The 288,358-nt window shown below is 41.6% G+C and overlaps 2 protein-coding genes across 4 annotated transcripts in view; both read right to left on the bottom strand.

The window, feature by feature from the left end:
• LOC126260818 (H(+)/Cl(-) exchange transporter 4) overlaps positions 1–38,849 on the bottom strand; it is a 485,631-nt gene extending 446,782 nt beyond the window's left edge. The window contains exon 1 of one of the 2 annotated variants that reach the window (XM_049958193.1): positions 38,779–38,849. The gene's annotated coding sequence lies outside the window, so the exon portion shown is untranslated. The remainder of the gene's footprint in view (positions 1–38,778) is intronic. The other variant, XM_049958194.1, reaches the window with a different exon arrangement.
• A 107,175-nt stretch (positions 38,850–146,024) lies between these two features.
• LOC126259638 (proton-coupled amino acid transporter-like protein CG1139) lies at positions 146,025–286,284 on the bottom strand. 2 transcript variants are annotated; one of them, XM_049956564.1, is made up of 10 exons: positions 286,170–286,284; positions 200,145–200,263; positions 199,942–200,058; positions 185,374–185,524; positions 180,384–180,508; positions 166,819–166,903; positions 165,002–165,277; positions 162,890–163,068; positions 155,730–155,902; positions 146,025–147,513 (listed from the first exon to the last, which is right to left on the bottom strand). In XM_049956564.1, exons 1-10 carry the CDS (start codon positions 286,254–286,256, stop codon positions 147,251–147,253), a joined length of 1,575 nt encoding a protein of 524 aa, XP_049812521.1. In that variant the 5' UTR covers positions 286,257–286,284; the 3' UTR covers positions 146,025–147,250. The 2 variants fall into 2 exon arrangements, with proteins under 2 accessions (XP_049812521.1, XP_049812522.1); XM_049956565.1 differs by lacking the exon at positions 286,170–286,284 and adding an exon at positions 217,813–217,884.
• Between the last annotated feature and the right edge of the window lie 2,074 nt (positions 286,285–288,358).

Here is a 288,358-nt window from a genome sequence, read left to right as displayed (position 1 = left end):
CTAAATTTAGAAAAAAAACACACCACATCCAGTTCTGTACACCAAATTCCTCTGAGACTTGTAATCTTGAGAACAACTTCCTAAGAAGAATCGCATTGACTCCTTACTTATCTCATGGTGACCATCCTTACCTATACTTCACTATGTGTGATGTATTCCTGCTGAGAGTAATAACCTTCGGGAATTTTTAAAACTTTGTTTATTTCACCGACCAAAAAACCTCCTGCGTATGCGCAGTCGCTAACGCACGACTGCACAGTGGTACTCGAACTGGAGGTAGTTAATTCAGATCCTGGTGGAAGAAATTTTCGCGATTATTAAGAAAGGTTATCATAAAGGTTTAATTGTCACCAGGAAAATACATAGTTATGTAATTTATTTTTTATTTGTTTATATATGGGCCCACAGTCTCCAAGAATTTTGTGAAAGAAAACATTACCCATAGTAGACTGTATAGTCATCCTTTATTCGTTGTGCGACTGACCAATTTCGACTATAAGTCATTTTCCAACGCCTACAGAAATATATGAGCAATGACGTGTATTTCATTAAAATATATAAGCAGTGGAATATCATTAACCATAAACGTAGTTGTGTTTACATTCTATAGAGGCGGTCTTTCTTATTTATGAAAAAAGCATTCCATATGTTCATCTATATGTGAAATAATACACTGACTCCCCAAAGAAACTGGTACAGGCATAGGTACTCAAATACCGACATATGTAAACAGGTAGAATACGACGCTGCGATCGGCAACGCCTATACAAGACAACAAGTGCCTGGCACAGTCGTTGGATCGGTTAATGCTGCTACAATGGCAGGTTATCAAGATTTAAGTGAGTTTGGACGTGGTGCTGTAGTCGGAGCACGAGCGATGGGACACAGCATCTCCGAGGTAGAGGATTATCCTGTACGACCACTTCACGAGTGTGCCGTGAATATCAGGAACCCGATAAAACATCAGATCTCAAACATCGCTGCAGCCGGAAAAACATCCTGCAACAACGCGACAGACGACGAAGAACAGAATCGTTCAACGTGACGGAAGTGCAACCCTTCCCCAAATTAATGCAGATTTCAACGCTGGGCCATCAACAAATGTCAGCGTGCGAACCATTCAACGAAACATCATCCATATGGGCTGTCGGAGCCGAAGTCCCTTGTGTACTCTTCATGACTGCACGACACAAAGCTTTATGCCTCGCCTGGACCATTCAGCACCGACTTTGGACTGTTGATGACAGGAAACATGTTGCCTGGTCTGACGAATCTCGTTTCAAATTGTATCGCGCGGATGGATGTTTACGGGCCTAGAGACAACCTCGTGAATCCATGGAACCTGCATGTAGCAGGGGTCTGTTCAAGCTGGTGGAGGCTCTATAATGGTGAGGGCCGTGTACAGTTGGAGTGATATGGAACTCCTGATACATCTAGATACGACTCTGACGGGTGATAAGTACATAAGCATCCTGTCTTACCACCTGCATCAATCCATCTCCATTGTGCATCCCAACAGACGTGGACAATTCCAGCAGGACAATGCGATACCCCACACGTCCATAATTGCTACTGAGTGGTTCCAGAAACGCTCTTCTGAGTATGAACATATCCGCTGGCCACCAAACACCCCAGACATGAACATTATTGAGCATATCTAGGATGCCTTGCAACGTGCTGTTCAGAAGAGATCTCCACCCCTTCGTATTCTTACGAATTTGTGGACGTTCCTGCTCTTCGGACATTAATCGAGTCAATGCTACGTCTCGCTGCGGCACTTGTACGAGCTAGCGGGGGCCCTACACGGTATTAGGCAGGTGTACCAGTTTCTTTGGCTCTTCAGTGTACATCTGCATTGTAGTCTGAGATCGAAAATATCGTAATAGAAGCAAATAAACACTTCATCTCATTTGCAAACCACAAGACTTCCAGATTCAAAATGTGGCAGAAATCAGCTTTTCTAATTTCTAGCAAAAAATACACTCAAAGATAAGATAAATGACTGTACCTCTGCGTACATTACATGCTTTGCTGGCGTACCAGTAAGTGCAATTAAATCTTATGTCAAAAAGTGATTTTGTGAAACATATATTACAACGTCAAATACATTGATGAACTGTGTGTTACAGTGTCAAGGTAGTATGCATAAAATACACATGTTTAAATACACTGAAGGTAAAAATCCAAGTATGCATTTCAAGTGATAAACATTACGAACAGTTGTAAAAATGACACGGCATGGCGATAAAGTAATGTACATAATATTAGCTTTGTTAAGGATCATACGGATCAGAGAGGGGTGGACAGTCTAATACTCTTTATCAACAATGCAATACATATAACTGTAAGTAGGCTGTTTAGGTTTTTTTATTGGTAACGCCACCTCTGTATGAAAATCACTGGCTGTGCTGTGTGCAGTCTGTGGCTGCTTTGCATTGTTGTAATACTCGCCATTGTAGTGTTAGGCAGCTGGCTGTGAACAGCGCGTAGTGTTGCACACTTGGAGGTGAGCCGCCAGCAGTGGTGGATGTGGGGAGAGAGATGGCGGAGTTTTGAAATTTGTCATGAACTGCTATATATATTATGACTATTGAGGTAAATACATTGGTTGTTCTCTATTAATATCTTTCATTTGCTAACTATCCCTATCAGTAGTTAGTGCCTTCCATAGTTTGAATCTTTTATTTAGCTGGCAGTAGTGGCGCTTGTTTTATTGCAGTAGTGGGAGTAACCAAGATTTTTGTGAGGTAAGTGATTTGTGAAAAGTACAGGTTAATGTTAGTCAGGGCCATTCTCTTGTAGAGATTATTTAAAGTCAGATTGTGTTGCGCTAAAAATATTGTGCGTCAGTTTAAGCACAGTAGTGTACTATTATTGAAAGGGGACGTTTCATATGGCGACCCTGCCAGGATACCTCACTGGAATCTTCTGATTTTTTCTTGTAGTTTGTGTAATTAGTGTAGATTTTGTTTATTGCTAGCGCGTAATTGTAGAGAGAATCTCCTTTGTAGTTGCAGTCTTTCATTGTTGTACAGTAAAACAGGTGTGGCACGCATGTATATTTGCACCAAGTATTTCGCAGCTGCAATTAACTAGATATTATTTTCAGTGCTATGTTAATGTGTTCCCCTATTTTTGCTCTTCAAATTGTGTTTTTCTGTGTTGTCGTGTGAAATATTGTGACAATAATGGCCTGTGAAAAACGTAACACTAGGCTCCAAAGTAAATTGAGAAATGACAGCGAAGACGAAAGCAGTGTGTTAGCGCCACCATGTAATGAATTAACTAATATTCAAAGTAGTAATTTGATAACTGTGCATAGGGAAATGGAGCGGGTGGCAAACAATGGTGTGGACAGTGAAACAATTAGTGAAGAGGGAAGCATTATCGATCGATCGGTCGGCAACAGCTCGCCTCAGGAATCGGGAATGACAGGACACAATTTTGCAAATACTGTAAATTCAGGTTTTGGGTCCCCACCGTTTTCTCAAATAAGTCAAGACACAATTTCTGCTTGTCAAAATGTGAATGTTGCCGGTGCAAATGCACTGCCGAAAAGCATAGAGGAACAGATTCCAGACACTAATACATTATTATTGCAATTAATGCAACAAATAAAACAAAATCAGAGACAAACACAGCAAAAGTTAGACACAATGGAACAAAATCAGAGACAAACACAGCAAAAGCTTCAAAAGTTAGACACAGTGGAACAAAACCAGAGACAAACACAGCAACAGTTAGACGCAATGGAACAAAATCTTCAAAAGTTAGACTTATTGGAGCAAACTCTTGAACAAACACGTGAGGATTTAACTACTGAGTTACATCACATTGAATCGAAATGTCAAAAAGTCTGTAATGACGTAAAAACACAAATTTGTGAGCATTTCCAACCTATTTTTTCGCGTCATGAAAATGCACTACAGAATCACGAAGCAGCCATAAAAGAACTGCAAACTACTGTTCATGAAAATCATGAGACCTTGCAAGCTAAATTTGACTCAGTTGCATCTACCGATTCGGTTACGCAACTTGCAAAAACTCAGGAAAACTTAAAGGACACAGTAGATACTCTGAAACTTGGTTCAGAAAAACACACTGAGGAAATAAGTACACTATCGGATAAAGTAGCCGAACTTTCAGATCAGTTCACTAACTTATCTACAAAGGTAGATGATAATCTGAATGACACAAAACCGGTAGTCTTTAATGACACAGAAGAGTGCGAACAAATTAGGAAATTCAAACAAAATCAGAATCAAATTAATACGCAACACCAAAGAGAAATCCGGGATGTACAAGATCAGCTGACTCAGGTAATACAACAATTACGTATTTCAGAGGCCACTCGCGCTCCAATACGGGAAGAGGGACATAGAAATACGGAACAGACACAAAATAACAACACAGGGCACTTCGGAAATTATGAAAGAAATTGGCAAGGTACACCGAATTTTGAGATGGAACCGCCGAAACGACGTAACAATGACCGACATGCGACTTGCCGACATGATGATTTTGACTATAAGCTGTTCATTACTACACGTAAATTCAAAACATTTAAGAATTCTGGCAACGACATTCATCCACATGCATGGCTCCATCAATTCTCTCATTGTTTTCCTCCCAACTGGTCGTTAGAACACAGATTAGAATTTATGTGTGGCTACTTAGAGAATGAACCAGCTGTAAGAATGCGATCGGTCATTCACGATTGCCACAGTGAAGGAGAATTTTACCATGCCTTCCTCTCAGCATATTGGTCTCAAGCCACACAAGACCGAGTAAAACATGGCATCATAATGATGAAACATTTCGAACAATCTGAATTCTCCAGTCTTGTGAAATATTTTGAAGACATGTTGCACAAGAATCAGTACCTGTCAAACCCATACAGTCCCTCAGAACTCATCCGCATTTGCTTAATCAAATTACCTGAACATTTACGACATATTATTTTAGCAGGACGTTGCAAAGAAGACATTGAGGCTTTTCAGGGACTGTTACAAGAACTGGAAATTGACACTGACAATCGGGGAACGCGGGAACAGGAGCACAACAATTACAGGTCACATCTGTCACAATTCCGCGATGACAGAAATAATACACGACAAGGCTATTCTTATAACGTAAATCGTGACCAAAACAGACACCACCCGTATGACAACCATTGGCAGAGTAGTAATAATTACAGGGAAAGATCACCTCTCTGCGGTAATGACCATTACAGAGACAATCAGAGAAACAGACAATATGGGAACCAAAATAATTATTATTACGGGAGACAGAATAACTTTAGACGCAACGGTCCAGCGCGCAGTTACGATTCAGGGAGAAATTCTCCACCACTTAACCGACAAGAAAGAAACTACAGGAACTACCAACATGACGACAGACGATGTGATCGTAACGACAGACCTGAATTGCATCAGAACTGGCGGGATTTAAACAGGGCAGGGCCCTCTCGTCACGGTGAATTTGTAGAAGTTAGGTCTCCAAATCCCAATAACAACGCGCGCCAACAAAGAGACAATAGGCAATGACTCATACCGCAGGCAGCCACAAAACGTTCGTATGACACTAAGGACGCAGCTGCCGTAGCTAGTAATTACGTAAAAATGGAAGACATTAGGGACATCTTACTCCAAGAACACGACGTAAAACATAACAACATTGCATATCCTGTGATTCACATCCAGTAAATGACGTAAAATTTACGGCAGTACTTGACTCTGGCAGTCCCATTTCAGTAATTAGTGAAACAGCCTTTAGCAAATGCAACAAATCGAACGATTGCCCCACACTTCCGTTACGTAAGATTAAATTACAAGGTGCAATCTTTGGAAAAAGTGTAGATGTACGCCAACAAACCAACTTAGAATTCTTTTGTCAAAGCCACAGCTTCTCTATGAACTTTCTTATTGTTCCATTATTGTCGACGGAAATTATACTGGGAGTAGACTTTTTGAATGAATACAAAGCAATCTTAAGCTTTCACGATGCTGAAATAAGTTTAGAAAAAGAAGGTAAGTCAGTAGCTTTGAAATTTGAAGATTGGCTCTCAAACCACGACGAAGAAATTAATCGGCTTTACCTCCTGTTAGACAACAGTTCGGAATTTTCGACGGAACTTGACACTAACAATCACTCTGCAAGTACTGACAGGGGTGATATCGACGGCGCACTTGATACTAATGAGTTAATTCAGAATAAAGTTCAAACAATTGAGAATTGTAATGACACTGATAAGCAGGACCTTTTTGAGATTTTAATGCAACATTTTGGTTTACTTGAAAATACATTCTGGTTTTAAAGTACTTTCTGTCAGATACCAGATGATACAGTGGTTAGTTTATGTGACAGCTACACGATTTTATCACGACGCTACTAATGAGTGACAGTTTACAATGTTGCTTTTGCGGTGTTTCTGTTTTATATCTGCACAGTATTCTGTTTTATTCGGGAAAGTAAAACAAGTTTTAGCAGTAACTTTTGTGGTATAGCGACAATGAGACAGCCTTTTTCGTGGCACAACAATACGTTACAGTACAGTACTTTCTTCATCACAACAATAAGCGTAATAACTAAGATATCTATACACAAAGCATTTCACTTTTGTTTATCATGAGGTAAGTACATTGACTTCTGCAGAACTTAGCTTTCGGAGGACGATAACTACGAGACTTTCACAGAGGTTATCTTACAACATGACGCACAGTTTAGCGCTACAGTACACGTATTTGAGTGATTAATTTCGCACTTAAAACATTTATTTTTTTAAGATATTTGAAGTACAATGATACAAGGGTTTTCCGTGATATATTTCATTCCATTGCTGTAATCTGTAACACCTGAGGGTATAATTACATTTATCCTCAGGGGGGTACACGCCTACTTTGTGTACCATGTGTTTGGCATGCACAAGGAGCCCTAGCTAATATGGTATTTGCTTATACAACTTTACAATTCGGTACCATATTTCTCTAACACACAAATTACACAGCTATCTGATCATTTAACTGAGAGATAAACATTTTTTTTACTGCATTAGTGACAGATGTTTACGTAATTACACAGTTGAATAACTTCACACTTATGAAATTGCATTTTGTCTGTACTTTGTGAACTGTTCATATTTTTTCGGAACCATTGTGATACTATGAGAGCTTTGAATGATGTATTTGGTAAGGGAGCGTGATTTTAAAGTACATTTGAGGTAGATGACACTTTTGACATGAGCAGAGAATTTTTTTTAGGTTTTGAAATTATTGGAGGAAGCTACGACGATTTTGAGAGTTGACTGAGGTGTTATGATGTTATTTTTACGACGACGATGTGTATTATGCTGCTGAGGTATGTTTATGGTCAAGAAGCTGATGCTATATGAGGAATTTGATTATGCTACATGTCTGTTATGAGGAAATATTGAAGAAGTGTCGACGAATATGTATATGTGTAATAAGGTAAGGAGTAATGAATTAGGGACTCTGCTTTGGGGAAAAGGATGTTGGAAACCAAGAATCGTATTTTAGAATTATGAAGTGTGTGTAAATGCGTGAATGTATCACAATGCCGGCAAAAATTTTTTGGACACTGTTATATTCATAAGATTTTGTTTCTACACATTTGTAACCAAATTCTCAACCTGTGAATTTTTTTTATATGAGACTGTCACTGTAGCGAAAACTGCTGTCGTAAATATTTCGGTATGAAAGGTAAGTGACCGTGACGTAATTCGTTGTGAGCGGCCAGGTGTGCCAGCCGCCTTGAGAAAAAGCCATTAGGTGGTAGAAAAAAAAAAGGGAGACCATTATCCTCGATATTGACGTTCCTTTGTAGAAAGCATTGTAAATACGACACGCTAATAATAACTTGGAAACATTCTTACATCTGCACTCCTGATTAGGACAAGTGTATATCTACGAGAGTTGAGAGAATGTCTACTAACTTATGAAATGTCACATGACTATTGAATGATATTTTTATGCTTTGGTTTGCGTAATTGCTTATTTCATTTGATATCTAGTTTCCAGCTGTGTTGCAGCATTGCTTTTATAAAACAAAATGCATTTGCTAATGTGAACACTTTCTGTCAACAGATCTATTAAATAATAATTTTGTAATCCACATTCTTAAAAAAAAAGGAGCACTTGGAAAGGAAAGAACAATAAGAAGGGACTAGTAACAGTAACTGCACACATAATTTTCTTTTCAAGTACATGGTAATATTTTTTTTACAATAAGTTTTTGTGGTGCACCACTTTAATTACTTAGACATTAAGATGTGATTATACATTTCCCTTATCTGCATTGTTATCTTTAGTGTACTATTTTTTTTTGCTTGAACTTTGTCATGTTTAGGTATAAGTTATGCTGTTTGCCAGGCATAGTGCTACTGAATTTTAATTTGTGTTACTCTGCTAAGCCAGATTTATTTTTCTTGTTTGCTGCACATTGCCTTATATTAGTCGTAATATTGCAATTGCTTCGCTAATTTCTAAAATGCTGCTTCCTTTGCAAATCTGCACTTTTTTTTCATTGCTGTTTGCGTTGCCTCGTCCCTTAGTTTAGCATCTGAGCTCAGTAGATTTAAGTTAGCTTAAGAGGGGGTAGACTATATAAGAAACTAGTTGTGATGAATGGAAAGAAATGCATTGAAGGTATATGAAAACGTTTTGGGCCAAAATGAGTATTGCACAATGATCCGTAATTATTTTGAAAGAAATATGGTTAGAATACAGAAAAGAGGTACAGATAGGACTTTTTGGGAATAATGATGAATGAAGGGAGATCTCCAAGAACAAAAAAGGTTTTGTTCGCAAAATACTGCAGTACCAAAAGTTACACTGAAAACGAACCCTGTCCTTTCCATTGTGTTATCCCCCTATGTGTTTGTGTACCCTTGTGTATTTGTTTTCTTCCTGTCTCTGTGTAGTTTCATAGAATTTTTTTTTCTAATACTATTCACTATGATGAGGAATACTGTTATCCTCAAATATAATTGGTTTTAATAATATGTTATTTAACTTGTAAATATGCTTAGATATTATTTATTCTGTTTTGTTTTAATGCTCATGTGTGAAGTTGATGTTTCGAAAGTTATTCTGAACTTTTATGTATCTACTTATCTCATCATTCCTGTAACATTGATGTATATGTTTATTTCTATTCTGTTGTAAAGCCTGTACTACAAATGTTATCTGTATTGTTATGTTCTTGAATGATGTATTTTGTACCTTGTTATTGTATTCTTATGTTATAAAATTGTAATTGACAGCAGTTCATCAAATTAAGTAACTTGTAAGTTACATTTCACTGCACACGTTTCTATTGGTCATAGTATATGGACAATATGTGAGAAGTAGGGACTGTTAGTGTTTGCACGTGTGTTAACAATTCAGCAAGGGACTGGATAACAGCATTGCTGGTTCTAAGGACAATTCCAAAAACTTTGTGAGTGCACAAGTGGTGGTTATGGACTTGCTATATTATCCGCAAGACTCTTCAATGGTGATTGTGCACCTGCACAGTCACAACAGATGGCTGCTGGGCATCTCTACGAGGACTACAGTGGGTCTGCATCTTTGATGACCCACCAATACCACAATCTCTACCAGGACTACAGTGGGTCTGCGCCTCTGGTGGCCCACCAATACCACAATCTCTACCAGGACTACAGTGGATCTGCGCCTCTGGTGGCCCACCAATACCGTAATCTCTACCAGGACTGCAGTGGGTCTACTCTCTGATGACCTACGTACCAATATTCTTCAAAACTTCGACTGACTCTGCTGTGGGTTTGCTCTGTTGTGGCCCATTACCTGTCTGCATGTCAAGAGTCAGCACTCTCTTTCCGTTAGAAGGACAACACTACTTCTTCAAGACTACATGGAAATCCACTACTTCCGTGTGCATTTTGTTTTACTGCTCAGACTTTGAGAAAAACACTGCTATTTTACTGTGATGAACGATCAGGACTGTCTTTATGGACTGTGAGAAAATTTTAGCTTTTGACCAACATTGTATCAATAAGTGTGTGCATTTGATTTCTTTGTTATTGTAATTGTGAAAAAAATTTTAACAAATATGTATTGGCCAGTGCCCAAAAAAATTTGTAAAATTTTTTGTGGGTAGCATGGGGGCTATGTAAGTAGGCTGTTTAGGTTTTTTTATTGGTAACGCCACCTCTGTATGAAAATCACTGGCTGTGCTGTGTGCAGTCTGTGGCTGCTTTGCATTGTTGTAATACTCGCCATTGTAGTGTTAGGCAGCTGGCTGTGAACAGCGCGTAGCGTTGCGCAGTTGGAGGTGAGCCGCCAGCAGTGGTGGATGTGGGGAGAGAGATGGCGGAGTTTTGAAATTTGTCATGAACTGCTATATATATTATGACTATTGAGGTAAATACATTGGTTGTTCTCTATTAATATCTTTCATTTGCTAACTATCCCTATCAGTAGTTAGTGCCTTCCATAGTTTGAATCTTTTATTTAGCTGGCAGTAGTGGCGCTTGTTTTATTGCAGTAATGGGAGTAACCAAGATTTTTGTGAGGTAAGTGATTTGTGAAAAGTACAGGTTAATGTTAGTCAGGGCCGTTCTCTTGTAGAGATTATTTAAAGTCAGATTGCGTTGCGCTAAAAATATTGTGCGTCAGTTTAAGCACAGTAGTGTACTATTATTGAAAGGGGACGTTTCATAACTATGATATACAATTACATCAATTCGATAAAACAGTAAACGCATACGATATCTGCTTTACTCTTACACATATTCCTTTTATTCCTCGGTGTAGTGTAGTTGTAGGAAGAACCTACAGTTGAAATAGGGCAATGTACATTTCTTTATTTACGAAGAAAGTGAGAGACGTAACTGGGGAAGAAAATTTAGACACGAATGACATGTGACCATATCGTAAATACATTCATAAGATATGGGAATGTAAAGCAGTATACATTACATAATATTTACAAAGCACTTTTTTTTCTAGTCACCAGTATACAATTCTCAGTGGGCTATATGCTTCTAAATATTATTGTTCCACATCAGTGCATGAAACATAAGCAGTGCATCAAGTAACTAAGACGTGCATGTTAGAAACTGAGTAGTCTGTCATAAAGGATTAATGAAATCATAGATAAATGTATGAAACAAATTCTGTGGCCAGTTTAGTATACCATGGTGTTTGACATGTACCGTAGCAAAATTATAACTGATGGCAACCTGTATAAAACGTAACCATGATGAAGCCATCAATAAAACAGAAATCACATAAGTGCAGCGTTACTGATAATCAAACTGAAATAAGCAGCGGACGTAACATGGAGATGCTACCTTTATGGACATAAAATAAATCTATCCTTTCCAGATGGGTCGTGAGTCGTACTTGGGTAGCTCAGTTGGTATAGCATTTGCCTGCGAAAGGCTGAAAGGTCTCTGTTGGATTCCTTTCATGTAATTTCTTAAATCTGTTGTCATTTACGGCATACATTCCACTTCTAAATTTACTGTGGTGTTTCTGACTCTATCTGGGAGGAGACTGAGCAGTGGAACGTGTTACTTTTATACATAAACAAGAACGATCTGTCACACTACTACACTTTAAAACACAGTTTATATGTAATTCATGTCACACAGTATCATATGGAACCTACATCCGCTTTCTTTTATATAGTGTATATGATACGATACCGTCATCACCCTTCCCTTCTGTGTGAAAGGATGACTGAGCAAATGTATTTCTAGTTGCATGCTTGATGGTAGCAGACAAGCCTGTCTGCTAGAGAACAGTAGGACCAACGTCGGAACAGGTAGCTACGCTTTATAAAAGCAAAGATGTTTCTATTCTTGGTATGGTCCTGTCCGTCCCTTGTCATGTTGGTATAGGAAGCTGCCTCTCTGGTCACTTCCGATTGTATCTGTGAGGCACCCTCGGTAGGGGCCCACGACAGTCTGCGGCGAGCGTCTGAAGTGGTAAGATCTCCAGCTAAGGGCGTCTCTGCTAAGTCCGTAGGACAATGGATTTCTTAAGTTCAGCCTAACTGAAAATTTAATCACCTTTGTTTCAAGTTTAGATCTAAAATATCTTATGTTATCTTAAATTGCAATGCAGTGTAATTCGAGTGGGAAGTCCCGAGCTCGAGTCTCGGTCGCGCACACAGTTTTAATCTGCCAGGAAGTTTCATATCTTCCAGTAGTTTGCTTTGTCACTACTTTGTGAGCAAAGTGGAACCACGTGTTGATGATCCGTAACTCTAAGATCATCAATCTTAAATGCGAATGTGCGCGAGATTATAACATCTCGTCTTGACAATATTTTTCAATATAGCAACTTTTCTTTATCTTCAACCCATGTGGGGTGTACTTTGTGAGACCAGTACCACGTGCTTATGTAATTGTTTGACCCATCAGGTTAATAGTATGACGATAGTAACCAATACGAGGTTTTTCTTTTGTAAATTGCGTTGCAATGTAATTTATTTTAACTATCAAAATTATTGTGGAGTTACAGTCTTTGTGTAAACCAAGATGACCACGTGAAGCATGTGGTGTAATCAGCAAAGTGTTGTTGTTGTTGTGGTTTTCAGTCCTGAGACTGGTTTGATGCAGCTCCCCATTCTACTCTATCCTGTGCGAGCTTCTTCATCTCCCAGTACATATTGCAAACTACATCCTTCTGAATCTGCTTAGTGTATCCATCTCTTGGTCTCCCTCTACGATTTTTACCCTCCACGCTACCCTCCAATGCTAAATTTGTTATCCCTTGATGCCTCAGAACATGTCCTACCAACCGGTCCCTTCTTCTTGTCAAGTTGTGCCACAAACTCCTCTTCTCCGCAATTCTATTCAATACCTCCTCATTATTTATGTGATCTACCCATCTAATCTTCAGCATTCTTCTGTAGCACCACATTTCGAAAGCTTCTATTCTCTTCTTGTCCAAACTATTTATCGTCCATGTTTCACTTCCATACAAGGCTACACTCCACACAAATACTTTCAGAAACGACTTCCTGACACTCAAATCTATACTCGATGTTAACAAATTTCTCTTCTTCAGAAACGCTTTGCTTGCCATTGCCAGTCTACATTTTATATCCTCTCTACTTCGACCATTATCAGTTATTTTGCTCCCCAAATATCAAAACTCCTTTACTACTTTAAGTGTCTCATTTCCTAATCTAATTCCCTCAGTATCACCCGACTTAATTCGACTACATTCCATTATCCTCGTTTTGCTTTTGTTGATGTTCATCTTATGTCCTCCTTTCAAGACACTGTCCATTCCGTTCAACTGCTCTTCCAAGTCCTTTGCTGTCCCTGACAGAATTATAATGTCATCGCCGAACCTCAATGTTTTTATTTCTTCTCCATGGATTTTAATTCCTACTCCGAATGTTTCTTTTGTTTCCTTTACTGCTTGCTCAATATACAGATTGAATAACATCGGGGAGAGGCTACAACACTGTCTCACTCCCTTCCCAACCGCTGCTTCCATTTCATGCCCCTCAACTCTTATAACTGCCATCTGGTTTCTGTACAAATTGTAAATAGCCTTTCGCTCCCTGTATTTTACCCCTGCCACCTTCAGAATTTGAAAGAGAGTATCCCAGACAACATTGTCAAAAGCTTTCTCTAAGTCTACAAATTCTAGAAACGTAGGTTTGCCTTTCCTTAATCTTTCGTCTAAGATAAGTCGTAAGGTCAGTATTGCCTCACGTGTTCCAATATTTCAACGAAATCCAAAACTGATCTTCCCCGAGGTCAGCTTCTACCAGTTTTTCCATTCGTCTGTAAAGAATTCGCGTTAGTATTTTACAGCTGTGACTTATTAAACTAATGTGACCTATTAAACTAATTTTCACATCTGTCAACACCTGCTTTCTTTGGGATTGGAATTATTATATTCTTCTTCAAGTCTGAGGGTATTTCGCCTGTCTCATACATCTTGCTCAACAGGTGGTAGAGTTTTAACATGACTGGCTTTCCCAAGGCCGTCAGTAGTTCTAATGGAATGTTGTCTACACCCAGGGCCTTATTTTGACTCAGGTCCTTCGGTGCTCTGTCAAACTCTTCACACAGTATCATATCTCCCATTTCATCTTCATCTACATCCTCTTCCATTTCCATAACATTGTCGTCAAGTACAGCGCCCCTCTATATACTCCTTCCACCTTTCTGCTTTCCCTTCTTTGCTTAGAACTGGGTTTCCATCTGAGCTCCTGATATTCATGCAAGTGGTTCTCTTTTCTCCAAAGGTCTCTTTAATTTTCCTGTAGGCATTATCTATCTTACCCCTAGTGAGATAAGCCTCTACATCCTTACATTTGTCCTCTAGCCATCCCTGCTTAGCCATTTTGCACTTTCTGTCGATCTCATTTTTTAGATGACTGTATTCCTTTTTGACTGCTTCATTTACTGCATTTTTATATTTTCTCCTTTCATCAATTAAATTCAATATTTCTTCTGTTACCCAACGATTTCTACTAGCCCTCGTCTTTTTACCTACTTGATACTCTGCTGCCTTCACTACTTCATCCCTCAGAGCTACCCATTCTTCTTCTACTGTATTTCTCTCTCCCATTCCTGTGAATTCTTCCCTTATGCTCTCCCTGAAACTCTGTACAACCTCTGGTTCTTTCAGTTTATCCAGGTCCCATCTCCTTAAATTCCCACCTTTTTGCAGTTTCTTCAGTTTTAATCTACAGTTCATAACCAATAGATTGTGGTCAGAGTCCACATCTGCCCTTGGAAATGTCTTACAATTTAATACCTGGTTCCTAAATCTCTGTCTTGCCGTTATATAATCTATCTGATGCGTTCTAGTATCTCCAGGATTCTTCCATGTATACAACCTTCTTTTATGATTCTTGAACCAAGTGTTAACTATGATTATGTTATGCTCTGTGCAAAATTCTACCAGACGGCTTCCTCTTTCATTTCTTACCCCCAATCCATATTCACCCACTATGTTTCCTTCTCTCCCTTTTCCTACTCTCGAATTCCAGTGACCCATGACTATTAAATTTTCGTCTCCCTTCACTACCTCAATAATTTCTTTTATCTCATCATACATTTCATCAATTTCTCCATCATCTGCAGAGCTAGTTGGCATATAAGCTTGTACTACTGTAGTAGGTATGGGCTTCGTGTCTATTTTGGCCACAATAATACGTTTACTATGCTGTTGGTAGTAGCTTACCCGCACTCCTATTTTTTTATTCATTATTAAACCTACTCCTGTATTACCCCTATTTGATTTTGTATTTATAACCCTGTATTCACCTGGCCAGAAGTCTTGTTCCTCGTGCCACCGAACTTCACCAATTCTCACTATATCTATCTTCAACCAATCCATTTCCCTTTTTAAATTTTCTAATCTACCTGCCCGATCTACCTGACATTCCACGCTCCGATCCATAGAACGCCAGTTTTCTTTCTCCTGATAAACAACATCCTCTTGAGTAGTCCCCGCCCGGAGATGCGAATGGGGGACTATTTTACCTCCGGAATATTTTACCCTAGGAGACGCCATCATCATTTAACCATACAGTAAGGCTGCATGCCCTCGGGAAAAATTATGGCTGTAATTTCCCCTTGCTTTCAGCCGTTCACAGTACCAGCACAGCAAGGCCATTTTGTTTAGTGCTACCATGCCAGATCAGTCAATCATCCAGACTGTTGCCCTGCAACTACTGAAAGGCTGCTGCCCCTCTTCAAGAACCACACATTTGTCTGGCCTCTCAACAGATACCCCTCCGTTGTGGTTGCACCTACGGTACGGCCATCTGTATCGCTGAGGCACGTAAGGTCCATGGTTCATGGGGGGGGGGGGGGGGGGGAAATCGTCAAAGTAGCCCTCAGCTATTCTTTTCGAGAAGATTTCACAGACAATTAGTATGAATTTAGTATACCTGTATACCAGTGTGTGGTAATTTCATGACAGACAGGACTGCACTACAACCGTAACTTCTTTGGGTGAAAATTGAATCGGATGGTTGTGGTTAATTTTCTCTTGCATATGTTTCAACGTTCTTCGTGTGTTATTTTATGAATGCAGTGTTGTATGCAGTCTCCCAATCTTGGCTCCATATTTGATGTGTTCCGTAAGATTACAAACTCACATTTTCACAGTCCTAAATAAGGCACCAGTTTAGTTATGAATCAAGTTGAATATGCTGAAATTTTAACATAACAATGATCAATGTTAAAATAAATGTCCAAATATAAACTGATTTATTTCTTTTTATTTAAATTCTCTTTATAATGACTATTAAAAGATTATAATTAATGTTAGCCTGGTTGGCAATTTGGTAAACTAGACTGGATACCTGGTGAAACAGTTGCTCAGTAATGAAAGGATAACTTCCCCAGATAGCTCACAGCTTTTAACCCGCTTTTATTATCTTGAATATCAGCACCGCTTTCAGAACAACTTAATGCATCAAAGATCTCGTGTTCGAGTGTCGGTGCGGCACAATGTTTTAATCTGCCAGGAAGTTTCAAGTTTCGAATCTATCGTTATTTGTAAAACAAAGTTATGGTCCAATACATTATACACAAGCTGAAAACCCCCGTCTGCGTTTAATCCTACAACAGCCTATTACGGAAAATGCTTCCTTTCACAAAATTTATTTTTTGTTGGTCTCAAGATACATAATTATCTACTGTCCGAGTACGCGCTATATGAGCCAAAACAAAATGACGCAACCCATTAAAACAGTGGAATATCGAACAGCAGTTCGTTTTCTGCCCTTGAAGGAGAACAACGGCGCATCGACATGCGCTGAATTGGTGGAACTGTACGGGAACAATGCATCACCATATGACATACTGGTTAGGTGGCGCATATTCTCCTAGTATAGTCAAACAAGTCTAAATGACGTAGACCAAAGTGACAGATCAGACTATCTCTCTATGAAGAACCGGAAATCATAGGAGAAAAAGAGGCTCACAGACGAGGCGATAGTGAGAAAATTATTTTAAATTGCGGACAGCTGCAGCTAAATTCCTATTTTTTGAACAAAATCGGTGATTTTGTTAGTAAAATTAATAAAAATGTATTACAGAAGTTCAATGCGAAGCGTAATACTGCTCATGCCCCACTGACTTCCGGAGCTTTGAGCCTCCTTGCCCCTGCAATTAGAAGATCATCTGCTGATAATAAATTCCATAGAATACCATTCTACGGTAATATTTCCAGCAGAATCGGCAAATGTTTGACTGCGAAGGGTACAGCTCTGGCTTTTACATCCCAAAGAATAATGACCAAAAATTCAAGCACAGGCAGACCGCAACACGAGCTAAATTTAAGGTGTAATGGATATACAGTATCACTTGCGATGACTGTAATGCTAAACATATTAGTCAGATTGGAAGACACTTCGGAGCCCGCCTTTGAGAACACGTCGACGATTCCAGCTCTACGTCAGCTCTAAACGCATATTTGCGCGAAACTGTTTACCTCAGCACCCACATCCGAAAGAATATGCAGGTACTACGTTTCGAAAGCAAATTTTAGAAGAAGTCGAGATTTACCGTGCTCTAAAAAAGAATCCTTGATTCTACACTGAATGTGCGGACAGACCTGCGACGCTAGGTTCTTTTGGCAACTTTTGACTGTCTAAACAGATAGGCATTATTCCCATAGCCCACCAATATGGTTGTAGTTCCGAAAGAGGGAATTTGTACTGCCACTCGGGCTTTATTAATAGTTTACTTTTTAACTATCTACTTTCGGTATTTTTGTATATTGTATTTGTGAAGGAGGAACTTTATAATATCGCTCATGTTTCATTAATATGACGCATTTTAACTGTCCACTTTCATTATTTTTATAAATGGGATCCAATTTATTTTCAAATTAGTTTAAAACATGTACAGCCGCCCCCCATCCTTCAAGCGCTTCACGGAGACGATTTTGTTCCCATTGCCTCTGACGCCCCATTTCAGAGCGGTCAGTACTGTGTCGCCTGTCACCACTCAACCGCCTTCCTGTTGCGGCCCGGTAAGGCTCTTCTCTTTTACTGCTTTCATACTTTGAAACTGTCTCGGTCCATTACTAATTTACAGCTTGGTTTGGCTCGTTCAGTTTTTATCCACGTTTTATTTTCATAGGTTCTGCTGTCCCCTTCATTTTAAACATGGACCACCGCTTTTGGTGCACTATTGGTTTACCACTTGATGTGAATAATGGGGAGTGGCCCTAAGACAGTTACCTTTCGCCAATGCCTTGTTAAAAAGAATCTTTGTAACTACAATGGGTTTGTATATAAATAACTTCTCTGCTACCATTCACGATTTCGTTTCATTTATATTTTCAACGAGACGTTCCGGGAAATGATTCCAAATTTTCAAATGTGTTTTCTCTTTGTACTAAGCCATTTTTACGTAATGTTTTCATTGTATGAGTTTCTGCTTTCTCTCGTTGACTTTACTGCAATATACTAAAAATGCGCAATTTTCATTTAGTTGCCGATTTTTATATGTAGTTAGTGTCGAAATTTGGAAGAACTTGTACTTACAGTTTTCTTATGGTCCATTTGTGCAGAGTCAAGAAAACTGTAGGTACAACTTCTTCCAAATTTCGCCACAAACTACGTATAAAAATCGATAACTAACTAAAAATTGCTCGTTTCAACAAGTCAACAAAACAAAGCAGAATCTCTCACATGGAAAACATTTCGTAAAAATGGCATAGTACAAAGATAAATCACACTTGCATACGGGACTAATTTTCCGAAACGCGTCGTGTAAAATATGAATAAAACAAAATAGTGACTAACAGCAGAAAAGTTATTTATAAACAAACCTATTATTTTCAAAATGGCTCTGATCACTATGGGACTTAACATCTGAGGTCATCAGTCCCGTAGAACTTAGAACTACTTAAACCTAACTAACCTAAGGACATCACACAAATCCATGCCCGAGGCAGGATTCGAACCTGCGACCGTAGCAGTCGCGCGGTTCCGGACTGAAGAGCCTAGAACCGCTCGGCCACCACGGCCGGCTATTATTTTCACAGTCGCAGGCTTTGACAGCGCCATTTATAATGGACGAAATCAAACTTTGAGAGTAATCATCAAGCTTCAACGATACTACTTTTCAGTATCCTTTATTCTTTACACAAATGTTCTGGACTCCTTGTAAAAGAGTTTTTTTATCATTTGTGCAGGTCACCTGACACTGCGTCGTCTAGTGACGCGAAACCGGTCGTGACTTAATAAGAAGTACTCTACAGGCAATGTGGGTTATTTCTTTCAATAGAGTGAGAAAAGTGAAAATAAGTCATGCATAATTTTTCAACAACTTGCACAATATTTTGCAGATGATTTTGCCTGCCTTACACGACTGTTCACACTCATTCAGAAAATTTCTCCGAACCCAGGTAGGGGCGAGAGTGTCCCAGCTGTCAGGCGAATCCAAATGACTCCTTTGACCGCCTGATAACCATGGATGAGTGCTCAAACAGTGCAAACTTGTAAATCCCGCACCATCGGAAAAAGGCGACTACACAACCATCATCGGACATCGTGATGCCGAGTGTTTTTTGCCGTATCGTGGTGTGATGCTAACACGTAACGGGCAGTCCATCAAAGGAGCATACTACTATATCTCCTGATGTTGTTAGAGGAGGCTACCAAGACAAAGCGTAGCGGTAAGTTGTGCAGTGGGGTGTTCTTGCTGCAGGACAACTCCCCAGCGCATTTTGCCCATGACACGGCCATACTTGCTGCTTCTCTGGACTATCAAATTTTGTCAGTTCCGTATCTCAAAGTACCTATTTTAGTACCCTATTACAAGGGTATAATTTGCATCCTTAAGGACTGTGTGAAGTATTTTTTCCGGCCGACCTGTTGCAGTGAAAGTAACCAGTATATATATGCAGACTGAAGTGACAAATGAAAACTTGTACCAAGGCCGGGATTCGAATTCCGACTTTGGTAAAATTTTGATTCATCGCTTCGATCTGCATCACAAATGTTTGAGACTTGAAAAGGTCTCTAGAACTGTATAGCTTCATTTGAAAAGTAGGAGAGGTTATTAACACTGATTGCTGAATGAGCCATAATCCTACAGTAAACAGTTAGCCCTTCGCTTGTGTTGTTCTGTGCGAAGACAAGACACAAGTTATATGGGTTTCCGCAATTTAAGATACAATTTGAACGATGGAGTACCTGCTTTTTTCACATACGCAGTGGAGTTTGGTTGGTGAAAATGAATAAAACCAATAATCGACGGGTAAGAAGGAATAAGTCACGTTAGAGCTTTAAGTCCCGTCTTTAACTTACCTGTTCACCAGCCACACGGAGCGGAAACCTCAGAGACTTGCAGTTTCAGACTCTATCAGTGACTCATTTCAGTAAGTAATCCGTTGCGATTACGGAATTTTCACTAGGCACTAAGTACAACTGTGGCAAGGTAGTTCAAACGAAGCTGAGGTTATCGTTCAGTAAAAAGGTCGAAGAAAAGTATTTCACGCAGCCTTAGATCAAGTCAAGTAAACGACAGCACCTCGGGCAATGGAAGGGATGATATGAAACCAAAGTGTTTTCCGCAGGCAACATATACAGATGGCGGAATTAATCTTGCGCTGCATATGGCAGAAAGTGTTATGAACAAATTTGGGAATATTTTGTGCAGGTGGTGCTCCATAGATTCGAAATACTGGGACAAAAAGGACATGATCGCCAAGAAGCTGCACTCTGACTTCATTTATGTACACCTAGTTTCGATAATACTATCATCGTTTGCTGGTACGATATAGAAAACAATCATGAATAAGCAAAAATCATAATGTAAATTCTTGGCGCTCGTGGTTTCTTTTGTCAGCGATCATGGAATGGTAAAGCAGGTTTATACAGTGATCAGAAATTCAGTGCTCAAACTAACAGGGATGACAGAGGAGACAAAAACAAATATATTTCGTAAGGCAACCATGTGTCGGAAACTTATATTGTGTGAGCATTGAGCATGCGTAGATTATATACGAGTGGAGCAGATACAAGTCATTGTGCCTAACGTTGTTACACCAAATGATCGTTTGAGATAGGTATCACATTTTACGGACTATAAGACGTTACGGACCATTAGACGCATCTTAATTTTTAAGCAATTTTTTTTAAATAATCTTTTCGCTATTTTTGTTATTAGACTACTAAGCCAGACTAGAAAAATAGTTTATAAAACCAAACTGACCTTTAAAACCCCTGAAAATTGTCATTTGAACTTTCTTCTTCTTTTTCTTCTTCTTCTCCTTCCTCTTCGTTGTCATTGTTGTCCTCTTCAAATATAAGATGGTCTTCACTGCCATCTGAAAGCGTTACTTATGCCGCACTTCTTCAAATATTTAACAATAATGTCTTCTCTCATTCTAGACCATGGCTGTTTTAACCAGTGACACACTTTTTTGATTGTAGATCGTTTTAAAGGTCCCTTTCGCGTGAATTCATGTTGGGTTTCATCCATTACCATTTGTTCCATTCCCCTCTCATATACACTTGAAATGGTTTATTTATCGAGACATCAAGAGGTTCCAATTGTGAAGTAAGTCCTCCCGGAATAACAGCAAGCTCTATATTTCCCTGTCTCAGTTTCTCTTTCACAGAATTTTTCAAGTCACCATGAAGCTGATCTAGCATAAGAAGAGAACTCTTCTTCAATAATGCACCTTTCCGTCTCTCCCACACTTTGTTAACCCATAATTTCATACCAGCCTTTTCCATCCAACCCGTTTCATGTAAGTGAACAACACTTGGCGGTATTTCAGAAGGTTTCGGCATTGTTTTGCGCTTGAAAGTGATCACTGGATTAAGTTTAGTACCGTCATCTCAACATGAAAGAACAACAGTGCAGTGCATTTTTTCAGGTCCACTTGTTTTTATAGTTACAATTTTAGCACCTTTCATGACAACAGTTCTGTTACTGAGCACATCAAATTTCAGGAGAATGTTGTCCATATTCGCAGTTTGGCTCAATTACACACTGGTTTTCTTTCGATGTTGAATAATAAAGCGATGGAAAGATAACATTTTCTCTTCATACTCTTGTGGCATTTCTGTAATATTTTGGTTTTGGTCCGCATGTTAAGTACATGAAGCTTCATAAACCTGTAGCACCAACCAAATTTAGATCCAGCCAACTCCACCCTGGAAGTCTGTTAAGTTCCACTGTAGCGCTAGCTTACGAGCGTGTATTCGAATCATTTTTGGGTTAATTCCAATGCCAGTTTGACTGTGGGACTGAATCCAATTCAATATGTCATCTTCTAATTTTGGCCATTTTGCATTCAGTCTTCTATCTGCACAATTAGTCTTCCTCATTTTTTTCAGTTCTTCTTTACTAGTCCACCAATCCGAATTGTTTTTTCTGTTGGTGGAGGGCAAAAATGCCGCTCAAATGCTCTGTTCCCATGTTCTTCTGCATATGCTATTACTTTCGATTTATAGTCCGCATCATATGAAGACCTTTTATTTTTTCCACTACGAAACTAGCTACTAACGAAGGTACTGTTACCGCTAACACACATCATTTTCAGTTTAAGATCACTAGCACTGTAGACTGAAATGACGCATCATAGGCTAGAGGGTGTTCCTAGTTTGTGACGGCGGGGCGGGAGTGAGACAGCGTTACCAAGCTTGTGAATCCCCGCAACTCCTGTTCGTCGCGTCGGTGCACTGCTGCAGCCCCTTGAATTTAGTGTTGCCAGATAGAGACAGGTTTCCCGAAGACTCGAATATACAGAGTGGCCCATTGATCGTAACCGGGCCAAATATCTCACGAAATAAGCGTCAAACGAAAAAAACTACGAAGAATGAAACTTGTCTAGCTTGAAGGGGGAAACCAGATGGCGCTGTGTATGGCTTGCTAGATGGCGCTGACATAGGTCAAACGGATACCAACTGCATTTTTAAAAATAGGAACCCCCATTTTTTATTACATATTCGTGTAGTACGAAAGAAATATGAATGTTTTAGTTGGACCACTGTTTTCGCTTTGTGATAGATGGCGCTGTAATAGTCACAAACATATGGCTCACCATTTTAGACGAACAGTTGGTAACAGGTAGGTGTTTTAAGTTAAAATACAGAACGTAGGTACGTTTGAACATTTTATTTCGGTTGTTCCAATGTGATACATGTACCTTTGTGAACTTATCCTTTCTTAGAACGCATGCTGTTACAGCGTGGTTACCTGTAAATACCACATTAATGCAATAAATGCTCAAAATTATGTCCGTCAACCTCAATACATTTGGCAATACGTGTAACGACATTTCTCTCAACAGCGATTAGTTCGCCTTCCGTAATGTTCGCACATGCTTTGACAATGTGCTGTCGCCTGTTGTCAGGCGTTGTCAGTGGATCACGATGGCAAATATCCTTCAACTTTCCCCACAGAAAGAAATCCGGGGACGTCAGATCCGGTGAACGTGCGGGCAATGGTATGGTGCTTCGACGAACAGTCCACCTGTCATGAAATTTGCTATTCAGTACCGCTTCAACCGCACGCGATCTCTGTGCCGGACATCCTCCATGTTAGAAGTACATCGCCATTCTGTCATGCAGTGAAACATCTTGTAATAACATCGGTAGAACATTACGTAGGAAATCAGCATACATTGCTCCATTTAAATTGCCATCGAAAAAATGGGGGCCAGTTATCCTTCCTCCCATAATACCGCATCATACAATAACCCGCCAAGGTCGCTGATGTTCCACTTTTCGCAGCCATCGTGGATTTTCCGTTGCCCAATAGTGCATATTATGCTGGTTTACGTTACCGCTGTTGGTGAATGACGCTTCGTCGCTAAATAGAACGCGTGCAAAAAATCTGTCATCGTCCCGTAATTTCTCTTGTGCCCAGTGGCAGAACTGTACACGACGTTCAAAGTCGTCGCCATGCAATTCCTGGTGCATAGAAATGTGGTACGGGTGCAATCGATGTTGATGTAGCATTCTCAACACCGACATTTTTGAAATTCCCGATTCTTGCGCAATTTGTTTGCTACTGATGTGAGGATTAGCCACGACAGAAGCTAAAATACCTACTTGGGCATCATCATTTGTTGCAGGTCGTGGTTGACGTTTCACATGTGGCTGAACACTTCCTGTTTCCTTAAATAACGTAACTATCCGGCGAACGGTCCGGACACTTGGATGATGTCGTCCGGGATACCGAGCAGCATACGTAGCACACGCCCGTTGGGCATTTTGATCACAATAGCCATACATCAACACGATATCGACCTTTTCCGCAATTGGTAAACGGTCCATTTTAACACGGGTAATGTATCACGAAGCAAATACCGTCCGCACTGGCGGAATGTTACGTGATACCACGTACTTCTACGTTTGTGACTTACAGTGCCATCTATCACAAAGCGAAAAAAGTGGTCCATCTAAAACATTCATATTTCATTACGTACTACACGAATGTGTAATAAAAAATGGGGGTTCCTATTTAAAAAAACGCAGTTGATATCCGTTTGACCTATGGCAGCGCCATCTAGCGGGCCAACCATAGCGCCATCTGGTTTCCCCCTTCAAGCTACACGAGATTCGTTCTTTGTAGTTTTTTTCGTTTGATGCTTATTTCGTGAGATGTTTGGCCTGGTCACTATCAATGGACCACCCATTATAGCCACTTTTGAGACTGGCGGAAATTTTAACTCGAACACTGGACATTTTTAAATTAATTTCGAGAGTAAGACGCACCTGAATTTTGGAAGCAATTCTTCGAAGAAAAAAGTGTGTCTTATAGCCCGTAAAATATGGTAGTATGTTGTTATGTCATGCTCTTCGACAGTGAGTCAGTAAACAGCCTTTAGCACTGGCGTCAACATTGGAACCTGTAAATTTGCCTGCACGATACCTGGACCTCACCCCCTTAGATTTATTTCCCTGGGGCTACATGAAAGCCGAGGTGTATTCTACCCCTATTGACTCGGATGCGGTAATTAGTTGCCAGACACCACGCATTTTCCAGCTAACCTGGGACTCCCCCTGCGTCGATACCAGCTCTGCGCTGAGGTTAATGACGCTCATTCTGAACATCTGTAGTAATGTAATGGTGATCAGAACAATAAAGCGATAGGAAACATGTAACAAAGGTTTATTTTCAATCACACACAGTAACCTCCAGTATAGTCAATACTGATCATACAATAATGGCTTTCACGACCGGATATCATGGTTGCTGATGAATCTTACGGGCTCTAAGGACGTGATGGAAGTAATTTCTCTGTTCGTGACGTTTCGTCCAGAGCTGGGCTGGACATCTTCAGACTTGCTAAGTCTCGGAGAGGACTCAGTGTCGCCAGGAGCGCCTCCGAAGACGTCCAGCCCAGCTCTGGACGAAACGTCACGAATCGAAAACTTTCTTCCACCAGTGCCACACAGCATGGTCGACTCATCAGCAACTATACTCAGTACTCCAACAACATGGGTTTCCGACACATGGTTGCTTTACGAAATATTTATGTATATTTGGCTCCTGTAACATTCCTATTAGTTTGGGCACTGTGTATAACCGGAGATTTCGACAATATGTGGTATCTCTCTCATTTCTCAGATCTGTGACTGCTGATTTAAAAACATGAGAGATTTACTCGAAATACTGAATATATTTCATACCTCTGTCTCTTTTGGTGACCGGTCTTTGTAGGTGCACGCAACAAATACAGAAGGCTGTGATTTTCAGTAAAATCACAACCGATTTTCTTTTCTTCGTTGCTGTTGTTAAATTAGTATTAAGATTTACTCATTTGTATTACTTTACAGCTTATTGTTGTTGTTGTTGTGATCTTCAGTCCTGAGACTGGTTTGATGCAGCTCTCCATGCTATTCTATCCTGTGAAAGATTCTTCATTTCCCAGTACGCACTGCAGCCTACATCTTTCTGAATATGCATAGTGTATTCATCTCTTGGTCTCCCTCTACTATTTTTACTCTCCATGCTGCCCTCCAATACTAAATTGATGGTCCCTTGATGCCTCAGAACATGTCCTAACAACCGATCCCTTCTTCTAGTCAAGTTGTGCCACAAACTCCTCTTCTCCCCAATTCTATTCAATACCTCCTCATTAGTTATGTGATCTACCCATCTAATCTTCAGCATTCTTCTGTAGCACCACATTTCAAAAGCTTCTATTCTATTCTTGTCCAAACTATTTATCGTCCATGTTTCACTTCCATACATGGCTACACTCCATACAAATACTTTCAGAAACGACTTCCTGACACTTAAATCTATACTCGAAGTTAACAAATTTCTCTTCTTCAGAAACGCTTTCCTTGCCATTGCCAGTCTACATTTTATATCCTCTCTACTTCGACCATCATCATGACTAATATTAAAATTATTTTTATTATCAGAACTAATGCTAAAGTGAACCTCACATTTAGATTAAAACTAAATGCGTTACCTGACCAGAGAAGCACCCAGAAGGGGAAGAGGAAAGGAAATGAAACTTCACGGATTAAGAGGGTATGTGACGTTATTTCAGAAATCATAAAATCGTGTCAAATATGCAAAGACCTTGGCAGTATCAGCTTACTTATCACCTCCTCTGGACTGGACGTATTAACTAATTCGGTTGGGAAGGGTTTCATGAAATTCTTGTATCGTCTCCTGTGGCAATCTGCTCCACAATTGTAGTAAATGCTGGTTGGTATTATATATACTGGCACTGGAAAGTAGTTGACGTCCGAGAGAATCACACATGTGCCATACGTGTCGACGATGCGACACCATTCATCAGCAGTCCATAGTTCTCGGTCACAGCGCCACTCCGAACGCGGCCGTTAGTGTTGTGGCGTTAACGGCAGCATAGACGTGGGAAGCTGCTACTCTCCGACCAATGATGCCGGATGACACAGAATGTTGCACGGAGTCCATTACTTGTTCCCGGACGACAGGCACAAATCTCCATGGGGGTTACGACGCGCTTGGTGCACAATACGGCGACCTTCCGTTATGATGGTCAGACGTGGTCGACTGGGACCTGCGAACGGGTGTGCCTTCCCTGGCGTGCTCATGCAATCGAATATCAGCAAACTTGTCACATCCGAATCTGGGTATAGCACGATATGACCATGTCTTCCGGGTGCTTTTTTTCCCCCTTGTAGTGTACGTCTCAATTCATTTGTTCCTTGGGAAAATACGCCACATGCTTAACATTCCTGGTAATTACAATTATATTCTTAACTGAGACTCGAACCTGGGAACTTTGCCTAGGCCAAGGCTAGGAGCTCTAGTCCCACAAAGTACGTTGGAGAATCTTTATATTTTGGAAGGTGGAAGAAGGAGTACCAACTGACGTAGAGCTTCAAGGGTGGGTCGTGAGTCGTGCTTGGGTGATTCAGTACGTAAAGCAGTTGCCTGCGAAAGCCAAAGGTCCCAAGGTCGAGTCCCGGACCGTCACACAGTTTTAATCTGCCAGGAAGTTTCAGATCAGCGCACATTCCATTGTAGAGTGAAAATATATTCTTGATGCTACATACGTATTATCTTCCAGTGGAACTGACCATTCATTAATTTCCACCTTACACTAACAAAGAACTTAATATTCCACGTAGATTGAAAATATACAGTCAATGAAAACAACTATGCCAGTTATTGTCCTCCGACAGTTATGACGCGCCGGCCGGAGTAGCCGTGTGGTTCTAGGCGCTATAGTCTGGAGCCGAGCGACCGCTACGGTCGCAGGTTCGAATCCTGCCTCGGTCATGGATGTGTGTGATGTCCTTAGGTTAGTTAGTTTTAATTAGTTCTAAGTTCTAGGCGACTGATGACCTCAGAAGTTAAGACGCATAGTGCTCAGAGCCATTTTTGAAGTTATGACGCGTCAGTCTGTGTCAGTGTCTGATGTTGCATTCTGGTCACAACTGTCGGTTCTGGATGGAAGATCTATCTACGCTCCTGCAGCATTTAATTCTTACTTTCCGAAGATGGATGAGAACGCAAATGTTTTTTTGAGCTCTCGGTTCGAATGTTCATTTGTTAGGTCGCCTAGCAAGTCACTTCACCTTAGAGAAGAAAGGCAGGGGTTTGCCTCTAGAGAGGCGGATCTGAAGAGGATGAGAGAAGAGAAGAGAGCATGCAAGAACACCGTGTGAAAACCAGCCTTTGGGCAGAACACCGATTGTGGTGATGAGGACGATGATGATATCTATCTTTGTTTCAGCACTTATGCCATGATAGCTGCACTGAAACATCATATGCTCTAATGTTTCAGCATCATCTTATTAGTACCTGCCGTGAGAAACCTTGTTAAATTTATGGAACTACACTGGACTACGGGAATGTATCACACAGCAGGATTGTTGCAGCGTTTTTTTTCTGCCGCTGTCCACAACGTTCGGTAGGAGTTGATGCGCACCACTTTCGGTTTCTGTTTTGCATCCCATACGTCCCGCACCTCCTTGTCAGCAATTCTTGCTTATTGTTGAGCTCTTGAGCGATGATTATTTCCAGTTTGCTGCTTATTTCCTAATTTGTACTAGGTCTAAAACTTTTCTTCCGCCGTATTTTCTCAAAGTTCTGGGCTTTATTGTGAAAAACTAACAAAAAAATTATGATTCATAGTATTGCCCATCGCTGGCCACTACATTCTCCCATCTTTCGGATAGCATACGAATCCCGTGGCGGAAGAACTGGGCGTCTTTTCTCGGGATCCATGAATCGATTCAATTTTTGCACTTGTTCATATGGTCGGAAGTGCTGGTCAGTCAGACTGTACGCCACTGATCGAAAAAGGTTGTAGTCAGAGAGAGCAACGTGTGGAGAATACGGCGAGAGGCTTAGGACTTCTCATTTCAACGTTTCCATGTATATTTTGACGGGTTTTGCAACATGGGGTCGAGCACTGACCTGCTGCAAAATTACCTTTCGTGTCTATCGCTGTATTGTGGCCGTTTGTGTTTCAGTGCTGAGTTCGAACGCATCAATTACTTTCGAATGATGTCCTGTGACTGTCTTCGTCTGTTTCAGTAGCTACGAAAACGTTCTGTCTTCCCCTGCCATGCCGGTCTTCGACGCCAAAATCAACGTTCTTAAGGCGTTGAAAACATTCTCTGCACGTTTTTCCACTAACAGTTCCCTCACCACTGGTCTTACCCAGTATTTTAAGAGCCACAACCGCAGATTTCTTCATGTTGAACCAGAAAATTAAAACTTCCCGCAAATGGTTAGAAATGGGTACGTAAGTTGACGTACTCAATCGAGAATAACCTTATGATGCAGTCACAAATCTACGGATATCTTTATGGCATTATGTTTACAGATGCCTAAGCTTAATGTATTACACCTATGATGAGCAACTACCCGAACCCCACTTGCCGCTACTGGCGTCTATTGCGAAACGGCGGAAGCATAGTTGTAGACCTAACAGAACGGGATATAACCCAATAATCAGGAGTAAGGCTTTACGAAAGGCTGTGAGCAGTTCCCAATTATGACTAGATTTTCTGGAACACGATCGCTGAACTAGTCCGTCTGAATTCGTCATAATATCCATGCGGTTACCGGAGGGGTTGTGAACACTCAAAAATGGCTCTGAGCACTATGGGACTCAACATCTTAGGTCATAAGTCCCCTAGAACTTAGAACTACTTAATCCTAACTAACCTAAGGACATCACACACACCCATGCCCGAGGCAGGATTCGAACCTGCGACCGTAGCAGTCCCGCGGTTCCGGACTGCAGCGCCAGAACCGCTAGACCACCGCGGCCGGCGGTTGTGAACACTGATTAAAGTAAAAACTTCTATGGAGACAAAAACTCAACTAGAGCAGAAGGAAACAAGAGTAAACTTTTAAGGTCCAATATATGATCTTGTCATTACAAATGGAGTAAAAACTAAGTTTCAACAAGAATTTGGTAGGAGATATACTGCGGTGTTTCTTTTTTTCTTTTTTCAATAGAACCATCCCGACGTTCCCTTAACTAATTGTCCACCACATTCCTGATTCATCATCTCGCAGCGGCTTCTGATGTATCAGATGAACATTTTCAGAACTCCAAAGTCGATAGATCTGTAAGTTCACATACCCCAAGAAATGCAGCCAAGCTTTATCACAAAAAGGAGCATCTCTCGATTATGCACATAAGAGGGATCGACAAAAATTACGGAAACACTAAAAACACATTACCATGCATAACAAGGCGTTGGAAAACCGTTGGCATTCAAAATAGCTTCCACACGTCTCGGAATGGATAATACAGGTACTGTATGGGTTTGAAGAGAGTCTTATATCATTCTTCATGCAAAATAGTAGCAAGTTCAGTTAAAGATGCCGAAAGTGATTAGCGATCAGACAGTATTCTTCCAAATCAGACCGTAAAAGCTCAGTAATATTGAAATCTGGCGACTGTGGTGGCCAGGTAATACGAGGTGCATTCAAGTTCTAAGGCCTCCGATTTTTTTCTCCGGACTGGAAAGAGATAGAAACATGCGCATTGTTTTAAAATGAGGCCGCGTTCATTGTCAATACGTCCCAGAGATGGCAGCACCGTACGGCAGATGGAATTTTACCGCCAGCGGCGAGAATGAGAACTGTTTTAAATACTTAAAATGGCGACGTTTTCCTTGCTTGAACAGCGTGCAATCATTCGTTTTCTGAATTTGCGTGGTGTGAAATCAATTGAAATTCATCGACAGTTGAAGGAGACATGTGGTGATGGAGTTATGGATGTGTCGAAAGTGCGTTCGTGGGTGCGACAGTTTAATGAAGGCAGAACATCATGTGACAACAAACCGAAACAACCTCGGGCTCGCACAAGCCGGTCTGACGACATGATCGAGAAAGTGGAGAGAATTGTTTTGGGGGATCGCCGAATGACTGTTGAACAGATCGCCTCCAGAGTTGGTATTTCTGTGGGTTCTGTGCACACAATCCTGCATGACGACCTGGAAATGCGAAAAGTGTCATCCAGGTGGGTGCCACGAATGCTGACGGACGACCACATGGCTGCCCGTGTGGCATGTTGCCAAGCAATGTTGACGCGCAACGACAGCATGAATGGGACTTTCTTTTCGTCGGTTGTGACAATGGATGAGACGTGGATGCCATTTTTCAATCCAGAAACAAAGCACCAGTCAGATCAATGGAAGCACACAGATTCACCGCCAACAAAAAAATTTCGGGTAACTGCCAGTGCTGAGAAAATGATGGTGTCCATGTTCTGGGACAGCGAGGGCGTAATCCTTACCCACTGCGTTCCAAAGGGCGCTACGGTAACAGGTGCATCCTACGAAAATGTTTTGAAGAACAAATTCCTTCCTGCACTGCAACAAAAACGTCCGGGAAGGGCTGCGCGTGTGCTGTTTCACCAAGACAACGCACCCGCACATCGAGCTAACGTTACGCAACAGTTTCTTCGTGATAACAACTTTGAAGTGATTCCTCATGCTCCCTACTCACCTGACCTGGCTCCTAGTGACTTTTTGCTTTTTCCAACAATGAAAGACACTCTCCGTGGCCACACATTCAGCAGCCGTGCTGCTATTGCCTCAGCGATTTTTCAGTGATCAAAACAGACTCCTAAAGAAGCCTTCGCCGCTGCCATGGAATCATGGCGTCAGCGTTGTGAAAAATGTGTACGTCTGCAGGGCGGTTACGTCGAGAAGTAACGCCAGTTTCATCGATTTCGGGTTAGTAGTTAATTAGAAAAAAAATCGGAGGCCTTAGAACTTGAATACACCTTGTACACGACAGCTCATCCTCGTGGTCACAAAACCAGGCCTGAACGATGCGAGATGTGTGAACAAGGGACCTGTCGTCGTGAAACACACCAATGGGGAAAAAAAACATTATACCACGGTGTCGACTTGATCAGCCACAATGGTCACATAATCCTTGTCAGTAATGGGAGCTTGCAGAGTAACCATAGGGCCACTGAATACAACGATATGGCTGCCAAAGTCATCACCTCACATTTGCCATTTTCACTTTTTGGATGTACAGTCGGCCTTAAGTTGGAAACAATTTTAAACATGATTGATGCCTCGAAATGACAGTCTTCCATTGCTCCATAGTCCATATTTTATGGCTCCGTTATCAGTTTTCATATTACGGGCATTTGCGTCACTGACGAGTGATTTCAGAATTCCAGTTCTTGCTGCAGCTCCCTGATTATGGAACTGCCTTCGTGTTGATTGATTTTTCTCATGTTGAGAAATGACAAAGAGCGATCTGTTTTACTTGGCAAAAGCTTTCCAAAGCCAAGACCGCATAAATATTTCTTTAATTACAATAATTGGTTTCGACGGACTTTGCTGCCATCTTCAGGTCTTTGGCAGCAAAGTCGAAAGCGGTCACTGTAAAAAAAAAAGAAATATTTATGCGATCTTGGCTTTAGAAAGTTTTTCTCTTCGAGTTGTTTCGGCGCTGACAGGGTTCGCAAGTTCGACCTTCAGTTCTGCAGTGACTTCCGCAGCTGTCGTCCTCTTATTTTTCGTCACAATCTCTTTCACGATCGTCGGTCACGATCACTCAGCACACACTTTCGTCCGCGTTACGACTCAGCGCATGATGTTTTTCCACTCTCCTTGTATGGCTACTTTGGTTACCGAAGCACCCACCATACGAGCGACAACAATTTGCCCACGTTTCAAATCACTTAGCTCCGACATAATGCACTTACTACACAGAACACTGTTGTGAGCACACTGACACTTGCAATGTGTTGAGGACATTTCACAGGTGCCATTCGTGGTCAAATAAAACAGCACATCCTGTAGGCTTGGCTATCATCTGTATTCATGTTCAAGCATATATTTCTCGCGGTGTTTCCACGTTTTTGTCCAACGCCTGTACTTCAGTTGCCAGTTGCAGAACTTACTGGCGTCGAGTAACAGTAGCTGGTTAGTCGACGCACTACTGTTGGTAAGAAACAGCCCTGCGGACACATGCTTCTAGCATACCAGTCTCAAGCGCTACATGAAGCAATGACTTTCCCAGATTTGTTTCCATAGCTCGTCCAGTTAAAACCGGAACGCCACACACCGAAGTCCGAGATACAGGCAGAAGTTCCCACGATATACACTGGAATAGTGATATGCACATACAAAGATGGCGGTAGCATCGCGTACACAAGGTGTAAAAGGGCAGTGCATTGGCGGAACTGTCATTTGCACTGAGGTGATTCATGTGAAAAGATTTCTGATGTTATTATGGCCGCACGATGGAAATTAACAATCGTTAGGGAATGAGATATTACGAGGTCCACAGTGTGAAGAGTGTGCCTAGAACACCAACCGTGAATCCCAAATTTTAGGCATTTCCTCTCACCACGGATAATGCAGTGGCCAATGGCCTTCACTTAACGACCGAAGGCAGAGGCGTTGGCGTAGATGTGTCAGTGCTAACAGATAAGCAACACTGAGTGAAATAAGCGCAGAAATTAATGTGGGACGTACGATGAACCTATCCGATAGGACAGTGCGGCGAAATTTGGCGTTAACAGGCTATGGCAGCAGACGACCGACGTGAGTTCCCTTGTAAACAGTACGACATCGCCTGCAGCGCCTGTCTTGGGCTCGAAACCATATTGGTTGGACCCTAGACGACTAGTAAATAGTGGCCTGTTCAGATGAGTCCCGTTATCAGTTGGTAGAGCTGATGGTAAAGTTCTAGTATGACGCAGACCGCCGGCCGTGGTGGCCGAGCGGTTCTAGGCGCTTCAGGTTGGAACCGTGCGACCGCTACGGTTGCAGGTTCGAATCCTGCCTCGGGCATGGATGTGTGTGATGTCCTTAGGTTACTTAGGTTTAAGTAGTACTAAGTTCTAGGGGACTGATGACCTCAGATGTTAAGTCCCTTAGTGCTCGGAGCCATTTGAACCATTTGAAGCAGACCACACGACGACATGGACCCAAGTTGTCAACAAGGTGCGGACTGTGTTTACATGGAACGAACTGGGTTGGTAAACACGTAGATACCCGTTAGCACAACTGGGAGGAGGGGCAGCAGCTTTCTTTCATAATAGCGGCCACTACAATAATTGCATTAAGTGCATTTATTCCCAAAAGAAGTTACACCAACATTTGACGCAACATGTAAACCGAGAATACTGAATGTTGTCAAGAGAAAATTCGATTTCGTATCTAAAACTGGATTCCCACTTGTGGATTTCAACACCGCTCCTCCCCAAATTTGTTGCAAATTTTGTTTCAACAGATTGGAGCAAGTGGAGGATACTCTATAAATTCGAAATTTGTTTACTTGTGTGCGTCCTTAGCGAGTCTACTTCGTCATGGGTGCTCCAGAGCACCGTCACTAATTTAGTGTAGCTGTACCAACAGGAGAAACTTGTATTATTCGTGAATTGTGTTAATAACAGCCGAACTGTGACGTTTTACATTTTAGAGGGTAGTTGTTGTTGTTGTGGTCTTCAGTCCCGAGACTGGTTTGATGCAGCTCTCCATGCTACTCTATCCTGTGCAAGCTTCTTCATCCCCCAGTACCTACTGCAACCTACTTCCTTCTGAATCTGCTTAGTGTATTCATCTCTTGGTCTCCCTCTATGATTTTTACCCTACACGCTGCCCTCCAATTATGAATTTGTGATCGGTTGATGCCTCAGAACATGTCCTACCAACCGATCCCTGCTTCTAGTCAAGTTGTGCCACTAATTCCTCTTCTGCCCAATTCTGTTCAGTACCTCCTCATTAGTTATGTGATCTACCCATTTAATCTTCAGCATTCTTCTGTAGCACCACATTTCGAAAGCTTCTATTCTCTTTTTGTCTAAACTTTTTATCATCCACGTTTCACTTCCGTACATGGCTACACTCCATACAAATACTTTCAGAAACGACTTCCTGTCACTTAAACCTATACTCGATGTTAACAAATTTCTCTTCTTCAGAAACGCTTTCCTTGCCCTAGCCAGTCTACATTTTATATCCTCTCTACTTCGACCATCATCAGTTATTTTGCTCCCCAAATAGGAAAACTCCTTTACTACTTTAAGTGTCTCATTTCCTAATCTAATTCCCTCAGCATCACCCGAGTTAACTCGACTACATTGCATTATCCTCGTTTTGCTTTTGTTGATGTTCATCTTATATCCTCCTTACAAGACACTGTCCATTCCGTTCAACTGCTCTTCCAGGTCCTTTGCTGTCTCTGACAGAATTACAATGTTATCGGCGAACCTCAAAGTTTTTATTTCTTCTCCATGGATTTTAATAACTATTTTCTTTGGTTACAAATGTGTAAACCTATGGGGGAAGAGGGCGGGAGGGAGGGACACGGGGTGGAGAGAGAGAGACAGAGAGAGAGAGAGAAAGAAAGAGAGAGAGAGAACTCAGGAGAGTACGTCAGTTATGGATGGGTTTCAGTGTCTTGTTTTACTGGTTAGAATACTTTCTGAGATAAGTGTGTACACCACTGCGAAAATCAAGGTAGTTTCTGGTGGTGGAAATGAGATAACGACGGACAAGAGATCCGATGCCGCGACATGATTTCTCTAAAAACACCGCAGAGATATCGTGATGTGTACCGGCAAAGTGGAATATAAAGAGTGACTGGAAATGTATACTGACACACTTACCTTTTCTGTCTATCATCTTTCGGAAACGGAAAAAGAAGGATGGAAAATCAGCATTTAGCTTTCCGTTGACTCGTTGGAGACCGCAGCACCCGCTCGGACAGGACGATGCGGAAGGAAATCAGCTGTGTCCTTTCCATAAGAACAACCCAACATTCAACTCGATCGAGTTACTGGATGCAAGTTGTGATGCGAAGGTTCATGTCGAAACTTCTACGTACTAAAAAAACTCAATTAATTGATAAACGCAGCCAATCTAATTAATTCCCAGCGACAAACGAGAGTACGGGTATGGTTAAAGTTAACATCAGTGATTGCCGTATGTAGCAACTAAATTTCCCTACCAATTTCTCATTCTGTAGGCTTCTTCAGTTGTGTAGTTGGGAATCATGCTGACTACATGTTGAGTGGAGGCCGGCAGAACATGGGAAAGCGAGCTAGAATAAGGAGGAATTTGGTAAATTGCGTGCGGGTTTAGCTGCGCTGGAAAGGTGCCGTCCGTGTTTGCCTTCTAAATGGCGGGAAGCTATTGTGTACTGTTTTTAACGTGGTGCGTCCACTGGCTCCAGGAGACACGTCGCGAGGTAACGACGACGGTGCGTGCAGTATCGTGATGTCCTGCGCCCTGCAGGAAGCCCACACTCTGGTAACGCTAGGCCCAGGACGGCGCAAAGATAAGATCTCTGAAGTGGAGTGAGAGGAGAGACCATGCGTTTCCTTTGTGCTTAAAACCATGGCACTCACAGCCGTCAGGCTGTCGCCATGCTAATTGAATTGCTGTTTACTCTGCTAAGAAACAGTATGAGCAGGTACCATACGATAATATTAATAAATTCTGGAGTGGGAAAATAGAAATCCTTTGTGTGTATGTGGAAAAGGCCTGATTGGCTTAAACTCGAAGTAGGACAGAGTGGGGATTCGAAAGTCGGCTGTTTCTGACCTCCAGCATTAAAGCTGCCACGATTGGTTAATTATATTGAAATTGAGTATGAAGGGGAGATTGTTGCGTTGTTAGAATGGATCTGCTTGGTCGGCACTCAAAATAAATCACTGTCACCAATGACCAAACTCATGCACAAGGCTCACGCACAAAAAAGAATGAAAATTCGGCTTCTTGTTGGGAGCACTCTGAAGAACTCACTTCCATTCGCAACTCACCAGTAGGGATGGGAAAAACCGACCGGTTAAAACCGATTGGTATATTAGTTCTGAATAACTGATATATTTCGGTGTTTGTTTGGTCTCGGTTATAACAGGTGTTTTTCTTATTTGTTATTAATAACCGAGTAAAAAAACGAAATATCAATTAGGCATAACAGCAGTGCTATTTTTTGTTTTCTAAACAACCTTCTTAAAAAGGAGTAATTTTGTCAAGTTGCTACTTGTGTTTAAATATGTTGATTGATTTGGACGAAGTGGCTTTATGTGGAGTCAAGGAAACGAAATAGTACTGAGCACGAAGCTATTCATTTTCTTTATTTAAAAGAAAAGAAGAAAGAGACTATCAATGTTTATATGTCCGCTTAATTACAAAAATTGATCTGTTTGGCAACAAACGTACTTTCTGCATAACTGACTAACGTGTATACTGATAAACCCACTCCCTCTTTTAATGCCAAAGGCACTCATACACAGTCAATGGCTGGAGGAAAAACATTCGCTAATTCTCTATTCACAAATATGAACGTGTCTTTACTCGTTCAAAAGTTTTCTAAACATTCCAAGTCTCTGAAATTTTGGAGTACTATGGGAATTACCCTCAGGCGTGCACTTCAGAGTGGTTTGCCGGGTATCGGTATAGTTGTAATCAAATGATTTTCTACACCTGATCGCTTCGGATTTTTCAAACTCTTGTAATTTAGACAGTGTAACAAAAAAGTTTCGAAAACATTAATTGGCGTGGATGAGAGTTTTAAATGTTTCTTCTCATACAACCTCGTCCTCTTCCTCTACCTCTTGACACCCTTTTCCATAAACAAATCGCTTCCATTAAAAATATCACGAAAGTTCTGATTATTTCCCTTCATCATGCAGACGAAATTGGGCAGTTGATTCACAGACAACATCCGAGAAAAAAACTGACGTTCGCTATTATTTAAGCTATGGCACATGATGTAAAGCTCCATCTATTCAACGTAGCGTAATATCAAAGGCTTAATATCTGTATAAGGTCATAGATAATTCCGAAAAATCAATGTTTTCCAATTCGGGAAATAGCAACTTTTTGATTAACAACACAAAATTCGTTAAGCTACCAATCACCAGTTATTTACTTAATCAGTTAACAAAATACCATCCTAGTCCTTTAATTACGTAAACTATTACATAAACGACAAAGTCACAGGATCCACAGCTGCACCCGACACAAACAAGAGGAGCAGAATGAAAGAGACGTTTAAATACATTCTTACAAGATGCAGCATGCAAGTATGTATACTGAATAAGGCTGTATAAAGTATTTTTGTCTGAAACAGTTCAAACTAACTGGTATTTTTCTTCACGTCGCAAAGATTACTGTAACGTTATCATACCGCACATCTAGTTTCAGAGTTCTGGTTGTCGCGAACTGAAATCATCTTTCCCCACTGACAATAGGCATTATTTGTAAACAGTCCACAGATTTCTACACTAGCACAATCACTTCGACTAACGGTACCGGTACTGTCATAGTTTCGAAGATCGGAACCAAATACATTTCATTCAGCTAACTGACATGACAGTTTTTATACTTACTGCTTAAGAGAACGCGAATGCGCATGTGTTCACAGATGCTGAATGCGCCCTATCTCTGTTTCCTGCACCGCATGCGCTACATAAACATGTCGAATGTACAAGTAATTTGTATTCGACAATTGCGGCGCTTAGACAGCTGTGTGGACAAGAACACGTGACTGCAGCGGCGCCCGTGGCGTTTTGTGAAAACAGATGGAGGCGCCTAGTGTACGCGTTTAACAGCAGATGGCGGTTAATGCCAGCGTAGGTTCAGGCGGCTTTATTAGACACGTGAGTAGCATGTCGTTATCCGAATACAATATAAATACATAGATCTCGAATTTGTAACACACACTGATACCTCCGTGTGTTGAAGTGGACCGGTAAGTTGTCTTCTTCGTGAATCTGTTAGTTTACATCACAAACTGACGTCAACAAAAGCTCATTCAAGGGGCATTTATTTACTAGTAGTACCCAATGCTACTCGTAGTACTAGCACTTTACTCACGTGACGTGCAGCCCAGGAAGCGTCTTCCGGTGACGGAAGTACTGGAAGCCGCCCGCCGCGCCACTGACAGTTGGCAAGGATCGGGCGGGTCTCGGCGTCCCTCTCACTCCCTCCCACTCGAGTTACGTAACAAGAAGCGGCCGCGACTTGCCAGTCCGGACACCAGTTCCTTAACTAAAGCAGCAGCACCTGATCTTACGTAACGTCGCAGCGGTAAGGAAATTAATTTCACTGGATGTCTGTGATTCTCCACTGAAATTAGAGCCTTTGTATCCGTGGCTGGACCCAAATGCTAACAGATTTCCCACCACAAAGAGACACAACTTTAATCACTCCACTGACTGAAATACAGTACGTGAAAAGGTCTTGTTGGATAATTTCCGAGTGCTATAGCAAAGTGGCAACACATGGAAATAGACAGAAGATTGAAAGTAACAATTTAAAAAAGTACCTGAAACTTATCACAGCAAAACACGGAAAGGATGAAGATTGTTGATGCACGTCATATGCTCTACCATAAGATTTTAAAGAAAATTTCAGGAATAATACAGTAGCAGAAAAAAAGAAGAATGAAGGTGCAGTCTGTTGTTCTCTTTTAAAGTTCGAGAAGAATATAGAAAATGTGTTAATTCCTCTCTGCCCAGGAAAACACTTAAAAACAATTCCTCTCTACATACTTTATGAATGCTTCAACAGGAATGATTCTCACCTATATGAAAAAAAATAGAATCAAAGAATGACTGCTGGCAAATCCGTAGTCGACGGGAAAATTAAGGGAACTAAGAAAGGGAAATAAGGACAGGTTGAAACATTTATAAAAACGAGTTAATAAATTTCTCAGAGTGTATATGTGTAACATAGCAGAAGGATCTAGGAATGATCATTAATAAAGGCGTGAGGGTTTGGACCAGCAAACCTTAGGGTCGTCATAGCTGTGAAATGAATTTTTCCTCCTTTATGTACTTGGAACAGTCATAAAGTCAAGTTACTATTTCAAACCATTTCTCAACTGCCGATATGAAATTTCTACGGAAGTCCCATTTTGTTCTATAAGGTAACTGAAATTAAATGAGAACATGATGTATTGTTTTTATATCAAGCTATAATGGACTTATCATCCACTATTTCCTATTCTTCATTTAGTTAATTAAAAAGTTTTGGCCGTTTTGTAAATACAAGACATAAGATGTACCTCTTACAAGTCGTTCTGTCAATGACGGCTCAAGATGATTTTCGGATAAGGCGTCACACGAATCCCTGTCCGTACCAGCCATCCTAACCACTTGCATATCCCATTTGGTAACCGGTGATTTGAAATCTCCCCTTTACAACTATAAAACGATCGGAAATTTACAGGTGACCCTCTCTACGTTTTCCTTGAAATGTCCCGCCACGGCTTGTCGTAAGGTTAAGGAGTCCATAAAAGTACTCTGCTACTATTTTTGGTCCAAGTTTAACACTTGGTATCATCCAAATTATTTCGCTTTCTAAACCGGTACTAACCGCACCAGATACTATCGAATTACTTAAGCAGTACACGCTGTTTCATATAAGGTCTTTTCCTCTGTAACTTACGCGAAATAATATGTGAAAGAAAGATGTATTTCGGTAGCAAAACATAAGAAAGGTTACTGTTCTACAGTGTTATGAACATTGTTTAATATTATAGGAGAGGAACGAGTTACAATTTTATAAAAAAGAACTGTAGTTTTCTACCATGTGCCTGATGTATTTGAACCAACGTTTACAAATCAAATTAAATCAAATAGCTATTAATTTTAGATAGGGAGCTTGAAACATTCAACGTTTTAGGGGTGGATGTAACATGTTTGTATAACTTGTTGTATCAGATGGGTATTCTGGTGGCGGAATTTTCATTTAAGTAAGGTGTTCAAACGAGTGTCCACCTTCCTGAAAGCACAACTCAGTGTGTCTTCTAAACGACGTGCGGACGAGATGTAAAACTGCTGGTGCCACAGAGTGACGAACTTCCTTGGTGCACTGTTTGGAGTCCTTTTCGATTAGCCTGAATAGTGTACCTTTGCGCTCCAGAATGGAATGCACAACAAACGAGTTTAAGTTTGCCATGGACATTGACGTGGGATAAATACGGTTGCCAGACGTCCGCATTTATGTTGACATGAAATTTTTCTTTCGACGGTTAATGCAGCGTCCGCATACATTTCTGCTAATGTCCGCATCTTTGAGTAGCATTGGGAATGAAGCTCTTTTGATTTTTGTATTCATCTCGTATCGTCAACAATTTATGGTACTTTTTACTTCAGTCATTGAATTACATCATTTGTTATCAGCTTAAAATCGGTCTGTTACGCTCAGAAAACCAAAAACATCGATTTATATTGCGTACAAATTATGTTTCCACCGTTTTAGCTTCGAGATAGCTGTTTCGACCATAGGTAGTGTCTATCTTCAAAGGATATCTGTGACGTATACGTGCTCTTTGTTTTTGTGTGATACACATGTTTTTAGCGAACTTGTTGATCATCCAGCTGCATCTTTATTTTCCGTATTCCGTATTCAGCTCATTGGGTAAGTTTCGTGAGTTTCAAAATTTTGCTGACGACACAGAAATATAGTTCAGTTTTGTAAGTGAAGACTTTTTCATGCGATAGTTGAACAACGCGTTTTGGTCATTCTTTGTTTCACTTTTGTGTAAGATAATTTCCCATCATGCCAGGGAAGGACTTGTGCATTTACGGATAAACTCCGAGAAAAATATCCGATATTTCGTTCTGGAAGAGTTCAACGGGAAGCAGAATCTACGGTTTCTTGCCCAGGGATCTATGTATCTGTAGGAAATCATGGCGCCAGCGACTTGGAAGTGCACAGGAAAACAGAAAAACATATGAAGTGTGTTAGAGTTGCAAGTACGTCAGGTAAAGTGAGTAATTTTTTTTTATAAAACCCTATCTGATCTGGACACAAAAATAAGTACTGCTGAAGGAACTCTTGCTTACCGTACTGTTTTTCACAAAAGCAGTTTTAAATCTATAGACTCTACCAGTGGACTGTCGAGAGAAATTTTGCATGTCTCCTCCATGTCATCAAAATTCTCGTGTGGACGTACCAAAACTGAAGCAATAGTGAATTTAGATCTAGTACCTCATTTACTAGAATGTATCATGAAAGATCTGAGGTGCATTCCTTTTATTGATGATTCGACAGATGCCAGCAACCAACGGAATATTAAAATGATACCGAGTATAGTTCATTACTTTGATCACAGGAATGGAGGACTGCAAGCTAAACTTCTTAGTATAGAAAGCAGACCAAATGAAACTGCAGAAACTTTTCAACACATATCATTGATATGCTTAACAAATTTAAAATTAAGGACAAATGTGTGGCGTTTGGTGCTGATAATTGCAATGCAATGTTCGGTGGTATTAAAAGAGGTGATGGAAATAACGTATTTGTTAACCTAAACTTAACAAGGTAATGGTTGGAGTGGATGCCCTGCTCATGTCCTTAATAACTGCATTAAGCACGAAACTGACCTCCATGAAATTGACTTACGAGGATTAATAATGAAAATATACAACCATTTTTCAATATATACTGTCCGCGTTGAGTCTCTGACGAAATTTTGTGATTTTTGTCGAAATAGAGTACCAACAACTTCTCATCCATAGCAAGACTCGATGGTTGTCACTATTTCCAGCTATTCAGAGACCTACAGCGATGTTTCCCGCTCTGAAATCCTTCTTTCTGTCAGAAAACAAACGTCCAACAGTCCTTAAGTACTTTTTATGGACCCTATGAATGAGATATATCTATGGCATATCCAATCTTTAGTTGGCATTTTAATAATTATATTGGTAACTTTGAAAAGGAAGAAAACTTCCTTATAGATATGAATGTACTGGATTCCGTTCGTGATGTTGTATGCTTCGAAGGTGAAGAGTTTTAAGTGCTATGTTGGTGTCCACTATGAAGGATGTTTGGAGGACCTGAATATATGGATGGAACCATTTTGGGAATTTCCTTGTTTTAAGTGGCTTGATTTTTCAGATATATCGTGAACTTACGTGGAAGAATCAATCAAAGGGTTGTTGAATAAAAATATTAAAATTGACGATGAAAAATGCTTTGATCAGATACCAAGTTTAAAAAAATTCACAGCCACATATGATGGAAAATCAGAACCGCCCCAAAGGTGCAAGTATGCTGAGTCATGTAGTTGCGAGGAACAGTTCAGATAGATAGTAAGCTGTTGTGGAATGCCCACGCTCATCATTGGCCCATTCTTTTTTGAACAGGTTGGCGCTCAAGGGACAAAGATCCTGCGGAAGGATCAAAAAGAGATGTTGTAACAATGAAAAATTGTACTGAAATGCAGGAGGATCTGCAACGAATTGACGCACGCTGCAGGGAATGGCAATTGAATCTCAATGTAGACAAGTGTAATGTGCTGCGAATACATAGAAAGAAAGATCCTTTATCATTTAGCTACAATATAGCAGGTCAGCAACTGGAAGCAGTTAATTCCATAAATTATCTGGGAGTAGGCATTAGGAGTGATTTAAAATGGAACGATGATATACAGTTGATCGTTGGTAACGCAGATGCCAGACTGAGATTCATTGGAAGAATCCTAAGGAAATGCAATCCGAAAATAAAGGAAGTAGGTTACAGTACACTTGTTAGCCCACTGCTTGAATATTGCTTACCAGTGTGGGATCCGTACCAGATAGGGTTGATAGAAGAAATAGAGAAGATCCAACAGAGAGCAGCGCGCTTCGTTACAGGATCATTTAGTAATCGCGAAAGCGTTACGGAGATGATAGGTAAACACCAGTGGAAGAATCTGCAAGAAAGACGCTCAGTAGCTCGGTACGGGCTTTTGTTGAAGTTTCGAGAACATACCTTCACCGAGGAGTCAAGCAGTCTACGTACATCTCGCGAAGAGACCATGAGGATAAAATCAGAGAGCCCACACAGAGGCATACCGACAATCTTTCTTTCCACGAACAATACGAGACAGGAATAGAAGGGAGAACCGATAGAGGTACTCAAAGTACCCTCCGCCACACACCGTCAGGTGGCTTGCGGAGTATGGATGTAGATGCAGATGTAGACTTGCATTGTGACTGGCCAGTGATACTGCGATATGCTTCGCCAGCATGTCATAACGTCCTAAAGGAGAGAGACGCATTGAACTCAACAATTTTCGTGCAAGGTGGGGCCCACTGCACATTGCTCGTGAAGTTCGCCCTGCTTCTCCGAAACACATTTGGAAACGGTCGAATTATCAGTCGATCATTTCCAAATGCTTGGCCAGGACGATCACCTGATCTCACTCCCTGTGATTTCTGTTGGTGGAGCTACCTGAAGGACAGGGTTTACCAGGCGAACATTCACACATGTGCTGATCTGGAGCACAACTTATCAAGAGAGGTAGCCAACATACACAGGACATGCTTCGTTTTGCTGTGCAGAATGCAATCCTGCGCTTTCTAATTCTTCTGGGCATTGATGGGTCCCATATTGAGCTCCTTTTGTAGCAGTAACGGAACCGGTGTGTAATGGCATGATGTACCTAACGTGGCAGCACATTAAAAGTGTTTCAGTAGATATGGTTCTGCAGCTTTTCTCTTCCCCATTTCCTTGACATTAATGCTACCAAGTTTGGTACTCGTACGGTAGTTGGTTTCCGTATTATAACGTGTTAAATGGGGAAAATTTAATTATGACCACCCGGTACATTAGGAGCGAACGAGGACGCAGAACGATGATCACCCAGCCCCCTCTGCGCGTGGTGTCATGTAAGAACTGAACAACAGATATCCTGGAAGATGGTTAGGATGCCGTGACCCTCAAGAATGCCCCGCACGATTGCCCAATTTAACACCAGTAGATTTATTTTTGTGAGGATACCTAAAGAATCGCATTAATGTCACCATACCCACAACCGCAGATGACTTCAAACCCGCTCATACGTACCCTCTAACTTTTGTCTGCTCAGTAGACGTACCGCACCAACTGCGAAAACGATCCTGACTGCCAATACATGAACTCTGCAACTAACCTGCAGACTCGTAATTTTCTCTCGGCCACCAGTCAGCCGCATACAAGGGTAGCAGTTTTATTACATTTTACTAAAAAACGTACAAAACGGTTAAACATTCTCTTAAATTTCGAAACTGGTAGATACAGATTAAACTATATAATAACAAGTTTCAGATACAAATAGTTTTATTCAGAGGAAACACGCATCAAAAAGTGCATACTTCCTGTTTCACCATTTTGCTACACCACAATTTTTCCTGAGTGAATATTTGTCTCTCTTTGATATTTTTTTGTCCCTTTTCAGAAGGAACTATGCGCGACACTATTCAGTCGAATGTGACAGTCTGTTTGTATTCTTCTCAAGGTACTCTCAAAAATGTAAATGTTAGGTTGAGTGTATTCAGAGAAAGAGTTAAAACAAGAGTGAAAGCTCTCGCGTGCGTCAGTCGTTCTCCAAAGCGCACAGGGCTCGTCTCTCCAAACAGAAGGTGAGAAAGATTGTTTTTATGTTCTTCATTAGATCAAAATATGCATTTCCTACTTATTCATGTTTCAAGTCAGTTAAAGAGAAGCTGGAATGAAGCCATTCCCCGTCTGTTCACCCAGTATTCCTGTAAATTGGTCCAAAGCACAATGTCTGAATTTTCCACCAACTATTAAAACAAAAACCGATTTCAATACAAATTCAAGGTTTGTGTATTAGGATAAACATTGTCGTCCGCATATCTCTAATTCAGGGAGCACAAAACACTAAAGCTGATTAACGAGACAATTATTTAGATTCCTTTTTTTCATTTTCCTTTTTTCTATAAGAAACGTGAATATTGTTTGGGCACCCGCATCTGAGTTCTAACATAAATAGAATAAAAATCCGTTTCGAATGTATTGATGATTTACTGGCTGGCGGTCGTGCCAGCCAATAAATCATCAACCCGTCTGAAACGGATTTTAAATCTATCTTCTTTAACAGTTTTGTATAGAGATTTTGTCGAGGAGAAGCACGTTTGTAACTTGTATCTGCTGTTGTTATGTGCCTGAAATTGATGTTTGTTTTAATGAGAAGGAAGGACTAAGCATTCAAGAATCTTATAATACAATACAATCATCTAATGAAATAATCAATAATACAATACAATCATCTAATAATACAATTTTATCTTTAAGAATCACCTCCAATCTTGTATGCAATTTTTGATATTTGTCTGATGAAAATCATTGTTTCCAGCGTGTGCGTTGCTAAAGATTTCATTCCGAAGTGATCAACGTCCATCACCAAATTCAAAGTGCAATGTCTCTCGTAAAAAATGAACTTACTTACGCATTATAAAAGCCAACGTCTCTCGGTCTCTCTACCGAGCGAGGTAGCGCAGTGGTTAGCACACTGGATTCGCATTCGAGAGGGCGACCGTTCAAACCCATGTGCAGCCATCCAAAGTTAGGTTTTCATGATTTCACCTAATCGCTTAAGGCAAATATCCGGATGGTTCCTTCGAAAGGGCACGGCCAATTTCGTTCTCTGTCCTTCCCCATTCCGAGCTTATGCTTCGTCTTTAATGACCTCGCTGTCAACGGCACGTTAAACACTAAACTCCTCCTTAGTCGGTCTCTGTCTTCTATGGTCATGTTTTAGTATGCATTTTGCTTCTTTAGGTAAAGTAAACAATAAGCAAGGGTGATAATAGTAAATAAATACGGACAATGTGCTCTTTTACAATACGCTACGCAAGATCCGAAAGTATAATGCGAGAGCATATTATCTTTCAACCAGCGACCACATGACACGTACCATGCCGCGCAGCTCCGAAACTGAGCACAGACGCGTAGCGCAAAGCAGCGCAGAACGGCGCAGAATGGAGCAGCTATTCGTAGCTGCGCAGTAATGTCCCAATGTGCGCTTGCGCGCTAACAATGGAAAACCAGGAACGCCGCTCAAACAGACCCGCGCACAAACAGAACGTTTCCTTTGTGTAGGGACACTGCACAGAACGTGTTGCGCAGAACGGCACGGTTTGTCGTCCACAATGGAGGCGCAGGGCTGCGCCGAACCTCTTTCGTTGGTTTTGGTTATGGTTCGTCCTCAATAATTTTTTCTTTTGGATACGATGCGCTTGGCAATGTCAAAAGACGGGATGGTTTATTGATGATGAAACTTAAGAGATTAGCATATGTCCTGAGGTCTTTTTGTTGACTTTTTTTTGTAAGTCTACAATTAGCACCATACCAATTTGACGTAACTGTTAACGGTACGGGCAGCACATTTCAAAACAGCGCATTGCCAGTAAACTTTTCCCGCCTTGATTCGCTAATATCACATCTTCTTATTTCTGCGCTACCTAAAACAGTAACCTATATACGAAAACGTAGCCACATAATGAATTTATCGACAAAAAAAGAAGAGAAATTGACTGACAGGTTAGCGAAAAGGAAGGCCCATGTGTGCCCATCCCGTCATGCGGCTTTCACTATCATATGATTTCGTGACGACAGAAGTTTTATCCCGAATATAGAATGTTACGAATTGTCACTGAACGATATTCACACGAAACCTGTTGAAGGTAAAGAACTTAATTTCATCCATAAACAACAACGATGGAAAAACATGTTTGCTCGATGCTCCAGGAGGCAAAAGCAAAATATATTTAATCAGTTTATTCTTGTCGAAAGTAAGATCTATGCTGAAAATTTTGTAACTTTCGCATTGTCCTATAGGCCCCTACTGCACCTACTGCTATGGAATCATTCTGAATCACTCATTTGGTTTTCAAACTTTTTGTAAGATTTTCCTTATCAGTCTACAATCACTGCATTATAGCATTTACAGACATACCAGTATCGCAAAACTGATGTAGAATTGCTCGTTAACAATTTTTTATTGGCCGTATGTGACTATATTGGAAATTAAAACCAACATTATATTTTTGAATCTGTTGAATATACACGTTTTTCAAATTTGTTGCTAAAATTCGGTGATGGACAAGTAACAAAAAATAATTAAACTCGATAATCCAGATCTTTGTGTTTTGGCAAACAGCCTTGATGAATCGTCGATAACATACTGTATCAGTACACACTTCAAATGAGAGGGCTATTGTATCACCTATCCAGGAGGTAGCAGAGAAAGTCAATTAACACCCGCACAGAAAAAAATCCCAGCAGCAAGAAGAAGTTGTGCGACATAAATGAAAGTTGGTAGGAGTTTTTCTGTATCTGAAAGATGACGTTTATTTCAAATTTCGCACCAGTTGCATGAGAGTGGCGCTAGTAGTGCCACTATTAGGATGCAAATCAGGTTTGCTTTAAATATGCGTTATGGTTCAAATGGCTCTGAGCACTATGGGACTTAACATCTATGGTCATCAGTCCCCTAGAACTTAGAACTACTTAAACCTAACTAACCTAAGGACATCACACAACACCCAGCCATCACGAGGCAGAGAAAATCCCTGACCCCGCCGGGAATCGAACCCGGGAACCCGGGCGTGGGAAGCGAGAACGCTACCGCACGACCACGAGATGCGGGCTAAATATGCGTTATGAAAGTTACCTTTAAGACTGGACGTACTGATTTGATGTTAGTCAAGAAAATCTTCAGAACGATGAAGACGCCATTAGCTACAGCTCAACGAGTTTGAACGAGGTCGTGCAATACGGCTACGAGAAGCTAGATGTTCCTTCTGCGATACTGCAGAAAGACTTGGCAGGAAGGTTGCCACTATACATCATAGTTGGCAGCAGTGGTCACGGGAAGGTACGGTCGCAAGAAGACGGGGCTCTGGGTGCCCACGTGGCAGTACCGAGAGGGAAGACTGTCGTGTTTGGAAAGCAGCAGTTGGCACCAGAGCGACACAACCAACTGTTAAAAAATTTGTACATCAAGGACAGGTCCGAGCCACACGCCCTGTAGCTTGTATTCCACTGACCCCCAACCACTGCTGTATACGACTTCAGTGATTCAAGCGAGAGCTCAGTGGAGAATGGAGTAGAGATCTGTTGTGTTTTCTGATGAAAGCTAGATCTGCCTCAGTGCTATTGATGGCCGTGCATTGGTTAGAAGGAAGCCAGGTGAGCGCCTGCAACCAAGCTGTCTGCGCCCTAGACACACTAGACCTACAGCTACAGTTACGGCCTGGGGTGCGATTTTGTATTACAGCAGGTGCACTCTCGTGATCATCTCACTCTCTCTGACTGCAAATTTGTATGTCAGTCTGGTGATTCGACCTGCTGTGCTGCCATTCATGAAGAGCATAAGCTGTTTACCAACAGGATAACACTCGCACACATACCGCTGTTTAACCCAACATGCTCTGTGGGACGTCGACAGTAGTAGAACAAGGGCAGCGTCAGCGTAGTTTCTTAGTGCAGGTTCGCTGCATCAGGGACAGGTATGCACTTAGGGGCAAACCTATTGTCCTCCTTTCATTGACAGGTACTTAACCTATTGTTCTGCTAAAAAATACTTACTTTTGATTGACAGGCACTTAACCTATTGTCCCCCCACCCCCTCCCACCACCCTCCTCCTCAGGAAACCTCCCCCCTAGCTGCTACAGGTACACTTTCAGGACTGAGTTATTGGAGTAGCCCACCTCACTCTTAGCAGTTTGATTGATTACTTAATTAAATTGGTCAATTAATTAACCTCCCCCCTCTGGTAAACACACCTTCCCTCCCACCCTCCCTCCTGGAAATTGGCGGGAAAAAAGGCTCAGTTGATCGGTCATTTGGAAGGAAATCGATTGCTGTGTGTGGAATATTGTTTAAGCAATTTAGACAATGTGTGGAATATTATTTGTTTCAGCAATTTAGGGGATTCAAGGCAGTGTATAGAGTATATGGAAATTGGTGGCTTTTTGGTAGAGAGGAAGGAAATTCAAGGGTATATTGTTTATTTATAAAAAATTCACTTTGTGGGAGTTGGATTTCTCTTGCTCATCATTCTCTGCTGTTTGGAAACATGTAGGTCTTGTAAGAAGTAATTACATGGGGTAAACTTGTTGCATAACCTAATGCTCGGCACTGTACTCTGGGTGTCCTAACCTAACATTCAGCCCTTTGTTGGCAGTTTACCTATTATACTGTTAGTGGTCTTCCATGTCACCCCCATTTCCTTAAACTATTGTACTGCCTTTGATACTGTTATAACCACAACAGGAATGGTCACGAGGTTGCCACTAACGCAAACATGGCAGGACCGAATGGGAGCAGGCTGCGTACAAGCAAGATGGACGAATGGGAATGGAAGGACAAGCACAATGACGGACAACCAAGAGAGACACCAAGATCAACAAGAAAGTATTAAGCAATGGGGTCACAAGAGGGAACCTCATGAAATCAAAACAATGTCCACTCATAAAGAGGAAGTAAGCACACGCAACATAAACACTATGTGCGAGATGTCAACCAACTCAATGCGAATACCAGACTGCCCCGCTGAGTGAGAGGCAGCCGCCTAAATACACAACATGGTATGTCGTTATTAGCTGCTGGGACCACGTGCTCCACAGTGGCGCCCTCACGTTAGACTCGGTGCCAGGAGTGCCTGCAGCCATGGGGTATGGTGCAACTGCTGCAGAGTCCTCTAGAGGTCATAGAGTTCCATGCCATCTGGCGTGGATTCGAAACCCAAGGCGCTCGGTACCAGAGATACCAAATTAAGTAATTAGTTATATCGTCTCACCATTTTCTGGTGCACTTTTCGAATTTTACATGCTTTTGAACGCCATTTCTGCAGCATTCTTCTTCGTCACCCACCCCTTTAAACTATTTTACTGCGTTTTCCATAAAAATTATGCAAATTAACCTATTGTTCTGCACTTAACCTGATGTTCTTCTCCATGTCACCGACTCACGCACACCCTCACCTTAACTGTTGTACCGCTAACACCACATTGATATAAAAAATTATGCAAATTAATTAAATCGATAATCTTCACATGTATGAGGTAGGTTTCTTTAGTTTGCAGCATTGTATTGGTCAGTGAAATCGATGGAATATAGTTTAAACAAAAGATCATTTATAAAAAACACGTCCCGCCACTTCACGCCCGACGCCAATGCTACCAACTCCACATACGTCCCCAAGAGTCGGGGTACACTTCCGGTCACCGCGAAGTGGCAACACGGTCATCAGCTGCCAAGGTGTTAGTTTGGGTCCTGCAAGGATGAGGTGGTGGTATCTCTTTCATACTTGACACCTGAGAAATTCCTGTCGAAATACGTTTTCACCTAGGCACCATTGCTGGCATGATGACACACATCTGCGGTGTGGGTCCAGCGCTGAAGGACATGTTCCAATGCTTCCCAAAATAGCACAGGGTGCATTGTTCCTAGCGATCCTAACGGGACAGCCCATTCATCACTGAATTTACCTGTCAAACTGCTGCTGCTGCCACTGTGGGAGCAACGTCCGCCATTGCTTTCTGCAGACGAAACATTCAGCGGCAAAATTATTTTGTATAGATCGCTACATTGCACTGACAGTTAAACCCTGCAAAAGCAGTCTACAGATTATCAAATACATACAAGACTCACAAGAATATTGGGAGCCAGGAATATATTTACCAGTGTAACTACAATTAATACATTATGTATTTGTCGATGAATGAAGGATATATTTACAATTTAAAAAAGCCCTATAGTCTTTTCGGTTTATCGATTTCACCACTTCCACGAAACCTTTTGGTATTTTGTTCTTGTAAATCCAGCCAACACACATTGGCGTCTTTTATATATTCAGACCACCAAGTCGAGGTTTGTGTCAGTGCGTTCCATGCATAGCTTCCACCAACCAGATTACACAATTTTCTCCTGACTAAGAAATCGTTCTGAGTGAAAAATAATGTAGAGTACGTTCATTCGGAGTTAATTTTCATGAGCCGAGCAGGTGGGTGGAGGAACGGCAATACTGCTGTAGTCTAAGCGCAATTTTAAGTTGATGTTGCTAAGCGATGTACCTGTTTAACACTTTGGAGCAGGAGGAGGATCACCACGAGACGGATCTGTTGTTTCAAATGGCGAAATTAAGTTTGTTACGAAAAACAAAAGAGCCTGTTAGATCGTCATACAAAGATTTTGTTTGTTACATGTGCGAACAACAGTGACTTAGTGACACAGCCCTGTTCAGATCCTATAACGTGTGTGTGGGAGCTGAATTTTCAAAAAGGAATATAATGTTATGTAGAAGCATCTTATAGGTCTGAATGCAAAGAATGCTTTCTTACAAGCATGCAATAGTCTTTTGTTTATCTCTTTCAGTGCACCTGCTTTATGTAACTGAATAATCACTATGAATCCATCGTCATTCAGTTATTCAACTTCAAGCATGTCCTGGATGTCTGTGAATAAGGTAATGCCGTAGTTCTGAGGAGAGATAGTGAGTGTAGTGTGCAAAGTATGCTCATGCTTCAGTTATCGCTAATAAAGGGGGATAGTGACTGTGCAACACTGCTTGTTCACCAACATAGCTGTAGCCACACATTAGAAAAAATACTCCATAGCTCTTACTTCCTTAATATGTTACGACAGTTAACCTTGAGAACTACGGATTCAAGGGAAAAGAGAATGTTACTGCTTACAGAGTGTTTGAGCTGGTGAAATCAAGACATACGTGTAATGTGCTCTTGGATATTTATATGAAACTGATAAAGAGTCGTCCCCACATGAACGCTTTTGATTATTACATGTTCCCTACACAACTTACACCATTACTACGTGATATACATTTTATTTGCCACCTAACTTATTTCCAAAGTACGAGCCACACTTTAAGCACTATGACTCGATACCGCGATACCACACTGATGAGTCACCATGAATTAAAATTTATTGTACTGGGTGTACAGCTGACAAATCAATAATAATAATGTATGTTCTGTAGCCAAGTAAGATACTATTACTTTTTTAATGGTTTCTGTGATGATGAGCATAGACAGATAATATTTAAAGATATGGCTTACACAGAAGATGCAGGAATGGAGACATTCAAAGCAAACATTGCATCACTGAGGTCTTTCAAGTATGTGAGTGTGCTAAGACACGGAAGAGAGCAAAGTGGTTAACACATTTCTGCCATGGAATTCACTGGGATTATCCTGGCATACCCTATAGAGATATGGTGACTGCACTTAAATTATTCGATCACACAGATACCAACATCTACATGATGGGGAAGGAGAAGATCTCATGGACGCGTCGAATCTTTATGTTTGCTGCTATTCAAGACCTGGAATTCTACAGGTGTCCTCCTCTCCATCGACACATGAAGAAGAAGATGTGTGAAAATAGTGTTACTGTGTCTGCTTATGAAAATGTAAAATTACTTTGAGAAATAAATGAATTTTTACCTCACAACCTCTGTGTTCTTTTCTTCAACCCTCGTCCCGCTTTGACAGTGTACAGTTTTAACCACAAGCTACGTCTGTGGTTTTCTTTAAGCACAGGAGATATAATTTTAGACATGTTTGCTACATATATTTTGAAGCAGACACAGTCATGTGCCTCCTGCTCCCGTAACCCAATTCATGCTGCACGAAAGGCTTAATTCTGTGCAACAATTCTATATATTTTGTTATCTTCCATCTTAAACTTCACCTCCTTAATAGCACTCATCTTCAGCAAAACTAATGTCATTTGAAAGCTGCACAGCTTTTATATGCTATATATACTAAATGCAATAGGCGATAAGCTTTTTTTGTAAATAACAACAACAAAGACGTATGGTGACTAATTTTTTTCTTGGTTTATTCAGTTCACACAAATACAATATAGCAATATAATACTTGAGGTAAACCGTAGTTTTTGAGGTACAATATAGTATTCTTGAGGTATAAATCGACTCTGCTATTCCAATGCAGAAATACTTTTAACTTACACGCTACAACAGTAACACTAGCAGGAATATATATATATATATATATATATATATATATATATATATATATATATATATATATACTAAAAACTAATATGGAGATAATTTGTTTTACTATGACTAAATTCCACAGCCCCAGTAGCATAGCTTTTACAATAATTCGTATGGACTGTGCTAGCGTAGAATCTGATTTCAACTGTCCCCAATAGCAAAGGTTTTTACATATACAGGCTACACATACGTTGCGTATGAACATATCAATCAATGTACAAATATTTTTTCTGTTTATACTTTTTAATATTTTTTTTTGTTTATGCTTTTTCTTTCTTTTACACACATGATATGCATAAATATTTATAAATTTTGTTCTTTTTCTTTTTTTATCCTTTCTTTTCCACACATTCTCTCTCTATGTATGTATACACAAATGTACATAGTACACAAAAATATTTGCACAACACACACACACACACAAAATTAGTTACAGTATGATAAAAGGGTCATACTACTAATCCGCAGACTCTCTCTCTCTCTCTCTCTCTCTCTCTCTCATTCACTCAATCAGAGTCCTCTACCCATTCTCTCGCTACAAGTGACTAGTGTGAGTACGAGAGAGTTTCAATCCCATCATCACAAATTACTCTTTTATCCGCATGAGGCGACAGGCCGATTTTAGACTGCACCACAGTGTACATCACATGTCCTCTCTATTGAATACTGGTCTGCCATACCATATGCGGCGGCTGCGGCGCAGCACCGCAAACACCACTGCACAGGCACAGCAAATAGTCTTCAATAGAGAGGGCTCTCAATGCCATACGACGCACACCCTTAGCCCGCCTCTGGGTTGCACCTTCCAGTGTCCGATATGTATACATTTTTGAGCGTAGACCTACAAACTCCACAATCGACAATCCATCCATCTCATCCTTCATAAGACCAATAACCTTCTCGTTCTGTGGGATAATACCATAAGGATTATCGGCCGTGTATGAGGACGTTTCGAATTCATTACCGTGGAACATCGTTACTTCATATGATCGCAGTTCTTCAGCTAATAGCTGAAACTATCTGTATCCCTATAAAGTAATTTAGGATCTGCGGTATGAGTTTTCGCAAACTCATAATGAAAGTGGTACATTTGAAGTTTGAACAGGTCTAGTATGCACATTTTCACATAAATAGGTTTCATAAACTCTACTGCGGTCTTCGCCAGCTCCACAGCAACAAAGATCTTATTAAATATGGTGACCCACTTAAAATTTGGTCTGGCATTGCATTTTATTACGCCACAACGCCCATCCCATTTGGTTTTAACAAAAATTTCACGTCGTTCCCTGAAATTCTCCATTGTTTTTACCCAAAATTGAATTATTCATTATTTATAAAAATCTTCCTCAAAGTCACACTTTGGGGAGCCTCTCTGTCTCGTATTCAAATCAATATACTCCTTCAAGCAGGGGGACTGCTTGAAGGAGATAGCCTGGGTGATTCTAACTAGCTTCATACGCAAGCTGAGACACTGCTGTGGGTTACAGTAATGGATAACGTATCTCCACTTATCCCCCAGTGTTGTCATCAGTTTAGGCATGGAGCCTCCTCGCGGAACTAGTTGCTCTGGGCACAGTGATAAATTGGCGTGTGCATCATGCAAACTAATAGGGTATATGAGTTCAGCCTCCACCACATACCCTACATCAGAATCAGCTGCCATAACCCCCTCCCCCCCCCCCTCATGTTACTCTAACAGGCTCTTTTGTTTTTCGTAACAAACTCAATTTCGCCAGTTGAAACAACAGATCCGCCTCGCGGTGATCCTCCTCCTTCTCCAAAGTGTTAAACAGGTATGGTGCATAGCAACATGAACTTATAAGTGTGCTTAGACTGCGGGCACTCCTGGCCCTGAGTCTAACGTGAGGGTGCCACTGCGGAGCACGTGGTCCCAGCGGCCAATATCGTCATACCCTGTCGTGTATTTAGGCGGCTGCCTCTCACTCAGCAGAGTAGTCTGGAATTCGCGTTGAGTTGGTTGACGTTTCGCTTACAGACATCGTGTTTACGTTGCGTGTGCTTACTTCCTGTTTATGAGTGGACATTGTTTTGATTTCATGAGGTTCTCTCTTGTGACCCCATTTGCTTAATACTTTGTTGTTGGTCTTGGCGTCTTGCTTGGTTGTCCATCGTCGTGCTTGTCCTTCCATTCCCATTCGTCCATCTTGTTTGTTCGCAGGCCGCTCCCATTCAGTCCTATCGCAGTTACAACAGTATCAAAGGCGGTAAAATAGTTTACAGAAATGGGGGTGACATGGAAGACCACTTAACAGTACAACAGGTTAAGTGCCAACAAAGGGCCGAACGTTAGGGTAAGACACCCAGAGTACAGTGTCGAACATTAGATTATGCAACATGTTTGCCCCATGTAATTACTTCTTACAAGACTTACTTGTTTCCAAACAGCAGAGAATGATGATCAAGAGTAATCCAACCCCTACCAACTGATTTTTTTGTAAATAAACAATATACCCTTGAATTTCCTTCCTCTCTACCAAAGAGCCACCAATTTCCATATATTCTATACACTGCCTTGAATCCCCTAAATTGCTGAAATAAATAATATTCCACACATTGTCTAAATTGTTTAAACAATATTCCATACACAGCAATCGATTTCCTTTTGAATTCCCGATCAACTGATTCTTTTTCCCGCCAATTGAGGTGAGTTTACCAGAGGGGAGAGGTTGATTAACTGATCAATTTGATTAAGTAGTCAATCAAATTGCTAAGAGTGAGAGGGGCTATTCCAATAACTCGGACATGAAAGTGTACCTTAGCAGTGAGGGGGGAGGTTTCCTGAGGGGGAGGGTGGTGAGAGGGGGTGGGGGGACAATAAGTTAAGTGCCTGTCAATCAAAAGGAAGGATCCTTTTAGTAGAACAATAAATTAAGTACCTGTCAATCAAAGGAGAACAATAGGTTTGCCCCTGAGTGCATACCTGCACCTGACGCAGGCAACCCGCACTAAGAAAATGTTCTGATGCCACCCTTGTTCCACTACTTTCGACATGTTGCCTTGGCTTACTTGATCACATCACTGGACAACTCCAAAATCGGTCCATAAAATTTCGAGCGTGCAACCACATAAATTTATGCAAATCCGAAATTTTATGAACAATCATTGCCCCACGAAAATATGAAGATGCACAACTCCAGTGTCGTCCACAAGCAGCATTAACAGTTCCTGCATTGACCGATCATGGGCAACAGGCACAGAACTCCAACCCACAAACTGACATCCTGCACCTGTGCGACACAATGTATGCATGTCTGCATGATTACATTCAACATTCCGGCGGTTACACAGGTTATTAGTGTACCAGCATTTCACATTTGGAAAGGCTTTTCTCGCGCTTCCTTTAAACTATGAAACATGTTACCTAAAGAAATGTATTACGGAAATTTCATTACTCTATATTAAGTGTTTCTTGCTGTTTGGATTGGGATCAGTGTACATTCTTTATAAAATCCTTGAACTAACGGAAGCATACTGTCTGGGGAACTCCATGAAAATGTGCACTATCTGACACATTTTTAATGTTCTACAGTCTCCTGGTGTTATGAGGAATGTCACCTATTATATTGCCAAGAAGTTCTAATTCACTGAAGTTTTTTAATGGAATGTGAGGGTCATTTTGGTTGAGTGCACGATTTTCACGGTCTGTAGAAAATTGTCGTTTGATATGACTATAACAAAATACAAGGTTAAATAATATATGCGACAGAAGTAGATTTAAGCATTGAGTAAACCTTGAGTGTCTGACTTCAGAAAATAATATGTGTTTTTTTCAGGAAGAGAACAGTCAACATTGCACACAGAATATTCTCTAGATACCGAGCGATGCTAAGGCATGTTGCTAGTATAAGATAAAAAGAAGAAAAAAGAAAGAAAACTTAGCAAGCTTGGGATAGACGAAACCTGCAGCCAATTATTTCTCTCTGAGGAGAGATTGAATGAGCAGCTTTGCGGATTGCCACCTCAAAATCAATAACGAAAGTTTCGGTTCGAATCACAGTTCTCTGTTTGAACTATCTTTTTCAACACAGTCCAGAGCACCAACGTCAGTTGCCATCTTGTTATTCTTCAAAAGACAGAAATCAGTGGGATATACATTCTCACGAACTATAAACAACCACACGAAAAATTTTGGAGCATAATGAAAGTGCAATCAATCGAAACTATTCCTTTTCACACAAGCAACGAAGATTTGATTCCGTTGGAAAATTATCACACCTCTGTCAAGATCATTTTTTTTTTTTCGTGTTCTCAGAACTGACAGCCAAGTGTACCTCATAAGCTAAACTGGGCATTTTCGGGTGGTATCTAAGTCTTGTACTGTGGATACGGTTTCTTATGTATGTTGTACTTCGATGAGCCAACATGCTGTGCAAATCGCTTCTCCAGCTCCTTATTAATGATTTTTGCCAGGCGCTCATCGATACCATCGCTAGCTTTCTGTTTTATTGAACTCTTCATTAATTTTCTCCCTAACTCATGTACTGAATATGGATCATGAGTATGATTTCTGTCCCACCTGCACAAAACATGATCATTCCATATTGCAAAAATTTTAGTCTTACTATTCTTGTTACAGCATCTCCAGCCATGTTCAGCGGTAGATTTCACCTCCCTGCAATGTCTGAATATAAAATTTTCACCCTGCATCCTACTGTAAATAAACAGTTAGCGCCATGACTAAGTGGTTGAAACAAGCTCTACACAAGAGTCTTGCCGTAAGCAACTGATCCTGCAATGATGATCTTTGAAACTGGAAGAAGAAGACCAAAGTCCCAGTACTTCCCAATAATATACATGCTTTACGCATCGGGTTTCCAGGTTGTGGGAAGGCTATCTTGTTCTAACACTGTTAACGCATGCTGAGGGGTGCTTTGAGCATGTATGTACTTTTTCAAAAACTCTCTTTCAGCCAAAATTACGGCTATTGCAAAAGATTTGTAGTGCATTGAGGGAGTAATGTCCCAGACATTCAGCGATATTTCATCAACTGAAAAAGTAAAGTCAATCATTGTATTCATATCTGACAATGTCTCGGAGGCAAATCAAGTAAAAATCCGGAGATATTTCTGCTTTGGCCGCTGTATGCAAGTCAATATATATTATCTGAACCAGACATACTTAAGGATCCTGAAACAGTTAGTCTGGAGTGATGCAAACATTATCATAACTTTCAAACAGGACCGTCTGAATATAAAGCATATTTACCAAGCACATATAGGAACCGACATGTCATTCAGTGAATTCGTTGCCATATGTGGAGACTGCCGGGATAACTCGCAGTGATTATAGATAAAACTAGGAAATTTAATGAGAACCAGTACAGACAAAAAACTTCGATGAGCCCTACATAAAAGGCAGAGCACCATAACGTAACTGTATCAGTATATTGTAGGCTGCTGAGAGGGTATTTTTCAGATGAGTAATCTATGGAACAGTGACAAAACACAATTTTTTGTAGAAACTACGAAAGCAGTGTTAATGACTAGAGCGAATTATGGTGAAAATTGAGTTGAATGTTTTAAAATGCTGTTAAGGAATACAGACATGCTGAAGAAAATTTACGGCACGGATAAATACTGATGTCTGCTGGCACTCTTTCTTCTTAGAAGTTACTAATAAAGTATAAATTAAAGTACACTTCGTAGAAAATTAAATTGCATTTATGACATTTAATTAACACTTTTTTTTTGCAATACCATAATTTTTAATGTGTCGCGAATTTAGATCTAGGACGTATGCTCACCTTTGAACTCTGTTAAGCGGCTACTAGAACCTTAGGTGTGTAAGAACATTATGCCGTTTCTGTCCCTCCCCGTTTTTGAAATTCGTGTGATAAAAGTTCTACAGGTCATTTTGAAATACCCTGTATTTTCCATATTTCTTTGTTGAGGCAACGAGAAGCCGCCGACAATCGGCGATCGCATGCACTGCGACTGCACACCGCCCGCCAGACAACTGAATTGACTTAATTTACATTCATATTCCTTACTGCAAATGAATACTACATTTGAACAAGAAAGTCTCTATAAAAACCTTTCGTGTATAATTTGTATCTGCTTACAGGAGGCGCGTCCGCTGGCGTTGTCAGCACTGAAACGCAAGCGTGGAAACATTTCCCCTTTCATGTCCTCACTCCTCGTGATACATCGTCTACAACTTATCGTCTACAGCCTGTGTGTGACCGGCAAAATAATCCGATTTGACCTAGATGTCCGGGGATTTCGAAGCTTTTGTCTCGAGTCGGTAATTTAATGGGTGGCAGGTCTACCCCAGCGATACCCCAGCTTAATTAGCTATGCGTTAACGGCACCTGGAACAACTTAATGCACAACTGAATTTCCTCAGACACGAAAAAAGATCGGGTTTATGCCGAACAGTTGTATAAAAATCACGCCAGTGCGCCTCTGGATGCTCTCAAAACCAGGACCAATCCGAGGAAAACTGGTTGTATTGCAGCCTTAATTAGGGGTGCAAAAGAGAGCGTAATGGTTCCCATATATATGAAGAAGAAAGGAACTGTGCCTCGTTTTAGTTACAAAAAAATGGTTCAAATGGCTCTGAGCACTATGGGACTTAACATCTCAGGTCATCAGTCCCCTAGAACTCAGAACTACTTAAACCTAACTAACCTAAGGACATCACACACATCCATGCGAGAGGCAGGATTCGAACCTGCGACCGTAGTAATCGCGCAGTTGCGGACTGAAGCGCCTAGAACCGCTCGGCTTTTAGTTACAGTTTGCATCCGTATTACAGAAAATGTATGATGTCCACAAATTAAAACTCATTTTAATCTAGCCCTTAAACACTTATTCAGCTATTTATTTGTGTGGAAGGTAAATATTTTATACAGAAAATTACGTCAACAGCTACATACGTACAAATTACACCCTTGCACACAACGCTGTTTCCATTTTACAATCTGTGAAGTATTTCGCGGCTATGAAGAAGTACTGCTCAGATCCACACATTGGTACTTCAGTTTCACAGTTAGGCCTATCTGAAGGTAGTACTGCAAACAGTCTGTAACAGTGTAGCCACATTCGTACCCTTCTAACACCCTGGGAGCGACTCGCCTGGCTACCGGTGCATTCAGTTCTTAAAGCAAAAAATAGATCGCTTTGGTGCTGTTAAATCATTTTTGTTGACCGGACCCTGTTATCGCCTGTCGTCGGTAATACGTCGTTCCGATTTTTGCACTAGCTTTTAGTTCAGTTTTTCGTCCGTGTTTGTTAATGACGTGTCCGCGTTATAGTGACCTTCTGGATCAAAATGCCGAAACGCTCATTGCGTGGAAATTTTACACAAAAACTGAATAAGACGTTGCAGTCTGTACGATCTGGAAAAAAGGAAATACGTTTTCACGGTTCATCCAGTAACCAAATGGACTACTTGAAAAGAAAGTACCATCAGTTCTTAAACATTGCGTCTCATGATAACACGTCAAAGGATGTGACAGGCAGTCAACTCGTCCCATGTGCTGCTGGCACCATGCCTACCTCTTCCGTCTCTGGCTGCCTTATGTGCGCCGCCCTGTCCTCTGCCGGCCGCGGTGGCCGTGCGGTTCTGGCGCTGCAGTGCGGAACCGCGGGACTGCTACGGTCGCAGGTTCGAATCCTGCCTCGGGCATGGGTGTGTGTGATGTCCTTAGGTTAGTTAGGTTTAAGTAGTTCTAAGTTCTAGGGGACTTATGACCTAAGATGTTGAGTCCCATAGTGCTCAGAGCCATTTGAACCATTTGAACCTGTCCTCTGTTGGCACTGCTACGTTCACGGATGTAGCGCAGGTATGTCAAGTGTACAACCCGATACCAAAAAGTATTATGACTGAAACAACAGCAGCAAACCAACTCTCTAATCGTCCAGTACTGTAGTCCGACAAATGTCTAGAGAAAAACCAAAGCAGGCGACAATTTTTGGTACCATTAAGCTAAAAGAACTACGTAGTAGTAAAATTAAAGAGATTGACAACCTGCTCGTTGATACTGTGGCTGAGTGTCACCTTCTGTTCTCTTTGCTTGATGATATCGAATTTATGAACCGAGTTAAGACACTAGAACGGCGGTATTCTTTGGCACCCAGTAAGACCCTGACTAACAAACCGTTGAGTAATAGTTGTCTCGAAATTAGGTAGGTTTTTGGCAATATACTGGCTGAAACCAAAGATGTCGCACTGACTGAGGGCATGTGGACCAACATAATTACACGAGGGCTTTCAACAGTGACAGCACACTTTATTGACCAGTACAAGCTGCAGTTTGCTGTTTTGGCCACTGTGCGCACCATCGATCGGCACATTTCCGAAAACATTACCAAGAGCGTTAAAACAATTGTCTTTGAATGGATATTAGGTGATAAAGTGTTTTCTCTTGTCGCTGACAACGGAAGTGTTACGGTGGTTGTAACGAGGAAAATGAATGAGCGAGCACCAGTGACGTCACTGAGGACAGCGCGGCTTTATAAAGACGGAAGCAGCGATCGTTCGACAGTCACCACTTGACAATGGCCGAGGAGAGCTCGGCTGAAAGCTCGTGGATTTTAAACCACTGGACGCGGCTGGAAGCCCGAGAAAGTTTTAGCAAAATGAATGTTGCTCATTTGGGATGTGCTACTCACACATAAAATTTTGCAGTGTTAGATGTGTCCAACCACTTTGAATCAGCAGCACTAAGCTCCATGACACAGAAACATCGCAGGACCACCGGGTTTTTCAAAAGCAGTACGGTAGCCAAAGTAAAACTGGTAGACTACCAAGTTCAGCTGAACAACAAACAGTTAAAGCCGAAACTGGAGATGATTAGCAGGTGTAAATCTACGTTTCTTATGATGCAGCGCCTAATGTTGGTCAAAGACACACTAATAATGACATTTTCATGTGTTAACTGCGAAGTTTTGACTGCCGATATGTGTGGCGTTTTAGAAGGTTGCCCTCTACTGGAACCTCTCTTCGAGATAACAGAAGAACTTTCTGGCGAGCAGTCCACAATCAGCCACCATTGTAGTTCCAATAGTTAAAAGGTGCCAAAGAGTAGTGACAGCGACAGCCCCAACGACTAAGGTAGGCACTGCGTTGAGAGAACATCTACTGGAGGCCGTTTCAAAAAGGATGATCCCTTATGAAGAAGACAGGACCGACATCTGTGCCAAAGCGATTAATGCTGACCTTTCGTTCAGAAGCGTGGTTTTTGAGTAGCTGAAAGTTCTCAAAACGTCGTGAGTAAGCTAACAGCGGAGATTAGCCAAACTCCAAGCAATGGCAAAGTTGGGTTGACAGTTTGGTGACTCCAGTAGAAGATAGTAAAACACAAGTTATGAAGAAGAACATATCGATCTTTTTCATGGCGCAGAAAAACAAAAATGAGTCAATGTCAGCAAACTTACAAACTTTCTAGAGGACATGCGGCTCTACTTCTCCAAAAAGCACCTAGGCGTAGAGAATAAACCTGATCCACTGATTTTTTGGAAGAAGTACCACGAGTCCATGCCACATTTGTGTGGCGCTGTCTTAAAGTATTTGTGTTCCGTCCATTTCGGCCCCTCGGAGCGAATTTTCTCGAAGGCCACACACGTTTGTACTGAGAGGAGGAACCGGCTGAAATCGAAGAATATGGAGAAGATAGTGTTTTTAAACTTGAATCAAAAGTACACTGTTAAATAAACAATCTGCAGTGTCACCATCTCTGCCGTTTAGTTAAATTGTTAAGATTTCTCTTGTAACTGAAATATGTTTAAATAATATCTTTCGCTTTCATTAAAAATCAATGCACTTCTATGCATTTTGTGTTTTATGAAATCAACCAAAAGTATCTAAAGATTCAATGTTGGAAAATTATAACGTTCCCCTAAGGTAATTAGATGAAGTATATTTGTGCTCGTAGTAACATCGAGCAAGTATGCTCACAGCTTATTAGAATATGGGCACAAGATGTTGTAACCTAATTCAACTGACTAATTTTAAGGCATTATTTTAAAAGTGTGTCTGATTGCTGTGTGCTAAGACTTGGGAAGGCGGGAGCTGTCTTGATTTGATTCTCTGTCGCTTCGAATCGCTTTTGCCAGCCAGCCTGAGTGTAATTTTTTACACGGTTTCTCCCCACACGTCTTGGCGAGTGCTGGGATGGTTAACCATTCCAGCCTCATTTACATGATACACAAACGCTTACAACATGAAAAACATATTTACATGTTAATGCTATTATGCACACACATTTCAACACACATAAGACTACCTTTAGAGTTGACCTTGGGTTGCATCGTCAAAGTTATTATGTTTCGATTGTTGTAACAGGCTGAAAAGTTTGCAATTTATAAATGTATTTTGTTCGTTTGCACCACTTAAATGGAAACAAATAATACTGCACGTGATTCTGATGAAAACAAAGAAGCCTTAACTATTACAAAAATATACACTGAAGCGCCAAAGAAACTGGTATAGTCATGCGTATTCAAGTACAGAGATATGTAAACAGGCAGAGTACGGCGCTGCGGTCGGCAACGCCTATATAAGACATGTGTCTAGAGCTGCCTATATAAGACATGTGTCTAGAGCTGGGCAGCTCACCCCCAGCCTGAGTACCTTGGCCTCGCCCTCGACTGTGACCTCACCTGGACCCCTCATCTCCTGATCATCCAGCAGAAAGCCCATTCCCGCCTCTGCCTCCTGAAACTCCTGTCTGGCTGGTCATGGGGATTGCATCCTTCCACCATTCTCCACACCTACAAATCCCTCATCCATCCGATCGTTATTCCAGCATTACCTGGATCTCCCCCCACTTTTATAAGGCCCTCCAAATCCTTGAACGCCATCCGCTCCACTTTGCCTTCCGTATCTGCCTTCCTTCCCCATACGACTCCTGTATAACCTCATCCCCTTCCCCCACCTCCTCCTTTTCCTCCAACGTATCTGCATCCTTTGAACTGTCTGCAGGCTTGATTCCCCCACCCCCTGGTTTCCTCTTTCCTCTCCACTCCTCCCCCCCCCCACCAACCTATTGCTGCATCTTTATCGCTGTCTCCCTCCCTCTCTCCACGTCCACACCCTACATCTCCTTCATCAGGGCAATTTCCAGCACCTCCCCCTCACGGATTTTGAACTTCGCTGTGACATCTACCCTTCCTACCAACTGTAGCCTGGCCTTGCCTCCCCCCCCTCCCCATGGCACCCCATTTTCCTCTCCCCTCCTCCCAGAGCAGATTTTCCCCCTTCTCCCCCTGAGTCTCTGTACCCCCTCCTCGACTGTTCCCCTCCCACGTCCTTCCCTCCCCAGCCCCCTTCGGAGCGCTCCTCGCCTTCTCCCCCTTTCTAGCATCACTCCTCCCCCCTTTCTTCCCTTCTCCCTCGTCTCCATCCCCCTGGCAGATCCTCTTAGTTTGTTCATCGTCACCGGTGTGCTATGCATGCTGTTCTCCCATGACGTCAATATCTGTGATTTTAATTGTGTGGTGGACTTGTACATAGTGTTGCTGTCAGTGACTTATGTGCTACGCCACCCGTCGCTAATTTTATGCTCTGGCCATACCTCGCCTTGCGTTTCTTTTAATCATCACAGTGTGCGGTTTTTTATGTACAGTTTTTAGCTTTTTATCGCCATTTTTCCAGTCACCCCCGTTTTTACGCTATCTTCTATTATGTTTCCCCTTTCATATGTCTGTTTCGCCGTATTTCCTCCTTTCTGTTGTTTTTACACGTCTCCGTGTTCTATACTTACTGTCTGCCTCTCGGCTGAAGAACGGCGCCTATGCTGCTGCCAGCCCGCTCCATATGGGGCATTGAAATACAATAAAGAAAAAAAAAATAGCGCTGGGGTCGGCAACGCCTACATAAGACAACATGTGTCGGGCGCTGCGGATCACTGTGTCGCTCGATCGCCTACGTCAACCACACTTCGCCAGCCGGATGTGGAGAGGGAGGCAAGCTTGCTGCCGCGTTTGAATTTCGTATGAAAATCGTCGGGAACGATCGCGGCCGCAAACGGAAGGCGAAGAACACTTTGCGGGAAAGCTTTAAGTGCCAACGCATGGGGCACGTCGCAAGGGCACGGTTGCGAGTTTGAAGTGCGCGCAGGCGCGTGTACAGGCGCCTGTCCCAAGACGCGTGGTCTGGCTGCCAAGAGCTTGAATTGCGGCGGTGTCCACACCGCCAACTCAGGCAGCTGCAGCTACATCAAAGCCTTCAGACGTCAGCATGCCGCCCTACGCCATGCACCGATCTATGGCGACGAGACGCCCCCCCCCCCCGCCCGCCACCCTACCCCTCCCCCCACCTCTCTTGTGATGGAAGCGGGCCTCGCCATCGTGAAGTTGACATCGATGATGCTCTGGCTGACTTCCAAGCGGCTTCTGAGGCCGAGGGGCCGCCATGCAGAAAGAGCTCACAGCCGCAACAGCTGAGTGACGACCTGCGAACTCTCAAGAAGACGTCTGTCCCTGCCACAGTCTCCCCTGGAAGGCGCCCAGTAGGGGTGGACGCCACCATCCAGACGCCCACAGCCCCGCCCCCTGCAGAAATGCGGGAGGCCGAGACGACGCTGATGGTCGTGGAGACGCCCGCTCTTCCTCCCGTTGCGGAGGCTGCCCAGCGGACAGAAGAAGAAGAGGCGCTAACCGAGACTTCCTCACACGACGAGGCAGAGACGGAAGAAGAAGAACTGCGCGAGTGTCTGCCGCTCCCTGACGAGCGCAAAGTGCAGCCTGTTCTTACAGGGTGTTTAAAAAATGACCGGTATATTTGAAACGGCAATAAAAACTAAACGAGCAGCGATAGAAATACACCGTTTGTTGCAATATGCTTGGGACAACAGTACATTTTCAGGCGGACAAACTTTCGAAATTACTGTAGTTACAATTTTCAACAACAGATGGCGCTGCAAGTGATGTGAAAGATATAGACGACAACGCAGTCTGTGGGTGCGCCATTCTGTACGTCGTCTTTCTGCTGTAAGCGTGTGCTGTTCACAACGTGCAAGTGTGCTGTGGACAACATGGTTTATTCCTTAGAACAGAGGATTTTTCTGGTGTTGGAATTCCACCACCTAGAACACACTGTTGTTGCAACAAGACGAAGTTTTCAACGGAGGTTTAATGTAACCAAAGGACCGAAAAGCGATACAATAAAGGATCTGTTTGAAAAATTTCAACAGACTGGGAACGTGACAAATGAACGTGCTGGAAAGGTAGGGCGACCGCGTACGGCAACCACAGAGGGCAACGCGCAGCTAGTGCAGCAGGTGATCCAACAGCGGCCTCGGGTTTCCGTTCGCCGTGTTGCAGCTGCGGTCCAAATGACGCCAACGTCCACGTATCGTCTCATGCGCCAGAGTTTACACCTCTATCCATACAAAATTCAAACGCGGCAACCCCTCAGCACCGCTACCATTGCTGCACGAGAGACATTCGCTAACGATATAGTGCACAGGATTGATGACGGCGATATGCATGTGGGCAGCATTTGGTTTACTGACGAAGCTTATTTTTACCTGGATGGCTTCGTCAATAAACAGAACTGGCGCATATGGGGAACCGAAAAGCCCCATGTTGCAGTCCCATCGTCCCTGCATCCTCAAAGAGTACTGGTCTGGGCCGCCATTTCTTCCAAAGGAATCATTGGCCCAATTTTCAGATCCGAAACGATTACTGCATCACGCTATCTGGACATTCTTCGTGAATTTGTGGCGGTACAAACTGCCTTAGACGACACTGCGAACACCTCGTGGTTTATGCAAGATGGTGCCCGGCCACATCGCACGGCCGATGTCTTTAATTTCCTGAATGAATATTTCGATGATCGTGTGATTGCTTTGGGCTATCCGAAACATACAGGAGGCGGCGTGGATTGGCCTCCCTATTCGCCAGACATGAACCCCTGTGACTTCTTTCTGTGGGGACACTTGAAAGACCAGGTGTACCGCCAGAATCCAGAAACAATTGAACAGCTGAAGCAGTACATCTCATCTGCATGTGAAGCCATTCCGCCAGACATGTTGTCAAAGGTTTCGGGTAATTTCATTCAGAGACTACGCCATATTATTGCTACGCATGGTGGATATGTGGAAAATATCGTACTATAGAGTTTCCCAGACCGCAGCGCCATCTGTTGTTGACAATTGTAACTACTGTAATTTCGAAAGTTTGTCTGCCTGAAAATGTACTGTTGTCCCAAGCATATTGCAACAAACGGTGTATTTCTATCGCTGCTCGTTTAGATTGTATTGCCGTTTCAAATATACCGGTCATTTTTGAAACACCCTGTAAGAAGAGAGCAGCGTCACTTCGGGATGGTATGTACCCTCATGGGGACAACCCGTATCCTTTCATCCTAGCGGACATCCCTTCCGCACAAACCATACGACCTTGTGGCATCTTGTATGAAGTAGAGTCCATGAAGGAGCTCCGGATTAGCAATGCCAATCCGCTATGCACCCCTGACGACTGGAAACACATCTGTTGGGTCTCAGAAAATTGGATAAAGGAGAAATGGCGGTCAGGCAGGAAGATACCTGCCCATGTGGACATGGAAGCCGTCAACTATCTCAAAAATCTGAAGAAGTAGCTTTAGGACAATCCACCAGAGATGCCACACCAGCAACCAGAAAAGATCGAGAAAGGAACAGCAGTCGCCTAATTCGGACCATAGGAAGCGACTAGATACCAGCGGCGCAGTTGTTAGATGCGTTACTGCTACTACAATGGCACATTATAAAGATTTAAGTGAGTTTGAAGGTGGTGTTATAGAAGTGCACGAGCGATGGGACACAACATCTCTGAGATTGCGATGAAGTGGTGATTTTCCCATACGACCATTTCACAAGTGTACTGTGAATATCAGGAATCCGGTAAAACAACAAATCTCTGACATCGCTGTGGCCGGAAAAAGATCCTGCAAGAACGGGACCAACAACGACTGGAGAGAATTGTTCAACGTGACAGGAGTGCAACCCTCCCCCAAATTGCTGCAGATTTCAATGCTGGGCCATCAACAAGTGTCAGCATGCGAAATATTCAACGAAACATCATCGATATGGGCTTTCGGAGCCGAAGGCCCATTCATGTACCCTTGATGACTGCACGACACAAAGCTTTACGCCTCGCCTGCTCCCGCCAACAACGACATTGGACTGTTGATGATTGGAAACATGTTGCCTGGTCAGACGAGTCTCCTTTAAACTTGTGTTGAGCAGATGGACTTATACGGGTATGGCGACAACTTCATGAATCCATGGATTCTGCATGTCAGCAGAGGACTGTTCAAGCTGGTGGAGGCTCTGTAATGGTGTGGGGCGTGTGCAGTTGCAGTGATATGGGACCCCTGATACCTCTAGATACGACTCTGACAGGTGACACGTACATAAGCATCCTGTCTCATCACCTGCATCTATTCATGTCCATTGTGCATTCCTATGGACTTGGGCAATTACAGCAGAACTATGTGACACCCCACACGTCCAGAACTGCTACAGTGTGGCTCCAGGAACACTCTTCTGAGTTTAAACATTATTGGGCATATCTGAAATGCCTTGCAACGTGCTGTTCAGAAGTGATCTCCACGTCCTCGTACTCTTTCGGATTTATGGACAGCCCTACAGGATTGATGGTGTCAGTTCCCTCCAACACTACTTCAGGCGTTACACATTAGGCGTGTACCAGTTTCTTCGGCTCTTCAGTGTATATATATATGAGTCACAGTAATATATATGAATGGAAAAATCATGTGAGTGAGTAAGAAGCAATTCTGAAGATAAATTCAATGCGATATACAATATCTAGAGGGATGATTAATAGTGTGAAACTATATTACTTCAAGAAATGCAAAGGAAATGAACGAGTGATGACAAGTATTTTTCGCGAAAGATACTTCCCACAAGTGTCAGAATACGCTTAAGGGGAGCCGGAGGTGGTCAAATCCAAATAATTTCGATTTTTTTTTTTTTTTTGCTACCGAATATTAATTGGAACATTCCTCTTTAATGTAAACTTTGAATTATTGTTCTACTCGCCCTAGAAGTGGAGTTATTACCATTTTCCCCCATGCCTGCAGAGGAAATGGGCGGCCGCTGAATGCATCTAACACCCTCTCGTGACTTCCTGGCGAACTGCTTGGGATTTTGTCGGCCTGTTGCACACAGCGCCTTATTTTACGCATAAAGCGAGTGTGCAAGGGTTGGCTACATTGTTTTCTGTGACAAATGAAGCGCTACGAGTGCAGAACATCGTCTCTTTGCTGTTTACCGTTTCGAATTAGTTCAGTGTTGCGCCTGTTGTTGGTAGTATTATACTTCTTGTGTAAAGCGTTGTTCTGGTTACGATGCCACGTTTTAGTAACTGTGTATATAAGAAGAGGGGATAAATTCTAGTGTCCGATACCACCCGTCGGCTCTGACCAATGACGTCATACGAAGGAAAAGATGCTGCAATGTACAATCTATGAATGGAACGGATCATACTCTTAAACAAACGAATGTAGCATGCCGTGAAATAATACATTTAACGCGACTATTATTTACGCGCGATTTTCATTTAAACGAGTTGAAGATGACTGGAATAAAAAAGAACACGAGAGCAATTACGAGTGCATGTATCATATTTTGCACACGTACTGCAAAAAATATCTAAATAATGAACCGTCGAATAGCTGGAAGCGGTAGCTAGAAGCAACCTATGTAGGAGGTCATTTCTAGTTACCGATTCCAATATTACTGTTTGTTGCGCAAAAATCTCATAACATATCAGAAACGTGCTTAAAAAATGATCTTGTTAATGAACTACAGAATACGACTAGACTTTCAAAAAATTAAAATCTTTATACACATTACTGCACACGCAAAGAAATAAAAAATGACCAAACATTGCAACCGATAACTATACTACACGAAAGTCACACCAGCTACAGTAGCTCCAAATAACACTCAGTAAAGTCGGTACACCAGAAGTGGCAGTAAAAATAAGAGAAGTGTAGCAGAAACATCGAAAAGGAAAACATAAAAGTGGCTACATAAAAAGAATCTTACCGCATGTGAACTTCCAAACGAGTCAAAGATCCAGGCTGACAAGAACGAAATAAGGACATAATAAGAAATAATAATGTTAGAAGGTCAAACTGTAACGAAAGAAGCAAAATCCAGAATAACTAATGAAAAAAATAATAAGAAACACAAACTGCCAGGCACGAATGAGGTACCACCCAAATCAGTTCTTCCCTAGCACCGGCCCTCAATCAGACGCAAAATTGTAAAATAGTAAAAAAAAATGAAACCACGAGTCAATAACATAAACCCTCCGGCAAAGACACAGCAATACCCCTTGGCCCACCATTGTAACTAGAAAATATTAAAACGACAGAAAAACCTCCCTCCAGAGAAACCAAAAAAGTAGCACTTGCACAATACAGTAACATAAAAAAAAGCAACGTAAAATAAGAAAAAAGTATCAGACCCACCAACACCTAACTAACAAAACTAGGCTTGTACATTTTGCTGACTACTTTCATAAAAGCAAGAAATAAACAATAACCCTTAGGAATACTCTTCCTCCAACAGTATTCATTCAAATGGCCTTGCAACACAAATCTTTCTCTTTCCCCGCCGGATTAACAGATTTTGCAGCCCCCAAATACACCTTGATAGTATTGGTACATGCCCCCGTCTTATAATCTTTAAACTGAATATTGTGATCCACGACCAAATGATAACCCCTTTCACCCAACCCTTTGTAAGAAGCAAACCCATCCAACATGACTACAGAACCTTCTTCCACATATTCCTCTATTAAAGATGTCAACACTTCCTTTGTCCGATTTGGTACGACCCTAAATACAACATTAGCACAATCTGACCAGACACTACTATTCCAAAGCCCAACAACCTCGTGCCCCCTTTCGTATTTTCTCTTTCCAAAATATAATCATCTACTTCAACTATAACCCTTGACCCCCCACTGACCCCCTATACTTCATAAATTCCCCGCAGACTCTTCTACAAAACGAAAACCAGTCGACTACAGTGCCACACGAAACCCCTGCTTCGTGCATGACAGATTTACAAGAATATTCTTAGCAAAATTAGTAGGTTAGCATGACAATTACTTCTAAATTCAGCCTCGATCTTTCGAACCACGTCCCCCTGCGTATGGATCTGCACCTCCACATGAATTCGTCGGAAGTTCGTGATGACGCAACCTTCGTCAAAACCATATAATTTCCACAGACACTGCACTTGCAAAATTCAGCAATGATGCCCAATGATTGCAAAAATTTTATAGTTGATTTACGATTACTCATTTTCTGCAGCAGAATTTTCGCAGTAAAAACAGCTGACTCACCCATAACGAACAGCGTCAGAAATCAAGACCTTATAAATCACGAGTACTTATAAATCACTACTTTCATTAACAGAAGATGCCGAAAACAAATTACGAGATGAAAACAAAACAATCTACATCGAATTTTTAATATACGTGCGTAACGTGGAAATCCAGAGAAATCATTTAACGTTCATCGACAGCAATCTGCGGCACAAACAAAATAACATCACGTATTACGTCATTGGCCAAAGCCGACGGGTGGTATCGGACACTAGAATTGACCCAGAAGAGGAAGAACGTAGGGAAGAGAAAATTAACACTAATACCAAGTTGCGATACTACAATTACTGAAACAGTGCGTTCTTCTGCTAAGCAACACATGGCCGGCCATAGCCCTGTGACATCTTCTAGCAAGAAGCTGACTGGTGGAAGTGACAGATTTCGTGAATATGTTAGTGACAGTGATGATATTAACGAAGTACTGAATATTGGATTATTATCTTCTGCGCTGAAAGAAAGTGTTCTGTGCAAAATGTGTTCAAGTGTAGGAGTGGGACTAGAGATAACAAAGCACTTTGGTTTAGCTTGTGAGATGAAGATAATCTGTGCATGTTGCAAGTATCAAATGACTTTCTACAATTCACATGCCAGTCTCTTTGGTGAAAATGGACGATCTAGAGTGTTTGATGTGAATGTTCGACTTGCGTATGGTCTTCGATCCATTGGAAAAGGGTCTGCTGCTGGTAAACTGTTTTGTGGTATTATGAACTTGCCATCGCCTCCAAGCAAATTTGGGTACTACTGTGAACTGGTAGGATCCTCTGTTGAAGATGTGGCTTTGAAAACCATGAAGGAAGCAGTGGAGGAATCTGTAGAAATGAACGGTGGTTCTAGGAATTTGGTAGTGGCATTAGATGGTTCCTGGCAAAAGAGGGGTCATAAATCCCTGAATGGGGTTGTAACTGCTACTTGTGGTGATAGTGCAAAAGTGATAGATGTTGCAATATTATCAAAACATTGTAGGTGCAAAAATAAAATCAAAGGAGAGCACAGTGGAACCTGTGAGGCAAATTTTAGTGGATCAAGTAGAGCAATGGAAGTGGATGGAGTGAAACAAATTTTTGAACGTTCAGTTCCCAGATACAACGTTAGGTACAAATACTACCTTGGGGATGGTGACTCCAAAGGTTTCAAGACTATAGAGGAACTGAAACCATATGGAAATGAATTTGTAGTTGAAAAGTTGGAATGCATTGGGCATGTGCAAAAGTGTATGGGTGCATGGCTTCGAAGGCTCAAACAAACTTTGGGTTCAAGTAAGCTCAGTGATGGAAAGACAATAGGAGGGAGAGGCAGACTTACTGATGAGGTGATTGAACGTCTACAGAGATACTATGGGTATGCTATAAGGCAAAATACTAGTAATGTTAGTGACATGCGAAAAGCAGTGTGGGCATTGTTCCTTCATACTGCCTCTTCCAATGAATACCCTCAACACAGCCTGTGCCCAAAAGATTCCTGGTGCAAATATAATGCAAAAAAGGACTATGATCGCAAACATGGTTTGCCAGCAGCTGTGATAAATGCAATAAAACCAATTTTTCATGACTTAGCACTGCCAGAATTTTTACACAAATGTCTACACGGAAAGACGCAGAATCCTAATGAGAGCGTAAAAAATTTGATTAGGAAAGTGATTCCTAAAAGGGTGTTTGTAAGCATAAAAACACTGCACTTTGGCATTTATGATGCAATAGCAACCTACAACCAAGGGAACAGTGTGAAGTGTGAAGTTCTGAAGGCATTAGGATTTAAAGCTGGGGTGAACACTGTACGAGCACTAAGAAATATTGACAGAGAAAGGATAAGAGGAGCAGAAAGAAGAGAAAGGCATATGAAGTATGATGGAACAACAGGCCAGGAAAGAAGACAGAAGAGGAAGCTTTTGGAGGATGAAGAACAAGATCCTGATAATCCATCCTATAGTGCAGGAATGTATTGAGAAACTTTGATAGCCATTTCCCGTAAATTAGAATTTTTTGAATATAAGGAACATTTTCTCAAAATCCACTCAAGCTAGAGAGATGAAATTTTTATACAGCACTCCTAGTGGTCAAACTTACATTGCAAAACAGCCATTTGGCAATATGTTCAGTAGTTTCATTTCAGTTTAATTATAAAGCAATTATTTGTAAAAAAAATTGGGTCATTAATAAAAAAAATAATTGGAAGGAAACTAGAAAAGATACTCCAAAATCCCTCTGTCATAACTGCAATACTAAACCACTCTATATGTAAAAAAAATTCAAATTTTTCTATTTGGTAGTTTATTCATAAATGTTCCTCAAACTTAGTGATTTTAACATGGTCAGCATAGGCACCTCCGGCTCTCCTGAAAATGCAACTGATCAAGTCACCAATAAAAATAATTGTATCGCACTGGTATGTGGTTTATTACGTTCACGTCACCTCAGCATTTACCGAAACAGAATTATTGATGATGGGTGCTAATTGAGGGGAGATGAGGGAGAGTTTCAATAAATTTAAATCTGTATGGCGTTTTCTACTGGGGTAGGAGAGATTATTTAATACCTTTCAGTCCGTTTTTTAAGGTTTTTTATTCAAATAGTTATTTCTACTTCTTAGTCTTGTGTGCGCAAAATTTTTGAATTGATTTCAAACAATTTGGTGAGTTTATAACAGAGACATGTGATAAATTTCAGATTTATTTCAACTACTCTTCAGGCGATCCACCAATATACACTCCTGGAAATTGAAATAAGAACACCGTGAATTCATTGTCCCAGGAAGGGGAAACTTTATTGACACATTCCTGGGGTCAGATACATCACATGATCACACCGACAGAACCACAGGCACATAGACACAGGCAACAGAGCATGCACAATGTCGGCACTAGTACAGTGTATATCCACCTTTCGCAGCAATGCAGGCTGCTATTCTCCCATGGAGACGATCGTAGAGATGCTGGATGTAGTCCTGTGGAATGGCTTGCCATGCCATTTCCACCTGGCGCCTCAGTTGGACCAGCGTTCGTGCTGGACGTGCAGACCGCGTGAGACGACGCTTCATCCAGTCCCAAACATGCTCAATGGGGGACAGATCCGGAGATCTTGCTGGCCAGGGTAGTTGACTTACACCTTCTAGAGCACGTTGGGTGGCACGGGATACATGCGGACGTGCATTGTCCTGTTGGAACAGCAAGTTCCCTTGCCGGACTAGGAATGGTAGAACGATGGGTTCGATGACGGTTTGGATGTACCGTGCACTATTCAGTGTCCCCTCGACGATCACCAGTGGTGTACGGCCAGTGTGGGAGATCGCTCCCCACACCATGATGCCGGGTGTTGGCCCTGTGTGCCTCGGTCTTATGCAGTCCTGATTGTGGCGCTCACCTGCACGGCGCCAAACACGCATACGACCATCATTGGCACCAAGGCAGAAGCGACTCTCATCGCTGAAGACGACACGTCTCCATTCGTCCCTCCATTCACGCCTGTCGCGACACCACTGGAGGCTGGCTGCACGATGTTGGGGCGTGAGCGGAAGACGGCCTAACGGTGTGCGGGACCGTAGCCCAGCTTCATGGAGACGGTTGCGAATGGTCCTCGCCGATACCCCAGGAGCAACAGTGTCCCTAATTTGCTGGGAAGTGGCGGTGCGGTCCCCTACGGCACTGCGTAGGATCCTACGGTCTTGGCGTGCATCCGTGCGTCGCTGCGGTCCGGTCCCAGGTCGACGGGCACGTGCACCTTCCGCCGACCACTGGCGACAACATCGATGTACTGTGGAGACCTCACGCTCCACGTGTTGAGCAATTCGGCGGTACGTCCACCCGGCCTCCCGCATGCCCACTATACGCCCTCGCTCAAAGTCCGTCAACTGCACATACGGTTCACGTCCACGCTGTCGCGGCATGCTACCAGTGTTAAAGACTGCGATGGAGCTCCGTATGCCACGGCAAACTGGCTGACACTGACGGCGGCGGTGCACAAATGCTGCGCAGCTAGCGCCATTCGACGGCCAACACCGCGGTTCCTGGTGTGTCCGCTGTGCCGTGCGTGTGATCATTGCTTGTACAGCCCTCTCGCAGTGTCCGGAGCAAGTGTGGTGGGTCTGACACACCGGTGTCAATGTGTTCTTTTTTCCATTTCCAGGAGTGTATATTCCTTCTTTGTATGCATATAACGCGGAAAGACCGCGAGTGTAAAAACTGGTAAGAATCGAGTTCACATGGAAGCTTAGCAGCAACCGTTCTTAACTGCGAAACATTCTCGACTGGAACACGAAAACAGGAAAATACCAGTAGTCCACCAAGCGCTCTTCGCTACACATCAGAAAAGAAAGCGCAAAACCTGACAGTAAACAGAACGTCTCCTGCAAATGATCTAGGAATTATTTTGCAAGCTATTTTAGTGCGCCACGAGCAGCCCCGCCCTGGCAATGGAAATACGCCCTTGAATTTTAGCTATATTCAAATGAAAGATTTCAGAACTGGCATATTAAAATTTTTGGTAGTTTCACTTCACGCCTTTTCAGTCTCGTCCTTTCCTCGAGTACCGGTATCCCAGAAGCTGATAAAACATGCTGTGTTATAACACAGCATGTTTTTCAACTTCCTCCTCTAACTTCATGTTCGCCGCCTGATCGTTTATTTTCGTTAACGAACGGAGCACTATCGCCATGGGTCAGACGCAGAAACTGAGCGATTTCAGTCATTTCCAAGTCGACACGTCGAGTAGTTTCTGATTACCATGTGGTTACTGAGTGGTTTGTAATCAGTAGCACTGTGTGCGGCACCCCATTCCGTTACGTGGACTGTGACTCGTCACTGACTCGTTAGTGAGTTTCGTCAACAACCAGTTTGTTTTGAGTAGCTCCGCGTGCGGAGTCTCTAGAAGATACTACGATTCTTTCTTTCTTTCTTTAATTTTTTTTTGTTTTTGTAACTGAAGTTGTCATGGAACTTATAGCATAATTATCTTTGTTGTTTGTAATGGTAATCAAATGTCGATGTAAAAGTTAAATAACTCTGTACAATCTTTTACACAGAATATTTTGTCTTTGGGCATCTTCTCGATTGAAACTTTGCAGATGTTTTAAGACTGCTAAGTGCCATTTTGAAACATATTTGTGGACTCAAACGAGAAGGACTTAACTGCAATATGAAATTCAATGCTGTAAGTAGAATATGATCTGCTATAGCATCATTATGACGGGTAGATCTGCTGCACATACTGTTAACTTTACATGATGTCTGTAAACATTTTTTTTAAAATTCGTGGTAATAATATAGTTCGACTCAGGAATTGCAAGCTGAATTAATGAAGACACTCATACTTGGGGACAGTTCAAGCATTTAAATAGAATAACACCATTTTCAATGTTCGTAATTATCGCACAATATTAAAGCGCCATGTTGGAGGAGGATATCAGTCAAATAACTTTTTATAACATTATGTCGGCTTCGTTTTCGTGTGGATTCATGTTAGTCTCCTTTTGCGATTTTCTCATAGTCATTGACTAAAACTGAAGTTATTGGCAATTATTATTCTGTAGCAAGACTGGAATGCGTATCCGAATAAATTTATTACAGTGCAGTATTTGACTCAAGTCTATTACAAGACACAAATGTGCGATGGGTAACTTTGTACTTTTGGCAACTATTTCAAAAAGTGCTTGGGAATTATTCTTTTTCCTTAAGTTATTTCAAAGTTGAGGATGCAAGTTTTCAACGAGCCTTCTGCAGGAAGTGTTGACAATTACTCTGACAGAATGAACTCACAATAATTCTGGTATAACAGATCTTTGTGCAACATCAATGACGTGATAAAAAGTGGGTTGAAAGCTACAAAGGAAACCTTTATGAAGCATTGTTAGTCAAGTAGGCTACCTAAAGGAACAAGCTGTGTGTACCTGATAAACAGCAATCTAGTACAGACACGCCGCTACATCTGGTAGAATGATAATGTCCCATGAAATACGGGCGTATCTGCACTCAGCGAGCGGCAGGGGAAGCAGCTGCCACCCCAACCTATGTAGGGAAAAAAAAGACAAAAATTTCTCATAAAAAGTTGTCAACCTGCCTCACCATACAGATTACAGACAAAGATTCCAATTCAGTCAAATAAACCCTGTACAATCTTTTACATAGCATATTTTGTATTTGGGTGTCTTCTCGATCGAAACTGTGCAGATGGTTTACGATTACTAAGTACCATTTTGAAACATATTTGTTGGTCGAACGACGAGGACTTACTTGCAAGACGAGAACATGTAATGGATATTGAGTTCTAAGAGCTTCTAGTGTCATTGTAACTAAAATTAAGGACGTTTTTTCTCGTGTAACCAACCAATGGCAAAACCACTAATTCTATGTAAACAAATGGTTCAAATGGCTCTGAGCACTATGGGACTTAACATCTATGGTCATCAGTCCCCTAGAACTTAGAACTACTTAAACCTAACTAACCTAAGGACAGCACACAACACCCAGCCATCACGAATGTAAACATAAAAACGTATGTTGGTCACTTGTATCTCAATGCTACTGGTACATACCTGACAGGAAAATAATGTGTGCAAACATCATACAAATAATACCCACTCAGTTAAGTACATTACAGGCAAATTTAGTAAGTATTTTTTATGAAATGATAACGTTAATAAGTTCAGTACTTAATAAACACAGCTTTTTCAGCAGATTTGAACCTTACGTTGTAATAAATTGCTCTTGTTACCTCCAACCAACCTCCTTCCATGAAACTAATTACCTGAAACATTGCCACAGATCACAATTACCTGAAACCCCCATACAAGGACAAATCCTAGATACTTATTTGCGCCTGTATCTGACTTTTAGCATAGCCAGACACTGTATTAGCTAACTTTTCTTGATAAAAACTGAAACTCAGAGATGAGTTCAGAAAACCTACATTATGTAGTAGATGTTTTGGTGCATATTATGTATGTAGCCTAGGTAGTACATCAACTGTGAAGAATGTTCATCTTGAAGAACTACCAAAAAAAATTAGAGAAGTTACAATCTGGCCAGATGGTCCTGCTCCCCAGTTTGAAAACAGATATATTGCAGAGGCTATAAGAGTTCTAAGTAATAGTCATGCCAAAAGAATTACGTGGAAGTACTTTCCAACTTCTCATGGGAAGTTGCTAGTGGATGGAATTGGTGGGGCTGTCAAATGCCAAGTTTGGTCTGGTGTGAAAAGCAGCAAATGTGTTGTAAACAGTGCAACAGATTTTGTGAAAGCATTGTTGAGTTCTTCTCCTAATGTGACAGCAGTTCTTATGGGTGAAGAAGACTTTAGCCAAAGAAGCAAAAAACTACATCTCTCGGCCTTTCTTGAACATTTCTAAAATTCATCACTTGGAACTATATCATAATGAAGTTGTAGGACACACCACTTCATCAGCTGCAGAGGGAAACAGTAACAGAACAGAAAAATCACTAGATATACATGTAGATGACAATTCATATTTTCCTGGTAATGTTACTAAAATTGAAAATGGTGAGTTTAAAGTTGATGTTATGATGAAAGATGGGAAGTTTTGAAAGTGGCCTGAAATTAAAGATGAGATATACTACACTAAAGAAAAGCGAACCCTCCAAGTGTTGTAAATTCCTGTGGTTATTTCAAGTTTGATTGTGATCTGTGGCAATGTAACGTGAGTTACCGTATGTTGTAACGTGAGTTACCTGTTCATTATGTTTTAGTATTTATTTTATTGGAGGTTAAATGTTTGCAACTTTGTTAAAATCTTCTGGTATTGTGTGTAAAACTTACAAGAAATGTTCACATAAAACAGAGCAGACTTTTGTATTTTCCTTATCATTTGCAAAAGCCATTTCTTGGAAATTTAACGTGAGTTACCAAGAATAATTATAAGATTTGGTTTTATAAATATAGTAATGTAACAATTATTGTGATATAGGTTTATAGAGCATTCTGTATAAAGTATGTTTTGAGGCATAAAAAATATTTAATAGACACATTTCTTTCTGGTAACTGTCCAAAACTTAGAATATAAACATCACTTTGTAATGTGAGTTACCATGGAATGACAGAGCTAATAGCAGCCTGTTTGTTTCAACCTGCTTGTCCTGTCACTTAAAATGCATTCCAAATGCATTTACTGTAACAGTTTAGTAGTTTCATGACTTGTAGGTTTTTGTTATATGAATCAGTCCTGGAGAAATTTTTAAATTCCCTAAAAATTCCACTGCAATTCCCAACAATCCAATGTGTATTGCCTTGCTGGCAATAAAGTGTAAATACAAACTTAGTCATCACAATATTAGTGAGATATCAATTGAAACTAACTTCTGGGTGGCCACCAAAGCCTTGATAAATTTAAACTATAATATTGTTTTCAATCTGCTGTTATTTTAAAATACTTGATCAAGCACTACTAGCTAGTTTTGAGCATTGTCCATTTTTAAGTGTGTAATAGATGTGGATACATCATCCTCATAAGTAGTTAAAACAGGTATCACATTCCATGCATTATTACACATAGAATGGTTGTCAGAGTACATGACCTCAGAATTGGTATTCTCACTGTAAGTGGGACTTGTGGATAACTGTTCCAAGATTGAGTTCATTGACTACCCCAGTATGCATATCTGTACATGGCATGTGATTCCTTTTTTGCAAAGGTAGTCTGAAAAGTTCTCAGAGTGGAATAGAAAGATACAACTTACCTCAGCGAAGCTTTTTAGTTTTGAGTGTAGTCTTCCTGTACACAAGTGCACTTGGTCCAGCAATGTTCCAGTGTCTTGATCCCGTCTCCTAAATTAGATTGCTCCAAATGAGCAAAATACCCATCAATTTAAGCTGTCAGTTCTTTGTTTGAAGAAAATCTCCATCCACCGAAGCAAATTTTGAGTTTGGAGGAGAGATGAGATTCTGATGGGGTTCAATCAGGTGAAAAAGAAGAGTGTTGCACCAATTTGCATGTATATACTGTGTTTATTTTTGCCTTGGTAACAACTCTTGTGTGTGTGTGTGTATGTGCATTGTCCCAATGAAAGATGACTTTCTTCCTTTCCAAGCCTAGTGTTTTGTGCCTATCTTTTGCTGTAGTTGGTCCAGGAGGTTAGGATTGTAAGTCCTGTAATTTTTTGACCAATAGGAAGATAATCTGTCAACAGAATCTCTTTCGCATCCCAGATAACTGATGCCATGACATCTTGAGCTGATCATATTGCCTTTGCTTTCTTACGTGTTTTCCCTGCTTCTGCTGTTATCTTGGTATAGTGATATAGCCAGGTTTCATCTGTGGTCACAAACCTGTGAAAAAATCTTGTTTGTTGCTTTGAGAACAGGTTAAACATTATTCAGGCATTCATTCTGATATGTTTCTGATCCTGCATTAAGAGTCCCAGCACCCATCTAGCAGATAATTTTCTCATATACAATTTCACTGTTAAAATATGATATGCATATTCTACATCTTCAGCAATTTCTTGTGCTGTCTATCCGTGAAAATCCACTATCATTTTATGCACTTTTGCAATAATTTCTGGGATTGTGATGCGTCTTGATTGACCACTAAGTGGATTATCATCTAAGCTGTCCTGACCAAATTTGAACTCAATTACCCTCTTGGCAAAAATTGAATATGAAAGAGAAAATCAGTGTGAATTTGTTTTGCTTTCATACCTTTATTTACAAAGTACTTAAATGCTGCTTGTATCTCATTTTTTTCCATTTTCAAAATTTACTACTTGGGAAAAACAAAAGAGAGATGTCTGCACCACTCACATTTACCCAGAGCACTGATGCATCACATGTTTATTCATAAAGGATGACCTGTTATTACACAAGAACCTCGTTGCACTAGCACTGACATCTGCTGGTGATTCCACAAACTTTGCAAACTACCCTTTATACTGCTTTTGAGGTTGATGTACCCAGAGTATTAAGCACTTAAGAATGAACAGTTCTCATAGTAGTGCTTAATAAAATATTATTTTGAAATAACACTAGGCAGAACAGAGTTGTCTAAATTTATCAAGGCTGTGGTGCCCATGCAGAAGAAGTCACTTTCAACTGTTACCTCACAATACTGTAATGGCTAAGCTTGTGTGTACACTTCTTTCCCAGCAAGGCAAAAAACATTGGACAGTGAGGATCAGTGACACTTTTTGGCAGTATAAAACTTTCTCCAAGACATATTTACACATAACAAAGACCTACAGAGTTCTGAATCTAATGAAGAACTGTTTTAAAACAACAGCCTGGTGCAAACAATGTCATTTGTTAAAAACAACAAAAAGTCATTAAATATGCATTGGTAGTAATACAGTTAATGGCTTGCAAGTGAAACTGAGATTGTTTTTATTTAATGTCATATCATTCTGTGCTGTCACTGCTTCACCACGAAAAAGCCTTTGCACTAAAATTAAGCTTTGAGTCACATATGTATGTTCAGATGGTTTTGTTGGTAGACCACTCACCACATGAGGAGTAGATGAAAATTTCTATCTCGAACATGTAGTTAAGATCTGTCAGAAAGGTCCAGCTGAATGACAAATAATGTCCTCAAGTGCCAGCCTTACTTTTACAAGATTTCAGTGAGTTCCCACAGTTTATATTCAGGTGGTGGACTGACTGTCGCAGAATAGGTAGTAGCTCACTTCCTTACTAAAGAGGGCTACCTGTATTCCAGAACTGCTATTTACAGTCAAGTTGGTAAGTGACATAGCTTTCTTTATATGCTTATATTTAATGGAACAGCTCCCCATCCATTTATGCTGGCAAGAACATAATTCTTGGCGATTCATGTAACCTATTAACAGGATGTAGATGCAATATTGCTGCAATTTGCTAAGGAGTATCGTTCCCATGTGCCAGCTGTGATTACTATGTGTCTAAAAACTACCTGTCAGAATTTTTGTATGAAACCATTTACATTTTTTTGATACCATTCAATATAGAATAGTACAAATGATATAATTCAGTATAGAATAGAATACTTGTCAGAAATACCCAATTTCATAAATTTTGATTTCACATTTTATCCCCAATTAATTTTTTATATTTTTAGTGCAGCACAAACAATAGGCAAATAGCTTACTTTTGTTGTTATATGTCTATTCAGTAGAAAAACGCACCTGAATACCATTTTAAATTTCTTTCATTATTTCCAAAGGTCCACATTTTATACTTCTTACCTTGTTCAACCAAATCTTAGTTAAATAAATACTAGGAATAGTGAAGGCACAAAGTGCATTTCTTAATACATTATAGAGCAGTTCAGTTGGTCAGGCTGTGCAAAATTGGAGGTTTTAAAAAAATGTACCCAGCATCTGGGCTAGGGGGAACAGGAGGCAACTCATATTAGTTTTATGGAAGGAGGAGGGGTGCAGGAAATGAGGCATAAGTTCTTATGGAATAAAACTCAAAACTATTGGAAAACTGTGTTTATCAATATTTATGTGTATTAATGCCACCACTTTATAATAGATACCTCTTACTTGCCGTTTAGTTAAATGAGAGACCATCATTTGTATGAGATTTGTACACATTATTTTGCTGTTTGGCAGGTAAGCTTCAGATACATTTGAATACTTTCTATATTCACATTTTACTACTTTTTGACATTTGCTGGTAACATAAGAAAAAGCTTCATGATTGAAAGTAGAGTGTTACTCAAAGATTAATCTGCTGCAAGGAGGAAGGCACTTAAGTAGTTCAGAAGTTTCATGACTAATAGTTGTGGGTATTGTTATGATGATAATGAACGAGTCATGGCCAATGTTGACTGTGGCCAATGCTAAATAGAAACATATAAATCACAACAAGTTTGTCAGTAACGTCGATAAGGTGCTGGCTGAATGGTCTGGATCTGCAACGACTAAAATAATTAGAAGTTGTTGTTAAAAAATAATATATATTGTACTTACCTGGTTGTACAGGATTCTTCTTGGCTGCATACATATAATTATAAACAGATAGCTATTGAGGACTCACTTAGGCCATTCTTTACTTAGCACCTTGTTAGAGGTTGCTTCCTATCAGCTGAAGGATAGGCTACTTTACCACTTGATGTCCCGAGCAGGAGTGGACAAGAGCTCACTAGAAACTTGATACAAGCCGCGGAGCGGCGCTAGCGCCACTGATCGCTACTCACGGGTCCAAAAATGCTAATACGGACATTGGTTGATAACTGCAACCAAGTGTGGTATCGAACGTTGATACCTCAGGTATACTTACTGCTATTCAAAATCACTTAAATGTTCTAGTCTCTTCAAACTGATACCTGACTGATGTCTGCTTGAGTGGCAGGGCAAGATGTGAGTTCAGTTTGCAAATATCATAATTGATTTGTATGGGTGTGGGGGAGGTTGGTTGGTTGGTTTGGGGAAGGAGACCAGACTGCGTGGTCATCGGTCTCATCGGATTAGGGAAGGATGGGGAAGGAAGTCGGCCGTGCCCTTTCAGAGGAACCATCCCGGCATTTGCCTGGACTGATTTAGGGAAATCACGGAAAACCTAAATCAGGATGGCCGGACGCGGGATTGAACCGTCGTCCTCCCGAATGCGAGTCCAGTGTCTAACCACTGCGCCACCTCGCTCGGTGTGGGGGAGGCAGGTGCCTTTCCATACCCCTCACTGTCTATGCCAGTGTTTGTAAAGTGAAAACTCCAGATACAGAGACTTTTTTAATAATTTTACTGAGGCACCTCACACATTTCTAGGGGTATTTTTGATTTTCTAATCAAGTCATAATGTTAAGCTTTCTCTTGCTTCACAAGAAAGTGACACCTTACATAGAAATTACTACACACTATATGTCAATTAAAATAAATTTGGGTTGTCCAATGTCAATACAAATAAAAAAGGCATTTGATGCCCATGATCTCAGATTCTGATGAAACGTGGTATACATAATTCCTTTATCAAACAATGGAAATTCTAGGTAGGATATCAACAATGTAGGAAGAGACAGATTGCTACTTACCATAAAGAAGACACGTTAAATTACAGACAGGCACAATTAAGGCACTTCCATAAAGCTTTTGGCCACAGCCTTGGGCACAAGGTGTTCTTGCTTGTGTATGTGAATGGTGTGTGTTTCTCTTCTGCTGATGAAGGCTGTGGCGGAAAGCTGTACATAAGTGTCTTTTAATTGTGCCTGTCTGCAACTTCAGGAGTCTTCTTTATGGTAAGTAACAATCTATCTTTTCCTACATTGTTAATTCCTTTATCATTTTTTGTTAATTTTGTAGCCATTCCAAACTTCCTCGAATTTGCTTTTCTGCTGCACCTTGGTCCTTAGTTCACTACGCTCTTTTGCTTACAAAATTATGCTTTATTCAAAAACTGTGCAATAATTATGAATTGTTGCACACTAGCAAATACATGAAGATTTTATTAAAAATGCCATTGAATTCATTATATCTATTTTAATCCAGAAGAAGATTTTCAACTTTTTTTTTTTTTTTGAGCAAAATTGACATGTCAGAAAAATGTGAATTACAACAAGAAAAATGTGCTACAGTGACAAATATTTTTTTCAAACCAAACCTTAGCATGAGGTCTGTCAAGGAAAACAGTGAAATTTTGAGAGCCTATTTATTCCTTGTGGGGAAAATCAAACTTTATTTTATAGGCCTATGTGTTAAAAATTAGATGCAGATATGAATTTTACATATCAATTTAAAATTTATTAAATCAGTAAATAAAATGTTCTGATATTAATTCATGTGTGAAAGCATATTACCATATTTTGTGTTGTTTGAAATCTTTTGAATGGAAAAATAATCTTACTTTAATTTTTATTTTTCTAAAACCCTAAAATGCACTAAATAGTTTTCCTATCATTGGTACTGAGTGCATTTGTTGAATATTTAAATATATATAATTAACATAGTGTAACAAGTTTGGAAACTTAAATGAAATTTAATTCTATTACCTTGACAGAAGTCAGTAATCCATTTATTTAAAAATCTTGTTTGCAGTTCTGCCATTGTCCTCTTCATTGAGTTTTTTCAACCCTTTGAAAACTGACACATTGTTGCTGATGTTGTGCATGGGGAATCAACCATTGGAAGTATATGGGGAGTAGGTTAATTAATTAACTTGGCCACGAAAATGATGTTTAGGATGAAGGAACCATACACCAACCTTTTCCTCATCTTCATGCATTGTAGACACCATTCCAAAGTACCACAAGTAATACATGAAAGCAATATGACAATTAGGGCACAGATTTTCAAATGTATTAATACAATGGTAATCACTGTTCATATTGAATGTCAGACATGGTTTTTTCATCAGACCAGATTCTCTTTGCTTCAGTGCTGCCATTAGAAACAAGTAGTTTGAAGTTATAGAAACATCTGGGTAGCAGGGAGTGTCTGTACACCCATGAATCACTTTTGAGGAATGGAATGAATTACATCTACTTTCCTTTTACTGATGAGGTGGAAACTGACTTTGTTTCACAGAAATCAAAAAAATTCTGTGGTTGTTATCTGTTGTCTAATGGTCTAGGGAGGCTCTCTGTCTTGCATCTAGGTCTATTACAGGAGTAAGAACGATTAGGTAAGGGATTCCCCTGTAATAGATTTAGATGCAAGACCTGTCCCATACATCCTCCCACTACCACCTACTCTAGTCTGGTCATTAACATCATCTATCCCATAAAAGGCAGGCTACCTGTGAAACCAGTCATGTGGTCTACAAGCTAAGCTGCAACCACTGTGCTGCATTCTATGTAGGTTGTTGGTTAACAATCTCTCTGTCCTCGTGAATGGCCACCAACAAACTGGCCAACCCCCCTGCGGGTCCGGGGATTAGAATAGGCCCGAGGTATTCCTGCCTGTCGTAGGAGGCGACTAAAAGGAGTCCCTCCCCCTCAAGGGGGTAGTTAGCGCCTGCGTCCGGAGACGGACGGTTCCACGACCTCTATTTGCGGTCATTTTGCTTTTTCACTTCTCGTTTCTTCCTTCCTTTGGTTGGTTCCTTTCTTTGCTCTTCTCCACCTCACTGCCTTCCTTACACTTTCCCCTGCAAAATCTCCTTGCCCTCTCATTGCCTTCTTCTCCTTGCCTTCTCATTGCCTTCTTCTCCTTGCCTTCTCATTGCCTTCTTCTCCTTGCCTTCTCTGGTCTCCGCCTCGGCGTTTGAGACAGTCTGTCCTCTCTCTCTCTCTCTCTCCCTCTCTCTCTCCTTTTTCCTCTTCTTCCTTCCTCCCTGTGCGCGCCTGAAGGCCGACCCACGTGTTCGCACGCGTAGCCGTGACGGGGTAACACGTAATTCCCCGCCCTGGGTAGACATGTAAGGCACGCGCGTACCCCCTGGTAAAGGCCAGGCCCGGGGAGGGGTGATTGCCTGAGCTGATACCTTCTGACCATGCCGATTGGTCCCTCCGTCTGTTTCTCGGGAGGTGTGACCGGAGGTGTAAACATTCACCTAAGGCGGGAGTGCCCTCTGAGAGGGTCCCCACAAGGAAGGAGCGCGCCATCGGAGACGCTGGCAATCATGGGGGATTCCTCCGCAATGGATTCCACTCCATCTCTCTCGACTTCTGCCCAAAAACGGAAACGTGACCAGCTACCAGTGACAAAAGTACTACCGCCTGCCCCACAGTTCCTCGTCGTTTCTCGATCTGAGGACGGAAAGGATTTTTCCTCTGTCAACCCTTTCGTTATCCAGAAGGACGTAGATGCCATAGCTGGATCTGTTAAATCTTGTACCAGGTTGCGTAACGGTACCTTATTACTCGAAACTGAGAGCACCTTTCAGGCACAAAAACTGCTTCGAGCCACACTCCTGTACACGTTCCCTGTCCGGGTGGAGGCTCACCGAACTTTGAATTCGTCTCGTGGTGTGGTCTATACTAGATCCCTCGACGGCTTGACTGACGAGGAGATTCAATCTTTCCTCGCTGAGCAGGGCGTGACGGCTGTCCATAGGGTCATGAAAAAGGTCAACAATGACCTTGTACCGACCCGGACACTTTTCTTGACCTTTGATAGTGTTAAGCTGCCATCGCGCATCAAGGCGGGCTACGAGGTTATTTCTGTTCGCCCCTATGTCCCGACACCTACACGTTGCTACCAGTGTCAGCGTTTCAATCACACTCGACAGTCTTGTTCCAATGCGGCTAAATGTGTCACTTGTGGCAGGGATGCCCATGAGGGTGACTGTCCACCTCCGTCTCCTCGTTGTGTGAACTGTCAGGGTGACCATGCCGCATCCTCCCGCGACTGTCCTGTCTATAAGGAAGAATGCTGTATCCAAGAAATTCGGGTCAAAGAGAAAGTGTCTACCTCGGCTGCTCGCAAGCTATTGGCTAGTAGGAAGCCCACGCTGCTCCCAGTGGGGAAATACAGTACTGTCCTCGCCTCTCCTCGGACTACCAGGGAGGTGGCAACCCAGACATGCGATCTGACTTTCAGCACCACGGTCGTCCGTTCGGCCAGTGCTAAGATCGCGCGGTCGACGTCTCCTCTTCCTCCCATCACCCCACAGGCACCAGCCCCTTCATCAGCTTCTGCTAAGACGAAGACCCAGAAGTCAGATGCACGGGCCTTCAAGAAGGAACCGTCCCGTGCAGACTCCCTACGTACCTCGACCTCCCAGCCTTCGACCGGTACTTCCACCAAACGACCTTCCAAGAAGGCAAATAGGAAGCACAGTTCTCCTTCTCCGCCACGGCGCATTTCTTCTCCTGCGCCACCCAGCGGTTGCCGCCCCAGGCCGTCATCTGTTTCGCCTGGCCGCACCGCTGGTAGCCGAACATCTGGCCGTTCACCGGCGGAGGAAGCTCCCCCTCCCGGCCATCTTTCCAAGATGGCCGATGAACCTATAGACCCAATGGACGATGACTGTCCGCCTACTGATAGCGGCGGCAGTGCTCGCTCGAAGCCAGGCCCTCAGCGGCCTTCGAGGTGACCCCTTCTTTCATCTTCCTTTTTCTTTTCTTACGATGGCACTTATTCACTGGAATATTCGCAGCATTCGCTCCAACCGAGAGGACTTGAAGTTGCTGCTCCGCTTGCACCGTCCGCTCGTCGTCGCCCTCCAGGAAACGAAGCTACGCCCTTGCGATCAAATTGCCTTGGCACACTACACCTCTGTGCGTTTTGACCTACCCCCTGTGGTAGGTATCCCAGCTCATGGAGGGGTTATGTTGCTGGTCCGGGATGATATTTACTACGATCCCATCACGTTGCACACCGGCCTGCAGGCAGTTGCCATCCGCATTACTCTCCCCACTTTTACATTTTCCATTTGTACCGTTTACACTCCATCATCGTCTGCCGTTACCAGGGCAGACATGATGCAACTTATTGCTCAGCTACCTGCACCATTTTTGTTAACTGGAGACTTCAATGCCCACCATCCCCTTTGGGGCTCTCCAGCATCCTGCCCGAGGGGCTCCCTGTTAGCAGACCTTTTCAACCAGCTCAATCTTGTCTGCCTCAATACTGGCGCCCCTACTTTTCTTTCGGACACATCTCACACCTATTCCCATTTAGACCTCTCTATATGTACTCCCCAACTTGCACGTCGGTTCGAGTGGTATGCACTTTCTGATACATATTCGAGCGACCACTTCCCGTGTGTTATCCATCTCCTGCAGCATACCCCCTCTCCGTGCTCATCTAGTTGGAACATCTCCAAAGCAGACTGGGGGCTCTTCTCTTCCAGGGCGACCTTTCAGGATCAAACATTCACAAGCTGCGATAGTCAGGTCGCACACCTCACGGACGTCATTCTCACTGCTGCTGAATATTCCATCCCTCACCCTACTTCTTCTCCACATCGCGTACCGGTCCCCTGGTGGACCGCGGCATGTAGAGACGCTTTACGTGCTCGTCGATGTGCTTTACACACCTTTAAACGCCAGCCTGCAGTGGCGAATTGTATCAATTAAAAGCGATTACATGCACAGTGTCGTTGTATTATTAAAGAAAGCAAGAAAGCCAGCTGGGCTGCTTTCACAAGCACCTTCAACAGTTTTACTCCTCCTTCTGTTGTCTGGGGTAGCCTGCGCCGGCTATCTGGCACTAAGGTCCACTCACCAGTTTCTGGCTTGACGGTCGTGAATGACGTCCTTGTGGCCCCTGAGGCTGTCTCCAATGCCTTCGGCCGCTTTTTCGCAGAGGTTTCGAGCTCAGCTCATTACCACCCTGCCTTCCTCCCCCGCAAACAGGCAGAGGAGGCTAGGCCAGCTAACTTCCGCTCCTCGAATCGTGAAAGTTATAATGCCCCATTCACCATGCGGGAACTCAAAAACGCACTTGGCCGATCACGGTCCTCCGCTTCAGGGCCTGATTCTATTCATATTCAGATGCTGAAGAACCTTTCTCCTGCGGGTAAAGATTTTCTTCTTCGTACTTACAATCGCATCTGGATTGAGGGACATGTTCCCGCATGCTGGCGCGAGTCTATTGTTGTCCCGATTCCTAAGCCGCGGAAGGACAAGCACTTGCCTTCCAGTTATCGACCCATCTCGCTTACCAGCTGTGTCTGTAAAGTGATGGAGCGAATGGTTAACTCTCGATTGGTTTGGCTGCTCGAGTCTCGACGCCTACTTACCAATGTACAATGTGGATTTCGTAGGCGCCGCTCTGCTGTTGACCATCTGGTTACCTTGTCGACCTTCGTTATGAATAACTTCTTGCGGAAGCGCCCGACCGCGGCTGTGTTCTTTGATTTGGAGAAGGCTTACGACACCTGTTGGAGGGCGGGCATTCTCCGCACCATGCATACATGGGGCCTTCGCGGTCGCCTCCCTCTTTTTATTCGTTCCTTTTTAATGGATCGACAGTTCAGGGTACGTGTGGGTTCTGTCCTGTCAGACACCTTTCGCCAGGAGAATGGGGTGCCACAGGGCTCAGTTTTGAGCGTCGCTCTCTTCGCCATAGCGATCAATCCAATAATGGATTACCTCCCAGCTGATGTATCAGGCTCCCTTTTCGTGGACGATTTTACCATCTATTGCAGCGCGCAGCGTACGTGTCTCCTGGAGCGCTGTCTTCAGCGTTCTCTTGACCGTCTTTACTCCTGGAGTGTCGCCAATGGCTTCCGTTTTTCTGCCGAGGAGACGGTCTGTATTAACTTCTGGTGCTACAAAGAGTTTCTCCCACGTCCTTAAGACTCGGTCCCGTTGCTCTCCCATTCGTGGAGACAACAAAATTTTTAGGTCTTACATTTGACAGGAAACTTAGTTGGTCTCCACATGTGTCATATTTGGCTGCCCGTTGTACCCGTTCTCTAAATGTCCTCCGTGTTCTCAGTGGTATGTCGTGGGGAGCGGATCGAACCATCCTACTTCGCCTATATCGGTCGATCGTCCGCTCCGAGCTGGATTATGGGAGCTTTGTATACTCCTCTGCATGGCCATCCATCTTACGCCGCCTCAACTCCATACAACATCGGGGTTTACGACTTGCGATCGGAGCGTTTTATACTAGTCCCGTCGAGAGTCTTCATGCTGACGCTGGTGAGTTGCCACTCACCTACCGGCGCGATATACTGCTTTGTCGGTATGCCTGTCGGCTACTGGCAATGCCCGACCACCCGTCTTATCGTTCCTTTTTTGATGACTCTCTCGACAGCCAATACGGGTTGTATGTCTCTGCCCTGCTACCCCCTGGAGTTCGCTTTCGTCGCCTCCTTCAACACCTTAATTTTTCACTCCCTGCAACCTTTCGAGTGGGCGAGAGCCACACGCCACCTTGGCTCCAGGCTCAGGTTTGCGTCCACCTTGACCTCTACTCGCTCCCGAAGGAGGTTACCCCCGGTTCGGTCTACCACTCCCGTTTTGTCGAACTTCGTTAGAAGTTCATTAATATGACCTTCATTTATACAGATGGCTCTAAGACCAATGACGGGGTCGGGTGTTCTTTTATTGTCGGGGCACAAAGTTTCAAATACCGGCTCCATGGCCATTGTTCGGTCTTCACAGCTGAGCTCTTTGCCCTCTATCAGGCTGTTCTTTACATCTGCCGCCACCGACATTCTGGATATATCATCTGCTCCGATTCCCTTAGCGCTATCCAGAGCCTCAGTGATCCGTACCCGGTTCACCCTTTTGTGCACCGGATCCAATGCTCTCTTCAGCAGCTGGTGGACATCGGTTCTCCGGTTAGCTTTATGTGGGTTCCTGGCCATGTCGGTATCCCCGGGAACGAAGCTGCAGATGCCGCGGCCAAGGCTGCGGTCCTCCAGCCTCGGACAGCTTCTTGTTGTGTCCCTTCGTCAGATTGTAGCAGGGTAATTTGTCGGCGCATTTTATCGTTGTGGCATGCCGATTGGGCTGCACTTACAGACAACAAGCTTCGGGCCTTAAAACCTCTTCCCGTGGCTTGGACGTCCTCCTCACGCCCTTCTCGGCGGGAGGAGGTAGTTTTGGCCCGGTTACGAATTGGACACTGCCGGTTCAGCCATCGCCATCTGCTGACGGCTGCGCCGGCGCCATTCTGCCCATGTGGGCAATTGCTGACGGTCCACCACATTTTAACGTCCTGTCTGGATTTTAACACCCTGCGTCTTGATCTTGGCCTGCCCTGTACTGTAGAAGCCATTTTAGCGGATGACCCACGAGCAGCTGCTCGCGTTCTTCATTTTATCAATTTGACAACCCTCTTAAAGGACATTTGATTATGCTGTTTCCTTTTTTAATCCTATGCCTGTCAGTCTGTCTTTTATCGTGTTTTCCGTTTCGTTGCTGTTTTAAACTTGTGACTCGAGGTGCATTCCTAACGTAGTCTGGGCGCTAATGACCGTTGAAGTTGTGCGCCCTAAAAAAAAAAAAAAAAAAAAAAAAAAAAAAAAAAAAAAACTGGCCAAGAAACAAGTGGACTACCCTGTTGCTGAACACACTGCCAAACATGATAGCCTTTTAGAATGAAATTTTCACTCTACAGCAGAGTGTGCGCTGATATGAAACTTCCTGGCAGATTAAAACTGTGTGCCGGACCGAGACTCGAACTCGGGACCTTTGCCTTTTGCGGGCAGGTGCTCTACCAACTGAGCTACCCAAGCATGACTCATGCCCCGTCCTCACAGCTTTAATTCTGCCAGTACCTCGTCTCCTACCTTCCAAACTTCACAGAAGTTGTTTCTAGAGGTCCCGAGTTCAAGTCTCGGTCCGGCACACAGTTTTAATCTGCCAGGAAGTTTCATATCAGCACACACTCCGCTGTAGAGTGAAAATTTCATTCTAGAAACAACCCCCAGGCTGTGGATAAGCCATGTCTCCGCAATATCCTTTCTTCCAGGAGTGCTAGTTCCGCAAGATTCGCAGGAGAGCTTCTGTGAAGTTTGGAAGGTAGGAGATGAGGTACTGGTGGATTTAAAGCTGTGAGGACGGGGCATGAGTCGTGCTTGGGTAGCTCAGATGGTAGAGCACTTGCCCGCGAAAGGCAAAAGTCCCGGGTTCGAGTCTCGGTCCGGCACGCAGTTTTAATCTGCCAGGAAGTTTCATGATAGCCTTCATTTCAATGACTGATTCACAGCCTGTGCCATATGGATCCTTCCCACCAACACCAGCTTTTCTGAATTGCACAGGTGGGAACTTTCCCTGTAATACGTCCTATGTTCCTGTAACCCATCTGGCCTCAACCTTAGTTAGTCACTGTTCTCACCCATCCAGCCCTTTGCCTGTTCCCATTCCAACACTACACAGCCATCATTCCACCACCATACCCCGTCTTTTTATTTCTGTCTAACCTGCAGCACTTCACTGTCTGCCACCCTCACCATACTATCCCTTCACCTCCCCACCCCAGCCTCCTTACCCTCACCCAGTCGCCACTCCGATCATGCACTGGTGCTGCTGCTCACAGTGTGGTTTCAGTTGCCTGAGACTGCAGTCGTGTATGTGAATTGCGTTTGTGTGTGTGTGTGTGTGTGTGTGTGTGTGTGTGTGTATTGTTGACGAAGACCTTAATGGCTGAAAGCTTTAATTGTGAGAGTCTTTTTGTTGTGCCTGTCTTCGACTCAGCATCTCCGCTATATGGTGAGTATCAACTTTCCTTCTCACGGTATTGTTACATGCCATTACTCACTTATTCACTGATTCCTTACGCCAGCCGATGTAGAAACATAAGAATGGTATTCATACTGATCAGAAAAAAATTGAGAAAATATTAATATCAATGAAATCAATTTTTTGTTATAAATAAAGCCATGAGATTTTGTTTTGGAGGGTATTTACTGCAATGCTTTCACTACTTGGTTGTTAATATATTCATGTTCTTAACATGCTTCATGATGTAATTATGACTGCATGTAACGTGCACCCTGAAGTAATAACATAGCATTTTGGTGGGTTAGGCAGACACACCTAAGTGTGTATCATCAGCTAAAACACATCACTTTGTATGTAGTTCACAAAATTTAGAAAAACCCATCTTACCATCATTATATTCCTGTTTGAAATTCGAGCTACCTTCATGAAAATTAGACAAAATAAATCTTATTTTGTACTGTTTTCTTTGTATGATTAGTGCCTCTTTCATACCTGGCATAACTCAAGACTGTTCATCACTTTAATAAAAAATTTCACAAGATTTATTATTTATGTTGTCAGCCTTTTCCCGTATGAATGATTAGGTTCTTCAAGGAATCCCTTTTCTTTACCCACTGTACTTGCTTGATGTGCTGTGTAATCACTGATATTGAAAGTTCCCTTTATTTTACTGTGTTTCCATCCTATCAAGGCAGGAATGGTCAAGAGCTGAAGCAGCGGATTCCACTTACAGACCCTATTTTATCTCCTATGAGGTTAACGAGCTCGTCCATATCCTTGGCTCATTAAGGTACTTGATCTTCCGTAGACAGAAGCATGAAATTAAGAATAACTTCAGTTTTGCTCCTCACATTTTCCTCCAAGTTTTCCAATTTTCTCTTTCCTTATGATGTTACGATGACTTACAGAATGTAGTTTTGATGGAGGACAGCCTGTGTCTGTAAAATATGAATTAAATTTCTCTAATACTTCTCAGTACACTATTAATTTCTTCCTGTGGTAAGTCAGCACCTGCAGTCTCAGAAACATTGTCACTCCTATCAACACACTCACCTTCACAGAACTTAAATACCTTACATCTACATTGCAAACATTGTTTGTAACCAAATTTCACTTTCATTCTCTTTTAAGTATTTTTAACACTACCCTACAGTTACAGTTCCTAGTGATATATTTCACAAAAGACGTGTTTCCTTATTGGAGCACAGCATACTCTCTGAAACAATTTTAACTTTTCTCCTCTAGGGATTTTTATTTTCAGTAAGATCAGTTACATTTTCAGTTCCTTTTTTTTTAACACATATGTAAATTTGTGCAACTCTATTAAAGTGAATTGTCCAACACAACACCTTATTTCTTCCATCTGTGATCCTCCAAAAGTAAACAACTGAACTACACTGTCCAGTCACATTAATGTGACCACCTGTCAAAAGCATAAATAACCACCTTTTTCCAGTGTGGACTGCTGCAAGACATGCAGGAAAGAGTCTGTGAGGTTGTAGAAAGTTCTGACAGGAATGTGGAGTCATGCTGACTCCATTGCCGTGTCCAGCTGTGCTATGTTTCTCAGTTGAAGATGCATGTCACAAACAGCCCAATATAAGTGGTCCCACAGATTCTTGACTGGGTTTAAATCTGGGGAGTTTGGTGATCAGGGGAGTACAGTAAACTCATCCTGATACTCTTCAAACTGTGCACTTACGCAGCAAGCTGTGTCACGTTGCATTGTCCTGCTGGTAAATGCCATCATGCCAAGGAAAACCAAACTGCATGTGGGGTTGGACATGTTCCTCAAGAATAGAAGCATACATACGTTGATCCATTGTACCCTCCAGAATGATGAGATCACCCAGGGAATGCCCTCTGGCCTGGACCCTTCCGATGATTGTTTGCAGGCTATTAGCCCTCAGACATTTCGTGCCATACACACCAACAGCCATTTGTCCTTGGAGCATAAAATGTGATTCATCTGAATGGCCATCTGTCAGTATTCAATGGATGTCCAGTTGCAGCAGTGGTGTGCAAATTTCAGTCTTCAGCATTGATGAACGGCAGTCAGTATGGGTGCATGAACCAGGCAGCTGCTACTGTGGCCCATACACAGCAACATTTGCTAAAAGGACATTGAGCAGACACTGTTGGAAGACCCTTGCATCATCTGGTCAGTCAGTTGCTCAACATTTGCATGTCTGTTGGCCCATACACATCACTGCAGCCATTGTTCACCCCTGTTCACCGCAGTTGCCCCAGCGCCAGTTTTGGATAGCGCCGTTGGAAAAAGTATTTCATCATCCTCGAAGAAATGTACAGTAATTGGTACTTGTTTCAAAGTATAAATTCAATTATATTTTCATTTAACTTTTAACACATACAAAATTTAAAAAAATTATGTTTCCCACAAGGAATGGATAAGCCATCAATTTTATTATTTTTCTTGACAGCTTGTCCTAGCTTTGTTTTAAAAATATTTTGTCATTGTAGTACATTTTCATTATGCTGATAATCCATGTTTTTTGAGGTATTATTTTAATTAAAAAAGGCAAAAATATATTGCTAAAATTTTTACTCACTTAAAATGCATATTCTGAAATTTGTAGTATTTTTTATAAAACCATCACATAGAATTCAAAAGTATGATTTCATTCAGAATGATTATGTGATTTTTGATTGTAGTAGGGTTATTTAAGAAACAACAGCTCAGTGAACAAGGATGGCCTGGGTGTAGCAAAAAATGCAAGTTTGCTGAAAATTGCCATAGCTGTAAAACTAAAATGAAATGTGCTGGAGCAAAATTATTTCATATGATTACTCAGTACCAGTGCTTAATTTGTGATTGTACCCACTGGTACTCTGAACCAGTACCTCTGACAAAAAAAAATCAGAACTGCAGATTTTGAGCAGTGGTACAGTAGAACTTGATTTTATACCATTACAAATGCTATATTCACACTTTTAAAGTGTGCAGAAAAGCACTAAAATAACATCTTAAGATGTCTAAATTTCAATCCTCCCCTTCCTGCAAGGTTACAGTTTTGGCACTCTTTCTGTTGTGTACTTGAACTGACATTGAATGACCCATTTGTGATTGATATTGCTGTTTTATAAGTACATGCAGAGCTTGTGGAATATGGCTGGCTGCATTCTGGCAACACTGACCCTTATCACTGCAATCTGTTAGTCACAAACTCATGGTATTTGAGCTACAGTTAAATGAGGTTCCACATTGGAGACATCCTTTATCTGCTACAAGTCAGTCTACTGTTGATAGTTCCAAATAACTGTTGGCTGTAGTGTTATGCCTTGAGAAGCCATTGTCCTTATTACTTTTTCCTTTGTTTGACTGCCTGGCCGACCAGCATGAAGTATGGTATTTACATCCACTTTTTCTTGGATCATGATGAACAGAGAAGAAATGCTGAATGATGAAGCTATAGTCGTCCTTTCTGCACAAAGAGTTGTCTTTGAATATGTCTGCTTGTGTATGTATATGTGTGGATGTATATGTGTGTGTGTGCGAGTGTATACCCATCCTTTTTTCCCCCTAAGGTAAGTCTTTCCGCTCCCGGGATTGGAATGACTCCTTACCCTCTCCCTTAAAACCCACATCCTTTCGTCTTTCCCTCTCCTTCCCTCTTTCCTGACGAGGCAACCGTTGGTTGCAAAAGCTAGAATGTTGTGTGTATGTTTGTGTTTGTTTGTGTGTCTATCGACCTGCCAACGCTTTCGTTTGGTAAGTCACATCATCTTTGTTTATATATATATATATAAAAACAAAGATGATGTGACTTACCATACGAAAGCGATGGAATTCAAGCTTTCGCAACCAACGGTTGCTTCATCAGGAAAGAGGGAAGGAGAGGGAAAGACGAAAGGATATATATATATATATATATATATATATATATATATATATATATATATATATATATATATATATATATATATATATATATATATATATATAGGATTATTACAAATGATTGAAGCGATTTCACAGCTCTACAATAACTTTATTATTTGAGATATTTTCACAATGCCTTGCACACACATACAAAAACTCAAAGTTTTTTTAGGCATTCACAAATGTTCGATATGTGCCCCTTTAGTGATTCGGCAGACATCAAGCCGATAATCAAGTTCCTCTCACACTCGGCGCAGCATGTCCCCATCAATGAGTTCGAAAGCATCGTTGATGTGAGCTCGCAGTTCTGACACGTTTCTTGGTAGAGGAGGTTTAAACACTGAATCTTTCACATAACCCCACAGAAAGAAATCACATGGGGTTAAGTCGGGAGAGCGTGGAAGCCATGACATGAATTGCTGATTATGATCTCCACCACGACCGATCCATCGGTTTTCCAATCTCCTGTTTAAGAAATGCCGAACATCATGATGGAAGTTCGGTGGAGCACCATCCTGTTGAAAGATGAAGTCGGCGCTTTCGGTCTACAGTTGTGGCATAAGCCAATTTTCCAGCATGTCCAGATACACATGTCCTGTAACGTTTTTTTCGCAGAAGAAAAAGGGGCCGTAAACTTTAAACCGTGAGATTGCAAAAACCACATTAACTTTTGGCGAATTGCGAATTTGCTGCACGAATGTGTGAGGATTCTCTACCACCCAGATTCGCACATTGTGTCCGTTCACTTCACCATTAAGAAAAAATGTTACTTCATCACTGAAAACAAATTTTGCACTGAACGCATCCTCTTCCATGAGCTGTTGCAACCGCGCCGAAAATTCAAAGTGTTTGACTTTGTCATCGGGTGTCAGGGCTTGTAGCAATTGTAAACGGTAAGGCTTCTGCTTTAGCCTTTTCCGTAAGATTTTCCAAACCGTCGGCTGTGGTACGTTTAGCTCCCTGCTTGCTTTATTCGTCGACTTCCGCGGGCTACGCGTGAAACTTGCCCGCACGCGTTCAACCGTTTCTTCGCTCACTGCAGGCCGACCCGTTGATTTCCCCTTACAGAGGCATCCAGAAGCTTTAAACTGGGCATACCATTCCGAATGGAGTTAGCAGTTGGTGGATCTTTGTTGAACTTCATCCTGAAGTGTCGTTGCACTGTTATGACTGACTGATGGGAGTGCATTTCAAGCACGACATACGCTTTCTCGGCTCCTGTCGCCATTTTGTCTCACTGCGCTCTCGAGTGCTCTGACGGCAGAAACCTGAAGTGCGGCTTCAGTCGAACAAAACTTTATGAGTTTTTCTATGTATCTGTAGTGTGTCGTGACCATATGTCAATGAATGGAGCTACAGTGAATTTATGAAATCGCTTCAATCATTTGTAATAGCCTTATATATATATATATATATATATATATATATACACACACAAAAAATTCAAGCTTTCGCAACAAACTGTTGCCTCATCAGGAAAGAGGGAAGGAGAGGGAAAGACGAAAGGATGTGGGTTTTAAGGGAGAGGGTAAGGAGTCATTCCAATCCCGGGAGCGGAAAGACTTACCTTAGGGGGAAAAAAGGACGGGTATACAATCGCGCGCACACACACACACACATATCCATCCACCCATATACAGACACAAGCAGACATCTCACAAGCAGACATATTTAAAGACAAAGAGTTTGGGCAGAGATGTCAGTCGAGGCAGAAGTGAAGAGGCAAAGATGATGTTGAATGACAGGTGAGGTATGAGTGGCGGCAACTTGAAATTAGCGGAGATTGAGGCCTGGTGGGTAATGGGAAGAGAGGATATATTGAAGAGCAAGTTCCCATCTCTGGAGTTCGGATAGGTTGGTGTTGGTGGGAAGTATCCAGATAACCCGGACGGTGTAACACTGTGCCAAGATGTGCTGGCCATGCACCAAGGCATGTTTAGCCACAGGGTGATCCTCATTACCAACAAACACTGTCTGCCTGTGTCCATTCATGCGAATGGACAGTTTGTTGCTGGTCATTCCCACATAGAATGCATCACAGTGTAGGCAGGTCAGTTGGTAAATCACGTGGGTGCTTTCACATGTGGCTCTGCCTTTGATTGTGTTACAGGACTGGAGTAGGTGGTGGTGGGAGGGTGCATGGAACAGGTTTTACACCAGGGGCGGTTACAAGGATAGGAGCCAGAGGGTAGGGAAGGTGGTTTGGGGATTTCATAGGGATGAACTAACAGGTTACGAAGGTTAGGTGGATGGCGGAAAGACACTCTTGGTGGAGTGGGGAGGATTTCATGAAGGATGGATCTCATTTCAGGGCAGGATTTGAGGAAGTCGTATCCCTGCTGGAGAGCCACATTCAGAGTCTGGTCCAGTCCCTGAAAGTATCCTGTCACAAGTGGGGCACTTTTGTGGTTCTTCTGTGGAGGATTCTGGGTTCGAGGGGATGAGGAGGTGGCTCTGGTTATTTGCTTCTGTACCAGGTCGGGAGGGTAGTTGCGAGATGCGAAAGCTGTTGTCAGGTTGTGGGTGTAATGGTTCAGGGATTCCGGACTGGAGCAGATTCATTTTACAGCCTAGGTCTTCGTTTGGTAAGTCACATCATCACCCAGTTGTTTCACTGCTCGTAGCTGGAACAAGCTGCACTGGTCTGGTGCATTTACTGTGTAGAATGTATTAGTATGATTAAATGTAGGGCTGTCAGTATATTAGTGGCATTATTCTGTATTTGATGACTTCTTTGTTAACCAACCTGGCAGAACATGATCATACCCTAAATTAAAATTTCTGTGCTCAATCCTCATACAGCCCACACTTTCAGAGGAGAATCAGAATTTTATCCAGCAAGAAGATAAGAGGGGGGAGCTTACAGCTGGGAGGTTTTAGATAGATTATATAATGGTAAGATAGAGACTCTGGAATCATATTTTAAATTAAAAAACATTTCCGTGTTTATATGTGAAGTTTTACTGCATTTTATTTTTTTTATGAAGATGAAAAAACTAAAGAAGTTGCCGAAAGTTAATAAATTAAATTAGATAAATTGAAAGAACCAGAGGTTGCTGAAAATTTCAAATAAAAAATTAGACAAAAATTGGCTCAGACAGGCAGATGAAATACAACAGGATATTAATGGGTGGGTTTCAGAGATTAAATAGTGAAAGCAGCAGAGTAACAAATAGGCAAAATGACAATACCTTGTAAAAATCCTTGTCTAACACACGAGATATTGAATTTAGCAAAGAAAATAATCAATTATTGTTAATGTAATGTAATCTACTCAGCAAGCGGGGGCAAGGGAACACCCACACAAAAGGATTTAACTTTTACAAGCTTTCAGAGACGTAGTGGACCTTCTCATCCTGCCCTGTAAGTCTCCCCTGACCCAGAGTTCTGGATGACTTTCTAAATTGTTCCCCTTTCCCTAAACCTCTAGAGTCCTTTTCCTTCACCCCTCTTCCTTCCCCTTGAACTTTTCTGCCAGAAAAGGAGCCACTGGCTCCAAAAGCTTGTAAAAGCTAAATCTTTATGTGTGTGTGTGTGTGTGTGTGTGTGTGTGTGTGTGTGTGTGTGTGTGTTTCCCTGCTTCTGCTTGGCGAGTAGATTTTTAATCTGTCCATTTAGGAGATATTGAATTTGGTAGCCAAAGGAGAAAATCAAAAAATGCAGTAGATGAAGCACCAAAAAGGAAATAAATACATTTAAAAATGAGATTAACAAAAAGCACAAAATGTCTAAACTGGGAGAGCCAGAGGACAAATGTGCAGCTGCAGAAGTCTACATGACTGGGGGAAAGACAAATGCTGCCTACAGGAAAACTAAAATGATCTTTGGAGGAAGGAAAAGTTCTGCATGAATGTCATGAGCTCAGCCAGTACTAAGCAAAGAAGGGAAACCTGAAATGTGGAAGGTATATACAGGGGAAATGAAACTGAAGGGAACAGGAAGTAGATAAGATTAGATGGGAGATACGATGCTGTGACAATTTGAGAGCGGGCTGTAAGACCCAAGTTAAAATGAGGCCACTGGGCTAGACAATATTCCCTAAGAATTATTGAAATCCTTGGGAGAGCCAGGCATAAAAAATTATTCCATGATGTGCAAGATTTATGAAACAGGCGAAATCCCCCAGTCTTGAAGAAGAATGTAATAATTCAAATGCCAAAGAAGGCAGTGAATATTACCAAACTTATTTAAGTCATGGTGGCAAGGGAATTAATGTTCAGGGAGATGAAGTAAAAACTTTGAGGTTTGCCGACGACATTGACAACGACTTGGCAGTTGATTGTTGGTGTGCTGACATCATGGTTACAGATAGTCTGCATAAACCAGTTATGTTGGCCACTGATGGTTTGTGATAATCCCTTCAACATCAAATAATGCCTGGAGATGGTGCATTGAAGCACCAAAACTGGTAGTTACACAATAAATAAGATAATAAGGATGGCTGTAGGCATTTCATTTTCTTACAATAGTGAATGGCCATGGTCCCCATGGCTTCCAGCCAAAAGGATGGACATGCAAAAACATTGTAATTCTGTCAGAGTGTGGGGCGGCGGGTGGAATAATTTGTATAAATGTGGAATGTAATGTAGAAAAGATGCATTTCCCGGCCGATGCACCTTATGTGGGGCGGCGGGTGGAATATTTTTGTTATTAAATGTGCCTATTATTTATTTATTTATTGCTATTGTTCACCGTTCTCAACACTGGCTCTCTAACTACGATATTGGCAACCAGAAAGTGATTAGCAAAACGTGAAGCCTGTAATTAGAATTTCTAGTGCCCACTTCATCTGAGAAATACATTTATAGCTACAGCTTATAGCTCTGAGGAATTAGGAGATTGTCTGGGATTCATAATCAAAAACCATTTTCTCTAAAATGCTCACTATATTCTGAAAGTCACAGACCAAAAAGAATCCACACAATCCAACTACCAGAGCAGTTCAGAGTATAATGCGCTGATGCAACTATAACTGTTCAAATTAAATGTTTAAGTGAATGCTCGCCATAATTTGATGATAATGTTCATCAAACGCCACACTAAATAATGGTAGAATGTCTGTCCCGCGTCGGCACGTAAAAATACGACATACGCTAACTGAAGATAGATCATTAAAGTCATCCCAGAATTAACACTTCACTCGAAAACGATTTCATGGTTACGCGTTTCCTGAGTAACTTATTACGGCATCCGAGGCTGTTTATAGCAATGATACCGACGTGACGCGACTCCCGGCTCAGGTGGTGCGCTAATCAGCATCTGGAGAGAACTGGGGCCTTTTTCTCTCGCACAGCGTTCTTATATATAAAGCCGTGGTGCGGACGGCTAAGGGAACGCCTGATCAAATCGGCTCTCCCGACTAGCTGCTGGGCTAGTAATGCACCACTTAAAGTTACCGAATAAATCATTGCTTCCTTTGCTGATGGCCGATGAAGCTCTCAATTTAAATGTGCAATCAGCACACAGGTAAGTAATCATAATAAAAGTCTGACATGGCTAAGTCAAATATTTTGGGCGAGAGAATTAGTTTAATTACACTACACGCAGTAGACGAGCTCTGAACTTGCCCTTTGGAGATACGCTATCGCTATAGTTTTATAGTTATTCAGTTGAAACTTCTCACATCTTTATGATTATAGCGGATCTCCCTTCTACTTAAATTTAAACATCCTAGCCTTATTTATTCGCCTACTTAATCTATCTTGCTTCCTTAATTTTTAAGACAAAAATTAGAAAATCATGAATTTCAACTAAAATTTTAATTTGTGAGATCCAGAATACTGTTTCTACTAAATTATTATGAAAAAGGAATCTAAATATAAATTTTTAAGTGTCTAGCTCTTTTCTGGTGCGCCAATGGTTTTTACAGAAAAACGTCCAAATTTCGAAAATGGTTAAAGTTATTGAACTGATATTCAACACACATTGATTTAGTATCACTCCTGACATGCTAGAAATGTTTCAGGTTATTTACTTGATTTTTAAAGTATTGCGCAACATTTATGACGTAAGAGCTAGTTACAGCGGACTAGGCTGGCGCACAATGGAAAGACTGATGTGAATTTTATAAGGCGTGAGTGTGCTGCTTCCCTACATCACCCTCTACTTAGCTTTTTTTTATGTAAATGGAGGAAAAAAAATTAATTACAAAAAGGGAAGCAAGCTTAACTCCCTATGAAAATTAAAATTGAAATTTAAACATATAGAAATATTACAATAAAACTGATTACCTACTTCAATTATTTAAATAGCTGGCATGTTCACTGCCTCTTAAGCAACATTATCACTCAAAATTTAAGCAAAATCAATGAAACACTTTTGCATACATGTTGCCTTAGACAAACAAACACATAAAATATGTAAAATTATGAAAATCTTAAATCCATTAAATACATTTTTACATACACAAATTCAAAGAAAATAACACAGTTATTCATGATACATAAACATATAATTATATCTTAGCAGTCTTTTTCTAAACCTGAAAGAAAATTTCACAAATCATGACAATTTCATTTTTACACACATGGTTGTAGCCGCTTTGGCTGGCGTTCTACACTTCCATTCACAAGGGTAGAGGAGGGGAAGTTGCTATGGTGTGCGTCCTTCACGTTCACTCTAAATTACATGGGGAAAGGGGAGGGGTCACTGTGCGTTGTGTCCAAGTCACTCCACGCTTTCACGCAGCTACCAGGCTGCCATTATCTGGTTTGTCCTGTAGAACAAACAAAAGAGTGCCTCAGACTCTGATCACTTAATATCTAAGGGTAGGTCACAATGAAATGAGGATATATACATTTTATCTTTCAATATGTTAGTGGAACAAAGTTAACAGAACGTTTTCAATTTTACTCTTGCAGTTACTTAACTGTCATAAAATCTATAAACAAATGGCTCAAAACACCGTTAGTCACGTACTAGAGAAAATTTATGCTCAAGGCATACAATCATGAAACCTATTTAATTTCAATTTATTATTTCTGGGTCGGAACACTGAACCAATGCTCGGTATTTCTTGATACATTTGTATTTTATTTACTTAGCTGACTCATCTTCGATTACCTTATTCTTAGAGATAGTATGAGTATATCTGATTAGCAGTTGTCTTCTCAGCCTCTTTGTACATGTGAGTAACTTGTGGTAACAGTACAGTTCTGAGTGTTCAAAACACACTACATTTAGTTGACTACTAAATCCACTTATTGGTCCTCTGCTGCTGTGTCAGTTCCACATCTGCAATATGTACTTACTTCATCAAAGTGTATTTAAGCTGATATCAATATAATAGAGGGAAACATTCCATGTGGGAAAAATACATCTAACAACAGCGCTGGCAGGTCGATAGACACACAAACAAACACAAACACACACAAAATTCGAGCTTTCGCAACAAACTGTTGCCTCATCAGGAAAGAGGGAAGGAGAGGGAAAGACGAAAGGATGTGGGTTTTAAGGGAGAGGGTAAGGAGTCATTCCAATCCCGGGAGCGGAAAGACTTACCTTAGGGGGAAGGTATACACTCGCGCGCGCGCACACACACACATATCCATCCACACATATAGCTATAAATAATGTTTCATGTCTGCCATTATGTTACTCAATTATGTTGCTAGTGTATGTACTTATTTAACACTCACTCTATTAACATTTATCACATAGGATAGCACATTTATTTCATATCTATAGTGTATTGCAGCTGATCTGTTTGTTCACATGGCAATCCATTTCCACTCGATCGGACGCTGAAACCCCAGGTAGTCTCTCTCGACCTACCACTAAAGTGCATTAAGTAATTGTGGACAAGCGTAATGCTAAATTCCTTAAACCTATAGGACACCATGAGCTGCTCTGTCTCATCTAACATAAGGGTACCTATGGTCGCATTCACGCCTCCAACTCATAACCTCAATACGTGTAGGTGTGTACTGTCACACACTACACCAAACAACAGCCAGCTCCAACCTTATAAATATTTCAAGGACGTATCCTTCACGTCTCAACCACAAACACTGTTCAATTCTATTATACTGCCATTCCTTGCTACACAAGGTGAGTTCATTCTTACAACTTATCTACATATTTTTCATAACACTAAGCAATCTCTTTTACTATTAATTAGTTAGCTCTACAGCATACAATAGGTTTCACTGCCACTTCAGATCCTGCTTGTACACGAATTTCTATATCTTTTTAAATTACTGTTGGTGGACCATTTCCAATAAAACAACAACTTTGTACTTATAATATTACCAGGGTTCTATACATACTTGTTACTCAAATACCTTTGTATCTTAATTACACCATACTTCTCTGTTGTTTATGTCACTGTTACGTTTGTCACATTAGGTATTTTCTTCACTAATCGGTGGATAGAATGGTTACAAAACTCCTGGCTTGATAGCCATGACGGAAAATTTTTGTATTGCAAAGGAGGAGTCGAAACTTTGGTGGATAGGAAAGATGCAGAGTGAGTGAGATCTGAAATGGGAAAGATGAACTCACACAACTGGGACTGCACAGCTGCCACATTGTGTAGAGGTTACAGAAAACCTCCTCCCTACAGAATTCATTAGTTTATTATTGGTTTGATAACCGTAATGGAAAATTTAATGTGTTGGAAAGAAGAGTTCGAAATTTTAGGTGGATAGAAAAGGTGAAGAGTGAGTGAGACCTGGAAAGGAAAGAAGATCTCACACAGCTGGGAGTGCACAGCTGCCACACTGTGTAGAGGTTACAGAACTACCTCCTCCCTACAGAATTCATTCACTACCTATGAACGTCTTTAGGTCGATCACGTTCCTGAGACCTAATATCTTTTTACTCTTAGGGTACTCTAGCCTATATGCATTGGCATGTGGTTTTCCTATGATCCTGAAAGGTCCTTGATATACGAACATGAATTTCTTTGTTTCTGCATTTATTTTCTTTGATTTTTCCTTGGTTCTGACAAGGACTAACTGACCTATTTCAAAACTGGTGGGTACAGCGTTTGCATCATGACGCTTCTTTCTTTCTAATGTGTTTAGCTTACTTTTACTAAGATTGACACCTTCGTCCCAATATCTCCTATTTTTCAGAACTCGTATAGGCAGCTCCCAAGTTTCATCATTAGTTACTACATGTTTATCAATAAAAGGTACCGTAATTACTCCGGTTATCGGCAAGACCAATTTTAACTGGCTTCTTTCAAAGAACAACACTCTGATATTTCGACAAGAAATCTATGCCAATTAAAACCTCAATACTGAGATGGTTTACAATTAAGCATGGATGATCAATTAAATTACCATTAATGTTAAAGGGCAGTAAAGCTTCTTGCTTTACCGTTTTTGACACCTTGCCAGTAGCACCAATTATTCTTAGTCCTGATACCCTCATTACTGTAAACTTGTCTTTACCAGGTAATGCATCAAAGAAGGACTGAGATATCGCACTCACCTCACTTCCACTGTCTAAAGAGACAACATACATTGATACCCAACATATTCACTATTTTTATAGGGTGGCTTATTCTAGGTTGTACAGGTGGTTCCTCAAACTCATCCAATAGTTCCTTTTGGATTTGTCTCCAACTAAAGTGATAGACATCTGTCTTCATTACATTTAGGTCAAAGTGTGTAGGGGTTTCCTGAATTACATTTTCAGCTGCCTTTTCCAGTCGGTCTATTAATTTCAAATCGAAACACCGCATGACTTCATTACATTTAGTTTGCTGAACATGACCCAAATTACTGTAGTCTGAGCGATTCTGCGCCTCCAGACCAGGCATAACACTAGTTACAGCTAAACCTCTTTCACTATTATCGTCGGGTTCCTTCTCAAGTGACAACTGGTCACAGCTACTGGGATCATCGGCCCCCAACAGGCTATCCTCTACATTCTCACTTACCTCCTGTCCTAAATCTATTAGTACAGTATCAACATCCTGCACAGGCTCTTTAGATAAGAGCACATCATCCTCATCGTAAATATAAACATGAATTTCTTCTGCTTCTTCACCTGACAATTCAGTATTTTGTAGCTCTTCTCTACCGTTACACTGCTGCGCCTTCTCTTTCTCTTCCCACTTAGAAAGAGTCTCTAACATGGTATCTATTAAATACTGTGAGTGATCTAATATTTCTGCTGTATCCTTAGATGCTACCAACCCCTCATCCACATGTTCAGTCCGAGTATTCTGATCTGTCTTACCAATTACTGTAACTACTGGCTTAGGAAAAATAACCGCCTGGTGAGCGGCAGTGTCCTCATAGACGGGAACTAGTTTTCCTTCCTCGGCCTACTACTGTTTCCTTTATTTCCATTATAGTTAACTGGCACAGCATTGCTTTCCGCACTGTTGTTTACCTGCATAATTTTGTTCGGAACAAAATTATTATCATTTGGATGCCATTGTTGGTTCTGATAATTATTTCTCCATTTCCTACCTCTCTTAGGCGAACACCAACTGTTCTGATGTTTACATTGCCATTCTGCTCGTTCTTAAAATTACTACTAGTGTTATTAGCATTTCTGTTATTACGTGCTTACTCCTCATTAGCAGCCACACGCTCTACACGTTCCAAATATTCAATGAAACGATCAAGATTGTCTCTAGGGGCAGATATAATTCTAGTTTGCCAATACCATGGCAGTTTGGCTTCAAGACCTAGTATTATCATTTCAGGTTTTAGCTTTTCGGCCAAATGTGACAAACGCGAGATCCATGACCTGGCAAACTCTTTAATAGATTCCTTGCCTACATTGAAGTGTTTTCAACTCCAAAATTCTCTCAACACTTCATTTTGCTTATTGCTAGACCAATATTCATTAATTAAAGCTGTTTGAAATTCCGCTAATGTTTTACACTTCAACATAACATCAGCTGACCAACGCATGGCGTCACCTGCTAAATAGCTTTTAATAAATGAGATTTTCTCTCGTTCAGACCAAGTTGGTGGAATCACATTTTCAAAATCGTTCCATAAATCTAGCGGGTGGATATTTTTATCTGGATCGAACCGCAAGAACTGCCGACACCCGATAAAAGCGGCGTTTGCAGCTACAATTTGTTGCATACTACCATTACCAGAAGTTACTGAAGCTACTTTACTCTCAATGTTAGCAATGTTAGTACTAATATTTTCTACTCTCATTTCAACATTATCTACTCTTTGGACAATATGAGTAGTATCAGTTTTGATTGCGTCTACTTCTGCTTGACATATGTTTACTTTTATATTAACATCTTTAAACCTATCTGAGCACAGTTCAGATTCTGCCTCGATCTTTTCTGTTAACTTGTGCTCCAGCTTCGCATCTTCTATTTGGAAGTCTTTGCGAACCTCAGCAACTTCGGATTTTACTGTTTTATACATTTCAGAAAATTGTTGAGCAACCTTTTTCTTAATATCCTCATGATTGTAATCAATTTTATAATTCAAACTGTCCAGATCCTCTTTCAACTTATTGCAACCCGCCTTGCAGATATTGTCCATTACCTCCAATCATTTATTAAAATTAGTTTGGCTGGACACAATCTCATACTTCAATTCAGCATTACTGCTTTTGACCTGTTCACTTATTTCAGACTTTAATTCAGCTGTCATTGTAGCATTACTGGCAGCTGTTGCTTGTAATATTACATTTAAATCCATAGCCCCAGTATCTTTGGGTTGCTCACTAGCTGGCTTTTTATCACACTCAGGTGACGAAAAACTAGCTCCAACAATCATCAAAACTAAATGAAACTTCTGATTGATCAGTCATATCTAACTTCTCCTTCTTAAACTCTACCATCTCTGATGACTGTTTCATTTTTAATTCATCAGAGAAACTACCATCCAATAAATTAACAATTTCTGATTTCTGCTTTACTACAGGGGTCGCTATTATTGAATCATTGCACCTTTTCACACTACTGTCAGGAGACAATACTTCATATTTCACTTTAACATTACTATTTTCATGCATATTTACACTTGAACCATTGTCTGGATTTACAGTTCCCTCAACAGACATAGGTTATGATCTAAGTTTAACCTCAGTTTCTTCTGGCGGTTCCATCACCGACAGTCTTTTAGTGCAGGTTAGTACAATTTTTAACAGCTTTTCACTTAACTTAGTTCTTTCTGCACGAGGTATGGCGTTGCCGGCGCGGCGTACCAGGATTACTGATGCGACGTGGCGCGTTGAACTGCAGACGGCACTTCGATGGCTGCTGTGTGTTTGCGTGGCCCGCAACTGCAGGTGCGGCTCCGGTTGCTCCGGTGGACGACTGCGGTGAGGCGAAACTGGCTTTTCGCAATGCCGGCAGCGCCGCTAGACTCAGTGCCAGCTCCGTCAATCCACCTGCGTTGTTAATCCAATTGCATCGTCCACACACACACACACACGTAACTCTTTCACTGTTCTATTACTCAGTTGCGTGTCGCATTTCACTCCCGAATCCGAATATTAAAATAATCACTTTCACTTTTACTCAGTTTTTTTTGTTTCCCGGCCGATGCACCATATGTGGGGTGGCGGGTGGAATAATTTGTATAAATGTGGAATGCAATGTAGAAAAGATGCATTTCCCAGCCGATGCACCATATGTGGGGCGGCGGGTGGAATATTTTTGTTATTAAATGTGCCTATAATTCATTTATTGCTGTTGTTCGCCGTTCTCAACACTGGCTCTCTAACTACGATATTGGCAACCAGAAAGTGATTAGCAAAACGTGAAGCCTGTAATTAGAATTTCTAGTGCCCACTTCATCTGAGAAATACATTTATAGCTACAGCTTATAGCTCTGAAGAATTAGGAGATTGTCTGGGATTCATAATCAAAAACCATTTTCTCTAAAATGTTCACTATATTCTGAAAGTCACAGACTAAAAAGAATCCACACAATCCAACTACCAGAGCAGTTCAGAGTCTAATGCACTGATGCAACTATAACTGTTCAAATTAAATGTTTAAGTGAATGCTCGCCATAATTTGATGATAATGTTCATCAAACGCCACGCTAAATAATGGTAGAATGTCTGTCCTGCGTCGGCACGTGAAAATACGACATACGATAACTGAAGATAGATCATTAAAGTTATCCCAGAATTAACACTTCACTCGAAAACGATTTCATGGTTACGCGTTTCCTGAGTAACTTATTACGGCATCCGAGGCTGTTTATAGCAATGATACCGACGTGACGCGACTCCCGGCACAGGTGGTGCGCTAATCAGCATCTGGAGAGAACTGGGGCCTTTTTCTCTCGCACAGCGTTCTTATATATAAAGCCGCGGTGCGGACGGCTAAGGGAACGCCTGATCAAATCCGCACTCCCGACTAGCTGCTGGGCTAGTAATGCACCACTTTAAGTTATCGAATAAATCATTGCTTCCTTTGCTGATGGCCGATGAAGCTCTCAATTTAAATGTGCAATCAGCACATAGGTAAGTAATCATAATAAAAGTCTGACATGGCTAAGTCAAATATTTTGGGCGAGAGAATTAGTTTAATTACACTACACGCAGTAGATGAGCTCTGAACTTGCCCTTTGGAGATACGCTATCGCTATAGTTTTATAGTTATTCAGTTGAAACTTCTGACATCTTTATGATTATAGCGGATCTCCCTTCTACTTAAATTTAAACATCCTAGCCTTATTTATTCGCCTACTTAATCTATCTTGCTTCCTTAATTTTTAAGACAAAAATTAGAAAATCATGAATTTCAACTAAAATTTTAATTTGTGAGATCCAGAATACTGTTTCTACTAAATTATTATGAAAAAGGAATCTAAATATAAATTTTTAAGTGTCTAGCTCTTTTCTGGTGTGCCAATGGTTTTTACAGAAAAACGTCCAAATTTCGAAAATGGTTAAAGTTATTGAACTGATATTCAACACACATTGATTTAGTATCACTCCTGACATGCTAGAAATGTTTCAGGTTATTTACTTGATTTTTAAAGTATTGCGCAACATTTATGACGTAAGAGCTAGTTACAGCGGACTAGGCTGGCGCACAATGGAAAGACTGATGTGAATTTTATAAGGCGTGAGTGTGCTGCTTCCCTACAAGAGGGGGGAAGAATAACAGCTGAATAGAAAGGATAGTGTTTCAAAAAGTGGTTATAAGCTGAACATCAACAAAGGTAAAACAGGATAATAGAATTTAATTGTGTTAAATCAGGCAATGCCCAAACATTTAAATTTAGATACTGAGAGACTCAAAGTATTAGCCGAGTTTTGATATCTGGATAGCAAAAACCATATGATAGCTGAAATGGAGAGGATATTAATTGCAGACTGGCAATAGCGGAAAAACCATTTATGATAAACAGGAATTTGTTAACATTTATATCTATACAACCACATAAAGCTGAGTCATTGTTTAGTGCCATATTTAAAAATCTCAAAAAGTTCTCAACCAATTTACTTCTAACTTTTACATGGTGTTCTCATACACATTCAGACAGACATAAGCTGTATATTTATTAAACATGTGTAACAGTGGAAAATCCAGGATGGAATGTAACAATATTGTGAAAAGGAAAGTCGCTACTCACCATATAGTGCAGATGCTGAGTTGCAGATAGGCACAGCAAAAAGACTGTCACAAATATAGCTTTCAGCAAGTAAGGCCTTCATCAAAATTAGATGACAAACACCCCGTGCAAACGCAACTCACATGGCAGTTGTGTTTGTGAGTTGCGTTTGCATGAGTGTGTATGTGTGTGTTTGTTGTCTAATTCTGACAAAGGCCTTACTGGCCAAAAGCTATATTTGTGACAGTCTTTTTTGTTGTGCCTGTCTGCAACTCAGCATCTCCACTGTATGCTAAGTAACAACTTTCCTTTCCACAATATTGTTCAACGTATGTAATACATATATAGAGGAAACATTACTCCCAAAAATCTCAAATTTCATGAGTGTGTTGCTTCAGATTTTTATGCGTTACTCTAATAAATATTCAGACAAATGTGAGCTATATATAATATACAGGGTAATTGTAGTTAAACTTCCACTACATGGGCCAGGGTAAATGAAAAACTATTCACCGTATGGGTATCCAACTTTATAGGAATGATATTTAGACTGTGTGCTGTGCTGCAGGATTTGTGTCATTGATAATGTTAGTGTCATGACTTGCTGTTAGGTACCGGAACTGGTATGATGACATAGGGCCAAAACACAAACATCTGTGTGCACAACAGCTCCAGATATTCAACAAGGGTCTGGACAAGGTGAGCAGGGCTTTACTCATAAAGCTGTTTTATCAAAACAACAGCAATAATGCTGCCCCTCTTCACAAGTATCGATGCATCAAAGGAATACGGAGAGATTGTCTGCTTGTGTCTGTATATGTGTGGATGGATATGTGTGTGTGTGCGAGTGTATACCCGTCCTTTTTTCCCCCTAAGGTAAGTCTTTCCGCTCCCGGGATTGGAATGACTCCTTACCCTCTCCCTTAAAACCCACATCCTTTCGTCTTTCCCTCTCCTTCCCTCTTTCCTGATGAGGAAACAGTTTGTTGCGAAAGCTTGAATTTTGTGTGTATGTTTGTGTTTGTGTGTCTATCGACGTGCCGGCGCTTTCTTTTGGTAAGTCACATCATCTTTGTTTTTAGATATATTTTTCCCACGTGGAATGTTTCCCTATATATATATATATATATATATATATATATATATATATATATATATATATATATATATATATCAAACAAGTTTGTGAGTGAAGCTGTGGGGAAGAGGGTAGTATAATGTAATAATGTATAAAGGGGAAACTTGTTAGCAAAAATCTCAAAATGTTCTTGACCAATATATTTAAAACTTTTACATCATAATCTAATAAACATTCTGACAGACACTGGCTATGTATTTTTTAAACAACAATGCATAGGTTTTTTATTACTGTCTGCTGAGAAAGAAAATGCTGTTCTGTGAAAATTCATGGGTTTGATTTCTTCCTCAGAGTCAGTTTTAACTGTGATTGTGGGACATTTAAACCATTAGACAAATTGTTTCTCTCTCTCTCTCCCACTCACTCACTCACTCACACACACACACACACACACACACACACACACACACACACACACACACACACACACACACACACACAAAATCTGCTGTTTTGTTTTATTCCTTGGTTTTAACATAAAACAGGAAAGCTATATTTGTTCTTACCACCTCTGACTACAATACTACTACAGAACCTAAATCATCTGAAACTTTGTATCCTATTCACTCACAGATGAAAACTATGTGAAATACTGTTGTAGAAGCTACTCTCCTCACAGATCCAGCACCTGCAGAAGTCTCTCTCATACCTTGTATACCAGTGATCCCAACTGATTTACGCACTCACTTTAAGTGACTTCAACTCCCAATCTAGGTTTTGTTTGCGATAACAGTAAAGAAGTCAAAAGGGGGGCTGGGCAGGAGGTGGACAGAGATGGGAGGGGGAGGGGGGAGGAAATGGAAATTGAGAGGGGTAAAGAGGAGACAGACAGCAAGAGAGAGGGGTTGATGGACAGAGAAAAGGGGATGAGGGGATGGACAGAGAGGGGACAAGGAGATTAGGATACATATCAAATGCTCATGCATTTTAACATTTGTAAAGCATTGCCAGGTTCACAAGTCAAATATAAATTTAAGTGTTAGGAAGCCTATCCAGAACATGTCTGCCTGGAGTGCAGCATCGTACAGAAGTGAAATGTGGATAAGCAGTCCAGATAAGAATGTAATAGCAGCTTTTGAGATGTAGTTCAACAGCAGAATGCTGAAGATTAGCTGGATAGATAAAAAACTGTTGTGGAGGTACTGAATTGAATTGGGGAGAAAAGAAATTTATGGTATGACCTGATGAAATGAAGTGATCAGTTGATAGGACACAATCTGAAGCATCAAAGAATCTTCATTTTGGTAATGGGTGGAAATTTGTGCATTAGGGGGAGGTAGATTTTAGAGGAAGACCAAGGCTTGAGTGCTGTAAGCAGGTTCAAATGGATGGAAGTTGCAGTAGCTACACAGAGATGAAGCAGCCTGCACAGTATAGACTAGTGTAGAGAACAGCATCAAACCAGTCTTTGAACTGAAGACAACAGCAACAAGTGAATCATCCTCCAACTGTGGCAGTAAAGATTAACGTTTTTGGGTGATGTTACTTAAGCCATGGAACACAGGTTTCTGCAGAAAAGTTCCATGTATAAAGCCACCATTATTGTTGAGCTAGTGTTAGTAATCAGCTGTAAAGATGAATTATTAGTACTGCATATTACATGTAAATCACATTTTTGCAGTCAGAGGAAAATTGTAACAGTAGCACTAGTATAAAACAGAAAAAAAGCAGTTCAACATATCTTCCTGCAATGTCAATGTCTAGGGGAAGCTAAATTCCATTCAGATACTTCAAAGTTGTTCCAGGTTTTGTACAAAATTACTGAAATACTTTTCTTGAAATTCCACACTTTTTACTATGAACTTCATTGTCATGGTCATAAAGACCATAAATCTTTGCATATATCTTGCCAAAATCTTGAAAAAGTTACATTAATAACATAAAATGTTTGTTATTAGTCCATTACAATACCAGCACATAACACAGACTCCCTATGACTCAGAGAGAAAAAACAGACTGTCGCAGAAAGAATCCACCAAAGGTTCACCTATGTCAGATGTGATTTTTCCAAGGAAGTCCCATTGATAATGAAAATATAACCTGTACTGATATTAACAGTTATTTTTATGATTTTTTAAAGTTGATTTACATGGATGACTGGTTTCTCATAGTGCACATATTTTTACATAAAATGCATACTGAATACTTTCATAATTATCCAAGAGGATAAAGAAATAGAAAGAAAGAGTAAATACAATAAAAAGCAGAACTCTAGCAAAAACTGAGAATTACGTAAATATTGACAGAAAGTGGTATTGAGCTATTCATGAACAGTGAGTCCTGCATTGATAGAGTCTATTTGGAAGAGAGAAAATTATCACACATTTGTTACAGCCATAATGTAATGTGTGACTTGTCTTTTCTACATTTACATCAACTTCTACATCAACATGCATTCTCATTCTCTGCAAATAACTGGAAAGTGCATTGAAGACGGTACTTCCGTTGCACCAGTTATTATGTCTTCCTGTTCAATTCACATAGGGAGCACATGATGGATGATTGCTTAAAAGCAACTCTGAGCACACTGTTATATCACAGTTTGGTTTGATGTAGCAAATGACTCTTACAAACAAATCAGCAAAAGACGTTATAAGGAGGGCATAACAAGGTGTGTCAGTAACTAGGCACCGTGGTATGAATCAATGTCAGTGCCAGTGTGCTGATAGCAGCACCTTGCTGGCTGCCACCATCTTCTGAATGGACACGCAGTGCACGGGCCTTCTGGTGAGCTACCGCTAACACCAGCACGCTTCAGTAACCGTGGCTGCCTGCGTTGCAGTGGCCATTGACCACATTTCCATCTCTGTCTCCATTCCTTAACTATTATGGAATAAAAGGACTAAGCTTCACTTGCCACTGTAGAGCTTGTACTTTGGGACCTCGATGAGTGGTGTCAGAAGTTTGCAGCTGCTACAAACAGCTGGGTCATGGATGTCTTCGTCAACTCTAACAACAGGGTTTGGTGAGTGGATTTATTATTTTTTCCCCTCTCCTGTTTTTGTTCAAGAGTCCATTCGAGAAAACTGACTGTCACAGGAACTTTTTGAAGATGCAGTTTGTAAGGATTGAGCCACCTGCCTGTCTTTCTCAATTCCAAGAAAATAGTAGGGAAGACTAGAAAGACTGTGCTGGAATGTGGCCAGTAAGATGCTCGAAGTGCAGTCTGTTGGGCCACAGCATGCTATGTTGCGTGTAAAGGTGGATGTTGATTAGACAGAAAGACTAAAAGTGGCATGTTGCTACTGCTAGTGGCTATATTATTATCATCTTTGTTCTCTGTTACTGTGTGTGTTTTTTAATTTTGGTGAGTATAGGTTTCACAGTGTCAGAGTCAGACACAAATGGTGTTTCATTGTGAATGACATTTCAAATTTAGGTAGATAAAGTAGAGGCTCGAAAAGCAAGCAACATGCAGATACACAAGGAATTAGCAGGAGTAAGCTAAAGTAAAGCTTCGCACAGTATGAACATGCCTTTATTAGATTCATCTGCCGCCAGTCTGAAAATCCTTTTTTTGGGGAAAGATAGCAGGGAACAGGAATGGAAGACAAAAGGGGTGTATTCTCTTCAGAAATATGATGTTACAGATATGGGTGTGTGAGCCACATTCAGAAGCAGCTTTGCCAACCACAGTGTTATAAGTATGGAGTCATTGTGAACCACAAAGAGGATTGTAAAAATAAAAAGCAGAATGGGAAGTGGCAAAATGATCAGCGGTTAAACACCAACAGGGACTGCAAATTAGCTGTACTGTATTCTCAACAAGTTTCAATGCTATAAAATGTATGCAAAGGTAGAATGTTTCTTAGTTGCTGTAATAAGTGGTGAAAATCTTAAGTTATTGTTAGAAACATGGGCTCACATGTCTGCGGTGAATCTGGACCTTTTCAGTAAGAGGAGATTGGACCCTCCACATTGTAGATTATGTGGGGTAGGAAATAATGATGTGCCATTCCTAGGTTAGGCGATACTAGGTTTTTGTACAGGAGCAAAACAGTTCTGAGAGAGTATGCAAGTATTGTCCTATGTAGGTGTTCAAGCTGGGAGATACTGTTACCCGTGACGCACTGTCGCAAGACTCTCCTGTCATGAAGACAGAACAAACTAAACTGCATGCAAAATCATTAAAACTTAATATAAGGTGCTGCAGGGCACAGGGCAGTAGCTTTGGGTGGGAGTAGATACAAACCTACTGACTAATTCCTGTTTGCGGTAGAGCCATTGGTAGATTGTGGCGAATTAGATACAGTATATCTCAATGTGTTGTATGGAGGAGCATTGTGCACCCACAGGAAGTAGATGGGGAACATGAGGTTCCTAGCATTGTGGACAATGTCAGTGCTTATGAAGTGACTTTAGCAAAAGGATTGTTAGTTGCCAGCTTGAATGTTCCATATGAGGACAGAGAAGTCCGTTCAAGTGGGGAGCTCAGCCATAACTAAGCAAACAATCAGTACAGCTGCATTACACACAAAAATTGAGCATTTGAAAGGAGATGACAGGCTAGCCATCAGTAGACTTTATGGATTTGTTCAATCCTCTTGGACAATTGCTAGTATCACCCATAACATAGCATAGGATTTTCTGACTGGGGTTTAATCTTCTGTGTATTGGAAACCATGTAGAGTGCTCTATAGTTTGCAACTAGTTATGGAGGATTTTTTAACCGGCAATTGAATGATGGCATAATAGAAGAAAGTAATAGTCTCTGGGGAGGATCAGTTGTTATTGTACTCAAAAAGCTCGTACAGTACAGGCAAGTGTAGTTTTTGTTGTGATTACCACCATTTAAATCTTAAAATGCTTGTGGCTGCATATATGATAGCAAATATTACAGAGACCCTGGAAAACTCAAGTCAGTGCAAATACTTTTTCACAATAAACCTGACGAATGGTTACCATCAATTAATAGTGCCAGAGGATCGGCCAAAGACTGTATTTAAGTCCCTTGGGTACATCATCGCTATCAGCGAATGATGTTTGGTTTCAAAAGCTGGTAGATGTGTGTAAAGAGGTTTAAAGCCACATCAGCACATCATGTATGTGAATGACATTACCATGTTTTCAAAGGATATGAAGGAAATTATATGAAAACTGGAAGAAATTTTGAAGAGGTGCACTCTGCACACCTGATGTTGAAAAATCAAGAAGTTCCACTTTCCATTAACAGAAGATAGCTGCCATGATGTGTGTTTTGCCAGGCTGGTGTAAAAACCAATGCAAGGTTGATACCGTACAGTGTGCAATTCCCCAGCACCACAGATGACTGGAGCACTACAGTCATTTTTAGGATTAGCTAATTATTATAGAAAATTTGTTATGGGATTTGTTGATACTGAAAGACCAGTGACAATAGATGTTGAAGAAAGATGAAAAGTTCCAGTGGACAGCTGAATATCGAGTTGTGTTTGAGAAGTTGAAGGGGGCACTAACAATTAGCCCAGTATTGGTATCCCGAGATCATGAAAAGTAATTTATTTTTTCATGTGATGCTTTTCAACCAGGCAGTAGGGTGTGATCTAAGCCAAGAAGTGGAGGGTAAAGAAGACCCAGTGACTAACACATCACAGCAATTAAATAAGGCTGAGAAGAATTACTTGACCATGGAAAATGAAATACTAAGTTTGATATTTGATATTATCCACTAATGGTGTTATCTGTATGGCAAGAGATTCAAAGTAGTCATGGACAACACAGTGTTAAAATGATTATTAGGTTTAAGAGACCCTTCGAGCAGGCTGATTCGATGAGCTTTGAAATTAAACTAATTCAACTTTGCAGTGATTCACAGGTAACACAGATGAACTGAACAGGAAGGTTGGTGTCATGATATTACTTTCCAGAATGAGAATTATTACTTGCTTGTAACCTTGCTGAATGGCAGAAGGCACAGTCTACTGACACAGACTATGAGCTACTCAAAACACGGCTGCAGTTTGCCATTCATGATAGGTTTTGTGTAGCACAGTGAGGCTTGGGATGTGAATTGTAGTGCCTGCTGCACTGTGGGACGAAATGTCGAATGAAACACATGACCACGCGTTATCTAGACATGGAGGGCATATGATGATGGATCGTAGAAAAGGCAAATGTTATTGATGGAGGATACAGAAACAGGATATGGACTGGAATTTGAGAAATTGCAGATGTGAGTCATCAGCAGTTCAATATGATTGGGACAGATATCTTAGTTCCATTTACACAGACGCCAGTGGGTAACCACTATGTTATGACTATTATAGACAATTTTTCATGCGATGTCCCAATGATTGCCATTCTGAATCAGCAAGGAGTACAGTAATGCAATTAAGCAATGCAATGTAAACAATTGGTTGCTGAAGTTTGGTGTCCCTGAAATGATAATCATGGATGAGGGCACCAGCCTCATGTCAGAGTTAATTAAACAACTGTGCCCTTATTCAAAAACTAAGAGTTAGTCCATTGTGAGAGTGGGATGTTTACAGAATCAAAATCAGAATTTTATTATCTCATTACGTACATACGTAAGTCATTGATTTAATGCACAGGAGACTTCTCAGTATAAATAATATACATGAGATTCATACAATGTGTGAAAACAAACTGAAATTAATATAAATTTACAAACATCTGTACCAGTTTATAACATTGCTCTACAGAGAAATCTGTATCATCATTTAAAAATTCTATGACTGAAGGAAACCTTGTTGCACTAGAATGACATGTAATTTTCTTTTTAGAAAACATAGTTCCATAGTGTGAAAGTTTTTCACCTGTAATTATAAATTTTCGTAGCCATGTACTGAGGAGTCTGGGAGTAGAGTTTTAATCTATGAGATAGTAGCATGAAAACATCTTTGTTTCTTGTACCATACATGTATTGAAAATGCTTTTATAAGTAATTCTGCATTATTATGCGTAAAGATAAACAATTAACAAATACAAATACATGGAATAGTTAAAATACATAGCTCCCTGAATAAAGAGAGATATAAATCCCTAGGCTAAATATCACACATATTTCTAATAATAGTGTCTTAAAATAATAATATCCTATTTACACTACTTGCATTCCCCCCCAAAAATTGTTCTGTTATCTGACAGTTGAGTCAAAGCAGCTGTGGTAAGCAATTTTTCTAGTGTGCATGTCACTTCTGTAGGACAAGATTGTCAAACTTTGCTAACCTTACATCTGCAGAAAGAACTGCAATCCACCACCTAAAAACTCATCCCAACCTTCTAATCTCACCTGCTGACAGGGGCTCCTCCACTGTTGCTTTGTATCATAAGGATTACCTGGCAGAAGGAATCCACCAGCTGTCAGATGCATCCACCTACAAACCCTGCCACAGTGACCCCATTCCAGAAATCCAGCAGGATCTCCAGTCTCTCCTCAAATCCTTAGGCCCATCCCCGAACCTCACCTGAAGTCTAACTCATCCTATGACAGCCTATTCAGGAGCCATCTAAAGGAATCCTTTCTAACCACCTAGAATCCCAAATGCCTCACCTGGTTCAGATTCATTGATGACATCTTCGTGATCTGGATCGCAGTTGAAGACATGCTACCCACATTCCTTCAGAACCTCAACACCTTCTCCTCAACCAAACAATCCACCTTCCTCTTTGTTGACCTCCACCTCAAAGGTGGCTACATCAGTACCTCCATCCATATCAAACCTACCAACCACCAGCAAAACCTCCATTTCGACAGCTGCCACCCATTCCATACCAAGAAGTCCCTTCCAGACAGCCTAGTCACCCATGGTCATTGCATCTATAGTGACAAGCAGTCCTTCTCAAAATATACCATGGGTCTCACTGAGGCCTCTACAGACTGTAATTATCCTCCCAACCTTGTACATAAACAGAACTCCTGTACCTTATCTCTCGAGTCACCCACCACCTCCCTCCGCAAGTCCCATTGTCTGGCCACAGAGGGGAACTCCATTCATCAATCAGTACCAGTCATGACTGGAGCAACTGAATCACCTTCTATGCCAGAGTTTCGACTACCACTCGTGCTACCCCCTATCCTTCCCACACCTCCCAAAGTGGTATTCTGCCACCCACTGAACATTCACAATATCCTAGTCCATCCCTATACAACACCTACTCATAATCCCTTGCCTCATGCTCATATTCCTGTAATACATGTAGATGCAAGACCTGCCCTGTACGTTCCCCCACCACCACCTACTCCTTTCCAGTCACAAGCATCAGCTATCCCATCAGAGGCAGGGCTACCCATGAAACCAATAATGTGAATTACAAAGTAAGCTACTACCGGTGTGCTGCATTTTAAATGGGCATGACAACCAACAGGCTATCTGTCTGCATGTAGGGCCATCGACAAACTATAACCGAGAAACAATTGGACCAACCAGTTGCTGAGCGCACTGCCCAATACAATGTCATTCATTTTAATGACTGCTTCATGGCCTGTGCCATCTGGATCCTTCCTACGAAAACCAGCTTTTCTGAACAGAAAATGTGGAAACTCTCCCTATAGTATGTCCTACATTCCTATAATCCTCCTGGCCTAAACCTTCATTATTATCCTATAACCACCTATCCCCTTCCCTGTTCCTACTCCAGCAGTACACAGACCTCTACTCCACCAACGCATCCACAGTCATTTTACTTCTGTCCTTGTCTGATGCCCCCTCCTCCTGACCTTTTGACTGCACCTAGCTGCCCTACCCTTGCTACAGCTCATCCCTGTAGGCTCTCACAAGCAGTGCTTTACTGCCCCCCACCCCTCTCTGCTATCCCTCCCCCTCTCCACCCCAGCCTCCTCCTTACCCTCACCACCCAGATCGCTTCTCCCATCATGCACTGCTGCTTGCAGTCTGGCCTCTGCAGCCGAAGACTGTGGTCATGTGTGTGAGTTGCATTTGTGTGAGTGTGTGGATATATGTTGTCTAATTTGGATCAAGACATTTTTATCTGAACGCTTACTTGTTGTTCAAATGTGTGTGAAATCTTATGGGACTTAACTGCTAAGGTCAGCAGTCCCTAAGCTTACACACTACTTAGCCTAAATTATCCTAAGGACAAACACACACACCCATGCCCAAGGGAGGACTCGAACCTCCACCAGGACCAGCCTCACAGTCCATGACTGCAGTGCCTTAGACCGTTCGGCTAATCCCACACGGCATGAAAGCTTACTTGTTTGACGGTCTTTTTGTTGAGCCTGTCTGTGTGAATACAGGGTTATAAATACAAAATGAAATAGGGGTAATGCAGGAGTAGGTTTAATAATGAATAAAAACAATAGGAATGTGGATAAACTACTATGAACAGCATAGGGAATGCATTATTGTAGCAAAGATATACACAAAGCCCACACCCACTGGCATAATACAAGTGTATATGCCAAATAGCTCCACACATGAAGAGATTTTGAAGAAATGTATGATGAGGTAGAAGAAATTATTCAGATAGTTAAGGGAGATGAAAATTTAATAGTCATGGGAGGCTGGAATTTGATAGTAGGAAAAAGAAGATAAGGAAAAATAGTAGGTGAATATGGACTGGGGGAAAGGAATGAAAGAGAAAACCATCTAGTAGATATTGCACAGAGCATGAGTTAATAATAGCTAACACTCGGTTTAAGAATTGTGAAAGAAGATTGTATATGTGGAAGAGATCTGGAGGCACTGGAAGGTTTCAGATTTATTATATAATGGAAAGACAGAGATTTCAGAACCAGATTTTAAATTGTAAGACACTTCCAGGGGCAGATGTGGACAATTTATTGGTTATGAATTGTAGATTAAAACTAAAGAAACTGTAAAAAGGAGCAAATTTAAGGAGATGGGATCTGGATAAACTGAAAGAACCAGAGGTTACAGAGAATTTCAGAGGGAGCATAGGGGAAGGATCAACAAGAACAGGGGAAAGGAATACAGTAGAAAACGAATGGGTAGCTTTGAGAAATGAAATAGTGAAGGAAGCAGAGGATCAAGTAGGTAAAAACACAAAGGCTAGTTGAAATGCTTGGGTAACACAAGAGGTAATGCATTTCACTGATGAAAGGAGAAAACATAAAAAAGCAGTAAATGAAGCAGGTGAAAAGGGATACAAATTTCTAAAAAATGAGATTGACAGGAAGTGCAAAATAGCTAAACAGGAATGGCTGGAGAAAAGTGTAAGCATATAGAAGCATTTTTCACCAGGGGAAAGGAAAATTAAAGAGACCTTTGGAGAAAAGAGAACCACCTATATCAGTATCAAGAGCTCAAATGGAAAATCAGTCATAAGCAAAAAAAGGAAAACAAAAAGGTGTTAGGTGTGTCTGGAGGTTCTATACCAGGGAGATATACTTGAGGGCAATATTAACGGAAATGGAAGCGAATGTAGATGAAGATGAAATGGGATATATGAAACTGTGTGAAGAATTTGGCAGAGCACTGAAAGACTTAAATCGAAACAGGGCTCCAGGAGTAGGCAACATTCAGTTAGGACTATTGATGGCCTTAGGAGAGCCAGCCATGATAAAACTCTTCCATGTGGTGAGCAAGATGAGACAGGTAAAATACCATCAGAGTTCAAGAAGAATATAACAATTCCAATTCCAAAGAAAGCAGGTGCTGACAGGTGTGAATATTACTGAGGTATCAGTACTATCACGGTTGTAAAATACTAACATGAATTCTTTACAGAAGAATGGAAAAACAGGTATAAGTTGACCTGGGGGAAGATCAGTTTGGATTCCGGAGAAATGTAGGAACACATGAGGCAATACTGACCTTATAACTTCTTACAAAAGATAGGTTAAGGAAAGGCAAATCTGCGATTATAGCATTTGTAGATTTAAAGAAAGCTTTTGACAATACTGACTGGAATACTCTCTTTCAAATTCCAAAGGTGGTGGAGGTAAAATGCAGGGAGCAAAAGGCTATTTACAATTTATACGGAAACCAGATGGCAGTTATATGAGTCAACAGGGCATGAATGGGGAGCAGCGGTGGAGAAGTAAGTGAGATAGGGCCATAGCCTATCCCTGATGTCCTTCAGTTTGTATTTTGAGCAAGCAATAAAGGAAACAACAGAAAAATTCGGAGTACGATTTAAAAGTCCAGGGAGAAGAAATAAAAACTTTGAGGTTTGCCAGTGAGATTGTAATTCTGTCAGAGACAGTAAAGGACTTGAATGAGCAATTGAACAGAATTACTTCTGAAATTCAGTTTATATTTTGTGAGGGTATAAATTGCACAATGGACTAATGCTGAATTATGCGCAAAACATAAACAGATAACAAAAAGGGTTCATCTGCACCTGCCCCCAGGGGGCTTTCAGTTTCTTCATGAATTTGTGCATGGTGCACATGGGCCCCCAAGCTACTGCAGCCCATTCTTCCTTACTGGGCCACATTTTCTTCCTGTGCCCCTCCCTCCTCATCCTCACTCCTTCACCTCTCTTGGTGTTCATATTTATGTTGACCTGGCTATCCACCTGGTTCCCTGCTTTCCTTGTGGTTTTGCTCCTCTTGCCTGTTCTCTTTCATCGCTTTTGGCATTGTGGATCCCCTTTTGTGTTTGGTCTTCACTTCTAAATTTTCTATCTCTAATGTGAGCCATTTGAGAAGGAGCTCCCTCCTTAGTGTCTCCACCATGGATTCCTCTACCGCCTTCCTTCCCCTCTTCCATCTCTGCTGTAGCCCCCATCCACCCCACTAGGTCACAAACACATGTAGCCAGTCTATGGGGCTGTTATGTACTGCCGGCCGGAGTGGCCTAGCAGTTCTAGGCGTGACTGCTACGTTCGCAGTTTCGAATCCTGCCTTGGGCATGGATGTGTGTGATGTCCGTAGGTTAGTTAGGTTTAAGTAGTTCTAAGTTCTAGGGGACTGATGACCTCAGAAGTTAAGTCCCATAGTGCTCAGAGCCATTTGAACCATTTTGTTATGTACCCATCTGGCTGAGTCTCCTAACAACTCAGGGATCATACTACTGACACCTGAGCTGTTGCCTCCCCATGTGTGCCAAAGAGTGGTTGCTTGTCATCCTGGAGCATTGGAACTCCCAGCAATGGGTGCTGTGCCAGACGGCCCCAGCTGTGGCTGGGTGTCACCCATCGGGAGAGCCCCTGATTGGGGTGGATGCTTGGTGCATGAAGCGTATCAAGATGCATAAATCTGGCCATTCTCCAACAGCTGTCTCTTCAAGTGGCAATGGATCATTGAAAGCTGCTTCATATGACCCTGCAGCAATCCTTTTCCTGGCTAGACCCTGGGAGGAGGGCTAGGCTTGCTGTCTTGGCATGAAACACTTTTCCTGCTACTTTGTCTGTACTAGGATTATGGGGACACATTTACAGCCACAAAGCCATGTTTTTTGTGGAGGATATTAAGGACAACTTTGGCAACGTGGAGTCTGTCAGTAAGATGCAGTCTGGCTTCCTATTGATAAAAGCTTCTGCCACCCAGTCTGCAGCTCTTTGTGCTTATGGTCATATTGGCGATGTGCTGGTGTCTGTTACCCCTCACCAATTTCTGAGTATTGTCCAGGGAGTGGTTTTGCATAGTGACCTCATCCTTCGAACTGATCAACTCCGGACTAATTTGTGGTTATGTGGCGTTCATTTTGTTCAATGTTTGCAGGGAGGTCGTAAGGACAACAGCTTAAATACCAGTGCCTTTATTCTAATTCTTCCAGAGAAAGTTTTGTGTTACAGGTGTGACATGAAGCCGCTATGTCCCTCCACCTGTGAGCTGCATTTGGTGCTTGCAGTTTGGGCATGTGTCTCCCTGCTGTAGTGTGACTGTGGACACCCATTCCAAGAAGGAAGCCCTTGTGTTCTACCACCTGTGTGTGTAAATTGTCATGACCGCTACTTTCCCACTCGCCAGGTTGCCCAGCTTACAAGAAAGAAACGAAGATATAAGAGCATAAGCCCCTGGATCATATATCTTATACTGAGGCTCATCGAAAATATGACCAACCTGGAAGTGGGAACGACCCCAGTAATCACCATTTGCAAAGTTTCCTCCCTCCAGATAGGGCACTTCCTTATGTTGAACTGTCTACCTAAATATGGCAACTCCAGACCCTGTAGCTCCTCCTCGGGGATTTCAGTGCACACCACCCCCTGTGGGGGAGTGCCACTTCAACCGTTAGGGGTCTTCTAATTGACCAACTTACTATGGACTTTGATTCGTGTCTCCTCAGTGACAGTTCTCCTACACACTTCAGTGCCACTCATGGCACCTTTTCTGCCATCGATCTCATGATTTCCTCCCCTGCTCTCGTGACTTCACTACACTGATCACCCTATGATGATCTTTGTGACAGTGACCACTTTCCAGTGATTCTATGATTCACCTGCTGCCACCAAACAGACAGGCCCCCACACTGGACATTTTGCAGATCCAGTTGGCCTTTATATGTATCTGCTGTGCACTTTGACACCTCTCTCTTGGATTGCATTGATGCGGTCACACAAGACATCTCTGACAACATTCTCCATGCTGGTGGCACTGCTATCCCCCTATCCACAGATCCCCAACATCATCAACTGGCACCGTGGTGGACCAAGGTGTGTCTCCCTCCTGATACCCATCCTTGGGTAGGATTGCTGGCTGGAATGCATCTCACATCCCTCTGTTGGGATCTCCATCTCAACTCACAGGAATGTGTCCCAAGTATTTCCTCCCCCACCCCTTGGATGGTGCCTAGACCACAAATTAGGACTGACCTATTCCAGGGCCCTAAGGTCTCTGCTGCCCCTATGATATTTGGCATCTTGTATTTCCATCTCTGAAGAGTTGCAGGGTGCTACCATCTTCTACACATACGGTTCTTAAATGATAGATAAGGCAGGATAAGCTTTTACATCTCCTACTGGTGTGGAGCACCATTTACTGCTGGGATCATGTATTGTGTTCACAACAGAGCTGCTAGCCATTCACAGGGTGCTCCAGTTTGTTACCCAGGCCTTCCTCTCTACTACATTTTAATGTGTACTGACTCAATGAGCAGCCAATGCTACTCTTTTTGCCCTTTAGTCTCTGCTATCCATGGCCTTCTCTCTGCCCTTGGCCATGCCTCATGTTCAGTTGTCGTTCTTGGGGTCCCAAGTCGTGTTGGCAGCACAGGAAATGAACTGGCTGACCATTTGACTAGAGAAGCAGATACTTAACCCCCATTTCCTTTCATTATTCCAGATGCAGATATATGGATACACATCAAATCTCTCTTTGCCTGAAAGTAGAATGACATCTGGTGCACTGCTGATCTCAGTCATAACCTCCACACAATCAAGGACACTACTGCAGTTGGCTCATCCATTGTTTTCCCTTGCACAGCGGGTCACCACAACAATGTGGCTGTGGAGTCCGACTGACGGTATCCCATATATTGGTTGACTGTCCCTTTCTTTTGGCCCTTCGTACTAAGAATAGCTTTCCAGATTCATTGTTAGTTGAACTGGTCCTCAGTTTCCTGTGTGAATGTGGTTTTTATTTTCAATTGCAAGGTTTTGCTTTACTGCTGGAGCACAGGCAGCGTGGTTATGGTTGGGGCTTCTCTTTATGTTGTCTGGATCTGGGATCGATGAGCAACCCTCTTGCAAGGACTGCCCTTTTGTTCCTCTGTTTTTCGAGTTTTTAGATTTGGCCTACCCTTTTATACTTTTACTGTGCATGTTTTTAGCTTCTTCAGTTTGATCCTCTATCTGAATCAGTCCACTTTTAGCAGACTCCTCTATGTTACACAAGTAATTTCTGAATTGTGGGACTGATAACCTTGCCATTTAGTTCCATAATCTCTCCCAATCAATCAATCAATCAATCAATCAATTCTTGATACCCATTTTCTCTGTGACACATAAATTTATGTTTCTTTTCATACCAGTGCTACCAATCTTGTGATTTACTACGTCCTTTATATTCAGTACCAAAACTACCAAACAGTAGTTTTGATAGAGTGCAATTCTGTTAGTGACACAACTGCTATTCAGTAATTTACTGAAACCTACAAATAGTTTGTGGCACTATTGCTGTAAAGTTCCTCCCATTTTGTACTGACTTTCTCCTATGCACCTCTGCTCATAAAGGTCCTTCACTGAGTGTTGCAGTCTTTTGCGAGTCCTGTTGTCACACTTGTTGACTGTTCTTTGGGTAGCACCAGCATTGTTGGTCTTGACCACAACCCTCCACTACTATGCCTAGGCACTGCCGTGCACCAGGCAACTGCTGCCCAGCTAACACCCTTCGCCTGCCACCACGCTGCCGCCTCAGCTCCGTCTTTCATTGCCACCCTGGTGCTGCCTTTGCTCTGACAGCAACACATTAACAAAGCAAACCAAAACTAAGAGCCCCTTTCGGTCTATTTTTGTCTTATTTACATGGGTAAACTACTCTTGTATGAAATTTACTTAATAATGTTACATGAAAATTAAAACTGAAAACTGCTGTAACCCTTGTCCCTTTTGTCAGTTCTTTAAAAGATTTCTTCACATTCATTATTCCCTCCTCTAGATCAAGTACCTATACTAAATATCGGACAACTGTCCCAGGGAGCTTTTAACTTTTACTGTCTATAGTACTTGGTAAATTAAAATTAACACCCATAACCGATTTCATACAGATGGGGCATGGAATGCGCATGGTGACCAGTCAGACGAAGGGATTAATGGAAATACTGAAGGTAAATTTTCCAATATTTTATTTTGTTGTATTTTATTGTCTAGAGCTTCATCTTATGATGAAACATTGGTTAGGGTGGGATGTTGCAGTACCAGATGTAACTCAGTGCCCACCTATCCACACTCAGTTCACATGGATAACATTCACTAGGTGGGTACTGCTGACAGGGGGTGCTATTCCAAAGACATTGCTGACTTAGGGACGTGTGAAGTGCCCCTCGACCAGCCAGTGGAAGGGCTGGAAATGGTCACATGGGAACATGTATGTAGTGGACTGGCAGAACCACTGAAACGGCCTCTTGCCTGACTGGGCATTATTCCCAGATCCTCCTCATTTTGGGCAATATGCCCCTCAGTCCAACTGCAGCAGCCCTCTGTCACTGCTGAGTGCAAAACATCTGATCCCCATATTTGGAACCAATAAAACTTCCCTTTTGAATGTGCAAAACCATCTGGTTCTGAATTTCTGCCAAAATTATCCTGACAACTAGGATGGCTATGTCTCACTATCATCCACCCACGTCCATGTGACATACATGTAAGAGACTCCTTTGTTTAAACAGATATCCTTTTATAACTTCTTAACATGGAATTCTATGTATCAGAATTATTAAAATATTTTGTCTCCCTAATTCTATACAGCAAATTTCAAATATTTCCTCATCATCTAGAAAATTAAAGTCATCTGTTACTTTATGTCTTAAAGAATTTTTAATAAGTATGGAGGAGCACCCATGAATTTTTCTACTACTACAAAAACTACTGACTACAATGTAGTTATCTAATTAAGGATTTTTATGTCATCTTTTGCTAGCCAATATTCATTTGGGCAAAGGACTGATATATCGCTGCCTCTTGCTATAAAAAATTGTAGATAATCAGTTTTTGCTTTTCTGCCATTTATGTGTTTTGTATGTATGCCATTTATATTTACATATATCGAAAATGTGCTTTTACTGTTGCTTATTGTTTTAAGAGTAGCTTTTCTTACTGGATTTTTACCTTTTATTCCTTTAGGCAGCATGTCACTCACATTACTCACATTTAGTTTCCCTTACTGTTTATTATTCTGCACCTGTCAGTAAACTTCTTGCAGAATTTTGTAGATCCTAACCTGTTCAAATGCAGGCCATCCTGTGCCAAGCAATATGTGGTTATAAACTTATTTAGATCTACAAATATTGTTCCTGACTCTTACACAGTTCTCTGTCACTGCAATTCATGACGTCTCCATATTTATCAGTGTCGATCTTCTATGGATGATGCTGTTTGCTATTGTACTTGATATCAAAAATACATTTTTCGCTGTTTTGATCACCTTTCTTGTTTCATTGATGACTTCTTATTGGCTGTAGCTTCGAAGGGAATTTGTCCCCACATGAATAAAAACTGCTTTATAGTTTCCATTATAATTAACACTTTTCTTCCATAACATTCTGCAAATGCTCATTTAGTTGATAAGTTCTTATCCCTGGGTGAATTTCAATTGTAAAACTTGGAGCCACTATGCCTGTCATATGTCATGGCAGCATGCAGTTCAAAGGTGCACGATAGTGTTTCCGTGTGAGGCAGTATATGGAAGGAACATGCCATCACTATTTGAGGGTATTAAGCCAAAAGTAGGAAGAAACAAGGAACCCCTACAGAAATTTTCTAGAACATTAAAGGATGTGTGGAAGTAAGTGTAGAAGATGAACACTAAGGCACTCGAGCATCAGGAGAAAATGAGATGGCATAGTGGTAAATAGCCAGAGTATAGAGTCAGCTGGGTGATGTTAAGTAGACATTTTATACTGAAGGGTAAGATGTGATCTCAGGGGCTGCACGAAGTTGTGGATATGATGTCACTGGACATATATGTCACCCATGAAATGTGTTGTGAGATTTCTCCAGAAATGTAAATGCATGCCAATCTGGTGGACTGCATTTCCCAAAGGGGAGAGAGGTTTTACACCGTGGTTCGGCCTGCTGTATCAAATGGCTCTTGTGACCAAATCAGCAAAATGACGTCATAAGGAGAGTATTGCAATATGCCTCAGTAATGAGGTATCCTGATGCAAGAATTAGTATTCAGTGATCTGAGAATGCAGAGAATGTCAGTCAGCTCTTCTGAAAGGAGGCATTGATTTACAGCACTAACAGGGCTTGTGGAGGTGCTGACATGATGGTAAAGGTATGGCAAATGTTGTCATAATTGCCCAGTGATTGTATGTGGCACCTCAGACCTATTTAGACCTACCACCAGGACTGCTGCCATTTCAGAAACACTAGCCAACAAAGTGTGTGTATTTAATAAAGAAATCTGCCAAACAGCCATGCAAATTGAGAAGTTGTTTTATTTTATTTTCACTACCAGTTTTGGCAATTAACACAAACTCCTCTCAAAAATTACTGATATTGGTGTACTGTGGCTATCTGTTTCTAGATGTTGTGAATTTTCAAGTGCTCGAGAATTCAGGACATCCAGAAACAGATGGCTCCAGTATGCCAATACCAGTAATTTTTTAGAGGTGCAGATGGGGCCTAAAGATGGCATATTGAATTGCTGAAGCTGTTAGCAAAAATAAAATAACTTTGCAATTTGCATGGCTGTTTGGCAAATTCCTTTGTTAATTTTTGGCCAGTCGCTGTCCTGCATCCACAATGGGTCAACAGAGACAGCTTGCATATGTACTGCCAAATTGACACAGATATTTTCAGTTATGCACTTATCACCAGCTGCTAGTCAAAAGGTGACACCTACACCCCTGTGCTCTCTAAGTTGTACCAGCAAGCTGTCACTGACAGACAATAGCTGCAGGGTGCAGCCTGTCCTTAGTCTGAATGCTGCTGACTTGATACCTTTCCATCTTCGGATCATCCACTGTTCAACTATCATCTGCTGCTGGTCCCCTTCCTGGCAGACTATGTGTTTGATTCTGGATGACCTAGCTGCCCAGCCATCACCACTTGAGCAGCAAACACTATCTTTGTACATCAGCCAGTGCATGCCACCATCATCATCCATGCTGGATGTCACGGTTTGATCCCACCTGGCTTGGCACATACCATACTGAGCAATGGGGCCAGACCAGCTCTTTCAGGTCACACATTTTGTCTCTGCCATGCACCACATGGTGCCACTTCTGAACTGTCATTAGCTCCATTGTGCTGATAGCAGCATCTTGCCATCTGCCGCCATCACCTGCGGGGATGTGCAGGCACCGTCCTTCTGGTGGTTACAGATGACACTGGTCCACTTGACTATGTAAAAAACTTTCTCAGAATAGTTTGCATCTACTGTATGTGCCAGTTCAGTTCATTCAGCATCTTTGTGACACTCTCTCACATTAGAATGCCTCAGATAATGAATATGTAGACCTCGTCAGAATAATATGGTGTGGAGTCAGATCTTAAGCTTGTCTGCCATAGATGAGATTTTGCCCAGATCATAAACTCACAATAATTTCCTGCTCTGAGCTTGTTTTGGATTCTCACTTAAAAAAGAAAATGCTTAAGAGACTCTTGAGTTGCTTGAATTAATGCATTATAATACGCTGACTGAATTCAATTTAAAATAACATGTTTTTTATTTGTTATCATGTGTCTTCTGTGTAAATCCACATGGTGAATGGAACTATTGATGATTGGCTGCCATTCTGTGATACATCTTTACTGAGAGATACAAGTTGAGATTTTCAGTTTGAAGAATGGTTTGGTGCAGTTCTCCATGCTACTCTATCCTGTGCAAGCCTCTTCATCTCCGAGTAACTGCCGTTACTTACATACTTAGGCATCTGCTTCCTATATTCACCTCTTAGTCTCCCTCTACAATTTTTGCAGCCCGTAGTGCCTCCAATACTAAATTGATGATCCGTTGATGTCTCGGAGTGTATCCTATTAACTGATACTTTCTTCTTGTCAGGTCGTGCTAAAAATTTGTTTTTCTCCTCAATTCTGTTTCCATTCTGTCCTTGTGGAAATTGTTTATCACCCATGTTTCACTTCCATACATCACTACACTCCATACAAATACTTTCTGAGAAGACTTCCCAGAACTTAAATCTATATTTGATGTTAACACATTTCTCTTTTTCAGGAATTCTTTTTCTTTCCATTGTCAGTCTACATTTTATAGCCTCTATTTTGGCCCAAATAACATAAATCATCTACAACCTTAAGTGTGTCATTTCCTATCTAATTCTCTTGACATCACCTGCTTTAATTTGATTACATTCAGTTAGCCTTGTTTTGGTTTTGTTGGTATTCATCTAAAATCCTCCTTTCAAGTATTGTCCATTCTGGTCAATTGCTCTTCCAAGTCCTTTGCTGGTCTGACAGAATCACAACGTCATTGGCAAACCTCAAAGTTTTTATTTCTTCTCCCTGCACTCTAATTCCTACTCTGAATTTTTCTTTTGTTCCCTTTATTGCTTGTTCATTGTACAGATTGAACAGTATCAGCAATAGACTGAAACCATGCCTCACTCCCTTCTCAACCACTGCTTCCATTTCTTAACCCTCAACTCTTCAGCTATCTGGTTTCCATACAAGTTGTAAATAGCCTTTTGGTTCCTGTATTGTACCCTTGCTACCTTCAGAGTTTCAAAGAGAATCTTCCGGTCAACATTGTCAAAAGCTTTCTGTATATGTTTCTCTAGAATGTGAACTGATCTTCCCTGAGGTCAGCTTCTACCAGTTTTTCCACCCTTTTGTTAAGAATTCGTGTTAGTATTTTGCACCCATAACCTATTAAACTGGTAGATCACACCTGGCAGCACCTGTTTTCTTTGGAAATGGGATTATTGCATTCTTTTTTAAGTATGAGGGTATTCCGCCTGTCTCATATGTCTTGCACACCAGATGGAAGAGTTTTGACATGATTAACTGTCTCAGGGCTGTCAGTAATTCTGATGAAATGTTGTCTTTTCCTGGGGCCTTGTTTCTGCTTAAATCTTTCAGTGCTCTGTTGAATTCTTCTCACAGTATCATACCTCGCATCTCACCTTCATCTACCTCATCTTCCATTTCTATAACATTGCCTTCAAGTTCATCTCCCTTGTATAGACCCTCTACAACTTGTCAGCTTTCCCTTCTTTGCTTAGGACTGTTTTTCCATCTGAGCTCTTGATACTCACACAGCTGCTGCTCTTTTCTCCAAAGGCCTTTTTAATTTTCCTGTAGGTGGTATCTATCTTTCCCCTAGTGAAATGCTTCTAAATCCTTACATTTGTCCTCTAGCCATTCCTGCTTAGCCATTTCGTACTTCCTGTTAATTTCACTTTTCAGATGCTTGTATTTGCCAACGGCCTTGCCGCAGGGGTAACACCAGTTTTTGTCAGATCACCAAAGTTAAGCGCTGTCAGGTAGGGCTAGCACTTGGATGGGTGACCATCCAGTCTGCCGAGCGCTATTGGCAAGTGGTGTGCACTCAGCCCTTGTGAGGCAAACTGAGGAGCTACTTGATTGAGAAGTAGCGGCTCCAGTCTTGGAAACTGACCTACAGCCGGGAGAGCGGTGTGCTGACCACATGTCCCTCCATATCCGCATCCAGTGATGCCTGTGGGCTGAGGATGACACGGTGGCCAGTTGGTATCTTTGAGCCTTCGTGGCCTGTGTGGGAGGAGATGCTTGTATTTCCTTTCACCTACTTCATTTGATGCATTTTTATATTTTCTTCTTTCATCAATGAAATTCAATGTCCTCTCTGATATCCATCCTTTTCTACTAGACCTTGTCTTTTTACCTATTTAACCTCTGCTACATTCACTATTTCATTCATCTTCTACCCTATTCCTTTCTCCTGTCCTCATCAGTCGTTACTTATAGCTCCCTCTGAAACTCTCAGCAACCTCTGGTTCTTTCAGCCTATCCAGGGTTTAATTTTCTACCTTTTTATAATGTCTTTAGTTTTAACCTACAGTTCTTTACCAATAAATTATGGTCAGAGTCCACATCTTCCCCTAGAAATATATTACAGTTTAAAATGTAGCTGGGAAATCTCTGTCTTACCATTACATAACCAATCTGAAAACTACTGATGTCTTCAGGTCTCTTCCACATATACAACCTTCTTTCATGATTCTTAAACAGTGTTATTGATGGTTAAGTTATGCTCTGTGCAAAAATGTACTGGGTAGCTTCCTCTTTCATTCCTTTCCCCCAATCCATACTCATCTACAGCTTTTTCTTTTGTTTCTTTTCCTACTATCAAATTCCAGTCCCCAATGACAATTGAATTTTCATCTCCCTTAACTATCTTCTGAATAATTTCTTTTATCTCAGCCTATATTTTTCTAATCTCTTCATCGTCTGTAGAGCTAGTTGCCATACACTACAACACAGCCACCATTTTATTTTATATTACTCATTTGAACACTTGATTTACAGGAAAATACCATTCTACTTTTGGTTGTGGGTTGTATGAGATTTATTAAGTTGTATCTATGGTGTAATGTGCTCCACGGCCCAATGGAATTCCTGTCAGATTCTATACTGGGTTTATGGCTGCTTTAGTGCGTCTTCTGACTAGAATCTCTCACGGATCTCTTGAACAGAAAATATGCCCAGTTCTTGGGAGAAAGAATAGGTCACACTCGTCTAGAAGAAGGGTGGTAGAAGTGATCCACGAAACTACCATCCAATACCCCTGACATCGATTTGTTGAAGAATCTTAGAACATATTCTGAGCAGCTCAAACATCACGGGGTATTTTTAAAAGAATGACCTCCTCAGTGCCACCCAGCATAGATTTTAAAAACATCAATCATGTGAAACCCAATTCACAGTTTTCTCAAATGACATGCTGAAAGCTTTGGATGAAGGGAATCAGGTAGATGCTGTACTTCTTGATTTCCAGAAAGCATTTGATTCAGTACAACACCTATGCTTATTCTCAAAAGTTTGATCATATGAGGTATCAACTGAAATTTGTGACTGAATTGAGGACTTTTTGGTAGGGAGGACACAACATTTTATTTTGAACAGAAAGCCATTGTCAGATGTAGAAGTAACTTCAGTTGTGCTCCGGGGAAGTGTGTTGGGGCCTTTGCTGTTCATGTTGTATATTAATGACTTTGCAGATATTATGAACAGTAAAATCAGAATTTTTGCAGATGATGCAGTTACCTTTAATGAACTACTATATGAAAGAAGCTGCATAAATATTCAGCCAGATCTTGATAAGATTCCAACATGGTGCAAAGACTGGCTGCTTTCTTTAAATGTTCAGAAATGTAAAATTTTGCTCTTCACAAAATGAAAAAAATGTACTGTCCTATGACTATAATATCAGTGAGTCACACTTGTGATCGGCAACTCATACAAATATCTGGGTCTAACACTTTGTAGGGATATGAAATGGAATGATAACATAGGTTCAGTCGTGGGAAAAGCAGGTGATAGACTTCAGTTTATTGGTAGAATATTGGGAAAATGCAATCAATCTACAAAGGAGATTGCTTAAAAATCACTTGTGCGACCAGTTCTAGAATAATCATCAAGTGTGTGAGACCTAAACCAGATGAGACTAACTGGATATACTGAACGTACACAGAGAAGGGCAGCATGAATGGTCACAGGTTTGTTTAATATGTGGGAGAGTGTCACAGAGATACTGAAGGAATTGAGTTGGAAGACTTGAAGGCAGATGTAAACTATCCTGAGAAAGTCTATCAACAAAGTTTCAGGACCCGGCTTTAAATGATGACTCTAGGAATGAACTACAACCCCTTACATATCCCTCACATAGGGATCATGAAGATAAGATGAGAATAATTTCTGCACGCAAAGAGGCATTCATTCAATCATTCTTCGTGTACTCCATACATGAACGGAACAGGAAGAAACCATAATAACTGATAGAATCTGACGTAGCCTCTACATGCATCTCATGGTGGTTTTCAGAGAATAAAATTAGATGTGGAGGTAATGACTGCTGAGCTGTGTACAGTTTCTGTCACTTGTGTGTTTTATCCTCTTTAGGTGATATGTTGCAAAATTATATAAATGAGGCATTTATGGTTTCTTCATGTTGGTTCACCTGAGGAGGAAGCAAATCTGATGTTTTCATCATCCTCAAGTATTTCATGAATTTTTCAGGGTTAGCAGAAGAGCACCAAGTAGCATATGTTCTTCCTCAGGGTTCAAGATACTTCCATACCAGATTTCATCCAAACCAGTTCAGCAGTTGAGTTGTGAAAATGAAACAGGCAGAGCTACTTTTGCATTTAACAGCATTAGTATGGGTTAAAAACATTGAGGATTTATAAGCATTGTGTTCATTACATTGAATCATATTACATAGAATATATAAATCAATAAAAGCAGTTTTGCAAATATGGTACAATTTGAATGTCAAAGAGCAAACAGCTTTTTCTGAGAGTAAAAAGTTTCCCTGTTTTGCACTGACAAAACTTTAAATTATGTTAGTGTTCCTTACATCAATCAGCAGACCTCTTATAGGATCACTTCATTATCCACCTATCTTTCAATCTGTCTGTCTGTCTGTCTGTCTGTTTGAAAGACTGTTCAAAACCCCCTTTTCTCAGGAATAGGTAGACATATAAAGTTGAAATTTATGTCAAATATGGTCTATGGTCTCTTGGGGATGTAAAGAAAGTGAAGCTTCTAAGTCACTGCAGTTTAAAGATACGGCCATTTGTGTCCCATATTTTGATATTTGCAAACTCAAGTCATCAAAATCAACAGGGGCACTTCCCATTAACCTAGAATCATTAAATTTGTCAAGAAGCAAGGTTTCACAGTGTAACCAAAAGAAAAAAATTGAAAATTTGTAATTTGGAATTGTGCTGTAAAAAAAGAATTTTTTGTTGTTTGTTATCCAACTTCAAACTTGAAATTAAAACAGTCATGAAAGTCTTGGAATCCCCGGGATCGATATCTTGCCTGTATCAATGCCTGTAACAGGTGAAAATCATCAAGACCCTCAATTCCCAGAATAGAACAGCACTTGCAACCTAAGTCCTCAGTAATTTGCTGAATATATTCCAGTCTCTGTCTTCCTCTACAGTTTTTACCCTCCACAGCTCCTTCTAGTACCATGGAAGTTATTCTGTGAAGCCTTAACATATGTCATGCCATCCTGTTCCTTCTTTTTATTAGTGTTTTCCGTACATTCCTTTCCTTGCTGATTATCTGGAGAACATCTTCATTTCTTACCTTATCAGTCCACCTAATTTTCAACAATCTTCTGTAGCACCACATGCTTCAGTTTTCTTCCATTCTCATTTTCCCACAGTCTGTGTTTGCCTGCCATTCGGTGCTGTGCTCCAAACATATTCCTAGATCCATCATTTAATATTGATTGGCATCTGTCTCCAAACATTTGCTGATTCACATTTCTTGGTACTTCCATGACACTCTCCCAGAGTCAAACAACCATATGTTACCATTCCTGCTGGCCTTCTTTGTTTATGTTGAATATTTCCTGTTAGTTCTATTTGGCAAAGGTTCCACACACCTGAGCAATAGTGTAGAATAGGTCACATGAATAATTTGTAAGTTATTTCCTTTGTAGATAGACTGCATTTTCCCAGTATCCTGTCAGTGCCCATAGTCTGCTTTACCTGCACATAGGGCACAAGTGCATTGAAAACAACATACTACATCCTGCCTACCAAGAAATCCCCAATCCAGTCACAGACTTCATTTGCTCATAGTTTTGTTACTAAGTATTGGCATGACACTGAATCAAATGCTTTTTGGAAGTCAAGAAATACTGCATCAGTCTGTCTACTTTGATCCACAACTTTCAGGATGTCATGTCAAAAGCATGAATTGGGTCTCATATGGTCAATCTTTTTGGCATGAGGAGGTCATTCTGTTATGTTTGAGCTGCACACTCTAGATGTTTATTGATTGGGAAGAAATCTTAATATGTGATGTAGTAGGAAGTACTGTTTGCCTCGCTTTTCATAGTGAACTGCTGAGTATAGATGCATATGTAAATACAGGCATGTAGTATCAATTTATTTTACACTTTATCTATCCACTTGCCTTTGCACACATTGCTGACTGTGTGGCATGTTGCTGACACCAATAATTAATTACTTATAAGTCTCATAGATAATTTGCATTAAATCTTCACAAACTTATCAAAATAATGTGGAAAGCGTCAGTTTACAAGCTTTATATGTTTGATTTGTTTGTGTTGGCCACTTACAAAACTCCAAAGAGGGTTACTTTAAGAAAAATGAAAATAGTAGCCTTTGTTGGCACTCATGAATGAATGCAAATTTAACTACATGACAATCTGCTATATTAGAAATGCTTTTATTGTTAGATAAATATTTATCTTTGTAAAATAAGAAGCTGTCCAGAAGAAATGTTTTCTGATTTGATTTTAACTGACTTTGCTATCTGTCAGACATTTTATGCCCTTGGTGAAAAATTTTTGTGATTGCACATTGAATACCTTTTAGAGCCATTGACAGATTAAGTAACAAATAACAATGGTAATTTCTTCTTATAGATTGTAGCCATGGACACCACTGTCTCCTCATTGTGATAGATTATTTATGACTAATGTCAGTAGTGAAACAGAGCGAAGGTGCAGGTAGAATGCTTTATTTCTTGAAAAGACACACAGGATGAGTATGGGTGAACACTACATATTATTCTAACTGATCACGTTTATAGAATCTGTTCTTTCTAACTGATGAGTTATTCCAGAAAATAATCCATAAGACATCAGTGAGTTGAATTATAGAAAATATATCAATATGCCAATTTTTCATTACAGAACCGAGTAGTCTTATGAAGAAATCATATTGCTGAACTTAGCTGTTTTAGAAGCACAACAACATGTTTCTTCAAGTTCAGATTTTCAACATGGTGTACACACAATATGCAATATGTTCTGCCCTATTCACTGACTCTTATTAATGTGTTTACTGAATTGTTGAGTTGTTTTTTTTCATTGGACGGAACTGAAATTATGAGAAAGTTTATGTGCAGAGAACTGTTTGTTAATTATTTGAAGAACATTACTAAAATTTTATTCAGTTGCTGTATCTTTAACCTTATGAAAACAATTGCACGATTTATCTTAACTAGCAGCTCATCCAGATATGTATGAAATAGGATTGGTCACAAAACTGAACATTATGTTACTCAATCTGTGACATCTCTCTGGTTGTAACACTTATATCAATTAGAAGTAGGTTTATATTATGTAACTGTCTATCTGCAATTATGAAGTGTGTATTTTTTGTTACTTGAACTCCTTGATCTGTGGCAAGAAAATTAGTTTTGTAATGTATGTATGAAAAAAGCAATAGGATATGTTAAAATGATAAATTATTTTAATATGTGTATGTTCGAAAAAAGAAAATGTTTATTGAAAGCTGGTTCATACTTAGGGAACTTGTATTTGTAACATGTAAAAGCTGTAGGGAAGTTCCCCCCACAATGGAGGTGGCATTGCGCGATGTAAAAGGTGGTTTTGGTGGTCGAACTGAGAGGCCCCTTTGTGTGAATGGCATGCAGTATGTGGCTAGCCGTAACATGGTATATTTTGACGGTACTAAGAGAGGCAATAGGAAGCTGCTTTATAAAGGGTCTGTTTCGGATGTGGATCTGGCTATTATTTGGTATTCTCAGCATAAAGGAATGGCTCTAATATGTTGAAAATCTGACGCCAAAAAGAGATTATATAGAGCATTCGAACATCAAGAGCTGTGACTACAGTTAGCCGCCATGTCACTTGCCACCAATCTTTGCCACTGCTTCACTAACTTCATACATTCAGTAATGTATATGGGCATGGACCAGTTAATTTGTGTGGTGTTTTAATAATAATCACTAAAACATAAATTCATGTCGAGAACCATATTTTCTACCCTGATCATGAACCTATGCAGGGTCCTCACTTAAGTGCTACAAACACCGAGTATCCTGATTGAAATGAACAATTCTTGCATTCAAGAGTTTAAAAGTAATTTTTTGCCTAATGTAAAATGAGTAGTAAAAGTTGAAGCTGAAACCACAAAAGTGAAGTTGGATAGGTTTTTGCTGAAGTATCCTTAGTTTATTACAAAATATAGTTTTGTAGGATTACAGTGCAAGATTGCGTAAATATTGTTGTCTAGAATACCTGCTTCACAGGTGATAAAAAGGCAAATAAATCATGCTCATTTTCAAAAATAGTGTGGTTTTGATTTCTATCATGAATGGTTCCTTTTTTTTAAGTTAATTAAGCCCAGTGTTGTATTTTACTGTCTGCAAAGTAAACTATGAACTACTTCAAGTGAAGTGAATGATTATCTTTTTGAATTAGTTTTTTCTAATGTAATAATCAAAGAGTGTTGACTAGTAAACCTATACTAGTTATTATGTGTACCCCCCATATTCTGCACCTATTAAGAAAAAATGAACAATTACTGTTACTAAGGAAAACTGATATATGTAAGAGAAGTTTAAACAGTGTATTTATGATATTATTCATCTTATTTTTTTTTTTTCATGCCAGTCAAAATAAAAGCCCCTCGTGTCCAAATTTAGTTCTGCACTACATGCAGTAACATTTCAGTATTTGATTAAGTAATGCTCTTGAGTGTAACTGTCATTAGTATGAACTTGGTGTAAAATTACTTCCTATAATTTACTGGTGTGTGCATTATTCATAACTGCTGCTACACCCAATTCAGAATGCACTGTGTCAGTTTGTATCCTGTTTCTATTCAAAAGGAAATCTCAACAAAAGTAACTTCAGTAATCAATATTCAGTTTTCTTAAACATATATTTCCAAATTAATGTGCCTAATTAGGCTGGTGAGCATTTTTTTTTCACTCATTTATGATTTTACCACTTTTATTAACTCCCAAGGTTAAAATCCTTTTGGTTTTTCTGTTAATTTCACCAAATTCAAAATTACAGTCTGGTACCTTTGTCCATTAGACACATGTGTGGTCAATCTTCGAAATCCTCTCGGAGGGTAACATTAGCGTGTTTTATGGCAAGTTAGTGTTATACGGTCACTGAAATAGTTTGAAGTATTCAGTATGACTACTTTCAAGTCTTCTTGTTTTCATATGTTTCAAATTCCTTGCTACAAATACTGTTGAATTTGTAAAACAGGGTTTTTCATGCACGAGACAAGCACTATCCTGGCATTGCTAAGGTTCCAGTACCCTCTTGCTGGGCTCGCAGCCTGCCTAAAGTGTTATCATTTCCCACACAAAGCCAAACACAATACTTGCATTGCACGTGAAACACACAAAGTACGTACAAATGAAAAATTGTGAAATCAGAAGAAGTAAGAAAGTTTTGAAATTTTAACAGCATTATTGCTTACACATCAACAGCCAGGGACAAGCTGTTACAGAAAGTAACACATAGGTACTGATGAGCCAAATCATTATGACCACTGCACACTATGTGACACAGTGCCAGCTGTTGGCATTATGGGCATGTGGTGCAGTCAAGAGGGTATGAAAGCAAAGCAGGTGTGGATCACAGATCATGAAATCTACTGACAAAAGTGATTTTGACAAAGAGCAGATTGTTATGCCTTGTCACCTGGGAAATAGCACCTCGAAATTAGCAAATCTGTTTAGCTGCTCGCAACCTACTGCCTTGAGAATCTATGGAAAGTGGTTGAAGGACGGTGAAACCACAAGTAAGTGGTTAAGGTGCTGGACATCCACATTTCATCACATAACTGATAGTGAACTCATGTTGACATCTTGGCTACTAAATTTGCCTGAACTGAACTCAATGGAACACATGTGGGTCACTATTTTGCACCAGCTCTACACCTGCAAACCACCCCAGCCCGAACTCTACAGTAACAGTGTGATCTGTGCATGGACATCTGGTTTCCCATTCCTCCGGAAACCTACTGAGGGTCTGTTGAATCCATGCCACACAGAGTCATTGATGTATTGCATTTCAAAGTCGGACAAACACACTACTATGCAAGTGATCATAAAGTTTTGGCTCATCCTTGTCAGTGCAGGATAAAAACTATAAATGTACTACAAAATAAATTTGCTTCTAGTTCCCCAGTCATGGGCAATTAATGAATGAAAAATTAAAACTTACTTGAAAGAAGCAGAAAATTTTTCATTGGTTCCTAGAGGTTGTTAGGTAGCAGCTTCATATTGTGATACTCATAGGACATACTGGTACACACTATTTTTCATTCCCTGAAATAGGTGTTACAAGGTTCCTCCCTTTTCTGTCTTTTTGGGTGTAGCAGGAATATTTTTCAGAGAGAGTAACTTTTCCATCCACGTTATCTGCTTTGGAAATGTCTGTCCTCTGTTCTTCTAGTAACTTCTTTTTGAAAGTTGTGACTAATTCATTAGGCATAATTCTGTTACACAGAAGCATTCTTTTATTATCTGTATCTTACTGAAAATCACATTTTATTGTTGTCAGATTCAGTAATGATGAACACTTTACATCCACACCACTGTAGATAATTACATCTGTTTGGTGGTTTTTCAATGGCAAACATTAAACACGAATGTGCTAACATCAGTGACATACCTTGACTTTCAGGTTGGATGAGAACATTGAAAAAAATCCATGACATGGTCATATTCAGTTGTCAAACAACAATGAGTGAATTGGTGGAAATGACTGGAATATCCTGAAGTTTATGCCAACAAGTTTCGACTGGAGATCTGAAGATGAAATATGTTGCAGCAAAATTCATTCCTCGTGTGCTTTCTAATTGGCACGAGAGCCAGTCCTTAGTGGCTGTGCCAGGAATTGAAAGGACTGTCAGAAACTGATCCTAATTTTCATTCAATTTTCATCATGGGGGGCAATGAATTGTGGTGTTATGGATATGACCCAGAAGCCAAACAATAATCCACTGAGTGGAAGATTCCTTCACCAACGAGACCAAAGAAATCAAGACAGGTGCGAATCTTTGTGAAAACAATGTCGGTTTGTTTTTTTGACATCAAGGGGATAATTCATCATGAATTTATGCAGCAGGGTACCATAGTTAAGCAGCCTTGCTAGCTTCAGCTATTGAAACAATTACAAGAAGCAATAATAACAAAAACCTACATTATGGCGATCAGGAGATTGCTTTTTCTCCTTGTTAATGCTCCTGCACACACAGCATTGAAAGTCAGGCAGTTTTTGGCCAAAAAGCAAATGACAAAAATTTCTCAGGCACCCTACTCATTGGATATTGTCCCCTATGATGTTTTTTATTCCCAAGAATGAAAAGAAACCTGAAAGGAAAGCGTTTTCAAAATGTAAAAGAAGTGAAAAACATTGTTGGAGGCACTAAGCAGCATATCTTCAGACAAGTTTAGAAACTGTTTCTATCAATGGAAAAAACATTGGGACAAGTGTATTACGCCTGATGGGCACTGTTTTGAAGGTGTTTAAGTTTTGAAAGTGTTCCATCAAATGCAGGTTTTTTTGGAAAAAAATTCTTGTTATTTTTGGGTCCCCCCTCATATTATATTAGGTGGATTTGAATAGGTACATTTGTTGAATTTCTGTAATTTGCAGTGTAGCATACCATATATATATTGAAAAAGCAAGCTAGAAATATATCAGGTTTTAATGAAGTACTTGTAGCACTCTTTCTGGACAAAGTACTTCTTCAGAAGCTGAAACATTTGTAGAAACCTGTTTCACTGTGTCTGTCTATAACTCATCGCTGCCCCCATGTGGTGTGTAGCAACCTATCCTTTTCATATTGTTGTCCGCCCTGATAGCTGAGTGGTCAGTGTGATGGATTGCCGTCCTACAGCCCCCGGGTTCAATTCCTGGCTGGGTTGGGGATTTTCTCCGCTCAGGGACTGGGTGTTGTGCTGTCTTCATCATCATTTCATCCCCATCCAGCATGCAAGTCGCCCAATGTGGCATCGAATGTAATAACACCTGCACCAAGGCGGCTGGGACATCCTGTCCAAAAAGTGCAGCAAGGTGGGGGGGGGGGGGGGGGGGGGTTCCCTGGTGTTTTGGGGGGCCATTATGTGGGGCCTATGTACACCGTTGGTGGTCATAGAAGGTGCCGTAATGACTGTACGATACATGAATGCCATCCTCCAACTGATAGTGCAACCATATCGCCAGCACTGGTGAGGCATTCCTCTTCATGGATGACAATTCGCATATCTTGTGAATGACTTTCTTCGGGATAACAACATTGCTCAACTAGAGTGGCCAGCATGTTCTCCTAACATGAACCCTATCATGCCTGGGATGGATTGAAAAGGACTGTTTATGGACGATGTGACCCACCAACCACTCTAAGGGATCTACGCCGAATTGCCATTGAGGAGTGGGACAATCTGGACCAACAGTGCCTTGATGAACTTGTGGATAGTATGCCACATCAAATACAGGCATGCATCAATGTAAGAGGACATGCTGGGTATTAGAGCATTCTGGACCACCACCTCTGGAGGTCTCGCTTTATGGTGGTACAACATGCAATGTGTGGTTTTCATGAGCAATAAAAAGGATGGAAATGATGGTTATGTTAATCTCTATTCCAATTTTCTGTACAGGGACTCTCAGAACCAAGGTGATGCAAAACTTTTTTGATGCGTTTATATTCAGTCAATGAAAATACTGCTCACAAGGTTTCCAAAACCTGCTTATTTTGTCTATATAGGTTACTTAATGTATGCTGGAATCTAGAATGACTGGCAAATTACCTCATTGTAAATATTTCAATTATGGCAAGTAATATTACCTTCAGCATTCTGTTTATTTTTTTAATTTTTTAATCTACCATCAAAGATGAAGTGGAAGGGATGTATGTACATAAAGACATTCAGTGCAAACCTAAAAAATATATTTAATAATCATTTTACTGTTTACATCTGTGTACAAGCAGAGACTTGCCTCCAGAATCATTATTTAATAACACATCTCAACAATTTTGTATAAAAATACTTCTTAGTGACTAACACATGAAAATTTGGAGATTTGTAGTGTGTGTTGCAAAAATAAATATTTTTAATTCACATAAATATTATCACAAAAATATCAATGCTGAGAGAAGTATGAAAATGTACCATGGAATAGAAAATTATGATGTTGAGAATTGTGTGTAAATGCAGTTTTAAGATCTGGTCCTACGTATGAATAATGCAAAGTCAGACCAAATAAACACTGTTTTTATTTATCAGTTCATTCACTTTCCTGGATGTCCAATAACTATCCAAAAATACTCCCTTGGAGATGAGAATACTGTGTGGTGCACAATATGACAAATACAAGTCAGTATTGACAACAGATTCATCGTATGAGATCTTCTTTGTCGCACCAAAACTGTCCATGTAAAAATATACAGAAGCAATTTCAATTTATTATCTAACAGGTACTTATCACATTCCATCAGATACAAAAAAGCTGTATCTGATGCCTAACTTACATGACATCACACTCACTTTTTTATGCATGTAATTTCTTCTGGCTATCTTTTTTCTTTTCAACCTTACCTATGGCACCGGTTAAGAAACACATTTATCTTTAGGTAAACATCACAGCAGAGCTAATACTGCGCAAAAGTGACTATCATAGCATATGAATAAACTCACTGCTATGAAAAAGCTAAAATCAGAATACTGCACAGACTAGTCTTGAAATAACGTAGAAGAATCTCATGGTGCTTCTTTCACTCCACGCAGCTCCGTCTTGGATGTCCACACTGATCTTCATATCACTCCACATGAACAGCTGCAGTACATTTGTATCCTCGAAGGGCAAGTCAATCTCTGCCTAATGGCCATTCTTCTCAGAAATGCCAGTGTCCCTTTTGCACTGTGGCAGTGGTTGTTGTCGATGTTGTATCTGAGGTTGCTGCTGCAAGCGCGTGGTAATTACAGCCAGTGACCTGACATTCTATGTAGAAAAACCCCTCACAGACAGACCACTGGATCAGGAATTGGGGTAGTATTACCATCAACAAGTGCAGCAGAAGGCAGAAAAGGTCCTTGTTTGTCCCTGGCACCAGTGGGAGAAGGCGACATCACCTGGACTCTCCCATCATCACTACCAATCACACTTCGACTTCCTTCAAACCTCCATGCTCGAAGGATTCAATCAGCGACATGAGGGAAGCATAGGTCCCAGTGGCGAAGGCAGCAAGACCCACCAAGAAGATGAATGTGTTCTTGATTATGTCAAACCATGAGATGTCGTGCTCCCAGCGATAAACTACATCGATGAGGGCAGGGAAGAGCAGGGCAAGAGCACATGAGGACACAGCACCAACCAGTGAGATGAAAGCACCAAGGTTGGGCACCACTTCAGCCAACACAACTGTGGGGAAACAAACAGAGATCAATGGGACATCTTCAAGTATGCAAGAGCTTTCCTAATATAATAAGCAGCTGATGATTTGACTGCTACTGGAGGAATTATAAAACTTAACATTGCAAATTCAGTGCTCTGTGCATATTTTACAGATGATAAAATTTTAAATATGCAGTATAAATAAAATATTGTTTAAAATATAAGTGATTGAACAAATAAAAAAATCTACTTACCAAGCAGCAGCAGGAAAATACACATGTGGAAAGGTATTACAGTTGGCAAGCTCTGTGAGCCAGTGGCTCCTGCTGGCAGGTGTTGAAGGGGAAGGAAGAAGGGTGAGGGAAAAGGACTGCTGAGGTTTATGAAAAGAGGTAGAAGACACAAAAGTCACCCAAAACCTGGGTCAGAGGAGACTTAATGGATGGGATGAGAAGGAAAGACTGATTGTTGGGGACTGCACGTCTCCTAATTTATGTTGGTCAAGAAGCCTGAAGATGGTCTAACGGAACACCAAAACTGGTTGCAAAAATAAATTGAATGCAAAGTAGACAACTGCCGTTGTTTTAATTTTCCTTTCATAAGGGAAATATGTCCATCTGAATGCCTTCAAAATACTCCAACATCTCTTTTTCTGGTCTTATGAGTCTTACACAAAATATGTTTAAAATAAGCAAGCACCAGAATTGTTTTACAGTACACATCAAATCTTTGTTCTTGTGGTAATATTCAGGAGTGTCAGTCTTCTGACAATCATTGAATATTTCTGTATCATTGTTATATTTACAGATAATGGTAGATTACAGTTCTACAGTTCTAGTAAAAAAAATATATTGGAATGCAATTCATGTATAACTGTTTTTCATTCAGCACTCTGTTTGATGAACTTCAAAGGGTAGCAAGAGTAGTTCATAGCTTTGTCACTAGACTGACACTCTTGTATATCAGAGTACCATGACCCAGAATCTACTGTCAAACTCAGAAATGAATTTACTGTTAAAATTGTAACAGTATAAACACTAAGACGCATTTGAAATTATTGATACTGTAAAATATACAACTGACTACTTGGTATGGAGCACTGTAATGTATTGATATATTTATAATGCATTCACTATAAAAAATGTAATTGTATAAGCTGTGAGCATGATCTGCAGGCAACTGCATTCTCTGTGCTTGCTGTGGAGGAGGATGGATGACCAAGGACTGCTTTTGCTACAAATGAAAGGTGAGACTGTCCTTGATTTCCTAGCTGCAGGGAGGTGATACTGCTACCATACACCCAGCGGAGTAAGATATGTAAAGGTCACTCTTCTATCAATTAAACTGAAATCTTAGTACAAGATTTGGAAGAAACTGACTACCTTGGTTTAGTGTTTGTGATTGACTAGAAGCCTCAAAAATGAGCTTCAGTTAGCTAAATTAAATCGTTTTGGCTGTTTAGGCGATTGAATATTGCATAACACTGAAACATTCTTTGAGTGCAATTTTTCAATTGGCTTACTACATTCATAAAAGGAACTCTGTCTCAGCTAATTACCCTATCATGTTGTGCTCAGATATTCAGAATCATGTGTGTAATTGCATATGGATCTGCTGGTATGATTGAGAGTGTGAATGTCTAATATCTTTTTTCATCTTGTTTCATTGTTTCTATGAGAAACAAGACAAAATCCAATGGCCATTTTTATATAGTTTTACTGATTAAGTCTGATGCCAACATTTGACACTGTTTGAACGTAGCCAACTCTCCTAAACTGTAAGTCAGCATGCTACCAATGTACTGAAAATTGTGAAGATGGCATGTGGTGTAATTAACGAAAATAAAAGTTTGAAAATATAATACAATAAATAAAAATATTACTCAATATGCAGTGGCAGGAGAAAATGCAGTTCATTGTAAAGTGCAACTATTTTTAGTAAGCATGTTTAGAACTAGGATATCAAGCTGCCCTATGACTATGAGTGCCTTTCATCCCTTCCTTTAACACGACGTCCTGAGCACACTGAAAACTTGAGCAATATTCAAGAAAGACCTGACCTCTTTAAGGATGTCCACATTGAAACTGGTATCAGTGATCATGGCGCAGTTGTGGCAACAATGGTTACGAAAGTACAAAGGACAACTAAAACAAGCAGAAAGATATACATGTTCAGTAAACTAGATAAAAAATCAATAGAGTCACGTCTCATTGAGGAACTTGAAACTTTCAGCACGGGCCAGGAGCATGTAGAGGAACTATGGCTCAAGTTTAAAAGAATAGTTGACAATGCACTGCATAGAAATGTACCTAGTAGAAGAGTTCATAATGGGAGGGGATCTCCATAGTACATGGGCACTATAGAGAAACTTCTAGAGAAACATAGATTACTGCAAATAGGTGTAACACAAAGCATAAGGCAATAGATAGGGACATGCTGAATGAAGTGTGTTTGGCACTCAAGAGAGCGATGCATGATGCCTTCAATGACTACCATAACAGAATATTGTCAAATGATCTTTCAGAGAACCCAAAGAAATTCTGGTTGTATGTAAAGGCTGTCAGTGGCACCAGAGTTAGTGTCCAGTCTGTAGACAGAGAGACATGAAGTGAAATTGAGGGTAGCAAAGCAAAAGTTGAAATGCATAACTCCATTTTCAAATGTAACTTTACAAAGGAAAATCGAGGAAAATTGCCCCAATTTAATCCTCGTACCACTGAAAAGATGAGTGAACTAAGTATTAGTGCAGTGGTGTTGAGAAATAGCTGAAATCATTAAAACTGAACAAAGCTCCAGGGCCTGATGGAATCACCGAGCGAGATGGTGCAGTGGTTAGCAGACTGGACTCACATTCGGGAGGATGATGGTTCAATCCCACGTCAGGCCATCCTGATTTAGGTTTTCCGTGATTTCCCTAAATCACTTCAGGCAAATGCTGGGATGGTTCCTTTGAAAGGGCACGGCCATCTTCCTTCCTCATCCTTCGCTAATCCGAGGAGACCGATGGCCTTGCAGTTTGGTCTCCTCCCCCAAATCCACCTCCCAACCTGATGGAATCCCTGTCAGATTCTATACTGAATTTGCAGCCGAGTTACCTCCTCTTCTATTCATAATCTGTCATAAACCCCTTGAACAAAAGCTTGTGCCCAGTTCTTGGAAAAAAGCACATGTCACTCCCGTCTCTAAGAAGGGTAATAGAAGCAATCCACAAAACTACTTCCCAATATCCTTGACATCAATTTGTTGTAGAATCTTAGAACATATTCTAAGCTCAAATGTAATGAGGTATCTTGAACAGAAAGACTTCCTCAATGCCAACCAGCATGGATTCTAAAACCAATGATCATGTCAAACCAAATTCACAGTTTTCTCGCATGACATACTGAAAGCTTTGGATCGGGGCAATCAGGTAGATGCTGTATTTCTTGATTTCTAAAAAGTGTTTGACTCAGTGCCACACCTACACTTATTGTCAAAACTTTGATCATATGGGGTATGAAATGAAATTTGTGACTGGACTGAGGCCTTGTCAGTAGGGAGGACACAGCATGTTATCTTGGATGGAGAGTCATTGTCAGATGTAGAAGTAACTTCCGTCATACCCCAGGGGATGTGTTGTGGCCCTTGCTGTTCATGTTGTTTATTAATGACCTTGCAGACAATATTAATAATAACATCAAGCTTTTAGCAAATGATGCAGTTATGTGTAATGAAGTAGTATTTGAAAGAAGCTGCATAAATATTAAGTCAAATCTTGATGAGATTTCAACAAGGTGCAACTTTCTTTCAATGTTCATAAATATAGAATGGTGCACTTCGCAAAATGAAAAAAGAAAGAAAGAAACATAATATTGTATGACTGTAATATCAGTGAGTCACTGTTGGAATTGGCCAGTTCATACAAATACCTGTAGAGACATGAAATGGAATGTTCACATAGGCTCAGTTGTGGGTAAAGACAGTTTCAAGAACTGGCTTTAAATAATTACTCTAGGAATATATTACAAGCCTCTACATGTTGCTCACATAGGGATCGTGAAGATAAGACTAGAATAATTACTGCATGCACAGAGGCATCCAGTCAGTCATTCTTTCTGTGCTGCATAAGTGAATGGAACAGGAAGAAACCCTAATAACTGACACATTGGGATGTACCCTCTGCAGTGCATATCACGGTGGTTTGCAGAGTATTGATGTAGATGCAGAACAGGTTGCACTGGATGATTTTAATTGCTCTCATTCACAATTTTCCAAGAATTCACAAATAAATAGACTTTCACAGCTGTATTTCCTAAAGCTAATTCATGTTTCTTCACAGCACTATGGACAGATTCTAAATTAATGTGGCTAAGTTCAGTGCCATATTATCACTATTGAACTCAGATGCCACTGGATTTATTTCCCTGTGCACAACACTGTCAGCAGCAAACTACCTGAAGTGCTGTTTCTACAATCTGATAAGTTGTTTGTGTGTGAAGAACATGTAGTTGCACCATATTCCTCTCTTGGTGTTTCTGTTGTTTCTGGGGAACACTCAGCAGCCAATATGCTGGACTAAATTGTGTTAATCAAACATTCTTTGAGGATCATAAACTGTAATGTAGATTGAGATGAAAGTACATATTTAGTTAAGTTTAATCGCATCCACTTCCCCCATGAACCATGGACCTTGCCGTTGGTGGGGAGGCTTGCGTGCCTCAGCGATACAGATGGCCGTACCGTAGGTGCAACCACAACGGAGGGGTATCTGTTGAGAGGCCAGACAAACATGTGGTTCCTGAAGAGGGGCAGCAGCCTTTTCAGTAGTTGCAGGGGCAACAGTCTGGATGATTGACTGATCTGGCCTTGTAACATTAACCAAAACGGCCTTGCTGTGCTGGTACTGCGAACGGCTGAAATCAAGGGGAAACTACAGCCGTAATTTTTCCCGAGGACATGCAGCTTTACTCTATGATTAAATGATGATGGCGTCCTCTTGGGTAAAATATTCCGGAGGTAAAATAGTCCTCCATTCGGATCTCCGGGCGGGGACTACTCAAGAGGACGTCGCTATCAGGAGAAAGAAAACTGGCATTCTACGGATCGGAGCGTGGAATGTCAGGTCCCTTAATCGGGCAGGTAGGTTAGAAAATTTAAAAAGGGAAATGGATAGGTTAAAGTTAGATATAGTGGGAATTAGTGAAGTTTGGTGGCAGGAGGAACAAGACTTTTGGTCAGGTGATTACAGGGTTATAAATACAAAATCAAATAGGGGTAATGCAGGAGTAGGTTTAATAACGAATAAAAAAATAGGAGTGCGGGTTAGCTACTACAAACAGCATAGTGAACGCATTATTGTGGCCAAGATAGACACAAAGCCCATGCCTACTACAGTAGTACAAGTTTATATGCCAACTAGCTCTGCAGATGATGAAGAAATTGATGAAATGTATGATGAGATAAAAGAAATTATTCAGGTAGTGAAGGGAGACGAAAATTTAATAGTCATGGGTGACTGGAATTCGTCAGTAGGAAACGGGAGAGAAGGAAACATAGTAGGTGAATATGGGTTGGGGGGAAGAAATGAAAGAGGAAGCCACCTTGTAGAATTTTGCACAGAGCATAACTTAATCATAGCTAACACTTGGTTCAAGAACCATAAAAGAAGGTTGTATACCTGGAAGAATCCTGGAGATACTAATAGGTATCAGATAGATTATATAATGGTAAGACAGAGATTTAGGAACCAGGTTTTAAATTGTAAGACATTTCCAGGGGCAGATGTGGATTCTGACCACAATCTATTGGTTATGAACTGTAGATTGAAACTGAAGAAACTGCAAAAAGGTGGGAATTTAAGGAGATGGGACCTAGATAAACTGAAAGAACCAGAGGTTGTAGAGAGTTTCAGGGAGAGCATAAGGGAACAATTGACAGGAATGGGGGAAAGAAATACAGTGCAAGAAGAATGGGTAGCTCTGAGGGATGAAGTAGTGAAGGCAGCAGAGGATCAAGTAGGTAAAGAGACGAGGGCTAATAGAAATCCTTGGGTAACAGAAGAAATATTGAATTTAATTGATGAAAGGAGAAAATATAAAAATGCAGTAAATGAAGCAGGCAAAAGGGAATACAAACGTCTCAAAAATGAGATCGACAGAAAGTGCAAAATGGCTAAGCAGGGATGGCTAGAGGACAAATGTAAGGATGTAGAGGCTTGTCTCACTAGGGGTAAGATAGATACTGCCTATAGGAAAATTAAAGAGACCTTTGGAGAGAAGAGAACCACTTGTATGAATATCAAGAGCTCAGATGGCAACCCAGTTCTAAGCAAAGAAGGGAAGGCAGAAAGGTGGAAGCAGTATATAGAGGGTTTATACAAGGGTGATGTACTTGAGGACAGTATTATGGAAATGGAAGAGGATGTAGATGAAGATGAAATGGGAGATAAGATACTGCGTGAAGAGTTTGACAGAGCACTGAAAGACCTGAGTCGAAACAAGGCCCCGGGAGTAGACAACATTCCATTAGAACTACTGATGGCCTTGGGAGAGCCAGTCATGACAAAACTCTACCATCTGGTGAGCAAGATGTATGAGACAGGCGAAATACCCACAGACTTCAAGAAGAATATAGTAATTCCAATACCAAAGAAAGCAGGTGTTGACAGATGTGAAAATTACCGAACTATCAGTTTAATAAGTCACAGCTGCAAAATACTAACACGAATTCTTTACAGACGAATGGAAAAACTAGTAGAAGCCGACCTCGGGGAAGATCAGTTTGGATTCCGTAGAAATACTGGAACACGTGAGGCAATACTGACCTTACGACTTATCTTAGAAGAAAGATTAAGAAAAGGCAAACCTACGTTTCTAGCATTTGTAGACTTAGAGAAAGCTTTTGACAACGTTAACTGGAATACTCTCTTTCAAATTCTGAAGGTGGCAGGGGTAAAATACAGGGAGTGAAAGGCTATTTACAATTTGTACAGAAACCAGATGGCAGTTATAAGAGTCGAGGGGCATGAAAGGGAAGCAGTGGTTGGGAAAGGAGTGAGACAGGGTTGTAGCCTCTCCCCGATGTTATTCAATCTGTATATTGAGCAAGCAGTAAAGGAAACAAAAGAAAAATTCGGAGTAGGTATTAAAATTCATGGAGAAGAAGTAAAAACTTTGAGGTTCGCCGATGACATTGTAATTCTGTCAGAGACAGCAGAGGACTTGGAAGAGCAGTTGAACGGAATGGACAGTGTCTTGAAAGGAGGATATAAGATGAACATCAACAAAAGCCAAACGAGGATAATGGAATGTAGTCAAATTAAATCGGGTGATGCTGAGGGGATTAGATTAGGAAATGAGACACTTAAAGTAGTAAAGGAGTTTTGCTATTTAGGGAGTAAAATAACTGATGATGGTCGAAGTAGAGAGGATATAAAATGTAGACTGGCAATGGCAAGGAAATCGTTTCTGAAGAAGAGAAATTTGTTAACATCGAGTATAGATTTAAGTGTCAGGAAGTCGTTTCTGAAAGTATTTGTATGGAGTGTAGCCATGTATGGAAGTGAAACATGGACGATAACCAGTTTGGACAAGAAGAGAATAGAAGCTTTCGAAATGTGGTGCTACAGAAGAATGCTGAAGATAAGGTGGGTAGATCACGTAACTAATGAGGAGGTATTGAATAGGATTGGGGAGAAGAGAAGTTTGTGGCACAACTTGACTAGAAGAAGGGATCGGTTGGTAGGACATGTTTTGAGGCATCAAGGGATCACAAATTTAGCATTGGAGGGCAGCGTGGAGGGTAAAAATCGTAGAGGGAGACCAAGAGATCAATAAACTAAGCAGATTCAGAAGGATGTAGGTTGCAGTAGGTACTGGGAGATGAAGAAGCTTGCACAGGATAGAGTAGCATGGAGAGCTGCATCAAACCAGTCTCAGGACTGAAGACCACAACAACAACAATCGCATCCATCCATGAGATTATCAATATGGCATATTTTTGATCAATTTTGATGGTCATTGACACCAAAATATCAAGTGAATATCTAAAGAGTTAGAGATTTCTCTACTGCTTTTTTACACAATATCCATTAGTGGATGAAAGGTTCCAGCCTCAAGTTACATTCTTTATATAGTTTAATATTAAGAAACTGAAATAAAATATACTATTTTACAAATATAAAACTCAGTAACAATATTATGTTATGGACTACCATTTGACATTGCTAAATGATTGAATTTTTGAGATGAATTATGTGTACTTACATGTCAAGATGACCACCATTGTCCTAAGTGCAAGTTCAACAAGCACTGGTCTTCGGAAGGGCCCAAAACGGCTCACTACTCCTGACCACATTATATGCAGTGCTGGGTACATCTGCAGTGCAAAAGTGAAAAGGATTCCTAGAGCAATCACCACCTTTATGCACTGCGACAGGCTGCAAATGGAAGGAGACCGGAGTCAGTTTATAACTGGGATAAAAACATAGAATTTAAAGGGCAGTCACTGAAGTCAAGCATATGACAGTAAAATGAAGTATGTGAGAAAAGTGAAAAGTGTCTGGAATGCCACTGCACAAATGTTTCTTATGTCAAAAATTCACTTAGTTATCACTTGGGCTAGCAATCATTGTCAATTTTTTTTATCCAGTAAACAGACTACATCATTAAGATGATTCTCAGAATTCTTCAGAATACTCATTCACTGTTGTCATAACTACATCCATGGGCACTAAAACATTTCCAGCCACAAATTTGTAAAAGATGTTAAACAGGTGAAAGTCAGATGGTGCCAGATCTGGTGAATAATCACCAAATCACTAGCAATCTATACTTCATATTCCTTGAGGTCCCCAATACCAAAGTAGCTCTGCTACACCTTGCAACTACATTGTTCTAATGAAAAATGATTTTTTTTTTCCATTCCTTTTGCCATCCAACATCTGCTCATTTATGTTGTTATTCAATTGTTCCAAGTAATGTGCTTAACATTTGCTAGTTATTGTTTTTGCCTCTACTTATTGTTTTATCCTCTACTGGGTGATGGTGGTGGTAGTGATAGTAGATTTGACCACATTTACAAGGATGTTGAACTTACCATGACAATACAGTTTATGGAAAAAAGAATATCATTCACTTAAATGGCATTTACATTCTTGCAGATCTAGTTTGACAAGTATGGTACAGGTATTTGGCCATGGCCTTACAGGAGAAAGCACCCTGGCATTTGCTTGAATTAAACATGACTGGATGGGGATTAGAGCCATCCTCTTCCCAAATACAAGGCATGTCTGTTTACAATACTAAAACCTCATTCAGTTTATAAATTTGTTTCACGATGTAAAAAGCACGTTGTACAGTATTCATTCATTTCTCAGTGCCAACCACTGCACATACTACTCACACTATCAGCTGATATCAGGACCACAACCACGACATTTGGTTTCCACTTTGGATTGCAGCTTCTCATTTGCTTGCCTAAAAACATGAGTTAATATCCCTCCATAATGAGTCAGATGTGAGCTCAGAAAGAGGATAATGTGTTAATATTACCCATTGCAGGGACTTGACACAAGTTTGTGACAGAGTATATATAGTGTGAGTATATGCTGTGAAATGACAATTGTTTTATTATTATTTACTTGTGTTACATTTTTTACCTAACCCCTAATCAGTGTAACATTTCACTGTAGAGAATGCATTCCTTAATTACTTTTAACTGGTGTCCAATCTGAAACTTTCTTGTCTTTGTCTTTAAGAAGAGACATATTTCCATAGTTTTACAGGCCACATTTCATAATTCATCCTTCTAAGAAGTCTGTTACTGTAGCACCCTGTTTTGTTCTAACATGTTTACAGTATCTTCTCTCACCCACTACATTGACTGCTGTTGCATTTCTAGCAAGAATCGATGAATTCACATCTCATTCACAATAACAAATCTACACATAGAATCAGTTAGATTGTTTCCAGTATGACTCAAATATTGCTGAAAAATTTGTTTTCTCGTTTATTGCCAGTCCACATGCAACAAAAGCAACACCCATCCTGCCCAAAACTTTCCAGCAGGTCCTGATAAATGCAAAATTTACCTTACTCATTCTCCTGATTTTCTCATGGTGTCTTTTATTCCATATGCATTTAATTACTGATTGTTCAGTATCAAACTGTGTGTTTCATGTGTGGTTGCTGTACTATGAAGATGAAGTGTTCATTTGAACAAAACCTATACAACATTGGCTATTAAAACCAAAGCTTCTTTGTACATCCACTGAAACCTCTTTTCACATGTAGTTTATACCACTGATATTTTGTGCAATCTATATGCTAAAGTCCTCTGTTATGTTCATTATCTTCCATCTGCTGCCTATAATCCTTATCCTTGAGTTCTCCTCAGTCTCCCTTGTCCTCATCTTTGTCTTTCAGAAGGGACACAGTTCCTAGTTTTACAGGTGGCATTTCATACTTTATCCTTCTAAAATGTCTGTAATAGAGCACCCTATTTTGTTTATGTTTCTCATACCTCTGTCATCTTCATTATTTCATTTATAATTGTATTTGCACATGCTCCAACCACAATACTGTGCTGCTCCCTCTCACTTCATCCACTTTAAGACTGTAATTTTCTCTCTTGTTTTTTGCTCGTTTCTCATCGAACCAAAATGCTGTACGAGCCTTGATTCTATTGGCATTGTATATTCTTGTCTTCCACTGTGTGGTAAAGCAGCACACTCAGTAATGAGGGATCTGCAATGTGATGTAGAATTTGAAATATGTTGCGACTTTACAAGTATTAACTTTAAAAACTCCACAATCAGCCACTGAGGACAGCATGATGATGACTGGCTACCCATGTCATCCTCTGCCATATGGTATTATCTGGATGCTGTATGAACACTCATGGGCATCAGTATAGCATACTGCTCTCCTGGCCATTGTCAACTTTCCAAACATTGGAGCTGCTACTTCATATTCAAATAGCTTCTCAGTTGGTATCATGAAGCTGAGTGGATCCTGTTCCAGTCATCCTACAGAGGAAAAATCTGTGGCAGAACTGCGAACTGAACCTGAGTCCTTTTTGTGGCAGTTACACAGGTGGAAGGTGTTCACTTATAACTCTTTGAAAAAAGGGAAGACAGGGGGAGTGGGAGGGGGGGGGGGTTGGTTAAATGCTGTTACAGTATCAAGTGTACCAGTTGAATCCCAGCTGGGAAGAATGCTGAATGTCCAAGTAGTGCCTCTGTCATATTGTAGGAACTCTGCTAGAAAAGCTTGGCCTGATGTCCGTGGAAGCAAAAGCCATGTAGTTCCTGAGAAATATCCTCATTCAGTCCACCAAACAGAATGATAAAAACTGAGTTTCTGATGCCTTAGAAGTGGTACTTCTTGGCTGAGGGAGATAACTCTGACAGAAAATTCAGGGAATCAGAAGGTGAGAAGCTCACCACCCGATCAACACATTAATCCCCTCTTACAGGGGGAAAAAGGACAAAATGGAAAACAGAGTTAATATATGTAGACCTGAAACAGCAAAGGACCATATTGTGTACTGCTTAATGGAAGAAGAGAAGGAGCTGGTGTTGTTGGCTGGTTCTCGATCTGCGAGTGTGATCATCTATCATTAGCTCACAGGCTAACTGCTTGCTACCAGAGCCACTGCCAGATGTTTTTATTGAGTCATATAAAAACATCTGTACCATGAACAATGTCAACCACTCTGATGTGAGAGCCACTATTCTCACAGAGCAATGTACGATGATATACTTAACTTACCACAAAACTATATATCTTAGTTTTAAAACTACATTGGATGTCATAAGTCAAAGAAAAAAAACAAAAAGGTTACACTAATTTGAACAGATTTGCAAAAGAGTCCTTTCACTAACAGAGATACTCATTTGTAAAATACTATTTGACAAATATTTTCAGTGGTCTTATGATGGAATAGATAGACAAGGCTGCCCCACTGTACATGTTAGGTTGCTGATCATTGTTTCTGTGGTGGGAAAAGGAACTATCAGTACAAAAGAGCACCTTGACAGTGACTAGAATATTGCATTAAAGATTTCAGAGTACTTCTGTGGCCCTCGGAGACCATGGATGTTGAAACAACTGGAGAGTTGTGTGACCAACTGACAGTCATATTTGCTGTATCATTCCTCAACCACACATCAGCTGTGGACAGCATTTTTCATAGCACAACTCTAGATAATGCTGGAAACCAGTCAATCATTTCCAGCTTGTGAACCTCTGGCACCTGAAGTGATTTATGATGGCCATTGAGGATTGCTGGACAGCTGTTTGAACTCCGCTCCTTCTCAAAACAAGATCAGTATCTTAACCAACTCCTATATTCAGTTCCTCTTCTTTCTTTTCTTTTATCCCCCTGCATCTCCAATATTCTTTTCATATTTTCTTTCTTCCACTCAAACTGTTTCCATCTTCTTATTTTTTTCTGCATATCGTTGTCAGCAGCAGCATTAATAGACATTTTGATTCCACAGTTGAATAAAGGTCCTTTCTAGACTTGTCCACTCATTACAGTCTTTACCTATATTAATCCATGCTGGCCCAGCTTGCTTTTTAATGTCACTTATTCTTCTTTCATCAGATCACTGTCGCTGTCTTTTCTTCTCTCAGGAGTCTTGCAAAGAACTTCTTTGCCCTATCTACCATCCATTTTCATGGGTACATGTCCTGCCCACCTTTATTTCATTTCCTTTTCAGTCATAGCTACATTTTCTGGTCAATTCTGTTTGTTAACCATTTAATTCACAATGTGCATTCTCCTTTGTTCAGTGTGCAAACACCAGTTTTTGCATTTGTCATATTTCTCTGTCACATGTCAAAACCGATAACCAAATGTAATCCTATTTGATGTGTGTGTGGAGTTTCACTGTTTACAGTTTATAGCTAGTTATTGATGATGGAGACAAACTTGCAGAAATGTGTGTAATGTTTGGGAACAAATGTATAAATACACCTTGGTGAATAGACAATCATTATTAACTTGGTTGCTCAAAACACAGAAATATGGCCAAGGTTCTTGACAAAATCTTTCACATAGTGGAATCTGAGATTATAGTGTTGGATCACATGCTGGAAGATTCATCAAAAAGCACTTGTTAGTTTTCTCATCAAACCTACAATTTGAAGAATGCAGCATGGAGCTGCAACAACAATCCATCCATAAACAATGCATGCAAGCAATAGGGCTAAATGATGTTGAACCAAGAGTTCAGTCTTGCCACCAGATTATGTTTAATGCTTACACTGTGGCTGTTTGAACATTGAACAGTTACCCTAACCTTTAGTTGTTGCTACAAGGCGTAAAATTGAATAAAATGGTCTCGGGCTGCCAGCCGTATTGAGAGGTTAGAATGCCACAAACTTTTGACCAAGCTCTCTGTAGCCATAGTCAAGTGGGTTGACAGCTAATGGGCTGATAGTATGCCCTGATGCCCTCTAGCAGCCAGGTGTGACATCATAGGTGCTCATGGCATAACCACATGTGGATATTCATTGATTCCACATTCGATGTACATGCTTAAACCTTGTGATCGGTGGATCCCATGCCATGCTGAGCTGCAGGCTGCTGTCTGTATTAAGGGCATCATCAGTGACTTTTATTTTGATGGTTTCTTTAAGTACACAGTCATCGAAGCGATTAGTGTGAGACAGAGCAGAGGTTTCATCACATTTGATGATGTCTAATTTCTAGAGCATGCTCAGCTTAAGATTATTTTTTGGGAATGAATAGCTGATAAAATCTCTCACACTCCTTCCTACACTGTTCTAGAATGCACTCTGTATATCTGACTTAAGTATTTTATAGATCCCAGGACAAACAATGTGCACTGTTGAACTATGCGGGAAGGAGCATACTATCATGAAAAACTCACTTTAGTTGAGTATGTTCTAGAAAACTGTCACTGGATCATATGTGATGAAACCTCTGTTGTGGCTCACATTAAAGCTTCTAGTATTGTATAATTAAAGAATCCACCAAAATAAAAAAAAATCACTCACAACACCTTTAATAGAAACTGTGACCTGCAGTGCAGTGTGGCACTGGATCCAGCAAATGTGAAGTTAAAGTGGGTGCATCAAATATAGAGCCAACATATACGAATATATGGTGATGTAATGCACACCGGTGATGTCACAGCCATCAGCTAAGGTATATAACGGAATACCAACAGCTCATCAGCAGTTATTCCATGTGACAATGGCCAAGGAAAGCTTGGTCAAAAGATTGTGGCATCTAACCACTTGATGCAGCTGGAAGCCCGAGAACATTTTTTCAATGTTACAGCTGCAAGAGTCTGGATTCTTGGAAGGTGTAAAATGTTTATGTTAATAAAAAAAATACATATATTCATTTCTGACCATTAGCTCTTTTATCTCAAAGTGCTCATTCTAGGCTCATGGGCTCATTTCCCATGAGCAGGATTTTTATCCAAAGGTTTCAGTCAACTTGTATATAGGAACCTGTTGTATACTTTTCCAAAAATACTGTGGCACAATTTTATTTATCTGTACCCATTCCTGAATATGTACCACTTATTAAAGTACCAGTCTATACTTTCACATCTCTGTTCGTATTTTACCAAAACTGAGCACTGAAAAAAAAAAAACCAGAAATGTGTCCCTAAAATCTTGAATCATTCATAGCATGTCTGTGTTTACCATTAAAGTAAATTACCAGTGTTGTATGATGATAATGCACTTAAGATATTTGGACTACAAAATGTAAGGAAAACGAATTCTGAGAAGGAAGATTACAGACAAACATTAATGCACCAATATAATCTGGAGGCCACACTGCTTTTTTGGATAACACTGCAGTACAATGTAAGGATTGTAAAGTGCTGCAGTTGGATAGTGTTGATAATGAGTTACATACAATAATCAGAAAGTCCATGGTGCATTGCTGGTTTGTAATGCCCAACGGTGGCCATGAGACACTATGGACTTGCAGTACTTCAGTGGACTGTTCAATCAACTGATATGTCAAGAGAAACTGAAGAATCACATTACATGTATCCATATGTTACAAAACTTATTCTGTGTGATGTACAGTTGAAATGCAAAAACAAGATACTAGAAAAGCAGATTGGGTGATACAAAACAATCCTGTACTGTAACAGCAAAGCTAGTTTGAACAAGTAATGTAATTACAACATACAGAGGAAATGGTAATATTAAACATTACAGAAGTAGGTTATTTTGTCTTGTGAAGTAATTCATCATATACTGGTCAACTGATATAAGAACATCTCGATATATTGTATACCTGGAATGAATTTTGCAACTTCAAATTATCTCCCATGCATCCTGGTTTAAAACTGAGTACCAGAAATAATAGTTTCCTAGCAATAAAACAGTAAATAAGTGAAGAGGTGCATTTTATGCACAGTACTTACATTTCATCTTGTGGCAGGTTCAGGGTGACTGATCCTTTGACATCATCGCCATACTGGAGATAACCCAGGAAACCAACAGCCACCAGAAGGGAGCAGACAATACTCATGCCCACATTGAGCACTCCAAGAGGCATCGAGAACTGGTGTGGCTTCTTCATCTGCATCTGCAGTGGAAGGATCTGTGGAATAGGTAGATGCTGCTCAAGAATCATTGTGATGGAAAGCTTCAAGTCTTCTATTGTATGACATAACATGTCAGTGTAGTTGACACACCAACACACAACTTGGTTCATGTACACCAAATTAAAGAAACAGGATTCTGGGACATTGTCTGTACAGGATGTCTTCAGAAGTGAAAACATCTGCAATCAAGACAGAAAGTGGGAAGGCAATAAATGACAATATCTGTCAAAATAATTTCAATGACTTGGCTAAAAATAGACATATTGCCATTATGTTGGTCTCCTTTTAAAGATGAAGGCTGAAAGTTTATACTATTGTTGCTCAGGTATTGTTCTGGCACTGTGGATTTTGGATGTCACAAACTGAACTTCTGATTTGGACCTTAAAAGTAAAGCTGTCATCAACCTGAGGGTTGGTTTGAACATCACAGTGGTTTAATAGGCATGGTCCTACTGAAGGTGGTATGCCCTTGCCCTCCCCCCCCCCCCCCCCCCCTCTGGTCCTTAAACTGACTTAACCAGGCACTTATAGGGGGAACTACAGTGTAGGAATAAATCCAAGCAGTGGTGCATCTTGCCATTTTTCACATTAACAAACATTACCAGAGTTTATAAAAATGATAAGTGAAAAATAACAGCCCTACAACAGACCTGAGACCCTTTGATTGGTAGTCTGCCACTTAGTGAATGAGCCACACATTTGGACCTTATATATTCAGAATGTATACAAAAACAGATGTTATTGCAGCCTTCTGAATGGCATGTCCATGTAGATCAGGTCTCAAGATACTTTGCATCTCAACCTGGCAATGCAAGTTTCCTTGTAGAGTGGCTTTAAGATCTGGGTGACACACCAATTTGCTGTTCTGATGAAAAAAAAAAAAAAATGATTTGAGGTGATAAAGGTGCAGGCTTAACCCCATATATGTTAATGTAAATTATAAAAATTTCTCGGAACAGGTAGGTAACACAGCAGGTTTAAGAATTTCTGCAGAGAGTACTAAATTTACTGCTTACAGAAAAAAATGCAACTAGCTTGTTACAGAAAGATATAGGTCAAATAGAAAATCTTAAACAATTCAACTATATAGGTGAGAATCCAAGAAAATTGGTTAGAAAATTCTTTTATAAATGAAAATATACACAACATGGAAATGCTATATAGAACAAAAAATATTTACAATAAAAAGTACATATCAAGAATTGTAAAAGGAATACATTGGAGTATGTTAGTCAGGCCTGAATGCTTGTATGCAAATCAGTGCTTGGCACTGAATTGTAGATTAGATAAACTAGAAATAATAGAGGGAATTATCACAAGGAAAAACATTGTTCAATAAGGACTAGAGAAACCTGGAAAATAAGAAACACTGATGAAATACATCAACATCTGAAAATAATAACAGAAACTATATGAAAAAGAAGACTGATATTTTTTAATGTTTATACAGGATGAATGACAATAGGCTGTCACAAAAAGATCTTCAAGTATATCTAGGAAAAGAAATTGACACAGTGGATCTAAGAAGTTAAAGATTTAGAAGCACACAACATAAAAGCTGAAGAAGGAGCAAAAAGAGAGATTTTCAGAAGTAAAATGTCACAATTAAAAGGATTCCAAAGTGGAAGCAGTGAGAGAAGTGTTGGGAAGTGACCTGAAGACTGAAGGAAGAGTCACAATGAAAAGATAAAAGAATTTTGGAGGAAAAGAGAAAGAGCCACTGTGAAGGAATTCAAATTACCACATGATCCCTTGCTGGCAAGATCAGCAGGGGAAAAAACAATATGCAATATTCATTCACATACGGTTGTTTGTGATCAATAACTTTTACACCCCTGCACAAACTTTCTGCCGTGAACTACTCCCAGAAAAGGTGAACAAAGAAACATGTTATCAATAAATAGTGTGCACCTTTAATAGGTCTCTTACCAGTCCAATTCCTTCAAAGGAATAGATGGTGGTCCCAAAGAAGAGAGGCAGTTTGGCCCAGTCAAAGACGAAGAGCTCCCTCTCAGAGATGCTCGGCAGATTCAGGGAAACCCGATAGAGGGTGGCCACAACACCGACTGCCATGAACACGTTGGCCAGTAGTGACACTGGCACCAGGAACTTAAGTGAGCGGATCCAACAGCTCAGCAATATGGGCACAAATGCCAGTGCCATGTGGATGTGCACATCCAATGGCGTTGCATACTCGTCGACCACCTGCAGAGAGAACAGGGTGTTACAAGAGGCACTGTGCTATCTAAACCTCTGAGCCTCTAGATCTTACTTAGGAAATACCATATGCTCAATGATCAGTCATACAGATGCAAGTTAACACAAAAGACCTACTTTTGAAAAATTGCACAAAAAACTCCTTTCAGCTACCAAATAAATGTTAAAATGACAGATGCTGAAATACATGATAACAGAATAGAAAATTTACTAAAATCACTCAAGAGACAGAAGGCTAATGGATCTAATAAGATACATGTACTGTTATGATTATCCAACACAAATTGCTTCTCCCAAGTTGCAGTTTATGATTTGTCACTTTAACAATGTGGCACACTGAGGAATAATTCTTATTTACAAAATAACTCATTGGAAAGATGAACAACTTGTGCTTCTGTAGTATGAATGTTTTAGAGAATGAAAATCACACCTGTTGGAAAGAATATGGATTCTGCAAAATGAATTTATGTGAAACTCAGATTGTTCTTTTAGTTCATGAGACCTAGAGAGTTAAAAGTAATTGCGCCCAGCATGATTCTGTGTTCCTTGAATTCCAGAAGATATTTGATAGTGTTCTACACTGTCTCGCAGTGAACAAAATATGAACTTAAAGAGATAGTCTTTTGCAGCTATTCTCAATTATGTACAAGTTTTCATGTTTTTGTACTGCACCATTCTTTCCAGAATCTTTGTATCCAATGTTCTGGCCTTTTGCTGAGGCCTTCTTCTGGAAACAGGCCACCCACTGTGATGCACTGTCAGAATTTCACAAATTCAATTTAAGGAGAATGTTTCCCATATTGATTCAAAGATTATGGAAAGAATGACGTGGTACAATATCCCAGTGATGCGGTACAAAATCCTGGTAACTTTAACTTCACAATGTGAGCTTACAGAATATTGCACCATCTTTGTGAATCAGTTTTAGTGGATAGAAATAATTGCTCCATTCAAGATATGAAATATATGTAAATTTTGATGGATAATGTTGGAGGCTTCCTGAGGTTGTTCATCAATGACTCTGTTGTGTACAGGAAGGCGTGACTAAAAGACTGGTGAGATGCAGAAAAACCTGCAGGGAACCGAATGACTCCAGAAGACATGTCAAAATGCAGGAAGAGATGCAGGGCATTGATGTTTAGTGCAGGAAATCACATTTGACTCACAGCATTAATAAATCTAAAGTTTTGAACATAAATAGGTGAAAGAAACCATTATTGTTTGAGTACATGAGTGCTGATCAGTAGAAATAATTATAACTGTTAAATATTTACTATTTTAGATCAGAAACGATTTAAAATGGAACAATTAAAGAGAACAATTTGTAGATTAGTCAGCAGCAGGTATGAGATTAATTAGAATAAATGTTGGAGCATGTAATTTACTCACTCTCAGGAGTGAATTCAAGCTTTGTGGGTTCATGGAGCCTCCTAAGTAAACAGTTTCGGTACTTCAGAAACTTATTTTCTAGGATAAAATGGCGTGCTATAGATGACAAGATTTTAGAAAAAAAAAGTGTGAACATGTACCTGCTTGATGCTGTTGGCGACGAACACAAAGTAGACACAGCAGAAGCCTAGCTGGGTTATGCAGAGGAAGACATCAACAAGCCACCTGAATCAAAAACATGTCATTAGAACCTGTGCTGAGAGAAGGCTGAATTGTGCCCACTGTAGCACTCAGACTCACATCAGTGCTTTCCGTTAGGCAGCACCTCTGTTGGAGGGTTGCTGCAAACTTTTTAACATTGCTGGCATTAGTTTAGCCAAGAGATGAAATTCACACATTACACAAGAAACTTCCACATGTTGTTTACAGTGTTACATGAACATGCTCATATAGAAGTGTCAACAACACATGGAAGTTACCTAACTGTGATGTCATATACAACAGAAATCAGTAAAATTCATATAACGTAAAGTGGGATTACTTCGATCCACTTTTGGAGACTTTTTCGAACAAAATCATATAATGCATACTGGTTTTGTAAAATGAATTTTGGAAATGAGATTAGTCTATTCTGAAAGAATTTACAAAGCATATAATAAAATATGAAGACACCAAAGATTATTTTTGATATTTTATGTTTTAATAATTGGTGCAAAGTAACCCCTTGATACAAATATTATTTTAAGACAGGATAACAGCTTGGGACAATGTTATTCTCTTTAAAATTAGATCATAATAAATCAAGAATTATGTAATTTGGGAATGGAGGGACAAAAATAATAAAAATTCAGGGTTGTGCAACCTTTTTTTGTTTAAAATGTAAAAATAAGTAACAAGCATGAATAAAAGGTAGTGTTGTTTTGTTATCAAAGAAAAGACCAGTGCTTCATTAGGTAAGCTGGTGTGTCAAAATGTCATTGACTATGCCAGGTACATATTCTGCACAATTTTATCACCCCCGACCAGCTCTGGCACTGGGAAAATACCTCTTTTGCTTAACCATCTTGAGTGGTTTATACCTTCAACTATATCATATCATTTATGAAAAAGTACCTTTTTATTTACAGGCAATTTCCAGTTATCAAGAGATAGCATCATAATATTTATGGTTGCACCATATTCGATAAAACTTTCAATAACACTAGGGTAATTTTTATTTTCATACAGAGTAACTACAAACACACTAAACTGCTTGCTTATTGGTTTCAGTTTCTCCCGTGATTTTGATTGGCCCTCTTCCTTCTCTGTAGATGCTGCTAACACTTCCATTTAATTTCTTCTGTATGAGTCCCAATCTTTGTCTGAACTTTCACTAAGAATTTGTTCTTCTAACGGGTCTTCATCAATAGAATAATGAAGCACTCTCAGGATTTTTCTCTTCGTAAGCTGTTTACAATTACCTGGCAATGGTTAAGAAACATTTTGTGACATTTCAAGCAATTGTTCCACTTCTTATCAAATCCAGATGTTCTTTCAGATTTTCAATGCTGTAAACTGCTTATTGGTGAGATAATAGCTCTCATTTACACTTGTACCATACTCTAACAGCATTAATCTGTTAGCAGTAGTCATTTTCAATGTAACAAGATCCATCCCAAGCTGAGCAGGTCTAAAACAAAATAACCTTCACAGATGCTTTTGATTGTACAGTGATAAATAACATGTTGATTACAAGTTTGTGGGTATGAGTTAGCCAGTAACTTATTTCCACATGTAAAAGTTTCTGGAGTGTTGACATCACAATGACAGTCATATGATAACTAATTGAAGCCCTCATGATGCTATGCTTTGAAATGTGTGTTGGTAAAGTAAAAATCCTATCTAAAAGATGACAGATTGACTTTATTATTAACATCTCCAACCTGGCTCATGATTTGATCGACATACAGATAATTAATATCTTATTAAGTGATGGTATTGTGCCTTGGACAAAAATAGAACTGTATTCTGAACCTGAGACATTTACATGGTTACAGCATGTGTTCAAAGTGTGAGCCATCCATCAACAGCGCATTTCTGCTCTGTTACAAATTACTCATCACTCCATGCTGCATGAGATGTATATCTGTCAGCTTCTCATCACTCCACTTCATTATCAACTTAGTGAACAAAAGTTTTTATTAATTGAAATTGCAGAGATAATGGACATGCCACCACAATGCATTATGAACTGTGGTTTTTGCCAATAGAATTTTCTGAATATGTTGCTTTAGGGTAGGGCCATTAGCTGGGATAGCCCTAATCAGTTCACACACTATGCTTGCCAGTAGTGTGGTCTGCTGAACTCAAAGACAACTACCCTTTTTTTTTTTTTTTTTTTTTTTTTTGCACCTAAGAAAAAGCTATTTCATCATTAAGAGTGATGACTGGTGCTTACTGTAAAGACAATCTTTAGCATTGATTTTTACATGTTCCTAACACTTTGTGAAAACCTGCTTCAAATCAAGTGTACTAGTCCCAGTCCAGCCATTCCGATTTATGTGTTCTGTTTTCCTAACCATTTCATGTGAATACTGTGGTCATTCCTTCAAAAAGAGTCAATTTCCTACCCCTTCCTTATGCAGTCCAAAGCTGTCCATCATCCCTCCCTACTGTGGTTGTGGACATGATGTTAAACAGTTTCATTTGGTAGTGTTGAAAGTAGGCAAGAAATCCTGCACACTGAAACACTGAGTCAAGGCATGAATTCTGCTCAGTTAGTTAGACTGATGCCCACAAAAGACAAAGTTTGGATAGCAAATTTTAAAATGTTTGAAAGGTCTGTGGTGTAAATTATGGTGTGATTTTATACATAGAAATCAGTGAGGTAGGGTTAATTTTGTACCATTTGGCTCCAGATATATTTTTGACTGTTTTAACCATAAGAACTGACAAATAAGAAACTATATAAGTTTCTGGATAAAACTTTAGGAGCGATTTCCTACCCCACTCCTGTCCAGGCTGAAGTTGTCCATCATTCATTCGTCCGTAATGCCTTTGTCATCTATGAGCCAAAAAGTATTTATTTTTCTGCTGCTGCCTCTCACATGTAATCATGAAAAATTTTTACTGAGTAAATGGGAGGATGCTATGAATTGTGTACCAAACCTTTTATGGTAAACATACTGATACAGCAGTAGATCATGCTAACATATTCTACAGTAATTTCTTTAAGGAAGAGTGGTGCTAAAGTCACAGATTTCATATCACATCATTCATATAGGAAACCTCTTAGAGGGTTATTACTGGACATTCGGTATCACTAAATTACTCTTCATAATTTCTGAGGTTTAAATCCAGTGTGACCAAATTTGACATTGATCAAGCAAAGTTTCAAAGAATTTGAATTGTGAGTGTTATGCCATATTGTTTAGCTTTTTTTTCTAGATGAACGAAAACAGATCATTACAATTTACTGTAGAAGCCTATAACTGCACAAAGTGTATGTGTGTTGACACTATTTAGGAGAGAACGTGTATTACGGTCATAATTATATGTAGGCCTATTGCGCCAGACAGCTACAAAATACAGCATTGTGGGATGTGGATTAAGTCCCAGCTTCATTGGCAAGTGGCAAGTGCTGTACCAATGAAATACTTCAAAATTATCAGTGTTTTTAATGATAAAACACATCTGTCATTTGAAACTGAAGCAGTGACCCCCATGAAATTCCTGTAAACAATATCCATTTTAGATTGAAATTATATCATGTAAATCTTGGAATCATCTAACGTATTATTTCCGGATACTGCAGTGTTTTGTGTATGCAAATAGTAATACATATCTTCTATAGCTCTACTCCTTTTACAGCATTGCTTTCTGTAATTATATTCATACATTATATATGATTAAGTGAATGACATTAATTTATTTTCACAGTGCAAATGTTCATTCCTTGACTGCTAGCTGCAACAAACAATCAAGTGGCTTCCAATCATAAAATGTTATCTGCTCCAAGCGAAAAAAGTAAATTATCTGTGGATTGCCTTACCAACAATTCTAGGATTTGAATCACTGAATTTATGTACAGTGCAACTGTACAATGGACAGAATTTACAGCTTTAGTCCTTGCATATTTGGTAAGTACAAAGTTTACTTCTGAAAGTGTGTTGGAAATTTTGGATTTTAAAATGTATGGCTGCTTTCTAGGATATATATTAAGCTGCCTATTTTATCTGTTATCACAAATTCCTATAACAATAGTGTTGCTTGATGCTCAATACTGCATGAATGATGATGAATCAAATCGTAAGGCTGAATTAGTCATGTAGTAGATGCAAACTTTATTCCTGTTAATTTACAGAAAGAAAATGGCAATCACAGTCAAGTTTGTTGTTTTCCCCCAAGCACTTTACATTATCACATGTGAGACCATGACTTGCTGAATTTAAGAATGCTTTCAATCTCCTGTTTCTACAACTTGCTGCGTTAAGTTGTTGTTGTTTTGCCACCATTTTAGTCGTGACGGCAGTGCTTATTCCAATTCTGGCAATTACTTCTTCGTCTTTTGGATACCAAGTCTGTGCACTATTTGTATTGACTGGACTAATTTTGGTGGGCCTACATACATATTTGAATCCAGATCAGGTCAAAATTTTAGCTTACCTCGTAAAACCAACATAAGATATCCACAAACAGACAACAATTTAGCCCCTCAATTTTTTAGTATTGCATCTTGGGCACAAGTCTACTTTGCCAGCCCATTACGATCTGTATGCAATATTTCTGCGGTATTCATAGTGAACAGATAAGAGCATAGGGAGTATTAGGTGTCTGTCTTTTTACTGATTTCTGTCGCTGCCATAATCATCTATGTTGTAGTTAGGCAAAAAGTTTTGATCTGTCTATACATGGTTAAGGATTATGTGCTTATTTCTGGTTATGTAAATCCAATGTTATTGACTGAAATAGTCAGGGAGCTATCAGCACAAGACTGCAGTACTTCAGAATAATTTCTCCCTTCTACATCTACACCTACATAGGTACTCCACAAGTCACTGTATGGTGCGTGCAGAGGGTACCCTGTACCAGTACCTGTCATTTCCTTCCATGTTCCACTTACAAATAGTGTGACCAAAAAACAACTGTCTGTATGCCTCTGTATCAGCCCTAATTTCTTGTATCTTATCTTCATGATCCTTATGCACAATGTATGTTGGTGGCAGTCAGCTTCAAATGCCAGTTCTCAATAGTGTTTCTCAGAAAGAACATCGCCTTCCCTCCAGGGATTCCCATTTGAGTTCCTGAAGCATCTCTGTAACTATACTGTACTGTGTACCCCTTCAGATCAGATACCAATTTTACAGTCTCTATCATGATTTTATTCCTGCACATTTTTAACGGAAAATTTAGCACTCTAGCAGATATCATTACTGGGTGTGTATATCCTGTAGGAAGTCGACAAACATTTGCAACAGTGATCTCAAAATGCATTACGGTACTGTTCATTTTGTGCATATATCCCTGTTGTCAAAATAAACCATGTGTAGCACCCAGAAGTGCGTGCAATCTTTCTGAAACCTCAGTACTTAGTGTTCTGTTGAGAGAAGTACCATGTTATATTTGGAGCACATGTTTTTGACACTGTGTAGCAACATAAATGCTGGTACACAGTTCACTGGTTTATGTACAAAATGTAAAACTGAATTTCGCTTTAGACAGGAAAGTGGGTAGATTTACACATTTTAATATCAATTTATACATAAGTGATACTTGAGTAGTTCATTCGTACTTTTTATAGTTAGTAGTGGCATGTCTGAACAAACGAAGTCAACTTTGTGGAAGATGCGTCTGCTTTGTATGGGACACTTGATTTTACGAATTACACGTATTTCAAGGTTTGGCTGATACAGTATGTATACAGTTTATCGATTTCTGCTGCACTCCCGGCATCGTTTCCACGACGAAATGTTTGAATGTAATATAAGTGAAATAAAATTTCCGATCAGCGTGTTAGTGTCCAGATCTCACCAGAATTTTGAAATGGTACAGCAGAACTGTCGCTAATTTTTGTACTAATAGAGCACTTCGCGTCGACAATGTTGCAGTTAGGCAAGATACGAAATGTATAGGCCTAATGGTTCCCTTCCTTTAATTTCCGTTCAGCAAGCAGGCTTGATTAGAGAAAAGGCAGTTCACACGGAAAACGTAATTACAATTTTTTTCTCGTCGTTATGACGAAAAATGCAGTCCGTTTCTCATCGCTGATATATAATATGTTTCTTCATTAATATTACTTTTCGCTCAACTGAGCTAATATGCAAGTCTTTTTTCATAAGCTTTCTAATCAATTAGGGAAAAAATTAATGGTATTGTGTTGTTTTAAAAGAGCAGTATCTATGAGCCGTCGTGGAGCTCGCCTTCTCAGTATCATTGGCAACAAAAGACTCGGCAGGCGAACCTCAGGCGGCCGAGGCGCTCGCTCGCCTCACGCGGAGGGAAAACCAATAATAATAATAATAATAACACAAACAGAATTAAATTCTTCTGAAAGAATTTTAACTACATTAAATAATAGTCCATTAAAGGCGTAGTGAAGTTAAGCGTTACCCGTGACTGCGCCATCGGCGGGGGCACCAACTCTAATGTCAACAAGTTGCGTCATTACAAGTGTGAAGACATCTAGTAGGCACAGAGAGATTGCTGCAGTTTGACGCTCAGTTTGGATAGAGATCACTAGCTGATATTCAAAGCATTTACAGTGCAGCCTCTGAAATTAGGCCTACTGGTGCGTAAGCGGATGGGTTATTGCTATTATGTCTTCGGTAAAACTCTAGTTATCGGTAATCTACTATTGCAAAGGCGGAAGTGTACTGCCTGGACGAAAAACGAAACGACAAAGATCAGTTTCTAAGGAACTATTTGAGATGGCGTCTTAGTGCGCTACTACTTTTCGATCTTGCACAGCATCATTACTGTCTGATGTTATAAGGAACAAAATCCAATAATTAATCGCCAGTGGACGAACAGTTTACTACGGATGTGCAAATGCGGTCCGCCGTAAAATGCCTCGTTCGAGGTATGGCAACAAAGAAATGAGGCTGATTCTGCAGATTCATGATTTATCAAATGTGTCCATACATCATTTTGAGTCCACACACTCGTACATCCGTTTTATTTATTTATTTATTTTTTAACAGCATTCCTGTGTGTATAGTTTCCTGTGGCAATGAAGTTATGGTGTAATTCCCAGTCGATGGCAAAGTCATTACAGGTGGTTCACGTGTTCGTAATGGGAAAGGTTGGGAAAGGGAATTGGTCATGTGCTTTCCAAAGGCACCGTCCTAGCATTTGCGTAAGTGATTTAGGGAAACTACGGAAAACCTAAATTTGAATAGTTAATCACTCAATTTGAGAATTTGGATGAAGTTATCTTATTAAACGTTATCATTAAGACACTCCCTTCATTGAATACTAATGTAATATTGGAAGGATTCTAGGAAAGTGAAGCGCATCTGTATAGCAAATACATGCAAGACGCTAGTGCGACCATTTCTAGAGTTTTGTTCTGGGTTTGGGAGGCCTTATCAAGTAGGCATGACAAGAGACATTGAATGAATTGAGACGCGCTGATCTCCTCGTAGCTGAAACAAAAGTGTAACAGAAATGCTTGAAGGACTTAAATTGGAATCTATGGAAGAAAAATGATTTAGTTCCCCTGAAATTTTTGCTCGTGAAATCTTGTTGGGTAAATGTATAGAACCTGTATTCGAAGAACACTGCGCGACAATTATGCCACCAGCATCATAAATCTCTCATAAAGATCATGAAAATAAGAGAGATTAGGGCGAGTAAAGAGGCATACGAACAGTCATTTTTCCCTCGCTCAGTATGCGAATGGAATAGGACAGAGAAACGGCAGTATTGGTTCAGTGGCTTGCGAGGTATAGATGTAGTTATAGATGTAATTGATCAGTTAATACTTATTCCCTCAGGTTCTAGACAATATGGAAGGCTTGATTTTTTTGCTTCTTTTCTTTGTAAGTTTGGGTGCCTAGGTCCTTTGTATTTGTAACGAATTCTGCTTCTGATTGCAAGACCTCCTGCGTTTTTTAAGCTATATGGACCTTTTCTACTTCATGGCATACAGGACTTCATAAAAAAAGCAGCAATGGACTGACTGTATTTGCAATTGTAGGAAGTGTGTGTAGCTCTTAGAGATCGTTTGGTGCTCCACTTTTCCATTCCACGTTCCGGGGGCAAAAGAGAAGACTAGCGCTGAGATGTAGGATCTAAATATTTTGTAATACTTACCTAATCTTCTACGACAGTTGAATTAAAGCTTGCAGCATGAGAGTCGTGATAATAAGGTGAGTGTCGTTTAATTTAGTTCGCCAATATTACTCATCCGTGTTGTGTAATCAGGGAATGCTTATGTCATGTAGCTCTCCACTAACAAAATACACGATGCCGTCAGCTCGTCGCGCCACATGGCTACAACTTTTTTTCGGAACTGTCACAACAGACATTAAGAAGAGCCAAGGAAGAGACAACATGTGCTGAACCACACACTCTCCAACTTTTCCTTGCACTGCATTTTCTGTTACGTAGCTTTCTTGCGTCAATGCAAAAATTAACTAAAATCTGATCGAGGCCATTATGGTAGGATTTCGCAAACATCGGGCATATTAGCTATTACAGTCACGTAAATGGCTCCTATCACTGTTTCTAGTTTACACTTTTAAACATGTAGTTTCTCAAAAGAGGTTATTAATAAAGATTGTGACGACTATTTCTTACACTTAATCCGTGTGAGCGGTACGACGACCGATGTTCAAAGTTTCAGAAATTCTATCACACACAGAGAATCTGATGCTTCATGTGAGAAAAGCAAACTCTTCGCAGACACATGAAGGAATGGATTCTGTAGGACGTAGCAGTAGACTATCTAGCTATATCAGATGGAGCGTATAGGAGGAACTGCCTGTGACATGCATTTTTGCAAGTACTTATCCATTATCCACTTCGTAAGAGCGATTTTTTCTGAGCGCATACTGAAGGAGGTATTTGTTTCTCAGAGTAATGTTCTGGCGACAGAAAGGGCATCCGGCCATCCCTTAAATTAACCATGCGAAATTCACTAATAACCATGCCGATCCTGCGCAGATGCGGGACAAAGGCACAAGAAAACAAGAAAATTCCGAGATATGAGACCCAGACGGCGATCTGATGAACTACGGGTGGATGACATTAGAAAACATGCAAGACAAACATGGATGCATCTAGATGAAGACCGCCAGTGCATGTCCGGCAGCAGTTGACAAATGTCTGGTGATGTCACTTATCATTTGTTCAGTTAACTTTTTGAGCGGCCACTTTGTGAGTCTGCGTAATTCGCTTAATGTGACCGATACAGGTCAAATGAAGCTTTTGTGTTCAAAGAGGGATGCAATAACCGAAAAAAATCTAAGGATTAAGGAAAATATAACAAGTGGTTGGTCTCAAACTGCACAACCTTGTATTCAATATGTGGAAACACAATGTCATGCCAAAGTAACTGCCGACCTTGTCCTAGAGTCATGTTCTCAACTTTCCATGTTGGGGAGATTTGTGAGTCATACCAGCCTTAGATATTCTGACTAACCGTTTCAATGGACGCCGGTCCGTCACGTTTCACCGCACCTGGTTATTCCTTTGCTTCACAAATTATTCGCCGCGCTATTCGACAGTCATTACGGTATTTTCACGTTACAAGTGGGACGATTTTCCAAATCTGGATAATAAATCACCATTTAAAAAACGCTACCACCTCTCCATTTGACAAGAAATGTAAAGTCTAACAAAAACGATTCCTGTTATACCGCCTACAGCTGTTTATCGATATCCAGCTTCCAGAATCCCCACATAATGCTGTATGGTTTCTTGGTGAGTCGCATCTACGACTGTTTCCGGTTGCCAAACGTTGAAGCAGCCAGTTCAGCGTATATTTTCACAGACTTGTGACATCTTTCATGTTCCAAAATTAGGTATCGCGTCTAGATATCAAATATGGAATCAGAAAAAAAACGTACAGGTTCAATGGTTCAAATGGCTCTGAGCACTATGGGACATAACTTCTGAGGTCATCAGTCCCCTAGAACTTATAACTACTTAAACCTAACTAACCTAAGGACATCACACACATCCATGCCCTAGGCAGGATTCGAACCTGCGACCGTAGCGATTCCAGACTGTAGCGCCTAGAACCGCTCGGTCACCACGGCCGGCACCGGACAAGTGCTAGGACGACTTACGCTCTTAACGTATATAGATAGTTCATTTATAGGTTTTGACGAATGAGTTTGCGGGTATCAAAATATGTGTCATAAATGGCCTTATCTTTTAATTGCATCGACTTATAAGCTTATATTTTTCGCACCGCCAAGGGGCCGTAGACGCTAGTATTTGACACAAATTTCAACTTGATACCTCTACCCGCTCCTGAGAAAAAGGGGTCTTAACAGACGGACAGCAAAGTGATCCAATACTGAGGTACAGAACCCTAAAAATGCCATCAAATCAGTCACAACACAGGAACGTAGCACAAACCGCCGTATGATAATACTACAATGAGATAAGAGTGGCGAACGGGGGTCTTTACCCCTACTTGAAACTGAACAAGGTTACTGTCGAAGTGAGCACGAAATTTTTTCGAAAGATTGATATCGTAACGACCAAGAGAACCAGTTTCAGCATTCAGTGCTAAGAGGACAAGTTTAGACTACAAATCCAAATACCTGGGGGATTGAAATCTTAGACTGTCCCACATTTTTTTCTGTCACATTTCAATTCTTTCATATCTGGCAGTGATTAGTTACAGTGAAAGTGCCACATTGTACCATGGTTCATACTACACTCCTGGAAATGGAAAAAAGAACACATTGACACCGGTGTGTCAGACCCACCATACTTGCTCCGGACACTGCGAGAGGGCTGTACAAGCAATGATCACACGCACGGCACAGCGGACACACCAGGAACCGCGGTGTTGGCCGTCGAATGGCGCTAGCTGCGCAGCATTTGTGCACCGCCGCCGTCAGTGTCAGCCAGTTTGCCGTGGCATACGGAGCTCCATCGCAGTCTTTAACACTGGTAGCATGCCGCGACAGCGTGGACGTGAACCGTATGTGCAGTTGACGAACTTTGAGCGAGGGCGTATAGTGGGCATGCGGGAGGCCGGGTGGACGTACCGCCGAATTGCTCAACACGTGGGGCGTGAGGTCTCCACAGTACATCGATGTTGTCGCCAGTGGTCGGCGGAAGGTGCACGTGCCCGTCGACCTGGGACCGGACCGCAGCGACGCACGGATGCACGCCAAGACCGTAGGATCCTACGCAGTGCCGTAGGGGACCGCACCGCCACTTCCCAGCAAATTAGGGACACTGTTGCTCCTGGGGTATCGGCGAGGACCATTCGCAACCGTCTCCATGAAGCTGGGCTACGGTCCCGCACACCGTTAGGCCGTCTTCCGCTCACGCCCCAACATCGTGCAGCCCGCCTCCAGTGGTGTCGCGACAGGCGTGAATGGAGGGACGAATGGAGACGTGTCGTCTTCAGCGATGAGAGTCGCTTCTGCCTTGGTGCCAATGATGGTCGTATGCGTGTTTGGCGCCGTGCAGGTGAGCGCCACAATCAGGACTGCATACGACCGAGGCACACAGGGACAACACCCGGCATCATGGTGTGGGGAGCGATCTCCTACACTGGCCGTACACCACTGGTGATCGTCGAGGGGACACTGAATTGTGCACGGTACATCCAAACCGTCATCGAACCCATCGTTCTACCATTCCTAGACCGGCAAGGGAACTTGCTGTTCCAACAGGACAATGCACGTCCGCATGTATCCCGTGCCACCCAACGTGCTCTAGAAGGTGTAAATCAACTACCCTGGCCAGCAAGATCTCCGGATCTGTCCCCCATTGAGCATGTTTGGGACTGGATGAAGCGTCGTCTCACGCGGTCTGCACGTCCAGCACGAACGCTGGTCCAACTGAGGCACCAGGTGGAAATGGCATGGCAAGCCGTTCCACAGGACTACATCCAGCATCTCTACGATCGTCTCCATGGGAGAATAGCAGCCTGCATTGCTGCGAAAGGTGGATATACACTGTACTAGTGCCGACATTGTGCATGCTCTGTTGCCTGTGTCTATGTGCCTGTGGTTCTGTCAGTGTGATCATGTGATGTATCTGACCCCAGGAATGTGTCAATAAAGTTTCCCCTTCCTGGGACAATGAATTCACGGTGTTCTTATTTCAATTTCCAGGAGTGTATTATATACTGGCGTATGTCTTGTAACTGTCACCAAGAAACTGTGAACATTTTAAGGAACAACAAATAGGCTAGTGCTAAGTCATCATAGGACATCTCATTTCTTGGCAACATCAGAAATGGAACGCAGCACTCCCGTCCAAAACTTCTCCACAAAAGATAAAATGAGGAGGAATGTCATAGGTCAGTCTGCTGTTGGCATTTGTGAGCATTAGCTCAAAAGAAGAAGGCTAGACAAAGATTCATGAAGGGTAATTATGGGGAAAACACGGAAAACCCTAATCGCAATGTACGGTTGTTTGAAATCATGAATTCTAATTGTTATCAGTTCAATTCCTCAGTATGGCTAGGAGATGGAATGCTGCGCCATAGTGGACAGATGATAGTGAAATATTTGAGGAAACACACCGATGTTCTCAGTAACTACTCTCCCACTTACGTTAGAGACGTACAGTCTGTTGCCACAAACGAGTCTCTTCTAAACCTCCTAGCGATAGTTTTTAGAAACTGACTTCAAGTATCTTGAATGCGACGCTGACACAAAAAAGGAGCAGCTGATAATACCTGACAAAATTATATGCAGACGACATCTGAAGTATCCGTATGCGAGACAACAAGCGCAAACACGAGAAACATAGCTACCTCGCGTGCAAACGATTTTAGATGGACTCAGGTTTTTGCTCACGCGGACTTCATAGGAAACGTCGAGAGAAAAGTGAAGTCCACGGCAGACCAACTTCTGAAAATTTTGAAATGAGACATAATGATTTTGAATTGTACGTCTTCCGAATGATGGGGTTTGCAAGCCATCTGATGCGACTTGTCACCCACTTGAGAATACTGATCTGCCCCAATAAAAATGCCAAGTGGTGAGGCTGTCAAGCGTAGGATTTTTCTTGGCATTCTCAAAAATTTACGTGTAAAACGCAATATAAAACTATTTTAAAGAGATAATTGTGTTTCAGCTTGGCAAAGTAGGAACTTCAGCACCAAAGGCTTCCGCCGAATTGATCAGGGAAAGCAGTGACGGTTGGGGATAAACAAGCCTATTACAGCTAACTAATCTGAGAAAACATTATCGAATCAGACTCAGGTGTTGCCCATAGCAGACAACAGGATTAGCAACTGCTTTGGCTCTTATATTAGTGTAGATAATGCGGTGCGTTCGACCCAGAAAAGAACGACTGACCACGAGTCTTTTATATTTTGGATCAGATCGCAATTCAGAGCTTTACTTGGAGCGATGGCCGTAAACTTTATTACAGTAACAGTCAGTTAAAAGTGGAAGTTGCAGATGAAAAATGTCACAGTTATTTTCTCCCCTCGTCACCACAGTAGACTGGAGCGGCAGGGAAAAGACGGTGGTAATGTTGGCGTGTTGTAGGCGGATTGTGAGACGTTGTCGGACCTTACCTTGCGAAGCGGGCGTACTTCCGCAAACGCAGCGGGCCAGCCTGGAAGCACAACTCCACAGTCTCCGCGAAGGCAGGCTGCCGGGGCAGCTTCATGCGTTCTCCCATCTCTCGCGACGCGGCCATCTGCAAACAAACAAATGAAATCTGTCAGCACAAGGATCGGCGTTTATTAAAATCGCTTGGAAATATACTAGAGCGATTAAAGCAATATGAGAACAAAAGCTGCTTCAGTACTGCATGAGGAAAGTGCAAATGTACGAGAAATTCCTTTACTGAGGTCTTTTACCATTCCTCGATAGACGGCGGCGCGCACGTACCGAGAATACAGTGTTGGATCCATCATACCGAGCGCGGTCGTGTTGTGTGTAAGACGCTTCTGCATCGAAATTGAAACCCTCGGCCGGCAAAAAGATAGAGATTTCTACCAATCACATAATTTTTTCTAAGCCTTTACAAACTTCACAAAATTTTGCGATCGTGACTTCTTGGTTCAAAATTTAGTCAATATTTACAGCACTTCCCGTTATCTGATTAAACACCGAGTGGCTAACATTAATGGGAATGCGATGCGCCGGCCCCTGTGACCGAGCGGTTCTAGGCGCTTCAGTCTGGAACCGCGCGACCGCTACGGTCGCAGGTTCGAATCCTGCCTCGGGCATGGATGTGTGTGATGACCTTAGGTTAGTTAGGTTTAAGTAGTTCTAAGTTATAGGGGACTGATGACCTCAGAAATTAAGTCCCATAGTGCTCAGAGCCATTTGAACCATTTTTTGAAAGCGATGCGTTGTGTTTATCTCCGTACAGTCCTGGCTAACTTGGGTTGCCACAGACTAACATTCAAATCGACGGTGGTCTGACTTGCAGTAGACAGTTGATCGCCCCGTGGAGACGACGTGACGTCCGTTCATGAAACACTTGTGGTCGTCCTGTGCGGTGGTTTACGCCTACGGAAACATTGTCTTTGCGGTACTGAAAATCCACGTTAGACACTGCTGACCTCGGAAGCCGAAAATCTCGTGTAATCCTGAATAGCCACCTTTTCCACCGGGAAACGCTGCGAGACGTGCAGGAAGAGTGTCATTGTGGTTCTGAAAGATACTGATAGGGATATGGAGCCACGCAGGCTTCAGTGCGCTAGATTTCTCGTTTGAGAACCCGTTGTGCGAACAGCCCGATCGAGTTGGTCCCATAGATTCGTGACTGGCTTTAAATACCGGAAGTTTAGTTCAAAAATGTTTGTATTCCTAAGGGATCAAACTGCTGAAGTCATCGGTCCCTAGACTTACACACTACTTAAACTGACTTATGCTAAGAACAACACATACATCCATGCCCGAGGGAGGACTCGAACCTCCAGCGGGAGGGCTGCGCAATCCGTGACATGGCTCCTCACACCGCGTGGCCACTGCGCGCGGCGGAGTTTGGTGGCCAGAGAAGTGCGGTATACTCATTCTGGTGCTCTTCGAACTACGCACGTATATTGCGAGCTGTGTGACACGTTGCATTGTCCGGCTGGTAGATGCCCTCGTGCTGAGGAAAAACAAGCTGCATGTAGGAGTGGACATGGTCCCCAAGGATAGATGCATACTTCTGTTGATCGATTGTGCTACATCTACATCTACATACATACCCCGCAATCCACCATACGGTGCGTGGCGGAGGGTACCTCGTACCACAACTAGCATCTTCTCTCCCTGTTCCACTCCCAAATAGAACGAGGGAAAAATGACTGCCTATATGCCTCTGTGCGAGCCCTAATCTCTCTTATCTTTGTGGTCTTTCCGCGAAATGTAAGTTGGCGGCAGTAAAATTGTACTGCAGTCAGCCTCAAATGCTGGTTCTCTAAATTTCCTCAGTAGCGATTCACGAAAAGAACGCCTCCTTGCCTCTAGAGACTCCCACCCGAGTTCCTGAAGCATTTCCGTAACACTTGCGTGATGATCAAACCTACCAGTAACAAATCTAGCAGCCCGCCTCTGAATTGCTTCTATGTCCTCCCTCAATCCGACCTGACAGGGATCCCAAACACTCGAGCAGTACTCAAGAATAGATCGTATTAGTGTTTTATAAACGGTCTCCTTTACAGATGAACCACATCTTCCCAAAATTCTACTAATGAACCGAAGACGACTATCCGCCTTCCCCACAACTGCCCCTACATGCTTGTCCCACTTCATATCGCTCTGCAGTGTTACGCCCAAATATTTAATCGACGTGACTGTGTCAAGCGCTACACTACTAATGGAGTATTGAAACATCACAGGATTCTTTTTCCTATTCATCTGCATTAATTTACATTTATCCATAATTAGAGTTAGCTGCCATTCTTTACACCAATCACAAATCCCGTCCAAGTCATCTTGTATCCTCCTGCAGTCACTCAACGACGACACCTTCCCATACACCACAGCATCAGCAGCAAACAGCCGCACATTGCTATCCACCCTATCCAAAAGATCATTTACGTAGATAGAAAACAACAGCGGACCTACCACACTTCCCTGGGGCACTCCAGATGATACCCTCACCTCCGATGAACACTCACCATCGAGGACAACGTACTGGGTTCTATTACTTAAGAAGTCTCCGAGCCACTCACCTTTCGGAATTACGAGATCACCCAGAGAATGCCACGAAATATTCCCCAGACTATAATACTCCCTTCTCGGGCGTGGACGCTTTGCTTTAGACGTTTCACACCGTACACACCAACGGCCATCTGTTCGATGGAGCATAAAACGTGATTCATCTGAAAAGGCCACATATTGCCACTCAGTGGACGTCCAGTTGCGGAATTGGCGTACAAATCCAGCCTTCGTCGCCGATGAAGGGCAGTTCAAAAATGGTTCAAATGGCTCTGAGCACTATGCGACTTAACTTCTGAGGTCATCAGTCGCCTAGAAGTTAGAACTAATTAAACCTAACTAACCTAAGGACATCACACACATTCATGCCCGAGGCAGGATTCGAACCTGCGACCGTAGCGGTCACGCGGTTCCAGACTGAAGCGCCTTTAACCGCACGGCCACACCGGCCGGCCAAGGGCAGTCAACGTGGGCGCATGAACCATGCGACTGCTACGGAGGCCCATACGAAGCAACTTTCGCTGAACTGTTGGTAGCCCTTGGTTCATATGGACGGTCAGTTGCTCAGCCGTTACACGTCTATTCGTTCGTACGCACCTTCGCAGCCGTTGTTCACCCATGTCGTTCATGGCCTGTGTGGTGTACCGCAGCTGCTTCGGTATCGGTTTTGGATTGCGCCATTTTGTCATGCACGATATACTTAACCATGGCGGCGCGCGAAGTGTTTACAAACTTCGCTGTTTCGGAGATGCTTCCACCCTTGGCTCGAAAGCCAGTGATTACGCCTTTTTCGATGTCATATCAATCACTCCGTTCCCTTATTACGATGCTACGGTCGCAGGTTCGAATCCTGCCTCGGGCATGGCTGTGTGTGATGTCCTTAGGTTAGTTAGGTTTAAGTAGTTCTAAGTTCTAGGGGATTGATGACCACAGCAGTTGAGTCCCATAGTGCTCAGAGCCATTTGAACCATTTGAACCATTTGAACCTTATTACGACACGACTGCAATGTTTCCGCGTCTCACCGACACGTTTTACGTACCCTCCACTGCTAGTGCTGCCATCTGCCGTCTGAGAGTGTTATTGCACGTTGACACTGAACACAGGCGGTGGTCACATTAATGGTTCAAATGGTTCTGAGCACTATGGGACTTAACATCTTAGGTCATCAGTCCCCTAGAACTTAGAAGTACTTAAACCTAACTAACCTAAGGACATCACACACATCCATGCCCAAGGCAGGATTCGAACCTGCGACCGGAGCAGTCCCGCGGTTCCGGAGTGTAGCGCCTAGAACCGGGTCACATTAATGTGGCTGGACGATGACGACATATGCGTCTTGCGTCGATCATCACCACACGTTCAAAGACAGTGTACTCGCGACGTAGTGACTTGTTCACTACACCTGTATATGGTACATTTTACTCTGATACCGTGTCTATACTCGCACCATACCCTACATATAGTCGAAATATGCGGGTGTCATATACGCATACACGACGCATCTTTACAGAAGACAACCCTTCCGTTGACTTTTGGCCATTCAGTTTACTTCGTACGCATTTATGAAATTGATGACAGTGCAGTATTATACTTACACAGAAATTTCAAACTGTAATATTTCGTGGCCGAATTTTATTCAGAGTCGATGTCTGTTTCCGGAGCGCCATATCACAGAGTTCTGAGCATTTGAAAATAAAAAGTCATTTTGTTTTTAAAAAGGTCACTGACACGAATTGTCGCAGCTCGCAGACTTTAAAACCCGCGTTTCCAAGATCTAAGAGTACTCGATTTGATGGCAAACAAATGAGCGGCGTGACACAGCGTTTTATTGCAACGGGCTCGAATGTCCATGTGGCCAGATTGGTCTAAGTTTTCAGTGCTTTCTCTGAATGGCAAAAGCGGTGTTTGTTCTTCAGCAAGACCACTTCTAGATTCTCGTTTCATATCTACGCAATCTGAGTTTGTGCTCAAATCCAAGAATTTCGATTTTGATGGGATTCTTATCTTTTCTTTGACAACAGATCTGCTAGGTATAACAATAATGAGATATCCACGACCACTCCTTGACCTGTTCGCCCCCGTCGAACCTGCAGCTGGAAGTTATTTGTACTTTTCTACCAACGTCTGAAAGGCTTTCCTTAGAGCAAAGGGGCGAAATACAGCAGTAATGAGCAGGGAGAGACTCTTAGAAGTTGCCGTGGCAAGTACACACAAACTCCGGCTGCGGGCTTGACTCCAGCCGCCATGGACAGTGGAAGAAGAATATTCGTCAACATTAGCTACTCGTCTTGGCGAAACGTCAGAAAAACCGTTAAACGACCGTCAGCCGAAATGGCAACACGTCAGGCCAGCTGCGTATTGAAACACTGTTTAGGGACTCATAGCTTGCATCGGCTACTTACCAGCATGTGCTGACTGTGGACGCAGATGAAACCCAGGACGATGGTGCCAATGGTTCCCAAGACCAGACCAGCGTTCTTAAAAGCGTCACCCATGGCGAACATTCCTGAACCGATCTCGCCCTTGAGAAGATGGATCAAAGACTCCAGGTACCTGCACATATCCATTGCACCCGCATTAACCCTTTCTGGCCCTTAAACCAACACGTCTGGATCTGAAAGAAATGGTTAGGAGAACACAAGCCAAGAAACAATGCCAATAAAAGAGCAATGCCTTTGACTGTTACAGATTATTGTGGGTGGAAAAAATTCTTATGGAAATGAAATAACGTCTTCACAAGGAAGATAATGCGTGCAGCGATAGTAGACAATTATTGTAGCAAAGTACTGAAGGAGAACAGTGACACGAAATATACATTTTTGTCTGACATTTAGCATGCAGATGCAAAGAAGAAAAATCATTTCGTTTAGAGTCAATGTCCACATTTTTCGATGTTCTTGTTTCAGATTGTGATATATACCTATCACTAGTGTAGTGTATGCCTATCAGTAGCTTTTGTGGTTTTGTAGAAAGCACTGCAGTGAATACTTCCAGTGTTTACTATTTGTTACTCATTCTGTGTGACCAGAGACATTAACAAATAAATGATTTCCGTCTGTTTCAACTAAGGTAGTATTTTACTTGTTCCCAACAGCGACGGATATATACATTATTCGTACGCGTAGTGCAGAGAAAAATATTCTTAAGTGGCCCACAGATGATCCAAAATATTCTGCAGTTACCATATGCGACGTTATCAATTTCAAACATTTCAGTGATCTCTGAATTTCGTTCACTATAATATTTGCAATTATTGTAGAAGGTAAGAGTCTCATTGAAAAAGTGCATAGCAATAATAACAGTTCTGATGTTTGCATGATTCTGCGATTTTATATGCTGACTGTTACTTGTACAAATCCCTCGCTTTCCTTCTCTGATCGGTTCTACATTTCGTTTCTAATCGGCATGTAATCAGGAGCACGTTTTCTGTGTGTCTCATAAAATCATCAAAACGTAACAGTGACATTACTAACCTATTTCTGCTCTGCAAGGCACAATTAAGTGCCTTACAGAGGGTTCATCTAAACACTTCAAGCTATTTCTCTACCGTTCCACTCTCGAACGGGGCGCAGGAGAAATGAGCTCTTAAATCTTTCTGTACGAGCTGGTCTTTGGCAACGACAACTTATATTCTTCCGTTAATCGTCAGACTCTCGCAAGGAAATATGCACGGATGAGCTAAAACAATTACGACCATTGCCCACAGCGAGATTGATGCCACTTGATGGCGTCGCAGGCACATTGAATAGATACAGATAGCATATTTGTGGAGCAGAAACGCAGGGAGAAACAATGTAGAGACAATACGGGCCACAAATGGGGAAATCTAGTGACATAAACGTCTATGACAAAGGGCAGGATCTTTGACCCGGCGCCTAGGAACAAGCATCACGGAAACGGCGAAACTGGTCGGTTGCTTGCGTGCTGCTGTCTCGAGTATCTGTGGAAAATGGTCGGAAGACTGTGAAACCGCGAGTAGGAGACAAGCTGTCGGGCGTCCACACTTCATCACAGAAGGTGACTTGCCTGCTCGTAAGACAGGATAGGTGGTGATCTGTGGCTAATCTGACGACATAGTGCAAATGCTGATTCAGGCACAAGTGTTTTGGAGCACGCTGTTCGGCTCACATCGTTGAAGTAGGTCTCCACAGCAGACGACATCTATATGTTCCCATACTGACTCAACGACATCGCCAATTACGGTTGTAGTGGGCACCGGATCACGGAGATTGAACCTTCGATCAATGTAAACGTGATGTTTTGTCAGATGAACCACGTTTCTTGTTACATCAGGTCGTGTCCGGATACGCCGCCATTCAAGCGAACGGCTACTCAAAACGTACACCGCTCCACGGATGCAGGCTGTTAAGGACAGTACTATGCTATGGCGGACATTCACCTGGCCTTCCGTAGGATCTGTGTAGTAATCGAAGAAACCAGATACCTATGGACTACGTGAACTTTATTGTGGACCACTTTATCTCTTCACGCTTGATCCCCCACGCCGATGGCATCTTCTAACAGGATAACATGTCATAAGGCCAGAATCGTGCTACTGTGGTTTGAGGAGTATGATAATGAACTCATGTTTATATCTTGGCCACTAGATTCGCCTGATCGGATGGTACAAAACTAAGACACTATCGGGTTCCAACTCCGTGCCCCCAAATCAAAGATGTGTGATTTACGAGAATAACGTGCCTGTGCATAGATATCTGATGCCACATACCCCTGAAAACCTACCATTGAATTGTGTGTAGCAAAAAATGCTTTTAATATTTCTCATACACCTAATAAAACTGCTTCTGCAGCGTGCAACTATTTTAACAACTATTAGAAAACTGTCTTTCGTTCTCGATACGTTTCGAACATAAGAAATTAAATCACAATTTGTTTAGATTGAGTAAGCACATTCATTACCTTCAGATGTCATACGATCGATACATCATCTGCTTGAACTATGATTTTGTATTGCCGCTGCGAGTCAAATAATTTTCTTCTAGAAACGTTGAGGGCAGAGTTCCTGCAATTTCTCTTCGACCATTTTTTTTCTTTTTTGAGGGGTATTGCTCAGTTTTGTTGTATTTTTTCCCCTCATTTCTGTTAGCGTTTCGGGGATTTTATTCTTTTGTGTAAGTATTCCTCATGCTGTGTACGCGCGGCAGTCACTCAGACCTACCGTTCCGTTCAGAAGTTGGGTCGAAAGTGAACAAGCGTATTGTTTATTGCCAGATGTTGAACGGGTCAACGTATCTGCAAAACGGAAAACTCTTCATAACTTTTACTATGATTTATGAATTATGTCAGAAAAATATACAGCATATCATTCACGAAGTCAATAATAATAAGTGATATGCAATTTTGCATAATATATTTTGTTATCTGTGAGCCGCTTTCCTACACATCATCTCTGCACCGGAACAACTTTGCTTCCATTGCAACTTTTGTTTGGTGTAATGCTGAACTATGCAGATCAGGCTGATGTCATACTGTGTCCTTTTTGCTACTGTCAACGTTTGTTTGTTTGTTTTTTGTTTTTTACTTTATCTGTTTGTGTGTGTGTGTGTGTGTATATGTATGTGTGTGTGTGTGTGTGTGTGTGTGTGTGTGTGTGTGTGTGTAACGAATAGCATCCAGAAGTCATATCAGAATAATACTGCAACCCCACAGTTGTAAGAACCATGAATCGTTTCAGTTAGTTCAAGGTCCCTGGCCGTTAGAAGAGTATGAATATCTTTTTTTAGGGTGCTTTCTAGAAAAGAACCGTGACAAAACGAAATCGACTAACAAGCTTTCAGAGGGAGTGTTCATGATATCGCAAAGCCTTTGAGGTTTGTCTCAGACTACCAGAATGAAACCCTGCCAGACTATCACATTAAACTTTATTGTAACAGCAGAACAGTTAGACATAACCTAAGGACCTACTCATATGGGAGGCGAAAGCTTAGGTGGCCGGGGAGCGGGACGTGTTTTGTGACGTCATAACGTGGAATTTCACGTTGCGAAACATCCAAGCGTGCGAACTACGCGTTAAGTCCTGTCCGGCGCTGACGAAATGTGCTTACCCAGGGGCAGCGTCCCGTCGTATTTCGGTAACGTGCTATGAAGTGTGAACCAATGCAATGCAAGATCTTCGTCTACACTGAGCAAAGGCCACACTGAAATACAGCCTTAACCGTAGCTAAAGTGCCATATTCGATGGTTTTGTATTAGGAGCTTTGAACTATAAAAATATGTCATTTTAGAGCATTGAGTACTTTAAAGATATATTTGAAAACAATGAGTCGCTTGTGATACGATTCGTAATAATAAATTGTCAGAAAATGTACTTCTTGTTAAAACTTCTCCCATACCTCTATAAGAGCACTGTATGCGACGGTAATATAAACGTTTCCGGAAGTTTCTTACTTTTGAGATATGTAGCTGAGAACTGCCGCTGGAGATAGTTGTATTCGCAGATCTGGGTGGCTAACGTCCCACGTTATCATTTGCGAGTGCTAACCAACTACACTGAAAACCACGTCCACTTTCAAGTTCACGACTACGTTCGTTTTCACGTCTCATATGAGGATGGCTTTATTGGTCTCTGGCCTAAGGACCATTCTACGCACGATTGTAGTATCTTCTGTCTCTAGTATCAGTAATTAATTCATTCTAAGGTCATTTTACAAAGATTTATCAGCTTCATACAAGAAAAAACTTTGTATAAACAGACATAAAAATATACGGACTTGCGTTTGTTTATTAAGAAGAGGAGAAGTGGGTGGGCTGTGGCCTTGCTAAAGAAATTATGGCTCAATTTTCCTGAAGTGATTTAGGAAAACCAAGGAAAACCTAGAAGTCAGGATTATCCTCCACCCTCCGAACTTGAGATCGTTGTTGTAACGAAAGCACTACTCATTCGCTTATGCAGAAAGTACAGGTCTCTTATGTTCGTACATAATGAGTGGCAGTTATTAAACTACATGAAATAAAATCGTCATAACTTCTGAACGATTTGCGTTAGGACGTTCAAACTGCACGACTGGTGGCGGGACATAATGGGAATTAGTATGTACATGTATGATTTGGTTCAGCGATGAAGCCAACTTTCATTTGTATGGGTTCTTCAATAAGCAAAACTGGCGCATTTGGGGAACTGAGAATACGCATTTCGCGACCGAGAAGTCTCTTCACCCCCAACGGATGACTGTGTGGCGTGAAATGTCCCGTCACTGAATAATCGGTGCGATATTCCTTGATGGCCTTGTGACTACCGAACAGTGAGTGAAGGTTTCGAAAGTTAATTTCATCCCCATTACCCAAAGTGACCCTGATTTCGACAAGATGCGGTTCATGCAAGACGGAACAGGAGAGTGTTTGAAGCAGGAGAGAGTTTGATGTCCTGGAGGAGGACTTCGCGGACAGCATTCTGGCTCTGGGGTACCCAGAGGCCGCTGGCATTGAGCTCGATTGGCCGCGTTATTCTCCAGATCTGAACACTTGCGACTTCTTTTTTTTTTTTTTTTTGGGACTATACTAAAGACAAGGTGTACGGCGTAAGACAAGGTGTACAGCAATAATGCCAAAACCATTGCTGAACTGAAAACAGCCATTCAGGAATTCATTAAGAGCATCGACGTTCCGACACTTCAGCGGGTCATGCAGAATTTCGCTATTCGTCTGCGCCATATCATCGCCAATGATGGTTCAGGAATAGTTATTCTCGTTAAAGCAAAAATTGGAGGACATAATTACATCCACAGACATAAAAAGTTTTACATGCCGTCTTTAGTATTCTCACCGTCTAGGAAAAGATCGCGTACAAAACTATCATTTGATCAATTCTTGAATGTTATTCGTCGTCTGGGAGCCGTACCGAGTTGGTACGAAGAGGCAGAAAATATTCAAAGAAGAACTGTGCGATTAGTTCAAATGGTTCTGAGCACTATGGGACTCAACTGCTGAGGTCATTAGTCCCCTAGAACTTAGAACTAGTTAAACCTAACTAACCTAAGGACATCACAAACATCCATGCCCGAGGCAGGATTCGAACCTGCAACCGTAGCGGTCTTGCGGTTCCAGACTGCAGCGCCTTTAACCGCACGGCCACTTCGGCCGGCTGTGCGATTAGTCTCTTGTTTATTTGGTCAGAGTAAGAGTGTCGCATTTATTCTCAAGAAAATGCAACTGGAAATGTCGAAAGAAAGGCGTTGTGCATCGCGGATGCTCAAAAAAATTCCAAGTACCCACGTTCCAAAACTGATGTAGAAATAAACTACTTCTTCTGATACACATCTCGTGTAATGTTGACGACGTTAAAATAAAAGAAATTCGGGCTCATTGAGATGGGTGCCGACGGTCTTGTCTTCCTTGCCGCGTATCGTCAGTGAATGCAATACCAACGGGGAAACTGATACTGTTATGTACTTCTTCCATAAACCTTACGACGAATTGCGAAGTGCTTTTATAAAGATAGGTGGAGATTGTGTCACTGGAGTACGTGCTTCAGGGGTTCCATGTCGATCCTCGCGAAGATGATATCGAGAATATTCCTTCATTAATATGATGTTTCAGTGAAAAAGATTAGTCGATCCAGTACTGCAAGGGAATTTCGTGACATGTGACAATGTATCTACGAGAAAATCTTCGCTGCGGTGTACGTCCGATTTGTACCTTAGGTGCGCTTCTGTGTTTATGTGGAATGACAGATACACACCCTGACGGATTACTATAAAATCCAAAACCTAGGAGTATACTTATGATGAAGTGAGCACCTGTGCTACGAACTGTCATTACTTTGGTATCATGATTTCTAGACAGCTTAGTTCTAGACAACGCTGTGGATGTGGGGAGTTAACTCACTATTACTCTGATATGACTGTTCACTTGTTAATGCAGAATAAAACACAGTAACCGGTCGCTGTTGTGTTCATGTTTTATCACAATGCGTTTCCGATGTTGTTTGCCATCTTCAAGTGACGCCAAAGCACGTAATTCCAAAGCTGTCGCTTCTGCCATGTGATCTCGTTGCGGCTTCTAAGTAACGGGTATGCGTTTAGTTAATGACCTTGAATGATAGAAAACCAGTTGCAACACATTTTAATTGGATTGTCGAACCAATCTACGGAGCTTCACTAGTGAAAGAGGCTAATTCAGGGAACAGTGGTTCTTTCCTTATTTTCTCTAAATAACTTGAGCCGATTATCAGAATGGTTTCTTAAACAGATCTGCGGTCCATTCCCTACTGAGTTATAAATGTCTCTTCTCCTCCAGCGAACTAAAAGTCAAAAGTGCCACGAACACAAACGTTCCCGCCTCCTATTCCAGCAGATGAAACCTGTCAGATGGATCCCTTTAGGATATAGAAATATGCGATTGAGCACCTTTTTCCCCACCTTACTTTAACACTGGAGCATGCTACTATCCACGAGTATTAATTTTTTTTACCCTTTGTCCTTAGTCGACACTACATGTGCGCCAGCTATTGCCAACCTGTCTGGTTACTGCAGTAGCAGTCACAAGATGATAGTCCAGACAACATGTTGGCCACCCCCCTTAAAGAGCACAGGGATCGTTATGAAGCACTGTGTATGATAAGGAACTGGTACCACGCGGTCATGTGACCCTCCATCGCTGACGGAAGTCGTGACACTGAGGTGGTTTGTATGTGCCAGTAGGTTGTATGGAATCAACGCAGCAAACTGGGTCGACGAGAAAGAAATGCGAAAGGAATCATCGTGTTTGGACGTGCCTATTCCCACAGCGTGGATGAAGGTGCCCAATTTGTTGGTGAATTAACAAGGACCGCCCAACTTGTCTACGAGGGATGGTGTACCATTCGTTGCCTTATAACACGGCGTAAGATCAGTGGTCGTAAAAAGATGCTAACTGACAGGCACCGGAAACGAGTGTCACGCGTTATCAATGGCAATCGGTTTCAAAATTGACAGGAATTGCTGCTGTGGTGTGAATACAAGTCTATTGCAACCAGTTTCCGAGCGAATATTGCGAAGGAAGGCACGCGATGGACATTTGGAGTCGGGAACCAAGCAAAAGGCCATTGCTTACAGTGGCAAATTAAGTGGCACGTCTGCAGTAGGCCAAACAACAGCGAAACTGGACAGTAGCTGACTGTAGGTCTGTAATATGGTCCGACGAGTCGTAACGTTTCCTCTTTTCAGATGATGCAGTGAGTGGAGTGCACCGACGTCCCAATGAGGCGTTTAACTCACAGAGTGCGTGAGGCGTTTAACTCACAGAGTGCGGAGGATGTAGGTGAGGCCAGAGGTGGTTTTACGAACCGTAGCTTGGACCCTCTCCTACAGGTTAGTACGAACGTGAACAAGGATACTTATTTCAACATTCTCGGTCATCAGGTATTGCCCTTTCTTCTACACCAAGATGAGAACAGCAGTGTTCACAGGACTGCACAGACATGTTCCTAGTTTGACAAACACTCATGCGCAGTATCGCACCTTGATTCGCCCACTAAATCATCTGATGTTAATCGTATAATATCTGTGACTGTTTGCAACAGTGAGTGAGACGCAGCATTTTGGATTCTGTACTGGATGTAATCGCCTATGATTGACCTCAGCCGGTTATAGCACTTTGTTCCTGAAGAACTCGTGGACACTCGTCCTCGCCGAATTGATTCCATTATCAAGGCGAGAAGCGATGTTACAAGGTACGCCGTCCACTGACATTAATGTGAGCACCGCCAAGGTTCGACGTCAGCGTGCAGTAACGAATCACAACCGGTAGGTGGCAACACTAGCAATGGAGGGAATGTAAATATGTCGGATGACGCGGAAAATAGTACAGTCGTTGTCGTAATGCGGAAACGGAGCGATTGATCTGACGTCCAAAAGGACATGATCATTGGCTTTCGGACCAAGGGTGGAAGCGTTTCCGAAATGAATAAGTATCTAAACAGTTTTCGTGCCGCCGTGGTTGAAGTATATCGTGCTTGCAAAATGGCACAATCCAAAACCAGTGCCGAGGTGACTGTGGAGCACCACGGACGATAGATGATAGGAGTGGACGATGGCTGCAGAGATGTGCACGGGCGAACAGACGTGCAACTGTTGAACAGCTGACCAACCAGATGAACCAAAAGGCTACCAACAGCGTCTCCTCATCGATCGTTCAAATGGTTCAAATGGCTCTGAGCACTATGGGACTCAACTGCTGAGGTCATTAGTCCCCTAGAACTTAGAACTAGTTAAACCTAACTAACCTAAGGACATCACACACATCCATGCCCGAGGCAGGATTCGAACCTGCGACCGTAGCGGTCTCGCGGTTCCAGACAGCAGCGCCAGAACCGCGCGGCCACTTCGGCCGGCCTCATCGATCGTTTAGCGAACGTTACTGTGTATGGGTCTCCACAGCAGGCGCCTGATTCGTGCACCCATGTTGACTGTTTGGCGACAAAGGCTAGAATTTGCACGCCAAGGCCGCAACTGGACGTCCACTAAGTGGCGAAAAGTGGCCTTTTCAGATGAATCAGATTTTGTGCTTCATCGGACACGTGGCAGTTGGTGTGTACGGCGTGAAACTTCTGAAAGCAAGCACCCTGCCACAATCGTTGGAAGGTTTAGTCCGGAGGAAGGAGCGTTACGGTCTGTCGAAGTTTTCGTGGCATTCCCTGGTTGATCTCATCATGCTGGAAGCCACAATAGATCAATACAAGTATGCCTTTATCCTCGCGCTATTCGTCCACGAGACTCAGAGGGCCATAGACACTGGTTCCCAGGTAGATGCCGTGTTTCTTGACTTCCGCAAGGCGCTCGATACAGTTCCCCATAGTCGTTTTATGAACAAAGTAAGAGCATATGGACTATCTGACCAATTGTGTGATTGGATTGAAGAGTTCCTAGATAACAGAACGCAGCATGTCATTCTCAATGGAGAGAAGTCTTCCGAAGTAAGAGTGATTTCAGGTGTGCCGCAGGGGAGTGTCGTAGGACCGTTGCTATTCACAATATACATAAATGACATTGTGGATGACATCGGAAGTTCACTGAGGCTTTTTGCGGATGATGCTGTGTTATATCTAGTGGTTGTAACAATGGAAAATTGTACTGAAATGAAGGAGGATCTGCAGCGAATTGACGCATGGTGCAGGGAATGGCAATTGAATCTCAATGTAGACAAGTGTAATGTGCTGCGAATACATAGAAAGATAGATCCCTTACAATTAGCTACAGAATAGCAGGTCAGCAACTGGAAGCAGTTAATTCCATAAATTATCTGGGAGTACGCATTAGGAGTGATTTAAAATGGAATGATCGTATAAAGTTGATCGTTGGTAAAGCGGATGCCAGACTGAGATTCATTGGAAGAATCCTAAGGAAATGCAATCCGAAAACAAAGGAAGTAGGTTACAGTACGATTGTTCGCCCACTGCTTGAATACTGCTCAGCAGTGTGGGATCCGTACCAGATAGGGTTGATAGAAGAGATAGAAAAGATCCAAAGGAGAGCAGCGCGCATCGTTACAGGATCATTTAGTAATCGCGAAAGCGTTACGGATATGATAGATAAACTGCAGTGGAAGACTCTGCAGGAGAGACGCTCAGTAGCTCGGTACGGGCTTTTGTTGAAGTTTCGAGAACATACCTTCACCGAAGAGTCAAGCAGTATATTGCTCCCTCCTATGTATATCTCGCGAAGAGACCATGAGGATAAAATCAGAGAGATTAGAGCCCACACAGAAGCATACCGACAATCCTTCTTTCCACGAACAATACTAGACTGGAATAGAAGGGAGAACCGATAGAGGTACTTAAGGTACCCTCCGCCACACACCGTCAGGTGGCTTGCGGAGTATGGATGTAGATGTACATGCAGGTTGTTTTTTCCTCGGCACGGTGGTATCTACCAGACGGATAATGCAAAGTGTCGCGCAGTTCACAGTGGTCGGAAGAGCGTTAGGATGAGTTTAGCGTTCTCCCTGGCCGTCAAACTACCCGTATTAAATTCAATGATGGATCTGTGGAACCACCTCGATCAGGCTGTTCGCGCCATGGATCCTCAACCGGGAAACTTAGCTTAGCTCTCCGCGGCACTGGAATCGGCGTTGCTCCATACCCCTGTCAGTATCTTCCAGAAACTGACTGACTGTTCCTGCGTGTCTCGCAGCGGACCACGCGGCAAAAAGTGGTTAGTCAGGCTTTTGACAGGTGATCACATTAATATAACTGGAGACCTTATGTGAGCGAGTCGGAACTTTATGTGTTCTCTGCAACTCTCACACTGGTGGCCGGAGATGTCTATGTTTTCCTCCTGCTCATATCGCTCTCTCTGTCCCCGCACGCACGCATGCACGGACGCACACACACACACACACACACACACACACACACACGCACACGTAAAAAAATCACAAACGAGACATGTCAGTATCACAGATGTAATGTCAGATTCGAATTCCCAAACTGTTAATTCATGCAGGTACCATCATAACCCAACAAATGTCAGCATCGAAACTATTACCCTTTTTACTATGAGATCACGTGGCAGAGACGAAACTTCGCTAACATGCGTCACGGCTATCACTTGTAGATGTTGCACAGCGTCTGAGACACTCTGTGATTGACGAATAAACACAATAGTAGCGGTCCAAGTGTATCAGTTCTTCGTTAACAGAGAGTGCTTGCTACCTTTGGTCATGTGTGTGAGTGCGATACTACTGCAACCATGTATTTTAGATGTAAGATGTAACTGCTGCTGAGTGCGAGGTAATACTTTCATGTCGAGCCTCGACGCGCCGCCGCCGCCGCAGATGGCCGGGTTCTCCGCAGCCGGAGCTGGAACTGCGTGCGCCCGCGGCACAGCAGCTCACGAGCGCCACAGCATCTGTACGCTTAACAAAAACACAACATACAAGACCACATTGCCCCAGGTAGCCGGAGGCATTTAAAAGCCCAAATCTCTACTACTGAAGCAACCCCAACCCTGAACCGGACCCCTTTATATGAAGGCTGGGATGGTGAGCATGACGCATGATCAAAATGTAAGAACAAAATTATTCAGATCTCTCACTTTTTAAGCTACTGCAATTTCCCTTTAGAGCAAGTTACTGAAATTTCCTTTTAGAGCAAGTGGATGATCACAAAATTTATTACATGCTCCCATTAAACAAAAATGACGAAAATTTTGGTGAATAATATATGCTTAAAGTAAACCAAAGGAAATTGATACATGAACAAATTTACGTTGCTGAACTTCGTCCAGATGATTTCTTTAAACGTGTTAAAACACAAGACACTTCGTTGTTCGCAATTCCTTGAAGTATTTAAAGAAATTTTCGAATGACTTCTTCTGTCAGTGCAGACAAACACTGGTTTGTTTCTTTCCGTGCTCTGTTGTGTGCTAAGTTTTGTTTCCCGTGTATACCTCATATTGCATTTAACTCCCTGAACTTCTCTGAAAAATCAACAGGCTTCAGGCAGGGAAATACTTTTCACGTACTCCTAAGTCTGACGAACTGTTCATGCCATTGCGCTAGCTGTCTTTCTTACCAGTTGCCATATTTTGTGGTCAATAGTTACAGTACCTGGAAAAAAAGAGAGACAAACAGAACATCCTGTCACAAATAACACATTATTGAAGTAATACACAGTTTGAAGTACACAATATCACATTTGAGGCAGATTGTGAGAGAGCTCTGGTGAGGTGCTGAAGAAAGAAAAGTGTAGAAACAAATATTGTGTGCATTTTCAAGAAGTGAGTTTGCGGCGAAATATGGAAGCAGGAGTGAGTTGTGGCAATAGCAAAATATGCACAACAGCTGTATGTAACACATAACAGAAAGGTAAAAGACACCAATTCATATTTCAGTAGGACTGTGGCAATTGTAGGAATAGAATATTAAGACACTTGTGCAGTTGCCTTAGGGAATTTACATCGGAAGTCTTTGGGATGTGCTAAGAAATAATTTGGCCAAACATTGGGAATGATACAGAAACATTGTGAGAACCGAAGAGGAATCCATAATGAAGACCACTGGGACGCAAGTACATGACAGTAACAGGTAATCATCTTAAACCGTTAATGATGGGCCGCATACAAATGTCCTTATACAAGGAATAAAGACGGCGGTCTCTGAGTTGCTGAAGAAGATGAGTGAACTCTAGCTCTCGTTGGAAGCAAAGTCCAGAAGAGGTCTTATTGACATTGTAATACCGAACAGCATCTACCGAGAATTAAGTTAAATAAAATTGTGATAGCGGCTAAGAGGACATTGGGTATAAACGTGTTGAATAATATCTGAAGAATTAAGTAGAATGATAGTTCTTTAACTGATGCTCATCAAATGGTAACAGTGTGCAGACATTCAAAATGATGGCTTCTTTACGACATGTGTCTTACATGTTGGTCTGCAGACTGGAGACCAGTATATTGGACGTGAAGTGCAAGTAACGTAACAATACAAAATTTCTGGTGATCAGGCTGAACTCCAAAGCCACAGATATCATGGATTCCATACATGGTGCACTGTTTACGGAGATTCAGCAGGAATAGATTGGTAGCTGTCTACACCCCATTATCTGCCCCATTCTGATCCACTAGCACTTACTGTTTGCATTAAAAGTAACATATACTTATGTACATTATGTAATTACATATCTATACTACATCCCCCTTAAGCGAAAATGATCGTTTCGCAAACAAATTCAAAATATTCCAACATGATAGCCAACTTTGCAAATAAGGAAGCTGAATACGTTACTTATTCATTTCTCTTTCATCTTAAACCAGTTTGTAATTACTTTCAGTATAGTTTTGTTCAAAACGATAAGAAGAGGAGAAAGGGAGTCACGTGAGGGTTACAGAAGGGCCAGAATGCTGACTTTTTGGGCCTGTGACTGATTTTCAGTTGGTCTTTAGAGTTACTGGAAATCCGTTTCTGCTCACTCCGCACGTTTTAGAAAATAATCTTAGTTCGGTCTCAGAGTTTGTAGATCAAAAACAGGAGTTTTAGCCCCACTTGAATTTTGCCTCTTGTTCTGAATGAATGGTTACCATTGAAAATTACGTTCATTAAACGGAATCACGGCTTATTTCATCATTGTAGACAAGTGGGGAGAGGAATTGGTTTAAACAAACCAAATAAATTTTAGTCACAGAGGATGATGTGGAAATTATGTTTCTTGCAGTTCTGATTGTATCTCAGTTTTCAAAGCCATTCATCTAAATTGATGGGGAGATTCTTGGACGCAAGATGTGAGATGGATATCGTGCGCAGGGCACGGAATTGTCCCAGAGGACAGAAAGCATAGAAATAACAGCTAATTATATGGCTAGAACAGATGGTTTCACTGGCTACCTCTGAAGAGAGGAAGTTGCCGATGCAGTTTCCAGTTCTGTTGTTACGAATGCGCAAAGTGCACCGTGGCATGACTGCAGCTGGAGATTTTCCAGCACACTAGCAATGCTCGCGCCTAGCGGCGGTGGTAGCGAGGGCACGAAATATCTCCATCGTATTCTAGAAGACTTACTTGAGTGCAGCTGTGAAGCGCACGCTGCGCACAGATGATGGAATGGTCCCAGAGGGGTGCGAGTGCTGCTCGCAGATAGTGAATAGTTCGTAATGTATGGTATGATTAGAACAGGTGGAACTCGCTAGCTACAATTCCATGAGCAGAATTAGCTAGGAGACTTATTGCATTTGTACGTCGCAGGTGGTGGCTGCTCGCTCTGGGATGATTTCAGCGCCGCTAGAGTTTTCAGCAGCAGGATAAAACCCACACACAGGTTGTGGCATTAGAAAGGCGGTTTTATGTGTTGATTGCTCGACCCTACTGAGAGGGCAAAGTGAGGTTGACTGCAGCCGACGAAGGACTTTTTCCATTATGACTGTGAGGGGAAAATGTAGCTGGCTTGTGAAGTCTTGCGGAAAATGTTCGGTGGCTAGGATGTGGTTGTGCAGTGTCGGGCACTGCTGGGTGGCAGCGCTTAACCACGGATAGGAATACTTACGAGGTAGGATGCGAGGACACGGCGTGCCCGTCACCAGACGCCTCACCCGTGAGCGCCGCCTGCGACTCGCCCATGCGCGTCGCCTCGTCGCTGCCCATCACCTTGAGCTCGTCAGGCCTGCTGGGACACGAGCTCGGGTTAGAGGCCGGCCTCAGAAAAGCCGCCGGCTACGCTAGCTGCGGGCGCCTTCGCGCTATACTTACGTGTCTGCGTTCGCCTTGGAGATGACGGAGACGGGCAGGCTGTCGTTCTCCACGACCACGGCCATGGACATGTTGTCGGTACATGGTGCCGCGTTGTTCCTTACCACCATAATGGCCGCCTGAGAACAAGAAAAAAACGCCTTGCTTGAAGTGTCGAATTACTTTCGAGTCAGGGCGTCAGGTACACACAATAGAGTCACATTATAGCGACTAATTTCAGGAAGGAGTTCAACGCCGTACCACATCATCGGTTGCTAACAAAGATACGATGTAGTATGTAGTAACTTCGGAAATACAGGGTTTTACAAAAAGGTACGGCCAAACTTTCAGGAAACATTCCTCACACACAAAGAAAATATGTTATGTGGACATGTGTCCGGAAACGCTTACTTTCCATGTTAGAGCTCATTTCATTACTTCTCTTCAAATCACATTAATTGTGGAATGGAAACACACAGCAACAGAACGTAGCAGCGTGACTTCAAACACTTTGTTACAGGAAATGTTCAAAATGTCCTCCGTTAGCAAGGATACATGCATCCACCCTCCGTCGCATGGAATCCCTGATGCAGCCCTGGAGAATGGCGTATTGTATCACAGCCGTTCACAATACGAGCACGAAGAGTCTCTACATTTGGTACCGGGGTTGCGTAGACAAGAGCTGTCAAATGCCCCCATAAATGAAAGGCAAGAGGGTTGAGGTCAGGAGAGCGTGGAGTCCATGGAATTGGTCCGCCTCTACCAATCCATCGGTCACCGAATCTGTTGTTGAGAATCGTACGAACACTTCGACTGAAATGTGCAGGAGCTCCATCGTGCTTGAACCACATGTTGTGTCGTACTTGTAAAGGCACATGTTCTAGCAGCACAGGTAGAGTATCCCGTATGAAATCATGATAACGTGCTCCATTGAGCGTAGGTGGACGAAACTAAAATGAGCTCTAACATGGAATTTAAGCGTTTCCGGACACATGTCCACATAACATCTTTTCTTTATTTGTGTGTGAGGAATGTTTCCTGAAAGTTTGGCCGTACCTTTTTGTAACACCCTGTATGTAACTGATTCGATGATTTATTGACTAAGAGAAACCAAAACGTTATGCTGGACAGCGGGTTTCCGCAGATCAGTTTTGGTCGTCATGACCACGTTTCATCACGTAAGTATTTCCGGGTAACACCACGAAGTGAAAACCAGTAGCAGAAAATGCGAAGAGAAGGCTTGGATTTGCTCGAAGGGTTCTAAGAAAATAGAATGCATCTGACTGGGTGACGTGGCGCAGTGGTTAGCACATTGGATTCGCATTCGGGAGGAGGACGGTTTAAAGCCACATTCGGCCATCCCGATTTAGGTTTTCCGTGATTTCCCTAAATCGCTTCACGCAAATTCCGGGACGGTTCCTTTGACAGGGCACGGTCAACTTCCTTCCTCATCCTTCCCTAATCCTATGGGACCGATGACCTCGCTGTTTGGTGCCTTCCCCCAAATCAACCAACCAATCAACCAATGCATCTGTAAAGAAAATAGCCTACAAGAAATTAGAGCGACCAATTACGGAATTACGGAGTAATGTTCCGCGTTTGGAGTCTTTATCAAGTAGACATGATAACAGGCATCGAACGTATCTAGAAACGCACTGCAAGTGTTGTAATAGTTCAGTGTAACATACATGAAAGTATAACAGAAGTGCTCGGGGAACTTAAATAAACCTTGGAAAGAAGACGATCTATTTTTTTTTTTATTTTGACTGATGCTGCCGCCATCTGACTGTAATAATTTTTATTGTATTCTTGTACGATCCAGATTTTGGTCTTTGGCCATTTTCAAGTACAAAATGTTATTGATATGTCGGCGTATACCTGTTCACTAGTTGGCAGTTTCATATAACGGCTGTGCTACAGGGTCCATAAATGAAAGTCTGCAGTATATTTAGGCGCTTTGAGATATTTTCACTTTTACTAATGACATATCTGGCCTCTATGACCAGACATGCTTTCTTGACAAGGACTAGTGTTTCATACTAATCTGATGTCTTTTGACATGTAAACAACTTTTTGTACTTAAACGGGATCGTATAGCAATAAAATAAAAATTATTACAGTAAAATGGCGGCAGCATAATTAAAAAAACAATTACCATGACTGTGGCTCCAGCCAAAACAAAAATTATCAAAGACGATCTAGTTCTCAAGAAATCCTGTTGGGTAAACTTAGAGAACTTGTATTCGGAGAAGACTGTGCTACTATTATCTTACGACCATCGTACATCTAGCGCCGGAATAATGAGAATAAGAGAGATGGGGCACCTACAGAGGCATATAAATCCAGTGGCAGACGCTGCGAGAGAGGCGTTCTGCATCACGGTGTGATTTACTGTTAAAATTTCGGGAGCATAAGTTCCTAGAAAAATCAACCAATATATTGTTTTTCCTACGTATATCTCGAGAAAAGATCATCAGTGTAAAATTAAAGAGATTCGAGCTCACACGAAGACCTACCAACAGTCGTTCTTCACACGAAGTATTCGCAATGGAACAGGAAAGAGAGAACTGCCAGTGGTACAGAAAATACCTGCCGCTAGACATCGTAAGATATTTGCGGAGTATAGTAGTAGGTGTTCATGCAGATGCAATCCACCGTGGCATGCGTAAGGATGCATCTTGGCATCCATTTGTAATGATATAGGGAAACTGCTGGAAGCTTAATTCAGAATGGAATATTTTAACCCTTCTCCCGAATGGAGGTCGAGTGTCTGCACTGCCTGTCCGTAGACTGAAACGTAAGTACATTTCGTTCGCTCACCATCAGAAATGATGTGGTGGATTAGCCAAGCTATCTTCTTGGTGAGTAAGAAGACATTTTAAAATTTGTGTGCATTGAGTAGAAATAACCTGGTACCCATTACTATAGAACTAACCTATTAATTGTGTCTTACAAGTCGAAAAGACAACAAGCTTCACTTTTTGTAGGAAAACGTAACTGGAATAATCTATAATGCTGAACGAAACCGACAAATGCAGCGATCCCTTGGATGATTGCAACAACGCTGTTTTAAGACTAACCTAAAATCGTTTTGTGAACCCTGCTAAATGCCGAAAATGGTTCAAACGGCTCTGAGCACTATGGGACTCAACTGCTGAGGTCATAAGTCCCCTAGAACTTAGAACTACTTAAACCTAACGACAACACACACATCCATGCCCGAGGCAGGATTCGAACCTGCGACCGTAGCGGTCGCGCGGTTCCAGACTGTAGCGCCAGAACCGCTCGGCCACCAGCGGCCGGTTAAATGCCGAGTATATTATCAGCTTGGGGTACGATGACTATTGTACATACGAGATTTTTATAATTTTAGCATCACATTTACCGGATGAGGAAGTAAGCTTTTTGACTAGGATTCTGTTGGTTTCCAGAGCGCGGACTTCTCAGCTGACCTGTGATAAAGGGGAGCACTAGGCGGCTGTTGAGATAGCGCGTAATTGGATCACTAGAAGCTAGCTTGAATGGCCTGATATCAGCGACCTGTTTAGCTGATGTGGCATCGTAACTAACGCCTTGAGGAGCTTTCTTTGTTTGATGTGTGGTAACACAATTATCTACTACGCGTTTAGACGCATTGTATGAAAGAGATAAAAAGGGTAAATCTTTCCCGAGAGCGCAAAGATACAATGGTAGACTTCAGACCTCCATAGACTACGGAAGACGAGTGCAGTGTAACCGTTTCTGGTAGAGAAAGTCCGATGAACTGAGGTGATAGTCTTTTATCATTAGTGATAAGTTTTTGACTCTTGTTCGAAAAGGAGACACGCAAAAGAACAGTTAGTAAAAAAAAAGCCTGCCATTTATCAACGATATGGTACTTTCCTGCAATGCGCATTGCAAAATAATAAACAAAACCACACTAAAGGGGCAGTTAAGTAAGTCATTTAGAATTTTCTATCTCCTTTTTGAGCCTTGCTGAGGATAGGGGTTAGGAAGATTTCAAATTTTTATTAAAATTGAAAGCATTCCAGGGTTTAGTTTACTTAACCACCCTACGCACGCGACCAGATTCATGAAAATGCCGCTGAAATGTTTCTTGTGTGCATACTGGCGATTACGGTGCATTTGCGAGCCAGCTTGCATTGAAAGATTTAGCTAACTTCAGCATGACTTACCCGTATCTTGGTCTTCAGGGTTAAGTGAAGAGCGCAAACAGTTAACTATCCTGACGCCAGACAAGTAACAGCTTTCCACGTTATGCGACTTCGGGATCATACGTATGAGCTTACGTATACGTAGCTTTAGACTTCTGTTTGCACTGACATTAACTTCCGTTTGAAGACGGCTTGTAACACCTCTCTGATAAGAAGTGTCGCACGTGCGACTTGTAAATCTCTGCCCCCCCCCCCCCCACAGTCTCCCATCACACCATAAAAGCTCGCTCATGTGTCACTGCACAAGGCGCAGATCTACGCGGTGCAATAAACGAAGTTTATTACATTAATAGAAGCCATATTGGGGCATTCCCAGTTCTTACCAACTACCAACCATTATATCGTCTACATAGCGAAACTGAGTTGTCTGGAAGTTAGAGAAATGCATTTTACGCATCACCTCGACGCAAAGGACGAAAAACAAGACCACTGATGACCAAATTCGTAGAGGTGTATTGCGTAACATTGTATGGGTTACAGTGCTGAAAGACTTCATGAAGCAGATGCAAGGAGCTTTATTCCTATTAACGTTTCTTGGAAAAAAGCACTGACAACCAAAAATATGGTGTTCGGGGAAAAAATGAAGTACTCCAACGACAGCTAAATATTAATTCTTGACAGAGATAAATAACGACCAATAATAAAGAAAACACCTGACTCATCTTACTGTTACAGCACTGCGACACAAGACTCCGTCTAACTGAAGGACAGAGTGGGACAGTCTTTTGAAAGCTATTCTTCAGCATTCTGATTGTTCAGTGGTTGAGACAGTCAACTTATATCTCGATTATAGACGGACTAAGATTCTCAGCTGAGCATCCTCATTTTCTTGCAACAGCCAGTGATAACACCTTTCCCTTATCACCGATCATGTACTTCTCTCTGTCAGCCAGACAAAATACTCACCAACGAATAAGACGATCAGTGACGTAAGTTTCGGCACTAGGCTTTTGCAGTGTATTGTGTCACAGTGATGTGCTAAACCTGCGGTTGTGGGCATGGGATGTTTCCCCAAAAAACAAGGCATTTGGTAGCGTATATCACAATGCGTTGCGAAGGAAATGCAAGCAGCAGGCGGTGAATGTAGATTGAACTCTACATAAATAGCAATGAGTTTATTTGGATGTTTTAAGCAAAAGGAAACCTAAAATCAAGAAAAGGCGTGTCCTTCGTAACGGAAGTGCGGTAAAGATACGGCTGCCATGAAAGATATGAAAGATATATAACGGATCGAGTGCGGAGACGTGGACCACATACCACAAAATCTCACCGGGGGAGGGGGGTCCAAATTTTAGAAAGACCCTCATGTAAATAATGGACGTCCCCGAAGATTGTAGGATAGGCAAGTTTCAGAGGTGAAAGTGTGGACCAAAACAAGAAGAAAATGTCTAGTAAACACCGACTCTAAAATGTTCACCTTAAGAGCTATGAGCTCTTGTGAACCTACGATACTGGAAAACATCCCTTATACTACAAGTTCATTGGTTTCCATATTTTTGGAGGAGGTAGTGTGCCCCATACCAAGTAAAAAAGTCCAGTAAATATGGACTCCAATATGGACGTTAAGAGCTATGGGCACTTGGTCAGTACTTAGAAGAGATGTGTTTCACAGTAACGAAGGTAAACAGGTGCTCACAGCTCGTAACACGTTGACTGTCAAGAGACCGCTTGTGGCACGGCACAGACGTCTGCAGTGGCCGGCAACGGACACAAGACAATGAACGAGTTGAGATATGAATTTTAGAGCCCGTATTTACTGGACGTTTTTCTCGTTTTAGTCCATAATACATCCTCCAAAAATATGGAAATTAAAGAAGTTGCAGTAGAAGAGGTATTTCACAATACCGAAGATGAACACGTGTTGGAAAAGGAAATGCCGTGCGGCTAGGGCCTGTTCATAGCTCCCTAAGGTAGGCATTTTGGAGCCTATGTTGACTAGACCTTTTTTCTTGTTTTGGTCCGTGCTGTAACCTCTGAAAGTGGCCTACCCTACAGTCTTAGCAACAACGGTATCGATGTAGGTGTTCCGCTTTAACAGGTATCAGACCGATTCTCGCTTATAACTTTCGACTCGGTCGTTTCCTGACCAGGATCCCTCACCTCAAAGTGATACATTTACTCATCTCCATCATCCCTGAAAGTTTGTAACGTCATCAGGGAATCACCCTGTATGTGCCCGCACGTATAGATGCTTAACCAGCTCGAAGTATATAGCTAAGAATAACTTTCCAGCAATCAAAACACGTCTTGCTTTTTAAAAGTGAGCATAATTTGTAATTTAAAGACAGTAGTTGATGATACCGTTTCCGACATCTGTTTATAATGAATGAGATAAGATCTAGCAAAAATATAATCATGAAGAAAATGACATCTTTCCTTTGTCGGGGTACCGTCGTAACCATGACGTTATATCACACAGTTAAAACCGACGTGTGCATGGTTTCAAGAGTAGGAATCTGCACTTGACAAAGCCGCTAGCGCTTATCAGGGTTTTAAGCAAGGCGTCGGATGTATGCCCCGGGTTACCTTGGCCTCAGGGAGGGAGGTTAAGGACAAGGATTTTCAGGTTTTGCAGAGGTTTATAGCGCTTTCGAGCTCCTTGGAGGACCGAATTGCCAACAGCTCGAATACGTAACACTTTCTGTTCGGTGACGAAATAGACGCTCTTTACAGCCTGTCTTTGTCGTGGTTGCTCTAACCTCAGCTGGCAGGATACTTGACCTAATACCTTTTCAGAATTGGTGAAGTTCAGCAGTCGAGTATTGAAATTGTGGACTGTCGTTAATCTTTGCCAGGGAAAGTTCCGATAGGACGCCTGCCGCCTGCCGCCTGTCCAAATCCGACATAGACTCACTGTCAGGTACCATTGTGCTGCAACGGATCCAGCATATCAGATACAATTCTAACCAGTACTCATAACCAACTTGTCCATCAAAAACGCTAAGATGAGCGAACATTGCTTAAGTGCCTGGCTTCAGGCCCAGATTACCCAGTCTTCCTAAGGCGTTACTTGACGGCCTGAGATAAAAGTGATCAGCAATGTATTTCTTCTCCTGGCCTTCAGTGTCGCTCCTGAAACCAAAAAACTTCTCCTTTATGTAACCGCTCCTTCCTCCCCATAAAGCCTTGTGAATTTCGAAAGACCGACACGGCATCGGGGATGTAACCCGGTTCCTCTACTGACCCTCACCTGCGGAGTGCGACGTACTATTGGGAACATCTTCACCATCATCGTCATCCATTTGATTCTATTGCTGGATAAAAGCCTATTATACACTCTTCTTTACGCTGCAGCTTTCATCAATATGTAGCCATGTTGTTCCAGCATATTTTCTGATGTCATTTACCATTAATATGATAGGTTATCCTTCAGATCTTTCATTATGTCTTGCATCGAGTAAAAAATTTCCTGTCCATTTACGATTCTCCTTCTTTCCTGTCCTATTGGCGACAGGTACTTGGGAAGAACAACCATTGATAAAACTCTAAATGAGCTCTAATTTGCTTGAATTTATTTATCTTGGTCATTTCGCGAGATGCCCCTGGGATGTGGCCTTAGTAGCCTTGGAACGGACGCTTTCGCAATTTTAACAGCAGACCTTTGTGTGATGCGCTACGCCGCTGTCGTAGCGTGTTTCACTGTGTTATAAGTACAAAATTAAATAACAATAATGCAGGAGGAGTAGTTTTAATAATGAATAAGAAAATATAAACTTGGATAAGCTACTACGAAGAGCATAATGAACCCATTATTGTAGCCAATACAGACACGAAGCCCACGCCTACCACAGTAGTACATGTTTATATGCCAACTTACTCCGTAGATGATGAAGATATTGAAGAAATGTACGATGCGATAAAAGAAATTATTCAGGTAGTTAAGGTAGACGAAAATTTAACAGTCAAGGGGGCCGGAATTCTGTAGTAGGAAAAGGAAGAGAAGGAAAAATCGTAGGTGAATATAGACTGGTGGTATTGAATGAAAGAGGAAGCAGCCTGGTAGATTTTTGCGCAGAGCATAACTTAATCGTAGCTAACATTTGTTTTAAGAACCATGAAAGAAGGTTGTATACGTGGAAGAGGCCGGGAGACACCGGAAGGTTTCAGATACATTATATAATCGTAAGACAGAGATTTAGGAACCAAGTTTAAAATTGTAAAACATTTCCAGGAATAGATGTGGACACTGACTACAATTTATTGATTATGAATTGCAGATTAAAAATGGGGAAACTGCAAAGAGGTAGGAATTTAAGGAGATGGGACCGGGATATGATGAAAGAACGAGAGGTTTTACAGAGTTTCAGAGAGAGCATTAGAAACGATTGATAAAAACAGGGGAAATAAATTCAGTGGAAGAAGAATGCGTAGCTTTGAGAGATGAAATACTGAAGGCAACAGAGGTTCAAGTAGGCAAAAAGACGAGGACTACTAGAAATCCTTGGGCAACAGAAGGAATACTGAATTTGACTGATGAAAGGAGAAGATATAAAAATGAATTAAATGAAGCAAGCGAAGAGGAATACAAATGTCTCAAAAATAAGATCAACAGGAAGTGCAAAATGGCTAATTTGTGATGGCTAGAGGACAAATGTAAGGATGTAGAAGCATATATTACTAGGATAAGATAGATATTGCCTAAAGGAAAATTAAAGAGACTTTATGAGAAGAGAGAACCAGCTATATGAATAGCAAGAGCTCAGGTGGGAAACCAGTCCTAAGCAAAAGAGGGAAAGCAGAAAGGTGGAGGGCTTATATAGAGGGTCTATACAAGGGAGATGCACTTGAGGTCAATATTATGGAAATGGAAGTGGACGTAGAGGAAGATGAGAAGGGAGTATGATAGTACGGGAAGAAGCTGACAAAGTACTGAAAGACTTCAGTCTCAACAGGGCCCCGGGAGTAGACAACATTCTGTTAGAGGTACTGATAGTCTTGTGAGGGCCAGCCATGACAAGAGTCTTCCATCTGGTGAGTAAGATATATGAGACAGGTGAAATACCCTCGGACTTCAAGAAGAATATAATGATTCCAATCCCAAAGAAAGCAGGTGTGGACAGGTGTGAAATTTACCGAACTATCTGTTTAATAAGTCATGGTTGCAAAATACTAACACGAATTCTTCACAAACGAATGGAAAAACTGGTAGAAGCCGACCTTGAGGAAGATCAGTTTGGATTCCGGAGAAATGTAGGAACACGCGAGGCAATTCTCCTACGGCTTCTCGTAGAGGATAGGTTAAGGAAAGGCAAACCTACGTTTCTAGCATTTGTAGACATAGAAAAAGCTTTTGGCAATGTTGACTGGAATACTTTCTTTCCAATTCTGAAGGTGCCAGGGGTAAAATACAGAAAGCGATGGGCTATTTACCATTTGTACAGAAACCAAATGGCAGTTACGAGTCGAGCGGCACGAAAGGTTGAGAAGGGCGTGAGACAGGGCTATAGCCTATCCTCGACGTTGTTCAGTCTGTATACTGAGCAAGCAGTAAAGCAAACAAAAGAAAAATTTGGAGTAGGCACTAAAATCAACGGAGAAGAAAAAAAAACTGTGAGCTTTGCCAACGACATTGTAATTCTGTCAGGGACAGTAAAGGACCTGGAAGAGCAGCTGAACGGAATGGACATCAACATAAGGAAAACTAGGATAATGGAATGTACTCGAAATGAATCAGGTGATGATGAGGGAACTGGATTAGGAAACGAGACACTTAAAGTAGTAGATGAGTTTTGCAATTTGGGAAGCAAGATAATTGAATGGTTCAAAAGGCTCTGAGCACTATGGGACTTCACCAACATCTATGGTCATCAGTCACCTAGACTTAGAACTACTTAAACCTAACTAACCTAAGGACATCACACACATCCATGCCCGATGCAGGATTCGAACCTGCGACCGTAGCAGCAGCGCATTTCCGGACTGAAGCGATTAGAACCGCTCTGCCACAACGGCCGGCAAAATAACTATGGTCGAAGTAGAGAGGATATAAAATGTAGACTGGCTTTAACAAAGAAAGCGTTTCTGAAGAAGAGAAATTTGATAACATCTAGTATAGATTTAAGTGTTAGTAAGTATTTTCTGAAAGTATTTGTATGGAAGTGAAACATGGACGATAAATAGTTTAGACAAGAAAAGAATAGAAGCTTTCGAAATATGGTGCTACGGAAGAATGTTGAAGATTAGATGGGTAGATCACGTAACTAATGAGGAGGTATGGAATAGCCGGCCGCGGTGGTCTCGCGGTTCTAGGCGCGCAGTCCGGAACCGTGCGACCGCTACGGTCGCAGGTTCGAATTCTGCCTCGGGCATGGATGTGTGTGATGTCCTTAGGTTAGTTAGGTTTAAGTAGTTCTAAGTTCTAGGGGACTGATAACCACAGCAGTTGAGTCCCATAGTGCTCAGAGCCATTTGAACCATTTGAGGTATGGAATAAAATTGTGGAGAAGAGGAATTTGTGGCACAACGTGACTAGAAGAAGGGATCGGTTGGTAGGACACATTCTGATCCGTCAAGGGACCACCGATTTAGTATTGGAAGGAAGCGTGGAGGGTAAAAATCGTAGAGGGAGACAAAGAGATGAACACAGAAAGCACATTCAGAAGGATGTAGGTTGCAGTAGTTACTCGGAGATGAAGAGGCTTGCACAGAATAGAGTAGCATGGAGAGCTGCATCAAACCAGTCACTGGACTGAAGACCGTAGCAAAAACAACAACAACAAAAATGGCTCTGAGCACTATGGGACTCAACTGCTGTGGTCATAAGTCCCCTAGAACTTAGAACTACTTAAACCTAACTAACCTAAGGACAGCACACAACACCCAGCCATCACGAGGCAGAGAAAATCCCTGACCCCGCCGGGAATCGAACCCAACAAAAACAACAATGATTCACGTAGAATTCTTATTTTTTTCTGTCTCAGTTCAAGAAGAAGGGCTGTTCTCGAACTGATTTCAGCGAGTACTCAGGCCTCAGGGAGTTGGATTGCAGATTTTAGACCGTTTTGCATATTCACTTAATCGAATGCCTGGCTGGTACCCAGCTTTCCCTTCTAGTCTTCTATTTACAACTGCACGTAGTATAATTCACGTTTGCTGATATTTGTCCGTTTCTGAAGGTAACATCTACGCCCATAAAATGCGAGTTGCAGGACATTGGACTTAAACTTGCGTTAAATTAGCTTTATTTTTCTCGTACGTTTCTGTGTGCACTATACTGTCCCTCTCAGTAATTTTAATCTTCACGTGGACAGAGAAGCAGACAGATGGTCTTTTGCTTTAGAGTCCACTCACGGTCAGTAGCTTTCCTTGGGGGATTGTTTAGTGCCGAAAGTTGCTCATTTAGCGCCTTTTATTTAAATAATGACGAAGAGATATTGGCTAAAGAAATCAGTCATCCACATCAAGGAACATTTGGATGCTCCCCGTCAGTGTCATGCGCTTATCCTTCATCTAAGCTAAATCGTCATGCCTCCAATTGGACCGTTGCAGCGTTTTGCAAGGTTTCGTATCTTTGGAAACGATGTGTTTAAAGCTTTATTGTGCCTGTGTACCGTGGCCTCCTTAGCAATCGAGCAAGTTGATATTGTAAAGAAACCAGAACTATACACCAGTCCAAAACCAGATATTTTGAATAGGTATTTCCTTGGTATCTGTGATTCCTTTTAGGCGAAAGCAGTGCTAGTTCATTTGACAGAACCAACGCAAGTGGCAAAAGAAAGGTTGATATTCTCACATGCTTTTATACAACACTAATAATGGCTCTAGGAGCTTCCTGCATCACTACATTGTTGATTCTAACACAAACTCCATTAAAACACTGTCTCTATACTTTTCTTTGAGCATGAATTTGTGAAAACTTTGTCACTGTTTTGCAGTTCACAACGAAACTTTGTCTCGAAACCTGGCATAAAATCCAAAGAAATTCTGGTTGTATTTGAAGTATGTTAGCGGCAAGAAACAATCAATGCCTTCTCTGCGCGATAGCAATGGAGATACTATCGAAGACAGTGCTGCCAGAGTTACTAAACACAGCCTTCCGAAATGCCTTTACAAAGGAAGACGAAGTAACTATTCCAGAATTCGAATCAAGAACAACTGCCAATATGAGTAACGCAGAAGTAAATGTCCTCGGAGTAGTGAAGCAACTTAAATCACTTGATAAAAGCAAGTCTTCTGGTCCAGGCTGTATACCAATTAGGTTCCTTTCAGAGTATGCTGTTGCATTAGCTCCATAGTTAATAATCATACACAACCGTTCACTCGACGAAAGATCAGTACCCAAAGACTGAAAAGCTGCATAGGTCACACCAATATGTCACGCCAATATTCAAGAAAGGTAGCAGGAGTAATCCACTTAATAACAGGCCCATATCATTAACGTCGATATGCAGCAGGATTCTGGAACATATAGTGTGTTCGAACATGATGAATTACCTCGAAGGGAACGATCTATTGACACACAGTCAACATGGGTTTAGAAAACATCGTTCTTGTGAAACACAACTAGCTCTTTATTCGCACGAAGTGTTGAGTGCTATTGACAAGGGATTTCAGATCGATTCCGTATTTCTGGATTTTCGGAAGGCTTTTGACACTGTACCACATAAGCAGCTTGTAGTGAAATTGCGTGCTTATGGAATTCGTCTCAGTTATGTGACTTGATTTGTGACTTCCTGTCAGAGAGGTCACAATTCGTAGTAATTGACGGAAAGTCATCGAGTAAATAAGAACTGATTTCTGACGTTCCCCGAGTTAGTGTTATAGGCCCCTTGTTGTTCCTTATCTACATAAACGATTTGGGGACAATCTGAGCAGCCGTCTTAGGTTGTTTGCAGATGACGCGGTCGTTTATCGACTAATAAAGTCATCAGAAGATTGAAACAAATTGAAAAACGATTTAGAAAAGATATCTGGATGGTGCTAAAATTCGCAGTTGACCCTAAATAACGAAAAGTGTGAGGCCATCCACATGAGTGCTTAAAGGAATTCGTTAAATTTCGGTTACACTATAAATCAGTCAAATCTAAAGGCCGCAAATGTAACTGAATACCTAGGAATTACAATTACGAACAACTTAAACTGAATGGAACACATAGAAAATGTTGCGGGGAAGGCTAACGAAAGTCTGCGTTTTATTACCGGGACACTTAGAAAACTGACAGATCTACTGAGGACACTGCCTACACTACGCCTGTCCGTCCTCTTTTAGAATACTGCTGCGCGGTGTGGGATCCTTACCAGATAGGACTGACGGAGTACATCGAAAAAGTTCAAAGAAGGGCAGCACGTTTTGCATTATCGCGAAATATGGGAGAGTGTGTCACTGAAATGATACAGGATTTGAGCTGGACGTCATTAAAAAAAAGGAGTTTTTCGTTGCGACGGAATCTTCTCACGAAATTACAATCACCAACTTTCTCCTCCGAATGCGAAAATATTTTGTTGACACCGACCTACATAGGGAGAAACGATCACCAAGATAAAATAAGGGAAATCAGAGAACGTACGGAAAGATATAGGTGTTCTTTCTTTCCACGCGCTATACGAGATTGGAGTAATAGAGAATTGTGAAGGTGCTTCGATGAACCCTCTGCAAGGCACTTAAATGTGATTTGCAGAGTATCCCTGTAGAAGTAGAAGTACAAGAGGAGTAGCACTTACGGTACTCGGAACACTATCAGGTTCCTGATTTTGCTTACGAAAGGCTGCACTGTAAATATAACATTAACGCTCACTTTTAGAACATCAGCCACACACAGAGAAAACGATGGCTGGTTTCAAAACCAACTCCATAGCTGTGTACTCAAGTACGTTAACGTGCTTTTCTATTAGCACATTTGGATACCGAGGTCCGTAGATGCCCACCACCGACAAAAACATGTTACAGTTTGTACAATGTGCGACTAAGACTAGAATAAAAAATGTTTTGCAACAAATTTCCATAAAAATAATTTTCCATCTAGTGACACCAGAAGTTTCTCCTAAATTTTTTGTTGTATTATTACCGACTTTGACCAGTCATGACCACCTTCGTGTGGCTACATTTTGTAGTAATACAGTCATTGGAACGTCAGCGGTATGTGCAGGCTGGTGAACTACAGTGCGAGTATCAGTCAAAAGTTAAACAGTGGCAGGCCAACAAATAGTGAGTGATTAACTGTCGGATCGTCTGACTGCACAGATCCGTCTTATCTGGAAGCAAGGCACTTACAGGCGAATACTGATTATGGATGTCATTTGGGATCAGATACCTTACTCCTAGTTTCTTCTGCATTACATTTCACAGACGCTGTCAGTGTATGTAAGTGGTATTTATGAACACGACTTACATGCAGAGTTAAAGACGCCAAAGAGATATATTACTCTACGTGCAATGTTATGGTCATGTTCATACAAAAATATGTAAGGAGGTATACACGAATGAAGCCCTACTGAGCTGTTAAAATTCTTACACTTGTGATTTAGTTCTCATGTTTGCATTTAGAACTGAGGCGCTGCACCTGTATTCCTGAATTCTGTTTCTAGTTTCCTGTTAACGAATCGTTCTTTTTCATTTAATTATAAAATGTATTTGTTAATTGTCCAGTAAAGCTTCCTTGTTGTGTATCAATAGAAAAAGTAGTCATTTGGAGATTGCAAAACTGCCCGAAACCAGTAAACTGCGCGCTGATTGTTTTGTGGAACATTGACAGGAGGCACTGTTTTTTTCTTCTTTTTTTGTACATCCAGAGAGTTCGTAAAAATGAACAATATTGTAAGGAAAGTACTTTGCATTAAATTTGTATCAATAAAATACGTGGGAAATATGGTATTAAATTCGTGGTTGTGTTTTAACCTGACTCTTCGCACCTCCCGTTGCGTCGCAGAGGGTAGAGCCATGTGAGAGAATTTTGAAATAGAGTATAACTTAATTAGAGTGTGTGCGCCTCGAATTAGACTCTGCGGGAAGCACAAACAACGTCTCACTGATGACTCATCGTTTTACCGCAGTATTAATGAACAGCTATCCGCACTCCCCCTAAGCTTCCAAGTTTGCGCTCTAAATTGTTGTGCTCAGTAACAGACGAAGCTGTCTCCCGGCGGCTAAAAGTTGAAGAGTAGATGTGGAAGTACCGCACTTCATTTAGAGTCTGTCTCACGGTGTGCCTACGTTTTGCGCCGTCCAACGACATGAAAAAGGTGCCTCATAGCTAGATAAACGCATGTGTAGTAATTCCATATTTGTAGTAATACGAAAAAAGTCTGGAACAGCTATGTAGCTGATAGTGGTAATGACCAACTAGAAGTCAAATATTTAATTTGGTCCTCTAACACCTGTGCTTTATTTTTTCGAAGGAATGTTACATCTTTTCTCGTATGCTCTCCACCCATGAGCTGTAGTCAAGCAATGTCACAATGACAAGACGGACATGGTTAAACGGTTGCTTCTGGACCCTGGCTGCAGCTTATTCTCAGAAGCCCACTTCTCATTTAAGTGCAATTAATTGGTCTAAGGATTTGGGGCCCCTCAGGGTACCTGTACAGTGTTGAAATGCGTACTATGACCTAATAAAAGAAGACTAATGAAGAACAGTATCTTCCAGCAGGGTAGAGATCTTATACGTTGGCTCGTACTGAAGGGCGTAGGGCAAAGATGAGACTTTCTCCTCTATTGATGTACATCTTAGAAGCAGTAAAAGTAATAAAAGAATGTTTCAAAAGAGGGATTAAAATCCAGGTCGAAAGGACATTAGTAAAAGTATTTGCTGGTGATTCAGCTGTGAAAATAAGAAAGATTTACAACATCTGTTGAATGAGCTGTCTGGTGCGTGCAAAATAAGGACTGAGAGCTAACCAAAGAACGCCGAAAGCATTGAGGAGGAACAACATAAACGAGATTAGCGACAACTGAACATCAAAATTGCGGTCTACTAGCATTCGAAGTGAGGGAATTCTTCTACTTTGGAAACAAAGTGACACATGACGAACGAACGAAGGAGGACATAAAAAACCAACCAGCAAGGCAAAGAGGACATTGCTAACCAAAAGAAGCCTGCTAATGTCAAACGTAAGCTTTAATTTGATGATGAAATTTCTGAGAATGTCCTGGAGCACAGCACCGAATGGACGTGAATCACGGACTGTGGAAAAAGCCTGGAAATAAGAGAATCTAAATGTTTAAGATGTGATGCAACAGAAGAGCGCGGAAAATTAAGTGGATTAACAAGATAAGAAATGAGGAGGTTGTCCGCAGAATTTGCGAGGTAAGACGTGTATGGAAAACGATAACTACAAGAAACGACGGGATTATAAGACATGTGTTAAGACAACAAGGAAAACTACCATGGTTTTAGAAGAGAGAGTATAAATTATAGGGAAAGACAGAGATTCAGACATAGGGAACAAATAATTGAGTATTTAAGGTAAAAATACTACTCTGAGATGAAGAGGGTGACACAAGACAGGGAATCATAGTGGACCAAATTGAACTAGTCAGAAGACTGACGACTCACAAAGAGAAAAATACAGAACTTAATAATTTTCGTGCTTCAGGGATAAAGAGAAAAGGGAACTATCAGCCATAGCCTTATTTGAAACAAACGAGATGAATATATTGCTACCAGTTCCACATGCATTCGCCACTGAAGGTGTCTGCGGAGTATCTATCTGACTCTACATCTGATAAATTGCTCATCACCACCTTTTAAGGGTTTCACAAATATAATCTTGACAGGCAAATCTTTAGAACAAAAGCTCATTTACAATATACGTAACTCTTTCGGGAAACATACATATAATGAAGATATAATGGTGATATCACTAAATCTGAATACAGCCTCACAAACAGGGGCTTTAGAAAGGTTGTTCTGCAATTATGCTCTATTAACTACATGCAAAAGTTCTTCATACATAAACGAGTAGGAAACCAAAAGTCTTCACTATTATGAAATCAGTGTGAAGAATTCGAAAAATATTGTAATTTAGTACATTATCCTAATTAAGCATTAGGATTTTGAAACAGCCTGGAACTCTGTAGATGAATGAGTTCTACTGTGACAATTCACTTTTCAAACTCGAGAAATCTGAACCGCACATTATTTTAAGCAAATGAAATTTGTCGTGACTTTGAGCCGGAAACACAGCGCCAGACGGGAACTCGAAAACAGAAGCTTGCTTTGGGTTAAATTGTAAGTACCGCTGTACCGTCAACAGCCGTGTGGGACGCATTACAATATAGAGATGGACATCGTAAAAAATACAAATGGTAATTACTGAAACTATTATGTGACTTTGGGCTTAATAGGTGTGCAGTTAAATTGTCAACATTATAATCGTTTGCCCTATCTGGGACACTATTAAGTATGACAGTAGTAGCTTCTAAACATAAGGCATGCGAATAAACAATAATGATTTACAAAAATAACAATATTCAATATATTAAAAAGGAGAAGATTGTTTGCTAAGAGTAGTGCTGGTGATCTCGGCTGGTTGCTTACCTTTCGCGTTTGTACTGTGGGTGATGAGATGCAAGTCTGCACAAGTAGTTCAGTTGTGCGTGTCAGCTGCGGGTGACGACACGGGAATGACCACAAGTCCGTACAGCCAGGCATAAGTCAAGCGTCGGGAGGGGGGAGGGGGGGAGAGGGGGATGCGAGAGGGCGGGGCTGTGATAATGCGCATGCCCGTGGCCAGACGTAAAAAGCTGACAGCCCTGCAGCCCTGCCATACGGTCCGTGACCGTCGCGGGGTGGGTTTAGCTTTGTGGGGTCGGCGCCTTCCGAATGGAATAGTACTGGCCCGCGCTGGCGCTGCATTTCCGCTGATAAGACACAGCGCTCGCGGAGGAAGATGGGTGCCCCTTGTGGTCCCGCTTCCTGTTCTGCGAAAGGGCGCACACCTCAGAGCTCGGTGTACACTCACGATGTTTACCGTTTCCGGCTGCTCGGTTTCGTTTCGTGTGCCTTAGTAGTGAGTATGACAAATGACTGTTCCTGGTGGAACCCTGTCAAAAACTAAGTTGCTGGCTTTCTCATGTATTTGGTCCTGAAATTCTTGTTCAGAAATTTTCTCGATTTCTATTGTTATTTGTTCAGGTACTGATATTACTTTGTAATGAACATTCTGTCAGTGACACAATATCCAATCTCAATGCACTCTTACAGTGTACGAAAGTGTATTTGAGTGTGAACATAGGGCTGCTTCATTCTGTGTGCATTTTGTTTCTATAACACAAAAACAGGGAATGTTTCTGCTTACAAATGTAGGGCTTTAGAGAAAATCGTCACTGATGGTGCTTTTGAAGATAAAAGGCCGATCAGCGAATGATGTTAATTTTATTTCACATACATCCGTTGCACAAAAGACAATGACATAATCCCCATTTAATTACCTTTGATAATTTAGAAACGAGTCTCACCTCGAAATAAGTACTCTCTTGCCTAAGCTATACTTTAAATCCCGCGTTACACGACGAGGCATCGAGTGTCCTATCGTGTAGTATGTAAGCTGTATTTGGATTGCATACCTGGTCTATTAACTAGCGAAGAGGCTTGTCCTATTTTAGAAGTGTCTTTTCGTGTACTAGTCGGTGCTTGTTATGACTGTTGTGCAATGTATTTAATTATTATTAATGTGCTGACACCTTCATTCATTACGTGCTATATTTGGTTCCCATAGAATGAAAAATAATATACAGAAAGACTATAAGAAATGTAACGAATCTTGATTAGGCGTATATCCATAGGCGGTTGCATCCCTGATTGCATTTTGATGAGAACTGCTTGGGTACAATGGCCACAGGGACTTACGCTTTCCTATGGAATAGGTGCATTTTATGACTGAGAAACAGCTCATAATCAGTAAAGATGGAGCAAAAAGCAACATTCGTCAAAGTTTTCAGCAACAAGAAGCGCTTGGACTAGGTTGCGGACGCCACTTCGACTGTTCTGGTAGCAACATAGAGCGACATAAGGGATGGGAGAGATGAGGTCGAACACCCATTTTTCAGAGAACTGCAGTAGAATACCAGATATGGGCACTATCAGATGATAGGCGCTTTCCATTGCTTGTTTATTACGCTACAAGTTTGTTGATGCCACCAGACAGTGCTAAATTGCACCATAGGTAGGCAGTCTGTCCCATTCAGAACGATAGCACACCACCTTGCGCAATAACAGTAAGATCTGCGTTGTGTGCGTCTTTTAGTTTCCTTCCATTCACAGCCAACTGGCGTTTGATTCGTTTGTGCTATTCTGAGGTGTTGTCATAGACGCTCCTTATATTGAGGCCAGCAGTTTTCGATGATCAATTTGCGTTTTATTTGATATCGAACGACGAGTGCACTTCAGAAGACGTCTGTGACTACACAATCAGGCATTCCTTGAGAGTCATCATACCGCCAGAACAGGTGGATTTTTGTGCTGGATGCCACTGCATACGATTTACTGTCCCTCTAGTATCGATCCCTGAAACACGAAAGTACAGAGCTATTCCAAAGTAACTTAGTGACGTTACGTGCTTCCTCAACTGGAGCAGGGCCATAATCCTTTTACTCAGTAGGTCATTTGCGTTCATACAGCGTGATGAGTCAGACTTATCCATAGATAACTTTTCGAGCAAATATTAGTATCAAGAGGAAACTGGGGCATCGGGTGTCGTTTCTTTGACGAGATATTTTCTCAGAAGCATATCACAAGTCTTTATGATTCCATTCTCGACTTTTACACTCTAATGGCGATACATCGTATGGTCCTCATCGTTAAATCGTAAGTCTCTGTGTCATAGACGGTTGTTTAAGTTCATTGCTATGTTAGGCTCTGTCTGTATCCTTTTCGACTGTTACATCATGTACTGAAGCACGCCAGTTTTCCCAACTGAATAGTAGACGTTCTTTAACAAACAGAAGGTAAATAAAATATAACAAATTAAGTCATCAATTACTGGTCAGGACCGGGGAGAGATCAGATGTAAATAACAGTCAAATGTTGCCACGGAAGTACTGAAGTGAAATGAATGAATAATATGCCTTGATGAGGAAGGCTACACTGGAAGAAAGTAAGATACTAGTACAAAGGAATGAAGAAGCACAGCATGACTGAGAATGTCACGTTAAAAAATTCGGCATACGGATTCCTCCGTGCTCCCGATCCAATTCACAATACGTTTATTTCCTGTTGTTGAAAATACACAAAATACATTGCCCCACAGCTGTAGAGAAATGAACGACTCAAGAATATTCGTGGACTAGGAGCTGCTTCGGCAAAATATTACAGGGCAATTTTACTGGCAAGTTACCTGACAAAGCTGGTCATCTTGATGTCTATGTACAGTGATTCCTATGACTCATCTAACAAAAAAAGTACTTGTAAAAGTTCAGGATAAATGAAGGAGTATCACAGTTCCAGGGAGGACAGAGGAGAAATCAACGAGTTCACTGACATGAGACACAAAAATTGTTGCGACTCCTGAGCGGGGAAAAAAATACTTCAAGAAATTATGTACCTTCTTATGAGACATGTAAATGATGATAGTCCAAATTTGTCCGTTAATCTTTTTTCCAAGGACCAATGTTCATCTGTAACAAACCTAAAAAAGATTTATAAGTTCAGTATTTCCAAGCTCGTCCGAAGGGGATTATGATATGTGGTGATCGCACTGAAATTAAACGTATGAAGTCAAAGTATTTTATTGATGATAAATCAAGCCACATTTTGTGGAGTCTATTGACAGTTTGTCAGGGACAAAAATAAATGCCTGTAATCCTTCTTGTCATTATATGATGTAACTATCGTTTCATTTACATCCGACGGAACTGATAGCTTTGCCCGCGAATTAGACTCGTACTAAACGTGACTGCTTCTTCCAGATGATACGAGTGTTACGGCATACACCAAACAATGTTTGGCACTTTGTGATCAGATTATCAACAGGTAATATTTTTGTTCAGCGTTCTCTTATGTGAAGGCGTCGGCGAAAGAAAGTACTATCTCTCAATTTAACAAGGATAAGCGCTGGGTACAAGGAATTCTAAATTTACCTCTCGAAATAACTGTCTACTATATAAATTGCTTTTTATTATTGTATTTATGATCTTGTATTTGAATTAAACAAATGTGTAACATTGCAATAACTCAAAACTAGGCTTGCATGGGTTAGCACTTTCTTCTGCCGAAGCCTTCATATTACAGCTTGATTAAAGCAGTCAAAATCGGCGACGGTAGATTACCCAGTTTTACTTCGATCACATTTGCACACCGATATCGGAAGGTCCTGCATTTTCAAAGCATTCCTGCGCTGAACGTATGTATGACAAACACGAGCACAGCCAGAACCAGTTGCAGCAGATTAGCTGATCCTACCGATCGGTCAGTGAAATCATCATTTGGTCTCCCATAGGTATGTTTCTATTGAAGAAACATCTTTTTCCTTCTACCTCCAACAACTACCTAATTTTGTATTAAGGAGGAGGCAGTATGTACAGCGTTAGTAACCTATAGCTATGAAAAGTGAGTGAGTGTAATACGAAGAAGTGTTAACAGTTGCATCACAACGCACAAGATTAGGTTAGCAGCTCACACTGTTCATCTCGGCTGTGCTATCCTCGCCATGTTACGTAACTGATCTTCGTCGTCCCACCTTTTTTTCCTTCTCCTACGTCAGGGCCACAGAATCCACTTATTACTCCACAAATAATGTAGCCTTTCGCTATAGCAAATACTGGGCCTTTTGAAAGTGACACATAAGATCTCGTAGACATCAGTTTCATTACTACCACTGTCTCCGGTCCTTCCAAATCTCCGCAGCATTGTATCATTCCAAATATTATCTTTGGTCTACCAACTGAGATAAAATGGAATATTTCATAAGCTGCAACGTAATAATTATGAGTTAACCAGCAAAGGTGTCGTTACAAAACCGTACATTTAGAAGAAAAACACCTTGCTGGTAGCAGAGTCGTTCCATGCAACGTGATTTATGTTTCAAGTATTTGTGCTAAAACACTCCAATCAAATCCACAAATCCGTGATATATGCGAGGCAACTATGTGTGTACAGCATCAATTCAGGGACAAGGCATTTCACAAGCAGATCATGATAGCTGGTAAGTTGTAGTAAGTAACGGGGAGGGCACTTTTCAATATCGTATTAAGATTCTCAACTTTTTTAATGTAGTTGGCTGCGATATTATCTTAAAAACTAAGATGAAATGTGCAGGTAGCTTTCATCTTCACTTTTATCACTTCGCAGTGAAAATTATGTTTCAGAATGTTGTTCACTGTCTACGAATCATGATAGTTGATTTTACGAAAAGTGAGGGACTCTTAACATAAAGACGATGGACATTAGTCAAAGTGTCGAATTTGCTTGCTTGTCTGATAATCTAACCATGGAAAGTTACAGATAAAATTTTGTGACTGAAGAAAGAGGAATGAGAATAGGAAGGTACCGACACAGAATAGGAAATGTGTAATAAATGAGAGACTTTCGTGGATAATACTGTGGGACGGAAAAAGGAGATAAGATATGGATAGCAAGTTCGTGTTGAAGTGTGGAGGGATGGAGTCTGGAAGGCTGGGCCAGAGGGGTCTTACTTTATAGCTCGGAGGAGCTGACAGTGTGATACACATACACGCTGGGTTCGAGGTCATAGTGCCTTCCTGTTACGAACAATATATTTGAATTCGCAGTGGTAGACCTCTAGCAATGGTTCAAATGGCTCTGAGCACTATGCGAGTTAACTTCTGAGGTCATCAGTCGCCTAGAACTTAGAACTAATTAAACCTAACTAACCTAAGGACATCACGCACATCCATGCCCGAGGCAGGATTCGAACCTGCGACCGTAGCGGTCGCTCGGCTCCAGACTGTAGCGCCCAGCACTATGCGAGTTAACTTCTGAGGTCATCAGTCGCCTAGAACTTAGAACTAATTAAACCTAACTAACCTAAGGACATCACGCACATCCATGCCCGAGGCAGGATTCGAACCTGCGACCGTAGCGGTCGCTCGGCTCCAGACTGTAGCGCCCAGCACTATGCGAGTTAACTTCTGAGGTCATCAGTCGCCTAGAACTTAGAACTAATTAAACCTAACTAACCTAAGGACATCACGCACATCCATGCCCGAGGCAGGATTCGAACCTGCGACCGTAGCGGTCGCTCGGCTCCAGACTGTAGCGCCCAGCACTATGCGAGTTAACTTCTGAGGTCATCAGTCGCCTAGAACTTAGAACTAATTAAACCTAACTAACCTAAGGACATCACGCACATCCATGCCCGAGGCAGGATTCGAACCTGCGACCGTAGCGGTCGCTCGGCTCCAGACTGTAGCGCCCAGCACTATGCGAGTTAACTTCTGAGGTCATCAGTCGCCTAGAACTTAGAACTAATTAAACCTAACTAACCTAAGGACATCACGCACATACATGCCCGAGGCAGGATTCGAACCTGCGACCGTAGCGGTCGCTCGGCTCCAAACTGTAGCGCCCAGAACCACACGGCCACTCCGGCCGGCAGACCTCTAGCAAAGGAATAAGAAAACAAAGTAAAGTTGTCGTCAACCGAAAGGTTGATTCGAACACCACAGTTCTTTACTAGGCGTGTTCCCAATGGAGATGGTAACCCAGTGTGTTTCTCCGACCTTTGAGATGACTTTCTCAGTCAGTTATAAAGGGAGTTATACGAGTTAAAGTGCATTACGATAAATTAAAACGCTGAAGTAAACGGGTCGATGCAGATAACATTAGTGACCGTGGAACTGTGAGCCATCAAGAGACGTGTTCAGAGGGCCTTATTGTTAAGGCGACTACTGGCGATAAAGACTCGTAGACCTCTTTGTCATCACAGAATGTTTAGTTCTGTGAAATTTTCCACTCAGGTAGCTATGATGCCAGACAGCAACTGAAATTTCAGCGGCCCTCTACCAGGAAGTTCAATCTGCCCTACTGCGTTAAACATCTAGCGCCCAGAGGTCGCAGCAATTCGCGACTATTAGCGAGCTATTCTCACCGACAGAAGGCTCGCCGCCTGAGGCCAATGTCGTCCGTTATAGGAGCATTTCACAATCCTTATCATTCACTTTCACTACAGGCTATGGATCCGTGCAAAAAATCTCAGTAGTGTCGAATCAGCGTTTGCAGTAGAGATACTGGTACCGTGTAATGCCAAGTGCGGTCTACAGTGATGTCAGCCGCTTTATGACACAGATAGGTTCTCAGTCGGAAATAACATTGTTATTACTTCGAGGCCTTAAACTTGCAATTGTTAATCAACTATATGGTAGACAGTTCGATTCTCGATTAAGTTTATTAATTCAGATGGAAAAAGTTAGGTGAAGTGTAGCTCGGAACAGATACGGAGAAGTTACGTTGCCCATATTCACTGCTGAACAACAACCAGAAAGAAACTATTCAGGCAGGGAATGCTGCTTTAGGAGTACCCTAGTCCAATCAGAAGCTGGCAATTATCCATCGGTGACTTGTTATTTGATGGTTACAACAGATCATAAATTCATGCGTCATAAGGCTTCCGCATTTGACCTTGGCAGAATTGACGTCAATTAGAAGAAGCTTTCCATTGAATTGATCCAGATGAGGCAGTACATCTGAAGGCAACACTCCGTTAGTGAAGCCTTCAATGTTTATATATCACGCTAACGTAAGTCATTACCATAGATATCGCCACTGCATGTACGTGTTTATTCTAAAAGGTGCCGTGCAGTGCGTGGAAGAGGGTGTATGGTGCTTGAGAATCATCCTGCACTCCCAATTTCCTACCCTTTCATTCATTGGTAGTGAGCAGGAAGAAATATCATAGGCATTCCTCAGAATACGACCCGATTCCTCTAACTTTTCCTTCGTTATCGTTACGCTAGATGCATATCAGAGGAAGTAATACAGGGCGTTTCAAAAAGAAAGAGCAGATTTCAAACATTTATTTCTCAAAAACTACAAATGATAGAAACACAATTCCAACGGTCCTTCACTCAATATGAGTACCAAATGTTACACAACAAATATCAAAACTGTACCTCAATATGAGCACCATTTGTTACACGACAAATATCAAACCGGTATCTCATTTCTTGCCACACACGACGCAACTGGTCTTTAGTTACCGAATTCACGGCCGCAACAATTCGATGTCGTACCTCTTGAAGAGTAGCGGGCATAGGTGGGACATAAACACAGTCCTTTATGTACCCCCACAAATAAAAATCGCAGGGTGTAAGGTCTGGTGACCTGGGAGGCCACAGACGATGACATTGATCTTGTGCTCCTGCTCTTCCAATCCACCGTCCTGGAATGGTGTTATTTAGGTACCGTCGTACAGGTTCAGAGAAGTGTGGTGGGGCGCCATCTTGCATGAAGATGAAGTGATTTGAATCTTCCTGAAGTTGAGGAAATAGCCAGTTTTCTAACATGTCCAGGTAAATGGTTCCTGTGATAGTTTTCTCCATGAAAAAGAAAGGTCCATAAACTTTGTTTACCGAAATTGCACAAAAGACGTTAACCTTTGGTGAGTCTCTTTCATGTTGAATAACGTCCCTCGGAGTTTCACTCGCCCAAATTCGTACGTTATGCCGATTAACTTTACCAGAAATGTGAAACGTTGATTCATCTGAAAAAATTAATCGTTCGGCAAAATTGTCCTCTTCCATGTCCTGTAGAATTGCAGTTGAAAATTCGAACCTTTTGTTGTGGTCGTCAGGACGCAATGCTTGCAATAACTGCAGTTTGTACGGCTTCATGTGCAGACGGTTACTCAGAACGCGCCATACCGTTGTTTTAGACATGTTTAGTTCGTGACTTGCCCGTGCCGTGGATTTTCTAGGGCTCCTTTCGTAAGCTGCACGGACACGCTCGACATTTTCATCCGATGTGCGTGGACGACCCGTGCTTTTTCGCTTGCAGATGCAACCATCTTCTACGAATCTGTGATGCCACTCATAAATTTGCTTATGACGAGGCGGCTGTTTGTTGAATTGACGGCGGAATGCACGTTGCACACCAACAATGGACTCTAACTTTGCAAATTGCAGCACACAAAATGATCGTTCCTGTGGTGTCGTCGCCATTTTCCTACAAACAAACGCCAGCGCCACTGCGGATTTGCATGGAACTTCTGCGCGGACCATTGAAAAACTTTGAACCTTTCTCTGACAAGAAACGTTTGAATTGTGTTTCTATCATTTGTAGTTTTTGAGAAATAAATGTTTGAAATCTGCTCTTTCTTTTTGAAACGCCCTGTATGTTTCTGGACTTGTATTTGAACATGTGATCTCAGAACTTGGAGAGAAAGTCTGTATGCAGTTAACAGTAAGTTCTTGTAGTGCCTCCCAATGGAGGTGGAAGAGAATTTCTGTGAATCTTTGGCGCAGACTTAAAAGCCCATGATGAATCGTACGGCTCTTCTCTGGATCTACTTCACCTCGTCCGTTAATATGTAAGCGACCCATACCGATGAATAATACTCAGTTCTAGTAGATCTAGCAACTTAGTTCTAGTAGATCTAGCTTTTTGTAAGCGTCTTCTTGGAGGAATTACGCTTTAGGACCTCCCAGTAAATTTATGAGACATTTGTCTTCCTCAAGTCTAGATTTTGTTCTAGATGCATCACTCGGAACAGATATTCGCATATCTTTGGCTGTTATGACAGGTCGAAGTGACTGAAATGGAATTAGATACTTTCGCCTATTTATGCGCACCAAGCATAAGTCATTTTCAAGTCTTCAAGATTTTCGTATCCATTTTCTAAACACGTGATACTGTACGATACTGCATCGTTTGGGAACAACCTCTGGAACTGAAAATGTGTTGTGAAAGTTTGTTTATGTATGTTGTAACGATCTTGTCTCCATACCTTGAGGTACGCCGAACACTGACAGTACCTCTCCAATAGCAAAAACGTGCCTGGTTTGGTCTGGTAGGAACTCTTCACTCCAATAGCATATTCTTCGGGTATTTCGCATACACCTATATTGTTTGCTAGGAGACACTCCGGAACTATAGCGAAGGCTTTCTGGAAGGCAGGATACATGGTGTCGACTTTCCTGAGAAAAAAATCGCAATAATTATTTGCAATTTGCTATCTTACTGATTTTTACGGCCTAAAGAGCAACTCAGATACAATTCTGATTACTATTAGTGCAGTGTTTGCTTTTTTTATTTACCGAAACGCAGAAAGCTTAGCATGACGTTTTGTTGCTGGAGAAGATAGGGCAGAGGAAAACTACCACAGCATATTTCCTGGAACGTGCATGCCGCAAATAAGTGCAAGACGCCCACTCGTCTTGCACACGTCCCTCTGCAGTACCGCGAACTGGTCTCGGGAGCAAATTGCGTAATGTTACTGCAGAGAAGTCCTCGCAGTCATAATTGTATCTTAGGCGGTTCTTATTCTTTCGCTACTCTGCATTTTGTGCTAAGTATTATAATTTCTACGCCTGTCATAGCCGTTGCTGTCTGAACAGTTTTTCTGTCTTATAACGCAGCGGTAATTTAAAACTAGCTAAACATCTTTTCTTTAAATGAGTGTACTTGTTACTTCCAACCAATTATTGCTCTGCAGTAAAACATACAACAATCGCAGTGCACATTCAGAATCAAAAGTTGTGTAAAAAATTATTTTCTCGTATACGAAGGAGCCAGTCACGAACAATTTCAATAACTGTCTTGACCGGTGGCAGAAGGATTATCCAGTGTCCACTTAAAACATAGTTTCCACGGAGTTCTGGCGAAGGGGTAGTGCTTAAAGTACTTTCAGATCCCATTACTTAGATGCTTCCTGATTCACCAGTATCTGTTGAAAATGACAACAGTTTCGAAATGAATCGTCAATGTCTAAGTCCTTTTCTTTGGCTAAGTCCTTTTGCACACAATTACTGATAATCCTCGTTTCTGACATATTTTCAACTGTTTTCGGTGACAGTTTTGGGCAGACTATCAGTATAAAGCCACGCAAAATTTCTAGATGTCGAATCTAGGCTTCGTCGTCTTCTGCCGTCCATGTTACTTCGCTTTTAATATGTAATGCTAGTGGGCAATGCACTACCTAAAACGCTCGTCAATGATCCTGTTTCCAAGGATTTCTGTTTAACTCTTGTTACCAATCACTGAAGCAACAGCCATTAGTAACCGACTAATTTCTTCAAGCAATAGTTACTTTGCCGCTTCCTCACAAAGGAAATCATTTGGACGGCTTGCAGAAACATCTGATTCTCTCATAGAAGAAACTGAATAATGACTCCGCTGAACAAGTGTCCGCAGTAGTCGGTTGTTGCGGTGAAACTGAGGGGATATTCAGCGCCGAAAAATTACGACGCCAGATAGCGGTTGCGCAGGCGCGCGTGGCTCTCACGTGTGTGACCAGCGTGAGGTGGCCTCTAGCGATGGAAGTATAAACTGCCAGTAGCAGCGTTGCAGAAGAACACGATTTGAGAATAGTTTGCCTCTAGTTCACGGGAGGTGAGACTCGGATACTAGAAATATCAGCATCTCGTAAAGTAAATTACATGGGCGTCCATATGCTTACTTTTTTGGAGGTAAGACAGGGCGCATGAAATACCTTAATAAAGCCATCTTTTAAAAAGAAGCGGAATCTTCTTGTCAACACTGGCACCATACTTCACAATCTGCGATTCAAATTAAAAACCCAAATGTACGCTTTATTTGACACGTTTATTCAGATATAATACAAAAAAGAATAATTTCTGTAAATAATGTCGTCTAAATTTAGTGTTAAATGTTAACTACTGCATGAAAATATATTTGGAATTAATTAAAATTTTGTGACAAATTCCTTTGGTGGTGTGGAAGCTATAACTGAAGTACAAAGTAGATGATGTAGTCACGTTTTGCAAAACATTGTGATGGGGAATGATAATTACACCAACGAACGTGGTTCTTCTTACAAGGAGCAAATTGAAGATTTTGCTTGTACTTAGAAACTAAGTCTTCCAAATTCATTTATCTCTCTCTCTTTCTGTTCACCTATGCTCAATATGTTTCAGTAAAATTATTTTTGCGAATAAACGAATTCGCGAATAATGAAGCTTGAAGTGTTGTTATTGATGAGACGAATCCGATTGGGTAAGGCTATTTTGCATGTATGGCACAAATCACGAAGTAGAAGTGCATTTAAAATTTAAGTTTTGTTGTTTTGCCGTGGGTTCTTCTCTATATTATGGGGGAATATTTTCGTAAAACACTTTTCAGACTTATCTCCAATTCACTTAAATAAAACGTGGGTCAGTTTGTTGATCCTCGTATCGACAAGATAAATGGCTCTGAGCACTATGCGACTTAACTTCTGAGGTCATCAGTCGCCTAGAACTTAGAACTAATTAAACCTAACTAACCTAAGGACATCACACACATCCATGCCCGAGGCAGGATTCGAACCTGCGACCGTAGCGGTCGCTCGGCTGCAGACTGTAGCGCCTAGAACCGCACGGCCACTCCGACAGGATAAACGCATTCACTGCATGCCTATGTAGCCTAGAACAAATGGATTTACAGACGTCATTGGAGTTAGTATGTAGTTCTGAGAAATGTAATTCACAGCGCCGATTGAGTAACATGCGTAGCCATTCACGGTCGGTAGCGATACCAAGCTTACAAAATTCCGTGGATGCAGCGGCTCGCGACCCAAGGTTAGCCGGTTCTAATTCCGTCGCGGAAAAATGTTTCATCGCTGTTTTCTGACTGGCAGGAAGAAACAGTCTCCTGGTACACTACTTAACTGTCGTATCATCCTTAGCTTAATAACTGACTTAGGTCAAGGACTAAGGCACAATTTGCTGTTGGTAGCGACCCATCCAACAGCGTTCTAGCGTTGCAACTTTCCTGAAGACAAAGGCATTGTCTGCGGACATCCTCACAGAGCTTCCGAAGTTACCCACAAAATCTTTTACGTGCACTGCGAACAGCAACAACCCTATTTACACTCCCTTAGAGTACTCCGAAATTAGCTTCAGGTCTGTCGATTTCGTCCCATTAAGAATAACGCTCCGCTAGAAACTCCTTGGGTTCCGTCATAGTTCTGGGGTGCAACAGTCGGTAACTCGTATTCTGGTCACTAACAGGCAATTATCGAATGCCTTCCGTAAATTTAGGAACACGGCATCAACCAGGGCGCTTGTATTTATGGTGCTTTGGGTTTTTAGACAGACAGAACGAGTTGCGTTACACAAGATTTCTGAATGCGGAATCCATGTTAATATTTTTGAATCGATTTTCGTTCTTCCATAAATGCCACGATGTGTTCAGTGCTCAACAACAACAACGGGGAAGCACTCGGCGGGGCACACAGGTACGCAAGGAGAGTCCTCAAAAAGTGCAAAATAAAGACAAAAACGCCGCGCGGGATTAGCCGAGCGGTCTGAGGCGCTGCAGTCATGGACTGTGCAGCTGATACCGGCGGAGGTTCGAGTCCTCCCTCGGACATGGGTGTGTGTGTTTGTCCTTAGGATAATTTAGGTTACGTAGTGTGTGAGCTTAGGGACTGATGACCTTAGCAGTTAAGTCCCATAAGATTTCACACACACAAAGACAAAAACAGAAATTGGAAACGTGTAGGGTTTAATGTACACAAGCTATGGATCAGTTTTTTTTCGCTCTATGTGATGCAGAGTGGTGCATCGGAAAATAACAAAAAATAACAAACTCTTCGAAGAGGAATTTAGTCTCACCCATATGTCAGTCATGTAAATTGTAAAATGGAACAGAGCACAGACTAATAACTTGTGAAATACCGCCATTGTGAAAAAGGACGAAAGAAACCTCAGAAAGACTATGAGCCCCCCCCCCCCCTCCATTGTTCACAAGGTAGGTTCAGAAAGGTATGAAAAACACTTTAGTCGGCCGGAGTGGCCGAGCGGTTCTAAGCGCTACAGTCTGGCACCGCGCGACCGCTACGGACGCAGGTTCGAATCATGCTTCTGGCATGGATGTGTGTGATGTCCTTAGGTTAGTTAGGTTTAAGTAGTTCTAAGTTCTAGGGGACTGATGACCTCAGCAGTTAAGTCCCATAGTGCTCAGAGCCATTTTTTTTAAAACACTTTATGGATGAGAGTTTGTGATATCGTCCTGAGCATATCTGATATCCCCGAAAGAGATGTGGGCACTTTGAACCCGGCACTGAGCATATGCCGCAAGCACCTTTCGCGGAGATTACTTTTGGTACCATCGTGGGCTCCAGATGAAAATAAATGACAGTTGCCTGTAGTAATTGATACAAATTGATTTGAGGGGATTTGGTATCTCTAAAATCCAGAAGTATGTGAATCATCTGCAACACTTCTGAATGTGATTTGTAGAACACAACTATATCTGTCGAACCATAAACAAAATGTGAACGTAAACACTGTCCAAATGCCGTGGCGGGTCCATCAGAACCGACCGACCGCCGTGTCATCCTCTGCCATTGGGGTCATTGGACGCGGTATGGAGGGCACGTGGCCAGCACACCGCCCTCCCGGTCGTTGTAGGACAAACACCTATAAAATTGTGCAGGGCATAACAACGACAGATTATTCAAAAAATGCGAAATAGTAACAAAAACAGAACTTGGAGACATGTAAGGCTTAAAATACACAACCCATTGATCATTTGTAATTCTCGCTTGATGTGCTGCAGAATGGTGCATCGCAAAATGACAGCATATATTAAACTCTACAGTGCAGGAGTCAGGGTGTCACCCTTGTGTCAGTCGTGTAAATTGTAAGACAGAACAGAGCACCGACTAATTTGTGATACACCGACAATATGAAAATGGACGAAAGAAAAATTCATGGAATGTATTCGCAGTTGCAAATACGAACGACCATTAGCTATATAGGGAATGAGGACAATGAAATTTTGTGCCTGATCGGAACTCGAACCCGAATGTTCCGCTTTAAGCGAACGGTCGCCTTGAAAGCTTTGGCTATCAGTACACGTCCCACGGCCAAACGCAAATTTACATATCGCGTCGTTCCTGCGTCACAACCTGTACTCGTACTACAGTATGTCATCGGTACAGAGGAGGACGTTTTAGCTGAAAGTCCCTGCCTTGGTATCGGAAGAGAAATACGACATGCAGACCGAGCATTGCATTGTAGCGTTCTCCTTAACAACACAGGCACTGCAACAACATACTATAGAAAGAAAAATTGGCTGTTGAAGTGTAGGTATCGGCTCTCACAATAACCACAGAGGCTCCGACAAGAAACTGCGTTTGTATTGTATTGTATGGAACTGAGGACCTAGAAACGACGGAAAGGCTTCGTCCCCGCCGTAGTCCTCAGTGCTTCGCAACCCCAGAATAGATTCAAAAATGGCTCTGAGCACTATGGGACTTAACTTCTGAGGTCATCAGTCCCCTAAAACTTAGAACTACTTAAACCTAACTAGCCTAAGGACATCACACACATCCATGCCCGAGGCAGGATTCGAACCTACGACAGTAGCGGTCGCTCGGTTCTAGACTGAAGCGCCTAGAACCGCTGAACCACTCCGGCCGGCCCCACAATAGGCTACAGCAGTCCACTCACCCCGTCGCCGCCCCACACCGAACCCAGGGTTATTGTGCGGTTCGGCCCCCAGTGGACCCTCGGGAACTTCTCACACCAGACGAGTGTAACCCCTATGTTTGCGTGGTAGAGTAATTGTGGTGCACGCGTACGTGGAGAAAGTGTTTGCCCAGCTGACATAGCGTAACTGAGGCGGAGTAGGGGGAACCAGCCCGCATTCGCCGCGGCAGATGGAAAAACGCCTTAAAAACCTTTCCACAGATTGGCCGGCACACCGGACCTCGACACGAACCCGCCGGGCGGATTCGTGCCGGGGACCGGCACGCCTTCCCGCCCTGAAAGCAGTGCGTTAGACCGCACGGCTAACCAGGCAGGCTAAATTGCGTTTACTGACGATCTATAAATACTACGGTACTTCGGAGCATAACAGAATATAGAAACATCAGAAGTACAACGAAAACTTCTCAAGATTCTTGATAGTAGCTATGCGATATTAAATCACCAAATTCTAAAAGAAATCCAGCAAAGAAAGGAAATAGCACAATTACAGCAGAAAGGAGACGACACTAACAACACACACATGCTACAAACAATGTTTATAGACGCCCTTCCAAAAGAAGACAAACAAAATGCTTAACAAGCAGTAAAAAGTATTATCTACAAAGCGAGACTGCGTTATGTTATTTAATGTAATTGTGTGAAATATTTTTTTTGTAACGATATTTTTGTAAAAAATATGATTGAATCCAAAGGTCTGGGATTCGATCCCCCATCAGTACTGGAATATTTATCCGTCACTTATAACTTCTTTCATCTGTGGCAAAGTTTGTTGATGTGAAAAATGAGCCACGTTCGCAGTCGACATAAAACTGTAGTCCCCCTTATAACTGACTGGGTAAGTCAGCTCATAGGTCGGAGGAACGTAACAGCATACCACCTCGAATTGGGCGATGCCTACCTCTAAAGTATTATAGTGTTCAAACCAACCTTCGTGCTGATAACAGCTTTATCTACTCAGAACTACCTCAGGTGCAATATACTACGAGCGTCTTAGTGGTCTGTTCTCTTGTGTTACTTCTCCATACAGAAGAAAAACATAGACTACGGAATGACATTTGGCCCGAGTGAACGAACGTTTCCATGCCATTCCCTCAAAGACACAGCACGGCAGAATGTTGATCTGGTCGCCAGGCACGCATTAAACTTGATCGGGCTGTGTGTTCTGTTTACTGTTCGTGTTTACGAATGCCGCTCTCAGCTGTGAAGTAAACCGTCGTTGTGCAACCAAAGCTGTGGGTGTAGCCGGAGTTACTTCTGCTCCGCTTTCCAGCTCACTGTAACATTCGCAAAGTAAAAGCTTCTTTCATAGCGCCAGTTGCACTGTCACTTTGCTGTCATCGCGTCTGTGATCACCCATTTCTTGCTTCCGCTGATATTTCTGTGAGAAGTGTATCGCTAACTTTATAAGTCGTTGTAAACAGCAATGTGGGGAATGAAACTTCCTGGCAGATTAAAACTGTGTGCCGGACCGAGACTCCTCCGCTGCAGAGTGAAAATCTCATTCTGGAATGTGGGGGAATGTTTTCCACTGGACGCAGTGGATGTATAAAAATCTTGAGTCTGACACAGAAATTTAACATCCTCAGCAGTGTAACTCGTATTTGGGTTATACGTGTACTTCTACGAACTCCAGTATGCTAAGAGACGGAGCGACTGTTGCTTCCAAAGAAAGCCAAAAATTTAATTCGTAATTTTTCTCGAACGCATTTCATGGAAGGCAGATTGAGACTTGAAAACTGCAGCGGAATGTCACTGTTTACAGTTTGTGGTAATTTATGATAGCTGACGGCATGCTTCATATACGTCGAAGTTAACTTCTTGTGTGCTGGCGGGATCGATATGTCGTTGATGTTTATTGAGTGTCGTGTACATATAAATGTTTACAGACAACGTCGCATGAGCTAAAAAATACTTAATCTTCCGATGAGGGCATCGCAAAGCGTTTGGTTTTCATTAGGTTTTCATGCCCGCGGCTTGTGGTCTTGCGGTAGCGTTCTCGTTTCCCGCGCACGGGGTCCCGGGTTCGATTCCCGGCGGTGTTAGGGATTTTCTCTGCCTCGATGTGACTGGGTGTTGTGTGCCTTTCATCACCATTCACTCGCAAGTCGCCGTAGTGGCGTTAAAGAACTTGTGGAGCGGCGGCCGAACCGCCCCGCGAGGGGTCTCCCGTCCACCAATGCCATACGCTCATTATTATTATTATTATTATTGGGTTTTCATAAGTCACGTTAACTGAAATCCGAAACTGTTCCTTCAGTGAGGCCGACCCCTATTTCTGCCATGTTCTTGTCCAACTAAGCTAGTGCTCCATCTAATGATCAGGCGACGATGGGGCATTAATCTTCAACCTACAAGCACATTACCGCCCTATGTATGCGGAGCATTGCAAATGACTTGCTTGTGGCAAGTTATGATGCTAGAACCACGGTCTTCCTAATAAACAAAGCTTGTCCCTTGAAAGTTTTTCGTTTGATGTGTTGCAATGATACACAGGGTGCCCCAGGAAGAATGGTCAATACTCAGGGATATGACAGGAATGATCATTCGAAGCATAAAAGTATACTAAACATGGACTCTAAAATGCATACTTTTAGAGCTTTATCTCTGACACTGCGAAACAAATGTCTTCTATTGCAAGCTCTTTGGTTTCCTTATTTTAGGAGAAGGTAGTGTGGACCAAAACAAGAAAAAATTTTCCAGTAAACATGGGTTGTAAAATGCATATCTAAAGAGCTATGAGCACTTGTTCAGTAGAAGATATGTTTTTCACAATACTGAAGACGAAGCGTACTCGTAGCTCTTAAGGTATATCCACGTGTACCGACACAGAGTATCTACCAAATGCAGCTCTACAGAACTGACTGCGTGGATTTCCCACTCGTTTCAACTAACATAGGACGCTCAGAGAAGGAGCTGGAGAAGATCTTCTCTAAGCGGACTTTATGTTTGAAAGCACAGGGTATTCACACACAAACATTCACGATGGTTTGCACGATAAATTTTCATAAATATATTCATGTTCAAAAAAAAAAAAAATAAATAAATAAAAAAACAAAAAAATAAAAAAACCACCCCTTGAACGACCAGAGACAGGACGTCATATTCACAGGACATATACATCAGTATGTTCTACAGAAATAATAAGCATTTAACCATGTCGGTCCGCGGGTTCAAGGTCAACATCGATATCACGGTGCAGCAGCACCTACCGGTAAAATGTGCCTGCGGCTCTAGTTGTAGCTGTAAACCAAAGGTAAGGGATCAGTGTGACTTCAGCATACGTGGATGATGCCTCGCAGACGTATGCGCAAACCGTACCAGTAAATCAGAGACTTTGAAAGAGGGGGCATTATTGGCATGAGAGAATGTGATGCATTCATTCGGGAAATTGGTACTTGTGTGGGACGAAGCGTTTCGGCAGTGCAACGGTGTATGCAGAATGGTTCACAGAAGGCCGTAGAACACGACGAGATGGCTCAGGTCGCACCACACAGACCACCCCACGCGAAGATCAACATCTCATCCGAATGGCATTGCACAACAGATCTGCGTCCTCCTCAGTCCCGGCGCAACAGTGAAACAGTGTAACATAGTAACTATCAGGGTGACGGTACGTAGCCGTTTATCACGGCATGGGTTTACGTGCGCGTCGTCTACTTCTGCGCCTACCTATGACGAATGTGCAGAAACATGCTAGACAGCAATGGTGTCTGGAACGACGTCATTGGGGACAGGAATGACATCAGATAGTATTTTCGGACGAATCGAAGTTCTGCTTGTCTGAAAGTGATGGCCGAATTTCGGGTCATCACAGACAGGGGGAGCAGTATCACAGTGACTGCATCCGCATAAGGCACAGCGCCAGCTCAAGGCTTTATGGTGTAGGGTGCTATTGGATACAACCACAAATTACAACTGGTGCGTGCCCAGGCCACTGTGACCAATGTGACCTTCGTGAATGGCATTTGCGACCCACAGCCATACCCTTCCTGCACAACATCCCAGACGCCATTTTTCAGCAAGACAATGCTTGACAACATGTTGCTAGACGAAAACATGCCTTCTTGGTGTCACAGGATGTCAGCCTTTTACTCTAACCCGCCAGATCGCCAGACTTGTCGCCAATCGAAAATGTGTGGTTTATGGACAAACGACAGCTGCAGCGCTGTGACACAATGCCAACCACTACAGATGAACTTTGGAACCAGGTTAATGCAGCGTGGATAGCTTTACCACAGGACACCATTCGCGCCTTATACGTACCGATGCCATCACGCATGGAACAAGTTACCAGAGCCCATGGCGGACCCCGTGCCTGGTAGGCAACAGGACGCATGCTGAACCGAGGTGGCAGAATGGTAATCATTGCAGTGCGCTATCTTGCGAAACCGGGAGGTGAGCCAGGCAATGATCAAATTCGCGGAGCAGATTAACCACCGTTTGTCTGCTGCACAGAGCGTCTTGAGTGTGGTTTTAAGGCGGTTTTCCCACGATCGTCTAGGCAAATGGTGGGCCGGCCTGACACATGATACCCAAACACTTAAAACACGATAACACACAGAACATAGCTTACACAGTCTGCTTGAGAGATGACGCACATAATTCCTCTACTTTAGCTTTACTTACGACTGTGACAGCAAAAAAGGCATCGGATCACAAAATTGAAATAAATTTGCCAAATCAGGAAAACAGCAGACGACGTTCGACGGGATAAACGCTAGCAACCAGAGAGACACCGCATATGACTTTAGGAAAAGGTAGCATAAGCCTTCTCAACGCATTTCGGACAACAATACTACATCTCAGATGGACTGAGTTAAAATTTGTGCGCTATAAATTTTGATTCTGTAGGAAAGGATGACTTCTCCATGTCACTTATTAGTCACAGACTACTTTTCAAAATCATACACATGTCCCACATTTCACTTCTACAATTTCAGTGTATGAAAAGTGTATACAGTTTTGAAAATGTCTTATGAACGCCGACTGGTGTGGCCGAGCGGTTCTAGGCGCTTCAGTCTGGAACCGCGCGACCGCTACGGTCGCAGGTTCAAATCCTGCCTCGGGCAATGGATGTGTGTGATGTCCTTAGGTTAGTCAGGTTTAAGTAATTAAGTTCTAGGCGACTGATGACATCAGATGTTGAGTCCCATAGTGCTCAGAGCCATTTGAACCATTTTTTTGTCATATGAACAATGTAAGAGCACGCCGAAGATTGCTCGCGTAATTTTATGAATCAGTATCAACATTTATGACGGTCAGTTTCAAATTAGTACATTAAGTGAGGGAAGAACAATGCTCTGAAACACGTATTGGGACCGTGAAATGAAAGCGACCAGTTAGAGATATTTGTGTACTGATACTAAAGTTAAATAACTTCAAGACTGAGCTAATTTGAAATGGAGGGAGCAGGGTAGAGGGTGAAATATATGTAAAATCCCAAATTGCAGCCCTCTAAAATAGAATTTAGCTTCGAAATGTGTCGGGCGAATTAAGAACATGCGAATCGATTAGTTATTGTTTCGCTAACAAGAAATGTTCTCATTTAATGTAATTTTGTTGTGTTTTTTTGTAGTGGGAGAAATAAAAAAATCGTCCCACGACAAATGAGAATGAACTGTCCCGCAGCACATCGGTTGGCCACGACATTGGCTCTGCACACGACACAGCTAGGAAAAATGCCTGCGAGGGGAGATAAGGGAAGCGGCGGAGTAGTCCTTCGGCCTTCCCCTCCTCGCTCCCTTCCGCCACGCGTTTGCCAACAAAGTGTGTTACTGGGAGTCCGAAAAGTATTGCCTTACCAGCAGACTTAATTGCCAGCTTCGTTGTGTGTCATTGTAGTCTGTTTATGGTCTCACATTTATTTTCATTTTCTTTTTATTTACTGCTCATCTGTCAAAGGATAAAATTCAAGTGAAACGTGAATTCAGGCATCACATCCTTATTAAAAAGCAATAAACAGAGAAGGAAATCCTAGTATTGGCTATGTTTTAACTGAATAAAACGAAACGTGCATCGTAACGAAAAGACACATTTTAGTAGTTACACACAAACTTAATAAATTATTATTACAACAGTTACCATATATACAAGTGGAGTTTCTAACTGACATTATTTCGGAAATGTCAGTGCACTGAAGGCGTGAGACAGTTTAATGTACAGCTATTTACGACGCTCGAAGCTCTGTAAATCAGTTACACCTAAAATTTCCAAGTATTTACGTTGATGAAAATGTTTTTACTTCAGCGCGTACTATTCTGCCTGGTCCACACCACCCATCCCACTCGCAGCCACAGTCCTCCCGCGCGCGTTTTCCTCAGCTGCAGACAGTGCCTTAATAGAATTGCAGAACCGGTCACTGGACTCGCCAAGCATTCCTTAACCCTCACCCTGTCTCCTGCAGGTAAGAAGGTGGTGGCAGCTGGGGGGTCATTACGTGTTGTTGAGTTAAGAACGGTGGAGGGGGAGGGGGAGGAGAGGGAGAGTCAACCAGTGGCTGGTGGGGGAGGCAGATAGCGGCGCCGGGGATTTTCCACTGCGAAGGCGCGCGCAGCTGCTGGGAGCTCCGCCCCCCCGCAGTCAAGGGTGGGGGTAGGGATGCTCTGGGTCAAGGCCGTTGGGAGCGCTGACCTACGCATCAACTTCATCTGTGGCCATCGCACGCAATACTGCTGTAAGCTATTCCCGTAATCGGGGATCCTCAAAACAAACCACACAAACAAAGAAGACTCATAAATTTCGTCTACTAACCAATTTACAATCACACACCAAGCAAGACTGTTCTATCAACATATGACATGTTGCACATGACCGTGCCTGTATGATAAAATGAATACATCTGCAATCTACAAGATCCCTGCAACAGTTACATAATTTTGTTGCTCATCTCCATTAATGCTTCAATGTATTGAAACCATTTGAAGACGAATTATCTCATTCCGAATGCGATAATGGCAATGAGCAATAAAATGAACAAATATTAATCATTTAAGTGCCTGGTACCTTATCTAATCGAGCGATGCCATTAATGCATCCCAATCCCCCTCAGGTGAAAGCTGTTCCACTAGGTACCTGTAATAGCAAACATCCTACAACGCTTGATAGAGGGTGTACACTTGCCTCCTCAACCGACTTCATTAACACACGCTATTTGGTGGAACTTGACTCAGAGATAACCAGTTCAAAGACTGCTGATTGAGCAAATTTTCACCGTTGCCATTTGGCCTGTGAAGAGCAATAATACGGTTATTTAGTATTTCTGCACACCAGGCTAACAGTCAATGACGTGAAGGAGTTCGTGGGGTGTGGGTATATGACAGTGTTAATGGTGAGCCTTAGTCGTTTGCAAACGATTATGTGGGCTGAATATGTGTGCTGTATGGGAGGAATACAATACATAACGGTATCTGGTGTTTGCTTTCTCTCTCATCGTCATCACTACTGTTGACCTCATATGCAGGAATACTGTGGTTCGAATCCCTAGAATGATGCCTTAGAATCAGCATGGCCGATTTCCCTCCCAACCTCCCCAAATTCTATCTACGTCCCTAATATTATAACCGATTCTTCCTAGCTGGTGGTCATTGAGGGTGAAGTAAGAAAAACCTACCAGTCTAATTTTAGTACCAACATTCCACGTTTAGAATTCGATCCAGTCTTTCCTCTCCAAAGTCGAGTCTTCCCTCTCCAATGTCGATATACATAACGCAGATCACACTCCGAGGAGAAGAGACCTATCGATACGTGAAAGGACACTGCGGCTCTTATCAGGTTGACCTAAGCAATCTCAATGGTAGACTGAATTCCAGAGTATCAACAGTCAAGGTTATTAAACAAGTTCTCCAAGAAGACTGATTCATAGTCATAGCATACGCAGAAGCAAGAAGTTCCATAGTAACATTACCGAGGCATTATCAGGATTACGTTGTCATCGGTTGTATAAGGACATCTAACAGACACAACATATGTACATTTGTCGTTTCTTTCAAATAGACTCCTCAACATTGTTGTAGCTCCATTTCTTTATCTGAATACACATAGCTAACTGCGATCTATTTTCAGGAAGCTCAGATTCACAGCGTGTGGCGTAATATGCGTCCTCCGTTAAGATGAAAAACTTTTTGTTGAGAGCGCTGACTATTATTTGTTATAAATATTCGCCGTTAAAATGAAGGTAGTTTTCCTACCGCGTCTTACGTAATGGAAATTCATTAGTTATGACTAAATAAATAACGCCGTGTCTCTCAGTAAGTTAGTTACACGGAATGCTTATTTGTCGCCTTTACTTATTGTTGTTCAACAGAGCCGTTTACAATGTAAGTTCATGAAAAGGCTAGAGTGAACAAAAAATAAAAGTGTGTCAGGCTTCGAGCACGAAGGTCCTAAGATTCTATCTGTTAGTTATTGCTTCTTCCACTTATGACATTGATTTGAATATCTGAAAAATGTCACGCTGCACCATGGTTCGTAGTCCATGTTAACCGTTGGCTACCTGATTAACTGGCAGGTTACGTTAGTTCAACGGTCGTAGGGGCTCAAGTGTGTACCACATCCAAAATGACCATTCATAGTTAAGCAACGTGGTCTTCAAATTAACCTTCGGGTTGATCACAGCTCTAATCTTATATGCATTGGTGTACAGATCTTTCACAAGTATTTCCTAGATCGTCAGGACCTGTATAACTGTTGAAGTGCCACTCATAACTCTTGCGTTTGGAGGATTTGTATGACATGAAAAGACTGATATAAATGCCCCAGTAACACTGACAAACGGAGATACGCCATTAATAACTTTTAATTTACTCCATAGTAGGAAGGAAAAGCAAATTATTGGACATTTATGCAGTATTTCATGCAAGGTGTTCATCGTACTTCAAAAGTACACAATTGGGCCACTCATCAAACAGCTGTCCTTCGACGTATTCTGTCCTATTGAAGATGCTACGCAACTGCTTTTAACCGGCCTGAGAAACGTGTTACTCAACCAACTACATTTCTTCCCACAGTGGCGTACGGACAGCACTGCGTTTAACTTCACAAAATAAACTTATTATACAAGACTCATCATCAGTTTGTTAAAAGGCATTCACAAGTTCTCTGTCTATGTTTTTTTGTATATATTTTACAATTAGTTTATCACTGCGTGAAAAAAATTGCTGAAAACAAACATGTAACGCAGACTAAGCGTCAGCTTGTGAAACTGTTTACTTATTACTGTCACGCCAGAGTGAAAACTTAACATTTCCAGGGTGGCGCTGCCTAGTGGGGGAAATGTCAGACTAGGTGGAATCGACGAATGGTTGTCACAGACGTGTGAAATGTGGTGACGTAAGTCCCGTGGCAGACTGTCAGATAAAAAGAAAAAAAAAATCTCCTTGTTTGTTGAAAGTGTAAGCTACGAACGAAAGGAAAGGTATCCAGGTAACGAAAGGCCTTTCATGTGCGTCTCTCTCTTTCTGAAAATGGGTGTGGTTCTCGAAATACGTTCACGTCAAGTGTCGCCAACTTTGTGTATGTAGAGTTTGTTGTGGAGAGCTTACTGACTTCCACTCTCACACGAGGCCTAAAGACTACCGTGGATGTGAACGACGATGGACGGTAAGCGTTCAGAGACGGACACACGAGACGTGTAACGTGCGTGATCTGCTGCTGCATCGCTCGTCAGCCGTAGTTGGCTACGTCTGGTGTTCGAACCGCTCTGATTTTCCTTCTGGAACTGAATGTGCTGAAATAGATGCGTTAACATCATTACCAACTCTTCACTGATGCGGGAAGAAAATCTCGAATAATGGATTCAAAGGCGCTTAACACACTGAAAAGAGGGCTTTAACAATATTCAGTTACCACATTGACTAACGGGAACCATACGGACTGCACTTTACTAATTTACATAATCGAAGTTTATGTTCCGGAGTTGTTTGGTCCCATATCTTAGATGGAAAAAAGCAAAGAAATTTTATTATTTCAAAAGTGATCGTCATGACTGGTAATAAATCCCACGGAAAAATGATAGCGGTTACCTACGGTACCATGATTGTACTTCGTCCTAAGTGGGTACACATGTTGGCAAGGTTATTTCGACAACGCTGCAGAAGTTTCGCTAGGAAGTCCGTACACATGCTCCACTGAGTTTCGATCTCTCTTCATGCTATTTCTGTATTTTTCTAGCCGTGAAGAAAGACACTCGTGGCCGTCGCTTTGCTTCGGAGGAAGAGGTGCACCCCTGGGTAGAATCATAGTTCCGTAGGCAAACGCAAACGTCTTTCCATGAAGACATCGACCATCTTGTCTCGCAGGGGGATAAATGCATTAAAAGATATGGCAATTACTTTTGAAATAATAAGAAGTTTACTTACTTTTTCCCATCTGTCCAGTTTCCATTTGACTGTCCTTTAAATTACGAAAATCAATAAATACGGCATTCAAGCTGAGGAAAGCTGTATCCCGCCACGGCGTCCGCTCTATCCAGCCTGTGACGTAGAAGGCGATCTTGCGTCACATTATTTCAGACTTAGTAACACGTTCTGAGTATCTGACATGTATTATTCTGTATGCCGCATTCGGGAATGTTCCGAAACGTGAAGTTCACCGTCTGGCGTCATAGATATCGCCCCATTCCACGTCCACGTTACTTTTCACGTTCCATGTGAGGACGGCTTTGCGTATAGACATACACGCCATGTTCGCGAAAGTGACGTGATCTAAACTACTCAGATACCTCCCAAAGCGATCCCGGAATCTGCAGCGCGGAACACAGGCTTAGTACCTGTAATTTCCAGACAGCGCGAGAAACCCCAATAGAAAGTGCTGTGGACATTAGGGATTCCCAGGGCAGCGAAATGATTAGCTGCTGCTAAAGTTTAAGAAGCCAGCGTGGCGTCTTAGGGCTGTTCAAGAGGAAATATGGAGGAACGCACACAGATAAAAAGAAGAGTCAGAGGCACACTGGCATTGAGTTCGGAGTTATTAGCGTTGCATTCATGAAGGAATCCAAGACCCTGCTCGTAGACCTTTCTCGAACTGAAGTACTTTTCTATGTGAAATGCCTTTGGTGCATCAGTTCATCTTTCTCTGCAATCAAAGTTAGAAAATCGACAACGAACTTTAGAAACTTCCAAATGTCAAGTAAGTAGTCTGAGAAACCGATGTTAGTCCTTACTCGCCAGCAGCTTAGATCTCCATACTGTAACATCTGTTTCGAACACCATGACGTTCACGAGTGACGTTATTTAGTTTACAATGTTCGAGCAATCATTTGCTTTTATACTACATATTGTACAAAAAAAAAAAAAATCTAACTTGCCTTGCGCCATACGTCACAGGACAGTTGAACTACGGAAACGAGATCGCAAGTGCTCTCTGGGTTTCTGATAAAAGCATGGAGTACAGTTGGTTCCTCAGAGGAGCGTTATCATCATGTGATGCTATTGTCGTAGAGACCGAGGGAGGACTGTGAAAAGTTTCGTGGTTGGAAGGATACTCAAATTACTTATTGCCCGCAAGATAGTGGAAGAACGTATGTGGGGTATGGAATTGTCGGAAGTTAAAAGTTTTGCGGCAGTCCGTGAGAGCGTGTCCGAAAAGACAAGTATTCTGGTTCGAACTGTGATCTGACACAGATTTAATTTGTCACTTATATTTACTGGAGAGCAGTTCGGAAATCAGTCCAATAGTAGCGGCAGAAGTTAGCAGACTGGAACAGCACTTCCAGAGATATTGATCTCTTTTTCGGTTCTGACATAAGCACAGCTTCTATTGCTCACCATAAGGAAGAGTTCAGTCAACACTGTGATGTTGGAGAAGATCGCCTAATTCATGTATGACTCCGTGCATCTCGAGGCAAGTACAGCAAGTCCCTGTGACATTTACATGTCATTTTTATTTCCAAGTTGGCGACGCAGGTAGAAACATCTCACCAACACGCTCCATAAATGTTTGATTGGTTTCATGCTAGGCCAAAGCGGCAGCCGTGATAATGTCTGAACCATGTAGAAAATTCTTCCCTACGGGCGAATGAATTATTCTGAAGAAATTTACCATCCTATGAACTACGTGAAAGAGAAACCAAACTTACATAGTAGTTTCCAGCGCCTGGTCTTTGTAGGTAGAATCTCTGGATACAAATTACTTCTGCCGAAAACATAATGGACGCGCGGGAAATCACCGTTCATGTGTACAACATTTGGTGGCAAACAGTTGGGATGGTCTTAGCACCATTACTGAAGCGATTCATCAGCTAGAAACAACCGTTAATATGACTCATGTGATGAATACATGTTTTGCGTCCTGTGACACAACGAATGACTCACCCTACCATCGCCAGATAGTGACTTACATGAGTTGTACTACCATCTGAATGTGTCGTAGCTTAAATGGGCCGTAGCCTTTGCGTTTCATTTTGATGTAATTTTATAGAAGTGCTCTGTTAATCGTATCTGACAAATCCTGCTTGTCAGGTGTATTTAGTAGTGACTGAGCGCTGCGCCACCCACGGTGAGTGAATAATTGGTTCAAATGGCTCTGAGCACTATGGGACTAAACATCTATGGTCATCAGTCCCCCAGAACTTAGAACTACTTAAACCTAACTAACCTAAGGACATCACACAACACCCAGCCATCACGAGGCAGAGAAAATCCCTGACCCCGCCGGGAATCGAACCCGGGAACCCGTGCGGAGTGAATAATTCAAATTTTGTGAGCACTAGACTGTAAATACGCGGTTGCGTCGAGTCGGTTGGCGAAGAGTAATTGAAATGTGTGTATAATTGGTGGTGCAAGTACAGAGAAATTTTCCACTTCTTTCGTCCTGTTAACAGAAGAGCTTCTGTAAAGTTTGGAAGGTAGGAGATGAGATACTGGCAGAAGTAAGGCTGTGAGTACCGGGCGTGAGTCGTGTTTCGGTAGCTCAGATGGTAGAGCACTTGCCCGCGAAAGGCAAAGGTTCCGAGTTCGAGTCTCGGTCGGGCACACAGTTTTAATCTGCCAGGAAGTTTCATGTCAGCGCACACTCCGCTGCAGAGTGAAAATCTCATTCTGGAAATGGTGATCCATCACCGCATGCCTTAATCACGGATTCGGGTCAGTTTGCTAGAGATATTGCTGGCCGTGTTTTCGGAATGAAGTAATTTTTGCGTCAGAAGGATAAGAGGTGTATATTTCTGATAGATCAACTAGATTTCAATTTTCTGATCAGTATTTCAGTCTTTGAAGTATTCTGTAAAAATGTGAAATAGTTTTTCTGGAAATATGTACCTATTATATCCGTCACATTAAAACGGTAGAAATCATATTCACGGACAACCTCTGATGTGATAGGTATTGTCATCCTGCTTCTGCTAGGCCGCAGTTAAATCCTTGTCACTCATGATAATTCCTATAGAAGTTCACAAACTAAGGGAGACTGGTTAGACCCAACCGAAAGTATATCATCGCTCTTGATAATGACTGTACCAGAAATCAGGCGGAAGCCAAAGAGTAACCTTCACAAGCACAATGGCTGTGGCTTAATATGGCCGGCTTTAATTGGCTGACTCATACTATTGATGATCAATCAATTCCTCCTGTTGCTGCTTCCACTCCTCAGTGCCTCGGCACTCTCTTTATTGGGTGCGATGACAGTCCGATATTTCCATGCCACTTCCAGATATGAAACCTTTCAACTCTGCTTATTGGATGCAGTTATCGGAATTGCGACAGTTAGGAACCAGTTAACTCTCGCAGTGTACTTAGATTCAAAGATGCTAGTCATTGTTTCTTTAACAACAGCACGTAATAGCCAAACCACTCCAACTTCAATCAGTGTCATTTCTGTTATATTTTTGCTGCCATGGGGAGTCAGTAAAGCACAAGAACACAAAGCAACATAACGACAGTATTACTTGATGCCGCAACCATTGTTGTTCATTCACCTTGTCAGATGTTGACTCTCGTTTTTTATCCTTTCTCAGTATCTTACATTTTAGTTTCTGGACGTCTGTTGCATGTGGTAATGTATATTACATATTCCACTTTTTATTCTGTTCCCCAAATATAACTACTTATACAGTATAACCCGGTTTACATTAAAACAGGGTTTACAAAACTGGGTGGCAGTGTGCGCTAAAAGCCGCGAACAAGTTGAAATTTTCGATTTAATATCTGGCTTATATTCAGAACATCAGAAACGTGCCAAAACCGCGGAATCGGGGTGATCACTCCTTGAAAGTCTTGTAGTCAGGGTGGATTCCTTCGCTCCAAAAAAGGTAACAATATTTCTCCCTTCTGCTGGGAGGCTTAACTCGGAAATACTGCTTGGAATAAGTGTGCACTTGTTAATTCTTAGAAAGACAGTTACAGACAGTTACATGTTTCATAGATCATTTGAATGATTCTTTTATTAAAACTACGCGGAACGCGTCATTTTACAAGATATATATTCATGATTAATATTAACAATAATTTTTTAATCCTAATCATGTAACTACACTTAAAAAAGATGTGTTTTTTCTTTTTTTTATAGGCTGCTAGAATATAAATAGAAATTCATGCATGGAATAGAAAGAGACCTCGGAGGGAATGATTTTAGATTATATTTAAAACTTGTTTAATTACCTGTCGGAAATTTTATGTTATTGGACAAATGATCAAAACATCTTGTTGCTGCAAATTTAACTTCTTTTTGAGCCACTGGCAGCTTAAATAATTGGTAATAAATGACATTTTTCCCCTCTAATGTTTTATGTGCGTACATCACTAGTCTTCTCAAATTGTGAGTGAATTATTTATGACGGATTTCATTAGCAAGTGCTTGTATTGTGACGGTGCAGTTAAAATACCTAACTCCCTGAAAAGGTACGTTCTTGATGACCGCTGTTGAACACGACGTATTATTCTTCCTGCTCGCTTTTGTGCTTGAGATTATTTATCCTCTCCACGACGTTATTCAAGACTGCCTGAACTTAATGGAGAATCCAGTTTCGCGTTTTCTAGTAATTCTTCCTCTGCTTTGTTGTAAGTTTGCGAACTGTGTGGGTAGGTGTCTTTTTTTTTACTGGCATGCAACAGGGGCACATATTCCGGAGAAGAGACAGTGAGGTATTCGAGCCACATCTGTAAAACCTCTGGTACGCAGAGCATAAAATGCATAGCGTCGCGAATGGGAACACAGACCTCATATTTCGTTGGTCTAAGCCACAACAGGAAACTTTAAGACCCAGAGAGGCGAAGCGTATCTATGTTGAAAATCCTGTAAACTAATATCTGCATCTCCACACACATCTCTATTCTACGAGTTTGTGGCAGAAAGAATGTTTCATTCCATCGTATGTTACGGTCTCTTTGAGTCTCAGTCAGGGATAGAGCGTGGGAACTATGGGTCTTACACGCCTCTGTGCGAGCTATATTTGATTAATTTGATGTGCGGGATCTCTACTCGGTAGATACACAGGGGACGGAAGAATGCTCGTAGTTCCTATCCTCAGAGACGGTTTGTTTTCTAAAGAAATTTTAGTGTGCGACGTATTTCTTCGAATGTCTGCATTTAACATTTTTCATCATTCGTGTTACGCTTTCTTACCAGTCACACAAGCCTGTGCGCCGCTCTTCTTTGTATCCGCTCGATGACTCGCGTTAGTCTGACCTGGTATGAGTACGATACACTTGAGTATTCAAATACATGCAATAAAAGTGTTTAGCACGTTGTCTATTTCTTTTGTGGACAAACTGCAGTTTTCCAGTATCGTAATAATGAATCGTATCCTGCTATTTGCTTTAGCTACAACTGAGACTACATGGTCTTCACACTTCATATCTGTACGTTTGTCCCCAATTTACATTGCGATGAATCACAAAAATCTAAGGACTGTGAATCCAGCAAAATACTCAGTGATTACAATTACGAATAACTTAAATTGGAACAATCACATAGACAGTGTTGTGGGAAGAGCGAACCAAATATTGTTATGTAATGGCAGAACACTTAGACATCCAACAGGTCCACTACGCTTGTCCGTCAGCTTCTGGAGTGCTGCTGCGGTGTGGGATCCATATCAGGTAGGGTTGCCGGAGGACATCGAAATAGTTCAGAGAAGGGCAGCTCGTTCTGTATTATCTTAAAATAAGATACAGAGTTTCACAGGTATGATACGCGAGCTGTGTCGGCAATCATTAAAACAAAGAAGTTTTTAGTTGTGGCACGATCTTTTCATGAAATTTCAATCACCAACTTTCTCCCACAAATGCGAAAATATTTTGTTGGCGCCCACATACATAGCGGGAAATAATCGTAGTAATAAACTGGGAGAAATCAGAGCTCGCACGAAAAGATTTAAGTGTCCGGTTTTCCCGTGCGATCTTCGAACTTGAAGGTGGTTCGATGAACCCTCTGTCAGGTTCTCAATTGTGTATTGCAGAGTGGTCATGTAGATGTGGGTGTAGATTAACGTGACTGACCGTAGACTGCGACTCATTAATCCGGCAGTCAAATAATACCGTGCTTTTGTGTTTCGTGAAGTTTTCATTCCGTTACATAAAGTGTCAGATGCCTGTCTTTGGACCAGACTGACATTTTATCTAGCCCTAACTGGATATTACTGAAATTTTTACACGAGATAATTTCCTCAAAGATAACCGTTATAAGTGGGTAGAGGGGGTCACACGACACGGAGATAGGAAATATTAACTTCAATCGCTTATATCTAAAAAAAAGTTGCAGATTTCGGGATAAGTTAAGGAATAATGTAAAGTAGCTAAAGGAACTTCAGGAAAAATATTTGGTGTATTGTTGTTAACGAATCATGGGAAAGGATGGGAAAAACCACAATAGTTTGGATACCATTTATGATGAGTAATTTTTATATTCCATTGTTCGATCTGAGGCGTGAATTACAACAGGCGAGAATGTTATCCCTGTGTCCTTAGGGTTTCTGACCTGGTAATTTTGATGTTCAGTAGGGTAATTGGGGTCTTACTGGGGAAAGAGCGGCAGATTTTTTACTCCTGTGGACGGTATGTGCTGAAACAAAAAAAAAATTATAGAGAAAAGTATTAGGTAGGTGGAATTTATCCTAGGAGAAGTTCTTCCTCCTAAGACCGTGCTTATGACGCAGAAAATTTTCCTATTCAGAAAACATAAGTTCAGTCTTCCCGTGACATTTCGGCTGCGTTCCTTTTATTCACCTATCGAGCAAGTCGAAGTTTGTTGCAATAGTACACATTACACCAAACAGTAAAGTTCACTTGTTGTTTGAGTTTGAGATTGTTTGCCTGTAATGTAAATGGCTAGGGCCTCCCGTCGGGTAAACCGTTAGCCGGGTGCAAGTCTTTCGATTTGACGCCACTTCGGCGACTTGCACGTCGATGGGGATAAAGTGATGATGATTAGGACAACACAACACTCACTCCCTGAGCGGAGAAAATCTCCGACCCTGCCGGGAATCGAACCCAGGCCCTTAGGATTGACATTCTGTCGCGCTGACCACTTTCTTTTCTTCATTTTGTTCGGTATTGTTCGTTGCGTTTATCTGGGCGGACGTGACAAGACATCCGTTCAAGTTGATCGCTGATTCCTTTACTCTGTTTTTTTATTGCAGAGGGTGAGCAGCCCTCTGACCACTCAGCTCCCGGGGGCGGACATTTGTCTGTAATGACGATTAGGAAGGCAATATGTAAAATAATGTACGTTATTACCTGCTGGCTTCCTAGAGAGGAAGGGTAGAGAGGGGGTGGGATGGTTGAATGAGGGGAGGGGGAGTCGAGTGGTGAAAGCTGCTACCATGGTCAGTATCGCTTATTAGTAGGGAATTACGGAGGTAGCGAGAGAATGACACATGAAAGAGGTACACCTGCGCTTCATGATACGTCTCTTTCAGTAATATTGAATCAATGTCGGAATTCTCAATTCTCTCTAGGTCTGTGCACATCAAGATGTTACTTAGACATTTTTAGACAGTACAGTTCAGTTCAAATACATTCTGCTCTTCGTCAGGGGTTCTGTACCTTGGCGCAGGGTAACGTATAGTATACATCGTTGGTCTTCGAGTGTGCAGGTCGCCCAGTTACGAAGCGCATTTGCTAACAGAGATGAAAACAAGGTGTGCGTACAGCTGGCATTATACCGTGTGCCAGTTACTTCAAGCAACCGGGCGAATGTATCGTCCGTCCAGTGGCCCATTTTCCAAGTGGTCGACCTCCACCGAGAGACCTTCTGGAACTTTCATGTTCTATCTGATCGACGAACAGCGATCGACCTCGGGACGTCAACATTTCTTTGGCTAGCTTCCAGTCGTCCAAGTTTGCCCCTGCAGAATACATCGAATAAAAAAATAGCGAGCAAACGTTCCAGGCCGGTTCTGACATTATGTAAGAATTCAGGTACAACTGATCAGCTATGAAGCTTTGTGCCATACCACATTGTGGGGCTCTGATGTCGCAACTGATGGATTGCAGTATTTTGTAATGAATTCGAAAGCGTGTATTTCATAATTACAATAGTGTCGGTTTTTTGCCACGCACAAAATATTACTTGTATTCCTTTAATTATGGTGTGAAGTGTATTTATAACAATTGAAATTGTTATTAAGTTAACTGATGATCCCGTCTTATGTGAATAACAAACTGACGTTTTTTCATTACCAAGGTCACACAGATTAAAAAAAAAACCTAAGCCTGACTGGTTGCTTAGTGTCTTTTACAGTTATCAGGTTCTCAGCTCTAATGCCAGCAACTGTTGTAGAAGATATTGCTCGTGATCTTCAGGCACTGAAACAGCAACAAGTTCAACATCAGGCGTTACGTCTATTTGGTTAGCAGTTATAACAGTGACGGTGTTTGCAAGTTCGTAAAAGCAATTCGACACGAAAAACAGATGTATACACATCAGTAGGACACAGTTGCTACGAAGCGCCCAGCCTTACGAGCATCTTCGTACGAAGGTGTTCTACCCTCGTGAGCTTATCTACGTTTAAAGTCATCATCGCGAACTCTTATAAGAACTCCATCGTAAACCGAATATGCGGCGTAATTTTACAGACACATCATGTCGTTTCTGGCAGGACGTTTGTTCTTAGCCTTACATCCAAACTTTTGGTTTACCGTGAATTTAAAGGGACCCGCGTCGAATGTGTAACAGAAAGGCAACTATAAGGAAAACTAAAAATTGCGCTTACCTCAGAAATAACTTACCAGGAAAACATTGATACGGTGCTGCGTCGTAGCAGCACAGGTGTTATCAGTAGTGACCGTACGTACGTGAAGGTTGTTTCCGCAGTTTCAGCAATAACAGAAAGCAATACTCGTCTCTCGGATCGCGTTCAGTACCACAGAAATCTACTAGCCGCCGAAAACCGTAACGTTTACCGAACTTTGATCTCAAGTGTGCCACAAATTCATCACACACATACAGTCATCTAAACAGAGAGTTTATCATTAAACACTGGGACAATGTATGACACCCATTGCGACAGAACGGCTCCAGGATATTCGTGTTGCGTGTTACCTGCCACTGGGACTACAATAACACCTCGTGTGAAAGGCCACGGCGTTCCCGTCGGAATGACGCACATCACGGCAAACTGTTTTGTCTCCTGCTCATTAAGAGTCCAGTAGTCTCGTTAACGAACTCAACATTTGCATGACAACATGGCTGCAGCTGTTCTTCTGTCCAATCTTTTTTTTTCACATTTCTGTTCACATATAAGGCTCCTGACACTCCCAACTGCTACAGACCAGGAATGTGCCATTTGTTTGCAGCAGTTTCTTCTACTGTAGAAGCACTGCCATCCCAGCCCTATACGAGGCACAAGCTATGGAATTATTTAACAGTGAGGATACCTACTGTTTATGAAAGCTATTATACTATGTACTGGTTTGACGTGACATGTCACGTTTTCCTCTCCTATGCAAATCATTTCATCTCAGATCCTTAATCATTTGTTTTCTATGTCGTAATCGGTCTTGCCCTGTAATTTTTGCACACTGCCGCTCCCTCTTGTTCCATCGAAGTTATTCCCTCCTCATATATTATCGTAACTGTCTACTTAATTTCGTGAGTCCTCCTGTGACAACACATTTCAAATGCTTCTATTCTTTCCTATTTTCTCACAGCCCATGCTTCACTCTCATACAAAATTGTGTTCCTGACTTACTTTCTCAGAAATTTCTTTCTCAAATTAAGGCCTAAAATTGGTACTAGTATATTACATTTGGAGAAGTGTACTCTCTTTTCCTGCTAGTCCGATTCTTACGTTTTCCTTGCGTATCCCGTCATGCGTCAGTTTTCTTCCAACGTAATAGAATTCCTTGTCGATTCGGAATAAATCGAAGAATAGATTGCAAAATTGGCACAGCAGTACCCATCGACAGGGAAATGAATGGTTACGAAAAATAATCTACTGGGTATCAATCGACAAGCAAATAAGTACCTGAAAGGCCAAGGAAGCATTAGAATGGGTGACTGGAACATGTCTGCAATCTAGCCTGCTTGAAGATGATTGTGATGTCGGGGCAACAATGCAGTATTGTTGACCGAAAGTAATCAATTGGTGAAACCACATTGTGATAAGAGCCTGGACAGGGGGAGGAAGGAGGAGGATGAAATTAGCTTCGAATGTGTTCCCAAGGACGGAGGACAGAGGTAGCTTTTATCCGGGAACAGAGCTGAGCTGCATTCACTCCTGGATTAACTTAGAGGATGAGACATCGACTGGCACTACTCCAGACATGTACAACGCACGAAATGGGAGTGATAAGGGATGACTAGAGAATGGGACTGTGCATACAAGCTTGCGACATTCTCTGCAAAAAGTGGGCGAGTACTGTCCTATAAATGCTAATATTCCAAATTACATTCTCAAAAGTACGACATATACCTCAACTGAAAGTCAAAACATCTGTCTTCCGGTGTCGACGAGGCTTAGTAGTTAGTGTTCCATGCATCGCTGACCACGGGTAGCAACATTCAACACTGCTATAGAGCCACCGATGTTACTCCTGGCATTATAGTTCAGCGGTAGCATTCAGCTCCCGTACGCACAAGCACTTTAAATTCTAATCATTTACGTGTAACAGCCTGCTCTGAATGCTCTGCCTCTTTGATTCGTGTCTTTTGTATGCGTCTTTCGTTTTCGCAAACAATGCTTTCACGGCTCTCCTGCCTAAGGAATGTTCTTCATGGAACTTTGCACAGCTGTCGACTGGATCGCAAAACCAAATGAACATCATCATGGTAAGAACAAAACGAAAAAAATATAGATATATTATACTCACTACCCGTGAACTGTAACTACGCAAAGGTTTGAATGGTTGGGACAATAATTAAAAGAAATCATGGAATAACTTCTGTCTTTCTAAAGTCTAAATCCAAAACGGTTATGGTGAAAAGCAGAAATTTCCAGTCACACAAAACGCAACTGGATGACAACAGCATGAGTCCACTGAAAAAGCATTCGTCATTGTTTGTAGTCATTGTCTGTACGAGAATGCGCTCTCTTATCTGTCTCTCTGACTTTCACACATAAAGAAAGCCACAAGTTCAAGGACGGAGACTGAAATCATCCACTGTGACGTCTGGTATGCATTCGAAAGTATGTAAATCAATCACGATGTGTCGAAACAGTATACAGGTTTTCTGCCGCAATGTGTCAGGGAAGCGGTTAAGTCCAAGGTGAGAACACTGAACAAAGATCACACCTACTTTTTCTTTTGTCTGCAGGTATAGTACACAAAACGATATGCCTCGTTCTAAAAGCTTGACATGCGCCGTCAGTCTGTCTGAATCCTTTGTTTTGTTTTCATTTTGCTTAACGTTAAGTCGACAGTCAAGTCACATGCGTTGAAACATTTGAACAGGTTCTTTCTGTTTCCTTTCTTTGTCGAGTGTGTGAACGTAAAGTAGATGTATGGGAACCTACATCGGAATCACAGCAGCGAGATCTGTAGGACAACACAAGTTCATCTACTCTCTACCTCAAGAGGTAATTGCTCTCTTGAACTCCAGACTTCGAATATTGTGTAAATTAATTATAATCCGACGTTAGCCATATCGACAGTGGAATAGCCGTTTGTTTCATACTTTAGTAGCCATTAATTAGGGAAAAAGTCATCAAACTGAAAAAAGAACAACTTAAAACACCGTGTTGTTACACGTGTAACTTGACTACGACCGTGAAGACCGACACGTTTTGAATCTTGAAATAGTACTTTGCACTAAAACACCAACAAAAAAGATATGGTATGTTACACACACACACACACTCATTTCAGAAGACTATTAGATATAAATGTTCGCTGTACGTACGTTACTGTGCTCTATAGCTTTAAATGTACCCCATTTGAAATGTTTATATAGTGGTTCTGATTCGATGGCTTTCTATAATACGTATAAATGTGAAGATACCGTATGTGTGGAATGTCTTACAAACATTACATACGATCAGGGCTCGAACTCGGGACCTTTGCCTTTCACGGGCAAGTGCTCTACCAACTGAGCTACCCAAGCACGACTCACGCCCCGTCCTCACAGCTTTACTTCTGCCAGTACCTCGTCTCCTACCTTCGAAACTTCACAGAAGCTCTCCTGCATTTGGTAGAGCACTTGCCCGCGAAAGGCAAAGGTCCCGAGTTCGAGTCTCGGTCCGGCACACAGTTCTAATCTGCCAGGAAGTTTCATATCAGCGCACACTCCGCTGCAGAGTGAAAATCTCATTCTGACTATATACGATCGTTTTAGACAACCTGCTTGATTGTACATACGAATGAATGATTGTGCACTTGAAAATCACTGTGTCGAAATTTCTCCGTTGTGGAGAATAAAAATTTTGCCCCATAAAAGATAATTTTGCAGAGGAAATGATATAATTTACGCCCCTCAGAAATTTTGTACCATCTGTCGATAGATAGTGCGCCAAAATGGTTCTTGCACATGAAGTATTTTCTTGCATTGAGGATACAAAAACGAATAAATATTTATACTTGATACCCGACGTTGTAAAACACAAACTTTTAGAGTTGCAAAACAGAAACATGCAAAATAAAAAACGAATTAAAACTCACTGTCTACAGCAAAACGTTGTTATCAAAATTTGTGTTTTGAGTCAATGGGGATGCACATAATACTCACACAGGGCGAGATGGGGCAAAACATTGGACCCGTACTGGGAAGAACTGGGATTCAAATCCACGAGAACTAGTGCTGACTTAGAGTTTTGTTTTCCTCATTTATATCGTATAATGTTTTTGTGTTTTTATCGTGGCGGTTTTTGACACTTGTTTTATAACCAACATCTTGCAGCTACAAACTCAAAAGTATCTGCCGATGGAAACTAAGCTGAATGTAATTTCAGGCAACACTCTTTTATGAATGAAAGCGGAACTTCAATTTGCAGATGTTACTACTTTTTTAGGTACCTATCTCTAATAGTTTTCTTTAGATAATAGTGTGTATCGATAGAATTAATGAGGTGTTTTAGCTGGAGTCGATAGGTGGACGTGTTCATGGGCAAAGTCTGTGGTCTTCGAAGGCACCATGACGCTAGTTTAAACTGTGTTGAACGTTTATTCGTAGGCTATATGATTTTGACAAAGACACTCAAGATACTGGAATGACGTTGGATTCTAAACTTCGATTAGAGCAGTTCTCGAAAGCTGTACAATGGAAGATACAGTGTTCCAAATTAGTTCAAGTCACCTGTGGAAATAGTAGTGTGTTGGAAAGGGTTTCCTTTCCCTTTGCCTTGGACCATCCTGTTTACTGACTGTCTACTGTTTTTTAATCAGCTTAATAACGATAGGCGAACAATGGCGCTACATTTCCATATTCAATTATTAAATCTCTATTGGCCTTGTGAATGGGACATTAAGCTGTAACAACACGAGTAACGGGAACCATATTGCTTTTCCGAATTGCTTGCAGAGCCGCTGATCAGTCGAATAATTCTTTAATGGTCTTAGGTCCCGTATGTCTGTCTAGGTACTCTCTTCAGAATTTTGCTATCCAAACGAACATTTAATTCATATTGGCGACCACAGAGACCGACAGATTAATTTCAGAATCTGTGAAGTCTGTCAGTATCCGACACGAGTTTCTGTGTTTGCAATCACACGTTTTGTGGTTGCGTCGAATAGCTTCCAGTTGAAACGGTGTGTGCTAAAAGTAACGCTACTCTATATAGGGAGAGTTAGTATAAGAGTAATTATAAGCATGCAGAAAGTTCACAATGTAGACGAGAGTTACTGTAGTCTGATTAAAATTACATGATAGTTGACATTTCACGGGCTGGAGCTGGTTTCCTGCAATCAGGGCGCTCAACGTCGCGCCCGAACCCTTCGCCATTGCCAGACTGCCACAACAGTTAGTAATTTCACCTTGACCGGCTTTCTTTCTTGTTGTGTTTGCATCCCGAATTCTGGATCTGGCCCTTTAGTGAATTAGTTCTACCGCAGAAAGTTGACCGTCGTTTTCTCGGATACATGGCGCATGACGAGGTTGTGGTTAGGTTAGGACATGAGTTTAAATTCAGGGCTACAGTACGCGTCGTCCGCCGCATTTTAGTCTTTGGTCATTTAAAACCAGCTTTCGACAGAGCACCTCACACTTCCGACTTACCTTGCGGCGGTCACTTCCTGCATTAACAACATTTGTGAAGTGATCCGCCGTGTTTCCATGTCACCTATAAGCGAGCGGTAGCCGGCAGCCGACGTGGCAACTTTGTAGCGGCAAGTGACCGACACGAACTATCAAGTAATTTTAGTCAGACTATACAAAAAAATAGATGTAAATCTAATTTCACACTAAAGAAATTTATCGTAGACAGTGGCTGGCTATTTACGATATTTACTGTGGATAACGGAAAATTTTAATGTGTACACTGAACTGCAGTCACCCCCTCTCCTTCCCCCTCCCCAACCTCCACGCCTCTGGAAATAAGTCTGTAAGTCAGTTCAGATGTTGGAGGAAGGGATGTGCGTACCATTACCAACATTAACATGAGTAGAAAACAACCGTCAGAATGAGGACAACTTTACTTTTTACTTGTATCATGGACAACAACTGCCAACGGCCTTGCCGCAGAGGTAACGTCGGTTACCGTCAGATCACCGAAGATAGCGCTGTTGGGCTGGGCTAGCACTTGGATGAGTGACCATCCCATCTGTCGAGCGCTGTTGGCAAGCAGGGTGGACTCAGCCCTCGTGGCAAACTGAGGAGCTACTTGATTGAGAAGTAGCGGCTCTGGTCTCGTAAACTGACTTATGGCCGGGAGAGCGGAAACATCCCCCCGGCTGTGGCTAAGCCATGTCTCCGCAATATCCTTTCTTTCAGGAGTGCTAGTTCTGCAAGGTTCGCAGGAGAGCTTCTGTAAAGTTTGGAAGGTAGGAGACGAGGTACTGGCAGAAGTAAAGCTATGAGGACGGGTCGTGAGTCGTGCTTGGGTAGCTCAGATGGTAGAGCACTTGCCCGCGAAAAGCAAAGGTCCCAAGTTCGAGTCTCGGTCCGGCACACAGTTTTGATCTGCCAGGAAGTTTCAGAGCGGTGTGGTGACCACATGCCTCTCCATGTCCGCATCCAGTGACGCCTGTGGGCTGAGGATGACACGGCAGCCGGTCGGTACCGTTGGGCCTTCCAAGGCCTGTTCGGACGGAGTTTAGTTGTAGTTTTATGGACAACAATTATGAAAGCCATATTGGTGATGCATCGGCAATTTTGCTCTAATTAACGACTGTATTCTGACATGCTCACGCATCGAAAAGTTTGCGAGGCAGAGAGTTGCTCCGACCAAAATCTACGCGCTGTGTCAACGACCGCCGCTCTGTTACGCCAGCCCGGCGGAATGCTGTTTCCCACATCCGTCTAGGCATATACCGAGCAGGACTACCATGTCGAAATCAGAAAAAAACGGCTCGCAAACACTTAATGACACGAAAAACTCAGAGATTTAAACAACTCGCGGATACAGGGCGTACGGCAGTTTCCTTATCGCCTTAAGTTAAATAATGTTGTGGCGACGGAAGCTTATCTAGCAACAGAAATGTAATAAGGTTAATTTCGGACACACGAGTGGGCCAGGACATGGACCATTCTCGCCAGAACTTGCGGGAAAAAACCTGCAAGAGAAAATTGGAGATCAGGAAATAGACCCTCCGCTGAGATTGACGCAATTACACACTATACGGCCACTGCAGGACGTATAAAGTATCCATCACAAATTTTGGCCCCACCCATGAACCACGTACCATGCCATTGGTGGGGAGACTTTGGTGCTTCAGCGATACAGATAGGCTTACGATAGGTACAACCACAACGGAAGGGTATCTGTTGAGAGGCCAGACAAACGTGTGGTTCCTGAAGAGGAGTAGCAGCCTTTTCTGTAGTTGTAGGCGCAACATTTTGGATGATTGACAGATCTGGCCTTGTAACATCAATCAAAACGGCTTTGCTGTGCTGTTACTGCGATCGGCTGAAAGCAAAGGGAAACTACAGCCTTAATTTTAACCTAGGGCATGCAACTCCACTGTATGGTAAAATGATGATGGCATTCTCTTGGATAAAATGTTCCGGAGGTAAAATAGTCCCCCATTCGGATCTTCGGGCGGGGACTACTCAAGAGGATGTCGTTATCAAGAGAATCAAAACTGGCGTCCTACGGATCGGAGTGTGGAATGTCAGATCCCATAAACGAGCCGATAGGTTAGAAAATTAAAAAAGAGAAATGAATAGGTTAAAGTTAGATATAGTGGGAGTTAGCGAAGTTCGGTGATAGGAGGAATAGGACTTCTGGTCAGGTGAATATAGTGTTATACATACAGAATCAAATATGGTTAATGTAGGAGTAGGTTTAATAATGAGTAAGAGAATTGGGACGCAAATAAGCTACTAAGAACAGCATAATGAATCCATTATTGTAGCCAAGATAGATACGAAGCTCATATCCACGACATTAGTACAACTTTATACGCCATCTCGCTCCGCAGATGATGAAGAAATTGAAGAAATTTACAATGGGATAAAAGAAATTATCCAGATAGTTAAGGTAATCGAAAATTTAATAGTCATGGGGAACTGGAATTCGATAGTAGTGAAAGGGAGAGAAGTAAAAATAGTAGGTGAATATGGACGGGGGGAAAGAAATGAAAGAGAGAAGCACCTGGTAGAATTTTGCACAGAGCATAATTTAATCATCTCTAACACAAAGTTTAAGGACCATGAAAGAAGATTGTATACATGGAAGAAACCTGGAGTCGCAGGAAAGTTACAGATTGATTATATAATGGTAAGACAGAGATTTCGGAACCAGATTGTAACTTGTACGACATTTCCAGGGGCAGATGTGGTCTATGACCACAATTTATTGCTAATGAACTGTAGATTAAAACTGAAGAAATTCCAAAAAGGTAGGAATTTAAGGAGATGGGACCTGGATAAACTGAAAGAACCAAAGGTTTCTGACAGTTTCAGAGAGAGTATTAGTGAGTGATTGACAAGAACAGGGAAAAAGTATACAGTAGAAGATGAAACGGTAGCTTTGAGAGAGGAAATTATGAAGGCAGCAGAAGATCAAGTATGTCTCAAGATGAGGGCCTGTAGGAATCCATAGGTAGCACAAGAGATATTGAATTTAATTGACGTAAGGAGAAAGTATAAAAATGCAGTACATGAAGCAGGACAAAGGGAATACAAACGTCTAAAAATTGAGATTGATAGGAAATGCAAAATTACTAAGCGTAACTGTCGAGAGAACATCTGTAAAAATTGAGAAGCATATATCATTAGGGGAAAGTTAGATGCTGCGTATAGAAAATTTAAAGAGTTGGTGAAAAGAGACCCACCTGCTTGAATATCAAGAGGTCGGGTGGAAAACCAGTCCTAAGCAAAGAAGGGAAAGTTGAAAGGTGGAAGGATGATATAGAGGTTCTAGACTTAGAGAAGATGTTGACTGGAATACTCTAATTCTGGGGATACAGGGAGCGAAAGACTATATACAACTTGTACAGGCACCAGATGGTAGATATTAGAGTCGACAGGCATAGAAGGGGAGCGATGGTTGAGAAGGAATTGAGACAGTGCTGTAGCCTATTCAATTTGTACACTGAGAAAGCAGTAAATGAAAAAATCTTTGGAGTATTAACTAAAGCCTAGGGAGAAGAAATAAAAATTTTGAGCTTTGCCGACAACATTGTAATTCTGTCAGAGACAGCGAAGGACATGGAAGAGCAGTTGAACGGAATGAACAGTGTCTTAAATGGAGGATGTAAGATAAACGTCAACAAAAGCAAAACGAGGATAATGGAATGTAGTCAAATTCAATCAGGTGATGCTGAAGATTTTAGATTAGGAAATGAGACACTTAAAGTAGCAGATGAGTTTTGCTATTTGGGCAGCAACGTAACTGACGATGGGCGAAGCACAGAGTATATAAAATGTAGACCGGCAATGGAAAGAGAAGCTTTTCTGAAGAAGAGAAATTTGTTAACATCGAGTATAGATTTAAGTGCCAGGAAGTATTTTGTGAACGTATTTGTATGGTGTGTAGCCACGTAGGTGACTGTAACATGGATGGTAAACCGTGTAGACAAGAAGAGGATAGAAGCTTTTGAAATGCGGTGCTACAGAAGAACGCTGAAGGTTAGGTGGGTAGAACACGTAACTAATAAGGAGGTACTGAATAGAATTGGGGAGAAAAGAAATTTGTGCACAATCTGACTAGAAGAAGGGACCGGTTGGTAGGATGTGTTCTGAGGCATCAGATCACCAATTTAGTACTGGTGGCAAGCGCGCGCGGGGCGGATGGGGGGGGGGGGGGGAGGGGGTGAGAAGTGAGAAAATAGTAGAGAGAGACGAAGAGATGAATACAGAAAGCATATTCAGAAGGATCTAGATTGCAGTAGTTACTCCGAGATGAAGAAACTTGCACAGGATTGAGTAGCATGGAGAGCTGCATCAAGCCTGTCTTCGGACTCAAAACCATAACAGCAATAACGAGAACGGAATAACTGACAATGGAAAGCACATACAAGAAAAATTTCCTATCTCAGACAGGCTAAACACAGATGGGACCAAGGAAACACAAGAACGTGAATAGATAACGTGCTCTGTTGTAGACAAACTGGAAAACCAAAACAATGCAGAGGACAATAGTATCCAAAAATAGTGGCCAACGACCCGCTGCACGTGATCTACGTAAATAAATAGAAGGTTTTAAATATTTAACTTGTTCACCCTAGAAAAAACAAACCAGTACAGGTGGTAACCCTGTAGAACTTACAGGAATAAGAGGGGAGACGTGTAAATACTGATCCCGAAACGAGATACCAGCGTGAAGGAGAGACAGAGAATTAACTTGCAATATCTTGTAGCTTATTCTTTGTTATTAGTAAAGGTCAAGAAAGTACTCCAAATAGCTTGCGCCGAAGTTCGGAAAATTTTAAATATCATACTAGTTCGTCTTTCGCTACTATCATATCGACCGATTTATATTTGTTCTTCGCAGAGCAACGTAACATTTAAAAATATAGTACATAAAATGGTAAATTTCTAGAGCTGTTAGTTTATTTCGCGAATAAGCTTTAGAATTACAAAGCCATCACCAGCAATAGTACTTACCATTATGTAAAAGCGTTTCTCATTCACGTTTTGGTAGAAAGGTTAGAATTTAATAATAAGAAACGCAGAACTAGTAAAATTATAATACTGTTTTTTCATTCTGCGAAACAGTTTTCGACGTGCAAAGTCGTCTCAGGCGGTGGCCTTTTAAGTGAAATAAATGTACATTAGCCGAGCACTCCCAGTTCCGTGACTTTTTTTTTTGTTCTAAAGCTGTGTGCTTGGCAGCTCTGTATCGTTTTATCTGCATCTAATTCTACATATGTACTCTGCAAAGCACTCCTATAAGTGCTTAACAATTGTCAAGTCCTTTTCGGATCGCGCATGAAGCAAGAGAAAAATATGCTTTAGGCAGCCATAGTATCTCTTATATTATTGTCATGTTATCGATTCCAGTTATACGGTTGCGACAACAGAATTATGGCTCGGTCTTCCCTGAATACCGATACTCCAAGTTTATCTAACACAGTTCCGCGAAAACAATGTCTCCGGTCTTCGAAAGATATACATTTAAGATCCCCAGTTTCGCGTGGGCAGTAACAACCAGTTACATTCCTACCAACGTATCTCTGAATTCCCCACATATCTGATGACACGTCTGCTAGATAATGATCCCATTACTGATTTCATGTGATCGTCTCAATTCACACTCTTAGTTGTATAAACGGCGTGACAGGCTCCGGCAGTTCAACACTAATCTTATAATCGAATACTCTCGGCGTATATCTGTCTGTTGTGCGTGTTATCGTGCATTAAGTCACATTTGAAGATAGCTATCATTCACTGCACATAGAGGAAATATTGACCTACAATTCTTCAGCGACAAGACATATCTTTTGTTTGTGCTTCAGAGGTAAAGAAGTGGCACCACTTCTTGAATGTAATTCTGTGTTAATACGTTTACTAGACAGTGCATGATAGCATCGGGCCTTTGATTCATTCTTTTTTTCAATATTGACCACAGTTGCTCGATATTATTCAGGTCAGGCCATTACGGAGACCAGGGACGTTGTTAATTCACTCCGAAGCTCATCAAAATATATTTGAACGTTTCCAGTCCTGTGAATATGCCTTTATCATCTCGGAAAGGTCATTCCTTGCCTGGAACGCTGTCTGTGCAATGGAATGGACATGGTCACCGCAAATCGTATGTATGTTTCCACAGTAACCCTTCGATTCAGTGTTCGGAAAGTTCGCTGGCATCGTATTTTCTAGATATGTATTATAGTAATGATTTCTGTGGCAGTGATCTGAAGTTAAAACATTGTAACGCACAGTTTTGTTTCCACTACTATGTTTACGCAGACGAAACTTTTCTGAGAACTCTGCATGCTGTCGTGGTGCTAGATGTTGTAGCTCTTGTCCTTCAACGACGACAGACATACTGGGGACTCGAAACACTTACCGAGACAGTACAGTCCGACACAAGCGTTAAAGACATTGTGAGTGTATTGAGGAAGAAAGCTTTAGAAATTTATTTATCGTATCAGAATCAAACGACTCAAAACTAAAACAAACACTGCTTATTGCCTAAAACAAAATATGAGTATTCAGAATGTTAATCCGATTTCGAACCAGAAGTTGGCTACCTCAAGAGACCTGAAGGTAGCTTTCGCTAAGGTTTTCAATGGTACACGGAAGTTTGCGTAAACGACAGTTAAACAATAAATTTAAGTCAGTTCAGACCAACATTCACAAAACATGGTTTCTACACTGAGATATCATGTCTGGAAATTAGTTTTACGTCTGGTGAAACCAGAATGGATTCGTTTGAGTAACTTCCATCTTTCTTTTTTTTTTTTTTGGTCATCAGTCTACTGACTGGGTTGATGCGGCCCGCCACGAATTCCTTTCCTGTGCTAACCTCTTCATCTCAGAGTAGCACTTGCAACCTACGTCCTCAATAATTTGCTTGACGTATTTCAATCTCTGTCTTCCTCTACAGTTTTTGCCCTCTACAGCTCCCTCTAGTACCATGGAAGTCATTCCTTCATGTCTTAGCAGATGTCCTATCATCCTGTCCCTTCTCCTTATCAGTGTTTTCCACATATTCCTTTACTCTCCGATTCTGCGTAGAGCCTCCTCATTCCTTACCTTATCAGTCCACCTAATTTTCAGCATTCGTCTATAGCACCACATCTCAAATGCTTCGATTCTCTTCTGTTCCGGTTTTCCCACAGTCCATGTTTCACTACCATACAACGCTGTACTCCAGACGTACATCCTCAGAAATTTCTTCCTCAAATTAAGGCCGGTATTTGCTATTAGTAGACTTCTCTTGGCCAGAAATGCCTTTTTTGCCATAGCGAGTCTGCTTTTGATGTCCTCTTTGCTCCGTCCGTCATTGGTTATTTTACTGCCTAGGTAGCAGAATTCCTTACCTTCATTGACTTCGTGACCATCAATCCTGATGTTAAGTTTCTCGCTGTTCTCATTTCTACTACTTCTCATTACCTTCGTCTTTCTCCGATTTACTCTCAAACCATACTGTGTACTCATTAGACTGTTCATTCCGTTCAGCAGATCATTTAATTCTTCTTCACTTTCACTCAGGATAGCAATGTCATCAGCGAATCGTATCATTGATATCCTTTCACCTTGTATTTTAATTCCACTCCCGAACCTTTCTTTTATTTCCATCATTGCTTCCTCGATGTACAGATTGAAGAGTAGGGACGAAAGGCTACAGCCTTGTCTTACACCCTTCTTAATACGAGCACTTCGTTCTTGATCGTCCACTCTTATTATTCCCTCTTAGTTGTTGTACATATTGTATATGACCCGTCTCTCCCTATAGCTTACCCCTACTTTTTTCAGAATCTCGAACAGCTTGCACCATTTTATATTGTGGAACGCTTTTTTCAGGTCGACAAATCCTATGAAAGTGTCTTGATTTTTCTTTAGCCTTGCTTCCATTATTAGCCGTAACGTCAGAATTGCCTCTCTCGTCCCTTTACTTTTCCTAAAGCCAAACTGATCGTCACCTAGCGCATTCTCAATTTTCTTTTCCATTCTTCTGTATATTATTTTTGTAAACAGCTTCGATGCATGAGCTGTTAAGCTGATTGTGCGATAATTCTCGCACTTGTCAGCTCTTGCCGTCTTCTGAGTGGTCATTAGGAATTCCTTCAGGAATCGTCCGTCTTTCAAGATGTTGGCTTGTAGCACACCACCTTTGCACGTTCATTTGCTGTTGTGATTCTGTGAATACTTGAGTGTTTTAAAACTCTTTCTCGATTTCAGTCGTGAACGCGCTTGCTGGTAAAATAAATAGAGGATGGGTTCAGATGGTATTGCTTCCGTCTTCGATTTTTTTGGGAACTATTTCTCTTCACATGTCAACTTAGTAACCTTACTCAACTCGTCCCTCCGTGGCAAAATGGAAAGTTGCAGTAACAGGAATTTTATTATGTCAGTCTACCTGGAGCCCCCTACGCCCGACACAGAAAAAAACAGCAGTCCGACAACCTGTTTGTTGCTGGAAAGGCGCCGGGCGTCCCTTCACAGCCCGAGCGAGGCCTTGAACTGCACGCGGCGTGCAGTTTTTTTGCGCGGACAGAAATAGCCCGGTGGGAGTGCGTCTGTTGGACGTCCGGTCCTCCAGCCGCCCTCCGCTGACGCTTTCTCGGGAGGGCGCGGTCCTTCGCCAGCCACCCGTGGCCCGTCCCACTTATCTGCTCCTCGGTCTCGCATCGGCTTTCCTCCCACGTGTGGGCAGAGAGCGCCGAGCTGCCCGTGTTGGCATACCTCGGCCCCCCTCCACCGGGAGCCCCGGCGCCAGACAGCTGCCTGACGCGGCGTGTGTCCAGCGCCCGCAGCAGTGGAAACTTCCACTCGCAGGGACCGGCACGGCCACGTCGCTGCTGCTGCTGCCGCCGCTGCACAGCTAGCTCGCTGGAAGGCTGCATACACTCCTAGCGCCGCGCAGCACAGCGCTTGCGAAACACTCACGGCAGCTGTGCTAGCTCAGCCGCCACTGTGCCTGACGGAGCTAAACGACTCCAAAACAGCTACCGTCTGTGGTACTGAACCAGACAGCGCTACTGACAGCTCAAGGGCAATAAATAACGGCCAGTGGCTAAGGGAGTGAGTCAGGACTGTAGTCTGTAATATGTTATCCAAATTGCTAAGTGTGGAAAGTAAGAACTGTGGAAAGGGAACAAAAGTTCAGAAGATTAAATAAAATAATTGAGGTAACCGATGACAGCAAAGGGTTTGGAAGATCACTCGAAAGGGGTGGACAGTGTGTCGAGTGGAGGTTGTGAGACGTACATCAACAAAAGTGGAACATGGGTCATGGAGTGTTGTCGAACAAAATCGGGCATTTGATTATGGAATTAGATTAGAAGATGTATGACTCAAAGTAGTAGGCGATTTTTTCTATTTGGGCCGTAAAAAAACTGACTAAAGCAGAAGTAAAGAGGATATAAAATGTGTACTGGCAATACTAATAAAAACTTTCCTGAAATTACAGAAATATTAATGCAAATGTTTTAGGAAGTCTGTTCTTGAAACTATTTACCAGGACGTGCTGAACAGTAATACCAACTAATTTTTTATATGAAACATCGTAAAGCTTTTTAAATAAAACAGACTTTATTAACAATCTATGTCTGTATTAGTCATGCCTACATAATTATTTTCCAACATTGTCACCCTGGCGATGAACAGATTTCTCCTAACTAGAGGCCAGTTGGTTGATACCATCACTGTAGAATGTCTGTCTTTGTTAACGGAACCACAACCTCACCTGTGCTTGCACTGCTTCATCACTATCAAAAAGAAGTTCCCGAATATGTGCTTTAAGTTTTGTCAACAGATGCAGCTGTGTCACAGACGCTGAGGTTAGCAGCACAGTTTTCCTCATTACGAGCAAGAATAACCCACCATCGCACATTACTGAAGTCGATACAATCTTCACCGTACACAACTTTGACTCTCCTATGGACGTCAATTGGAGGCACATTTTCTGCTGTTTGAAACTCGATTACAGCACGCCATTTCTCACGCACGAACGTACTTACGTCACAGACCGCCAAATTTCACGCTACAATTCAGAGTCCTGTAGTGGCAGAGGGTTGCAACTTTGAACAAGGAAAATTCGACCGGGTAATATTAATGACTTGTAAAACCTCAACCGATATTGCGAACAGATTAAAATTTTTGGAAGCATTACTTTCCAGCACGCCCTCGTATTTCTAGTGTAGCCTTATATGGAATATGGACAAGAAGAGAATAGAAACTTCTGAAATGTGGCGCAACAGATGAATGCCGAAGATTAGATGGATTGATCGAGTGGAATACGGAATTTCTTAAACAAATTGGCGAGAAAAGAGCGTTGCAGTACAACTTATCTAAAATACGAGATAAGTTGATAGGACACATCATGAAGCATCAAAGAATAGCTCATTTAGCAATAGGTTGACTAGGGGGATGGGGGTAAAAACTGGAGTGAGACATCAAGGCTTGATTACAGTAAAAAGTTCAAATGAATTTACGCTGCTTGTAGTTACACATGAAAAGACAGAGTAGCGTTGAGAGTTCAATGGACTCGCATTCGAGAGCACAACGGTTCGAATCCGCGTCCGACCATTCTTTTTAGGTTTTTTCGTAATTTGCTCCAGGAGAATGCCGGAATGGGTCCTGTGAAAAGGCTCGGCCTATTTCCTTCCCTATCCTTAAAACAATCCGAGCTTGTGCTCCGTCTCTAATGACCTCGTTATTAACTGGACGTTAAACCCTAATCTTCCTTCCTTCCTTTTTCGTTGAGAGCAGCATCACATCAACGTTTATGCTGTTGGTAACAGCAGCAGAAATAACTGAGATATTGTACAGGACGGTATCCAAAATTACTTGGTTAAAATTAGTAGGTAATTTGAGTCGATGACACTGAGATCGAAATAGACAACTGCCAGCATTTAGTTACCGTATACGGTGGTGCACAGCACCGCTTATGTTGCATAGCAGTTGCAACCTCCAAAACGTAACAGATCATGAAGCAGTCTGCGTTGAGTTCTTTACGGGGTTAACCAATGTTTTAAATCCAGTCTCAACCATAATTTACAAAAAATCACCTGGGTACAGAACGCTTCCTAGCGACTGAAATGTTGCACAGATCACGCCCCTTCGAAAAAAGATGACAGAAGTGGTCCACAGAGGTACTATCTCTCATCATTAACTCCAATCTAGCAAAATCCTACAGCATCATCGGCATTCTAATATAATGACCTATGTGAGACAGACCGACCCTCTAAATGGCAAACGACAAGGATTCTGGATACAATAATTATGCGAACTTGTACTCACATTCTCCATGCATAATGCACTAAAAGTGACAAGATGAATTGGTTTGCCCAAACTGTTGATTCAGTTCCCAAGTGGATGATGATGATGATGATTTGGATTGAAGGGCCGCTCGACATCATGGTCATCAGTGTCCTGACGAAATGTCAGCATGCAAATCTCATGGGTGCGGACGAAGGCTGTACCCTTGCAAGTGGAACGAGCACTTCTGAGGAGGTACGACACTGCCTATTATCCTAGATGAAGACTTACTTGCAGGCACACACGTAATTTTGGCATGATTAAAAAAACACACGTAAAAAAGAAGCACCTTTCAATCGTGTGAGATCCAAAGTAGACTGGATTTTGGTGGAACCAGATCACTTATAAATAAGCATAGGAAGAAACAAACCTTACAGGCATTTCTACCATGCGAGAATGATTGACAGAAATGCTGCAGTGGCAAATACTCAACGAAAGACTCTTAATATCTCGAGAATAAATATTTAGAAGATTCCACGACCGGTTATCAGGACAGAATATTTGAGTAATCTTTAATCCTGCAGTATGTGCCGCTTGGCTCTTCTCGGAACGTAAGCTCCATAAATTTTAACAATAAACCTCGCCGTGACGCACATCGCTTTTCTAGAAGCATTTGCCACCGGAGTTTGACGAGCATATATCCCTAACGATCTTGCACATTCTAAACGGACCCGTGACCTAACACATCACTCTTCCATGAATCTTCTCTATACTTTCTATTAACCCTTGGAACTGGATGAACTTTTCCGTGACGCTTTCGCGTCTACTACACAAATCCTTGGAGAAACGCAGTACTGTTCTTTGTATCTACTTTATATATTCTGTTAATTCTACCCTGTAAAGGTCCCAGATTGATGAGTAATGCTAAAGAATAATTCGAACAAGAGTTTTGTACTCTACCATCTACATACGTCAATTACAGTTGCTTAGTATTCACTGAATAAATCTCACGCTGGCGTCTGTTTTCCCTATAATGGTTCAAATGGCTCTGAGCACTATGGGACTTAACATCTTAGGTCATCAGTCCCCTAGAACTGAGAACTACTTAAACCTAACTAACATAAGAACATCACACACATCCATGCCCGAGGCAGGATTCGAACCTGCGACCGCAGCAGTCGCGCGGTTCCGGACTGAAGCGCCCAGAACCGCACGGCCACCGCGGCCGGCTTTCCCTGTAATTAGTCTGATTGCCGCCAACGCTTCATTCCTTTCTTTGCTACTAAATCAACTCGTACATTACAAAAGCAGAGGGTGGGTTTAGAAGAATCCTATTTTGTGGTTTGGTTTATATTGTGCTTCTAATTATCCACGTTGCCATTATGGGAGTTTTAGAACTTGACGCTAGAGAATAAACCGATTTTTAAGTCAATATCTGGCGCATGAATATTGCTCTTGGGCAGCATACCTGAATGTTAACTTATGTCACTCACGAAGTTATGAAACGTCTGTGGCTTATACGCCTGGTAGATCTTGTGTGCAAGATACCAGTTCACTAGTGGTTCTCTCGCTTCTGATCAGCTATCAAACTCTTCAGTGTCATCAGTATTCTGTGCATAATAGAACTTTTTCTAGTATGGACGAGTGCTGTAATTTCCTATCAGCTTTCTTTTTTCGTTGGGAGGTGAATGTAAATATAAATGAAAGAAGCAGTCCAAGAAAGTGGATACTGCTGGATTAAGGTGCTATGCTGCAACTACACTCCTCATGTCAGTGCAAATAAACGCTTTAAGCTACTTGTGTTTTCTATTTTTCCTACAACATAAAAAAGATAAATGTCTCGTGTCAGTTACCTCCAGTCGCTCAATGAGGAGAGAAAGTAGCGACTGCCACAAGCTGCCTGAAGTTTCACTTGTTACGCAAACCTCCTGCATTTTCACTACTATTCTGGTACAATTTACCCCTAATATGGCTGTAAGGGATTGTCCACAACAAACGTCGAACTGCTCACAAAGAAAAAACTCGAGAGGGATGAGAAAGTTGTCATCCGTTATGTTTCCATACAGATGCCAATATCAATCATGCAGGTTCACAAAAGACTTCATCGTGAGGGATTTAACCGATTCGTCGCCATCACAGAATCACAGATAATCTCAATTTTCAAAGTGTCGGTGCAGAGAATCGTAAAAATGAAGGAGGAGGTGGAGGAGAAAGAAAATGTTATGAAGATTTACGCAGAACTTCTGCATTTTCCCACAGTTCAGTTGCCATTTACTTCTGCAGTCATTAACATAGACGCACAAATGGTGAAACTGCACTATGATCTTAGCCTCCGTCGTGATATTGCTCATCAAGATCGGCGTCACTAGAAGGCATGACAGCTGGCGACATTGTGCTTTGCAGCTTCAACAGCTACAATTTCCCGCTGTTGCATAAAGGAAGCCTGCCGATTATTTCGAGAGAATCACTGTAAATAAGCAGCTAGCCGTTTCTTCTGAAACGTAATTGGTGTTTTTGTTCATCCAAGTACAGTGGAAGTTCTAAACAAGACGTACGTCTTGCAGTTGTTACTTTGTCTCATTCTGTCGACACACCCTTATCGCGTTGTTGACGTGTCAGAAGTAGTATTCTTATTTAAGCAAGACGCGCAAGAAGTTTTGTAAGATACTTCGGTTGGTGTCTCGGCCAACACTGACCGTCGACAAAAGATTCAAAATGCGTACCAAATCGAGGACTGAGTGAAAAAGCAACATACAGTGTATCCGAAAAGACGTTCCCTGATTACATAAATTGATAAATGGTTCAAATGGCTCTGAGCACTATGGGACTCAACTGCTGAGGTCATTAGTCCCCTAGAACTTAGAACTAGTTAAACCTAACTAACCTAAGGACATCACAAACATCCATGCCCGAGGCAGGATTCGAACCTGCGACCGTTGCGGTCTTGCGGTTCCAGACTGCAGCGCCTTTAACCGCACGGCCCATAAATTGATAACTCAGGCTAGAAGTAAGATACAAATATGAAACTTGTGTTGAATTGTTTACAACTATCAAAGTTTTTTTCTGTTTTAGGTTCGCAGTACGTAAGTAGTGGATGAGGTGCAGTGCCCAAGAAGCCATGTTAACCAATCAGGAGAAGGCACAGTGTGTCCTGTGGTACCATGAGACACGATCACCAACCACAGTGCAGGGACACTTCCAGACAATATTTGGAAGGAATCCACCTGATGTCAAGAGTGTTAAAGCCTGGTATGAGAAGTTCAAGACCACAGGTTCTGTTGCTGACCTTCCGAGGTCTCGTCGACCAAGAACCTCAGCAGACAGGGTGGAAGCTGTAAAGCAGTCTTTTCTGCGAAGTCCGAAGAAATCGGTGCGCAGGGCCTCACGTGAATTACAGATACCAAAAAGCTCTCTCCATGACATTTTACACAACCGTTTATTGTTTCGTGCATAGAAAGTGCAAATCGTTCAGGCCTTGTTGCCCAATGACAATACACGTTGATATGACTTTGAGGTCGAAATGCTATCACATATTGAGGACGATGATGGTTATCTCAGACGAATTGCCTTTTCCGACGAAGCGACCTTTTTTTTGTCAGTGGAGTAGTGAATCGCCATAATGTGCGTATTTGGGGTTCACAACCCCCTGGCGAGGTCATGGAGTGCACCAGAGGCAGTCCAAAGGTGAATGTTTGGTGCGCGCTATTGCACGATCGAATTATCGGGCCATTCTTCTTCGCTGAGGCTACCATCACATCTGCAGTGTATCTGGACATGTTGCAACTGTATGCTGTTCCTCAGCTGCTTCAGTATCACCCCGATGTCTTGTTTCAGCAAGACGGTGCACCGCCTCATTGGGGTTTGGACGTCCGTGCCTATCTCGATATGACCTTTCCTGGGCGATGGGACAACGGTTTGGCCTCCACGCTCTCCTGACATAACCCCATTAGACCTCTTTTTATGGGGTTATGTCAAGGACGAGGTCTACCGAACACGTGTACCAGATCTTGAAACCCTGCGGCAACGGATAACCACAGTCGTTGAATCGATCCCTCCAGTGATGTTGGCTAATGTGTGGATGGAAATTGAATATCGCCTAGACGTGCTACGTGCTACCAAGGGTGCTCATGTGGAAGTTTACTGATGTGTGAAAAAAACTTTGATAGTTTGTAAACAATTAGACACCAGTTTCATATTTGTATTTTACTTCTAGCCTGAGTTCTCAATTTATGTAATCAGGGAAAGACTTTTCGGACACCCTGTACAATAAAAAGTCGACCGCGACTGAATATGTTAATAACGTGACAATTGTTGAGAGAAGCGAGCTGAGGAAGCAAACAGATAAATCTGAACTAGGAATAACGGAGGCAAGAGCATAAATACTGGTAGATTCGAGTGTTATTAATCTTAATCAATGACAGCAAATATCTTTTACTAGTTAGTTGGTGGAAATCATTTGCCGGTGGTTATAATTAAACTTTCCCTATTTAACACGTTATAACACGGAAACTAATTACCGTACAAGTACCAAATTTGGTAGCATTACTGTCAAGGATATAGGGAAGAATCAATTCAGTTGAATGTGCTGCTACTGTACATCATACCATTACATACCGGTACCATTACTAGTACAAAAGGGTCTCAATACGGTGCCCATCAGCGTCCGGAAGAGTCTGAATGCGCAGGATTGCATTCTGCACGGAAGAACGAAGCATGTCCGTAGGTATGCTGGTTACCTTTCTTGATATGCTGCGCCGCACATCAGCACATGTGGGAAAATTCCCCTGGCAAATGCTGTAGCCCCACGAGGAATCATATGGAGTGACATCAGGCGATCGTGCCGGCCAAGCATTTGGAAACGATCGGCTGATAATTCGATCGTTTCCAAATGTTTCTCAGAGAAGCAGGTGAACTTCACGAGCGATGTGCGGTGGGGCCCGTCTTTCATGAAAACTGTTGAGTTCAATGCGTCTCTCTCCTGCTTGCGAAGCATATCGCAGCAACGCTCGCCAGTCACACTGCACTGCTTTGTTCCTTGGCCCCAACCTGTTCAAAAAAGAATGGGCCAGTGATGAATCTACACCAGTTCACCGTACAGAAGAACTTCATGCACAGTGACCGGCGGTGACGATCCCCACACTCGGCAATTCTGTGTGTTCACTTCACCCGTCAGAGAAAAATGACCTTCGTCTGTCCATAGGATAGTCCAGGGCCAGCCCTCGTCAACTTCAATCCTTGCGAGAAAGCAGAGAGCGAACTCAACACGTCGTTGTGCGTCCTGTGGTGCAAGCTGCTATACGATGTGAACGTTGTACGGATACCATTTGAGAATGGTTCTAAGCACCTTCCGTATAGTGGACCACAGGATGTTCAACTGTCGTGACACAGCACGCGCACTGCCTGACGATCGGGAATTGCGTGCAACGTTGTCTGCCATAGTAACAGCGATTTCATCAACTAACTGTGGTGCAACCGGTCGTTGGCCTCCTCCCGGAGCGACGCCCAGTTCTCCAGTTGATCCGAACTTCTTCATCATGCTCCGCACAGCACGTGGAGAAAGAGGACCCTTCCGTAATCATTTCAGCCGGCGATATTCTCGAAGTGCAGCTGCAGCATTACTCTTGTTTTGATAACAGAGCTTCACCAATAATGCCCTGTTCCTTTTAACACGTCAATAAGTGCAGTGCCTCTGGTCGGGTGCGTAAGACCATGAATCACTGATCACGGTACCTGGTGCCCATAGTTGGAACTGGACCGTGGCGCTGTTACGCGTGGTTATCATGCACCCCATACTTTGGACATTAATGCTATCATGTTTGGTACTCGTACGGTAATTAGTTTCCGTGTTATAACGTTTTAAATAGGGAAAATTTAATTATAACCAACCCATGTATCGAATTCGAGCTCCGATTTGTTACGAGTCATCGTCGCACCTGGAGCCAGAAGTAGTGGGCAGTGAACAGTTCATGCTCATGAAGTCTGAATCTGGAGAGCTGAATTTGATATTTAGTGGGGATTCCGACGTTACTGTTTGATTCCACGCTGCAGGGAAGCTTCCTTCAGGGTACGTTTCTGACGAAATTTCGTTTTATCTGGCATTTCATATGTGTGGATGAAATACCCTTTATCAGCTACATCTATTTGAACTATGATCGACAACATTATTCCTCAGCGGGATTTAGTATACTCTTACATCATAGGAAGTCGTAGTGTAATTAAGAAATTATGATAATTGTGAAGGCTTAGTTTTAGTTTTTCAAAGGAACTGAATCCGAGGATGATATGGTGTACAAGCCGAAACTAGTTAATTGCTATGATATGCAGGAAAACATACTTAAATAATTTACGGTACGTATCAGATCGAGAAGCTACTGTACGGTACGTGATGGTCCTTTCTGTGTGTGTTGGTATCCTCTCTTTTTCCTCACTTCCTATTCCTTCTCAGATAGCTCTCTCTCTCTCTCTCTCTCTCTCTCTCTCACACACACACACACACACACACACACACACACACTTCCATTAACTCAAGTTGTTAAGAATCTCAAGCTAATGGAAAGTACACAAGAATCGCTCAGACGAGACATTTTTGAGCGACAATTGTAAATGGATTATACTTCCTTGGAATTTAATTCTCCCAGAGAATGTCAGTATCGTATCTGGCTTCCCCTGAAATAATTACTGATCGATTCATATAAGTCGTTCCGAATGGACGTACCTAGACATTGTGATTGATATCAGCAATTCCTTAACGACGATGTAATCAAAAGATATCACAGATTAATTGGTGGCTTATGAGCAAGTATTTCCACCAAAAAGAGTTGTAAACCTTTCTTTATTTTATATTGGTACAATCGCTCTTTATACACCTGCGTCGTCTGCGAACAGTCTCAGAGAACTACAGGCGTTATTTACCAGACCGTTTATATTAGTATAAATCTTGATTAGAAACGCGCGTACTACACTTCCCTATTGTAATCGTTTCTGCTCTCTACTCGGAAAGGCATATTGAGTTCTTTTTGCTAAAAATTCTTCAGTTCCCCACTTATGTGCAGAGTGTGACTTGTAGCCGGCAGGAGAACAGGGTATTCTGGAACTATCCGAGGCGTTATACACATCTTTCGTATTCTTTTGATTTCCTTCACGTAATATGGACGAGAAAGGGTTGTACGTCTTGTTGCAGTTTTAATTTATCCTTAATAATACTTCCAGCACACAACTAACCTTACGTCAATCGCATACGGCTCTTGGCTGGTCCTAGTCTGATACACCGTAAACACGTATTTATTACTTGCGGACAGTACATAACTGTATCAAAGGCGTTCAGGAAGTCGACAAACGCATTACCTTGGGGCCCGTTGCCTATAACATTATGGAACTGATGCAAAATAAAAAAAATAAAAAACACGTTCAGCGTATGCGGAATGCTTGCGGATTCTTATAGTGCATTTGTTCGATCTCAGAAACTATTACCATGTAAAATAACAATTTTTCTTCCATAATAACAGATTCTCGTCGGTGATACAGGCGTGTAACTCTGCAGATCTGTCTTCGCTCATTCTTAAAAACTGGCAAAACAGATGTCGTTTTCTATTCATAGGAGATATTCCGTTATAACGGATATCAAGGGTAAACTGTTCCTAGAAGAGCAGCCATCCCTCAATAATCAATCGAACGATAGTTTTGTAAGCTGCCTCCTTCGATGGTGCAGTCAAACAATATTGAGAAGCCATGTACGCTGTCCGGAAACTGTGCACTGTCTGAAGTCTACAAAAAAATTTGGTTTAGCACAAGCCATTGTTTAACGCAGCAAAGAGTTGAAATGATTAGGTTGTTTTGGGAAGTATTAGGCTCGAATTCCCGTGCGGCAATTCAAATTTTGGTTTTCTACGGTTCCCTTAGTCACTTGCGATGAAAGCAGGAGTGATTCTCAAAGCAAGGGCGTAAACTATTTCGTTCACTACCCTTGTGGTACCTGAGCTTCAAAGTCGTCTCTAATAGCCGTAACGTCGATGGGACGTTAATTGCAAATCCTTCTGACGTTTCTTGGAATCATGCTTTTATTAGTCGTTAAAAATAACTATTATTGTGTATAGATGACAGTATGTCAAAATCCTGGCTGTAAGTTTGTGTCTTAATATGCTGTTATGCATTTTCAAACCTTTCCATTATACTGGTAAGCAAGTTTTGGTCCTAGTCCGACGAAGCTTCTGCTTAGCCCCTTCTTATATGATAACGGTCTGTTTATAAAATGACTTTTATCTTAATAATATGAATATTTATATATGTGTTTGCAGAGAGAGAGAGATTGATTTTTGATTGAGATTTTTACTTTAAGTCGTAACTGGTACCTGAATTTCGGTTGTTGCCTCCTTGAATGATCATCTTCTGCACCAGTTGGTGACGTATTACAATTTGGAGGAAGTTATTGTTCTTTAAGGTTGAAAATACTACTATGTTAGTTACTAGGCCAAGTTTTTGTAGCTTTTCATACCTAAGGGACCACTATTGTAAGTAAATAAGATCAAACAGCAATCTACTTTTCGTGAGAAAAGGATATTGCTTGGCACACAAACTTCCTTCAAACTACACGTCCCGCTACATCAAAATTGGTCAGTGGAGTTCAGCACCATACTATTGTACAAGAATATAATCCATTTACTGTAATTAATAAATTATGAGAGGTTGTTACTTATTGAATGAAAACTATAGAGAATGCATTTCTTTTCCTGTATTTTAGTGAACTTTGTACACTTTGAATTCTGTCGATTGATAGACAATGACGACAATGAAGTTCACCTCATTTTCCAAAAACAAGATATTTTTATTCTTCATGTTGTGACTTGGCAAGACAGCCAAGCCACTATGAGATAGCCGAAGGGCACGCGTTTAAGCTCACGCAGGCTGGCGTGAGGTCTGGAACAGTTAAAGGGGTTGAGTCTAGTAAAAAAGTACGTAGCTTCTGGAATACTTAACTTTAATCCATAATTGGTAAACATCGGTCTGACGGTACATGCTTCACAAGATAAATAGCAAATGATAATGGCGCCTTGCTAGGTCGTAGCAAATGACGTAGCTGAAGGCTATGCTAACTATCGTCTCGGCAAATGAGAGCGTAATTTGTCAGTGAACCATTGCTAGCAAAGTTGGCTGCACAACTGGGGCGAGTGCTAGGAAGTCTCTCTAGACTTGCCGTGTGGCGGCGCTCGGTCTGCAATCACTGACAGTGGCGACACGCGGGTCCGACGTATACTAACGGACCGCGGCCGATTTAAAGGCTACCACCTAGCAAGTGTGGTGTCTGGCGGTGACACCACACTTCACTTCCAGAAAATTTGTATACGTAAATGTTTAGCAACTCTTACACATACTTTACTCGGTTTAATCACTAAAATATCAATTTTCATTAAATGTAACAGTACGTTCTGAGCGACGGCCCAGCAACACGCTCTATTTCCACCAGATACAGATTAACAGTCCTCTTTTTTTTTAATAAATCAATTTTTTTTTTTTTTTTTTTTTTTTTTTTTTTAGTCCACACTCAAAGATTCACAACTACTATCGTTGCGGGGATTGCGCGCTAAAGAGTTTCTTGCTGTCCAGCAGCGCTTCACTTCACTTCAAGTACTTCTTGAATCACATTTACATTTATGGTATTTACATACATTACTGAGCTTCTCAGAATAAAATCAGGCACAAATTAGTTAAAAAAAAACAGTGAGGCACACATAACATTACAGGTTTATATATGTTTCTTGTTTCTGTTTCTTAACGACTATTCTTTTTTTTGTCTTTCACCAGATATACAATGACGTCATGTCTTACTCCTCCAACGTCGAGAATAGCAGGCGCACAAAGACACAATCATATCTAAACTGTGTGCCGTAATTAATGAGAGAGCGGACCCTTATCCTGTTCTCTGGACCTCTCCCAGTCCACGGTCTCTGCTGCCCACGTCCCTCTGCGCATCTTGCTGCCCCCTTGACTTCAGCTCGACACTCGTTACTCAACATGCTGACGCACTACAGAATACCAGATAGTGGAGACAGCTGCTTGCTCAGTCGACGACGTATACCTTGCATCCACGAGGCACATGTGACATGCATGTAGTTTTGATGAGCAGACGTACATTCGCATGCAAATGACTTATAGAGCCTGCCGAAGTAATTTGAAATCTCAAGAGCTCTGCTAAAGATGGACGCAGTACTGTCGTTTGAAGGAGGAGCGATGAAAGTTTATGTCAGTACCACATTGGTGGTTTCCAGACTGCCGCGTGGGATTAGCCGAGCGGTCTCATGCGCTACAGTCATGGACTGTGCGGCTGATCCCGGCGGAGGTTCGAGTCCTCCCTCGGCCATGGGTGTGTGTGTTTGTCCTTATGATAATTTAGGTTAAGTAGTGTGTAACCTTAGGGACTGATGACGTTAGCAGTTAAGTTCCATAAGATTTCACACACATTTGAACTTTTTTTGTTTCCAGACAACCTTCACTGAGCAGATGGATCGTGACCACTCGAATATCGACGTAGGGACTCAATACGAGTCCACAAACTGGATCGTATTTCAGTGCCTAAAAAAATGAAATGATCGTATGGCATTGTTGGCCGGGAGGCCCCATGCGTGGAAGTTCGGCCACCGTATTGCAAGCTCTTTTTAGTTGACGCCACTTCGGCGACTTTCGTGCGTCAATGATGATGAAATGCCTAAATATTCGATCCAAAGAGAATGACACCACAAACGTCGGGCTCGTGCCGAAACCTTCGCAACTACTGCAAATGTGGGCAGTGTGGGGTGGTACGGAGATTCATTCGGCATCTGATGAAACTGCGCCATGTACGAGTATTTTGTATGATTTTAATGCCCTCGGCACGAGTGGCACTTTCATAAAAATAACTGCAGTCGTGTGTCTGGATGTCCTTTTGTTGAAACTGAGGTGCATTTTTTTTATTTTTTCTTTTTTTTGCTCTAGTATCATTTAAAATCATGTATTTATGCTATGTGTTTATTACTTGTAGTGTTCTCAATCCTCATTCCATCGAGGACATAGTTCCATTGCGGGGCACACGAAATAGCAAGCGCACGGAAAAACTGTTAAAAGCCTAACGTAACTTGATACGAAGACATGGTTTTGAACCTAAAAAAGCCAAAAAACTCGAATGTAGAAATAAATTCATGATCATTTCATCACATATATAACTTATAAATGTAGTAAGAGACAAAATGGGTATTATAGGGCACTGAAGACGCTTCGAAAATAAAAGAAGCGAAATGTGTCTGGCAAACAAACTACCTCTCATTTAGTCGCGAAGACAAGGTCTATATCCTAAGATAATGCCAACATTATATTTCACGCTTTATAACGACAGAAGATACATGAAAGTGAGGAACCTTAGTGATTAAACATCACCGACAGTTAATATCGAAATGCTTGAAACGAATTCTGATGACTATCTCAGCTTCTAATGGAATACAATAACTGGGACAATCCAGCCTCACGAAGCCAGCTGGGGAACTGCAGTACTACACGAGTAGGGTGCTCGGAGAATGCATTAGACATTTTCTTAGGGACAGCCTCCCTAGTCAACTACGAGTATGAGAACTTATCCTTTTTTTGTGGAATAGGTGAAGGCGGCATGACTTTATAGGCCTGACAGTAAGTAAAGCGAAATCACACATGTTTACTTATGGATGCAGATGAATACTTGGGATCTATTGCACGACCCCCCCCCCTCTTCATACCCAATAAGAGCCTCAGTTTTCTAGTACTTACTCTCCGAAAAAAGTCTCAGGGTAACAAAGATTAACAACACGAAAAATATTACGCATGAAGAGGTAGATGTTGGCGAAACATTTTCTGCCTTAAAGACAGAATTTGAGCATGTCAACACGCGAGCATATGGGTTTGTAATGCGGCTTTATGGGTTTGTAATGCGGCTTGTGCGACCGCGAACATTTGGGTGTTGAATATTGCTTAAACAAACCTTTTCTCGTCGCTGCATTTGTAAATTAGATCTCAACATTCAAACGATAATCTTATCTTCCTTTTTCTTCTTGTACCTTTGCCCCTCACCGGCGCAGGGTTGGCACGGCTATGAAAGGATTTGTCGTGGTTAATTTAAGGGGTTGCCTGATGCCCTTCTTTTCACCGTCCCATAACCACCCTGGACGGTATATGTGTATCCCAATTATGTGTGTAGTGTTATTCGTGTGAAAGTGGACGGAATCGTGAAACTTTGGCGGGACCTGGGTACAACTCTTGTATTCACCCGCAAGCCACATTCAGGCTGGCCCGCATACCGACCCTCGTCGTTATTCCAGCGGACGGATTCGATCCGGGACCGGCGCAGCTTCCCGTACCACAAATGTCGCTTTAACGCGCACGCCTATCCGGGCGGATCAAATGATTATCAACGAATTCAGAGAAAGTAGAATAAAGTCCTCATGGTTTCTTAACATAAGGTGACAGAGGTAGAAAGTGTTGTGTGTCGTTTACATCGGCATGTAGTCTTTGTCTTCACAGTCGGAGGATCAGTCCTATGCTTGAGGAAGGAGACGTTGCATCCTTAATTTTTGGACACTGTATGAACGGCAAAAGTTTTAAGTACGAACTTACTTCCTTCGATCTTGCACCTGCCTTTCTGCTGCGTCTTTTGTAAAAGTTGTTATTTCAAGTCATTATTAAAGATAAGCTATTGACATACGAAATTTTCACCACGATATGGATGGATATCCCTGGTTGGAATATGTCAGATCTCGGTCCCCAGCATACTGAAGGACTGTTTCGTTAACAGATACGTTGAATGCGATTCCCCCTTGAACGTAATTTGATAGGTGTCTTCATTTGCCTACTTGTGTAATTGCCTTTGATTCCTGAACGACGCTGAACAGACTGAAAAGAGAATAGCTTCGCCCGAAACTTGCTACGTCGTAATTTATGCAACAACGTGATCTTTTTTTGAGGCTCTGATAATTGTATGAGATAAAATCGAGAAACTCTCTCCCCACGAGCGAGACGAACCTAAGAAAACGTAACCCTTTCTTTTCCACTCCTTTCCATGCTACGCCCTGTCGAATGTGAAAACGATCAGTGGCTTCAATAAAACTGTTTGCAGGGGCTCTTTAGTACGTAGTGGCATGGGGCGATGATGAAGAATGGTGACGCGTGTGAGTGAAGAACTGGCTTCGGTCATTTGAAATCAGGTTCTCAATTATTTCTTGAAATGAGGCGCATCCCAGACGATTATGGAACGGGTCATTGCAGACGCTTTTTTCTCATCTTCGTTCAAATACATTTCTACCCTGTCTCTAATAACCCCTGATAATGACGAAATTCCTTTTCACGATTACTGACATGAAGAGAGCGTCCGAATGAGTGGAAGGAGCGGCTGTATAGCATTTACTACTTCCAGCTGCCATGGCGAGCAGTGTGCGAGCGGAAGTTGTGGTAGATAAAAAACGGTGTCGCCGAGTAGCCATCGACGGCTCATCGTAGTTTCTTGCCGTGGCAGAACTTCATTTTCGCGCAACAGAATTTCAATGCGGCTGAATGGAGATTTAGACTGTTTACAAATCCATCACAACCTGACCGAAAACATTCACCTCTTTGAGTGGTACAGTTGTCATTGGTATGAAATCAAATCCTAGGGTATAAAACAAGATCAACATGATAAATAAAAACATTAGAAATCCAGCGCACAACGTCATTTACAACGTCGCTCTCCAATTGAGGACATTGACCCACGTCTCGATTATGCAACGAGCATGCTGGCCGCTCCTGAGAAACACGCAGTATTTCATGCCACAAGTGTTGCGGAACCAAACACTTTTCACATATAATGTTTGTAGACACAGGGAAAGAAGCGTCTTGTCTCTCCGCTCTTCTCAAAACTCGTGAAGAGGACTAACTTTCTGGGGAGCAAACAATTTCTGTTGTCTCAACAGTGAGTGGCCATCTCGATAGCGGTGTGCTCATCAGAATGTATGTCGTCCATCAACTGTTAAGCATCAACTGTTAAGCAAAGGATGAAGGAAATGTCAGGCCAAACTAAGGAACTGTGACCTCATGAAGTGGAATTAGTGACTGACAAAGATTCTGTCCAGAGCAGTCACCGCTTGGAGAAACAACATTGTTAGTCATCTATTCAACCAGTCATGCCTGAACTAGGGAACAAAAGGCAGATGACAGCGAATTTGCCGGCCGGGGTGGCCGTGCGGTTCTAGGCTCTACAGTCTGGAACCGAGCGACCTCTACGGTCGCAGGTTCGAATCCTGCCTCGGGCATGGATGTGTGTGAGGTCCTTAGGCTAGTTAGGTTTCATTAGTTCTAAGTTCTAGGCGACTGATGATCCCAGAAGTTAAGTCGCATAGTGCTCAGAGCCATTTGAACAGCGAATTTGACTAAGGCGGAATCTATGGATGAAAACAAAGGTCACAGGAAAATACGTGAGCATGAAGAGCTCGACAAAGGAGAAAACACTAGCAAGTGAATCAATATTGTGGGTGGAGAGAAGTACTGCCGAAACTACTCGGCGTCTCAACTATTTAGACACATCTTCGAAGGCTTCCATATTCATCAGACATATGAGAAATCGAGCACTTCAAAGCAGCCCAGTATCTCCTTTTCTCGATATCCGTGGTCTTCTGCCAAGTAAAAGTACCACATAACGAACAGGATATTAAGAGGACGTGGATTTCTGAGATTCAATATTTATATTTATAAGCCAAGGCCTGAGAATGTGGTGATGTTATATGTGGATGTGAAAGTATAAGTTCTTCCTCATAGGACTTCCAGGGTGATATTCGATAGCAGTATTCCTCAACAAGATTGAAAACGGCGCCACAATATACTACTTTCCTTTCACAAGCTAGAGTAGCCGCATTTTTGACTCTCTGGCATCGGGCAACTGCACGCAAGGGGCTCCGAATTCATAGCAGCAAAGGCTCGTAAGCCCAATTTTCTGCTTACTGTGTGTTGATCAGCTGCAGAGAATAAAACTGTTCTGATACATTTTACAGGTGACAGAGTCGAGAAAGGGGAAGTGCGCATGATTCTATGTATTCGATCGCATCTGACTCTGAATGCACCTTACTGCAAATTCACTAGATGTGAAAATGTTACTCCTCTTATCTGTACTGTTATGTAGTCAAAACGCCGAACGAGGTAGCGTAGTAGTAAGACCATGGACTCACATTGGGAAGGACAACGCAATAAATCTCTGTGCGGCCATCCAGAATGAGATTTACCGTGGATCGTCAAAAACTCTGAAGGCCTTGATGGTTGCTTTGAAAAAGGTACGGCCGATGTCCTCCTGTACCCTCCTCCAATTCGAGGTTAGAGTCTATCTCTAATTACTTCGCCACTGACGAGACGCTAAACCCTAATCATCCTTCCTTCCTTACGTCGACATACGAAGTGGGTGACCAGTTAGGTTCGGTTGCTATTAAACTCAAGTTGTAGATTGCTTTTCACTAGCCGAGTACTGAGAACCCGCGAATCGCTATGAAAGAGGCTGTTTACAAAACGCTTGGACCCCCTATCACGTAATATTGCATGGGCGTGTAGCATTCATATCAGGTTACGCTAACATGGGATATCGAACGCGTGAGATAAGGGGCAGCACAGATAGGTACAGCTTTTTTTGACGGGAATGACCATCAGTCGGAATTAGCAGAAAGTAGAGAAACAGGTTGATCATAACAGCCTACGAGTATCTATAAACTAAGTGCATAATGTCATTCACTACATGCCGCCCAAAAATGAACTCCCTAAGGTTGCATTAAAAGGAGACCTGCAGAAGTAGACGGTTATGCCCAATGTTACGTCATAATCGGGACTATTTTAGACGAAGTACGAGCTTGGATGAATAGCGGTGAGCGAAGAAGTCTGTCTTGAATTTGTTGAAGAAACTATGAATCAGTTACGAGGCGTAAGTGTAGGAAGCCCGTGGAAGTCCGTTGGCGGACACTCAGGATGGCCAGACAGGCCGTCTCATCCCAAAATGTTACACTGGGTTTACTATTTCTTGTTATCACATCGCATTTATCAATATCATCGTAATTCTTGAAAAGTATGAAGCAAGTCGATTTATGTACAACAAATCAACAACTTTCACATTTCACCATTTAGTATTTCCTGTTTTGGTACTTGCTTGCTATCTTTGACAAAATAACTTGCATCATTCTCAAAAGAAACTAAGTCTGCTTCCTGATTTGCGTAAAGTGGCAGATGATTCGAAATTTATCGTTTAGAAACACCGACGTAACTCTGTGATCAATATCGCATAGTCTGGGTTTTTCCACCTGCTCTTGAGTATTATGTGCCACATAATAGCGCTTGAAAGTTTCCATTGTTCACTAAAGACGGTAGATACACAGATACTTTGAAAAGGGACTCTGTTGGTAATGTCGCACCTCTTACGAAAAACTTGTGACTTTTCATCCTTGGATGGAATGAAACAACTGTCCTGTAATATCTACACGTACACAAACACTCCAAAAGTTCCTGTAAAGTGCATGGTGGAGAGTTCTTCCAACGATTACCTGTCGGTCCGTTTCCTGTTCCATTCGAGATTGGGATTTGGGGAAAGTATGCCTCCAAAAGCACAATAATTGTTCTCCACTTGCTCTCATTCTTGCACGAAATGTGCGCTGAAAATAGCAGAGTCGCATTACAGGCGGTCTTGAATACTGGCTCATTAAATGTACCCAGTAACGTATTGCCGAAAGAATAATGTTTATTCCGAATACATTTTTAAGGCTTTTGTATTGTCTAAACCTTCCGATTACAAATATACCGATATCCTTCGGATCTCTTTTTGTAATCCGAGCTGATGTGAAAGTTATATACCCAAAAAATAGCTAAGAGTACCCAGTGCATGGTGCTAGGTTCGAGGTTTCCGTTGTAACTCCACTGTATTTTCCCAGGTTTCTTCCAATAAATGTAACTCGTCGATATGTACTATCTGCAACTCTTCCGGCTTAGATAATTAACTGATGTAAGTAAGTGATTAAACGCAGTGACACATCAGCATTGCCGTACTCAGGCATTCAGAAGCTTCTGGGTTTTTCCACCTGCTCTTGAGTATTATGTGCCACATAATAGCGCTTGAAAGTTTCCATTGTTACGTAGATACTATGTGTAAATCGTTCTTAATTTCTTTGTAGTAACTTAATTATTAAACTTCCTAGCATTCAACAATAAAAACAGAGGATGGTACTCAGACTGTCAGATACTGGAAAGACGATTGGTGCTATCAAGTGTCCTTAGCCCAGTAGCGTAGTAACCAATTGTTTCTGACGTATCCTCACCGTTCAAGTTAAAGTACCTGAAGTCAATCGATAATCTTTTTAGGTGAAAAGTACAAGTACAAGCGGTTGTACCCTTCACCGTACATATTACAAAGATGTGAGATTTAAAAAAAAAAGAAGAAGAAAGAAAGGAGCTGCGGCGTCTCACCTGCGGGGTGTAGCGGTACCCGGAGTGGTATCGGCGGTTCGAGGACCCATAGCGGGAGGAGTACTTGGTGAACTTTCCTGAAGGCATGGCGGGCAACTCTACTCGGCTGGCGTCGGCGAGCTTCTGCCGGAGCTACCCTGCGCGCACCCTCTGCTCGTGCCGCGTCGGGAGGGGAAGGGAGGGGTGGGGGGAGCTGGGCGGGCCGCAGGCACTCCCCTCCACCACCACGCAGTCACCGCGTGGTCGCATACCGGCGACTTTTCAGCCACATCCCCCCACCTACCTGCAAGGTTACACAAAAAGCTGAGGCGCTTTGAGCAAAACTGAACGCAGCTGCTGTCGTAGTCTACTGTACAGTCAAGACGCTATCTGTACCTGCTTCCGGGTGTACGCCTGGAGACGACAGCAACATAGCATCACGACTGGTTTATTTAGAAACATCAGCATATAAGCCGTTAATAGGTGAGAAGAACGCACAGCATTTATGGCGTGCACTTGACATTGCAAGAGTGACAAGTATGTGACTCAGTTTCAGAGTAACATTATAAATAAGCATTGCATTACGTTGTCATCTGCGAAATGATGTGGAACGAGTTAGTTTACAAGATATGCGTACATGATTAACGTTAATATTAATGAACACATTATTTTTCTAGTCCTGCCTATGAAACTACAGTTAAAACAGGCCTTTTTCGTATTTTTCTGCCTGTTTTAAATAGAATTTCTCCAGTCGAACAGAATTAATTGTCCAAGTGAAATAATTTTAAATAAGATTTAAAACTTGCTTTGTTACCTATCAGACATGGGCACATGATCAAAAATTTTTGTTGCTGCATACTGAACTCTTTTTCTGAGCCACTCATAGCTTTAATAATAGGTAGTAAAGGTTGTTTTCCCCTCTACTGTTGTAGGTATGGACATCACTGTTCTTCTCAAATTGTGATGGATTATTTACGACGAATTTCATTAGCGAATGTTTGTAGACATACACAGAAGTAACTGTGAACTTCGAATTACAAATTACTCCTGATATAAAAGAAAATGCATGTAATGCAGAACTGTAACTCCAGAATGAAACATTGCTCAACATTCTATATAAGTCGTAAATACGTCAATGTTTCACACACTTAATAAGCAATAGTGGTAAAGCGTAACAAAAATAAAGAAACTTGTATTGTAACCTGAGGTACGCAATATCATAATCTTCAACATTGGCATCGGTACTTGCGATATAGCTATGCAAACTACGAGCATGGATGAAAAGCATCACTTAGCAAAACGTCATTTTTCTACTATGAAGACCTACTAATAAATACACAGTCCGTCCCATAGGAAGGGTGACTGATTTTGTATTTGCGTAACTAGTAATACCATACCGCACGCCACCAAGAAAAGTGACACAAGTCAAAAGTCATACTTTTTAAAAATTTTTAGTTTAGTCACTGAAAAGTACTTATGAAATGCTTCAACGTGCCCAAAAAATATAATTTGAATTTACTGCCAAGAATACTTCTTGAAATATAAAGGAAGCTTACATATACTATTCCGATATAAGTTTTACAGAATTTATTCTTTAAGTCGTGATTCCTCACTTGCCGCGTTTTTGAACTGTTACTATTTATTGCCGATATCGACATTCGAACGGGTGCTTGAGTTAACTGGCTTCATATGTCGACTACCTTCCGTTTTACATTTAACTGCGCTGGGGCCACAGGCTGTTTGTACTAACCGAAACTTCAACAATATGTTTTGAGCTCCGGTCGTGAAAGGAGCAACGGAGCAACATGCGAACATTAAGTTTTGTTTGAAATTGGCTAAAAGTGCCACAGATACTTTTGAAATGATACGAACTGTTTATGGTAGTGAAGCAGTGAGACGTAAGAAAGTTTTTGAATGGTACTGAAACGCAAGGTTTCAGTAGAGAGACCATTGAAGATGATCCTCGTTCAGCACCTTCATCGACAGGTCGAGCTGACGAAAATCTTTAAAGAGTCGCAGAAATCCTTCGAAATGATCACTGTGCATCTATGAGGTTGACTGAGGACCTCTCCGGAATTCCTGAAACCACTGTGCATCGAATTCTAAATGAAAATTCGGACACAAGGAATATCTACTTTCGCTTTGTGTCCCCCACCCTCAGTTCAAAAAATGGTTCAAATGGCTCTGAGCACTATGGGACTCAACATCTG

Source organism: Schistocerca nitens, chromosome 5 (genome assembly GCF_023898315.1).
Source record: "Schistocerca nitens isolate TAMUIC-IGC-003100 chromosome 5, iqSchNite1.1, whole genome shotgun sequence".
In the NCBI taxonomy this organism is placed as follows: Eukaryota; Metazoa; Arthropoda; class Insecta; order Orthoptera; family Acrididae; genus Schistocerca; species Schistocerca nitens.
Note: the sequence above shows the minus strand (reverse complement) of the source record. Positions and strands in the feature narration are given on the sequence as shown.

What these genes read in the sequence shown, in the direction of transcription:
- LOC126259638 (XM_049956564.1), bottom strand. Translation starts at nt 286,256, where the DNA reads ATGCCTTCAGGAAAGTTCACCAAGTACTCCTCCCGCTATGGGTCCTCG. An exon ending in GGTACCGCTACACCCCGCAG is followed by an intron (nt 200,264 to 286,169) that starts GTGAGACGCCGC and finishes TCTTGTTCTCAG; the next exon opens with GCGGCCATTATGGTGGTAAG. An exon ending in GTGTCCTCGCATCCTACCTC is followed by an intron (nt 185,525 to 199,941) that starts GTAAGTATTCCT and finishes GGATATGTGCAG; the next exon opens with GTACCTGGAGTCTTTGATCC.